Source organism: Antedon mediterranea, chromosome 4 (genome assembly GCF_964355755.1).
Source record: "Antedon mediterranea chromosome 4, ecAntMedi1.1, whole genome shotgun sequence".
NCBI classification, from domain to species: domain Eukaryota; kingdom Metazoa; phylum Echinodermata; class Crinoidea; order Comatulida; family Antedonidae; genus Antedon; species Antedon mediterranea.
In genome coordinates, this window is record NC_092673.1 from 25,961,840 (window position 1) to 26,206,700 (window position 244,861).

The window sequence follows — 244,861 nt, forward strand, 5'->3', positions numbered from 1 at the left end:
TTACGTTAGGTTACAGATACGATTGGAAATAAAGAACACAGACTGAAATTATCGACATTTTACGGGCAATATAAGATCCATTAAACGAAAAGTTACGCTAAACAACATAGTTTTCATGTTAGAAAGGTTGAATGTTTTTTTAGAACAGGGCCGAAATTAACAAAACCTTTATATAGAAGATAAACGACAAATTACGAGAAACAAAACATTTTTAAATAGATGTTTTTGAGGCTGAATTAACCGATGGTTTCTCTTATATGTATTACAAGATACATAGTTAGTTGTTTCCTTTTGACTGTTATCATGTATCATCTGTAGTCTTACCTTTCTGTTAATAAAGAGATTTTTGGAAATATAAATTAATACAAATAAATGCTGAACACTATTTGAGTTGCATTAGGCCTAACTGTATTTTTTTATTTTGTTTTTGTTTTTAATCTTTCGAAAATCAGAAACAAAAAAGTTGAACGGGGCTGTCGAGATAAAGCAAAAGTTAAAAAAAACTGTCATCAAAAGATGTGCTGAATCAAACCCACGTCAACAATACATATAAACAAACAGAATTCAATGCAAAACATAAAACAAACAAAAAGTGAAAGTACGACTTGAAATAATAGTGTATACGTTTAGTACGAGTTGTCTTTTGGCGGTTGTCATACTCTTCTTAATGGTTACTTATCTATATACAGCAGAAGACAGTCACACTTCAGAAATGTTTGATGTAATATGGTTGAAATTCTACCCCGAATTCTACTGAGTTGGTATTGAACATCCTGAATTTCTGACGGCCAAAACGTTATTTTTTACTAAGTTTTTTTGGATCAGTGGAAAGACTGATCAAGAAAACATTGTATATAGGCCTACACAAGGCAATACCTAAAATTGCTTTATCACCACTACCGTATATTAAGCCTGTTTTCCTGTCGACGTTATTCGATGCTATCGTTAACAATAATCGGCGATCTTCTACGTAAACATTGAAATGTTAACGATTTACAGGAAAAGGTACCCGCTATCATTATTATTTCAACTTGATCGTTTACAAACAATCGTCGTTGAACTGTTAACGACGAACGACGATTGCGTCGAATAACGTCGACAGGAAAACAGGCTTTAAGTGATCAACAGCGCGTACGTCTAGACGTAATATATTCTGACCAATCAGGATAACTCACAATAAAATATAAGGAATTGTCTATTTAATGACGTCAGTAAGAAAATACTCATCTATCTATTATCAACTATTTACAATACACAAGGAGACCCGTAACAACTAATATACAGTCATATATAAATAAAAATTACTATATAACTATTTTTACCTTAAAAGGTTCAACCAAACTAGTTTTGCGACCAATGACTAACCAATTTTCATTTCGAATCAACTAAAATTACCAAAAATCTATTTGCAATATTACTTTTAGTATTGGAGTTATTATTTTTCTATTAATAAACGTTAATTACTTAACAGTACTGAATCAACCCATCAAAAAAAACAACCTATTATCTAATTTTAGATTTTAAAAAAAACAACTGTTTAATAATAATAATATACATATAGTATTATTATTATTGGTAAGTATGCTATTTTAATTAAGAAAATATTTTGCTATTCGGCCTTTTGCAGGATTTTTCAATTAAGTAACTGGAAAATTGAAGTAACAAGAAATGAGCGGAAGAAAAATAAGATATAGGCTTTGATAATAATAATTGAACAGTGCAATAACATTGTTTAACATTGGTTTATATTAAAAATAATAAATAAATGTTTGTGGACATGTCGTACTGGTATTAACTTCTTGTATTATACATCATGTTTACAGTGTGTTTAATTCCATAAACCATTGTCTGTGTCGACCTCGATTTTTGTAAAAGGTTAATGTTAGGATGAACTACCTAATGTTTTTGTAGAAAATATACGGTGTATTGTACACTATATATCACGTTTTTTTCGTCAATGAAACTATGAAAAAGAACGAAAGCTCTGTCTACACTATCAAACTTTATGTGACAAAAAAAAATGTGATGTGCCCACATATGGATATGATGATGATATATCACTACCATATTTGGGCACATCACACTTTTTTTTCAAACGATTTTGATAGTGTAGATAGAGCTTAGGGGTGTAGATAGAAACTCTATCAGACCGCCAGTAAGTTGAGAGAGTTCAAAAAGAGTACGAAGAAGAAGGTGCTGTCGTGTTCTTCGGATAACTCTATAAATATCTCAACGCCTACACAACATTTACATACAATGTTTGAGGATTCGGAGGATAAACGGAATATTTTCTAGGTCCCAGCCATAATTCTGATAATAAATTAATATGGAACGATAAAGATGACAAAATATGGATTATTAAAAACTTCCAAAATATAATCTTCTGATTAATATGCAGACATCCATCACCCAGGGCTTTTAAATAAATGTTTAATGCTAAAACTATTATATTCCACATGTTATATTTATTTACATTACATTTAATAAAAATAAACGAAACTGTTATTTGAATTGCTGCAATGAATATGAGAGATAACAAGTAAGAATGCTTTGTGTTCGCTGTCAGCGGAGATTATACGATGAGGAAAAACGGGTTTAAAAGCGACATTGATATATCATTTTAATATAATGTTCTCGTTATATTAAGTTTTCTTTGTGATTAGAGATTGAATTTACATTTTGAATTAATTATATATCCTACTAAAAATATTTTAATTAAAACTTTCGATTGTCCGTTGATAGAAGTGATGGTAAAGAATATTAATAAGTTAGAGATAGCTTTGTGATTTCTAAAAATATCTATAAATAATACATATAAGTAAGTAGACATTCTTTTTCTAGTTTTTCAATATAAATAGGTTGTTGATAAATACACAATCGTTTTTAATATTTTCAATATAAATAGTGTGTTGACATATATAATACGTCGTTTCGCCGAATATTCTTCTGACTTTTTATTTTTTTTGCTGTAAAGTTTCCTTATTTTCTATAGGTCCGTTTAAGTTTTTTAATTTTCTTGGTAGTAAATGATTCCAACACCTCTTGCCATTTACATTGCGGCTTTAGATATTATAGTATGACAATTTAGGGCATATTTCAGCAAGATCGAGCACCCATAATGACAAATCAACACAGATACCTGACCTATAACTAAATTGAATTCTTCATAGGCCTAATTGTAAACTCTGCCTCATTTCAGTTCAGTAAGACATCATGAATAAATTAAAGTCTGACATTAACAATAATCAAACTTTCTGCATACCTTGTACAATTGCCGTAAAGTTCATGGTATAGCCTGTCTAGGTTCAAAAGTAAAATATGTGTTGTACAATACTTTCTATATGTCATGACTTCCCAATAATGAAATATGTTCAAAACTACAGTATTGCATTTCAGTTTAATATTCCATTTCTGCGACAGGTAACTAACAACCTGTGCTTAACTATCTCAACTATTAGTAAATTTACATATTTTGGTCCTGTTTTGTGATCTAAATATATTCTTATGCATAAATACAGCTATCAATAACTTAAGTATAAAACCTTTGCAATGATCAGTTATCTTATCAATCCATGCTACATTAAGAGGGACAATTTAAACTTATCGAATGATGATTCAAGTGCTACGGTATTATCTGTTTTATACCCTACGATTTATATTAAGATATGACAGCAATGCACAGATTGAGCACAATGTATATACATCCTACTTATCGACATGGCAGGCGTTGTCGTAAATCATATATGATTAGGAAATTGCAAAAAGCGTATACTTATACTAATAATATTACAGGAACTGTTACGTAGTGAGTTTGTAATGTTAAATGGCAAGAAGGACAACGAAAATCAATACTGAATTGAGTTTCAACGTGATCATAAACGGTAATAATCAATAATTTTAATATTCAGCAATTGCTTCGACGTTAACGCGTTTTGCGTTAACAATCACAATTATTGCGTTAAAGAGCAAGGTGGTGTTTTTTGTGTGTTAATGTTTGCGTTGCGACCATCAATTTACGATTCAAAATACGAACATGATTTGATTTTCTCAAACCAAAGTTCCAACTGTGAGTTAAACTATAGGCCTATTATTACTGTTTTACAGAATGTACTTTACGTATACTAAAATCAGACCTTTGTCTGAACGTATTGCAAAAACGTAGACTGACTAGACATAGCAGCTGTAGACATCAAATTAGACCCTTGAAATAGGCCTAACGCTTAATATGGTACAAAGACAGTACTGTTTAAGATACAATGAAAACTTGTACTTTGTTAACATTCACATTTATTCGTTAAAAGTGCAGTTTATTCACACGATTATAACGAACGCAATACGAGTTCACACGTAAAGTAAACCAAATCAGTGACGAACCCATGACTGTCGCCTGTTGGACGCCATGGTAACGTGTGAACAAGTATACGCTGAAAACTCATATTGTTTTTTAATGTGTCCCATACAATGGGCATCTCAAGAATTAATTATACCGAAGTGCATTATGTTTTGTTGTTTCACGGAAATTAGTCCCGGGACGGTCCATTACTCCCACGGTATACATAATGTATTGTTACCATTTCTCTGATCGTAGGCGTTTAATTATAATCACAGTTATATACAAAATAGTAGCACAATATAAGTGTCATATTGTAAACCAATATCACTCCTAGGGGTAGATTTTCTTTCTCAAATTACCATAAGACAAAAAAATAGCTGTTTCATCTGTACATTTTACAAATCAGCAATTTATTAGTTTTTTTTAATATAGCTTAGTGGGTATTAAACAAGAAACAGTTTGATAAAGACAAAATGCTCGATTGGCCAATCAGAGGGCAGTTATGCAATGTCATGTGACTACCGACGAGGCGTTATGTGACCAAACTGTACTTAACGTGTTCCTATTTAGTAAAGGGGATTTAGTGAAATGTTATCAATTGAAGGCTTTCGTTCACAATTAATAGCCAGGCAAACATTGTTAGCCAAAGTGTTATTGATGTTGTGTGCAAATCCAAATGGTGAATTATCTCCTGATTGAGTGAGTATTTCATCTTGCCTAACTCTTCTTGGCGAAGGATTCAGTGAAGTTAAAACGTTTCTTACACACAACGTAAACAGTAAGTAGGCCTAATTATTTCATTAACAGTAAAAATTACAGTTTCAACTAATCATTAGCAATCATAATGCAACCTTTGCGCGCTTGCAAATTGGTAAAAATGTACTTAGCTGGCGCTGCCTCTGATTAAGTGGCTTAATATGCCGTAATATATTAGGGTAAAAACACGAGCACGAGAAATAAACTTTGCGCCTGCAACAATACTTTCAACAATTATGCATTTTTACATTAAAAAGTATAATAATGTGCAGTAATAACCTTTAAAAATCAACGTGTATTACATAGCAAAATGGTATGATTTAAAATTACGTTAGCAGTGACCTTCGGGACCGTCAGCGACTTGCAGTCCAGTGTAGAAATTAATAGCACTAGTGTGTCTGGGAATTAATAAAAACAATGACATCAGAAATTAATAACAACGCATAACAAGAACAACATGATCAATGTGCGTCACAAATTAGGTAACTGGCATTATTATGTTCCATGCCTGCAATGTCTATTCCGTTTGCATTTCCATTGAAAAGTCCGCCCTCTTGAAAAAAAAAAATTGTGACAGATAAATTCTGGGGTATTTCATTTTAAAATATTTAAAATAAAAAGATAGATTACATTTTAAAGTTTATTTAAAGTTTTTAAACCTCTTAAAAATACGGGATTCCCATTTGCGGATGTCTAGAACCTTTAATAAATCTGTCACCACAGCCAACTACCCTATTTTCACCTCCTCAATTCACGAATACAGTACAGTACTTATAAATCATGCCTTCTGACATTTACGTTTTTTCAAAGAATTAAGGAACCCTTCCAAATGCTTAATTCTCCTTACCAGAGTTCAATAGTACAGACCACTAATGCAGTTGGTTATACCGTACATAAAACGTTCAAAAACCAACTAAATAAAAATGAAATGAAATTAATGAAAAGCCATTTGATATATGAGAATATAAATAATAAATTACAGTGAATTCTTTTTGTAAATAATAGATAACAGAGGGTGTTTTTTCTTTCTATAACATTAACTATTTAACATTTTTTTCTTCTGCTTTCACTTCTATCACGTTTAAACCATGTTATTCGTTTCCAACGATTTATAAAAACAATTAATTAGATGGTTGGATAGATTGTTGGATGGATGGTTTGTTAAATAACAATTTATTTAATCAATTGATTGATTGATTAGTTTTATGAATCCATTATTAACAGATTCTGAAAATATGGGATGTTCAACATTCATCGAATTATTAGTAATGTTCTTGTTGCTAGGACTCTTGACAACGATAGACGCGCGAACTAGAAGCAACGAGCCACAACGCAAGACTTCCATATTCAAGGTAAGCATTAATGGTTGGTCAGCCTTTTCCCAATCCCACACAGCGCCAGCCAGACATGATGTGATACCAAAAGAAAAAAAAAATACAACTAGAAAACCGCACCGAATGATTTATAACCAATAACCAATATCATATTATATGAATACAAATCAAAGCACACTTTACAAATTTTCTACCATGATTCAACATACACACTATACAGATGCGCTAATGCTGAAATGACAAATATAGAACGCAACAAGGGCAGGTAGTCGTGTATGATTAAATTAATTTGGAATTCGATAAAAATAGCAAAAATAATAACAAAACAATCGTTAAATGTTGTTTTTACATTATTTCTTCTTTTAACAGAACCCAGACTGCGGTACAGAGCAAACATTCACCGCGTGCGGGACAGCAGTACATGGTTGGTTACAAGGTTTACCCGAATGTTGTCCCGGCTACAGATGTGTCAACGTACTTCAAAAATCACGAAATACACACTCGGGATACCGAATAGTACCGAAGTGTCGCCGATCATCAGCACCACAATCAAGGCGGAAGTTTCGGTTCAACCGCAAGCAAGGTTGATAATGTGTCATGCTACTGTTTTCATATTTATCTAGACTATATTTAAAATCTTGAGAACAAACTCAAACATTACTGGAAAAACAGCACGAACAGAACATATCTCGCTATTATGTTTTGTATCATATATGAATCTCATTTAACAAACCAAAACTGATATCGTGTGTCTTGACTGTACATTAGTCCATTCGCCATATACAATTTGTGATGGATAATTTATATTATAGAAAATCATTATTTATTTATTTATTTATCAAAGGCCAATTATGACAATGACAATGCTGTGGGTATCGGTGGTTGGATCTCAATGCAGATACTAATAAAATAAGCAGCAAGCCTAATCAAAATCAAAACAAAAAACGAAAAACTGCCAGAAAGAAGTAACACTAACACTTCCAAGTGAGCGTAAAAAATAGTAAGCCTTTCAGACATGACAGCGTTGAAAATGAAATCACATCAGTTGAATGGAAGCCGACAACATTTTCTGCTCAAGTTTTATACCCGAATGAAACATCATAAGATCTACATTTGAGAAAAGAACAATGAAAATAAAAGTACGGTGTAAACCTGGAGGAAATATAATTATTAAACTATTTCCTTCTTGGTGTAGGTATTTTAGGATACTGTTTGTATACACTTAGTGAAATCTGCCGTCTTACAAATTAAAACAAGAATTATGGTACAAATTGGAGTCAAAATGGAATCCAAGACGAGGAGCACAAAGCCATGTTCCAGACACACCCAAAGAGTCATCTCTGATTGATAAAAACTGCATCGTTAAAATCTTCAACCGAAGTTATTGTTATGGTGTAAATCCTAACAATATTTTTTTTGTATTGAATTTGAGTATATCATTCAAACTTCAGGTAAAATAAAATCATAGTTTCCCTATTGCTCTAAACTTACGTTCTATCTACGCTATCAAACTTTATGTGACGAAAAAATGTGACGAGCCCTTAATAGACACGATAATGTCATATTATTACCTGATTTGTGCATATCACTACCATATTTGGATACATCACACGTTTTTTGTCCAAATTTGACAGTGTAGACAAAGCTTTATTTCTTGCTTTTAAAACCCAAGAAAGTTTCTTCAAGAAATTCACTTGATTCTAAAAACCAATATCTCCAATCCTCGCAATTGGTAATTCAGACATTTTGATGGTTACTATGCCAATGCGCAGGCGCAACTTACCGTAACTCACCGCCAATTGGCGCATAATGTTACGTTGTATAGTTTGGTTTCTTAATAGTGTTGTATAAATAAATGTCGTGCCTTGTTGATACATTTATTTTGTTCGATAAAGAAAACGACTGTAGTGTTATAATATTTAAATATAATCATATTTAGATGATTAGATTGATATTAATTTCTATAATTACGAATAACTATAGATCTATACATCGTATTTATATTCCATGTGTTAATATTAGTTATAATTATCTATATAATAGTGTTATGTAACATTGATATTATTGTATGTGATTAAAGGAAGATACGTTTAAACTTATCTGTTACTTGGCTTACATATTTAGATGTGGAAGCAGGAAAATTGTTTTTCAATTGCCATCAATCAATCATTGATTCTCTCAATAATAGTTTTTTTTTTAAAAGAGGGCATATTATTATTTCAAATCTTTAATAACATGCTAAACAAATTAATTATTATTAATGACATTTATAAAGAATATTCTTCAATGATCAATATAATTATTATCGACCTTCGAAGTATAATCAATATTAATAATAATCAATTTTGGCTTTGAATGTAAATCGTCTGCAAATCACTTTAAAAACACTACCGTATCAATCAGTTATTTTACAACTGATTAAAATGATGATTAATTTTTCATTTAGTTTTACTGCTGGATGTGACAGTAGCATATTCAAAGAATATTTGTCATTTGCAAGCAAAATGCACACCTTTGTATTTCCTTATAAAGGTTAGAGAATGAGTGATCTGCACTCAGATTCCTAACCTTAGAAAAACGACTTAAACTTTAAGATTCTACAGTCAGTGTGAATCGTCACTATGACGTCACAGACGCGCATTATAGCAATTTCCTTAATTTTTTGTTGGCTGTAGACGATGCCAAAGGATTATAATATAACTCTCTTGCCCATTTTTATAAATAATGTCAAATCGGGTCATCTTAAAGGAATGCATGACGTCTGATCATACTACTGAGGGCGGGGAGCAGATCCAAGTGAAGTAAATGAATTGTCATCATCATCGGTCAAAGTCGACCGGAAATCCTTATACAAAAGGGATGGATTATCCTAATAACGTCACGTAAGAGAAGATTATCTTAATAACGATCGCGTAAATTTAAGCCGTGGGTTATGCATCAGGTCATCGTAAGCATGGCATTAGCAGTGACGCGGTGTCAGCGATAATTGATGCATTTCGGCAGATCCAAACTCACATCTTCGTTTGAGATTGCTATGGATGGCTGCCTTCCATTCATGCGTAATTTATGCGTTCTTAAACGCGTAATTGGGGTTTCACGTGCAGTTTTCCACCAACGCCAACCAACAGTCGTTGGGATTTAAAGGCTCGTATTTAAAGGCGTGATAAGTGTTTAGGCAGATCAAAATTACCATCACGACATTAAAATGTATAGGCATACTTTTGGCCAATTTTAAATCTGCTTGTTAAATTTTCCAATCTAGATTTTTCTTTCTTGTATTTTACACTGATGATATAGTAGGTAGCCGAGTTCACTTTCAATGTTAAAAAATAATACTTTATTCATTGTGACATGGTTCTCTGCTATTTATACCTTTTAACGTATTTTAATCACATACAGTAGCTATACTTTTAACCATCTTTATTCATCACTGTATATACGACAGCGGTATATAACGCGATGTCGACTTTCTGGCGCTGTTTCTATTTCCAGAAACAATATCTGCATGCACTGTCTCAGTACTACAACTATACTATTTATACTGTATCAATAACCAATGTATCGTTCAGATATAGGCATGTACCATTCAGGGACTCTCGGTCCTTGCAGATATTATCATAATCTTTAAAAAGTATGCGGACACTCATATCAGAATTCCACAATATCGCTCACAGACCTACCACACCCCCACCATTTAAAAATGGTACCCACCCATGATTACATGTGAATACTGAAATGTAAGCTGTTTGACAGAAAAATGTACACATGGCATTGGTGCTGAAAGAATCGGACATTCTTACTCACTTGTTTCTAATCAGAAAGCAAAAAAAAATCAAGATTATATAACCTGTCTTTTTAAGGCGCTCGTAATGTTTAAATGAATCAAACATTATATTCATTATCTAATAAAACTATATTTTTAATTAAGCTATCTACGTCAGCAATATCAGTTTGCTCATGGAAATATGATATTTAACTTCAACAACATTGTTGTAATTGCTGTGACGGAAACATAAAATGTCTGAAAACATGTGCCTCGATATTATTTTGTTTTACTTTTCATTGGTTATATATATCAATAGGACCAACTATGTTGTCATATGCTTTTTAACACCTTTATTTTATACGTGAGCCTATATTTATTATCTGAATACAACGAGAGAATATGTTCCAAGTTCAGATTGGCGATTATATTATGAGACGGTTGTTAAGTATAGTAATTATATTATTAGCACGATTTCGGAACTACAGAACAGTAATACCTGGCACGCCGAACGTGCCTTTAGATGTCTTTTTAACACCGTCGTATAACGTTAATAATTAACGCTGATTGTAAAGCGTCTATACAAACGAGTTATGCTCCAACATATTATGTAAACACGCAAACACATTAAAGTAATCCGACTGCAATGGGTCTATTGATATAATCTTATCTTATCAACATTAAATCGAAACCTGATTGTTTTATCCATAAGACAGGTTTACCCAAATATATTTTGATTTGGTAACATGGACGGTCTCATTTTCGTTCTTACGCGTAAAGTGAGCCAAAACTGGACGTGTATGCGCATGCCTAAAAGGTAATCAGCGTTCTGATAGCCTCCGTAACTGAGATAGGATAACCCCCACTCACCCCCACTACTCCATATGAATGTGTAAGCGTGTTCAACCAATATAGTCTATTATTTAGGCTACACTAATGACGACATGATACTCTGTCAACATTACAGCAGCAATATGCCGTGTAATCAATGCATTAGCCTCGTCGTTGAAATTGAATTACGCACGGGACACACCAGCCAATTCATTTATCGCCTCTTCATGTTTATTTCATGTTTAAATTATTATGGTGTGGACAGAGGTCTAATTCAATCACTATGTCAACTTACGTTTCGCGTTTAGTGAAAGATAAACAAGCAACTAACTCATGCACAAACTTAATTCAAGTTGATTTCCTCAATTATTGTTGTTTGTTAAGTTAATTAAATGGTATTCTCCAAAGGTATTAATCGTTTCCCATTTGAGACAAATCACCGGATCTCTTATCGTAAAAAAAGTTGTTTGTAGTTGTAGGAAATACTGAAGAGGAACGGAAGGCTAAACAACAGTAGCAATAGTTAGGATTCTCCTCTTACTACGGGAGGCTTCAAATTAAAATTATTAAAAATTTTCTTAAAAATTACGTCCACATTGAACCCGGATTCGGTCACGTTATCATAGAAAACTTTTCGATCACAGACGTACATTTTGTACGGAATACGAAATGCGTTCGTTGTGCGTAGTTCTATTTTTAAACACGATTTTTTATCTAGCAACCGAAACTGAATCCGGACTCAGTATGTACTTCAACATAGCTACGGGAGCTGGGAACCGACCTGTGATAATATAATACTCAAAAAGCTTAACTTCCATTTTGGTATTAGCAAATCACATGGAATCGCTTTAGTAATCGTAAAAGCTGTCCAGATCATTTGTAGGCTAAGTCTTCTCGGACTTTAAAATCCGTTCATTCCAGGTCCGTGATTACTCAACCGAGATTATAAACGATTCAAATAACTTTCCCTTTAAGTTGGTTGGCTCAACGATAAGAATTGTTACACAACAGAAAGTAAATATTTCAATTTGGCAATTTCATAAAAAAATTCATTTAAAGTTTTAAACGAAAGTAACAAATACTTTTCCGTCAATATATATATAAGTTCATATAACTAGGATAATAAAGTAATAGATTTAAAGAAATCATCGGAAATATCCTGGACATTTAGGTCAGGTCTCATTGGCCTGGTCTAGTTTGTCTGACCGCCGGCAATGGGGTGCCGGAGTTTAATTTAACTAGAATCTCCCTTAATTTGATTTGGGAATAATATTTCATTTGGAAACTGTCCAAGTTATAACCGATTCTCCAACACACCTTCAAAAGAAAAAAAAATGTGAGAGTAGGTATGAGAACAATTTTTCAACTAAATCTAAAATTGTCTATTGCCAGACATTGGATGTTATTAAGCCAAACAAAACGACTATACAGTCAGTAAGAACCAATGTTTAACTTTCGAGTGAGGAGAAAACTATAGGTTTTCACACATTGTCCACTCAGACGGCCGGACAAGATAAGTAGTACTTATTTTGTCCTTGATTCAGAAGACACTTCTATGTTAAAAGAGGGCACTTTTTTGGCTTCAGACCCCCTTTAATAGGAATTCTACTGTATCACATTTCATCATGAATTTCATTTTTTAAGTAAAATTTAATTCTTATATATTTTTCTGTATGCCGTACCTATTTTGGTTAATCCTATAATTTGTTAAAATCGTATATAGAGTTTCTATTTCTAACGACCTATATATTTATATACTTGTGGGAGTCTACGGTATGTTTTTATTTATATAAATTACAATAAGTTATAATCATAGTTTATCCATCCTATAATTGGTGAGTTTCTCGCGGTTGAATGTGCGTATGAAAAAGAAAAAAGAAAAAAAGACACTTGTTAAAGAGATATCCGTATTGAAAAGTAAGGCAATTTCTGTATGAAGTATGAATCCCTATATTACTCTTTTTCTTTATTTTCTTGTTTGTATTTAGGTAAATTGCCAAGGATAACTATAAGCGAATTCATTCACTATCTTTCTTAAGGTGGCAATCCCGTTCACAAAACAAACATACACAAGATGCTCTACATAAGTCTTTGGAAGTGGAGTTGGAGTTCTTACATTGCATAATAGTATCGGTCGTGATTAAAAAAAGGGGTTAGGATAGGCCTAATAGACAAACTCCTAATGTTTTTGTTTTTTTAGTTTTTAATTAGTTTTTTATGTTCACGTCCCGCTTGTTTGCATATGTTAAGGCAGATTCCTTTAGTCTTATTTATTATCTTTATTTTGAATACTCTATCATCGATAAACATATTATATAATCATTCTTAATGGCTATTTCAAATCAACCAGTGCGTGCCTTTACATTTTTGCGCAGTCAGGTCCGACTCAGGCGGTTGATAAATACCACGTAATGTTTTCAATGTAAAACGTTGCCGAGCAATTAACTGCAGGTCACATCACGGAATAAAATCATCACATGTGCACACAGGTGGTCATTATAAAATTGCTGTTTATATAATATTGTTATTAAATTTATTGGTGCAAATGGAACGACTATTAGACTAATATAAATATCCACTTAATACATCGTTATCAATGCATGAACGCAATTAACTCAAACAGCGACGAGAGTATTAACTTTCCTGATTCAGTTCAGTGGCATTTATAACGGTATTAATGTTTGCGGATTCTTAATTCTGCTTCTTTGCAAATAATTTTTAGAAAATTCAAAGCTCACAAAATAAATGCCCGTTAGAATTTTGTGATTTATCGTATCTTTTATAGAAAAATACTGTAATTTTTTCGAATTGCAAACAATTACGGTCCGCGAAAATAAAAAACTTTACGGTAAACTGATTTATTGCATCTATTTCTGTAATAATTTGTACTGAAGTACACTTGGTAGGAATCCATTATCAGATGAATAGATTTAGACTTTGTTTGTATATCAGTTATCGACCAATATCGGCTAACAGACAATAATCCGTCATAGTGATTACACGTAAACATCCTATGAATGCTAAATATGTGTCAATCGCTTCACTTAATTAAAATAATTATAATATATAATAATTATAATATATAATAATTATAATACTACATACTAAATAATTAATAGTGAGAGATACATTTTTCGCAAAAAAAATACAATAAAAGAAATGTGTATGAAAGCGTGATGTTTATTGTATTTGATTTTTTAATTAAATAACATGGAATAAACATCTACCTTAAAGATGATTGTCCCCCAAAAACATGAAAAATTAAGATTAATTAAATCAGATTTTGAGTAGGTTATTTTGTAGTTTTTAGTCGCGTGGACGCGACTCTATAGTTCACTATGTCGGTCGGTCGGTCGGTCTGTCGGTCTGTCGGTCTGTCTGTCGGTCCGGTATCACTATGCGTTTTAGCACGCGACTTATGGCTGTTGGCCTTGTTATAAAGTTAATCCCTTCCGTAAACAAAAATAATGTCAAATTATCGTATCTTTTATAAATAATTCAAACCAAAAACCCATTGGCTGGCAGACAATTTGACTATTTTTTGCTTTAGGCCTAAATTAATTAAATAATTTGTTTTCGATTCAATTTTTGTTAAATTTGATAACTACATTGAAATGGCATATTCAACAACAAAAAATGTTTAAAAAAATATTTTTCAGGGGGACAATACATCTTAAATATATAACTTTCACATTATACTTTATACACTTTGTTGAGACTTATATGGGTCATCTGACAATCAGACATAACCAATCAATTTAAAATAATCCAGGAAAATGGCAAGACAAGTAGACAAATGAACCCAATGTGACTGTTAATTCCAAGAATCTGTAAGAATATTTTCAAACGGAAATATTTAATTAATCCAATACAGTTACAGTACTTGATAACTATTTTAATCTTGTACTTCTTTTTATAGAAATATTTATTCATATAGTTCATTTAACGATTATTGATATTCCGTTACGTAGACAACGGTTATTGCGTCTAGACAACATTCCTTTATTAGAAAGTCTCTAAAAACAATTAATTACCTTTTAGAGATAATATCTATAATAGGTCTAGTGATTTTATTTTCGTTTTAAGTTAATCAATTTCCTCGTTTTGTTCACCAAACCTTATGGCTATATACACTATCAATTTTTAAATTTTAGGTTGTATTAAATACCCTGTTGATATGCTCGCGAATATTTTTAATGCGAATCTAGCAAACAAGATAATATCACAGAATAGGTATGACACATGCAATAAAGTCAGACAGTCAAGAGTCAAAATAATTTAATGAAATATTACTATTTAAAAAGAAACCCGAACAAATCTAAATCAAATCAATATTTTTTTGTTAAAATTATAGGTGAAAATTGCAAAATACACAAACAAAGAATTTCTTAAATTTGTTTGTTCTTTTCTTTTTGACCAAAGGTCATTTATTGAAACTTTAAATTCATTATCAACCACAATACAATAAACTATATAAAATCAGCGCCCATTTTTATAGGTATTTTTTTTATTTATAAAAAGATCAACAAAGTTTTCCCTTGATATGTTTTTTTTTTTCAGGAAAAATAGTAGCCGTCCTGGAAACTCTCAATCAAATAGGTTAAAACTGCCTTAATACAAAAGTAATAATATAGATATTGCAAAGTGCAAGTGAGTGCTGCGAGCAGATCTAATGCCTAGCATAACGTAGTTTTGATGACGGTGGGCCGGCCCTCCTAAAGACACAAACCCAATGTCTATACTAGAACACTTCTCATTGGATAAAAAAATACCTCCCATGGATCATGCAGCGTACAATCATCATTCGCCTGCAATACTTGTTTTCAACCGCATAGAGCGAAAGTCGTAAACGTAGCCTAGGTCGTCTTAGGCCAATGTTTTGTAGACAAACAGTGAACTTTCAGATCTCACAAGCAATGAAGCATGACATTGGTGTCGAGAATATTATACTGAATACTATAGCTGCTACGCAGCAAAACGATATGTTTCTAACATAGCAACTTGTTCCGAGTTTCTTTTAAAATACAGTACGTGTACTTTATATACAAAGGTTAATACATCTGAACAAAGATTCTGAACTGTTCATTGTAACGAGCAACATTTTCTATAATTACATTGTGATCGAGGCAATCGTCTTAAGTTACATTGATCGACTAAATTGTATTCAATAACATTATTACTGTGTATTTCAAACTCGTATACATTTGTTAACAGATGAACAGTAAATGTCAATTTCAGTTAATCGGTGTTAACCAAAGTCTACAGTGCCTTCTAAATTATCGCAAAGTACATTGTTCATTAGTGGATGAACTAATTGCGGCGAATAGCGGTATTTACTGTTTAATGTCGATATATGATCACTATTAGTGAATGACCGAATCAAAACACGTTATTGAACGACTTCGATTCAATTGCCATAATCAGTGATTGATGCTACAGTAAATAGGGGCTACAATGTGTACAATAGTAAAGATAAGGAAAAACTTCAACAACAAAATAAAGCTAGTCTGTGGTAATGAAGAGGAAACTTTTTCCATACATTGGCTTACAGGTTCGAATCCAATGACGTCATCTAACCTTAATTTTAGAAATTACCACAACTGTGTCGTCGAGTAATAATAAAGTGAGGAAGCGCGTCCAAACTCCTACGCATGCGCACAATGACTTAACATGAACAAGCATGTTGTTGGGCGTCACAGTGCCTGTACGACTCATGCAATCGAGTACACTCGCTCAAATTTAACCGGACATAACAAAACCATCAGTTTCTTAGCTACGGATTTTCTTAACAAACTGTTACTAATGATATGTTACTAATGATAGTGCACATTTTTCTTCAAATAAAATTGCAAAACTTAATGTATATACACGATTACCATCTACAGAAAAATGCCATACAATAGGCCTATTTATTGATTTTTTTCTTGATTTTGTTTCAATAATCACATACCGTCTGGTACGTGACGTCATCAGACACATTGAAAGAGACACGAACAAATATTTGTCAAGAATAATTACAAAAAAAGTGACGTATGGCACGTCCCCGAGACACAAAGAAACAGAAAAAGACGATAAAATGTATTAACATTTAAAATGTGTAGGTGTTTATTATATCATAGCGGAAGTAAAAGGCAACGTTTAAGTTGTTTACAGACTATCATATTCTAATAAACACATCAACAAAAAGACAAATTAACGATTACTTTTGACATTTACTCAATTCACATTTATTTACTCATCCTTTATAAATATAGTAAATGATGGCAAGGATCCTGCATAGAGAAGTATTTAAACCTGCTTAATAAATCTGAATACAAGTGGAGCCAATAAAGGGGACACCTCCGAGTGTAGTGTTTAAAAATGCATTTCACGAGAAACTTTCTTATAAGTGGCGTTCACATCGAACTATGGCTAGTTAATTTAACTAGATTATCTATAATGATCTCGCCATAATTTGGATGTGAACGCTCAATTATGTCCGGATGATGGTTTTTTTCTGGACAATTATTGCTGCTTGGATTTAGAACTAAATCCAAGGATAGCCAGTTATTTTATGAGGGTAATCCAATTAACAACCCAGCAGGTGACCTTCAGTCTCATTTGCACTAATGAAATTAAAGAATTGTTTAACCCAATTGAAGAATTTTCATATTTTACATTTAAATTGCAAGGAATATGGTTATTCTTCATTGTGTACTACCGTAAAATGTCCTAAAAAATTAAATGAACTATGTCTGATGAGGAACAGAGGTCTATAATAGATATAAGAGAAGATGGTAGGCCTACAATATTTACTATACTGAAAAGTATATAAAAAAAGTATACAAAATTTAACAAATGATTAATTGGTAATCACAAGTTAAAAGTAAACAACATACAGGATAAATAAAAAAAAGAGATGATTTTTTTTATACATAAAATAGTATTTAAAATCTTCAATACCAGGTTTTATGAAATTGAATTAACTAGACATAATTGTGCCAAAGAACAGGATTTGTCAAGGTTAGTCCAGTTAGTAGAAAATTGTTAAATCCACTTCTTCTAGACATAGTTCCATGTGAACCCCACTATAGTGTTTTCCCCCGATTAGTGTCAGAGAAAAGGATTTCTTTTACTGTAGCCTACGTCACATGACGCCTGTTTGGGATTACCCAGGTTTGACACCCCTTTTATGTAATATTCTACCACTATCCTATCATCCTAACACGATTGTTTGTATTCATAGATATAGGCCCACATTTGTTTAACGGAAGAGATATTAACGGCATTATCCATTGCAACAAAGCATTCACTAAGTTAGGCGGTTTTAATATCACTCCAGATGATTTTAAACTAAACCAAACATGAATTAAGAATAATATATAAAGGTCAATAGTTAATTGAAACTAGAGTATCTTTTGACAAATTAAGTTGATGACGTCATTCAAAGGGTGCGCGAAAATTACCAGGATAAAAAACCCCATTAATTAGAGGAAAAACCTGTGGTATTTCCGGTTCTGCTTTCTTGAGGTAATTGCATATGTAATAACACTTCACAACTTTTTACTCAGCTAATGCATAATTCCTTTGATATTAAATACGAAACATCAAATGAAATCAAAAGTTAAAATACGGAAACGAACGAAAGCACAGTAGGTAAGACGAATTAACGAGTATTCGACCGGTTTGTTTTGATCAGTTAACTAGAAGCACGTGCGGATTTGAGTAGATAGATGTTCTCAAAATTCGAACCAGTCGAATACGCTATCTGATGCTGCCAAACTATTGTTAAACTGGTCTTCATTTTCTCTTATGTAAACTACGTGTGTTAACATGCCAAACCATCTTGAAATCATTACCGAAACATGAAAAAATATGGTATCTACTGATAGAAAACACCAGAGAATAATTTGGCAAAATGCGTGGAATTACCTGTCAACTTTTAAAAAAAAATTCTCATCACCGTGTTGACGCTCCCTCAGAACGGAAACGGAGATCGTAGTAAGTGAGCGCCACACATTGCCCTTAATCTTTTAGAAGCTTACAGAGGGCAAGACGTAGAGAAAAGATTTGTGAGAAGCTACAATAATGACTGGTGTAACACCTTATAAATCGTACTAACCCTTGGGATCTGAGCTGAACATTATAAAACATTAAACCGTCGATACTAAAACTCGATCTGACGTGACAAAATGACACGGTTATAGTACGTCGTTTAGGCCTAGAGTAATTAGAGCGTGGTTGACACCATTTAGACGAGTTTGCGACCGAATACGTACGCCGAGAAATCTATTTCGCAGGCCAACATTTATCGGTTTAACATTTTAAAACCAGTATCTTAATAAGAAGCCAATGAATAAAAAAAAAACACCTGGTCATCGACCAAAGCATTTTTTATTTATAGCCAAAGACAAATAAATTATGACTATATTCAGTCCATTTTATTACTTTGCGTGTTAAAGTGTTATATAAAAAGTTATTATAAGCATATATCATACGTCGTGTCTACCTATTAATTAGGTCATTGTAATAATCATTATTACCGTATCTTATATTTCACCTGTTCGTTGAAATTGGCGTTGATAATACAGGTCTATTATAATGGAAAACAATTCTCATCTAGAGCTCTAATTTCAATTTGTTCTAAGTGGTACAAAATATCAACCAAGACAATGTCACTTTTATAATTATTATAATATTTATTTGCCTAAACTTAAAATAGATGCAGTAGAGCAAATTTAGGAGTAAAAGGCTATTGACTTGATTCAAGCTTGACCCATGCGCAAGGTGTCTTTTATTTTGTAGATAATTATTCTAATACAAAAAACTTAAACCAGATTAACAGCTGCCGAGATGGTGATCCATTCTAATGTTTGCGGCTCATTTGTGAAACACCTCATGTTTATTTCAATTATTCGTCGAGTCTTTTATAATCGTGTCAAGAAAAATAAAAAGCAAGTGCGAACATTAACAAAAACCTTCAAACAAATTTATCCATTGTAATAATATTTTTGTTCGGTAAGTCAACGTACTTTGAGGTGTTAACGCGTTTGTATTCCGTTACATTGCAAGAAAGGTCACTTTATCTACTTTCTAATCAAAAGACAATCTACTTTCCCAAAGGTTCTGTAATAACTGTTATAATAGAATACTGAAATCATAAGAATGAATAAAATTCTGACAAAAATGTTTGAAATTAATAAGATTTAAATTCCTCAAGTAGGTCTGCAGCTACGTCCTGAACAGATACTACATTGACAGAGAGTTTTAAAAGCACTGAAAGAGCAACTATACAACCGTTATTTTTTACCTATCAGAAAGGATATTTATTTATCATTAGTAGGTCAATTATGAATTATCGTTCCATATAAATACAATTTGATTTAATCTATTTCAACAATTGTAATTTGTTGTTCATTTCAAATACAGGTTCATTGTTGTGTTTTTTTTTAATTGTTTAGACGGAACAACACGTTTTTGCTTTCTGGGTTCAGTCTTTTTTTACTTAAATATGATTTCTTTATTTTAATATTAATTAGTAATGTTAATGTTAGTATTATTGGTTAAGATCAGGAAAGAGTGAAATTGTAGAAGATCACAGCATATTATTTGATACCGTTATAAGTGGATTTCTCAGTACTATAGGTAACGGATAGGCCTTGAAATCACATTGCAAATAATGAATCAAAACAGTTTTACAAATTTTGTGATTTATATATGTTTGCAATTTATAAAAACAAAGATTTATTTTCTTTTTAAAAATATCTGCAGATTGACATTTTTTAATTAACCGGCTGATATGTGTTGGCGTGGCATTAGATAAATTAGCTTTTATACGTTAATTATTGTGAGCTGACCAAATACTATAACAGTGAACTATTCAAGTTATATGGTTTGAGTCATCAGGCGTTATTGCATATGAACGGTTTTAAGAGGTTTATAATAGCTTGAATACATCTTATTTTTAAATAACGGCAATATTTAATCCTTTTAATTAATTTTACAAGGCAAAATAAAACAGGTAATGGATAATAACCATTATTGTGTTCGCGTTGCATTGCACAATTATGTGGGTGTGATTCGTATTTTGGCGTGGTCTTCACTTGGCTCTTTTTACTAAAGCTTGGTTCCCACTAGAACGTAACACAAGGACGTAAACGCAACGCAAGCGTTTTAACCAATGACAAGCGAAGTTATAGACAGCAATCACAAGCGAATAAGCCATCTCTTGTGATTGGTCAATTCACTTGCGTTGCGTTACGTCCTTGTGTTGCGTCGCTAGTGGGAACCACGCTTAAGAGACTAAAGGCGAGAGCAGTGTAGCCACAAAAAGTTGCCCATTTTTAGTGGTAAATCTATAGAGCGCAAAGCTGTCACTTAGTAAGGTTTTTATAACAAATCTTTAATTACAATAAAAATGGCAGTTTGGCGTGCCATAATTATATTATTTTTCTGTTTCTATTTCCAACACCAGAATACTCTGTTCAGATGTATTTTATTTTATTTTATTTTATTTTATTCAATCAAAACCAACAGCGATAAATACCGCCACTAACAGGTTTGAAACATAAAACAATACAACATCAAAAACGGTTAACAATAAAATACAGATAAAATATATATATATATAAAAAAAACATAGATTGGCATGCCATAAAAAATTTCAATTAAAACAGGTTATGCAGACTGTTCAAGAAGTGAACACATCATCGTCCTCTTAAAATAACCAAGTCTATCATTAAAAATATCGATATGATTGCTATTTAGATTATTAAATGTATAAGGTAGTCTATGAAAAAGTCCCCTCTTAGTACAGTCGACACGGCTAAAAGGAATATGCAATAAATGTCTATTTCGTGTACGACCAGGAACATTTAAACTAAATAGTGAAATTAATGAACAGTCATATTTAGAATTTAAAATATTATATAAAAAAACCATATCAGATATCGTTCGACGATTGCTGACAGAATCAATGGAAAAGGCAAAATTAACACAGTTATAAGACAGGAATCGAACAAACTTCCGTTGAACAGTGTCGATTCGACGGGCCTGACATGGAGAAATTGAATTGAAAATTGCGGAACAATATTCAAGGTGAGGACGTATAATAGATTTGTATAAAGATAAAAGTGCCCTGCCGTCGTTCATAAACCTACAATTTCTCCATATTAAGCCCATCATTCTATTAGCTTTTGACAACACATGATTAATATGTGAACAAAAATTTAATTTACTATCAATAAAAATACCTAAATCTTTCCATACATAAACCATCTCAAGATCATGTCCACTCAGATTATAATTGAAGAGCACAGGCCTTTTTTTAAGTGTTATAGATAAATATTTGCATTTATTAGCATTAAGTTTTATCCCCCACTTCTCCGTCCATTCCACGAGACCATCCAGATCCTCCTGAAGTGAAAAAGCATCCTGTGGAGTGGTAATCACTTTAAACAATTTCAGTATTACTATTATTAAACAAAATATATATCAGTATCACTATCGAAACAATATAATGTGGTGATATACGTTATATTTAATTACTGCTTAATTTTACTGTGAATGCTTGATATACTTCAGTAAAAACAAATGCGTTTATAAGCAAAGGTTTTTTGAATTAGTAGTGGATATACCTTGAAAAGTAATGAGACAAGTCGGTAGATTCTAATCATTGTATAAACAACGTTGAAATCAGAACTGATAAGTAACAACACAAAATAGAGAACATTGACTTGAAATGATGTTATCTTAAAGTTGTATTGTCCCCCAAAACATGAAAAATGAAGATCAATTAAATCAAATTTTGAATAGATCATATTGTAGCTATAATAAAGTTGTTCACTTTCGCCGAAAAAAAATCCGAAAAAAATTATTAATTTCGCTAAGAAAAAAGCAAAATAAGTTAATCAATTTTCCCAACTTGTCAGCTCAAAATTTAGGCCGATAGAGCTAACTCATAAATATGCATGATATGTTAATGAGCATCGACACAGCTGGGATCTGATCTAACAAACATGGATGATGCACGTTGTGTACACAACACCCACAGATCGACGCGACTCGACTGGGGGTTTCCCCTGATCGTATGTAAAGCTAAGCTGTTAATTTGTCGGTAAGTAGGCCTAGACGGTTATTTTAAATATAATAATTATATATATAACGCAAACTAAACAGACGTTTGTAATAACAGGAAGGTAATTAATTAACTTAGCCTGGGATTTTTTCAGGGCTAGGCCTAGAATAATACATGCATAGGCTAGTAGTAGTAGTAGTAGAGGAGGCAGGCTGCTGGGACAATCGGGTCTCTGCAGAAAATGCCCAGCTAGGCCCTATACATTGTACTCTTCATAGACTGGCCTAGGCTAGGCCATCAATCCGAAAATACAGCCAGCCTGCTGTACCATATACATAATTTACAGTTGAATCTTGTTTAACTAGTTTTTATGATAAAAATAAAACAAACATTTTTTCAGGGAAAATGGTTACAATACAACTTACAAGCCTGAAGTTGAGAACCTTCCTCCAGCAGCACTGTACAAGTAGACAGAGGGGAAAAGCCAGCTTAGCCATTTTACCACACAAACTACTGTTCTTTACCATGTAACTCTGTACTGTAGTAAGTCAAATATTTGTTTTCTCTTTATTAAGTCTTAGTTGTAATGTGTTTTACCATAGAAAGTTAGTGTACTTATTTGTCAAAGCAAGCAATTTCACTAGCCCACATTTTGCACTAAATGTGCATGATCTAGACCTATTTATAAATACCAAATTCCAGGTTTTCGTACTTTGCCGAAATTAAAAACTTTAGATTTTGTGAAATATTTAACTTATTTATACATCATTATTTAAACATTTTTATTTAAAGACGTTGAGCTGATGAAGACTGGAACAGAGGTCACATTTGTACTTCATAAAGACAACTGATGATAGACTCTGTATATGATTGGATATTGCAAGAAAAATATTTGTGATGCTGCATTCGGCCAATATGTTCCTGTTCAGCTTGTAAAATGTTGTACAGTATAATTTTTTTTATAAAGCAATAATATTTGTACAGTATATTATTTTGTAAACATAACATTCAATAAATAAAAAATACTACTACAACAGTACACAGAATAAATTCTTCAATTTTACTTACACTTCATAATGTTACTGTAAATATTACATTGCAAAAGGAGTTAATAAAAAATATATATAGGCCTAGGCCTATATACAGTTACAGTATATCTTATTGAATTCCTGTATTGTTTTTTGTGTCAATTTGTCTACTAATATCAATGTGTTGATTGTGGCAGTAATTACGGCAGCTATAGTCTTCTAAGATCGCTCATATCCATTACAAAGTGTCATTTTAATAGTAAGAAATGTTTCAATAAATTGTGAATGTTGCCGATACATTTTGTGTTTCTCACTACTTCACTTGCTCTTATTGTTCAATCAATGTTAATACCTGAAAAAAAAGAAGAAAATTGTGTCAAATATCTGCATAAAATGGTTAATTGTGCAAATGTTGATTTGAACCTATTGCATTTGATGCAGAAAATATTTTTAAAATACTGTACAGTAAACATTCAAAACAATATTTAGATTTATTTGGTAATTTTCTCTGCAGAATAGATAGTTGAAATCCTAACAAATTAAACCAATTTATCAGGATGCCAAACAAAATTATAAAAAAAAAATACATCCCTCCTGGTGGTGGTCTAGCCCTAGCTAGTAGTGTACTGCCTAGCCTAGGCCTACTACCTCTACTTATAGAAACAGGAGGCAGCAGTAAGGCTACTCGAGACTGCCTGCCATGTGGTTGTGCTAGTTAGTACTAGGCCTACTAGTATGTAGTAGACTAGTATACAGTAGCAGAAAACTCGGGCCTAGGGCCTAGGCCTAGCTAGGCCTCTCCTGCTAGCGAAACAAAAACTCACCTAAATGAATAAGATTCAACATCAAAGTTACCAACTGCAGTTCTACTTAGTATTCTGCTAGCTATAGTTTTCGTGTTTTCTTCAAGATCGTCTCGCGTCACTACTCGACTCTCTCTATGCATTGCTATCGTCGCGTTGTTGGCTGTTTGTTGAGAGAACCATCATCCACAAGATGTATCCATACAATATGAATATTTATGAGCTAACTCAGGTCAAGGGTTAAATTAAACCGGAACACGTTTGTCTTCCAGACAAATAGCTTCCGGTTGGTTAATTTTTGCTTTAAATTACGATTTTCTCGAGTAAAACATTTTTTTTTTCGATCCAATTTCAGTTCAAAGTGAATAACTTTTATGTGCAATTAAAATGGCCTATTCAACAAAAATATTTAAAAAAAAAATGTTTTCAGGGGGACAATACATCTTTAAGCATGTCGTAAATTGACAACCTCTTCAAGTGATAATATCTTTTTTTACTAAATAATACGGAGTTTTAATATTAATATTTCAGTAATTCGACACCAACGTCTATTATTTTTAGGCTTCATAAACACTAATATATAACGGATATGTTCTGTGCTAGGTCCTATAATGATTGAAAAAGTACCGTGTGTTGGTACATAATGATGATACAATAGAACTCCTATTAGGGGACATCTTCGGGGCTTAATCAATTGTTCAATTCAAACCTTTAATAGGAGTGGAGAGGAATTGGTAAAACCGTTTCCCCTTGTTCGCTTCTCGGAAAAGTGTTCCAACGTTACGTAGGGGTTCTAATGTGGCCTAGGAATATTAATTCCAATCGTTTAATTTTATGTAAAGTTTAAACTTTGTTAACATTTTTAAAATGTGCGACCTGCAGCGTGAGAAGCGAATGGATTAGCTTGTCATAATCCCCGAGGATCCTTTTGGCATTAACTCTCGCTTAATACTGTTACAATAAGCCTCAACAGCTCAAGCCTTCCTATTGGTGGTTAATATGACTTGATAATTAGCCTTACAACCTCCGCAACATATATAAGATCTATAGCATTCCTGTTGTTAGTCACAGTTTACCCTCAGAGCAAGCGCTGCCAGGTCCATTGAAAACTAAACAACTTGTGAGGAAGCTTTGTTGCTGTTTTGGCAAAACTACAAAATCTTGGTAAGAAAGTTGAACAATTGAATAATAATTATTGTTGTAATTGGTTAATGCTTGTGCCCAAAATTACACATGCGCGCTTTTTTAAAGATAGGAAATTGGTTGGATATATTTGGTTCAGCTAAAAGCGCAGTTATGTTTTTTAAGCGCCGCTGAGATTTTCTTTGATGTCTTCACTGTGATATTTAAACTATATCGATATTATACCAATGCTCTAGTAACTCTATTTGGTAATATATTAATGTAATCTCTCTTCATATTTATGTTTTGCCTGATTTCTAGATTTGAAAGTTCTAAAATGGCTGTTACCTGTACAACACGATGTGTGATAGCAGTTTGTTTAGTTGCAACACTTTTATCTGTTCTTATGGCTACTTCTGAGGCGGCTAAGCAACGACCAAGGGGGTTTGGAAAAGGAAGAACGAATACAAGAAACAGTTGGAAGGCGTCGGGAATTGGTTCACGGGTACGTACCGTTTTATGTAATGCCTTAATTTAAGAAAATTGTGATTAAATCTTAAGGTCTGTTCACACGCACTAAAGTTAAGCTGCTACAAATCATACCTCAGTGGCGCCAACTCCAATTATAATTAGTCCGAACCCTCTCCGATCTTATTAGCCCGATGTTCCTCCGATACAAATCCGAATTGTTTCAATCTGAACGCAAAACACATTAAACCGATTAAAGCATTGTATTTAACTCCAATAGAGAAAATAATAATAATAATTATACTCCCGACTTAATTTTGTCCGGTCCAAGTAATTTTACAAATTCAATACATTTTATACAATACAGAATGCGTAATTACATTACGTTATAAATTACGCGTGCTGTAGTTGTTATCTCGTGTTTGCCAATTCGTTCTTAATGCCTATTAACTAACCATCGTAGGTTAGACCTTAGTTTAGGCATCATCTATATACAAAATCCTGACCTATATAATAACGATACACTAATGGTCTTTAACGGATCTTCAAGTGTGTATTTAGTTACAAGTATTTAGCCAATAAGTTTATTCAATTCTCTGCGTTAGGATTGCATGTTAATGAGACAAGATTACTATTATCAAGTCATGTACGGTTGCCTACCATAACATAAATATGATTTTATATTGAAATATTTTTAAAAAATGTGTTAGTTTAGTTTCCAATATATACAGTACCCCAATAAAAAATACGACAAGATTTATGTTACAAAATATCGACACAAACAAAAACATATATTTTTTTTAATTTGCAATGCAAATTTATCTTTGCTATCTTTGACCGTTGAAATAGCACATTTCCTGCTATCCTATTTGTGATTTATAGAACTACTTGCTTTATCGTTTAACGACTACTTGATTTTAAATTTCTACAGTGTATAGCCGAAGATTTAGTTTTCTTAGGCTGGATTTCTTTCGTATGATCAGACAATATTTTATAAGGTTTCGCGTCTAAACCTATATTAATTTCAATCGAATGTTGTAATTGAAACAAAATACGTTGAAATGTAAAACATAATGTTGACAATCGTTATGTTATTAGTAATATAATACAATGTATTAATGTGTTCCAATGATTATTATTATTATGCAAGTCAAGCATTTTGAAAGAGTCGTTCTTGCATTATAGTATAATTATAGAATTTTGGTATCAATTTCTTTCAAAGATTGTCTTTTATTCTTTTTAATAGTTATGTGTGTATGATAAAATGTGCGCAAACGCATTCGCTCTGAAAATACGCGGTAGATGCATTTTTGTCGACGTGCAACGTTTGTGTTTATGCGTCACTAGTTCATGAAGCGTACTTTCCAAAAATCGATGTATATATTTTTATAACTAATTTCTAAATTTCTTTCTCCACAGAAATCCTGTTTAACAGATAAAGACACTCAAGCTTGCGGGATGGGTGGACGAGGGTGGCTTCAGAATCTGTCCGAGTGTTGCGCGGGTTTCAAGTGCGTTTACGTCATCAAGAAAATTAACAATTTATCTCAGTTTAAACCAACGCCAGTTTGCAAACGAGTATAAAACAGTTGTCTATTCTTAATCAAGAACTTTATTTATTATAGAATAAACTTTCAAAATACTTTATAATTCATGCACTAGTTATGTTTCTCTTCAGCTCCATCGCGTTTTTAAATACATAAACGCGTTACAAATGTATAATGAGATAAAACAAACAGCATCACTTCAGTTCAACTAAATTAAGTAACGTAAACATTATTTTTAAGTAAAAATTAATGGTATTGTTATGTTTTGCTTTGTTCTGCCAAAGTTATAATTTATATACTTGTACATAGTGTGTACATTTTGTATAATGTAAATACAGTACATTTTATTGGTCCAAATAAATTATTTTGATGTATTGAAAAGTGATATTTCAGTATTTTTTATATCTAGAGATTATTTTTAAATACCAAGATGACACGACTACGTTGATGATGATAATTTTCGATTTCAATTTCTTTTATTTCGGAAATTTCATCCAAATCAACAAACGTACAAACAGAAAAAGAAAAAATTCGCAAAATCTCTGAACTTTACGATAAATATGTGACAATAGCGAAGACCAAAATCTGTAATTACTAATTTATCTCAGGCATTAGCGCTGTAACACGACCATATGAACACAAGCCGACAATAACATACTGATGGACAGACTGACAGACCACCATGCAGTAAGGTGCTTTATAAATGTGTCAATAATTTCCTTCATCAATCTATTCTTCATTAAAGACAATAAACTAACGACATACTAACACGACTTTACTGTATACGTAAAGAGAATGAGTGGTCCTATTCGCCCAAGATTGAGATAACGTGATATAACCAATGATTACCGGTATAAAGTATACCTAATTGTTCTTTTGACAAGCAGTATAATACAATTTGAATTGCTCATTCTGCGGTGTTTTAAAAGATCAAATATACATTAATTATTCACTGAAGGAGTGGGGTGTGATTTAGGGGTAAACATGAAAACACCCTTTTCCCTCTCATATATTTATTATTTTTTAGGCCAATATGCCTATTTTTTCTCATTCCTCAAGTGAGGTCTTTCCTTTCTAGCACACGCTTCTTGCCTTCTCTATCAATATCCGCGAATGTTTCTTGCATCTGAATTCGAATTGCTTAATGCAAACGCATGAAATATAATGCGCATTCAATTTGACAAAAAATCATTCTCTCAATATTTGGTTACGACTATGCTCTTTTTATATATCTTCATAAAAGTCTAAATAGAGATTGCATCTCCAGAAAAACGAATCACTAAAGCTTTTTTCTGGAGGTGGTCCCAAAACAACTTTATCAGTACGTATACTAGATAGATATCAGTCAATTGTTACATTGATCATTTGTCAAACAAATAAAAAGATCCGTCAATTTTAAACTAAAATGTCTAAAACTGAGATATCTCTATTTCGAGAATAAAATACAGCTTAGTCACTAAATTAGCTTGTCTTTTGGTATTTAAGCGCATTTTCTAATTTTAGACCAAATGACATTGACAGTGCATTTTCTTCATTGGTGTATCTCTATTGTTTTGCTGATCAGTAATAGCCCAATATGAAATAGTTCATATTTGTTTGTTATTAATGTGTAACAATTCATAATATAATTGTCCTGATAGGAAACCATGATCAAGAACTCGATTGATTGACAGCACTGGATTGGATCACAGCCAGGTACTGCATAACTTGCACAATCCCTGTTACTAATAAAGTCTGCTGTTTGTTTCCACTGTGGATTAGGCTGAATTCCCAACTTTTGTCCCAATGGATTAAATAAGTTCTCTTCCCTTTCTCAACAAGTCCAACTTGTTTCCGAAACGCATAACAACTTGTGTTAATGGACAGACTTAAAAGATACAATAGTCATTTCGTATAGGAGACTAAGTAAAAACGAATTAAAACTGGATGTGTGCTTTTAATTAAAACAAATAATTAGTGTTAATTAATAGGTTAAAATCTCAAGATGACAACAGAACAGGTAAACACAAGTTGTTTTGTTATAAGTCGTATTGTTATTAGCATTGTCATACTACAGTGTTTTAGTGAAATGATTGTAATTTAAAATTAATTCTTAGTCATTTTTTGGTGTGAAAGTTTGTGACGTTATACAAAGCCCAGTTGGTTGAGTGAGCGCGGTTTTCGTTTCATGGTTTCCATTGACACTGCTGCGTGATTAATCAGAATGTTTTACCCGATAATCTATTGTATGCCTAAAATACCCGACAAATAAACAAGGTAATAATAATTATGTTTTTAAGTGAGTTGGCGTAAATCCAAGTTCTAAACTTTAAGCCGATAAAGATTTAAATTTCTTCTAATGATTACCAGTCGCAAATTTGAAATCGTCAAAAAAAATCAAGACTGGATTGCGCACACGCGTTACGTGCCTTTCAAACATTACGTGCCAAATATAATTTTAAATTAATCATGATCTTGTGTAATTCATCCTAATCCAATCGTGCAAACAGCCTGAAACGCAAGATGTAGGACTTCGCTGGGGACATTTTTTAATTAAAGCGAAAGCTTATTTTTGTCACAAGAGCTACATTTACAGAAACTTTTTCAGTCACTAAACAAATCAGACAATATTTAATAATAATAATCATAATTGCTTATATAGCGCTTTTCCAAGTTGATCAAAGCGCTTCCCAGATTTTGATTACAATTTTTATATTAAAAAAAACTGATCTCAATGAATTAAAATTTATCAATTATCGTACTCTAAACTTCATTTGACAACTAATTATCTTATTAGAAAGAGCAGAAAAAATAGGAAAACATACATGCTACTTCGTAACTACTGTTGTAGACCTATCAACACTGAGGACATTATTTACCACAGTGTCCATGGTGGTGCCTCGAGACTGCAATATCTTCAGCTAATGTACTTATACCAAACAAATGAGTTCAGGCTTAATGTAAAGCAAGGTTGTTGATCTTTACTTTTAAATTATAAAGTGTATCTTTATTGTGTCATCAATGTTCCGAATGCAGAAATAAATGTTTACAATCAATAAAAAGTTGAAAAGGACATGAATGTGTTGCAATTAATAGTTTGTCAAACCAAACAAATATGATACGTATAATTTGCATTGTTCATTTTTTTTAAATGTATTTGTGTTTTAGTTTGTTACTTTTGATGAGGTAATTTGCGTATTTGGAAAAAATAAAAATTATCCTTTCAAAGTTCTTCAGAAAAGGAGTTTCTATATGTATATAAATTAAAATTATCATGAACATATGATGTACCGCATGTTTACAATATTATGTACCAGCACTGCGCTGCTTAATATTTACATTATTTTTAGATCGTTTCAAAAGTTTTTTTTTTTCTCTTTTGTGGCGTGAACCACCACCTTTATTCTTTCATATCATAATTAAATACATTACAAATAAATCAGTAATATCTGTCTTCATATGTTCTTTCTTTAATTATATTGTTTTCCGTTAATATTCTACATTTTTCTTTATCTTTTTCTGCTCAAAAAAAAAATATCAGTAATTTTTGTAAATTTTAGTTTTTCACATATTGTTTCCAATATTATCCTTTTGCTTTCATGGTTTGTTATTATTCACATTGTACACAGACAATATACATACCATTTATATACATCTTATAGACATTATATACAAAGATATAAAACAACGTTTAATAAATTTATTAGGTACCGGTAACTCTTTTAACATTATATGAGCGTTAGTTTGTTCAGATCCTTAACAATAGACTTAAATACAATCCAAGAGTTTTTACACACTGGTTTGTTTAATTCAGTTAAAATCTTAATGTTATATATTGAGAAGACAGCAATTGAATATAAGTCATTTTTGTATTCACAATCAGACCCTAAAAGAAGTTCTCTAAAAGAGCTTCTGCCATTGTCAATATTTTTAAAAATGTTATCTATGTTTGTCCATAAAGTTTTATTTCGTATGCATTCAAAAAACATGTGTTTTTCGTCTTCAATTACCCCACATAAGTCACATACATTATTCATTTTCACATGCCACTTATGAAGCCTTTGATTAGTCGGAACAATTTTGTTCAACAGCTTGTAATTTAGTTGTGCATATTTTTTGTTTTTTTCATTTTTCACTTTTTTTATCCAAACGTCACTCCAATTTATTTTCTGAGTGTTAAAGGCCATATTCCATTTGCCCATTACATGCGGATAAATAAATTTTTCTTTAATAAAGCACGAATATATAAGTTTTGTTTCCAGCATATAGGCGTCATTAGTTATGATGCACCCATCTTTTATATTTGTAGGCCCGTTCTTGTTGTAATTTTTAATTATATTAATCCAATCTTTTGGAATAGCATCAACTAAGGAAGCATATTCCATGAGCCAGTTTATTTTATTACGTAGTGTTTCAAGGATTTCATTAGATGTTTTCAAACCGTTTCAAAAGTTTGGTACAGTAATAATATTATTATTCCGACCCTTGCAGCCAGTAAAGAACAATTTTAGATTTTAGTTGCTTTGGAAAGAAAAATATTATGGAGCATCATTCAGAGGACACAAAACATAAAGAACAACAATTTAGGCCTATTTCAAATATGATTTATTCATTCGTTTTTTTTGTGAACGCAATAAATAGTAATTTAACCGTTGGTGGCGCTATTAATCTACAAATTATATTTTGACAGAAATTGTATAATAATTTTAGGAGTCATGGGATAATGTTTAAAATGATTAAATTAGCCTAATAATATTATCAATAAGTAACTTTCGTTATTCTGCCTGCTTCGTAGGGCAATTTTGTAGTTCAATTAATTATAATTTATAGTATTCTCCCTCAATAAATACGTTTAATATAGGCCATGCGAACTTGACCCAATCAGCCTTATCTCAAAAACGTTGTTGTTAATTATTAATTAGCTATCCAGGGAGGAGTAACTATAATACTGTAAGGTAGATCTAGGCCAAATACGATTACTTCTATGTCAGTTGCTTTTTTTTCTTAAATACAACATAAGGCATGCATTTCATTGCATCATATTATTCTCAACAGAACTCTGATATAAAACTTGTATGTAGGTGCGAATTCGGATTTATTTTGTAGTTTTAAAACCTCAAATAAATAAAAAAAAAACACAGTACTTTAACATGCAATAGAAGTTTAAGGAGGGTAAAATACTACTTGTGAAGGCTACTATTGCATGATACATTCCTTAATAATAAAAAACCAATGTTGAGGAGGAAATTAAAGAATTGATCGAAGATACTGATTTCCAAAAGATATTTCCAACAAAAGAATAGAAACCTAGTTTTAGTTAAAGTTATTTTTATTTACATACGCATGCGCAGTTCAATTAAGTATGACAAAACAAAAAAGAGTGAGTTAGATCAGTTTCTACTTTTGAGAAAATGAATTTCTATTCTTATTCTCTAGCTATTTAAAGAATTATTGTATCGTGCAGAAGAAAGTTTGCTCGCTTGTGTGCGTCAAACATATTGAAACAATCTTATAAAATTAGAGATCTTATTGGGTTATAAATGCCCTATTAATCCACGTGATCTTCTTCGTGACCCCGAGGGTCCTGTTAGCATTAAAGATCATTAATTTAAGAATTTCTTTGATATAAATGATGACGCAACAGTAAATTAATTCCAATCAAGGGAATATTGAGTGTCAATGGCTGTTAGTTCGTATCTTAGAATTGCACGGGGATAATCAAACGAAAACCGATGTTCACACTATCTCTCAGCTTGTTAAGTGATGTATATAAGTTATCTTTAAGCGATATCTTTAAAATAATAATTATTATAATCAAATAGGTTACAGAAATAGTTGGGCACAATATTATTTAGGAAATAGTTGGATTAAAGTGTATTTATATATCACTAACATGTAGGCCTACTCTGTACTGTATCAGTGACGTAAGCTAAAAGTTTACCTCTGGTCATAAGGTGGATTTAATAACATTTTAATTGATAATTCTTTTAATTTTTCTTTTGCAACATTGATGATAATATTAACCTGTACTGATTTTGTTTCCCAGGCCGCATTATTGTCATTAAAATTGAAATGACGTTCATCATTGGTCTTATGTGCACTGAATAGGGGCTGGAAGTTGTGCACTGAGGGGCTAGTCGTATGTGCACTGAAAGGGGCTAACAGTTGTGCACTGATGGGCTAGTCGTATGTGCACTGAAAGGCTGAAAGGGGCTAGCAGTTGTGCACTGAGGGGCTAGTCATGTGTGAAATGAATAGGGATGGCCGATATGTGTTCAAAGAGTGAAATTACACATTGTAAGTTAAATGTATATAGCGCAAAATACAAATAGTCTCTATGCGCTGTTTAGCACAAGTGTGAAAATGAAAATGTTGATGTCAAATAAACCACGAAATAGCCTAAATAAACCGAATAAATTGACAACAGAAAAAGTCCGAAAACGGAATCTCACATCACCACACTGTTTCACTAACTTGTCAAAACATGCTAACTATTGACTATCCTGCCTAACAAACAATCAATCATACTGGTATGAAAAGTCTACCCTTCCCATAATTCAAACATACTGAAGTAAATGGATATTTAAGGGTTTTGTATTTACTGTTGGTTTATTACATGTGGTACACTTCAATATAGAAACGATAAAGATAACCATGACAATAAATGTTTGCTAATGGATAATTGTTTTATATATTTTACATATAGTAAAAGTACACTCTTATGAATTAGACATATATTACCTAGCAATCCTTTTTGATCCACGTATGTGCATTTAAAGTAATGATCTATTTAAACCTTGATAAGATAAAAATAACTCAAATCAATAGTACATTATATACTATTATAATAATTATAATAAATGTATAGAGATGTCTGTATGCATGCATGGTGTACAGTTCGTGTTTACATGATGGAGTGCGAACGCACACACATGTGTTTATTTAGGCCTGTATGTATGCCTATTTATGTACACGTCTATATAATTATAACTTTTAAAAACAATTTTGATTTTGATTTTGATTAATATTAATAAATGAGTAAATGGTTATAGCATAATTGTATAAAACACAAGCAATATGATTACTTGTTATTGTTATTATTGATATTCTAATGTTGAATAAAATTGAATAAAGGTGGTACATGCCACAAAAATATTTTTAAAAAATGTGGTACACTAGGAATGACCATTTGGTTTTCGCGAAAGGTTCTGGGTTAAAAACCTTTATTTACTTGTGTTTACCGCCGAATTGAACAGTCATGAGCTGTATATGTTTTGAATTTGATAACAATTTTAGCACAGGTATAATTTATATAACCTTTTTTTACTTTTATCATTATTCTGTCAGTTAATTTGCCTTTTGATTTATACTTTTTATATAATAAATTATTATATAAAACAGTGAAATATACTATTACTAATAGTAACGCCCACAGCATGTAAAATGGTCATGTGATTTGTTGTAGTGGATATTAAAAGTAATCATTTCCAACAATAATTGGCCTTGAGCTTATGGGAAAAAAATATCCCGTCATATTTAAAGGACTGACCAATGAGGTGATGAATTTGCAATCTTAGTTGTGAGGTAATCAAATTGTGCAAGGAGCCGGTGGGATTACTGTCTACTCAGGCTCGGATTATCTAAGTTCGTAGAAGTTGATTTCAAACTTGTCCAGGGCACGAAATTTCCACTTCGATATAAGTATAAATATACGAGCAAGTAAGTAGTTAGATTCATTTCATGTCTGTACGGCGGACTGAATCATACTACAGGTCAACGATACTGTAAGACATAGGAAAACCATCGATTATTATTATCCTTGTTAAAAGACGTTACTCTGTACATATTTACATAAACGTAAGTGAACTCTTTATTTTTTATTATTGCATTATTTTGGACTTAATTTACGATTGTCGTTTTTATTTGGTTATCTTTCTAGTTTTATGTTTATTGGTTAATGGAATGCAACATTTTTAATTTAGGACGAAACGCAAGGACGAAGCTCGACGCAATTAATTTTACCATTCACGACGAGATGGATCAACATCTATCGTGTCGTGATTGGTCAAATTCATTGCGTTGCGCTTGCGTTGCGTCCAAGTGGGGACCGTAGAATGAGTAATTTGAGTTAAAATAGACTTTGATAATAAGGAAACATGTACGTTTCTGTAGGATCAGACGATTTTTTAGACGACGATAGAATATTACCAATAGTATAACATGGGTACACGTGCGTAATTAGTGAGTGATACGGCGGCGACGAAAGCATATCAAACCACAATTCATGCACACGCGATAGGCTACTAACGGCTGGGTACTATTAAAGTATATAATAAAAATGGGCCATTAAATCCTAAATCAACATGATACAACATATTACAGTAAATAAATATTTGTAATTAAAAAGCGAAGTGTTGCTATAATAATAAAATGGGTCTTTTAAGCCGAAGTTATTGTGATATATCTTAACATTAATAATAATAATAATAGGTTTGCAATTAATAGCAGATAACAACCATTATGGAACATAATACAATGATTGATATCAATTATTGCATACGTCACCCAGATGTTGTTATATATAACCGTAGTAAAAAAAAACGGGTTCTTTCAGCCGAAATTATCTTATAACATAATATACACATTAGAGATTTGTAATTAGCAGTGTATAGAATAATAACAACCGGTTTTAATCTTAATAAGATGGCACTAACATGATTGATAATAATGTATACGTCGTCCTTATAGTGTTGCTATAGTGTTACGTCTGTCAAATTCATGATTTATTTTGACATAGGTACATTAGTTGATAATGATAAATCTCTTATTGTTTATAATCAGATATGTATCATACGTCGCTGCAGTAGATTGAAAGCCAATGTACGAATGCAGCAATAATAAGTATGCATTGTATTCGTTATACAATGACATAGGATTCTTAATGTTGTATTATAATGTTCGCGAACGTTCATATTCGGTAAATGAACACTGTTATATCATATATTAATATCAGGGAATGGCGCCTGCTATTAATTTACTGGTTGTTGTTTACGTGCAATGGGTTGTGTCTAATTTTGTATTATGGACCCACGTAAAAAAAGACCTATCAATTAACTTAGGCCTATATTAATGTTTTATATGCGCGGGGGAAAAAGCAGTTTAGATTAGTGATAGATATATAAATTTACCGCAATACCAGAGAAGAATAAATTTCACTCTTCCCTGGCAATACATATTTAGGAGGGTTTTTTTTAAACTATTTAACTATTTTGACTATTTTAAAACTGTGTGTTTAAATCAAGATCAATGTTTTCTCGTTCGTTTCCTGAAAAATCTTATTCACTTTTACTTGTTGTTCAACTCATATATTCTAAATAAGGAAACATGTTTTATGTTTACCGTTGCTTTTTCGTCCATGACATAAACAAAGCATTTTCCAATTATTGGATCAATGAAGTCATTATCTTTTCTTATCTCAGATCAGTATCCAACGATGAATCGGGTGATGAAGCAAAGCACGATACTTGTAATGGCCGCTTTACTGTTATTGTGTCTTATGGTGGATGTTAGCGAGTCAGCGTCGTCTCCGAACCGTAGGAACAGGTACAGGATGAAGCTAAGCCGAAAGTTAATGCAACCATCTACGGGAAATGTAAGTAGTTTGTAGTCTATAATCTGACACTAAGCCCCCAGAAGACGAACTGTTTTTTACGGTAAAGCAATTTCGAAGTATTTATAGTTGGTTGGGGATATTCCTTTAATATTGACCGAAATATTTCGGAATGTTGGTTCACATTAGAGCAACATTAAGCCGATCGTAATTCATTCAGACCAATCACAACGCGATGGGTCATCCGGACTGCCACTTGTGATTGGTTAACTCACTAATTTGTGTAAATAGCCAGATGGGTTATGGATATCTAAAAAATTAAAAGATGATTTCTGCGAAGGAATTACACGTAAATTCTTTAGTCTTTTACACACAAAAATGTTAGCATATTTTTAGAAATATATCGAGTGTTATAATAAATAACTGTGATAAATGGAAATAGTCATATTTTCAAAACCGATTAATTGAACAATACATAAAACATTCACTTAATAATATTCAGATCCTAATGGGATTAAACTGTACTGAATGTAATCGTTCAAATACAACATTCTACAAAGTTCGAACCCATTGGTCAAATCAACATCTATAAACTAATTGTTATAGGGTGATCACTTTTATGATAAAAGAGACTTCAACAGTTAACGATATTTATTTGTTTAGTATTGATGTATATACACAATATAAAATGAAAATGTATTTAATTAGGAAATCCTTACGGATCAGTAATAGGCTCTTATTATAGGCAAAACTTTCTTGACCTACTCCTATGAGTATACCACCTATTTATCTATAAATATATAATATCTACATACTAAAAATAACGTATAAGTCATCCTACTTCTACCGTCTACATTTTTAATAGATTTTGTTTAAAATTATACACTGGAAACCCAGCCTTTTAGCAAATAATTCTATATAATAAAAAAACATCGATGACCGACAGGTTGAGCTTCAATTTTAAAACTTGAATCACAAATGGTTTTTTTTATGATATTCAATACATCATGGGTTGATAACAATTATTTAATATAAAAAATGAATTAAAAGCATTTTTATTACGCTGAAATATGAAAGGTCTTATCAAGTTACATACGTTATATGTCATATAACAGGGGACTGATGAAATAGAGTCAAAGAAATATTAATCATTTTTTATATCACGTTTAAGGTACATCAAGTTAAACTAACTCTGGTATCTTCTTCAGACAAGAAGGAATTTCTTTTTCAATTATAAATATTATTTACGTCGTGTAACAACGTGTATTAATTTTGTAACGAAACGTTTCACATATTTAAAATGAAACTATAATCCTTTCATGCCAATCTTTACTTTAATATGATACTTTATTGTACTTTTTATGTTTGTTTTTTTTTTAAAGTTTCGTGGATCATCATGCGCCACAGACAAAAGTGGACGACTTTGCTCAGTCAATCCAAAAAGCTGGGTGTCCGGACTGACCGAATGCTGCCCAGGTTACAAGTGTGTCGTCACAATGCAGACGGTACCAGGTTTTACGATAACTCGTGTCAGACCACAATGCAAGCCCACATGAAAAGCTGCTGGAGAAACGAGACAATAAAACACCTATACTACAAGAATATTATATTTGTATCGTTAATTTGGTTACAGGAATGTCTGGGAAGCTACGGTACCCTACAATATCTGACCTGAAACAATTTATTCTTTTAAATGTACCAAACCTCACTAGCTCGTCTGTGGACACCCACCCGCTGGGAGAAGCAACCCCGTGTGCATTACAGTTTGTCAGCATCCAGCATCATACAAACACTAAACGTGTTACGAAATTTAACTTTAGGGCTAGACAGTCTCATAAGTATACGGTGACTTACTGTGAATTGAACGTATAAAACACAGACCTGCCAAGATGTCGAGAAGACAACAAAACAAAATTAACCTCAGTTGTATTGTCATGAGACTCATTCTTGCCTTACAGGAAATGTTCAGTCCCGCTAAATAATAAACCAAGATTTACGAAAATGAATTTGAAAAAAAAAAAATTAAATACGAAGAAACCAACAGAAACCAGTAATAAAACTCATTAGGAAACAAATCAGACACAATTACAGAAGTTATTGATAAAACTTTTGTTTATAGAGAAATTAAATTACTTCATACTAATATTAATAACAATTTCCTCGTCCACAATATAAAATATAAATAAACTTATTGAGTTTTATATACTTGTATTGTTGTATAAATGTTAAAATGGTGTGCAATGCTTGAATACCTTTATTTATTTGTTAAGAATGAACTTTGGTGAATTTTAGAAGTGAACCTTCCACCGAATTGTTCGCATACTAATGAAAAATAGTAAATTATTTGAATCAAAACTAGAAAAGACAATTACTGGGTTACAATGATTGAACATGGACTTTCGCAACGAGAAGTTTATACGGCCCATTATAAAAACATGTATAAAAAGTACAGTTATAATTTGTGGTTTTCAATCCTCTATTCACATTTCGTATAATAATGTATAACACGTGTAGTATTATAGTTTATTGTAATTATTTTATGTATAATTGTGTATTATTTGTACATTACAATGTAACAGTTGTATAAAATATATTTGTTGTAGCAGGTACTGCTGACAAGTTACAAGCAATATGTTTTCTCCAAAATTTCAACCATTTTTAAACAAACTTGTATGGGTCTTAGGGATATGTACTTTAATATTTACGGATATTTAATGTTATCAATATTAGGCCTACTTAACTAAATTAACAAAACACACTCGGAGTCTTGGGTTTTTAGATCAATTTATAGGTAATTTCTTGTTATACAAAGCTTTTTGCGACAACCTACAAGCAGATCGAAAATCAAAAGCTACCTTTATTTAAGGCACCGACCTGGTAATTATTACCAGGTCAGTGCTTAAGCATGGTTCCCACTAGAATGCAACGCAGCGACGTATAGACGCAAAGTGATGTATTGCGTAATCACAAGTGGGAACCGACGATGCAACAGTTCTGCAAACATCGCAGGTTTGATTTCACACAGGCGGGGGCAAACACAATGATTGGAAGGGTATTTCCTTGCGTGGCGTAGATTGCGTTATGTTGCGTCGCTAGTGGGAACCACGTTTTAATGAATTACGAAAAAGTCAGAATATAGTCTCTATTTATATAATCAGGTATAGTCTTTCTACAACAATAGTTTGAAATCATTAAGCATTGTAATGGTTCATCAATAGATTATTTTGAGATATCATAGTTTTGATGAATAAATGAATGCATTTACGCTGTTCATCAATATATTTATTAATTACTTTATAAAATCAATTTATTGGAGTCTTTTAATAATTAAAATGCACTCGTATTGGAAACAAATTAAGCCGTAATCACAATATTGGACTATTTGTGCTAAACTAATGACGTCATGTAGCTAAAACAAATGAAATAATTAGTAGTTATCAGTTGAAAATAAACAAATATGTGCTTATTAGTTGTTGTTTTGTCAAGCCAAAGTCAGATTCTATAATACGTGAAATTTCTTTACCTAATTACCTTTGGGATCAGTGATCGTCAAGCTTGGTTCCCTCTTAAGCGTGGTTCCCACTAGCGACGCAACGCAAGGACGTAACGCAATGCAAGTGAATTGACCAATCACAAGCGATGGCTTATTCGCTTGTGATTGCTAACTGTCTATAACTTCGCTTGTCATTGGTTAAAACGCTTGCGTTGCGTTTACGTCCTTGCGTTACGTTCTAGTGGGAACCAAGCTTTAGACGCAACGCAAGAACGTAAACGCAACGCAAGCGAGTTGACCAATGACAAGCGACAGTTCGAATAATCCATCGCTTGTGATTGGTCAATTTACTTCTTTGGGTCTCAAGTGCGTGTTAAGCATGGTATGCCGAGTCATGACTCGATTGGTCTGTAATTGGAAGTGTCCTACGACTTGACGCCTTCTTGCAAAGGGTTCTTTTGGTTCCCACTAGAACGCAACGGCAGGCAATCTCAAGTGATGGATTATTCGAACAGTCGCGTGTGATTGGTCAACTCGCTTGCGTTGCGTCTACGTCCTTGCGTTGTGTCATAGTGGGAACCAAGCTTTACTGATTCTAATATTACATTTAAAAATACACAAAATACGGTGTCGTGATAGCAACATGGATAGGCACATAGTTAAATAATCTCTCTACAATTTTTAAACATAATATATGATAGTGTATGATTCATGACTTGACGTCAAAATACACTTATTCATTGTCATTACTTTATCAGACCTCACAGTAACACAAGTTATGTAAACGCCTTCAGTTATGTTATTAATGTTATGTTTCACATTTATGTGAATTGTAGTTTGATGACAACATTCAATAACCTGCACAATTGCGATATACGATAACCTTACACAAATTGAAAGTGTGCGCTCTCTTTAAAACATGACCTCTATGTCAACGTACACAAGGAACAACGACAGAAACAACAAAACAACTCAATTATCATTAATATGAATTGCAACGTTTGTTCCTAATTGTGTACTTTGAGATAACTGTGCCAAGGAGAATGGTAATTTAGTAAAGAATGGGTTTCTAAAATCAAAACTATATTTAGAATATGTTATGACTTAGTGAATAATTCCTTAATCTTGTCAGTGTGTATAATGCTAATGAATTGCTCGTTATCGAGTAAAACCAAATTATTTTTCTTTCACGTGTTTAGTGGGTGATGATTGCTATTAAACCTAAAAAGGTTATCAAATCGATAGTGGATTATAGTAGGCCTCATACAGTGTAGAAAATGTATTTTTGGCAGGTGGTTGGGGGTCGGGACGAATTAGCTTCCGAAGCATGCTTGCCAAGGAGTTTGAATAAAGGAGAGGGACCACGATGCCATGTAATGGGTAAAGAAACTTTGGACTAATGTCTATACGTGCCAAACGCAACTTCCGAGACGGTCGGTACACAGCTTCTATGCCTGTTAAACACGCACACACACACATATACAAAGCTTAGTTACCAGGGACGCAACGCATGGACGTGGACGTATGCGCAACACTCAAGTGATTTGACCAATAAACGCGATGATCCATCCATCCAACCAACCATGCGTTACATCCTAATGGGAAAGCTATTTAAACGGTGGGATGCCCATGCGTGTCAAGAGATACAGGGAGTAAAATGTTACACTTCTCTATATATTATCTATACCTGGTCTAAACTAAAGGCCTACGCACACACATATAAAAGTATATATCATGGAGGAGTGAAATTACATGTACACACTTTACAAAACATTTAAAGCCTTGTCTATACTCTCAAAATTTATGTGACAGAAAATGTGATATGCCCATATATGGACATGACGATAATACCATATTTGGGCATATCACTAACATAATTGGGCACATCACACTTTTTTTGTCAAACTAGTTTAATAGTGTGGACAGGAATTAATACTATTTTTGCGTGACTATGCCCACGCAGATTTGCATCCACGCCGAACCGCGAGCGCGTAGGACACACTCAACAAACTCTAAGAACACTCGAAGTTAATGACAGTCTAATCACGTTAAATCAAACACGTAAGAATAGATTAAATATTGTAAAGAAATGATAAACTGTTTTCACAAATTGACTTAGCTAAGCCGTTCATTATAAGAAGGATTACATTGAAATATCGAACATGAGATAGCAGAACTAAGTACCCATGACAAGATTGCGTAACAAAATAAAGATGACATTAAATAAAAACAAAATAAATGTTATAACACTACTCGAAACTTATTTGATGTATGAGGTATATGGTTAATGAACATGGTTTTTGATTAATTTCATTATTTTTGTGCTTATCGATAAATCGTTTATGGTCACAAACCAAAAGAGCTTCGAAAAATCTCGACAAAATCCTCTACCTCCTCTCATCTTCTAGAGAAAAATAAAAAGTGCGATACAGATTAAAGAGCTACCAAATAAATTAATCTGATTTTATTCATACAGGCAAACAAAAATAACTATTCTAGTACAGTAGAGTAATGAGTCAGTGTAAAGTCTAAACAGGCCTACATTTGCCAAGTTTCAACGTCGTGGGTGTTTTTCCATACAGTTGTAATCTCCATACCCAGGGGTATAATTATACAATACTCGATTGGATCATTATATTGCCCAAATACAATATTTTCACACTGACCCACCGTCACATGGCTGAAATTTTGAATGCATGCGCGTCATAGCTGTTCTATAAGATGTGTTTAAAGGCCAATCTACACAGACAATCGTAACAGTAAGCGGCAAACCGCGTAGCTTGTTCGCACATAAAATCTGTATCTATCTATCCTGAGCCGAAACTACCCGTCGGCTTCGCGTTATGTGTATAAAAGGAATAACATAGATTCTAAATTTATTTGTATTACCGTTACCGCTCGTCTGTGTAAATTGGCCTTTAATTGGCCTTTTAGGTGGTGGGGGAAAATCAGTCCAGGCGACCCTACCCTCGTCGTCGTTTGCTCACCGACTACATTGTGCATGTTATGTAATAATCATACGACACGTGTAAAGCAAAGAATTTAATCTCATGCTGTACGCATTGAATTAATCATAATTTCAAATATCTTTATTTTAATCTTTTACTTAACAATTTTTACAAGAAGCCGTCATCCAAATGTAAAAACATGATTAGTATACTTAACGCATTACATAACCGGTTTAGGCCCTACTTTAACTTCATAACAACAATATGAATAATTTATCATATCTGCATGCAAGTTTACAGAGACGATACTAATAATTATTCTTTAATATCGCGTTACGTCGATTTAAAATAACTACCGGTATTAAGTAATGCTGATTTCCAGTATTATGGATATCAAACGTACATTGAATATGGACCACAGTGTTCGCTATTTCGTCATCGAGTATTTCTGTGACGTAAACACTATGGGAACCCGGCTGTCTGAGATCGATGGAGCCATGGTGAAAGTGTGTTAATGACGTAGTTGATGATAAATCAAGTGTCTAATTTACTAATGATCAATCGATTTTTATATTAGTTATCGAGGAAAACAATTAAATTACAATCGGTTATTTTCGAATCTTATCTTTCTTCAGGGCTAACTATTGCGTTGAAATATACAATACAATGACGTGACGTATCTGACTATCATTATTATTATAGGCCTAAGATTGATCAAAGTCGATAAATAATTGTTGCTGCCCCGATGTCATCTTCATTTAAAAAAAAGAATTAGGGTAGGAATAAACAGATTATAAATCAGGCAAAACTAGGCTCCTAACGACTTTCCACCGAGGAGCCAGAATTCAAGTAACGTACAGTTTGTTTGCTATCGGACGCAACTTAACCACGTAAGCGCACAACGCAAGTGAGTTGACCATTGACCAGCGAAATTTCAGGCGATCCGTCGCGTTGTAATTAGTCAAATTACTTGCTTTGTGCGCCTATAACGTCTATTACGCCTAATTTTTATTTTGCATAGCCTAGTTGTGTCACAGTAACTGGTACGAACTAGAACATTTAAATTATGTTAATTGAAATAAAAATAATTAATTTTGAGAACACTACCAAGATTAGGCTACTAATTCCTATTTTTAATCATCCAAATTACGTAGATGCATAACACGTAAAATACTAAGAATAAAAACACAGAATATTGACATGTCATTTTCTTCATATAAAAACAATTAAAAAACAGAGTATATAAACATGTTTTCCAATATCAGTATTCCTATATAATTGTTCATAACAACAATATATTATTGTAAAATGTCCGGATGACGACACTCGGCGTACCAAGATACGGTCGAAGACGGCTCTGTCTTATTATCATTATTTTATTTAATTTTTTGTAAACAGGAAAATACATATTAAGAAAAATTGGAAATCATGGTGGTATAATGAGGTATTGTTTAATAATAATACACTGATTAATAGTTCACTCTTTATTTCAACCGTTTAACCTCAAGATAATTTCCTTATAGTTACCTTGAACACGATGAATAATGCGAACTGAATTAAACATTTTCTAGGAAGACATTATCTTTTATTTTTAGTTCATCTTATTGTATGTAAAGCCTGGTTTCCATAAAATCGCTACACGACAGAGCGTAGCGATTCTATGGAAACGCTAGAATTTATCAGGGATCTAGTACCCGAGCGCTAAATATTCTTTGGTACGCGTATACGATTCATCGCCGACACAATCGGCAAAGTTGAACATGTTTGAACTTTGCCGATTTGACTGCGATGAATCGGGGAGCTTTCCCGATTGCGTCGGCAACATCTGCGCGTGTAGCGATTTTAATGGAAATAACGCTGTAGCGATTTTAATGGAAACCAGGCTTTAATTGAAAAGCGGGGGTACGAAGAACCCAGGTTCCAACTGTGAACTGCGTTACTACAGTATTTTAAACTAAGCTTTCTTAGACTATAAGATATTTCGATTGCATTGATCGAATAATCAACTTAGGCCTTGTACATTATTACAGTAAGGAGGAGACGCCAACCAAACAAAGCAGTGTCCATTTATTTATAAATGAGTGTCCCGTTAATAGGGCTGGCCCATATTTAAAATCCCATTCATTTGTTTCACGAAAAAGTGTCCTCTTAATAGGTGTGTCTGTTCTTTAATAGGGATTTCTCAAAGGAGGGGTTGGTATATTGTCCAATCCAAATATATTTTTTTCACATAAAATGAATTGATGGAAGAGGGGTAATGCATGGAAATGATCGAGAAAAACAACTGTTTTGTTTGATAGGAATTTTATCTACACACAGGTGCACAATTGGAATACATTTAGATATAGGCTACGTACCATAGGCATTTTGTTTTTCTGAAAAGCCGACTTCAATACCACACATTAGTCTAGTTTTGAGGCAATGTAAATTGTCTATTTAATACATTGTGTGAAATGTAATTTAATGCAGGGACTTTTTTTTACAACACATAATCTATCTTGACACCAATGTTGTTAGCCATCCAGATGACTTAACATTAAATATAAGCCAAATAAAGCCGGTTCGGAAAGGCGTACAATGCTTGACAATAATATATCTGTATATGCTCTTACATTATCTGTCCAGTATATCCAATAATACAGGCGTCACATGTGATAGTTCTACAGTATGTGACGATAACAGTATTTTCCTATGATTCTCGGCTTAACAATTGTAACAGAATTATCACGATCATGCTATAGTAGGGCTTAACGCACGCGGCATGCAATCGACCGCGTGGTTTCAGAGTTACAGTTTGAAATTCCCGCTGTAATTTTTTCAGTAGCAATGTGGAATCGTACCTTACGACCAGCTAAGTGTAACAAGATCATTCTCAAAATGTTCTCATTGATTCTCCCAAAATTGGTCAAAAAAATTGAAACGTTTGATGGTAATATTATGACTAGCGATAATATAGCAGTTCATTGGGATTAGCAAATCCGAACAGATATGGATAGACCTCTATGGATAGACCTCTATGGATAGACTTCTATAATAATATGGATAGACTTCTATATGGATAGACCTATATAAGCTTACTAAACTGTAAGGCACTTATGAGGCACTAAACACACCCACCACTTCCTCAATCATTAGTATTGTACTACTGTACGATCATTTTTCTAGTGGCCTTTATATCGTTTTGTGTACAGTGTAATATGGTACAATATAACAACTGTTTTTATAGCAATTAATAAGCATATCGTCACAGAATTTCAACATTATTGAAAAGATAAATAAAACCAGCCTACCTTAAATGTACCTAAGACTAGTATGCAATCATCTTTTAGGTTCAATTTATCCTTTGTCCTACAGTAGTGTTCAATCGTAGGCATGTTGTATTGAGAAACTACGGGACGTGGGTTAAACGTTCCACGTGGCAACAATGGTATTACGTAACAACAACATTCTTACGTTTCAGAGGCCTTATAGTCATCTTCTTGAAAACACACGTCCAATATTGTATTTTTAGAATATATATGCAAACGATGAACACATGTAAACACACAATAAATGTGTAATTGGTTTTGTTGTAGAAATTATACTGTAGGCCTATATTTAAATATACAATTTGTTATATTTAAAAACGCATACCGTCGTGTGTAACGTCATTTCAATTGTATGTTTGTTTTAATTTGTTTTCCACTATCTGGTTTGAGGTCAGGGAAAATTAAACAAAAGAATTGACAGTCATGAGCAGTTTAAAGGAAAAAAAGTGGCTCATGTTAAGGATATGTATTACCTGAGGGAATAATGAAATCAATTAAGTATAATTTCACTTTTCCTTCATGGTATTACTGTATTATATCATATTGGGGTTGGTTGGTCGTAAAAAAAATCACTGAGAATGATCTAGTATATTCGTCAGGGGTTTAACAGTTGGGCTGAGGCTACTTCTGTACCACCCATCACAATAACGTTTATGGTGATTCCCATAAATAAATATATATGTATAATGAAGGGCTACTGTTGCCCAAAAGCTCGGCTAACTTTTCTGGCTGTTTTACTTATCGTTTTGATTTAGCTTTTCGCTTCTTTTTTTTGTATCTCCATTGAGATCCAGCCACTGATACCCACAGCATTGTCATTTTTTCAATAATTTGCCTTTGGATTTATAATAAACAATACAATAATAAAATGTGTCATCATAAACTGTATCTATTAATTTGTCACAATTATCGCTTGTGCATTTAGAATACGTTCACTATTTCCCCTCCATTTTGGAAATTTTTGTTTTCCTTTTTTGGCTGGCAGAAATATTTGTTGTGATGCTTTAGGCCTACATCATCGTTTTGAATCAAAGATCTTCGTAGCCAGAAATCGTTTTTGAGCCGCTAGAACGACATGTCAGGATACTCCACGTAAACAAGGCACCGTCCTGTAGAGAAATGTAATTTTAATATAGTTTATACATCGAATATTTGTAATTGTTAATCGCCGAATGTCATATTGTTTATATAGTCTTTAGATAGATACAGTACAGACTTCTGGTGGTGCGGTGGCCGCGGCCACAAGTCCCCTAATCACTTATCATTACATATTATTTTTGAATGCTTGTTTTGGGGACAAGCTCATCCGATTAGCTCATCCGAGAGGATGAAAGATGAAGTTAACAACATCTTTGGTTGAGATTTGCTTCTGAAAATTTAAGTTGTATTTTATAATCGAACCAAGTACGACAGAAATAAAACTGCAACTTACATATATTAACCCTGGTAGTGAAGACCAAAATGCGTAATCTGGTATTAGCTCCTTGCCTTTTTTATTGTGACGGACCTTGTTGAAGATAATCCCAGCAATGAAATATGCAGTTAACGTCGGAAAAACTCTGTGAACAAAAAGTTATATTATTTAAGTAATGAAATCAAATTATGGAGATATATTATTGTATTGTTATACCATACTGATTTTCGGATGATGGATAAGGTGTCTTTCTACTTACATAATAAGCATGATAGATCCAGTACTTAAACCCTGTTTTGAAGGAGGATTTGGTGGTCCAATAGTAGGAGGATTTGGTGGTCCAATAGTAGGAGGATTTGGTGGTCCGATAGTAGGAGGATTTGGTGGTCCGATAGTAAGAGGAGGATTTGGTGGTCCGATAGTAGGAGGATTTGGTGGTCCGATAGTAGGAGGATTTGGTGGTCCGATAGTAAGAGGAGGATTTGGTGGTCCGATAGTAGGCGACTTTTCACAAACACCAGCAAATTCAAATTCGAAAATATACTATAAAATAATAAAGAATGTTGCAACGTATAGGTCTTAAAAATCGATGGTGTCGTTGTAGGAAAGAGGAATTTAGGTTTAAAAGTGCGTTGATGTTGGGTGCGCGGGCGAATAAAAGAATAGATAGTAGATGGAGATAATAATGTATTATGGACGGTCGCGGTGACTATAGCCACTACTATACAGTAAGAATAATTACCACAAATATTCCGTCGGTATATTCGTTATAAAACAACCCTTTATACGCTGCCTCCGGAACCTTGTTACCATCCGTACTATCTACATAGTCCCATTTGATGTTGTTATTACATTCGAATGACAAATATGACGTAATATTTCCAATCCCGTTTGCAAAAATGAAGAGATTTATACCAGTTTCTACACAAAAATAAAGAATCAATTTACTTCATTTAGATATTACATGAACACTTTATTGTACCATTATAGTTTTATATGTTACGCGCGTTATGACAACGGTTCCAAATTTGGTATAGATAGTAGGCCTAAAGTATCCCGGTTCCAAATTTGGTATAGATAGTAGGCCTAAAGTATCCCGGTTCCAAATTTGGTATAGAAACTAAGATAGTAGGCCTAAAGTACCCCGGTTCCAAATTTGGTATAGATAGTAGGCCTAAAGTATCCCGGTTCCAAATTTGGTATAGATAGTAGGCCTAAAGTATCCCGGTTCCAAATTTGGTATAGATAGTAGGCCTAAAGTATCCCGGTTCCAAATTTGGTATAGATAGTATAGGCCTATCCCAGTTTCGGTTTACCATTGGAAGCCCATGGACATTGGGAATGTGTCTTGGTGGACACCAGAGTCGTCGACATAATCGGCTCTGTTACCTCGACTTGCTCAGCCAACAACCATTACTCTTTAACATATAATCTCAGGAGTGTAGGCCTACACACCGGAGCGATACTCACCAATCGGATTTACGTCGTTACGATATGTTCCAAGATCAACATCATACTGATCATCATAATCAGAGGTTAACGCCGCCGTACAATTAAAACACTCTGATAAACTGCTTGGAAGAGGATGGCATATAGCAAAGTTAACCCGACAACGGTCTATAGTGTCGTTAGCAGGTAAAGCAAACGAGCACGCCTCTGTATCATTTATGTCCAAGTACCAGAATGAAGTTCTTTGAAATAGAAATAATAAGAGAATTTACAGAATTGAACTCATTTGTCGAACCTACGTTAAGCCAAGTTGTGTGCAGAAGTCCAATGTACAAAAGGATCACACAGACCGCACTTCCCTCTTCTGCTAAAGGATTACACGCCGCCTCCCTCGTCTGCCACAGAGGGGTACACTCCACATCCTTTAATTATTAAACCCACCTTTCTCTTGTTTGCCAGAGAAAGTTCATCTCTATCCCGAAAATGCAGCTTAATTGGTTATTAAATTGCCTTCGTCAGGGATGTAAGGAACGTTTTATGTTTTAATAGGCCGATCGTAGTTCAAAACACATTATCTTTAACGTATTGTCATAAACAACATAGGATACAAACTTACCCTGTCAAGTTCGAAATATCATGCCCAGGTAATTCACAGCCCGGTGTATTTATTTCTTTACTAGTGCAAATTGTGGCGAATGACATATACATCAATAATTTCACAAATAGCAGAAGCATGCAACTTCTGATGATATGTACAACAACGGCCATATTTAACTAACCTTCAATATCCGTACCTTGATATATCTATCTGTTTATATTTGTTAAACTTGATAGCGTTGATGCCTCATAGGATAGCAGCATACCTTTGTGATACAAACTGGCACGATTGAACGTAAAATCATTGACGGGGTGACGTTACTATTATAAAGCTTGGTTTCCACTAGCGACGCAACGTAACGCAATCTACGCAACATAAGAAAATGCCCTTCTAATAATTATGTTTGCCCCCGCCTAATGCGTGAAATCAAACCTGCGATGTTTGCAACACTATAATTGCGTCGTCGGTTCCCACCTGTGATTATGCAATACAGCACTTTGCCTCGCTGAGACTTTTACCACGCTTAAGAGGCGAGAGCACAAAATGTGGTTTGGGAGGTACATTCCAAACAATCTATTACCTTTCGTAACAAAATGTTTGTTTAGTTATCTTGCCTTATCCCAGCAGCGCTGGATCGATCACTCGCATCATAAATGTTAACTTTAACTTGTGATGTACCCAAATATGGTAGTGATATAACACCATCATGTTCATATACGGGCACATCACATTTTGTTGTCACATAAAGTTTGATAGTGTAGACAGAGTTTAAGGCCCCACAATTCCCCACAATTCAATCGCAAAAATAATTGGTTTTATGAGGAAACCTTTCAGTATTAAACCAATTAAGCTAACTAGTTAGGAAACCATTTAAATCATCATACATAATCGATCTACAAACTTAACGAGTATTTAATGTTTATTTGTCCGATAACCAGGAAATTACCATTTTCTTTAATTGCAAATGTATTTATCGTATTACAATATTCTTGGAAACATCAATGATATCAAGCATTAGAAAAACTGTTTATTTTTCATATTATGATAACTAATAACAAACAACAATTAATATGTGCATAATATTGCAAGGATGACCAAAAAAGAGCAAAGCTCGGTTTGGTCACCTTAAAACGACAAAAAAAAGTTACAAACGAAATTTGATCAGTACTAGATGACTGTTTCTTCAAAATAAAGAGAAATAAAGTTTTGGACAATGACATAAAGTTTGTTTTCGTCTAAGCGAATATATTTCACGCGAATCAACCATTCCTAGGTTCTGATTAGTGGCACAATTACCAAAGTAGTGGGAAATATGAATACGCATGCGTGTTAGTCAACGCTGTTGGTTCGGCTATTACAGATCACTGGTTCGCGTGGAAACCCCGCAGCTTAGGGCCTATAGGCTTATACGAGGTGGTATAATATTATGGAAATCATCAGCTTTTTGCGAACGCACATTCCCAAAATACCACTATTAAAAAGAGCGCTTCCCAATACGCCAAGTATCTGAAATGCGCACATCCATTTGACACACTCTTTCTCCTCTTTTATCATGTCATTACTTCCAAAAAGACCTAGGATTCGTAATCTACCTTTCTTTTTATTTTGAAACGAATGAAAGATGCAGTCGTAAGCTGAATCAGTGATCCGCGTTTGACAGGAATATAGCTTTTGACGAAAGATTACGTTCAAATGATTATTCTAACTAGCTAGGATTGGATTTAATAGAAAAGTGTCTTTAGCAGATTTATTCGAGAAGTAGGTTGGTACAAAGTATACGCACCGTAACGCAACAACCTACGCAACGTAAGAAAATGCCCTTCCAATAAATTGTGTTTGTCGCTGCCTGCGTGAAATCAAACCTGAGATGTTTGCAGCACTATTGCGCGCGTCGTCGGTTCTCACTTGTGATTACGCAATAGAACACTTTGCGTCGATGAAAAAAAGCAGCAATATATGTTTTAATAATAATGGGGAACCCTTATTCAGAGGACACTCCCATTTTGGTCCTCAAATGGATCCCAAATAAAGGGGTTTTAATAATGGTATAGGCGCACGTCACGAACGGTTTAGACTATGTACAACAATGTATCAAGTGAGAAAATGATTCAAATTCGAGTTAAATCTAATCTAGATTTAAAATTTAGAATTTAAAAAAAGACAAAAAGTAATACAATTGGTATCTAATTAATGTTTGTTTATTATCATTAATAATGGTAACACAGCGTCAGCATGCAATTGTATTAAAGACTATTGTCATTACAACCATAAATACAAACTATTAGAAAAATCAATATTCAATTTCAATGTCAACTTTATGTGAAAAAAAAAAAATGTGATGTGCCCAAATATGGACGTCATATCACTGCTATATTTAAGCACATCACACTTTTTTGCACACAATAGAATCAATAGTACTATATAGCTATCATTAATGTATTAAATTGTGACGTTTAAATAAGCTTTTTTTCACACACTGTAGAATGCTTTGGAAAGATAACAGGCAAAATATACAAATATAAATAAGAAAAACATTATACAACTTTTGAATACAATTGATAGAGAAAACATGATTATTATACATCTATAAAGTGATATTTCTTGCTAAATTTATGAATATTTTGTTTGTACAATGTAAACTAATGATTTATAACAAGCGCACACTAAAAGCACCTATCCTTTGAGCCTGTTCAGGTTCAATCATTTACCCGGGTTTAGGTATGGACCAATTATAGCTTTGGTGGGCAGATCACTAACTTACCCTGGTCAATAACTATGCATCCTTTGAATCCTTGTCTACACTATCAAACTTTAAATGATGTCATATCCGTACCATATTTAGGAATATCACTACCATATTTGGGCACATTACACCTTTTTTCTCAAACTAGTTTGATAGTGTAGACAGAGCTTAAGTACAAACTAAAGCTCTGTCTACACTATCAAACTTTACGTGACAAAAAAATGTGTGATCATGTCCATGGGCACATCACATTTTTTTGTCACATGTTTGATTGTGTGGACAGAGCTTTAGAAAACTTGGATGTAAATGACGGGCTAATACACCAATGTGAAAGCTAAACACTATGCCATGAGTAACAATGGTTATATCTCCATTGAGAAATTAAAAATTAGGAGGTAGAAAGGGATAAATGGCAAGCTAATTCTCTTAATAAAGCCGTAAACCAGGGGTTCTCAACTGATGAAATGCAGGCTGTATTTGGCTTGACAAACAGCGACTGCTTAAAGAAAATAAATGTTAAAAAAGGGTTTAATGTCACCTGGGTGGAGAGAGGCAAACGTAAGTAAAGTATCTTGCCTAAGGATACAAGCAATGCGGCGAGAGTTGGATTCGAACCTCGATTTCACGATCAGTACTCGAACGTCTAACACACTGGGCCACAAAGCCCATACGATTCTATATTATTATTCTATGTTATTCTATATCTAATCTAACAATCTGGCCCAGGGTAGAAAACAGTTGAGAACCCCTGCCTTTAGGACATAATACAGCACAACCTAGATGTGTATACTGGCACAAAATATAGGTAGCACACGCCCGGATACACCCACATTTTAGAGGTTTTTTAGAGGCACAGAAAATGGTTTGATTTGTCTATAAATCTCTAGACCTCAAATCAAATCAAATCAACATTTATTTCTTCCACATAATTAAGAACAAATATCCAATATAAATTGTAAAATGAAGGAAGAGGGCAAAACTCAAAAAGTAACGCCAGATGAAAAACAGAAATTCTATTAATCAAAAGACCTTGTGGCGAGCTAGCCCTAAATGAATGATAAAAATAAAAATTACATTATTAAAAAAGTAATAGAGCAAAACGGTATTTGAACAGTTAACAAAAAAAATTGACTGTGGTGAATGGGTAGGTTTTAAACACATACAACGTTTTACTATATACATATTTAACAATAATGTATAATAATAAATTACTATTATTAATATTGTTTATCTATCATGATTTTTACACAAAAAAATATTTTCTTTTAATGACTAATAAAATTTGTGTTTACGATAAACATTTATCAAAACTACCATCGTATCCTTTCACAAAAAAATTGGTCCACATGTATTATTTACATATTATAAATCTCTTATATCAATAACAAAACACAATTATTATTATTATTATATATTAATTTCACTGAAGCACAACCACAGGCAAATAATTAGAGTTGTATAATAGTAAAAATATTTGAAAAACAAAGAAATAAGATAATACCTTTCTGTCAAAACATTTTAATTTACCGGAAATTTAGTTTCAAACTAGTATTATTATTATTATTTAATACCTAAGATTTGCAACCCTTATGACCCATGATGTCCAAAATACATACAAATTAAGTTGATATTCATATTAAGTACAGTAGAAGCTCTCTCTCCCATTCTGGGGAAATGGACAAGGGACAACATATATATTACAGTAAAACCCTATTCAGGGACACCCCTACTAAGTCAACACTTGTCCATAAAGTGAAATTTTAAAAAAATTTGAAATATAGAGACATAATGTGTCCTTTAATTAAAGTGAAATTTGATGAAATAAAGAGTAAAAGTGGCTGCTACATCATTTAATACCAAAAGAATTGTTATGCATGCATTTTGGAGATTAAAAGATAATCTAAAATGAACCCATTTAAAAAAAAAAGTCTAATATTAATAATAGTAAAGCAAATTGAAAAAACCCCTGTATGTAAATGAGTAACAGGTTATAGGCCATTATAACATTCATGTGCACAAAGTTAATGTATTGTACAAAGGCAAATCTTCTACAAATAGAAAATAGAGGAGAGAGGGGTAGGGATACAGGGGGAAGAGAGAAGGATGAGGAGCGGAGAGCACTAATAACACCTATATGCAAATGAACAGATTCACACGGAGGCAAATGTGTCTCCCACCTGGATTTAAGTTTGACTGTTCTCAATCAAATAATGTCAACATGACAATATTCTCCGGTATCTAGATTCTTAGCAATGATTTGGTTAGGGTCTGCATTTGGTACTCTGTGCTCCACAAACACTCTTCTGTTACATACATCCTATGGAAATATAAACATTTCCTCATAAATAAAATCATTCTTGAAAAAATCATATCAATTAATAACCATACGGAAAAGAGTGAGTGGCCGAGCCATAACATCGGCAAGGGTTCGAGGCTCACTCGCTCCATGGTTCTGGTGGTAGAACGAGTCTTCTCGGATAAGAACGAAACACCAATAATATATTGTTTGATGTGCCTAAATATGGTAGTGATATGTCCAAATATGGTAGTGATATGACATCATAATGTCCTTATATGGGCACATCACATTTTTGTGTTCGTTCAAGTGGATAGCAACTTTTGCATGCTCAATGTGAAATACTATTACTCCTAGTTCTTCTGAACACACAACAGATTTCTATGACATTAATTTGTTTTTATAATTTATTGTTTTATTTCTTGTTTTGTTCAGACCATTCTAAAATGTCAACAAAACAAGTTTACACAACACACAGATTTTTAAATAAGCTTTTCAGCCATTCCAATTTGTTTATCCTGAAGATTGCCTAGATAACTAAAGGTCACAAGTGTCTAACCTTTGCCTTATGACCTTTTTTGACAATTAAACGACAATTACGTTTACTATTGGGAATCGAAAGCGATTCTTAAATCATTGAAACGATGAATTACTCGTGCTACTGAGATCATAATCACCGAAATAGTATTTGTGATTTATAAGGAGATGGGGTTATCCTCCTAGCGATAAGCATAATAGCTTAATAGAAGTAATTTAGAAAAAAATGAAATATTCTATCAGAAATGTAGGTTATAGGCCTGCATTGACATTTAACATTGCTTTTATAATCAAATCATAAAGCCTATGTGTAGAATTTCATCAATGCGGCTCAGGTGCTGCATCGGCAAAATTACGCACAACTCAAATACATGTATCCAACAACATCTAACTTCCAATGTCACACAAATAACATGGTCAAATTAAAAGCAAGAATTTACCTCCAATTAAATTCAAATTAACAAGACAATATATGTAAAAAAATTGGAAAAAATACTTATTTGAATGCCAAGTTAAACCTGTTAACTTTAACTGCTTCTAATGTGGGCTAACTGAAATACTGTATGGCTTAAATTGTAGATTTGAGTAGCTTATTGTGTTATTTTTTATATTCAATTCAAAACACTTTATTATCCCAAACTGGAAAATTTACTTGGTCGTCTTAACAACAATGTCAATTAGTCTTATATTCATCTGAATGATGACTAAGCCAGGACTGTTTAAACCACCTTTGGCAAGAGCTTCTCTCGTTCAGTGCCCACCTTAACCAGAGGAGAGGCATAAGCCAAAATATGTCTGAGGCAGATACTAGATGCAGGGGCTGCCATAAGAGTCAGCAGTGCTGATTTCAAATGCCTAACGGGACACCAGCTCCATATACAGTACCCGGTATTCCCCGATGGTCTCTCATCCAAGCTCTAACCGGGCCCAACCAGATCCAATAAAATAACTAAAAACTTCATAGTGCTAGTAAGACAACTTTGAAATAATGAAATAATTATCAATAAAAAAAAGGATGTGACTATATAGTATGATTTAACACTAATCTAGTAACTCAACATGTGTCGACAAGTGGCGACTTAAATCAGTCATGCGTGTAGAAATATTTTTAAAAACACAATAACTGGCAAAATAATTACACTTCCGGTAAAACAGAATCAACCCTGTACCACATTGAATACTACTTTAATATTTCAGACAGGCAAGATCAAAACAAAGTTTAAATTTAACTCATTTTACAAGATTATATCTGACTTTGTAATATTTTAATCTAAGGTATCTTATTGACGGAAAAACATTTCCAACTATACCACCAGGTACATAATTTGTTTTGTTTGATAATATCTCTCCCTCAAATTGATCGAGGAAATTGGACCTCTACGAACTCACAGTAGTCGTGGACTGCAGTGGCATAACGCAGAGGCCTTTGGCCCCTGGTTTAGGAACTCCAAGTGGCCCTCCAACGCTGGAGGCCTCGGGCGTTTTTAGCCCTGGTCAACATAATTTAATTCCTGTATTTTCCTCTGGACACTGCTCAAGTGCTCCCATAAGCTCCGGGGCCCCTAGGTTTAGCCAGTTGAGCGCCCACTGGTGGGCATAGATATAACAATGAACATTCCTATTCTAAATGTTCCTAATTTAAAATAGATTCATTAAAATGGAATGAAGCCTAGTATCTTTTTTTAATTTGTATACAAGATACAAAATTAATGATGAATAGTGTATCCAAGGTGCAAACAGGGTTTAGTTTAAATTATCAACAACACAAACAAATTTTAATCTAGCTCCAGCTATCACGTTATTATTTCGACTTCAACAAAACAATGTACATAAATCCTGTTCATATTCTCTATTCAAGATAGGCATAAATATAGCTACTGTTGTGGTTAAGATAAAATTATTTTAAAAAAACCAAAAAGTTAATTTTAGATAACCTTAGTTGTTTTGTCAGTTTAAAAAAAATGTTAAATGGCATTTAGATACATAAGAATGTGCGTAAATTCCAGATGATTGTTCAGAGAAATATATTTCAATCAATGAATAATATGCGAAGCATTGTGAGGTATGTAAAATGCATCACATACAATAAAAAACTACAGTAATTCAAATATACATTAAAATCCAATTCAAATCATAGAAAGTGTGTAAACTGCTAGGCAACTTTATTCAGAGAAAACTCTAAAGACCTGTCTACACTATCAAACTTTATGTGCCCATATATAGACATGATGATGTCATATCACTACTATATTTACCATAATTGGGCACATTACACTTTTTCTGTCAAACTAGTGTAGACAGAGGTTAAGCAGGATAATTCCACCAGTTAAAATACATTATTATTAGTTTGGCAATATTTAGTGAATTCAATATCCCATCAATCTACAAATAGATTTTTTTAATTTGATAATTGGAAGAATTTTGGATTAAAAAGCAGTTTTCCTACCCCAAAAAAATGATCAAAAATAAGTACACATACCTGGAGGTAACGTACAGCAGCTGAAGAGACCTTTGAGCAGCCTGAGATGTATAGACACTTGAGGTCAGGGCAATTGTTGGCTAGAGCTAGCACACTTTTATTGGTTAGGCTGTGAACACCAGATAATACTACCTCTTTCAGTGGACAACATCGTGCCAATTCAGTCAAACCACTATCAGACACCTAATAAAGATAAAACAAAAACCTCAAAATGATCTTAAGCTCTGTCTAGACTAAAAATGTGATGTGCCCATATCTAGATATGATGATGTCATATCACTACTATATTTGGGCAGGTACATCACACTTTTTTTTATCAAACTAGTTTAATAGTGTAGACAGAGCTTTAGATGAATACTATTTATTTGTTTTAGTACTAGCTATAAAGTCACACAGTTGGAATGTTCCGGCCTCTGGCATGAAGATTGGGAAACCTTAGAGGAAAGGGACGGTAAAGTGCACCCATAGGCAGGATACAGTATGTTCTCTATGTGTGTATATAACAATTAGAGGAAAGGGACGGTAAAGTGCACCCCTAGGCAGGATACAGTATGTTCTCTATGTGTGTATATAACAATTATTTTTTATAACTTTTTAACACATTGACTGCCAAGGCATTTTCCGTAATTTCTGTCCCAGTGCCAAGTCCCGTTTACATATTAAATTACAGTTTGAAAGTGTAACATCTGGTCACAGACTATCATGATGGGGTCAATATCTGACCCCCATCCTCTGACCCACCCTATCATCGAGAGATAAAAACAGTAAACCACACTGAATCATTTCATTCTTTATTATTTTTATTTACTATTAGCGCAATTTATGACATGTTTGAGATGATTATATTGAGTGTGAGGGCGCCATCGTATCAACCATATTCAATGCATGAGGGAATAAACACAAACAAACATATGACATTTATTTTTAGATTATCGTTTACGTACATCATTCATAAACTGCCATGCGATAATTCCTGTTCCAATCACCACTGCCAGCGATTCTACATACAATACAAAAGTGCTACGATTTTGACGTAGTATTACGTCTTGGCAAGTAGCGACACGCAATTTTTGACGTATAAATACGCCGTGGCAGTGAACGTGTTAATATTGTCTGTACTTTTCAATTGTTTGAACATTGTTCATGTATTTTAAACTGCAGTGTATTGATCAACAAAGATTTTCCGATTTTTATATGAATTAGGCCAACAAAAGATGAATTATTGAATATCTTCATCCCTAAATTTCATTTAATACTCCTTTTCATATCGATTTTGATTATTTTATTTATTTTGGTAGTACTGTATACCATTCACATAGAACAAGATGGCACAACAGAAATGGTAACAGATATATAATCTAAACACTAAGATTTACATCTTGAGGGTAACATGAAACAAAAACAACATTAAACTTAAGCCTCTTGCTCTAAAACGAGTAATAGACACAGAAGCAGAAAAACAACACCATAAATAAATAATTCAGAAATTATGAACATATATAGTGTACAGAAGCAGTTACCAGAAAATAATGAGAATATGTTATGACTTTCAATGCCTAACAAATAAGGAGAGGATATGAGAGGTGAACGATGTCACATGATATCACATTGTGTGCTTCCTTTATCATGCTTTGGACAATATCAAGGGTAACTTGGGAGCAACAGGTATTGATAACCATGGCCTGGCGAAAATTATCAATTACAAAAGAATTTCCTGGAAAAGGATTACAATGACAAAGCCAAAACCTATTAAGCTCTGTCCACACTATCAAACTTTATTTGACAAAAAAATCTGATGTGCCTAAATATGGACATGATGAAAACTGCAATTTTAAACTTCTTTATTGTCAAGGGGATAAAAAGAAAATCTGTATGGTGTCTTTCAACATCATAATTTCCTTAAATTAGTCACAGATAGTGACTCCTGAGTCCTAGGGTTCGAAAAAGCAAGTTTAAAATTAAGATCTCTGGGGAACCAGGCTAAAAAATTAATTGGGCTGGTTAATGTTCAAGCAATAACATTATTTGCTTTCATTATCTTGGTTGGAATGAGAAGAGAAACATTCTTTATCATCTATAACAAACTGAAACTAAATTAAAACCAGTCATAACATTCAATCTTTGCAGCGCAAGTAAAAAATAGATGTGCTGTTGTATTTCAAGAGCAATAGTATAAAAAAAAAAAATGCGAAAAGATTTTTGTTGCTTACAAAAAAGTTCTATTGAACAACCGTTCAAAAGTGCATACTATTGCATGGCATGTAACCAACAATCGTCCAATCAAATGACAGGAATTTATTTAGATGTTATATACATTATGAATAAAACATATACCATACTTTGTCACTACAATAGATGAACCATGAAGAAAAAGCAAGTAACATATGAAAACACTAAAAAGACATTTGTTAAAATAAATTACTAAATTACTTGATTGATTTAGTGTGCAATACCATTAAGTTCAGAAACCAGAAATAGAGGAGATATTGAAAGCAACAACAACTTAGTACAGTGAAACATTTGAAGGTCAGTCAATGTGCTATAATTGACAATTGAATATAATTTAACCCAATTAGATGTACATTATCCATTTCAAGTGACCGCCATGAGTTTATTTAACTATATCATTATAATAAATAAGCAGTTTGCGAAATGAACAAGATCATTTATAGCATGACTTGCCTGGATTACAGTAAGCGGTTACAATTTAAATATATTTTTATTTTCTTTCCTTTAAATGAATGTAAATAAATAAACTGAAGATATTTAAAAAATTTGTGCAACAGAATTCTGCATCTAAAATAAGATGTTAGTGTATTTTATTTATCTATATGTACTGTCTGAGGATGTCTAAGGATGGATAAGCAAGCCTGCGAGCTACAGCGATTTTAATTGCTTTTGCTTATCCTTGCCTCCTTAGATTTCCGCCTGTCTTGTTTTTTTTTTATCTTTGTTTAAATGTATTTTGATTTTGAAGGCTAACTAAAGAATGAATGAATGAACTCAAAACTGCTAAAAAACCTCCATGTAAATAGATATGACTGAAATACATACCTGGTTTGTGTTGGCGATGCAACTTTTGAGTGAAATTTCCTTTAATTTGTGACAATTATTAGCAATGGTGTGCAGCATGGCATCATCCAACACCTTTAATCCAGCCATATACAGCCCTTCTAGGTTAGGACATGATGTCACTATAGCTACTAACACATGGTATTGTATCTGTAACAATAAAAATACGTTACACAATTCAGAACTTTACAACATTGATTTTTAGTAGTTTTTAGCGCATTTGGATTAAATATATGTTGGTACAGTATGTGAATTATTATTCATAAACTACATGTAAAGAGGAGTAATCCTATCTATTATGATCATGACCGTGAAAAACATTTTTTTTTGGCCGATGTGTTTACTTAAAATAATTATACACATTGTTTATTTATTTTACTTATTTATTTATAAACTTATTTTACATGGATGACATTTTCATTAAAAATAATGTTCTTACAAATGGTCCATGATAAAAGAAATGTATGCATAAAAGTGAATATTCATAAGTTACAAAACATTTTTGTTGTTGTTTTAGATTATAGAAAAACATACAAGAACAATTACATTTTAAATACAGATACAGAATAATAATAATAAACAGCTAAGTAAGTTTACTGCAGGGACTGCCTCATAAACTTCTACATTGAAACAAACTAAAATAATACATTATACTTATAGAAGTAAGTATTTACTGCAGTAACTGCAGTAGAATAATGTTGACATGATCCCCAAAGCTCTGTCTACACTATCAAACTTTATGTGACAAAAAATATATGGACATGATGATGTCATATCACTACTATCTTTGGGCATCATATCAACATTTTGTTGTCAAACTAGTTTGATAGTGCAGACAGAGCTTTATACAATACATACATCTCTACATCCGCTGAGTCTTATGGACCGGAGACTTTCAGCTCTTTTACTGTCTGCTAACAACTTCAAAAGTGGCTCTCCTGTAATTCTCATGCAAAAGGCAAGTGCCAGCTCCTCCAGGTTGATACAATACTTAACAATTGTCCTGTGAACAAATAATATAAAAACATATAGACTGGATACAGAGACTCCAGTAGTAATGTAATGGTGACATCGATATTGTGTGGGATACACATCTCTTATGCAATTTGACATGAACACAATTTTGTATGTTATCTAAAAATTTGAGGTTAATTTGTTGAAAATACATAGTATCAAGTTCTAACCAAGGGAATCGCTTATTTATTTTATTGTGATGGGTCAACAAGTTTAATTTTTTCACAGCATCCAACCTGGAAATCTGAAAGTACTGTGTTATTTTGTCCCCAGCTTTCAATTAAACTTGTTGACAACCACTCCTAGACCTCTTTAAATACATCTCTGCATGTATAGTTGTGATGCTTAATGAATGTATTGATGAATTAGTTAAAGTGCTTACTTCAAAGTAGAGTCACACGCTGACTGGTTACAACCACTCAGATCCAGTTTGATTAGTTTATCACCGATGCAGCCAAATATCTAAATATTGAACAAATAATAATTATTGCCAAAATAAAATAATAAAAAGTCTAAAAGGCTTCCTGTATTATGTAGGTAAATTATTACAGAGGGCGACAAACACAATAAATATTTTAACCTTGCATTTAAATGCACAATGCATTGCTCCACAATACAGATTTGTACTGTATAATTTCTTTAGTATAATAGGCAAATTCTGTGATACAGCATATTATGTGTTTCACATGTGATGCCTGTTTCCTAAACCCAAACCTTCCATGATACATGGCATCATATACAGACATCCATGATACAGGAACTCGCCTATGATATTGGACAAAGTATTGGCATACGTGGCGATATAGCACTGAGAATCGGGTTCATTCGGACATTTTGAACTTTGCACCAACCTTCTCGACATGTGTTTCGTTTAGTGAGTTCACACCACATAACTTCAGGTCATAGATGTTTGGCAGCCTTGCAAGAGCGTTATGCAGCATATCTCCATCAGTTTGAAGTCCTCCAAGGGAGAGTGATGTGATGCTTTGAGGCAGATATTCAAGAACGTCTTGATATGGATCATCCAGAATCCGATAGCAGAATGATAGATCAAGGTCTTGCAAGTTTGAACAATTTGAAAATAACTAAAAACAAAAATGATATCAAAATTAAAGATTTTTTTTCTAAATGAAGCATCACAAATTTAATTTTGTTTTTGTTGATTTACAGTATATGCATGTTCCATGTCTTGCGAATTCTGTGATTTTCTTTCAAGGAGTACATACACTATGGTTTTTAAATTTTGCTTCATTATTTTTCTTTCACCAACTTAAAAATTTACTAAGATTAAAAACAATTAGTAGTGTAAACTCCAGTCTATATACACTATAACTTTCTAGAAACATACAACGTAGAAACAAAGAGTAGAAACCCCTCCTTATGAACAGTTGTGGGATTACTAAAATTAAAAACAATAACTTTCTAGAAACATACAACGTATAAACGAACAGTAGAAACCCCTCCTTATAAACACCCCTACATTAAGAGGTAAAACGAACGATGGCTAATATGTCAACAATACGACCTAGTTCTTTATGTCCTGAAGGTATCCTTTCAATAGGGGTTCTAATGTACATATTCAATACACAATGGTTCAGTATACAAAGCCAAACTGTGATTCGGTCTGTTCATATTTGTATTTGAATCCTCCTACCTGTAGCATACACTCTCCAGTAATTCTATTACATCCATGAAGACACAATCTACAAAAATAAATAAATGTTTAATGAGGGTGATCCATCCAGCAATTGCTGATAATTAGGGACCCTCAGAGGTTCACAAGACAAACATATACACAAGATGCTCTACAAAACCAAAGTCTTATTACAAGTCTTTGGGATTGGAGTTGTAATTTTGTCCTTAGAAAACATGTGACAGAACTTAAACCCAGGACCCTTGACGTGGTAGCCAAGCATCATAACCACCAAGCCACAACTCCACTCCATGTTGTGTTACATTTGATTGATTAATGTTACATGTCACAAAGAGAATACCCTCTTTTTACAAGTATGTCCGCAAGTGTGAATAGTGAAAATGGTAGGTGCATTTCGCAGTATCTTTTAAGGTATTTTTGTTATTTTTATTTTACGTGGATTTATTTAAAAAATGACATAGTATAGTAGAACAGAATTACTACAAAACATCAGTATTTTTTACATGAGCCACCCCTCCCTGATATTACAAGGTTTGCCATACTCTGCAATTCTTGTTGCAAAGAGCATAATTTTTTTGTTCCTTCGGAATTAATGTAAAAGAAATGAACATCCTCTACAGATGATTCAGATATACCTGCTTACTTCCATTAAAGTATCCAGCCACCATCCTTCTCACAGAAGTACAAGCTTTAGGTACCAACAACATATCTCTAAAGCCTTGTCTACACTATCAAACTTTATATACACCCATATATGGACATGATGATGTCATATCACTACCATATTTAGGAATATCACTACCATATATGGGCACAACACATTTTTTGTGACATAAAGTTTGATAATGCAGACAGCTTTTAAAGCCTTGTCTACACTATCAAACTTTATGTGACAAAAAAATGTGATGTGTCCATACATGGACATGATGATGTCATATCACTACCATAATTGGGTATATCACTACCATATTTAGACACATCACACTTTTTTATCAAACTAGTTGGATAGTGTAGACAGAGCTTAATAACAGTTCATGGATCAGATTTTCAGCCTTCCTGACCAAACAAACATACTATAAAAATATCTGATTGATAAGAACAAGGACACCCTTACCTTCTGAGATTCTTGCACCGATTGGCCAATAAAGACAACCCATTATCACTTAAAGTGTTCAGACAGCCAAGGTTTAATTCCTCCTGTATATAAAAAAAACCATTATGATTTTGACAGAATATTTATTAATATTTTCCACAATAAATCCAAATTTATAAACAACTCTTCAACAACCTGACTACGAGTACCTGAAAATTAAATACAGTGTAAAGTACTACTCCTCCCTTATTCGTTGTAGTATTGAGCTGGGATTTGGCATGAATATACTACAGGCAAATGTCCTCAAATCTATAGATATTTTTTATTTTCAAACCGGATGCAGCAATATGACGTCTCGAAGATGGTACCATATAGCCGTATTTGGTAGGTTATTGATGTGTATGTGACGTTACATCCGGTCTTATGACGTCATTAAAGCTTCTTTTGCTGTACCGAGTATTGCACATTCGTGCTTGTTAATTGAATGTATTGTGTTTTAAAAAAGACAATTTCATTCAATCAAGGTAAATCTGTACTGTGGATAAATATTATACATTACAAAACACAAAATACTCACCAAATTTTCATTTAAACAGTTGGCAATATCTGGGATGATTTCTTCTGTAAGTTTGTAACAGTTTTCAAGGTTCAACACTCTAATATTTGTATTTTTGGTCACTAAACTTTGGATGCCTGTAAAATTAAACATTATATCATGTTCTACTTTCTTTTATTCAAATTTACTCTTGCCTGCTTATATTGCTGACTTCTCTCTGCAGTACAGCACAGTAAAACTCTGCTTTGGGACACCTCTATTCTGAGAACATTTGTCCATGAAATGAATGAAAGACAATGTATGTTTAAAGACTGCAAGCAACTCCTATTTGGCAGAAACCCCTATTAACGGGACACTTTAATGGGTCCCTATAGTGGTTAAATGTTAATGTCTCATAAGCCCTGATGAAAGAATAGCATTTTCCGAAAGCAGAACATGTACTCATTAGTATACAATAGTTACTATGGATAATATTCATCAATGAATTAACTAACCTTTGTCTCCAATATTGCCACAGTTGTGTAGGTCCACCTGCCTAAGTTTCTTTGAGTTGATGGTCTGAAGACCTTTACATGTAAGATGTGGAAGATTGATTAACTTCAATACAACTAGCTCTGTCTGCTTACTCATCAATACTTCAATGCCTGTGTCTGCAAATTAAATTCAAATAAGGTAATCAATAAATAATTATGTAACAGACAACAAAATCGGTTCTTTTTGACTGATGAAGTTAAGAACTCCTATAATATAAGATGAAACCACCAACAAATTACAGTAATTAGGATTAGGAGTTGTTCGTAGAATTAAAATATACAGTATATTCGCCCCTTGTTTTACAGGAAACCTATTAATGAGTGTCCCTTGAATTGAGTGTCTTTTGAATTGAGTGTCCCTTGAACTGAGTGTCTCTTAAATAGGGTGTTATAGGGATATCTCTGTCTCAGAGGGCCCAGTTGGTGATCAGTGGATGTGATGTACTAATACACCGGGGTAACCCCCTATTCGTCTCGAAAGATGTACTAGGTTCTTTAAAGTGCACACAAGCTAGTTGTTTATAGTCCTTATCCGAGAAGACTTGAATTGAGTGTCCCTTGATGTCCCTTGATGTCCCTTTATAGAAGTGTCCTCAATAGGGTGTTCCAAAAGTCCAGAATTTGGAACAAAGTAACTTAGCTTTGTCACAGATATAGACATATTGAGTCTACTGTACCCTGTCATTTAACACTTTTCTTATACTGTAGTTAGCTCAATTGCCCCAATTATGTATGTTTACCTGTGACCTGTGTACAAATATTGATAGTGATGTTCTCAAGTCTACAGAGGCACAAGTCTAACTGAATAAGTACTGAGTCTGAAATTTGCGGACATCGATTGAAGCAGATTTTTTTTATCGCCGGTGAAAACAGATGATATGTGACGTATGGTAAATAGTCTAAGGTCAACATGTCATGGTCGACTAATCGTCGTAGCAGAGCCTCCTTGTGTTGCGTTGGTAACAATTTGCCGACTTGGCTGATTGTGTGCAAATTGCGACTGATGCATTGCAAACACAAATCTTTCAGTTTCTTCACCATGTTGATTCTAAAAATTCGATTAAAGAAAACATTTATTTCAGAAAAACAATTTAATAATCAAGAAAATAAGATCTGAGCACATTATACACAATGTTCACAAGTACAAATTAGTAGATTGATAACAAGATCCAGATTTTAAGGGTGTCCTTGTTATGTACTGTATAGTGTGGAGCTTCCTTTACTGATTGATGACACCGTCAAAGTAACACAAAAGCAATAAATGCTCCTATCTATAATTATAAATAGTGTATCTATAAATATAATTAGGTATGAATAATAATAATAATAACCTGGGCAGGTTTACTGTGAAGTACAATAATGTTGTCAAGTACTTTCAGGCCTGTGGACTAGTTTGTCTGGGTTGGCCAGGCTAGTCGTTTCACACACGTCTCGTACACGGTACACAGGCAGTGTAGCTACAACAGACAATAGTCTATAGATAGGCTAGCCTACGTCGCGAAAGTAAAGTCGTAAATATCACAACAAAAGTGTAGGCCTATTCACTATTAACTAAAAAAACATTTCTGATATATAGATAAATATAGGTGGGTCTAGTATTGAAATGGCAATGAAGTGAGAAATATTTATTATAAATCAACCATGTGTATTATTAGAAATGACTCAACTGGGCTGGGCTACTACTAGGCCTATCCTAGCAAGCATGAAGTGTGATTCATGGGGCATGGGAAGGCATACTCCCACACAACAATTTATGACAGCCTCTCTCTCCCTGATCTAGAGAGGCCTAGGCTTAATGACAGCAGTATTGACGTCTCATTTTTCACTTAATTTCTCACCTTTAAAGTAAAAATGAACTTCGTAGTATCACTCTCATCCCTTTTAACTATTCTTTTGTACGGGAACAAAATTACAATATTGCGTCGTGCATAAATTATGGAAAGAAATTCACATCATTTCTTTTTCAGACCGATGATGACGGAAGCCATTAAAAATCAAAGCAACAATAGCGCCACCAATTGTTTGGTTATAAACGTCACAAAAAAAAACAGAACTAATTTTAGAACAAAAATCAGTGATTTATACGTTTCTGATTTCTATTTTTCCTCCAATATATTTTTTCTGGGACATGCAAAAGGCGTTTTTGTACAACTTTTTCATTATTATTATTATTCATAACTAAATTTGATATAGTTAGAATATAAAGTGTGAGAGAAATGTATTGGTTGAAAAAAAATTGTGAGGTACGGTAAGATAAGAAAATGGTAAAACTCAAAATATTAGTTGTTGAAATAAACAAGATTTAAAACAAACCAAAATAACCACTCCACATTTGATTTCGTATATACATTTATTGACAATGCACAAAAAACTATTTACAATTCCGATACCAGTGTAAAAATACAAACTGTATTATTTTTTTTATAACCTTATATAATAAATTCTTACTAAAACCGCTGCTAATCAATATCAATTTGATCGTCATGTCTTTCTAAAAATATTCATAATATAGGCCTAATTTCATTTATAAAGAAAAAAGGGTTCAATGAATATTTCTACTAAAGACATAATAGTAGGGAGCAACCAAAACTACTAACAGTTTTATTTAACTATCGTAAAAACCCTACTAGAAAAATCTCCACCAATAGAAAAAAATGAAAAGTCTTTCTAAAATTTTTCTTCACAGGCATAGAATGCACTATAACGTATTATGGGTCACAAGAAGTGGTCTGTAATTGCAGGCGTCTCGATATCGCATAATCAATTCAAAGAATAATTTATGAATAACAACTCAATAAATTTCAATTTATACAAAAAAATTGAAATAAGGCATAGCTAATTTTACATGTCTGTAGTGAAATGAACGCCCCACACACCTAGTTTTTACTTTCGTCAGTGGCAATCACCGACACAAATTGTACGTGCGTGTACTAAGTTTACCATTATATCAATATTTGAATGTTTCTCGTGTGCATATTATTTCTAAGTGTTAAGCATGACACACTATATATGGTTAGTGCTTACAAGCAGTTAATATTCATCAAACATCTGAAATAGTAACTTACACTGTACCAAGCCGCTCGCATGCACTGCCTTATTTAAGCACTCAATTTCATCAGCTTGTCATCGTATTAATGAAAACGAACTTTGGTATATTACGTTGAAATCCGCAGAGAATTTTGATAATTAACTCTACGATGTTGCCAAAACAAAAGCCAAATTCGACGGTAATACGAGCCCATACTATTAAATCCTGTCTGTGTTTTTGTTATGTCAAGAATATATAGCATTAAATGTTAGTAAACAGTGTTGGAATTTGCAGTGTAATTAAATATGACGTTATAGAGTAGCCATATATTGTTCTATTGAATTATAGTATCAATATGTCAACCCTATACCCGATTACTGCAGGGGCTACAGCAAAGTGGATCTGCCATATATACAATGGTAGGCCTACAGAATGTATTTTTTTAGTAATATATTTTGGTAAAAAAATCACTTATTTTCTCAGTATTATTTGCCATTATAATATACCATAACCATATTATTTATAATAAATTCTTTAAAAATGGCAAAATAGATAAATAAATGTACCTAATTTTACTATTATATACAGAACAATATTTACAAATGCATATTTTAAATACCAATATTGCAATTGATTAAAGTATGTAAAAGATGGTATACATATCGTAATATATTTTATAGGTTTATATACATCATATATTATAATACTATGTTTTGTATGTACACATACAGTATTACATGTATAATGTATCATACACACAGATGCAATTTTTTTATTTATAAACTTCTTCACTGCATTCATTCAAACCTTAACACATTTTAATTATGATAAAACTTCCAAATTCTCTTTATAAATTTCATTTTCACACACAAGACAAGATCAGTGGGTCCAAGAAGCAACAGGCTGTGGTCTAAATTACTGCAGTTTTTTGCTTAGCAGAAAAAAATATCATCTTAACTTTATTTTAAAGACGTATTTTCTCCAAGAAAACCATAAAAAAATTAAGAATAACAAAATAATTTTGCTGTTTTAATACTGTAGAAAAAAAAAAGAAAACAAATGGTTAAATTTAAACAGACAGTTGAACTGGTTTTTTTTTCAGGTAAATATTTTTTTTTTTCAATTTCAAGTGAATACTATATTATATACGTGGCATTAAAAAAATTGTTTTAATTATTTTTTCAAGGGGACACTGTGGTTAAATAAAGTTGAATTGAATTGATGATGTAGTCAATTCCACCAAAAAAATAACTGGTTTGAGAAATATCCTCGACATTTCACTTAAGTATTTTAAACACACTTTACTTAAGTATGTTAACTCATGGTCATCATTAAATGCTTCATCTTCTCCTCAAAACAACCCCTGTATTCTAAACCTCTTAAATTCAGAAACAAATGTAAGTTTGATTAATTCATGAAAACAAAATGGAAAATTTGTCTGAAACTTCTAAGAACATCTAAAAATAACTACCTATACAAATATAATTAATACAACTTAAAAGGAATGACGCAAATCAATTGAGAATACGATATTAGAAGAACTGAAATTGTATAATACATGAATTGAAACTAAAAGCAAATAGATCAAAGGATCTATATCTCTTATATATGAATACCTATTAACTTCAATTGCCAATTTGGTATACTCAAGTTTGTTAAGAAATTTCCATGTGGGTTAATGAATTAAGGAAATGTTGTTAACTTAGAAATGAGAATAAGATTTAGTAACAAAACAAAGGTATTGTAAACAGATCAACCTGGTTAGTAAACTTGGCTATAAACACAACTAAATTGTAAACGGATCAACCTGTTAAACTTGGTTATAAACACTAGTTGTCATACACAAATCAACCTGGTTAATAAACCTAGTTATAAGCGCAAATTATTGTACACAGATCAACCTAAAACACAAGTTATTATACACGGATTAACCTGGTTAAACCCATTCATAAGTGGAAGTTATTATACACAGATCAACCTGTTAAACTTGGTTATAACACTAGTTACCATACATAGATCAATCTGGTTAATAAACCTAGTTATAAACACAAGTTATTGTGCACAGATCAACTTCTGGTTTAAGTTATTGTACACAGATAAATCTGGTTAAACCTGGTTATAAACACAAGTTATTGCCCACAGATCAACCTGGTTTAAGTTAGTTATTGTACACAGATCAACCTGGTTAAATCTGGTTATAAACACAAATTACTGCACACATATCGACTTTATATGATTTCATACTTTGCAGAATCTAATCTTATAATTTTATATAAACACAACTGCAATGAACTGTACCCTATATACTATTAAAATCTTATCTGATAATACTAGCATTAGAATTGAGTTGATTAGAAAGTTTCTATTAAAAACTAATTTTTGTAAATTTAAATAAAACCATTCCTATAAAAACGCTACATCAAAAAAAACAAGAAAAAAAAACATGTCAAGCTATTAAATTATAATTATTACTTATTTCAATAGCAATATTTTGAGGGGAAAAAATGTTCTAACATAACCAATTACCGTGAAATTGAAAACTGGCTTACCAAATTTGTAAACAATAAGATTTAATTACTGAACACTCTTCTTTAATTTACAAGTTATTAAAATCTGTAGTTTTGTATAATTGAAGTATTAACATTTTTTATTTCATTGCACATCTAACAACGTGAAAGAATGTATTATTACACTGTTCTTGGAAATAAGAAAATCCTAAAAGAAGAAACACAGGTCTAATGTCATGTATCGTGACCCCCAAGATACCGCAAAAGTAGCAAAAAATGAATGTATTTTTAGATAAATATCTATGTGGTTACTATTAAACACATAATTAGTATATATAAGAATTATGTAGTTTTTTCCTTTCTGAAATGTAAAATTATTTTAAAGACAACCAAGTTCAGGGTATGCATTCATGTATGCCATGATTTTTGCAGGCTTCAAAAAATCTAAAAATAATATGTTATCCTACATGTACATGAGTTGTTTATCTATAAGCATTAGGAAACCAAATTTTATGTTCACCTATGTTGGTTTCAACAATAAAAAATGTTTTTATTAATAATAATATTATTATTATTATTACATACAAAACCTCCTTGTAAAAATTATCACCTTATGAAAAAATTAAGTTGTATATCTTTCAAATATTTTGATTAAAAGTGAAGTATTTCATCCCCAAACGGCAGACTAATAATCTTGTAAAGGAATATATTTTGTCGTAACGATCATCAAAATATAAATTTTCCGAAATTTAAGCCTTTGTAATGACACTATATAATCTGTTGCGCTGTAAGGGACTTGCTCGTGAGTGTTTCTTGTATTCACCTTTCAGAGGGATTAGTTTAAAAACAGACTTGTTTTTCTAAAACATCTTTTTGTTGGCTTTTCCAAATCCTGTTTTCCTTTTCAAGGATTAAAAAATTGTTCAGAAGCGACAAGTGTATAAACAGTACTCTGCGGTTTGAGTTACAGGTGACGTTCAGGTTAATATTGAATAAAACTCTATAATTAAGGCCCAGTAACTTGCCATAGATGCTGTGCTGAATAGTTTTCTGTTCTGGAGTTAGTTATTTTGGCTTAATCCAACACCTAGGATATGTTCAGACCTACAGAGTCATAGGTTTGTATCATACATGAGGTACATTTTCATTTGCAACATAACGACGTGTACAATCTAGGAACGGTAATAGTGATGATCACCATCAGGAGGACAAAACTCTGGTTTGCAGATCAATTTTACAGGTTGGTGATTTGATCAAATCATTGATGCACGTTATGAGTGTTGTATATGCTTATTTGGTACAGTCCGTATCAACCTTCACTCCAGTGTAGAATAGATGTAGATTTTACTAACCTTTCCGTAGTTCAGACCTATCGGGTTATACACTGCGAACAATACCAAATCATACCTTTGCGAGACAACTGATTGGAGGAGGCTTAGAATTAAAATCGAAGCCGACATTCTGTACACTGTAGAATTCATTCTGCAACAATATCCATTATAAACTTAATGGGGCGAAAGTCTCTTAAGTTTGTTGCTGCAGCAACTGAAGTTTACATCCTTTTTAGTAACATTTGAGTTGACGCGAGCTTTTATACATAACATTTTATGCTCGATATCTTTATAGCATCCAAATTCTATTAGATTTTTCAAAACTGCAACAACACTTTAAGGTAAATATTATATACTAAATGAATTCAAAGTTTTGTGTGTTTTAAAGTTTAGTGTTAAAAAAACAGATGAAATATTATCATATGAATGAGTTAGTCTATCCCAGTGACGAGAGCAGCACTGGTATTTTAGTAGAATTGTCCAATCGTTTCCGCTCGTCCTCACTGGAGTCTAAACGTCACAGTATGGTGTCAAACACTTGCATTGATAGTGAAATCGTTTCATCCTGAAAAAAAAATTTATTTCAAAGATTTTAGGTTAATACTAATACGAATTTGTAAAACAACATCGGCAAGGGTTCGAGGCCGACTCGCTCCTAGTTCTGGTGGTGGAACAAGTCTTCTCGGATAAGGACTATAAACCGTAGGTCCAGTGTACACAGTTATAACCTGTGTGTACTTTAAAGAACCCAGTTCATTATTCAAAAAAGAGTAGGGGGTTACCCCGGTGAACTGGTTCACACAATAGCCCCTGTATCAGGGGGATTACCACCTATCTGATAGGACAGTGATTAATTCACTATTGGTAATCCTTGGCCACATTGCCTAAAGACATAAAATAAAATAAAATAAATAAATAAATAAAATGCACCAATTCCAGCAGTAATTGATCAAAGGCGCGGTGTATGAGAGAGCTCAATTTGAAAGAAAAAAAAGTTTTCAAGGCAGATTTAAAGGCGATAGTAGAAGAACATGATCTAATAGAGGCGGGTATGTCATTCCATAAGCGAGAGGCAGCAGAAGTAAAGGTGCTTAGGCCATACGTTTTAGAGTTAAAAGTCGGAATGGAAAGGAGATTTTTAGAAGACGAGCGAAGGCGACAGGAAGGTTAGGAACAATTTGAATCGACCTGTAAGCTTACAGAATGCCTTAATCACTAGACCAAAAAAGATCTTGTTGTTGTTATATAATGAAGAAATTATTCCACCAAGATCATACATAATTTCTTGCTTTAAAATTCTAGCACAATCTGTATGGTGCATATAACTACACACAAAAATAATTATAGATACTTCACACTACCTTGGGTAATTTAAATTTAAAGACAGATTCACAATAATTATTACTTCACTTTATTAAAATCGTTGAAATATAATAATCAAAACCTTTGTATTTCCCACATGTCTCCGAATAAAAACTGCACTCACTGTGAATAATGAAACGCAATCAATCTTGCATGTATATAACATGAACATTAACATCTTTATTACTATTTTTTATAATCATACCTGTCTACATGACTCTAGGAACTCATCAATAGTCACAACTCCATCTCGATTTAAGTCCAATTTCTGTAACAAAGATTAATATAATTGATTATTGATTATTAGGATATTTAAACGTAAATGCTACCAAACACATTTATTTTTCTTTCCACATCAGAGGCTAAGATAAGCCAGTATGTCACGGGGGTGGGGGGGGGGGGGGGGGGGTGGGTAACCCCACGCTTTCGAAAGATACACTTGGCTTCAGAGTGGTGAATCATAGTATAGGAGACTGACTTTTGAGCAAGTGCCAATTGTGTAGCTATGGTTCACAGCGGCGCGCCTGTCTTGACCCCTGTGTCACTCCACATAAAATCAATTATAACTGTTTTCTTATTTATTTCAACAATATTAAATTTTCATTAGGGTGGTCCATCCAGCCGAAGCTGATCATTAGGGACCCTAACAAAAATACAACATGACGAGACATGTGGACGACAGTTTAAAGTGTTTAAATTGGTAAGTCTTACAGTATCTAAGTTATTTATAGGATTATTAATGTAATATGCAACACATATATGTTAAATTTTTTTTTTTTACAAAATTCTTCCTCAAAAGATCCTGATTCAGGTATTAATACATTTTTATTTGTATTCCGTTCATACCAAGATCGTTAATAAGAAGATTCAATTCCTATCTATAATTTTATAAAGGGCATAAGTTTTGTATGGCAAAAAGAAATGAATGATTCCCAGTTCATAGTCAGGATTAAAGTTACTTACAACTATTTCCTCAATCAACAGTAAAAAAACACAAGTCTTTACTTGGTCAATAAACAAATTGACCAGCTGCATCGCTTGGGGCAATGGTCACCTCACAGCGTTAACATTACTGTTACCAGGTACGTTCAATCTATACTTGAAGGTCTGTATCCGGCTGACGGATTGTGATGTACGCAAGCTGAGCGTGACCATAATTAATAGGTTTCCATACGTGCCGTGAAAGCAAAGTTTGTATCTTTGACTTTTTGTAACCACCATGAGAGGTGGAGTTTTTACACACATTTGAAAGGTTACTACTGATATCAATTAAAAGTCTATCAGACATATAATCTATTCAGAAATGAAGGCAAACAAAGAATTATATAAAATGAAAAGAGTCTCGATAATCAGCGAAATTCACACTCCTCCCTGGGATAAAAAATATGATTAAAACTAGAACTAATTTTATGTCAATGATGCTTTTGAAGATTTAATAAAAATGATAACTTTTATGATTATGAAACATTTTATAAATGTTTTTTTACAACTTGTTATAAAAATTGTGTTTAAAACATTTTGTAATAAAGCGGGTGGGGACAATGAATCAATGGCATGGCCGAAAAAAAAAATATATATATATTTATGATCATAAATTGTAATGAATGTAAATTTTGTTGAATAATCAAAATACTTCTTCTCAGTCATATCAATTGGCTTTCTTCATTACGGACGGCACGCAAACCAAATCAACATGTGTACGTTTTCTTCAATAAAACCGCTCAAGGGACGTAATTGAAAAAGAAATGCTGACGTCAAGGTAACGCTTGATGAAAATACTAATTGTCAATTAATTTCATAACATGCAAACAGATTTTTTCCATTATTTATAAGAATAATTCCATCACCATGAAATTGTGAAAACATATGAATTATTAAAATAATAATTTGAACATGAAAGCGAGGATTTTTTCCAAGGATGTTCGTAGATGTTTACAGATTTCAGATGCTATGACAAAGTATCATGAACATGTTTTAATGTTGTAAACATGAGAGTTAATGGATGATCAGAGATGAGCACCTTATAATTGAAAATCAGCTGTGTATGAAGAAATTGACAATCAAACATCACAAGTATCACTCATAAATTAAAAAGTATAATTGGAATTGCGTATAGAAAGTTTTCTTTTTTTTTTTCTATTAAAATATTTCAATAAAAAACATCTTAATTCACAGTATATGCTATTTGTGGTATTGTCATTTGGAAAAGAAGTTACTAAAAAATATATGTTATGCAAATCTTCAAACAATATAAAATTCAGATTAATATATATCGAAATCTAAAATTGATATAAAGTTTGCAGTACACCAGTGAAAAGAACTGTTGAGTTTCTCAACTTTTCGATCAATATGCTTTGATCGTCCTCAGTAGTTAGAATGGGAAAATCTGATTTCATGTTCAAAAAGTTATCAAACTTTCAATTAAAAACCTGATGAACAAATTCTTCCAGTAGGCCTACTTACGAATGTTATATGTTTGTTGTCTGTTCATCGGGAAAGATATTTTTGGAAAATCGTTCTGTTCTATTTTTAAGTATGTCAATCTGAATGTTGATCCAACTATTTTTAGGTACATTAAACGATATATTTATTCAGATTACTTCATGAATATTCAACATTATGTTTATCTAATCCAGACTTACTCGGAATACTTTATCCACATGATCTTTTGGAGATAACTCATCAACGCTTGGCTGTGAGTACTTGCCCATCATGTCATAGATGGAAGTGACAATGTCCAGCATCTCCTAAGCACAAAATAAAAACATATATAAATTAGAGAATTAATTACATGGTAACAACTACCATATAAGAAGGCAGAATTTTCATTCTGTTGTCTCGACATGGCACAAGTCTTGTTACAGAACTTTAAAATTAAAGATTACTTTAAATTGGGGACCACTTTTAAGTGGCTTGATGAACAAACAATATAGGTGGTAATTCTAACTAGAGACCAAACCATATGCATGAATAAAAATCTTGAAATATTTTGAATATCTGTTAAATCTTTGTGTACCAAGTGTAGCAATAATACAAGAACAAAGACATTGAAACCATTGCACTGTTGCAGTAAGTCTATGGTGGTGTCTTGGTAAAGTAAGTCACATAGTCATAAATTATTTAACAGAACATTTTTATGAAGTGATTGTGTTTTAACTTGTAAAATTTTAAAATTTATCATAGCAACCATGTGATCGATTATGCAAGATTTTGAATAATTATTCTGTTATTTCCGGTTGAGCTTTAAGCAGGTGGTTATAGAACAAAAGCAGCACTCAGAGTTGTTGAGGAAGAAGAGACTATTATAACAGGAAGACAAATAAAGATGATACAACACTGATAATCAACCACCAACAACAGTTTGCAGTTGACTGTACTCATCATTAGCTCTTATGATTGCTATACTTGACTGCAGTAGTTATTTGATTGCAGCACTTATTTGATTGCAGCACTTATTTGACTGCACGCCTTATTTGACTACACGCCTTATTTGACTGTAGCACTTATTTGACTGCAATACTTATTTGACTGTATGCCTTATTTGACTGCACGAATTATTTGACTGCAGCACTTATTTGACTGCAGCACTTATTTGACTGCAGCACTTATTTGACTGCACGCCTTATTTGACTGCACGCCTTATTTGACTGCACGCCTTATTTGACTGCACGCCTTATTTGACTACAGCACTTATTTGACTGCAATACTTATTTGACTGCAATACTTATTTGACTGCACGCCTTATTTGACTGCAGCACTTATTTGACTGCAGCACTTATTTGACTACAGCACTTATTTTACTGCAAACCTTATTTTACTGCACGCCTTATTTGGCTGCACGCCTTATTTGACTGTAGCACTTATTTGACTGTAGCACTTATTTGACTACATCACTTATTTGACTGCAATACTTATTTGACTACAATACTTATTTGACTACAATACTTATTTGACTGCACGCCTTATTTGACTGCAGCCCTTATTTGACTGCATGCCTTATTTGACTGCACGCCTTATTTGACTGCTATTTGACTGTAGCACTTATTTGACTACAGCACTTATTTGACTGCAATACTTATTTGACTGCAAAACTTATTTGACTGCCAATACTTATTTGACTGCACGCCTTATTTGACTGCAGCACTTATTTGACTGCACGCCTTAATTGACTGCAGCACTTTTTTGACCGCAGAACTTATTTGACTGCAGAACGTGTTTGACTACAGCACTTATTTGACTGCAACATTTGACCCCAATGCTTTGAGTGATCTGATAAATTACAATAACATATCAACATTTAAAAGCGTATCAAAATAGTGTTACATACTTCTTTCGTTATTGATCCATCTCCATTGATGTCATACAGCATGAAAGCCCAATTTAATTTTTCCACCACAGTACCTCGGGAGAGTATTGACAGCCCTGATATGAACTCCTGCAAAACAAAAACATAAACAAGATATTCACACTGGATGATGTGTGTTGACCCAGGACCCATTAAATGATCTTAGGATGATGTGTGTTGACCCAGGACCCATTACATGATCTTAGGATGATGTGTGTTGACCCAGGACCCATTACATGATCTTAGGATGATGTGTGTTGACCCAGGACCCATTACATGATCTTAGGATGATGTGTGTTGACCCAGGACCCATTACATGATCTTAGGATGATGTGTGTTGACCCAGGACCCATTACATGATCTTAGGATGATGTGTGTTGACCCAGGACCCATTACATGATCTTAGGATGATGTGTGTTGACCCAGGACCCATTACATGATCTTAGGATGATGTGATATGTACAAAGTAATCATCACATTTTGTAGTTGCATGGTTGTACTCTATAACTATAATAGGGTTCTTGCGAATTTTGACAACCTAGTACCCATTATGCAATGTGTGAAAATACCTCTGAGCGAGTTAAAAGCTTTTTACATTAATTCATTTTATAAATATACCAATTCATGATTTTTCAGTTATTAAGTTCATTTAAATAACAGTATTGTTTACATGGCAAAGAAACACTAGTAATGTAAGGTTGAGAATGTCGACTTGACATTTACTGCAGAAGACAGGAAATGTCAAGATATTCTCAATCTTACTTTGATTCTCTTTTTCTCGGAATTTAGCAGTTTATCACAAACCTTCCTTTACTAACAACCATATCCAGCTTCTCATTCGATAAAACGAGTTTTTTGTCAACACAATATAAACAGCAGGCTGTGAGTTCAGTATAAAATATTTCGTCCAATTATGTATAAATTCAATTTAAGTTTACTACCCAAGTCATATAATGTAGAACAGGAGATATGTGAAGGACCTACTGAAGTATACAGCAACGTATACTGCATAATAATGAGAATATGATACACAGGCCATCACAAAGTTCTTGTTTATCTATATCTCATCATTTTAAATTAACCTGGGTTCCTGAAACATTATCCAATCAAGATGGATAAGCAAGTGCGCATAATGTAATTCAAAAGATTGAATTAACAGATAACTACACCGCAACAATATTTCAACAGTGTGCTTGTCCTACAAATGATATAATATTATATATATTTAAAAAGTATTGCTTTGGAGATCCTGGGCTGTGTATATTAAATAATCAATTATTATATGCTTTATTTAAAGAGAAAACTTTTATACATAACAACGTCATATTCATTTGATCTGTGTTGCACATGCATATACAATTACATAAAACAATTTAAACAAAAAATGTTTTTTCAGTTTATCACTGTTTTAGAGATTTTTTTCTACCTGTGAACAAATATAAGATATATTTTATATTAAATTATTGGTTCACATTATAAACTGACAATATTAATTTACAATATTTAACTTTTAAGATTGGGGTGGAAAAAAATGTGGAATTTAATTATATAAATAAGATTTATAATTCCACCTTAAGACTGAAAGTGAGTGAGCATGATGTGCACACAAACAGAACATTTTTAATAATTATTGGAAACAGCATAAAGTAATGTTTATAAGTATTTTGTTATGTTCTTTTATGTTGCTTTCAAACTATTGTATTTCTGCTATTTCATGTCTGTTTTTAAATATTGATTGTTTTAAAATAATATAACTCAAGTTTGAATTTTTTATATAGTAATAATTTTATTAATAATTTTATTAATATGCATTTTAGAATTTAATGTTGAAAATGTACTCACTCATACTACAGTATTTCCATTTTAAATTGGCAAATAAAATTAAATCTGAATCTGATGTCTACATCCAACAGCTAAACATTTCATCCAAAGATTAAGGCAATAAAAGTAGGCTAAAGTATCATCATAGGTGACAGAGATACTATGAATGAATTACCTATAAACAATCAATATCTTGCGACTTTGTAATTTTAAAATGTAACCGACATGGTTGTAGTACTGTATTCATATTACTACTACAGTATGTATCATGTTCAGAATTTTATCTCGTCAATAAATTATACTTTGTAAGCTATTGGATGACATAAAACGAATCAGAAAGAGAGAACAAACCCAATTTTGCAAATATACTTGAGAACAAATCCCTCGCTGGTTTAGACAATCACGTAAACAATCCCCAGTAGAGTAACGAATCTAATATTGCCGAAGTTGGCTGAAATTAAATGGATTATCCCTTCAATAGGTTTAAATGTTATGGATTAGTATGCCTTTATTAAGTCTTTCCTGTTGAATGGGTAATTTATTTAGATATTATTCGCATGAAATAGATCAAACATCATTAATAAAATAAAATTCAGTAAAGAACAAATAAATGTTAGATTTGTCTAGATTTCTAGAATTTGATGGTCCTCAATTTTGTCACAATTAATTATTTAGAACATTAAAAAAAGTGACACTGAAACAATTGATATATAATTACACAGTCAACTAGTTGAATTTTAATATCACAAACATTACTTTTGTTTTCTAACCGTTGTCTTTTTATAAGTTAATTCACTATCTGTATTCATTTTCTGTCGAAGTGAACACCTTTTATTAAAATTACAAAATGCCGTATTCAAAGTTTGATTTTAGTGATCTTTATTTTTCATGTTTTGGGAAATAATACATCTTTAAATAATTCATATAAACAGAGTGGCTGTGGCTCAATTCTGAGTAAAACTAAATCTATAAACTCAGATAGTGTAATATAAGAAGTTGGTTGCATCACGATTCATCAATACTAATAGTAGTTGATTCATCCATTTGGCCGAGTGTACATTTCATACTGACTTTTGGGTAAATAAATTATCACACTATTTACATCTACAGGTATAAATTGCATTCTACAGTACATTCAACTCATGACTAGACTGAGAATGTACTTTAATCAAAAAGCTGATAGTTCTTTGGCATAGGACCACTTTAATTGTCCAAATTGTATACTGTATAGAATTATGCGTCACTGTAAGATATAGGTAGCAGTTCCTTCCTGATGACAGATAAACTCAAATTAATGCTACTTTACATTCAAACTGAGATTCTGATCCAGAGGACAGATAAAGAATCATGAAAAATTGGTACACAATAGTAGTGTATAAAAATAGAACCATATCAAGTGTGAATGTAGTCTAAAGATGAAGAAAAGAGTCTGTCCACAGTATCTTTGAAAAAAGTTTGAACAAAAATGTGATGTGCCCAAATTGATAGGCTTAAATATCATAACAACATCATGTCCATATATGGGCACATCACATTTTTTTGTCACAAAAATACTTGATAGTGTAGACATAGCTTTAAATGGGGCAGATCCTAGATTAAGTAGGTGGAGAAATTGGGGTGGTACTGATTGTGGATGAAGAATCAAACATGGGATTACTAATTTTCTTTTGGCTCTTCTTCATGATTATGGGTACTGTTGTATCACTTTGAAAACAGGTAAAAGTTTATCTAATTGTACAACATTTTGGAACTGTTATATATCTGTTATTTATATTGTAGCAACTTTAAACTTGAAAAATCTAATTTAATTAATTCCGAGTTAACTTTAATGTATTCACAAAGAAATATCAATCTCACAGAGACAACTTCAAAATCATTAAACTGTCATCATCATCTGAAGCGATGAATAATTTAGAAAGAAATTATGTATCGTTTCAATCATTGGAATTACATACACACAAATAAAAAAAATGAAAAAGAAATGAGGACAAAGAATGATGATGATATTGATATATAGCCTAGTTGAATTCTAAAATATTACTTACAAAAAGTTTTAATGATAATTCATTTTACATTAATGGTGGAAAAAACAAGGATCTGAGAATCAAAACAGGTATATGCATGGTTTGCATTGTGTTAGATGTGAAATGTGAAATATCATTTTCCAAAAAATGGTACAAAAAACTGCATTATCTTACCTTTCCTTTCTTAAGTAGAAAGGGCCCAAAGTATCTTTAGATGCAAAGGTAATGATTGCTTTAAATTTGTATTATATATTGAAATAATTTGTTGCAAAGTCTAGATATGAATGTTAACCATTAGATTAAATTTCTTGAGAAAAATGAAATGAAATATATTATACATCATCTAGGCTTAGGGTGTGAAGTTGGCATGTTGTAGTGTTATTATGGAGGTATTTTTTACCTCCATGGTGTTATAATAGAGGAAATATTTAGAAGATTCTAATGGAATATGTGTGAAAATTAATCATACTTCAATATAAATCTATCTTAAATAATTTCAAATAGAAATTTTTAATTCAAAAAGAAATCTTGCTAAATCTTTGTTGCACCTTCTAGAAAATTATAATTTAAATGTACTTGCTTTTAATAGTACCTTTAAAGGTCATCAAGACACGTTGAGATGGTGAACATTCAAATTCAGATCTCTCACGTCCAGGATGCACCCAAAGAATTGTTTAGAATTATATTTTTTAATGCATCTCCCAGATTTCTCAAATGTACACGAAATCCCTCGAAAATCATTCTGAGAGGATGTGCAAAGGTGTAAATTACATTTTGATGGCATATATAAATGAAGAGTTATCAGCTATGACGTCGAATGGACAAACAAGCTGAGTCCTCATGTCCTAATCTTCAAGGTAATTAATGACACAATTTCTATGAATTTGACTTAGGACCCATGCAAAATATGTATCTCAAAACAATTTCATTATTGCAAATGTTTTGTAACTACTGTGGAATAGCTTTGCATCAGGGTGTTGAGTAATTGGTCAGATGTTTTGCCCTACTATGACAGAATTTGTACTTTATACTATTAAGATCATTATTTCAAGATGAATATATTGGGGCTCTTTCATCAATCCAAGGAGAACCTGTATTGGATGTAAAATTTTAAAATATATTAAACAAATGTACATTGTCACAAGCACATCAATACTTTTGTAACTGACCGAGGATGAAATTTGGCTAGACACTTTGATCAATAGTTTGCATAAGACACTACAAGCATTCATAGAATGACCGAGTAGAAAGGTAAATGACACGTCATATGTACCATTGATAAAGTTTATGAGCAGTCAATTAAAAACCTCATTCAAAGAATGGCTTAATTGAAAATCTTTAAAGCAATCAACCCACAGACTTTACTATTACCTATGGTAAGAAATGCCAAGTTATGATTTAAATGCTTTATTTTAAATATATTGTTGCAATAATAGGTTAATTGTGAAAATACACTTTTCACACAATTAGTATTTTGAATTTAGGTCGGTTCTCGTTAGGTCAAAGATGTTGAGGAAAAAAATATAATATTTGTGTTGTTTTCCATAAATATTTTATACATAAATATAATTCAGAAACAAATGACAGATCGGATAAAAATATATCTGCAACATCTGGTTAACAATTATCTTGAGAACAAAGTTTAACCAGCTATTTAAAATTTTTCCAGTTTCTGGATAAAATGATATGAAATTGAGGTGCAGTATATTATTTAAATATAGTTATGCATTTTACAGCAAAAACAGAATTAATGTAATTTATGAGGTACAATGTATCCAATTTGTTTTTTTAAACAACATATGGTCAATTCCTGAAAGATATTGAAAAATGATTTATCGTTTCATATGCTAAAATTTTACTTTATGTATGAAAAACAAGAAGTTACAAGTGTATATATAAGAACAACTTTATTCTTAATGGTACTAATGGTGTTGGTTGTTGCTAACACTAAAAGTAAATGAATAGGGGCTGGGTTACCTTGGTGTGGTCCACACAGTCCCTTCTCATACATGCCAACATCTTCAGTTTAAAAAATGGGAGTTGGTATTTATTGTGTAGGTCAACATCGCCCTCTCTTTATTATCGAGACCAGGAAGAGGTAAAGGAGTGGAGTGTGTGACGTGCAAGCGCATCTATGTGAGGGGAATCTCTTTCCCTTTTGGTCATTGATTAGTTATCTTTGTTATCCAGGAGAAAATGTGGAAAACTGGGAGCATGACATTAGGCCAGGAGACAAGTCTAAAATATGGGAGTATCCCGGCAGAAGCATGTATACCTTTTATTGAACGATGATTGAGTATACTGCAATGACATATACCATAAAAGATCATGCAAATGTTCATTATTACAATCTTTGATTGAAGGCCTATGTTTTATTATTTATTAAATATTAATGATATATAAATTTTTAGCATGATTTCATTTATATAAATGTTTGTTGATATGGTAATTACATGACAGATGAACATTGCATAAAAGAATCTATCATTCATCTATCATATGTCTATAAACATTTAATAAATGACCATGAGTTATTAAAATACACCTATTAATTTTGTATATCCTCATTTTTCATTTTTCTGTCAAAAATTAAACATTACAGTTTTAATGTCCCCACTATTAAGCTCTGTCTACACTATCAAACATTATGTGACACAACAATGTGAAGTGCTCATATGGACATGATGATGTCATATCATTACCATATTTTAGGCATATCACTATCATATTTGGGTACTTCACATGTTCTTTGTCAAACTAGTTTGATAGTATAGACAGAGCTTTACATGTGTAAAGGGCTACATATACAGGGTAAATTATTATATGCATATTTCCCACTGTAGGAGGGCCAGGTATAAGAGTGTTCATGTAAGTACAATAATTAAAATAGATGTTAGGGCATAATTTGCCTAATTAAAATAGATGTTAGGGCATAATTTGCCTCAAAAGAATTCCTATTAGGATAGTATTATCAAAATACAATATAAGCAAATCTATATTGAACGTCAATGATTGACAATGAAAAATTCAATTTTTGCTGTAATTCCATTACCCTTCCTTGTTGTTCTGCATTCTGTAGGCATAATTTTAACTGCATTTATTTTACATAATTTCTATTAAAAACAAAAGTAAAAAAAGAAACAAGGCCAATGTAAGCAAATCTATATTGAAAGTTGTCGTGTGTCAAACTGGAACATGATGGTTTGAAGCTCTGCTCTAGATTCAACTTCTAACAAACACTATTACAGTATATTACATAACCTATGTAAATACGCGAACGTGATTGGTTGAAACTGCATCACATGACTACCGCTGCGAGGATCGTAAATCGTATATATCCTCGAGAACGATGATATTGACTGTGTAATTTTCGCGTAATTATCGTGTCCCCTGTCATTAATCATATAAATTCTCGAGTACGATGATATTGACTGTGTAATTTTCGTGTGCAACACTCGCGTTTGCCGATAAATAAACAAAAGTCATCTACTGGGTCTTGAACTTGCGATGCGATTGTCACTCCATCACAAGACAACGCTTCAACCGCTGCGCCACGGAACTTGCTTGAAAAAATTAATCTTCTAAACTATTTAAGCTATGCATACATAGCGCCCTCATTTGTTATTAGTTCACCCTAAATGTGATGAAACACCGTTTGTGATTGGTCAATATTCACGGTAGTAACCTAGTAACTAGTACGCGCTGAACATCCGGTGATTCGGCTCCTCGAAGAGAAGAAGACGAATTGTTTATTCGGCCTACCTGATTATAATATTATTATTAATAGGCTTATTGATGGAAATTCTCCTGTTAATTTAAACGACCTAGGCCTAAGTGAATATTTTATTGCCAAGGAATCATTAATTAGTAATTATCTGTATATTATTCTTCGCAAGGTAAGGTGTCTAGGCAGGCTTGTTTAAATACAATACAAATACTATTAGGAGGCCTAGCCTAGCTTCACTCAACCCACCAGCAGACTTGTTCTTGGCTATATAATATAACAGATATTGCCTTTTATATCGGTTAAATATAAGATTTGACATCCCCTCGGGAATGATATTAAGTTCTCGGGGAATATATATTTCCCTCGGCTGGCGCTTCGGGAAATATATATTCCCTCGAACTTAATATCATTCCCGAGGGGATGTCAAATCTTATATTTAACCTCTAAGCAGTCAATATCTGTATAATATTCATACTTATATTGTCGATATCAATACAAATTTTTATTTCAATTTTTTTCCAATCAAAATTTAGATAATTAAATTGACAAAAAAAAAAAACACAAACAAAATTGGAAAAAAAATTTAATTTGACTATGGTAGTAAAATTCAATTTTTTACTATCGTAGTAGCATTGGAAAGATGGAATGGATATAGGACATTTTTACAAACTTTATGTAATACACTTATTATTCAACAGGGTAAATAAGTCCATTAACTAACTATTTTTTAAAGTTATATTTAAGTGGTTACCGGTCAAACCAATCTTGACCATTAAAATCACAGCTGTTCCAACGTTGAGCTAAATGGGTTTGTATATGCCGTACAAACATGTTTAAACAGGACTTAATTATCAGATTCCGCAACGGTTTGAAGTTTGCTTCATTAAAATCGTAGACTATTACATAAATTGACCAAGTAATAGAAGGCTACTCGGAACAAAGTTTACACTGTGAGTTAATATAAGAAATTTTGTGAGCAAGTTATACATTTATTTTTTTTTTATAAATATTGTAATTGTTAATTTCTTTATTCATTTCTTTTACCTATATATTGGTAAATAGATATATTGTCACCCAGAAAAATTATTTGTTTACATTTTTTTTAAATATGTTATTTTAATGTCACACTATGACCAAAAAATTATTTTTCTGATAAAAACTAATATAAAGCATAAATAGTCAAATTGACTGGAAGTCAATGGGTTTATCTCACTACATGTGTTGCATAGAACTAGTTAATACAGTTACACAATTAGTTTCTCCACTTTTACAATGGAAAAAGATAAACACTGTGTTTAAATTAAGTTTTCATAATTGAACTGTAACACTGATCCACCAGAGGAAAACTATTAGGGGGAAATATATGACAAATCCCTATTCAAGGGGAACTCTTCCAGAGAACCTATATTAAAGGGCACTTTGTTGGGTCCCACCCCTTTTTTTTATACAGCTATTATAATAATCAATGCTTAATTTGATTATGGTGATTATTTATTGGATCCTGGTGACAAAACATTTCTTCTTGTAAGATCCTCTATATATAATAGTGTTTATATAATATTATATATTTTTTCTTTTACAAACAAAAATTGTATAATACTTACCTCAAATGTGATTGATCCATTGTGATCAGTATCAAACGAATTAAATACATAATGTGCATATTGGCTGGAATCTGAAGAAAAATTTGATAAAAAAATTAAATACAGCAGTACATGCGGATAACTCTACTTGGACGTTCTTTTATTCATGTATTGTATTGTTTAATGTATATTCAGGGCTGTAGCCACTAGTAAAGTTGGTAAGGTTTCAACTTTTTCACAGAGGCCTTTTGACAACCCAGTGGCTTGAACAGAGATTGTTTTCTTTTCTTGCAAAAACCGGACCACTTCATTTCTATTGGCTACATCACTGATATTCAAAATAAATCAAATGTAATGAAAAGAAGTAGATTTTGAAATCAGCAAATTATATTGAATCATGGTTCAAAAGCAGCACATACACAGTGCAATATTTCTGGTATAAGCCAAACTGTGCGAATTTGAACGTTTGAATGACATAATAAATACTATTTTCATAGTTAGAATAACATCTGTTTTTGTTACGAAACACACTCTAAATAGAAGTCCTGAAAAAAATATGTTAGAATGTTATACATCAAACAATGTTGTTGCAAATATCTGGGATAAAGCAATTTCATTTACAATGCGAACTTGTTTATACAGCGCACATTTTTGCACTTAGAGATTTAATACCATTAACCATTGTATAAATAATGTATTTCTATGTTCCACTTAGATTTGATGCTAGTAAATCATTTTCAGGTATTGAGCCTACTGTAATAATAATAATAATGTAACGTTTTTGTTGCATGAAAAAACATAGAGCATAAACATAGTTTGGAACATGGATCACAAATTCCTGGGGAAAGAGGGATGGACACATAATAAAGACATTACTATGATTACTGGTGCTATATAAAGTCTAGTTGATTAAATTGATTATTTATATCGATTGGTCATGTTTTTTCTTTCTATTCATTTTATTTATTTCTTCCTTCCTTTCTTTTCAATTTATTTAAAACAATTTTCAACATTAGTTTCACTAAATAACCAACTAAAGTTTTTCATTCTATTACCTACTGTCTTTGATCGTTTTTTATTTGAATTGGCAAAATTGATTTCTTATTATATGGATTGTAATGTCTCATATGAAATCATGATCCCAATAATTGTATTTGAACTAATTTCAAACAAAACTAGGCAAGTGAATACAATATGTATACATTATGTATAACCATAGATAGTGCCATGAGCATGACTTTGGGATAGTGCTTTTAATCATTAAATATTGTATTAATTATCTTACCATGTCAACTCTTACCAGGATGATAGAGTATAACCAGTAAAGGTTGATAAAATGCACATATTAAACAATCACACGCGCCGTTGGCAAGATTTGAGATAGAGAATAATGTAAAGACAAAGGGTATGATGTCATTTATGCTAATTTGTCAATTACTTTAACGAGTTCACCGGCGCCTCTGAGTTGTACAATGTTACACTGTGTTAATGGATTCAAGTCATATTTCACACTTAAGTAAAGTTCATAATACTTCAGTTTAGTTCAAAATCCATTTTCATGACTTCAGTTACTTGAATTACCAGGAATTGTATATTAGCATTGTTATCGCTATTTAACGCACCACTTTCAATCGTTATATTTGACCTCTATTTAGGCAATTATTTTGTTTGAAGTACAGTACATATAAAAATGATGAGATTCGATATTTACTCTATATGTATGACAACAGTAGATGTCGAAATTAAATTTGAATTCAGAGACGAATTCAGACTAAAAAATCCCATGCATTGAATAACAATTATATATTCTTTTCCCAAGTTCATTAAAATAATTTTCTCTCACACACCAGGCTTAGTCACTGCGATTTATCAATTACCAACCTGAACAAGGAAAGAAAGTCCATTGATTTCTGGTTATAAATAAACCATTATGAAACAATAGGAGGAGTGGATAACTCTAAATTTACCAAGAAAACTTGTACCTGGAACTGAGCTGTTTCTGCTGCATAGCACTAAATAAACCATTTATTTAAAAATAGATTGAAAATGTAATTTTTATATTGACTGCATTTCTGCACAATAACCGTTTATATCAGTGGGTGGTCAATGAGAACAATCATTCAAAATTACCCAAAATGCAATTGGTCCCGGCAGTTAACTGAAACGTTACTGGAGTATTAGTTGACTCAAGGTCAGCAGCTGTCAATCAAATAACTGTTATATTTTGTGTTGCAGCTAAAAGTTTGCCTAGCAATAACCGGTTAAATGACGTTCTAACACCGCATTGAATGGGTGTTTTTAACTGTTTTTTTGCGCTGCTTACTAAAAATTGTCCTGTTTTTAAGCAGGTAGGTCTAATAAAATCTACCTTATATCAATTGAACTTACACTCCAATACTTATAAGTACTAATTTTGATTCATGGCAAACTATTTTAAAATGCAATTTTGACTGCAGATTCATTACAAATTCAGAATATATTACTGATGACAGGTTTATACCAATTTATTTCACACCTATTAAAATATCCATTGTCCAGAAATGAGACACAAGAGAATATATGAAAGTAATTAAATTTATTAGAAACGCGACCAAAATATCATTTTAACCATTACCAGGAAGATGATGCGTTTACTGCGGCCAATTGAGTTTGACACCGAAAGGAAGACTTTCAAAGTATAACAGTAATTATAAACAAATCAATAATACTAAGTTGATCATTATATAGCAATCAGAATCTCTTTAACACATTTTCAAACGGTAAAAGTAGATTCTGTAAAAAAAAAAGTGCAACTTCAATGATCAAAGTTGATTGTAAATAAATATGACCTTTATTTAAGTTGGACCAACTCTAACTAAAAGACAAAAAACATTTGTGAAGCAAAAGATCTTATAATTTTACATTTTAATAATGACAATCCAATTTGATTCTTTTTAGACGATGTATCAGATCTGTGTAGCTTGCCTATTATTGGTTGAAAGTTTATTTAGTATCAACCAATCAAATAAGTTGTAACCATAAAACTACATATATATCACATTAATAATTAACATCAACAATCACCTTCTATCATTCATATGCTATTCAGACTGGCGGGTGTTCAGAATATATAACTAAATGATTTTTATTATACATTTATTTATTCATCTTTTTCTACTTTTTCACAAAAGTTCCCAAGAGGCATTTGACAGCCTATTTTTCTTTTATGGATACATTTTTTTTTTAGAATATAAATTTACAGGAGCCTAGAGTTATTTACAGTTAATAACATATTTTGTTAGTCCCTTCAATAAAGATTGAAAACATAAATTTTCATTTTCATTCACTTAGAAGACACTCACAAAAACTTGATATAAATTCCTGCTTTAACATTCTTTAAATGAAAAATATTACTACAAAATGTTCATCTAGCATTGTTTCACCAAACCTATTGAACAAACTTTTAGCAAACCTGTTTAGCAGATTTATTTGCAATCTTGTTTATCAAACCTGAGTTTAGCAAACTTGTTTATCAAACCTGTTTAGCAAATTTGTTTAGCAAACCTGAGTTTAGCAACCTGTTTTGCAAACCTGAGTTTAGCAAACCTGAGTTTAGCAAACTTGTTTAGCAAACCTGAGTTTAGCAAACTTGTTTAGCAAACTTTTTTAGCAATCCAGTTTAGCAATCCTATTTAGCAAACCTGTTTAGCAAAACTATTTAGCAAACCTGTTTAGTAACTTGTTTGGGTAATAAAAATGTGTTTATACTGTAGTATAAGATCATCTTTCAAAAATAACATTCACACGCCTCATGCGAAATATAAAATAGCAAATCAATTTTCTAATAAATATTTTAGATAAGATGGATAAAATGATACACTGCGTGTTAATAGATGACCAATATCATTATATTGTTTATAATCCCCATTGTTAATATTTCATTGTATCTTGTCTCTTTTGATTTATGACCAGTCCTATAATAATATTATATTTTGCTTCATTATTATTCTTTTTGCTATAAAGTAAACAATTTGTCAAATTGATGTATAGTTGATGTTACATAAACAGCTCATGTTTCTTGCGCTTTACTTAATATGTATTCATGAGCTCACTTGCAGACGACGTCATCAACAAATGTAAATAAAACACTACAGAAATAAATTGTATAAAAACCTTCCATAAATTAAGTATTCAAGAGTCAAGCAAATATTTATGTAAAACCTAATTATTTTTTTTATTGACAAAATTTTCAGAATAATGTAAATCGCACATAATAAAACGCAAAAAGTACTAAAATTAAATTTATTTTTTCCATTGTGATTGTAAATGTACTTTTAATTGGTTCAAAAGGACTTTCTTGTTTCGTTTCTCTCTTTTTCGTTCTGTTCTTTGGAGTACAGTGTATGTTTTAGTAAAACATTAAACAAAATAAAACTACTATTTTAGTAACTACCAGTTTTCAACAAATTTCTTTCTCATATTTTTACTAAACTATACTAAAACAAGGTTTCATCTTTCTCTATTTTTATTGAAAATAAAGAGTTTAAATACATTCACAACATAAACACAATCAAATTTCCGAGTTGTTTTGCTTTCTTTAGTTGCTATGACAAAAATATAACTAATACTTTTTAGAAATTAGGAAGTAGAAATTGGTGATTCAAGGAAAAAAAAATAATGGTTACAAATATTTTATTCATCTGTAATATTATTCAAATATTATTTTAGATTTAAGATTATTCACTACCGAAGTCAATTTCAAAAACCACAAACCAATACTGTCAAAATGTGTATCTGGTATTCTTGTACATAACGACATAAGCAGATAACAATCAAAATGAAACCACTCAGAAACTGTGTACAGAAATGGTACCGAAAGTTGACAATACTCTAAAATATTAGTTTTAAAACTCAGTATGTTTAAAAAACAAAAACAAGCCTGAACAAATTTCACCTCATATTTTATGATAATAATGGAAATATCAAGTATTATTGGGAAAATATACAATTCTCTACATCATGTGAGTACCTAAAGTTTTTTTTTGCTAAATGAATTTAATTTTCCGAGATTATAGAAATGTTTTGATAAATATAATAAATTCAAGCCTTAATTTCTCAAACCAGGTTTAATGCAAATTGATGCATTGGTAATTTTAACGGTGAATTAGTTATTTCTTGGAAATTCTTTTACTCTAAATCTTTAGAAAGAAATCGAGTAATGGCAAATTAAATAAATAAAAAAAATTGATTAAAGTAAAGTAATTGATTAAAGTAAATGGGTTATTATTTTTAACTTTCTAAATATTGCTTAATATATACAAGCGGATTCTCAGTAGTGTATCTATAATTTGTATAGGCAATAAGCAATAGGCAATTTTAGGTATACGCTTGAAGGAAATAAATATAATTTTAATTCTTTTTCAACCCACTGTTACAAGAGCTGCACAATATTAATATTACAGTATGTTTGAATTATAATCTAAAGGTTATTACAAACTAATATGATATTTTTTCTGCAAGATTGACTTTCCAAGATTATTTTACTTTTAGAGTGCACTATTTCAGGTCATATGCTTATAAAATGACAAGACTAATATTAAGTATAATTTGATTCCCATCATTCCTTGCAAGGATACTACCAAGTGCATCACCAAATAAACTTATATCATCTATATTAAAGGTTATTAAAGTTTAATAAAATGTTAAATGTATTATTCTGGTCCTCAAGTTTAAAGCCCCATTCCCTACGTTTTTTAGATCTAATTTAAGATCACAAACTATATTTAATGTAAAAATAATACTATATGGTCCTATTGCGATAACTTTTTTTGTCTTTAAACGGTTAAAAATGTAAAAAATAAGACGATTCTAATAATTATAGCGTCCCGCTATAAATCCCAAAATGCATTGCGTGCGGATTGATATTTTTGTTTTTCACCTGTAATTCGCCCACTTTTCGATCGATCGTGAGGCCAAAACAAATGGAAGACTCCTAACTTTTCAGCGAAAATACCGGTTTTTCCCCAATTTGTATCAACGGAGTCTGGCAAAAATAGAAAGACAATTAATGCAGCAACTATACAACGTCAGGCTAGGTATATAGCTAGCGTACGATGTTCGTACGTTACCGATGTTTACCAGCTAGGCCTACAAAACTAAGCCTAGCTAGGCTAGGCCTAAGACCGTCCACGAGAGGTCGATCGCCGCGAGCTACTTAGGTAGTGCATTGATTCTCACTTTTTATCATAATTACCATAAAACGTACATTTAAGACAAGGAATGACATGGTTTAATGTTTTTAAAGTGATATATATATATTATTTTCCAAAAAACGTCCAAAATTGCAGGGAAGGGGTCTTTAACTGGAAACGGAGGATTAGGCCCTCGACGGACACATGGAAGCCAGCAGTGCAGCGCCTACCAGATTAGCACACCTGGAAATGATCCCCTACTCTTTTCGAATAACATGTATAATGTGCACCTCGAACCCATGCCTATCACATGCTAGTCTGATATTATATACCATCACTCTCTAGTGTATATACAGCACCCGCCGCTATTTATAGACAATCTCCCATCCAGAACGCAACCAGGCCCAACGTTGCTTAACTTCGGTGACGAGAACCGGTGTTTGAACGCAGTATGGCCGTATATAATTAAATGTTGTATAAATGTGCGCTATACAAGTAATAACAATAATAATAATAATAATATAATATTATAAAAAACGATTTGTGTTGGTTTTTCTTCAGTTACTGGCACTTTTTATTAAGTTACTTTTTTTATTGGCTAATTCTAAAGGCTATCTAACGGTTGACATTGTTGTTAATATCTTTGGAGTCCGATTAATTATTCAAATATCACGTATCTTACATGTATCACACAGTACACAACTTGACATCGCGCACATTGTATACGCTAGCATTTCATTCTAATACGCTCACGCACTTTATCGAACATACTTTTAAACCAAACCAAAACCATACAACGACAAGACATCCATTGATTCAGTTCAATACCATTTTTAGGTAAATTTTGAATTAATTATTATTTTCTATCAATTCTACCATTTTCATATAAAGATATTGTGGAACCACGTCAGGTCAAGTTCAATATTGAATATCGAAACGTGGCAGGCTGAAGGCGCTTGACCTTTGACAAGATCGCCTAAATTTTTAGTTTATAACTTTACAATACTTAGTGTTGTATATTCTGGTACAGCCGCTCCATGATCTCTTTGCTTTTCTTCCTTATATCTTTACTCTTTTTAAAAGTTTTACTAACGATTTTTATTTTATTTTATTATAGGCTATTTATATTTTTGCTTTATGTACACGACAACTAACGATCAAATAACAGTTTTTCACATCGCAACTTATACAACGTAATTTTGAAAACTACAACCATTTTTCTATATACATACAACGTACATTTCTAGTTTAACAAAAACATTTTTCTAAACTTTCTATTATTTAAAAGTCGAAGATAGCCAGGTCTCGGGTCCATTCTATTGTCGCCACAGATTGATATCTTCATCAGTACTTCTATGACTGGATGATTCGGTGGGAACACGAACGCTAGTTGATCATACCCAGTACCGTTTTGATCGTACGATTAATCGGGAAACCACATCACGACCTAGTACAAGTTTTTCAATGATGTAATATGTTTGGAGTAAAGTGGGAGAAGGTACTGCTTCTTGTCCACCCAGATATAATTCTCGTTTTAAAATGTATTTAGGACAATATAGAATGATAACTTAACATACCTCCATGTGGAAAAAACTGTGAATATATTGACTTAAATGTTTCTTCATTCACAACTCCTGTAGGACATTCCTAGAAAAAAAAACCAAATACTTTCATTTATTTTTGTCTCCATAAAAATACAATTTTTAAAACAAGGATACGAAAAAACAACACAAAAAACAATCAGAGACAGGATTCCTAAAATCGAACTTAATTACTATCTAGTAGGTCTCCTATTGCACTGATTGGATAAAAAAACATTTAGAATATAATTTTTATAAACATTTAAAATGCATAAAAATACTATGTCAAAATAAAATTAATTAATCATTAAAAATCATCAATAAATTAAGACAATAGCATAGAATCAAAACCAATGAAATCAATCACATTATATAAAAAAAAGCATAGATAATTTGGTAACTTGAACAGACACCTACAATTTAAAATCAAGTAATTTATAAACTAGTATGGATGGATGTATAAATTGTTCATTTTTAATGATGTACTGTATTACAAATTTAACTGTTCTAGTTGCTTCTTATTCAATTAAATTCATATTAACCTCTATAATTTCCCTGTAATGTACAATGGTGAATTGGTCCAATTGTATAGCAAGGAAAGCCCTTCAGTCATTGCATGCCTTTACTGATACAGTTCAATTTGAAATAAGGAAGACGGTAATATCGTATATGATCAGATTCAATTTGTGTTTAACGATACTGATTTCTATACATTAAGATAGCCGTATCTGGGTTTCTTAAAGTACAAATGAAAGCCTAATGGCTAAATATTGTTGCCTGAACACAATGTATAATAAGGAAGATAGTATCACGATGTAGAGTAAATGATCAGATTCATGTAGGATTTAACGATACTTATTTAGATACATTTGGATAGTATCACAGGTTCAAATGAAAAGACTCGACATACATAAGCCTCAAGACATATTGTAAGTAGAAAAGATAGTTTATAATAACACAATATTGCTATTAGATACAGTAGTTTACAAGCAAGTCACTCTACAAAGTACAAATAAAAAGCATCATCAAAATAAAATTGTTAATAGATTAATTTAGCATTGATTTAATGATACATATTGCTTATGATAGTTGTATTATAAGCATGTACTAAAGCATGTCTACAAAGTACCAATAATATAAAAACCATCACTGCTAAAATCAAAATAAAAATGCTAATAGATTAATTTAGCATTGATTTTTTTAAATTTTTATTGCTTTTTATAGTTGTATTAAGCATGTACTAAGCATGTTTACAAATGAAAACAATTGAGAAGATATTGAGAAGATAATAAGCCCATCTATATACAGTATTTCCTCCATGATAAGACATATTCATTTAAGATTTATTGAATGATATCTATGCTATATACCATTTTGCTTTGTATAATAATTACAAGCGGTTGCTTCAAAGTAAAATTGTATCATCATAAAGGTAAGAATAATGTTATGGGATCTAGTACACAAGGATTTATTTAAATATGCATAACAAGAAATTCATCTTGCAAAAACACTGGTTATGTTAAAATGAATTATATTACTTTATGATTTGATTATGATTTTACATTGCGTTCTTTTTATGTATCTTTCAGCCTGTTTTACAGTTGATGTTGAGTCTCATTAAGTTGCGTTGAATTTTCAAATCGCTAAAGTTGAAAATAAATAACGATGATCGAGTCGGACCGTTATTATACACAGTTTTATGGTTCTTTCGAGGATTGTTGGGACACACGGACGTGAAGTGAAGTGCAGCTAGCGGCCTATGTGAAAATTGAAAAAGTTATGGGTTATGGTCCCAGCCTAGGAGATGTTCTTGCTGATATCTAGTCTAGGCTTACCTACACTATGGGTTATGGTCCCAGCCTAGGAGATGTTCTTGCTGATATCTAGTCTAGGCTTACCTACACTATGGGTTATGGTCCCAGCCTAGGAGATGTTCTTGCTGATATCTAGTCTAGGCTTACCTACACTATGGGTTATGGTCCCAGCCTAGGAGATGTTCTTGCTGATATCTAGTCTAGGCTTACCTACACTATGGGTTATGGTCCCAGCCTAGGAGATGTTCTTGCTGATATCTAGTCTAGGCTTTCTACACTAAAGACATTTTAATGTTTAAAAACATTAAATAAAATTGTATTCTAAGTGTATTTTAATATCTTATCTTACCAAGGAAGACAAATTTTAAAACGAAAAAAGTTCATCTGTTTCTATATACACTGCCACAAACACAATGGAATATAAAAATGACTGTGGTAATTAGATGCGAAAGCACAGATTCTGCAAGGATTTATTTAATGATGAATACTGACGGTGAAACGAAAGCGTATAAAAACTCAACCGGATCCGCTACATCTGGCTAGGTCATAAAATCGGATGATGCTAACTATTAAGGATGATATACATCTCAACGGAATAAACTAACAATTTTAATTGTCTAATTATTATAATTTACTTTCGCTTTTTTCCATAAAATATAGTACATTTCCAGGTAGCTTATTAATGCTTATATTATGCTGAATTCAGAATAAGATTTTCCCATCAATAATAATTGTGATTTTCCAAAATTCAATATAATTACAATAATGTCTTTTTGCAGATTAGAATATTCAAAAATTATCCACAGTATAAACATTTAATTTAAAAATTATTAATAATAATATAATATTAATAATACAAGAAGTAATAAAGAATAAATGTAAGTCAATATTTGCATAACTTAAGTCTTTCCCCTGACACGTTTTAAACTTACATTTATAATAATATGATTGGTATTCTGATTTAATTTGATATTTCTAAAATAATTATTCATATTTTGTGTGAATTGAAATCCTATATTAGAGTCCTTGGGAATATTGATCCCATCTTTAAAAAATGAATAAATTTTAATAGTTTTGAATTATTATTTTTAGATTTCTACATCGCTAACTATTTTTCAGGCCTTTTTTTTTTGCTGATTTTTTTAATGAGAATGAGATATTGTGAGACTTTATTTGAATCCCAAGTTAAAAGTTAGTTAAAAACAATATTTATATGTTTAAAATATAAATCTATGCAATAAACAAGTCAATCTCATCTTTACTCCAGCATTCATTATCATCTGTTCCTACTATTTTCAATCAAGTTTACATTGCTAAAGAGCTGAACTTGACAACACAATTAAATAAATTCAATTATAATATCCCTTTAGAGTTATTAAGAAGTATTTACATCAATTTATCTTACGTAAATGTAGGTATTACATGTTTTTATGAATGCTCTCGTGACCGTTTATCGTTTTATGATGAAACTGGAAAAGAAAAGTGTAAAAATGAAGTTTATGAGTTGAATATTTCATGAGTAAGACAGACTGTTCTATTAACAGGGCAGAGGTGATTTAAATAGAACAGGCAGGCTTTTAAATCTTTTGTAATCGTTAAATATTCTACACATTCAACAAATACAAAACATTCATTACTATTCACAGCTACTGTTCTAAAGTAAACTTTTATTTAATTAATCTGCTGATTCCATCTTGAATTCAAAAGACGGCAGACGAGGTCTTTAAAAAAGGCAACACTTTTTTTTACCATGAAGTAAAACAGACAGACGGTGCACACAGGTTGGCAAAGGTAACCCGCTTCGCATTTCACAAAAGTCTAAAAATGTTCACATGGAATATTAACGTGAAATAGAGCAATTTAAGACATGACATATAAATAACACACTTAATTATCTCCAACAATCCAAAGAAATTATAAACACTTTTGCAGTAAAACATATATAAACATATACAACAGATATAAAAATATAAATAAGAACAATACAAAAGGTGAGATATACATAGGTAAGGTAAGATTAACCTTTACCATGCAATAGAACTAATACTAAACAACACATGATACAAAATTAACCAATCAGGGATACGCTCAAGTAAACTAATTACACAACTAATCCAAAGGCCTACCATACATATTAATGTACAGTAGTTATTAATTTATTTATTTTTTCTATCCTTATCTAGAAGTAATATTAGATAAAGGATCTTTAGCTTAAACCTTACTTTTCGTTATCAATAAGTAATGAAAGCTATCAGGTGATATGGCTTCCCATTCTAGAGAAAACGAACATTATCAGAGTAAAGCATCGATGAATCAATGCTTCAAGATAATATTTTGATTTTATAGAAGAAGCAATAGGATAATTAAATTAACCTTCAAAGATGATTGAAGAAAATGAGATAGAGAATAATTTTAACAAAATAATATTATTTCATCCAGCATAGTTACTAAAAGCAACACTTATAAAGGGAAATGAATAGAGGAAATTTATTATTGCATTAAAGATGTATTGTCCCCCAAAAACATGAAACATGAAGATTAATTAAATCAGACTTTGAATGTGTTATTTTGCAGTTTTAATAAAGTTAATCACTGTCGTAGAAAAAAAACCGGGAAAAAAAAATGTTTTCACTTATAAAATAACAAAATATACGGTTAAATTCAACCAAAAACCCATGGCATGGCAGCCAATTTGCCCATTTTTTGCTTTAAAGTACGGTTTTTTCAGGTAAATACATTTTTTTCGATCCAATTTTTGGTCAAAGTGGATAACTATTATGTTATATTAAAATGGCATATTCAACAAAAAATTTGTTAAGACAATACATCTTTAAGCTGTTGAAAACCCTATTAAATCATTCTATGCTTTTCAATTTTGATTAAATTTTTGAATTTGAAAAATTGTAGCATCAAGATCCAATTTATACCCTCATAATTTAGGTCTGCACAAGGTCATGTTATGTCAAATATAAGCATCTATATTTCTTTATCACTTTATATCCGATTTTAGTATTTTACTGTGTAGAAAGAACAAGTGTTTACTAGTTGAGGCCACTGTTATAAAACTCTGTCTACACTATCCAACTTTATGTGACCAAAAATGTGATGTGCCCATATATATGGACATGATGATGATGTCACCATATTTAAGCCTATCAATTTGGGCATCATCACACTTTTTTTGCAAAACTAGTTTGATAGTGGACAGAGCTTTAGTACAAACTAGTTGCTCTCGCTGATTTATTTTACAGTATTTTTTTAAATTGACAATCCCATGTGTAAAGTACAACACCGATTTAATGTCAATTAATGTAAATAAACATATTCCAATGTATTGTTGCTAGTATATTTAAGTCTAAATATTAATGACATGTTAAGTTGGATTATAAATATAATATATCTTTAAATAACTATTTATCAACATAAATTAGTGAATCATTAGCTAGAACTATAAAGATCAAATCGGGGTTCAAATACATAATAAAAAATAATAGGAATCTGATGGTACTATTTAAATGAACCTGAAAGTGAGTGGCCGAGCGGTTAAGACAGTGGAACTGCAATTACATAGCCATAACATCGGCAGGGGTTCAAGGCTCACTCATTCCATGGTTCTGGTGGTAGAACGAGTCTTCTCGGAGAAGGACTATAAACCGTAGGTCCATTGTACACATCTAGCTCGTGTGCACTTTAAAGAACCTAGTACATCTTTCGAGATGAGTAGGGGGTTACCCCGGTGTATTAGTACATCACAGCCACTCATCATAACTGGGCCCCCTCTGGGAGACCAGTCTTTGACTGAAGAGGTTACCCAGTATAAATATATATTTCAATCAATCAAAGTTATATTGTTGGTAAGATTTGCATGTCAAATTTCCACTAGATAGGTTTATATTAAATTGATCAAACAATTGCTAATAATAATACCACATATTTTAGTTGGAAAATTACAAATATAATTTATAAGAATGTAACTTAATATATATAAAAAAAAACATATAAAAAAGAAACAAAAATAGCAATTTTGGTTGCAAAGAAACGTTTGTAAGACTGTTTACATTGATATTTTTGTCCCTGTAAATATGGAGAAAAAGGTGAATGTAGACAAAACAAAAGACACAATAAAAAAAATAAAACGTATGGCCTAAGCACCTTTACTTCTGCTGCCTCTAGCTTATGGAATGACCTACCCGCCTCTATTAGATCATGTTCTTCTACTACCGCCTTTAAATCTGCCTTGAAAACTCATCTTTTTCTTTCAAATTGAGCTCTCTCATACACTTACTGCTGGAATTGGCGCATTACAAATTCAAATTATTATTATTATATGCTCGTCATTTCAACAATAAACACATCTCTAATGAATGATATAAGAAGGTCACTATTCCAGAATGATCTATTATTTTAATTACAGCATAGTTTGTTGAGTGCAACTAATTAATAACAGCAATATAACATTTATAATGACAATGATGTATGTAACGCATTGTAACATATTCCTGAAGAAGGCCATATAGTCTGTGTATATACTCTTTAGGTTAGGATCTAGAGGATGTGTTGAATAATGAGAGGATGCGAAATGTGTACAAATGATATAAAGCAGTCCATTATTCAAACTTTCCATTCAAAGAGAATTTCGTCAAAAATGCCCCTGCAGATGCAAGCATGACGGTAGCTGGTGGTTTGCCGAAATAGTAGTAGTAGTAAGGAAATGCAAATTGCATTGTGGATTTATGCCATAATTTTTTTTTGCATAGTTTGAATATACAGTATTTATATCCAAATTTGAACTCAGATATTAAGACATAAAACTAAATAAGAAAACAAATGGCTCATGTGCAATTAATGTAATGTTGTTCGATTTATATAGCGCTTACAATCAAAAGATTGTCTGAAAGAGCTGAGAGAAAAAACATAAAGAAATTACAAAGAAAAAAGATGGGTTTTTAAGAGCATGGTGCATTTTTCGGATAGCATCCTACCAGTTAAATTACTTTGTTACAGGAACCATACGAGTGGCCATACAGTATTCACAACAAAATGGGATAAAAATTAACTATTTAAACTTACTGCTTTGAAACCTCTGTACATGACCTGAAGTTCTTGTTTGTTAAACTTGGTTGTCTTGCATAATTCATCAAGGCCTTCTGGTTTATACCTAGCAGCACTTAGGTCCATATCTTCTAACTCATTATCTACAAAGTATGAAACAAATAATAAGTACTATAAAGCCCAACATTTTCACGGCCCTAAATTTTTGCGATTTTAAATTTTCAACTATTTCGCGACCTTTTATTTTCGCGATTTGAGTTTCTTATGTAATTTGTTGAACCAAATTGGCGAATGTATTTCACCTCCGCAAAGAACGTCAAACAAAAATTGAATAGTATTAGTAGTATTTCAAATGCTAGTTTGACACTAAAATTGCACTGGCAAATGAACTTAACATTATATTTGTCCTTGTACAGTATCATACTAAGTCTAAGATTCTCGTTAATTTTTTTTTAAATCCTGTATGTATAGTATATGAAGTCTTGTTTAGAGGTATATGTATTCATGATCTCAAGCCTGTCTGAAATTAATTGTGTAATAATAATAATTAAATGTGAAAATAAAAATATATAAATCGTTAAATACTACAACCTCTTGTTGAAAGCGTGAATAATGTCCTTACAATTTGTTGCGATGCACTTACATTCTCTGTTTGATTTATATAATTTACAGCAAATAATTGAAAAAACCTTTCTATTATAAACAATGGCAAATCATAAAACACTTGCAATTAATGACATCCGAAATCAGATAAATGTGCACGAACACGCATAATAATCACATTGTAAATCAGGATAAAACTTGAAAACATTTACAGCTTCAATATGGGTAATGGTAACATTCTAAACCAGATGTTTCTTAATGCAGTATTGCTTGGCCACAATAATAAAGGAAATAGCTAGTTACTCAAAGCAGTAAAATAAACAAAAGTGCATCTCGAATTATGGAGCACTAAACCCCAAAACCTCCAAATAGAAGATTTAAATGACACAATAAAAGAGTTTGCGAATGCAATCTCATTCATAGCCATGAGCGTAAGCTCAGTGGTCTAAAGGATATGAAGAGCAGGTTAGTGTTATGGAAGTTGTGAGTTCAAGTCCCACAAGAAAAGAACATGTGAATTAATTCATGATAACATTGATATACAGTAACGTCAAGAGGTAGGGTAAACAATCCGACCAATTAACTTAGCTCCCGCACGCAAGGTTACTTAATAGTTTATCAACATTCGAAAAAGCCTATAAAATTCAATACTTGTGTACATGCAATCTAAAACCTGCAAAGTAAATTGTTCTGCAATTAACAGATCATATGCCTGTGGTCTTGGATAGTTTTGCACAAACCTATCCAATTTATGAAAAATCACTTAAATATTCACCTCAAATTTTGTAAAAATATTTTAGCCTCATTTATCAATGTTTTCTGAAATTATCACTGCAAATCCTGATATTGCGATGTCCATATAGAAATATAAACTCGAAAACAAATGTTCAAAAGCATGTTGAATTTTTGCATGTTAGGATTATCACATTAACTTTGACCTCGGTCATGAAGAGTTCAACCTAAATCAATTGAAACAGACAGAGCAGCTTTAATCCAATCATTTGAATTTAAAAATAAACTTTGTAACTCACAGCTATAAACAGCATACATCATTTAACACAAATACAAACAAACATGACTAGATTTGGTTTTGATTCAGTTGAGCAATAAATGTGTTTAAAAAAAATTTGTCTTCTTTCTTTTGCTTGCTCTAAAAATGTCATTTGCATGGTAAATTTCAGAAAAAAAAGAAGTTTAAATGGTGAATGAAATTGGTATGGTTCGATTGAACTTAAAACAATACTTTGATTCAGATATAAGCCCACCTTCCCTTCCTCATTACTTAGATTCCACCCCTGACCCTTTCCCCTCCATAAATTTACTTTAAAAAAATATTGGGTTTAAGCATTGGTGACCCTCTATATAGCAAAATATCAGAAATTCCTCACACCTACATTATTATAGAACACCTGGTCATATCGGCCTATACATAATCCATTCAATTTTGAATTAAGAGCAATTAACTCCATCAGAACAAAAAATTCTCTTTCTATTTGTCAACACATGCCAAACTAAAGAAAATTCAAGTATTTAAATTAGAAAAAAAAATATACAGCAAATTGAGAGTATTATATACCACCAACAACCAGCTGCCATTCATATTGCAAAACATATGGTAGCCTGGTTGCTGGATGAACAATAAGATAGCAATCAGCATATCTGTAAATGTCCTAAAATTGACAGTAAACATTAGTTGTTATAACAAACTAAATATGCTTTAACAACACATGTGGAAATAAATGGACTCGTTGCCCCATTACCAGGCGTGACGTAGAAAGATGAGAGCAGGGGGCACAGCTGTTGATTGTTTGGTAATTACATGAGAGATTTTACAGTGGGAGTACTTTTAAGATTTGATTACAGACATTTTGTTAAAAGAATTTCATTTAATCTATCTACATTAACATTTCTTGCAGCCATAGGGTTATGCATTTATATTTCATAATAATTATGCATCAAATTAATAAAGGCAATTACAGAATCTTTCCTAGTAAAAAATATAGTAAATGGTAGAGGACAATGTTAAAATAAACAAACTCATCAAGGGGTTTAAGAGTGGAGTAGGCTTTTGATCAGAAGAGCATGGAAATCGACCATTAAATAAGTCAAACTTGGGCTTATAGCATGAAAACAGCCTCTCAAAACGTACATGTTGATGATTACAAATTGATATTACAAGCCATGTACATTGACGGATCACTTCTCATAAAATATCGTTGAATAAATTATTAGAAATTTATACTGAAACACAAACCCACAAATTGTGTATAAAATGATTGATACTGTGATACACATAGATATTATTATAATTAAACATTTTCCATTTGCAGTAAAACTGAATATGAACTGAGAAATTACAAATGCTTTAAAAAACGTCACAGGTAGATGTCATGACTAACGTCAGTAGTCGTAAACGCACATCATAATGGGTTTTAAAAGGCATTTTAGCAGAGTTTTGCTCGTAAAGTACTTATAAACATTTATAATAGAGAACTACAGTCATTTCTGGCTATTCAAAACACGCAAATTAATAATACACACAGTGCACTTATTTGAATTTATAAATGTTGTGTTTTAACAAATTTAAAATTTAATCCCACAAACCAGATAAAGTTTTACAATCAAACATATTATTTGTTTTATTTCTATAAAATGTGTTTTTTTTTGTATAAAAAAATACTATCACAGTCTATTTAAATCAGGAGGTTATAGTGTCTTGACAGTAAAAAGCAGTCACCCATAGATAAGCTTCAAAACAGACATAAAAATGTTATAGAACATAGTGCACACATTTGTAATCCTTGTGCAGTCTACATTATCACTGATTCTAAAGCATTTGATTCGGTTTGCAGTCGAAAGGCTTACACCCTCTGGGCTATCATCATATGTATTATTCCCTAGAAGGCAAAATATAATCTTTTAACACAGCTTGGAATAATCGTTTGCTTTAGCATTAAATTTGAAAAACTAAAGTTCTCAGAGGTATAATAGTCGCGGCATGTGTCATAGAACAATGCTAATTTATATGCATATATGGTCTATATATATATTTATCTGTAGGCCTGTGTATAAATTTATTGCGAATAGGTCTATGATAATGTTTATCTAAATTCATTCTGCTTTTTTATTGTATGCTACAGTATCTGTTATGATAAAAAATATAAACCTAAACCTAATTAATTAGTCTTTCTATCTACAGTGTACAGTGTACTAAATTTGGAGTTTCTTGAAGGCAAATAAGTAACTGAATGTAAAAGGGACAATAGTTTTTAAATAATTTTTATTTCATTGCATCCAAACATATAATTATATTTGGAATAATATTTTCAAAATATAATCTGATGTTGAATTTATTATAATTATAATCATATAAAAAAAATATATTTAATACAACTTCCATTAAAACAAACACAGTATTCATTTCATAGTTCCAAAGCCAAATTTAAAGGGGTCTATTTTTTTCAAAATTTAAAAAATTATATGAATCATATTATTTCAAAACATAATCTGAATGAGGAATATAAATTTGGATTAAATAACCCTAATCAAAATGCTTTTGTATATATTTACAAATTTATTTTTTAAAGACATTTATAACTAATCTTCTAATACATAATAAATATTTTTTAAGGGCCTAATTATGAAAAAAATATATAAATTTTATGTAACACTATTATATAAATCTTCTTATAGTGTGAGTTGTTTATTAATACAGATGTTTTAGATGAAAGATACATAATACTGTATTTAAACATATTTAAAAATAGCAACAACTAATAATTGGAATACCATATAATTTATAGCATTGTGAAATTATATTATATACTGAATTGTGCATTTAAATTTCTATCTTATGATTCAATCTTTTTTGTAAATACAAACCAAAATACTAATCCCATCCAAGTACAGGATAAAAGAACAATAATTAGATAAAACATGCCAAGCCGTATTACTAATTATTGGAGACATTTGAACCTAATATGTGATAGTTATTGAGATAATTACATAATATACTATACACAAGTTTTAAATCTCAAGTGTGATATCCGTTACCTTTCCTGAAATGAACTCACCAGGGTCGAAATCAGATACATTCATAGTGAAAACAGTCAAATTTATCTTACCTTTCCGAATTGACAGTTTAATTCCCATCACGTTCAAATTGGGTGTGTGATTTTAGGATCAAGTCCCGTTGTTAATTCCAACGTAAAATTCAGTCAAGTCTAGCCTAAGGTTGTAGAGACACATGCATATATACAGTGCTGACACGGTGTGTATGAATGTCGTCCGTTTGGTAGGCTTGGGTAATTGATGCTAGCTTTGTAGCAGGCTGCAATATGTTATTATATGCAAGTTCCCCATGTGTATAGCAAGTACTGGAGTAGTTTATCTGCTAATCTCACAAACAATTGTCTAGGGTCCAAGTTGAGAGTAACCATATGATGACAACAATCAATTTTCTATTTGAACTTTACTGCCTTCTTTAAAGTCTTTGCGCTTACCTTAGATTCGGCAAGCAGAATTACACGAGAATAACAACGAGAATAAAATGCAAATATACTCATTCACGTTCAGTGATTATATTTCCGAGTACTGCTGAGGTGCGATCTGATCGTGAAATTAGATGGATTGGACTAATGCACAGATTAAGCTCTATAGAACAATTGGGGGAGTTATAAATTAATGATTTTTTTTTTCAGCATTAAAATCTGTTCACGTTCTTGTAAATGACAATTAAATATTAATCATCAAATTATCAATTCAAATATATAATCCATCAATAACACAACGATTAAACAAATAATCAATATTTATGGATTTAAAATATTCAGGATTATTTTTTACTACAGTAATAATTTATAGTGTTATTAAATTTAGATTGAATTTTAATTTGACATAAATTAATTTCATAATTTAAAGTAATATTCACTAACTGATTTGCATATACTAAACTTTAAACTTTACGTCAGAAATACTAAGAAAACAGATTGAATATTATGAAAGATTATATTTCAAAAGCTAATAAAATCCAAATGGTTTAAATAAAATCAATTTGTCTTCATAATTAATATATTTAATAAATCAAATTATTAAAACACTGTTGTGTGCATTAGAACCTCTATTAAAGGGACACCTTCAGGACCAAAAAAAGTGTACCCTTAATATGGGTGGGTGGGGGGAGGGGGGGGGGGGGTGTGTATTTCAAAAGAGAGGTTCTACTGTATTTATAATTTGTAATGAAAGAAATTGTAACAACGTTAAGAACAATAGTTGTATGGAGTGACCTGGTCAAAATTTGATCTACTGGTCATTCCTTGTCTTACAGACTATAATGTATTGCCATTATTTTTTTGTTTATGGCTAATAAAGAAATGAAATGAAAATTGTATAATACAATATATAAAACACAAAACAACCTTTAAAATATAAAATAAACTTTTTAATAAATAAAGGCCTAATTATGGAAAAATAAATTTTAAAGAACCCTATTATATAAATCTTCCTGTAGTGTGATTTTTTTTTTTTTGTGGGTTATTAATAAAAATAATATAAAAATATAATATATAAAACACAAAACAGCCTTTAAATAAACTCATTTATATATAATACCTGTAAATATATCTTCAACTCAAAATTCACAAGTTTGTCCTATTATCATCATTATCCTATCCTATGCTGATTGCGTTTTGGTGGGTTTTTTTCTGTGTATCACTTGTATAAGTTGAAAAACTATATTTTAATTATACTTCTTAAAATAATATTCCAAGTAATCAATTTAAAACTTTAGTAGACGTTTAAAAGGATGAATATGCACAGTTTCTATTGTAACCTTGATAAATGTATTATATTAAAAATGATTTTGAATTATTTTGGTCATATTAGACAAAATTTGTTTATAAAATTTAAAATAAAAAGAAAAAAATCAGTGAGAATATTCAAAGTTTAAATCGGAAAAAATTTAGCCTACTTTCAAATGAAATACCTAATTAGGAATGGTTGTAATTACATAAACTAATTATGAAACCAATTAATTTGACTTAAGCAATTGACAGACTATGTGAAAAGGAAAGGTAACCAATACTCCTTAGCTATCTTGTTTCTAATGAAAATAAATGTTAATTTAATTTTCAATCTGAATTTTACGATGGTTTGATGCATTTTAATATAATATTTTAATGTACATCAATAAAATTTACAAAATGATAAGATGGACGAGGACAAAATATTTTCTCATTGCTCTTTGAATTAATTAAGTAATGTAAGTTGTAATTTAACATATGTAATGTTATTAATCATATCCACTCATGACTTTATAACTAACATTTTTGTGAATAAAAAAAACTGCCTCAATGATAACTGATGTGATAGAACGCAGAACTTTTGAACATGAAAAATGAAGATTAATAAAATCAGACTTTTAATAGGCCATTTTGCAATTTTAATGAAGTTTTTTACTTCTGTAGAAAAAAAAAATAAATTTGCTTATAAAACGAGAAACTAAACAGTTAATTTTTATCAAAAACTCATTGTCTGTCAATTTAAGTATTTTTTCTTTAAATTACATTTTGTTCAGGTAAATATCTTTTTTTTTTATCCAGTTTTTGGTCAAAGTGAATAACTATCATGCGACATTAAAATGACATATTCAACAAATTTTCTTTAAGGAATGGAAATTTAGTGGCGATATTTGCAATTTGTTTGGTTCTCTTTGTGGAGTATAAGCTAAATTGCGTGAGCAGAGTCGATCAACATACCACTGAAAATTGATATGCAATGCAATTTGATGAATTCCTGAGTAATCCTTGTATTAATAAGAACAATAATTAAAGCAATTAATTTCTAAATTGCCAATTTACTAATAATGATTCTCCTAATGGAATTACTGTAGTTATTAGATATTTTATGCAAATTAAATCAAAGTCATCTATTCTATAATATGGGAATGTTTAACACAAAAAACACAAGTTTGTTAATAAATTACAGGTATTTTGTATTTACATCAAAATTCAAATTGGAGACTTTTATTAGTATACACAGTAATAATTTATTTCATCGTTATCGTAGTTTGTATTATATTACAAACGTAATAGTGTAGTTGGGTAGGACAATTGACTATCATACAGAAAGACCTGGGTTCAATTCCCAGTAGGCCTACACTTGGTTTCCTAATAATATCGTCATCAATTGTTTTTTATGAAATTAGCATAAAGTTTTGTAACATACTAAACTCTTTGGTAACTTTGCAAGCTGTACCAGCACAAAATGTTTAACAACAAAATATATAAATTAAGCAGAATACTGAAGGTCACCGAAAAATACAAGAATTCAGTAAAAACAAAATTATATGGATTAGCTTGTTTCTAGGTGTGTATAATTACAACCAGTATACAGAAAAAAAGCTAAATCCAATAACTAATAATCGATTCTTAAATGATGTAGGCTAGTAAATGAAGGACATTGTAAATGTTTATTAAGCTTTTGTTTTAAGGGTAAATATTTTTCAAGGCTATATTTAATGAAAAACAAAACAATGGTTTTTTGATATTTTTTTTTGTGTGGATATTTTCTGATATATTTCTTGAAATGCTATATTTTATCTTTATGTGCTACTTGGTAAGAAGGTTAGACAGGCTCTTTTCATAGGGATTTAATTCCCTTTTGTGTTTCCTGCCACTTACTTTGTAGTTTTGTTGTTCTAATTGACAATAAAGAATAAGAATAAAAACAAAGATACCCAAATGCAAAAGTGAGAGAGGAAGATAAGATAGATAAATCAAGAAAATATAAACTAAGATGGGAGTATCAGTGATCCAGAAACAATTATCAATGACAATCCTAGATTTGTAAAATATATAAGCAAAAATACATAGCATATTAAGGAAGAAGAAATCTTTAAATTATTTAATATCTTTAAACTTACAACCTCTCCACAAACCTAATAGTTACCATGGAAAAATATATATATATATATATATATATATATATTTATATAAATCCAAAGGCAAATTACTGGAAAAAATGACAATGTTGTGGAACATGGAACATATATATACAATAATATTTATATAAATCCAAAGCCAAATTACTTGAAAAAATAGCAATTTTGTGGTGTATCAATGGCTGGAATGGTGGAGAATGGTGGAAAATCTCAATAAAAACGAAGTAAAAGTAAAACACTCAGCCAGAAAGAAAGTGCTAAGCTTTCAGATAACACTATTCTTTCATCAGGGCTAATATTTATATGCCTACAGAATCCAACTACGGTATGAAGGAACATTTGGTATGAAATTTGGAACAAACACAGTTTGAAGTGATATGAGCCACCTCAAAAAAAGAAGATACCATAGTAGCTAGGCGGTAACATTTAGCATGATATGATACCAAGGAGATACTTAAATTAATAAGTCTTATGTACTTAAAAATGTATATTTACCCTTATTCCATTGACAGCACCAGCGAAACAGAAACATGATGTTGATCTTAAGGCACAAAAACTAACTCCTTTGTAAAAAAAGCACCATCACCATCGGACATAAATAACACGACAACAAATATCCACAAAAACACGAACTGTATTTTCACATGGTCTAAAATAATAGTCTAAATGCGGTTCTAGGAGACAGACTGCAACAAGTTGGTGTTATAGCCAAAATGACCGAGTCAGCACAAAGAAATGCCTATGATCTGTGCCGTTTGAAGTAACCTGCTAAATTTTGCATTTAGTAGAGATATAACCATATCCAATGAAGTTGATGTATTCTGAACCATTGTTTAGCCTCGAGAAATATACTATGATAAGCTGGCTGAGACAGGTTATCAAGTACCCTGTGTTTCAAAGTCAACAAAGAGGCTTAATGAAGACGGAATAAATCACTGCTAGCACGTGGCTAGCAAAAAAGTGAACTTTAATCAATAACAACAATGATCTATTATTTAGTGTGATACAAAAACATAGCTGTTGCGTTTATAATATCATTATTATACTATTCCATATCTTATAATCCAGCTCTTTTTATACTTGGTATATTATCCCATTTTGAAGGTTGTTGTAACGATGCGTAACCAGGTATACCACAAACTACATTGATTTATTCAATGGATCTCTCTAGAGACAAACCGATGATATCATCAACTATCTATTACCGTGCCTACGTTCATAGTGGCCTCTTCCTACAAGTGGCTAAATTAAATCATAAACATGGCTCTCAAAACATGCTGGTACTACATTAAAACCACGTATTAAAAGAATGACGATGGCAAGCAAATCACAATAATAATCGACTGGTATATAGTTACTTAAAACAGTTGAGCATCCGGATTTTATTACAATATAATTACTTTGTACATTAGTCATAAGAGACTCATCATTTTGAAGTAAAATTACTACGAATGTGTGAATAAATTTGAATATATATACACTTGATAAAAATGATTAACATACTATACAAATTATTTCCTGAAAAAAAACATGTAAATATGAAATAAAATTAAAATTTGTAGCTTTAATTTAGATTTTAAACAACTCATGTATATTTATAATATGCATTTTATTTTCATTTGTGTGCAATTTTCAGATGAAATTCTAAAATTAAGGCGTACAAAATACATACATGACAAATACTAATTTCATTAAAATAGTACAAATAAAACCAAAGAACATGAATTATTCATTATTTGTTTTACAACACACCTACTATTCTAGTTGTAAATAATGAATGTGATCAAAATGTATTTTAACAATAAACAATATTGTTTACGATTAAAATATTAAATATTAAATATGATACATATTAATAACAAGTTTAAGTAATATGTTTTTTTATCAGACAGAATTTGGATACAAATATTTGTTATCAAAAAGTGTTTTATAGACCACAACATAAAATGGTCTATAATATATAGATACACTGATAAAGGACTAGTGTTACCCGAAAGCTCTGCCAACTTTTCTGGCTGTTTTACTTCTCGTTTTGATTTAGCTTTTCGCTTTTATTTTGTATCACCATTGAGATCCAGCCACAGCATTGTCATTTTTTCAGTAATTTGCCTTTGGATTTATATATATATATATATATATATATACACTGTATAAGTATAAACATAATAACTCACCCACTAATAATGGAATAATCCAAATTTAACTAACCAATTAAAAGTATTCAAAAACTTTTTGTAACTATTGAGGGCAGTAGACATATAAAAAGAACTAAGTCATAAAGAAGGTGTAAGATTTAAATTGATATAGAGGGCAGTAAATCATTATTGATGTTACAAATTGTTGTGATGATTTAGACAATATAGTATTAAAATTTACATGAACTGATATGAATATGCAAAAATAGAGTGTAAATAAAAAAAGAATTATACAGTCCATGTAAAATATGTAAATGTGCTTCAAGTCATTAAAGAACTATTTGGACACAATATTTCAGGAGAAACACCTACAAAAATCAAAATACAGCTTGTAATATATTTATTATTTTCAATAAAGTTCAACAGCGGGAAACCCGCCACTAACAGAATGGATTAAAAATATAAAATATGTTTAATATATTTAGCAAAAGATACAAAATATTCAAAAACATCAAAAAACAATGTTGGTGTATGTGTGCAGTAAATAGGCATTCACATAATGCCTGAAACTACATACATTAGTCAAGTATTTAGGATGCCAATGGATTTTATGACATAGGGAAGTGCAAGGGAATGTCTTAACTCTTAGCCCGATTTTGAATGTAAAAGCTATTAACAACATTGTAACATTAGTATAATGGATGTCACACGAGGCAAGTCAGTCAACATTTGTATGTACATAGCTGGGACTTTAATGTCGCTGATTTCCTTACCAATCAATAGCCTCCATTCTAACATTACATTAAAAACAACTGATGTGAAGATTTAACATAGCATAGCTATGCGGTTAGATCAATAATGTGCATTCTGAATGTATAGAGTATGGCCATGGAGGTATGACATAGGTCACACTTTGACATGGTTTAATAATCCTGATTCACTTCACACATTACCTAATAACCTAAATAGGTTTCTATTAAAATATTTTACCCCAATGCCATATTATGAGAACATTTGACTGTAATGGCATGTAACAGTAACAAGAGCCACATATATTTGGTTCATCAAAATTAAGACAGAATATTCATAGGATATTAATAACCAATATCAACCTATTTATTGTTTCCTCTTTCCTAGAGGGTTAGGTTTATACCAATGTGTTTACAATAGGATCAAAACATTCATTCCTTATATATATGGCCCAATCCCGTCATGACAGACGATAACCTCATGTCCAAAATATTATTAACGAAGCTAAGTACTTCTCTGCTACGGATGAGTTCTGTTGGGTAAAAATAACACTACAAAACAGAACAAACTTCAACAAAAGTTCGCTAAAGATTGATAACTTTAACCAAACATAACATTCTTGTAATATTTTAGCCATAGACAATGAGTCCCAGACATGTCCAGTTTGTTGTCAGCTGTACAGCTACCACATAACTGAAGTTTAAAGACCCGTAGAAATCAATATTACTACTTGCTATGATTCAATTAGATTTAAAGCAACAAACAGGGAGAAAATCATCTTGCTTTCAATGTGCATAGGATAAACATACCATGAAAAGCAATCCGAGGACAAGTTGGGGATATTCTCAATCTAAACATAGTACAGCAGTTTTTATAATTATCCACATGACGATGCACTGTGAATTGACATGCTTCTGTGATTGGATAAACAAACTTGGGTACTCATCTCATTATATTTTAACTACAGAGGGCGGTATTTTAATTTAGAAACAACATCAACTGCATTATATACTGTAGTATGGATTTAAAGCATGCTTTCATAATTAAATCAGATTGAATGCCAATCTACTTGATAAATGTCACTAATAGATAATTATACTGTGATAATAAACTATACTACTAAACTAATGGAGAATTGAAATAACACGATCAATGATAAAGATTCAAGCAAAAAGAAATTGTATATTGTAGGTAGACTTCAGTATGAGTTTTAAGCCAACTAGAGTGATTTTGGCATGTCAATAGTGTATGCACAGCGATAACCGATTCTGAGTGTTCCAACACCCATTATTGAGTTGTAGGTTGGACTTCAGTATGAGTTTTAAGCCAACTAGAGTGATTTTGGCATGTCAATAGTGTATGCACAGCGATAACCGATTCTGAGTGTTCCAACACCCATTATTGAGTTGTAGGTTGGACTTCAGTATGAGTTTTAAGCCAACTAGAGTGATTTTGGCATGTCAAAAGTAATGTACAGCGATAACCGATTATGAGTGTTCTAACACCCATTATTGAGTTGTAGGTAGACTTCAGTATGAGTTTTAAGCCAACTAAAGTAATTTTGGCAGGTCAAAAGTAATGCACAGCGATAACCGATTATGAGTGTTCCAACACCCATTATTGAGTTGCAGGTTGGACTTCAGTATGAGTTTTAAGCCAACTAAAGTAATTTTGGCAGGTCAAAAGTAATGCACAGCAATATTAAACCGATTATGAGTGTTCTAACACCCAATCGGTATCGGGTATTTTAACCATCATTTTCAGAATGTCATTTAACTAAGTTATTGAAAAAGTGTCTTTTTTCTGCTGCCAAGAAATTGGAGGTAATTTATTCATACAGTTAATCTAAATCGTTTTTTTTTTTCACAACAGAAACAGGCCATACCATGAGTAGAAAATCTTTGTATGGTCACTTAAAAGCATCGTACTTAAAACAATCTGGCCTTGTGTAGGTCCTTAATCATTTTTTGCTGTAAATATGTAAAGCATAACTGAGTTGTCAAGATCATTAGCCTAACCGTTAGTGTACACTTAAGATCTCAGTTGATAAAATGACAGAATAAGTCTACAAAGATGGTCTATACTTATTATAAACCAATTAGTATTTTCAACCACCGGTTTTTGTGCAGACAACAAACTTGATCCTCACTGTGCGCCTCATTGGCCTGCAGTGCTCCATAGTCGGTTTTTTACTCTTTTTTTTTGACGTTTTTATTCTTATTGGCCGATAATATTTTTTAATGTTATATATTTATACTATTTTATTTTTATTTTTGTAAATTGTTTTCTCTTAATAGTAAGTATTATGTATATATTTGTAGCGCCCAGTTAGCATGGGTCACCTTTTTAATAAAAAGTTTAGTCAGACACCACTTGAGAAAATTGTGTATAGTAATGATACTATTTTTATTGAAAAATAAATATAAAATCACTAGAAACAATTACAAATATTACTACTGCTTATTATTAGTATTATTCTAAACACAATTTCAAAACATTATCAAATATTAATGTAAAGGGAATATTGCAAGAAAAATTAAGTTAATATTTTAGTAGATTCACAGTTGGTATGCAATATAAATCATTCTCCATCACAAAAACGTTGAAAACTACCCATTTTATTCACACCTTAACGTCCTTCAGAATAGCCAATGGCAAACACACTATGCATTATACCACAACAACTTAACACAAACTCATCTCACAAGTAATCAATTCTATAATATAATTAGTCATAAACCAGATAGAAACTAAATACACCTCACTATATTGTGGACAATACCTTATTGTTTACCAATTAACAACAATACCTGCATCCATATGATATTGAATGTATGTATGTTTGATGGTTTAATCAAAGTGATTGATAAAAATTGACAATTTCATTACAATATTGCACATTTAAGCAGTTATTAGACAATATTTCCTTAGCATAACATCGTCAAACAAATTCAGGAGGAGGGGAGGTTTCCAAAAATGAAAACAGCAATGTTATTCACACGCACCTACACAACGTCATCTACTAGCCTTCCTTCTGACCTGGTCGTTTGATGAAGAGGAACATTTGGTTCAAATGAAGGTTTAGTCTTATATGCAGAAATAATGATTGAAAAATCAATGCACATAAACCACAATGATTACAGATAAAAAGATTACTTCTAAGACTTACAGATTGTTGCAAATTTGTGAACATTTATTAAATATATGAATTGTTAGGGTATTTATAGGTCAAAGACAATTATTGATAATAATTTCAATTACCTGATAATGATATCAATTAATTTTTATATTTCACAAAATGATGATCACCCTATTTTAAATTTAAAGTCAGAGATGATGTACAATACTTTTGAATACCCAATTGATACACAATAATAACATTTAAAATGGTGTTTAGTAATTTTTTGCATACATATTCCTATATTCCTATAAACATTGAATCATCTGCTCAACTAGACAAATGTATTATTAAACAGCACATGTTTAAATGCCAAATCAATTAAATATAGCATTCACCTAGATTTCCAACCATGAAACCTAGTTCAAGTGAATGTTGTAAACACATTAAACATGTACTATACATCTAGAGTAGTACTTCATTTATCAAAAGTCGATAATAACATATAAACCTAGGTTAATTACCATGTATGATTTACCTTGCAGAAATCTGAAGCATAAAGTAGTGCAGCTTTAGGGTAGGATGAAACAAAGTAGTTAATGATTATCAGGAAAGAAAATACCAGAATTTGGAATCTTACCATGCTTATAGTATAGAATGAGAATAGACAAAATGCTAAAACGGTAGCCAGGAATGAAAAGCCAGGAAGCTAAAACGGTAACCAGGGATGAGAATGGGCAAAAAGCCAGTAAGCTGAAATGGTAACCAGGAATGAGAATGGGCAAAAGCCAGGAAGCTAAAACGGTAACCAGGAATGAGAATGGGCAAAAGCCAGTGAGCTAAAATGGTAACCAGGAATGAGAATGGGTAAAAGCCAGGAAGCTAAAACGGTAACCAGGAATGAGAACGGGCAAAAGCCAGTAAGCTGAAATGGTAACCAGGAATGAGAATGGGCAAAAGCCAGTGAGCTAAAATGGTAATCAGGAATGAGAATAGGCAAAAGCCAGTGAGCTAAAACGGTAACCAGGAATGAGAATGGGCAAAAGCTAGGAAGCTAAAACGGTAACCAGGAATGAGAATGGGCAAAAGCCAGTAAGCTAAAACGGTAACCAGGAATGAGAATGGGCAAAAGCCAGTAAGCTAAAATGGTAACCAGGAATGAGAATAGGCAAAAGCCAGGAAGTTAAAACGGAAGCCAGGAAGCTAAAACGGAAGCCAGGAAGCTAAAACGGTAACCAGGAATGAGAAAAGCCAGGAAGCTAAAACGGTAACCAGGGATGAGAATGGGCAAAAGCCAGGAAGTTAAAATGGTAACCAGGAATGAGAATGGGCAAAAGCCAGAAAGCTAAAACGGTAACTAGGAACGAGAATGGGCAAAAGCCAGGAAGCTAAAACGGTAACCAGGGATGAGAATGGGCAAAAGCCAGGAAGCTAAAACGGTAACCAGGAATGAGAATGGGCAAAAGCCAGGAAGCTAAAACGGTAACTAGGAATGAGAATGGGCAAAAGCCAGAAAGCTAAAATGGTAACCAGGAATGAGAATGGGCAAAAGCCAGGAAGCTAAAATGGTAACCAAGAATGAGAATAGGCAAAAGCCAGGAAGCTCAAACGGTAACCAGGAATGAGAATAGACAAGCGCCAGGAAGCTGAAATGGTAACTAGGAATGAGAATCGGCAAAAGCCAGAAAGCTAAAATGGTAACCAGGAATGAGAATGGGCAAAAGCCAGGAAGCTAAAATGGTAACCAAGAATGAGAATGGGCAAAAGCTAGGAAGCTAAAATGGTAACCAAGAATGAGAATGGGCAAAAGCCAGGAAGCTCAAAACGGTAACCAGGAATGAGAATGGGCAAAAGCCAGGAAGCTAAAATGGTAACCAGGAATGAGAATGGGCAAAAGCCAGGAAGCTGAAATGGTAACCAAGAATGAGAATGGGCAAAAGCCAGGAAGCTAAAATGGTAACCAGGAATGAGAATGGGAAAAAGCCAGGAAGCTAAAATGGTAACCAGGAATGAGAATGGGCAAAAGCCAGAAAGCTGAAATGGTAACCAAGAATGAGAATGGGCAAAAGCCAGGAAGCTAAAATGGTAACTAGGAATGAGAATGGGCAAAAGCCAGGAAGCTAAAATGGTAGCCAGGAATGGGAATGGGCAAAAGCCAGGAAGCTAAAATGGTAACTAGGAATGAGAATGAGCAAAAGCCAGGAAGCTAAAATGGTAACCAGGAATGAGAATGGGCAAAAGCCAGGAAGCTAAAACGGTAACCAGGAATGAGAATGGGAAAAAGCCAGGAAGCTGAAATGGTAACCAAGAATGAAAATAGACAAAAGCCAGGAAGCTAATGGTAACCAGGAATGAGAATGGGCAAACTCCAGGAAGCTAAAACGGTAACCAGGAATGAGAATAGGCAAAAGCCAGGAAGCTAAAACGGTAACCAGGAATGAGAATGGGCAAAAGCCAGGAAGCTGAAATGGTATTACCAGGAATGAGAATGCATTCATTCTTTATTTAGCCTTCAAAATTGGAATACATTTAAACATTAGGTAACAAAAACAAGACAGGCGGAAATCTAAGGAGAATAGGAAAAAGCCAGAAGGCAAAGCAAAACCAGGAGTGGGAATAGGCAAACGTCCAAAAAGTAAACCAAGAATGGCAAAGGCTCTAACACAAACCAGAAGCCAGAATAAAGACCAATAAACATTAAACAGAACGACGTAAATACACTAGCTCTTTGTATAATCTAGTAGAAACTGAACATTAAACCACTAATGGAACTGTCTACTATCAGTAAGTTCATAATAAAAAAACACTTTATTTTCTGCCACCAAATTAGTAATTTCCATTAAGCATGATTGTGCTAGAACATGTGCATTGTTCCCAATGCTTCAGAAAGTAATAAGCTTTTACTGAACAGGAATGAAGAAAGCAATTTCTAAGGACATATTTTTTGATGAGGTTTATCCTGAAAAAATTAATTTAATGTAATTTTATATTAAGTATTTGAATATTTATAATTGGAATAAAATGTTGGTTTAGAATGCATAGACAAAATATAAAAATGTTTAAAATGCAGAAGTAAATCAAATTTACCATCAATAATAATAATATAATAATATTGGGGAAAAATTTAATTGAAAAAAATTAAATCTGCTTTATAACCTATGAAAAGCTTAGCATATAGAAAACCATGTAGACTATGAATTAATAATCTATTACAATAATTACACTATTCATGGTCTAATCCAATTTGGCCATCATCACAATTAATGTTTTAGAAAAGAAACTTCATTTCTGAAAGTAAGGATTTTAATTCACTTTGTTGCCAGGCAAACAAATCCACTAAAATGATTTGCACGGTAAAAAAATGATTTCTAAAACCTAATTAAATTCAGTATAACTTAATGCTGGATATAATGGAAATTAGAAGAAAAAATATATAATAATGGATAATAATCTTGGAAAGTTGGATATTAAACAGCGAGATGGAAAGAAGCAAGCAGAAATGGCTTTTAAACAATGTATGTTGGAAGTACAAGTAGTAAAAAAGAGTGAGATGAGATTCTTAAGGAGGAAGTACAGCCTTAGATCCTTTTTATGAGACACCTCAATATTTTGAGAAGACACTAAGAAAGCATCTCTATTTCCAAAAAAATATTACTAAAATGTTTTTAGTAATTAGCAAAAATAATACTTCTTATTCGATTACAATTCAGATTTTATTGAATCAATTTACATCGATCTAGAAGACTATTTACAGACTGTAAGAGAATCTTGTCATACAATATAGGTGATTCTGCTTTTGGCCAAAGGCTGGCGGACGTTGGCATTCTCTGTTCATTAATCATCATTTTAATTGACATACAGAAGGTATCATCCATCTAATGTGCCATAATAAAATAATCTACACATAGCTTGGAATACTGATTTGATGAAACTATAAGGAGAACTGGTTAAACATATAACAACACACTTCATGGGTCAAACATATGGGTCATTTTAAATTGTTAAGTTAGCTTCGAGTTGACATTCAAAAGAAGTTAATTGGTTTAAACAATACAAACATATGTTTATATTGAATATACAATAATTAAAAAGTATTAAAACATCATACTGAGGATGACTAACCATAGAATTAGGCAGATTGGCATAATTTAGATTAAAAGATTGATTGAGATTGAAAGATTGATTGAGATTGAAAGAAAGATTGGAATTGAAAAAAAGCTTGAAAACGAGAAGGAAAAGATTGTGAACCTAAAATTAGGCAAGTCATTAAGTCAGGCAATCAGGTGGATTGAAATGAAAAAAAAAATATTCAAAAATAAAAAGGTATCAACCTAATATCAGGTGAATTTGTATATGATTAAGTATCACAGATTAAAAATGGGAAGGAAAAGATGGTCCACCTAGTATCAGGTGAATTTGTATATGATTAAGTATCACAGATTAAAAATGGGAAGGAAAAGATGGTCCACCTAGTATCAGGTGAATTTGTATATGATTAAGTATCACAGATTAAAAATGGGAAGGAAAAGATGGTCCACCTAGTATCAGGTGAATTTGTATATGATTAAGTATCACAGATTAAAAATGGGAGGGAAAAGATGGTCCACCTAGTATCAGGTGAATTTGTATATGATTAAGTATCACAGATTAAAAATGGGAAGGAAAAGATGGTCCACCTAGTATCAGGTGAATTTGTATATGATTAAGTATCACAGATTAAAAATGGGAAGGAAAAGATGGTCCACCTAGAATCAGGTGAATTTGTATATGATTAAGTATCACAGATTAAAAATGGGAAGGAAAAGATGGTCCACCTAGAATCAGGTGAATTGAGCAGCATACTGACATTCTGTGAGTGTCGTCATCATGGAATATGATGAAGGGCTAGTGTTGCTCGAAAGCTCTGCTAACTTTTCTGGGCGTTGACTTTATCGTTTTGATTTAGCTTTTCGCTTTTTTTTTGTATCTCCATTGAGATCCAGCCACTGATACCCACAGCATTGTCATTTTTTTCAGTAATTTGCCTTTGGATTGATATATATATATATATATATATATTTATATATATATATATATATATATATATATATATATATTTGTGATGCCCTAAATGTAGGCAAACCACTCCTGCAGAAAGGTTGAAACCTTGCCACTGGTGTGTTAACATGAAACCGTGTCATTGTGGAGATTTTAATCATACTGTACGTTTCTCCAAAACTAATGTAAAGTTTACACAACATAAGTGATGGTTAAATCGTATCGCATGTAGCACCTTATCTATGCCAACAAATTATAAATGTTATCTATGTTGGTAATCCATAGATGTCCTAATACTTATATACCACTGAGAATAAATAAATTAAGGCACTGTGCACAAACATGTATGCATTGGAGCCTGGTGGTTCAAAGTAATGTAATTACAAAAAAAGCATATGGTTAAATAATTGTAATTAAATTGAAAAGTACAATCAAATTAAAAACCATATGTTCGATTATAACAAATGTGATTCTCTTATATAGCTTTTATTGTGTAAATAGCAAATGTGAGACTTGTAATATTATCGACTGTGTTAAAGATATCAATTAACAGTTGTGTATACTGGCTTGAAAAGTAAACATTTAACACAGAAGTTGAAATTAGAATTTGAACAGATGCTAAATTGTCACCTGCTATTATGATAAAGTAGTTCATCGTTGTTAACTGTTAATAAATATGTATACTAAAACTTTGTATCTGAATACACAATTAGAAAGAATTGAAACAAGATTAAAACGAGGAAGAGTGGAACAGAGAAGAGTGGAACAAAAAATAATATAACCAGGGTACAGTATGTGGACAATAGTGGAGAGTGAAAGATGGGCGACTGGTTATAGATTTTTTAGGGTTGATGTTGGTGAAAATTTGCATTTTATAGGTTTATATGTTTTGTATTAATTGTATTACTTATTATATTATAATATACAAAATTCACGCTACTCACATCGAAACTTCAATCATTAGGACAACAATATCCTCGTCATAATGTGGAGATTGAAACAAGGGAGATTAAAACGAGGAAGAGTGGAACAGAGAAGAGTGGAACAAAAAAGAATATAACCAGGGTACAGTAGGTGGACAACAGTGGAGAGTGAAAGATGGGCGACAGGTAATAAATTTTTTTTGGGTTGATGTTGGTGAAAATTTGCATTTTGATTTAATATGTTTATACATTTTTGTATTTATTTATAATATTATAATACTCAAATTTCACGCTACTCACATAGAAACTTCAACTCAGTAAAACTAGTTTTTTTAATAATTTCATGTGAATAGTAAACTCATCAATGGTTATTTAGACTTTACATCTAGATTCTCTCACCAGACACATGGACTTGAATGAATCTCAAGTTGATTACGTACATAGACGTACGTGTATGTACTGATTCCTATCACCATGTATAATAGAATTTTAAGGTACATACTCAACACAATAAATAGTTAACTGGCAGATCAAGTTCGCCAATTTAAGATGTGAAGAAATTTAAGAATCTTAGACTTGGGATCAATTTAATTACTCATTTAAGTTTCAAGAAATATGATATTAATTAATTTCGAACCACTCAACTGCTTTTAAAAAGAAAATATTATTTTATGATTATACTTGTTAACATTGATATCAATCCTAATATGTCCCATCTCTTAATATAACCATTCGAAAATAATAGATTTGTGGTTGAAATTGCAATTTAGGATATTGTTAACAGCCATGTTAGTGGATAGAGAATGTGCATTTTGAAAATAAGTGGACCAATATTAAGAAATCTTTTCATATGGTACCATTCACGAAAATCTTAATCATTAACAAAAGCTGTTTACATGTTACAAAAACAATGATGCTTTTGCCTTGATGTTTAATACACTCTCATAAATTCATTAAATATGTAATACCTTCAAAGTCATATACACCAACAGCCCTTTAAAAGGTTGTTTGAAGCCTTTAGCAAACACTCAAATTGCAAACAAATTATCTCTCAAAATTGTTGGAAATGTCACAAATCATGGCGTTTAAATGAAGACAGACATTGTAAATGTCACCTATACAATGGAAGTAAATGTCACCTATACAATAAATAAACTTAGTACTTGCTTGAAACACTGTAAAATGTTCAAATATTTGTTTAAAAAGCTCTTATGCAACACACAATTTGGTGTTAATGAAGCTATAAAAAAACACAGGTTGTATACTCGCTGATAATTGTTACTTACAACTAAAAATAGAAAACATTTTTAAAGTATGTATGCATTGAATGGTTCATTAAAATATTGCTTAAGAAGTTAAAAAGATTTTTTTACACCTGCACCACGATTTGTATAAATAATAAGTATATATGTTGATATAAAGTTTGCGGTACACCATGTGTATATTTTAAAACAAAGTCTTGAGTTATCTCTCTGTCACTCTCTGCATTTTGCCAAGTAATTCTCTCAGTTCTGCATGCTTAAATTAATACCGGTATTAAATACATTTTTAAAAACATCATATTTTCATGGCATATTCTGCTACATATTAATTGATAATGAAGTTTTAATGTGGTCATATGGTTTTTACAAACCCCATTAAAAACCATGTCTGTCAAATCTAAGTAGTTTATTCAGACATTATTTAACCAGTTTTTTTTCTTATTAAATACATTTTTAAAAACATCATTTTTTCATGGCATTCTGCTACATATTAATTGATAATGAAAGTTCAATGTGGTCATATTGACCATTAAAAATGATGTCTGTCAATTCTAAGTAATTTATTCAGACACTATTTTTAACATTTCTTTTCTTTCAGAAGCAGGTTCATTGTTACCGATTATTTTACGGAACTAAGTAATTGATGGAAAAAGAAATGGAGACAAACAACCTTCAGTAAATTCATATAATAAGGTTTCGTAAATGAGTATCATAACAGGTCCGAGACGTTTAGACGAGAGATAAATCACCGTTTAGATTACTAAAATTGTAATATTCTTTATATTGTAGGTTGAAGACAAATGAATGCGTGGGACAAATCAGTCATTTTGCAGACATTAGGACAAATGCATGTTTACTCTGGCCATGAATAGTTGGATCAGTCAGACTATTAGAGCTATAACTATATTAATTATAAAATGAATATATTAAATATATGCAATGGTGCGTGTTATGGATAATGTAATTTGTAACTAAATTGACCGATAAGAATATTGTGTTGATGCGATAATTATACATTGGTAATGGTCTATAACAAATAGGTTGCGTTATAGTTATCGTTAAAATCTTTGTATACAGCTTTGGTATAATCAGATAATCAACAAAAGTAATGTCTCAATAAAGCCATTGCAAGAATGTTACAATGAAATGTTTAGGAAAATTGTAATGTCAGATTACTAAACATTGACAATAGTTTATTGGGTTTTTTGTGTATTATTTAAGTGAATAAATAAGAAAAAAAATCATATAGAGTATGCAAAACCACAATGCAGTATACCAATGTCAATTGTCATTAATTTAGTATAAACAAATTTTTATTTTTTAAGAACAGAATCATTCAGTGCTTTTTAAAATAATAACTTTTAATACTTTCTATTTCAAATGATAGTTAAAGGCATCACTTGCCATTTCCACGCATATGATAATTTTGACTTACAATATAACCTTGTACAGTCATTAAAAAAACACCTTTGGGTAAGTAAGGTGTCTGTGTGTGAAAAGAAATAATTATATAAATATTCACCAATAAATCACATCTTGTTATTAATAGCACTAAGCGTTGTGTCTTAAAATTCAAGTATTAAAACTGAAAGTTTAAATACTCAAATTAATATTTTTCAAAACAACAAAATACAAGTCTACTTTATTGTAACAATTTTAAAATTTTGAGATATGTTTTGTACCATAGTAGATCATTAAACAATATGTATATCTACAATTATTTAATTTTCTATATTCTATTATTTTACAAATAATAACATTTATTCAATTAATAAGTTCTAGATAAAAACTCTACTGATTGGTTTCCTGTTTGAACAATATTCAGACCTATTATTGCATTTGTGTGTTTTATATTGCTCAATTCCCATAAATAAAAAAATAACAAATTCTATGAATATATCTGATCAAAATAACACATATTGATAAAACGTAGTGGGCGACTGTTATTATTGATGAGGTATTATATGGGTAGGTTAAAACAGGAAGGAAAAAGTAAAATCAATGTAATAATCGTTTAGCTTTTTTGGTTTCCCTGCAAAGAAAACTTTGGAGAGAAAACAAATATGTTCCACCATGAACGATTTTATCCTGAGGGAGTGTACAACCAGCTGGCACTCTGACGTCATTAGATTTTTATAATTGATGTATACCATTGTAGGCATTGACAAAAACACATTGATGTGCATCAGAAACTATGTTTTGTGACTCGACATTTTAAGCTATTGAATTTTGGACTGGGTATATTTTCATAATCAACTAGAAAGCCACTCCGAGAGTGCATACCTCTTCCTACTGTACAATTCTCCTACATAAGATTTCTTAAGTATGTATATATATATATATATTGTAATTATGTGTGTCTTAGTGCTGTGTGTGATTTAGACTAATTTCACTACAAGCATATGTATGCAAGTTTGGTGTAAAGGTTTATGCAACCAGCCTTTCAAATAACAATAGATATATATTAAATAACAAACAAACAGACACACGCCATCGAATACATATACCTCCTTGGCGGAGGTAAATTATTAACAGTTGCATTGTTGTTAATATACAGCAAAATATCTAGAAAATAGAATAACATGTGTGTCAGAATTCAAGAGATTGCAATTTTTACAAAAAGTTGCTTTAAAAGCAGGAAAAAAATCAGAATTACCAATCAGCCACAAAACATTATTCTGCAAGTAAACGAGTATTGGTTGTAAGTTAATCATATCAAGTGGTATCTTCATACATTACAACTGATGGATGCAAATGCATAATAACCTTTAAAATATTATTATTTCATAATTATTCCACAAACTTCGCTTTATAATGGAGAATCAACTGCAGTGGATACTGCAACCATTTATCACAAATGCTCTTTTAACCTAGTTTATCAAGTATTCGCCGTTTCCAGCACAGGTGTACGTGTCCAGCGACACAAAATGAGTAATTACAAATCATTAGGAAATGTATTTCAATATCCATTATTCAATTGGTACTTATTACAAATTATAAATAATGAAGGTATAAGTTTTAAATTGTCCATAATGCATATTTAATTAATGCAAAATCATTATTGATTTTTTAGTTGAGTTGATAGCTTTTTTTAAAGAGGTCGATCAATATATGAAAATTACACAAATCCTGTAGCATACTCTTGAACTATAACCAGCTTTTAAACAGAGAAGTGAACAATTATTGTTCCCTGGCTTTAAGTCAATTAACAATTTCAATGTACAGCATCTCTTTTTTTGTCGCCTATGGTCTGAACTGATGTTCCAATACTTGATGGGTCAAATTCCACTCAAATGGTGATGCAGTGCTAGCATTTACGTGTCGATATCTATCTCCCTGGTGTAAGCATGTTGAGATATTCAAATGTGAGAATGTCTGAAATGTACCCCCTACTTATGTAGATATAAGATAAACGTAGCTTGTTTACCGATACATTGAAATGCAAAGACATCGATAAGAAAATGTATGCTTACCGTGGGCCCTATCATCTTTTAGAAGAGCCTATAAACTTTATATTTTCATATTTGAAATGTTCCCGAGATCCTATAGTATATATGAAAGATAATTTGCCAAATACAGTGTATGGTTCTTATAGGAAATGTTGCAGCTATAACTATAACTATGATCTATAATAAAAGTTTCTTCAAGATTCGACATTATTGTAAAAAGCACATCCTACTGAACTTTAAAAAAACAGTTGTATGAAGATCTGATAAACAACATATTTCTACTTTTTTTTAAACTTTTTTTTTTATTGAAGTACAATTACACTTTTTTATTCTATATGACTAAATAAGCCTTATTAACATGAAAACTTACTGTACAACACATTATTGAATTTAAACAAGTTACAATTTTATAAATATTTCAGTTTTACCTTCAAAGTTTTTTTTTCGTCAGAAATATGATCAGAAAACCTTCAATAAAGTATTGTTCATTGTATCTTGGATTACAGATGATATTGTTGAAATTTGATATTGCTATTTTGTAATATTTTAACGAGAGTGTTTCCGGGAAATGCTATAAAGTGGTCCTAGTGATAAAAGCAAATATTGTTTAAGTATCAAATGAATTATTAGTTCAATATTTACAATTTTTCTTTATGATTCCTGGTTATTGCCATTGTCTCTTAAAGGGACAACATTAATATACAGGTAGTAACAATATTAGGAAATAAAGTTTGCTGAATATACCATCAAGCATTATACTAATGAGTAGTTACAGTACATAACAGAATATCTCTTTATTTATTTATTTTTTATTTTTTTAAATTTTATTACTATGTTTACTGAAGATATAGCCTATTCAGTTCCAAATAGAACTGATCATTCAGGGCCCTCGATAAAACATACATACTATATAAAATTATACATGATTATATAAAATTCATATAGAAGTTAAAATCGTTGACAGATAAAATATATATACATAGTACAAACAATATTAACTGGAAATAAGTTCATGTTTAAAGATAATGGCATGAATAGGTTCCAAACCTTGTCTTAACAAACGGTGTGGCGAAAGGCAGATATACCCTACTAAAACAAAGATAAAGAATATAATTGCCATGAATATATTTGTTGTTAATGTTTTGTAATTGCCAACATATTTAGGATAATTATTGCAGTGAATTTTGGCAGACCTAGTGATCCAGGGTAAATTTTAATAGTAAAGTTCAATCACTGCATGATTCACAGAGTCGAGAGAAATGAATTTACTTATCAGTCAGCCCGACACCAATTAATTGTGTACCATACTTTTACATGTGTCATCTGTACTTCATCGCTATCTACCTGTCGTCGTTATAGCGACTAAGCAATCAAAGACTAAGCAAGGAAGACTCACGGTGGGTGATTTTTAATGAATGGCACCAGCTATCTTGATAATCTAACTGATCGTGAGATTGTGGTTCGAATCCAACTCTGCTGCATTGCTTGTAGTCTTAGGCAAGATACTTTACGTACGTTTGCCTCTCTCCACCCAGGTATATAAATGGGTACCTGGTTAGATCAAGACACAACCTTGCGCTGATTAATAGCTGCATTATAAGAGTATGTTTCCATACGTGTTTGATGCAAAAAAATGACCGGGTAATAATGTTCAGCGCTTGGAGGTTTCACAACACTAGGCGCTATATAAATCCAGGATATTATTATTATTAATCTGAGGGTACTTTTAGCATAGTTACAATTTCAGGATCTTAGATATAAGTGTTCTTAAAATTTCAAGATTACATAATTCTATGATTCCAAAAACATTACTATACAAACAAACACCACCTTTTCTGTACATCCCAATGTGTTCTAAAAGATATGGGCTGGGTAGTACAATTGTAGGATATTAAAGAATGTTAAAACTGCTTTGTTTTTGTGTGCAAATGCATAGAGTAGCAAACTAGCATTTACCTAATACTGCAACAATTATTGCCGTCATGACACTCTATCTTGCTCTTACAAATTGTAAACAAATTAAAAATACACGTGATCTATTTTCAGCTATACCTGTCAAGTTTACACATGCTAAATGCAAAATTTACAAGCTGGTAGATTAAATAAAGTGTTAGTATTACAAATTTGATATCAATATGGTCATCAATGACGTTGGCCATCGGTCAACAGTGTGCATATGGCTCTGAAATATGGACATTACTCAGCAGGTTTTCACCAATACATGTTTCTATTAGCAATCAACGAGGAATCAAGTTTGAAAGTAATAAACATAGGCTTATCTCACAGTATGTATACATTTACAAGAAAAGAATGAGTGAAAAATAGGCACAAACATCTAGAAACCTTTACTGAAAGATGTTGATAAATAAAAACTAATTATATTTAAATTCAAGTTTTTCCATATTAAATTTGTTTTAAACTTTCAGGAAATTTCCTGAAACCTTTACTGATTCTCACAGGAATCAAAGCATACCTTCCACTTTCTTGTTGAATGATTACTGGGTTTTTTAAAGTTAAATGTCGAAAACATAATTACAGTTTGGTAATATATTCATTTCATTGCTTTCTATATCATGTTCAAACCATTGGGAATAAAGTCAATACAAAATTCATAACATTGTGAATAGCAAATATTTGATTTCATGTGATTTGCATACAGTTTTACCTACAACAAACATAAAGTGCGTAATTAATAACACTACAGCCGTGTTTCTACATTACGTCACCGCTTATCATCAGTCATGCAATTAACAGTACAGATTTGGTGTGTTGTTAATATTAATAAAATATAACAATTAGTGTCTGAATTGTGCTTTTCTATCATATAGAACACATATATGCCTTGTTTTCACAATTCTAGAAATGGACTTATGATAAATGGCAACTACAGTATCTCATTTTGTCATTAGTTAAGTTTAGGATCTAGTCAACAGAACACCATGTATATTAACTTAATCAAAGTAGAACAATATCTTTACCAGGGAGTTGTAAAATAAGGAGAGATCTCAAAGTCTGTTTCTTTTTTACAACTCCCTGATCTTTACTACCTTCGTCTTGAGAAAGTGGAGATAAAAAACAAGAATTCAATGAATTCAGTATAATTAACAGAGGTTTAGAGTACTGTAAAAGTATTTTTTTTTCAGAGGTGATTTTTACTGTCTTGGACCATGAAGCTATAAATGTAATCTTTCAAATGTCTATCTAACTATAAAAAACAAGATTAAGTAAATTTAAATTAAAAACTTACCCTTTTTTGGAAAAAAACACAACATAAAACATTCTACAAGACAACAACTTGTCAAATAGTTTGTCCAACGACTCTTTTTCTTTTTCTCCTCCATTTTTAAAGAAAATCCAATACAAAAAGTATAGAAAATGTTACACAGACAGTAACTAGATTCTCAAGTTAGTTTTTCATCATATATTTGAAATGTTTGATACGTTTCCCCATTAATGAAGATTTATACAATTCATAGCCTTGCATTTTAATTGAAAAATACAGATGTTTTAAAACTATTAAGTGCTAAATGAAATTTCAAAAACCAGTTGGTATCAGTGATGATAAATATTCACCTTTAGTAAACAAACCAATTCAGAATTCCATTGATAAAACAAAATCTAGGCACCCTGGTTTGGAAAATTCCATCAAAGATTTTCCATTAAATTAACCAACATAAACAATTCACTCAAATTGATGCACACGAACAAAAATACCAAAACTGGTGTGAACAATAATCCTTAATATGTCTAGCTATTTCCATCTTGTTATGTTTTAAATAGTTTTAATCATATCACGTTCAGCATCCTACATCAAGATACAAATAGTGATTAATACAACACTTTGATCAAGGTAAAATCTTCAAGAATGAATCTTCATATCAATTCCAATGCAACTATGGTAACTGTATACAAATTCAAGTTTGAAGGCAATTATCTCAAGCAAGAATTAAGTAAAGGTATCAGAACAAAAAAATAAAGAGCGACTTCCAGATTTAGAGATATAAACCTATGGTCCTATTGTCTGCAATATTGACTGGTCCATTTATTAAATGGAAAAGTCTAACACAAGAGAAGATCTGTCTGTTTCATCTAAGCTTTTCTGTATAGAATGGCCTTGTGCGCTCAGATAATTCAAAACATTGGAATAGTCTATTATTCTCAGGGGTAAATTGCACACATGATGAGTAGTTAAATTTTACTACAGGCCAAATATAAATAATAGGATTATTAATGTAGATAATATTTCAATATAAAACTAAGAATCACCTTTAAGCTAGGATTATCATTTGTACCAAACTCTTACATGAGAAAGTGAAATATATCTAATAAGCTGTAACATTACTATAATTAAAAAATCAACACCACTGTATTGAAATTCAATCAGCAAAATACAATAATACATGATTTATAATTTCAACAAGGTGCTAAAATATGATTTTATTAGACCAATATTTATTCATCATTTAAAAAACCCAATAAAATAGAATAACATACATATTGTAGCTGTACACAGATAGCTAGCTAAGGTCATTTACAGTTTTTTATTAAACCTTTATTACCAATTGAATAATATTAAAAAATAAAATTATATACAGTATATCAAACCTAATACTCTCTATGGCTATGTTCAAACAAGAAAAAGTTGTTAAAGTTATGGAATATGATAGATATAAAAAAAAGATTAATCCTCTATATACAAACAAAAAATTGCCATGAGAATTGAGAGGAGAAGCTTAAAGTAATGAAAACTTGAAATAAGAGTTGTTTCTCATAAACAGAATGTGTTGAAAAGACATTTCACAAACAGAAATGTACGAGCTCATATAAAAAAAAATAGAAATTCAACCAAAGGTCTCTGAGGATGATATAGACAGGAAACGCACACAAGTTTTTTTACAGCATTCTTACAAAACAATAGTTAATAATACTGTAATTATTCGATAATGATAGTGAAAACGTGGAGCATACACAAGCTTGAAAGCCATGATTTTGACAAGGGGCAAAAAAACTGAGCAAGGAAGTTAATAAATACTTTAACATTTCAGCTTTCTAGTTTAAAAAAAGGCAGTCAGGGGGGATAAAAAGGGTTTGTTTGATTTGCACAACATAGCTTGATTCTAGGACGGTGTGGAATTCTAGAAAAATAGGGTAAATATTATCTTACACATTTTTTGTTTTGGATTTATACATATGCAATGATTAGATTTCACACCATTCAACAGCACCACCTAAAGTGACGGTCACAATCAATTTTGATCAGCTGCTATAAAACCATAAAGCTCTGTCTACACTATCAAACAAGTTGACAAAAAAAGTGTGATGTGCCAAAATATGGTAGTGATATTCCCAAATATGGTAGTGCTATGACATTATCATGGGCACAGTGTAGTATAGAGCTTTAGATTGAACGAGTCTATTTATCTATCTATCTATTTTAAATGTAAAATGTGTATCTATAAAATAATAGAGATTTTCCCTATGTGTCAATGGTATAGGCCATGACTAACAAATGTAGGGTATGATCTAAATGTTAGAACTGTCAAACAATGTCAAGATTTAAACATGGAGTAAACCAATTAACACATTTACTTAATTTCCTGAGTAACAAATGCATTAATGACATTTTCATTTTTCATCTTTTTAGTACTTAGCAAATTTAAACAAAATAACCACAGCAAATATTACACCTAATCACAAAAATCCAATAAAGTTTGAAATGAAAATTTTACATACAATATGACTAAAATGTTTGCCAACTAATATGTATGTAAATCGGTCCACATGGCTACTTCAAGTATGTAAATGTTACATGTTATTTTAGAATTTCTCAACCAGCGTTGTTGACAAGTCTTCTTTTGCAATGCGTCGAGAAAGATTTAAGATTCTTTATTGGACCATAAACTGCAAATTTGAATTTCCTTTGGCAATACATATGAAATACATGAAAGCATCATGAAAACATCAAAAGACCAAAAATAAATTGATTAAAATAGATAAAAAGTGTCCTTTAAATACATATGATGATGATTCAACTGTTCTGTTTATTATTCATATCAGGTAGCATAATGTAGCTTATAAATTAATTCAATTAAAAATCTAAATAAATATTATGAAATTCCATAAATAATATAGTAATAAAATGGTAATTATCGCAGCAGGAGAAGCTCACATGATGCAATCCATTTTTAATTGAAACATTTATGACTGCATTATATACAGGTGCAACAATGTAGTATTGTTATGATTGTTTATTTCCTTTTAAAATCTAGTTTGCCATTCAAAGAATATAGGTTAATGTATTTATTCATATTGAAAATTAATTATTGAAGACTAAAAGAACATATTGTTGTAGTGGTTAAGAACTGGGAAAAGGAAAGAATAATACAATGAAGAGACGGGGTGAAATGAAAGGGCAAATTTCATGAGTCAGTTAAGAGGTCTGGATGACGAATAAGTGGGGATAGTCCCACAGCAGGGCGCAATTGCAGACAATCCCATTGACAGTAGGGTGATCTACTGTAAAATTCTTTTCATTATTGGGAAAGGGCTAATGTCGGATTATCCTGGTAATTAGGCACAAAATCAATATGGAAAACTAGGGAATGCAATCAAAGAGTGAAAAAATAAATATAAGTAATACTAAAATGTGAACAGTAGGCAAAAAGGGAAGGAATGAGTTTGAAAACAGCACTGTGCCATTGCAAGATCAAAAAATGTTTGGGAACAAGTACAGGACAATTCAAAAGCATGCTTTATTTAAAGTAAGAGACAATGAGTCTTGTCCAAAATACACATAAAATAATTTTGTTTCATTTAGGCAAACTAGAGAAGGCAATGATGAAAATTAATATAATGAGAGTAGTGGAAAAAAAGTTGAAAAGGGATGAAGTGGCTAAGTTAATGTACACACATACACAGTTATAAAATTCAAGAGTCACCTCTTGCAAATGTGTGTTGATATTTCATCAATTAGACAAACTAAATAGAGAAGTTGCCATTTATAAGCAGTTCTACTGGCAAAAAGAACATGGCTTAAAAAGGGTGAAAGATTTGGACAAGAATATGAAAGGGACAGAACAAGACTTGACTTGATTAGGAACAAACAAGACAATATCCATTGGAAAGAATATGTTGAATTAAATCAAAGGAATTCAAATAATGGTATGTAAATGCAGAGAGAAAAGAATTTGACTCTAAATGAAATTAATTTGTTGATTGAACAATTATAGACATAAATACTAGTTTAAGAAAGGAGATAAGACATATTTTATGTTACATGGTCGGTAGGGAATTAAACATAAGTTTTTAATATAGGCATTTAAAAGACTGACACAAAAAATGGAATAGAAGTTAAGGCCTAATGATAGCCAACATTTTCTGAACAGATGACACCAATAGATAACACAAATATAATTAGGTTTGAAAAATAAAATGTCCGTCATTTGCATAATAATACCACAATTTAAATGACAATACAGCTAGACACTTGTACGTGAGAAACGGTATAACATAAAATACACTATATGCGACTTCACGTGTAACAATGTCCTGTAAACAAATGATTATACCGTTTCCAAGAATAACAAAATACAATGAAAGGGCTTTAAAAAATGATGATCTACCTACAATCCTAAAGCTGAAACATCAATTCACCACCTGCACACGTATGCAAATTCTATGACAATGACAACATTAATGTTTGCATCAATCTCTCTCAAGTATGTTCCAACAGAAGTAAATCTATGTCACAAGATAATTTCCTTTCCAAGAAATAAATTATTTTGGACAGAGTTTCACATTTTTCTCAACTGGGCCAAGGTTTAACGCCATTACAAATGATTTGACATAACAAATCGACGACGCAGGAAGATAATTGGATTTGTAGGCCTTCGGAAGCTCGCAATTGATTTCTATATTTCATTTAAGTGTCAACATCATCATAATTTCTTAATACAAGTCTACTAACCTCAGAAGTGGTCTTAAAGAAAAATATATTTTAGTTTATCTATTTTGAAAGATGCTGCTTCATGAATTCTATCAAATTCTACCTATCTACAAATACAAATTTAAATTTGTTTATTGGCTGGCTTAATGTGGACAAGCAACTGCCTATCTGCCTAGTAAACAGGTTGGTCATAAAATTTTAGAATTAATGGATATACTGAAGGCACATGTTTAGCATACAATTTTATTTTATTTTTTATTTTATTTAATTTTCAGGCAAACATACATGACAACACAGCGGTGCAGCACCCTGAGGATTGCCATGAGTGCAAAGCACTATCGAGATGGCTCTCCATATACTGCACTAGAACATATAAGACAAACATATACACAAGATGCTCTACATAGACAAAGACTTATTATTAAGTCTTTGGGAGTGGAGTTGTAAATTGTCATGAGAAAAAAACCCTGACATATGACAGGACTTGAACCCAGGACCCTTAGATTGGTAGCCAAGCATCATAACCACCAAGCCACAGCTCCACTCCTTATGTTTTCACAAGAAATATGTTTTCACAAGAAAAAATACATACAGAAATGAATTAAAAACAACTTTTGATTCAAACTACAATCTGCACATGCAAAAGTAATATATGATCGTATAAGAAAAAGGGAAAAATAATTTTCTATCCTGTTTATCACAGAGGGCAGCAGATTAGATACACCATCATATGACAATTCATCTTTAGTCAGAAATTAATACAAAATGAATGGATATTTCTATTATCATTACTTATTCAGATCGAAAGCAATCTGTGCTATAATAGTAAATAGCAAAACAAATAACTTCAATGGAAATATATGGTTTCAAAATAAGCACTGTAGAAACCTGGAAAAAAGGAAAGGAATATGAACCGAGGTAAATAAAGAATTGGAAAAAAGGAAAGGAATATGAACCGAGGTAAATAAAGAATTGGAAAAAAGGAAAAGAATATGAACCGAGGTAAATAAAGAATTGGAAAAAAGGAAAGGAATATGAACCGAGGTAAATAAAGAATTGGAAAAAAGGAAAGGAATATGAACCGAGGTAAATAAAGAATTGGAAAAAAGGAAAGGAATATGAACCGAGGTAAATAAAGAATTGGAAAAAAGGAAAGGAATATGAACCGAGGTAAATAAAGAATTGGAAAAAAGGAAAGGAATATGAACCGAGGTAAATAAAGAATTGGAAAAAAGGAAAGGAATATGAACCGAGGTAAATAAAGAATTGGAAAAAAGGAAAGGAATATGAACCGAGGTAAATAAAGAATTGGAAAAAAGAAAAGGAATATGAACCGAGCTAAATAAAGAATTGGAAAAAGGGAAAGGAATATGAACCGAAGTAAATAAAGAATTGGAAAAAAGGAAAGGAATATGAACCGAGGTAAATAAAGAATTGGATAAAAGGAAAGGAATATGAACCGAGGTAAATAAAGAATTGGAAAAAAGGAAAGGAATATGAACCGAGGTAAATAAAGAATTGGAAAAAAGGAAAGGAATATGAACCGAGGTAAATAAAAAATTGGAAAAAAGGAAAGGAATATGAACCGAGGTAAATAAAGAATTGGAAAAAAGGAAAGGAATATGAACCAAGGTAAATAAAGAATTGGAAAAAAGGAAAGGAATATGAACCGAGGTAAATAAAGAATTGGAAAAAAGGAAAGGAATATGAACCGAGGTAAATAAAGAATTGGAAAAAAGGAAAGGAATATGAACCGAGGTAAATAAAGAATTGGTAAAAATGAAAGGAATATGAACCGAGGTAAATAATGAATTGGAAAAAAGGAAAGGAATATGAACCGAGGTAAATAAAGAATTGGAAAAAAGGAAAGGAATATGAACCGAGGGAAATAAAGAATTGGAAAAAAGGAAAGGAATATGAACCAAGGTAAATAAAGAATTGGAAAAAAGGAAAGGAATATGAACCGAGGTAAATAAAGAATTGGAAAAAAGGAAAGGAATATGAACCGAGGTAAATAAAGAATTGGAAAAAAGGAAAGGAATATGAACCGAGGTAAATAAAGAATTGGAAAAAAGGAAAGGAATATGAACCGAGGTAAATAAAGAATTGGAAAAAAGGAAAGGAATATGAACCAAGGTAAATAAAGAATTGGAAAAAAGGAAAGGAATATGAACCGAGGTAAATAAAGAATTGGAAAAAAGAAAAGGAATATGAACCGAGCTAAATAAAGAATTGGAAAAAGGGAAAGGAATATGAACCGAAGTAAATAAAGAATTGGAAAAAAGGAAAGGAATATGAACCGAGGTAAATAAAGAATTGGATAAAAGGAAAGGAATATGAACCGAGGTAAATAAAGAATTGGAAAAAAGGAAAGGAATATGAACCGAGGTAAATAAAGAATTGGAAAAAAGGAAAGGAATATGAACCGAGGTAAATAAAAAATTGGAAAAAAGGAAAGGAATATGAACCGAGGTAAATAAAGAATTGGAAAAAAGGAAAGGAATATGAACCAAGGTAAATAAAGAATTGGAAAAAAGGAAAGGAATATGAACCGAGGTAAATAAAGAATTGGAAAAAAGGAAAGGAATATGAACCGAGGTAAATAAAGAATTGGAAAAAAGGAAAGGAATATGAACCGAGGTAAATAAAGAATTGGTAAAAATGAAAGGAATATGAACCGAGGTAAATAATGAATTGGAAAAAAGGAAAGGAATATGAACCGAGGTAAATAAAGAATTGGAAAAAAGGAAAGGAATATGAACCGAGGGAAATAAAGAATTGGAAAAAAAGGAACATTCAAGATTAATGGTAGCTAGGCATACAGAAGTTTGTGCAATCTGTACAATTGACAGCTGTAATATAATTTTGAGTAACATGTATCAACAACTTAACTTATAAAAATGTCACAAATTTTACTATTCATAAGATAACAGTTTAATGTTCTTCCTTATTAAAGAAATCTACTATACTGCCCTCAACAAAATAAAAAAGTTTGAATAACTGTAGAAGGCAGTTATGCAGCTTCTGAGAGCTGTGATAATTTCTAAAATAGCCAATAGAAATAGCTTGTATTGATATAAATGTTAATAAAAAAGCAATCAATCAAAGCAGATATTACGAACAGAATGTCACCTTTAATTATAAACCAAAAAAAATCTTTGACATTTTAAAAAATGTTTTTATTGATTAAGTAAATAATTGTTTAAATTTACTTTTATTAACTGTAATATTGTCAATCAGTCGTTTCTTAACTAAAAATTAATATTTATGGACATACTTTGTAGTACATGTATGGCTCCACGTCACAATCATTAGGTTTGCAGTGTTACCCAAGAAATGTTGAGATATAGGTCTATTTTTCACACATTAATATACAAACAACGAATGTTTATGAGTTATAGGGTAGAAAATGTTCATGCAATTGAAACTTAACTGAATAAAGGAGGTGGAATCAAATAAAATGTATTATTCTTAAGTACATTTTTATTCAATTAATGTATCGCTTTTGTTGTATTTTTGATAATTGTTAATGTTAACTTTTTGTATCTATATATTTTAATGTACATATTTGTGTAAACATTTTGTATAGGTTGAACCTCTTGTTACGATAGCGTTCCTCTCCTTTAAAGGAGAGTAACCAATAAGTATTCTTATTATTATATCATTTTCCTTCTTAAATAGAATGTCACAGGATAGGCCAGGCTAGCAACAAAGACAGCGCACTCTACGTGTGGTTTTTCCGTTGTGCAATATCCATGCCTACCACATCGCACAACAATCTCAACATGTTTACAAAAACCTGGCGTCCATTATTACCTTTAACCATTATGAGAGATAACAGATAGCACATGATACAAAATCAGCTTTTCAAAAGGCAATGCTACAAAAAAACAAATTTTACAGACACGACCAGTTATGCATATGTCGCTAGTTGTTTGTTTATAACCCATCAACCTTATACCAAACATGATAGGAATTTTGTAAAATTAATTTTCTCAATTCATTACACTGTTCATGTGTAACAAATTAATGTAACTAGAAGGCCACTCCGAGAGTGCATACCTCCGCCTACTGTAAAATTCTCCTACATAAGATTTCTCCGGTAAAAAAAAAAATATATATATATATATTTGTGTGTGTCTTAATGCTGTTTGTGATTTAGGCTAATTTCACTACAAGCATGTGTATGCGAGTTTGGTGTAATGGTTATGTAACCAGCCTTTCAATTAAACAATAGCTTCAGTTGACTAACAATAGAACAGCAACGCGAAAATCAAACGAGTGAATTTGAAAAGAAAATAGGTTTTTTAAACTACTGGCATAAAAAAATGTGCACATTAAATCAAATTATGTTTTAAAATTACAAATCACAAATTATAACTCTTGCCTCTTTTTTTGGACAACTAGTTCTCGAGAAAATGCAATTTCAGTATACTTGTTTACTTTAAGACTTCTGTCCTATCTTTTAACACTAGCAGGTCTAAAAAGTATACTAAAAAGTGGTCCAGAATTGGGACAATGGTCCCAAAATTTAATGGAATGGTCCTTGACCACATATCTATCTGTATATTCATTTTGGTAAAGATCTTGTAATTACTTTTTGAGTAATCCTGCTAACAAACAAACAAACACACGCTACCGATTACATATACCTCCTTGGCGGAGGTAAATGATAGTAAAAGATTATTTAATAGCAATATTTTGATATGCAAAAATTATACTCTACCGATTTATGCCTTAAAAATTCTGGCTGATTTTTCATATAGGATTTGAAATAAACAAACCTAGATAAAATTTATTACAATACTCTGAAGATCTATTAAGTGACTAATGAACGTGATTTACCAATGCTTTGACGTCAACAGTAATTCTCATATGAGTTACTTCATATTTTTGCCGTTGTCTATCCGTCATCAACAAAATAACTGACCTTTCCTTCTGGGTTTATAATAATAGAAAAAAATGTAATAATAATTGCTGAAAATACCGCAATAAAATCAAAAATTTCTCTCACTGATGCGAAAATGCAGTCTAGCCATTTCAAGAGAGTATTCACATTTCACTATTACATACAATAGTTTACTAAAATCACTGAAAATACAATTTATACAAAAAAATACAGAATACATAATTTGTACAGAAACTTAATTAAATGTAGATTATTTTTTTGCTTTTTTGCCATCCCAAAAATATTAGTACTGGACAGCGTCGTCATTATAACAGTGATACGAAAAAGTGATTTGAAACCTGTATTTCGATATGCAGATACCAGATTAGTCCATTGAGCTATTCCAAGTCACAATTATTTTTTAATGCAACCAAATTAGCCTGACAAGTCATTAATTATTTTATTGTGTGCAAGCATAAATGAAATGATATCGCATTTTGTTGAATAGTATTGCTTTGGGCATAATCCTCAGTCATACCGACAGTATAGGCCATATACAAATTTGCGTAAAGAATAGACCCAAAACAGTAGCCACAAGTATGGTTTGTAAGGTTTCAAGCTGACCACTTTTTCACAGAGGTCTTTGACAACCCAGTGGATTGAACAGATTGTTCCATTTCTCGTGGCTACATCACTGCAAAAATGTAGAATTATAAATCAATTTATTGTTTAATTGTATTCTCTATATGGACACTTTCATATACTAAGTGTTGTAGTTTATTTCTAATTAATTTTATTGGGTAACGTGTCGTCGTTTGTAATTGTGTATACTATTTACCAAAATTGATACTTATGAACGATAAATTTTTCCACCTTCAGGATACCGCAGAAGCAATGATAAGAATAATGAGGAAATGCTGCCCTCTATTGGTAGAATCACCCATCTCAAATTTTTACTACACCATACTCCTCTTAAACACATATTGGAGTCATTTTTTAGTAATAATGGTAAGGTAGTGTGTCAATGTGAATCATTTTTCATCAGCTTATATTTCACGAGTACACATGCCAATTTTTACTTCCCTCATAAACGGATACACCAACAAGAAAGATTTTGAATTTCTTGTAGGCCATCAACTATTACAATGTTCAATTAAATAAAAATACATTTCAGGAATAATAGGCAATAATAATAGCATAAACATATTACATTATGTACAATGTTTTGACCCATTTATACAAATACATTTATATGAAAACGATTGGTTTGAATGCAAGGCAATAAAACCATCGTTTCGCAACAAATAAAAACCTTTTTGATGTTTGCCGATGCCTCTTAAAAACTGTAGATTTCAACCAGCAGAAAATCAGGGAAACGCATTACAGTTTCTGTATTTTCAAGGTCCTCATATTCATGGATGAATGAAATTACCTACTATAAAGACATTTATTTTTGAACACCCTTAATTTCCAAAGTACATTTAAATAAGTAATTTAATCCACACAAAATTCTGCAGGATTTATTTTCAGCATTTTCGAACAATGATTATTTGTTGTTATGTTGTAGCAGAGTGCTGGCACTACAACCATTTGAATCGTCGGGAGAGACGCATGATTTATTTACTACATACTCATGTATAACCAAGTATAGTTTTACACTCTTGAATAATGACATAGCAAAGTGCATTGTTTGTCAATTGACCATAGATAAACTTTTGATCCTTTGGCATTACAGTTCTATTAAGTTGTGTTTTTAGTCACTGTAAGTCCGTAAACTACTGTAATAATTATCGTGTTGAACCAGGATGTGGCTTACAACACGAAATGTCAAAGTGATAGTAAAAACATTTAAATAACACGCTAGATAGAAGAAGTTTCTAGGAGTGTAAACGCTTAAATTAAAGGCTAAAGAAGGTAGATTTTAATACACAAAAAATGATTTCACATACCTTTGTTTCAGGATAGGAAAAAGCATGAAAAAAAGAAAAGAATTATGTTATTGAAATATGCTTCCATTATTTTTATTACATTAATACATTATATATTAAAAAATCTATCTACAAAGTACATGGGTGTTTTGTTAAACCAAGGTTTTATGAAGATAACAACTTAAAAATATTAAAATTACACTTGTAATCAATGCTTATTTAACAGCTAAAGGTTCTCAATTTTTCATATCATATTACAACACACACACACAGCAAAATCATCATACCACATGGCATCTCCTATACTTCTTCTTTCCAAATTAGGAACTCCCACTATAGAGTATCACTCAATTTATGAAACCCTAGATCGGCCAGGAGAATGCCAATCAGAAAACCAAGATCCTTACAAACTAAATCAGTCGATATAATACACGTTTAACGTTACGTTTAACATTATCAAATACATAATGCCTATACAGGGTTCATTTAATGTCGGTCTTTAATGCTCAAATTAACCAGTGTGCAATATCAAATGGCAAGTCTACATAAAGGTATAGTCTAACGTACTTAGCAATACACTTGAGACTTGTTTAGTAGTGGGTATCAGTATGACAAATATCACAAACTAAACTAGACAGCTGGACAACTTAAAATGAATATTGATTTATTTATATCTCTAATAAAAAATGTAACTTCAGACACTGAAGACATGGAAAGGAGTACAGGTCCAATTTGTCAAGAGTAAAAAGTGACCATGATGTTTGCTAATAGGATATTTCCCATACATATACCATTGACCACTGGGTAAATACAAAATGCTTTTTTTTCTTAACGGCAGCAAAGAGAAATTCAAACGACATTTGAATGATTTTACAGCAGGGTAAAAGCTTTGATTCCCAATTCCCTCTATAAAAAGAGTTTTCACATGAAGATCTGCTGAAGACTTTGATTAGAAAAACAAAAACATCCATTCTTTAACAGATATTATATAAACACCTAAATTAAAAATTTCATTTGTAAACACCACCGCGAGATATGCAACAGCAGCAGATATTGGTGTACGATTTGGACATATACACTGTATGTACTAATTTCATAAAAAAGAAGAAAAGAGAGAAAAGAAAAACCATAATTAGCCTAGATAAGTTCCAATTGTCTGTCGAAGTTTTGCCTTTCAGCCAAGCTAGTACTAGGCTACTAGGTCTAGCCTAGGCCATGCTAGTATTAGGCCTAGTCTAGGCGTTTTAGCCTTGCTAGGCCTAAGATTGTTTGTTGACATAATTAACACTAAAGTAGGGGTGTTAATAAAATCCATATAAATATAACATTTAATATAATATTAAAAACCAAATGATACTGTTTTTAATGAATGTGAATGAAATGTAGGCCTTTGGCTAGGGCTACCTTACCTTATTTGATTTATTCAAATGACAGGAATCTATTCAGATGTTATATAAAACAAATAATGAATGTTTTATATTTGTATAATGGTACAAATAATGGCATTTGGTGAATGATGAAAGGTTAATATCAACTCGGCTGTCGCTTCGTTGATATATAACCTTTCATCATTCACCTCATGCCATTATTTGTACCATTACACTCATAAACATTCATTATTTGTATACTATTTCAAATATATATTCATTTTAGATTAAATCTATCAAAATCAACAATCTAAAAACCATAAAATACATGTTTGCATAAGCAAAGCATTTAACAAGGTAATTGATATTGTCTAGTTTTTCAATTGTCTATACTACCTGTACATTCACTAAAATTCTGTAGTTGATTTAATTTCGTATTCAGATATCATTTACAATTAAGTTTAAACTACTAGTTAATATAGAGTTATATATACAAGATTATTCTTAAACCAACAATTTCTCTGTAATGGGTTTATTTATATAAGATACAATTGTCAAAACCCTAGAAATTCAAGAACTGACAAATGGAACATGGATTTTTCAGATAAAGGGATCAACCTCTAGGTATTGATATATCATATAGGTCTGCTTTAAAATACTAGTTAATATAGAGTTAAAGCTTAGGTTTATATACAAGATTATTTTTAAACCAACAATTTCTCTGTAATGGGTTTATATAAGACATAATTGTCAAAACCCTAGAAATTCAAGAACTGGCAAATGGAACATAAATTTTTCAGATAAGGGCTCAACCGCTAGGTGAATTAAATCATATTTTCTTCAAAAGTGGTATGAGTGGCTCTGAAATAAGTGGGCAGTAGAATAATTGGTGTAATAAAATGTAATAATTGGTTGGCACTGTGGTAAAGTTAGTATTTTATTTTAACCTCTGAGACACAACACAATTTCCAGTACTATAGCATGGTATTGGCAAAGTATTGGAAGAAAAAAAAAACAGTCAAAGATGTATTTAATAAATAGAAATAGAGAAGAGAGGCATTTGAAATAAGACATTTTTGTAAAGTAACGCATTTGTAAAGGATCATTTTATTCCATCATGCAGATTCAAAGACTGTTTTATAAAAGTTTATAAGTTATATAATGTGTGCAATGCTTTAATACACTAAGTGTCCCTTTTGAATATTTTTTTGAGTTCCGCAAACATTTATTCGACTTTTATAGCCATAATTAGAACGTGTGCAGAATGTAAAAGTCATAATCGCATTAAACACAGAAAGAATGAATCTAAATCGACTATTTTGCATGCACACAATGTGAAGACATAATGGTAATGTTTAATTGCCAATTATTCGGATACATTTCAAATTGCGGTTGGGTTTGTAAAATGCAATGTAATATTTCATTGCAAGATTTGTTATATACAACCAGTAATTTCTTTAAGTAATATAATGAGTTAGAGAATACTATATACAATTTAGAGATAGAGAATACTGTATACAATTTGAGGATGTTAAAGAATATTGGGGACGATAAAAATTACTATATACAATTTGGGGAAGAGTACACAGTATTTGTACAATTGATAAGGGATAGCATGCTACAATACTGTATTCAATTTAAGGAGACAGTACAGAATGATGTATACTGTACACACACTACAGTGGTACGAAAAGAAATGATGACGCTACTAGGTGGGATGGCTACCTCTTGATGTAGGTGTGGTTGCGGATGATACCATTATCTGATAGGGATGCAACAACACAAATCTATTACTAGATTAATAATGTATACAACACCAATTAAACTGTACCAAATACTGTATTCAACAGCTGAATACTGTATAAACATCACAGAATGATATCTATATATAAATTTACGTAAGGGCAAAAATCGGTAATCGCGCGTTATTTCTAGAATGTTTACTCGATGGCATATGAAGTTGGTTCGTACTTTTGGTACTGATTTTAACCACCTGATGTAACCCTGTTTACTAATTAAATTGTGTTCGGTAATTAGTTATTGACGATTAAAACAAATTTAGGTTCAACGATTTGCCCCAAATAGGGTGTTTTCCGATCGTGGTATACACTGTCTAATGGATGTCAATTTGAAAAATACCCGCACACAATAATACGAGGACGCTTCGCATTTTCCTATCTCCTCCTACGATAATTGTTTTTAATAGCTGAAAACCGGTTGAACAGTTCGTGTACAGCATCATAATGTTGAAGACAGGCCGATTTTCTTTAAAAAAATGCTATTTTGATACATTTAATATAAGTTTATAAAAATGTATTGATTTGCAATGAATGGAACATTCCAAATTATTTGGTTTAACTATGGATGCATACCTCCGTGGTTTAACACGTCCAAGTAGGTAAATTTATGGGCCCATGGAGAATAAACATAAATAGTATTTGAATTGAAAATTTCTTATAGTGAGTGTACAGTAGGTACTGTTAGATATAATATAAACAAATATACTAATAAACTTTTTTACTGTGAGTGTGGGTAGCCCCTACTTTTAGATTATAAACACATAATAATAAAATACTTCATTACTGACAGTTGCTTTTCAACGTTTGTAAATTACTAGATTAATAATGTATACAACACCAATTATACTGTACCAAATACTGTATTCAACAGCTCAATACTGTATAAACATTACAAGGCACTAAAGAAATAAAGTACAGAATAATGTATTTTTAGGTAAAAAATCCAAAATGCATTAATTTACATTCTGCAGTAAACGTTCACATTATCATTAGTAATAAGAGTATCATTATATTTTGCACTATATTCACATTAGTAACTAATGCGTTCTAATATTCAGATTCAAGTCTCTAGATAAAAGATGAAAGAAATAAGATATTAATAAATCATTAGAGCCATTAGAATTGGAACTGTACCAAATGTTTTTCTCATTAATATTAATTTATCTTATTAGTTTACAAATTAAGTTTGAGGTCTTCAACCGTCATATCCGGGAAGAAGACGACTTAGGGTTTACTTCATCGTCATTTGGTTTAAATTTGTTGCGACTTTATATATATCATCATGATACACTATATTTAATTTAAATCTCAACACAGAGTACATGAATTACAAATATAGGATCCGATTAAAAACGTGTACACTGTGAGAATTGGCATAAGAGTTCTTTCGCATCTTACAACATCAAATAAGACAAACTAATAATATAAATGTAAACAGTACAGCAAGCACGAAAGAAATACATAAATAACAAAGATACCAATGTCCTTCCGCCCAAGTGACAGGGAAAAGGTAAAGAGAAGATAAACATTGGAATGGTACAGAAGCTTTTAATGTCAAAATCCTACGCAGGAATTATAGGTTGTGAATAATTTCAAACCTGAGAACATAGTTGCGGATATATTGGGCGGTTAACAGTAAGAGGAGAATCTATGAACGCAATCCATGCAAAAACAGTGGTTAGATTTATAATTTATTTTTATTTTTTTAATTATTTTATAATTTAGGAGTAACCATTTTTGTTATTAGAAAATTTGTTTTAAAATATGAATGTTCCACAACAAAAACAATGTTTGCACTATGGTCACAGCTTGTAAAAACAAGAATTTGCATATAATTATACATAATTAAATTCTAAAATATATGCAAATTCATTTTAATAAATAAATTACAATATTTATATATAGCATATGTTGAGATGTCAAAATGATAAAAAGATCAAAATGTTGATGGTGTATAAATTAACATAACAATTTCATTTTTATGATGCTTAATATGAATACATTATATTTCAAATCTACAATAATATAAAAATATAAATACAAACAATAACAGTATCATAAACATATCAATCATTATTAAGGTAGTTTGAAATTGACGAGCAAAAAAGTTAAAGCATATCAACAACATTAAATAGTGAATGACATTTTTACAAAGAACATTGAGAATAAACATCTGCGGATAGCAATCAAAATGTTTATATGAATTAACATTTTTTAATTAAGTGGAGAGCATTGGGTTTGCTGAGAATTGAAAGGTTATCAACATGATGTGACAGACTAGTCAAAAGACAGTTACGATATTCTCTATTGACTGATGTTTGAAGCAGGTGATGAAATTAAAAAGGGGACATGTATGTTTTGATAAAGAATGGCAGATCTTTTGAATCTCCAGGATTGTAGCACGAGTGTGATGTCTCCATGAAGCTGGGGTCAAAGGATTAACCCTGCATCACAAGGGTACAAATATAAATCCAAAGGCAAATTACTGAAAAAATTACAATGCTGTGAGTATCAATGGCTGAATCTCAATAGATATACAAAATAAAATAAGCACTGAAAAAATGACAATGCTGTATCAGTGGCTGGATCTCAATGGAGATACAAATAAAATAAGCACTGAAAAAATGACAATGATGTGGGTATCAGTTGCTGGATCTCAATGGAGATACAAATAAAATAAGCACTGAAAAAATGACAATGCTGTGGGTATCAGTGGCTGGATCTCAATGGAGATACAAATAAAATAATCACTGACAAAATGACAATGCTGTGGGTATCAGTGGCTGGATATCAATGGAGATACAAAATAAAATAAGCACTGAAAAAATGACAATGCTGTGGGTATCAGTGGCTGGATCTCAATGGAGATACAAAATAAAATAAGCACTAAAAAAATGACAATGCTGTGGGTATCAATAGCTGGATATCAATGGAGATACAAATTAGATAAGCACTGAAAAAATGACAATGCTGTGGGTATCAATAGCTGGATATCAATGGAGATACAAATTAGATAAGCACTGAATAAATGACAATGCTGTGGGTATCAGTGGCTGGATCTCAATGGAGATACAAAATAAAATAAGCACTGAAAAAATGACAATGCTGTGGGTATCAATAGCTGGATATCAATGGAGATACAAATTAGATAAGCACTGACAAAATGACAATGCTGTGGGTATCAGTGGCTGGATCTCAATGGAGATACAAAATAAAATAATCACTGACAAAATGACAATGCTGTGGGTATCAGTGGCTGGATCTCAATGGAGATACAAATAAAATAATCACTGACAAAATGACAATGCTGTGGGTATCAGTGGCTGGATATCAATGGAGATACAAAATAAAATAAGCACTGAAAAAATGACAATGCTGTGGGTATCAATAGCTGGATATCAATGAAGATACAAATTAGATAAGCACTGAAAAAATGACAATGCTGTGGGTATTGGTGGCTGGATATCAATGGAGATACAAATAAGATAATCACTGACAAAATGACAATGCTGTGGGTATCAGTGGCTGGATCTCAATGGAGATACAAAATAAAATAAGCACTGAAAAAATGACAATGCTGTGGGTATCAATGGCTGGATATCAATGGAGATACAAATAAGATAAGCACTGACAAAATGACAATGCTGTGGGTATCAGTGGCTGGATCTCAATGGACATACAAATAAAATAATCACTGACAAAATGACAATGCTGTGGGTATCAATGGCTGGATCTCAATGGAGATACAAAATAAAATAAGCACTGACAAAATGACAATGCTGTGGGTATCGGTGGCTGGATCTCAATGGAGATACAAAATAAAATAATCACTGACAAAATGACAATGCTGTGGGTATCAGTGGCTGGATCTCAATGGAGATACAAATAAAATAATCACTGACACAATGACAATGCTGTGGGTATCAATGGCTGGATATCAATGGAGATACAAATAAGATAAGCACTGACAAAATGACAATGCTGTGGGTATCAGTGGCTGGATCTCAATGGACATACAAATAAAATAATCACTGACAAAATGACAATGCTGTGGGTATCAATGGCTGGATCTCAATGGAGATACAAAATAAAATAAGCACTGACAAAATGACAATGCTGTGGGTATCAGTGGCTGGATCTCAATGGAGATACAAATAAGATAAGCACTGACAAAATGACAATGCTGTGGGTATTGGTGGCTGGATATCAATGGAGATACAAATAAGATAAGCACTGACAAAATGACAATGCTGTGGGTATCAGTGGCTGGATCTCAATGGAGATACAAAATAAAATAAGCACTGAAAAAATGACAATGCTGTGGGTATCAGTGGCTGGATCTCAATGGAGATACAAATAAAATAATCACTGACAAAATGACAATGCTGTGGGTATCAGTGGCTGGATCTCAATAGAGATACAAAATAAAATAAGCACTGAAAAAATGACAATGCTGTGGGTATCAATGGCTGGATATCAATGGAGATACAAATAAGATAAGCACTGACAAAATGACAATGCTGTGGGTATCAGTGGCTGGATCTCAATGGAGATACAAATAAAATAAGCACTGACAAAATGACAATGCTGTGGGTATCAGTGGCTGGATATCAATGGAGATACAAATAAGATAAGCACTGACAAAATGACAATGCTGTGGGTATCAGTGGCTGGATCTCAATGGACATACAAATAAAATAATCACTGACAAAATGACAATGCTGTGGGTATCAATGGCTGGATCTCAATGGAGATACAAAATAAAATAAGCACTGAAAAAATGACAATGTTGTGGGTATCAGTGGCTGGATCTCAATGGAGATACAAATAAAATAATCACTGACAAAATGACAATGCTGTGGGTATCAATGGCTGGATATCAATGGAGATACAAATAAGATAAGCACTGACAAAATGACAATGCTGTGGGTATCAGTGGCTGGATCTCAATGGACATACAAATAAAATAATCACTGACAAAATGACAAGGCTGTGGGTATCAATGGCTGGATCTCAATGGAGATACAAAATAAAATAAGCACTGACAAAATGACAATGCTGTGGGTATCAGTGGCTGGATCTCAATGGAGATACAAATAAGATAAGCACTGACAAAATGACAATGCTGTGGGTATTGGTGGCTGGATATCAATGGAGATACAAATAAGATAAGTACTGACAAAATGACAATGCTGTGGGTATCAGTGGCTGGATCTCAATGGAGATACAAAATAAAATAAGCACTGAAAAAATGACAATGCTGTGGGTATCAGTGGCTGGATCTCAATGGAGATACAAATAAAATAATCACTGACAAAATGACAATGCTGTGGGTATCAGTGGCTGGATCTCAATGGAGATACAAAATAAAATAAGCACTGAAAAAATGACAATGCTGTGGGTATCAATGGCTGGATATCAATGGAGATACAAATAAGATAAGCACTGACAAAATGACAATGCTGTGGGTATCAGTGGCTGGATCTCAATGGAGATACAAATAAAATAAGCACTGAAAAAATGACAATGCTGTGGGTATCAGTGGCTGGATATCAATGGAGATACAAATAAGATAAGCACTGACAAAATGACAATGCTGTGGGTATCAGTGGCTGGATCTCAATGGACATACAAATAAAATAATCACTGACAAAATGACAATGCTGTGGGTATCAATGGCTGGATCTCAATGGAGATACAAATAAAATATGCACTGACAAAATGACAATGCTGTGGGTATCAGTTGCTGGATCTCAATGGAGATACAAATAAAATAAGCACTGACAAAATGACAATGCTGTGGGTATCAATGGCTGGATCTCAATGGAGATACAAATAAAATAAGCACTGACAAAATGACAATGCTGTGGGTATCAGTGGCTGGATCTCAATGGAGATACAAAATAAAATAAGCACTGAAAAAATGACAATGCTGTGGGTATCAATGGCTGGATCTCAATGGAGATACAAATAAAATAAGCACTGACAAAATGACAATGCTGTGGGTATCAATAGCTGGATATCAATGGCGATACAAATAAGATAAGCACTGACAAAATGACAATGCTGTGGGTATCAGTGGCTGGATATCAATGGAGATACAAATAAAATAAGCACTGAAAAAATGACAATGCTGTGGGTATCAATGGCTGGATATCAATGGAGATACAAATAAGATAAGCACTGACAAAATGACAATGCTGTGGGTATCAGTGGCTGGATATCAATGGAGATACAAATAAGATAAGCACTGACAAAATGACAATGCTGTGGGTATCAGTGGCTGGATATCAATGGAGATACAAATAAAATAAGCACTGAAAAAATGACAATGCTGTGGGTATCAATGGCTGGATCTCAATAGAGATACAAATAAAATAAGCACTGAAAAAATGACAATGCTGTGGGTATCGGTGGCTGGATCTCAATGGAGTTACAAATAAAATAAGCACTGAAAAAATGACAATGCTGTGGGTATCGGTGGCTGGATCTCAATAAAGATATAGAATATAATAAGCTAAAAGCTAATAAGGATAAAGTAACAGCCATAAAAAATTGAAGAGCTTTCGGGCAACATTGGCCCTAGGATAAGTAGTTGAATTCTGCTGGCTATTTACTTTGGGGGAAGTGTAAGAATGATTTTAAATGTATAAAGCTAAAAAAACAAAAGCCTTGAAGAGCTGTGAAAACAAGTGAATAAGAGGGGGAAAGCTAAAGTTCATGCCAGCACCAGAACCAAAGTATGGGGATGCGAGAGTTAGGCTAACCAAGGTTTGAACTGTAGTTTAGCACCAGTTGAGTCTCCGGCTTTAGACTCAGGCGACTTCTACCCTAGTAAAGCTACAGCAACAGACAGGCTTGACGACAACCATTGACTTAACAAACAAAAATAATGTGTTCTGTAATTGAGTTAAATCTTTATTGAATTTTAAATAACATTACCAGACGATATTAACAATTGTTAAGCGACAAACTGATACATTCCTTGATGAACAAACATTTCAATATTGCCACTTGAGAGACCTAATGTATATATGTTGTATCAACATTAAGATAATGAGTTTATTCTGTGACATTTTACACTAACGACCTGTGTTTAGTCGGATCATGATAAGTAATGACAGCAACCAATCACTTTGCAACTTTAAATTGAAAATATGAAGTTATCAGCTCTATCCTTAATTGGTTTGTTTTATAAAAAAAAAGCGTGATGAAAAAAACAACTTCATTATGTCTATAATACATAAATGTAAATTATAATTATAATAAATTTAAAAGAAGTCAGAGAGGCTTTAAAGTCAACTTTCCAAAAACCTGACTACCTGCTAACTTGAAACTTTCCCAAAATTTGAAAATCTTCCTTCTGTAAAGTATGTATGTAAAATGCATCCAAAAAATAATTTCTGAGAAATCTGCTTCATATCCTGTTGAAGAAAAAATAGAGGCTGATGCAATCACAATACTATACCACTAAAAGCTTTAATCAATTTACAGATATCTTGAAATGTTATCGGCAACAAATAGTCCTAATTAAATCGAAGACGATGACAACAGAATTTATGTGTGGACAGTTTTTGGAACATTAGCGTAAAAGCATATGTAAACAGAAAGCTCTCAAATGGTAGATGGAAACGGTGACAAGTACGACACATAGATATACATTTGGATGTTTACTGTCTAACAAACTTAAATGCAACAAAAGTAGCAATAATATGTGAAAATATCAATCAATCAATATAACATAGATTCACTTTCTTTTTCTAAGTACAAAATAATAATATAATATGCTAAAGAGAAAACAAAATTATATATAGATATTTTAACTTTGAAATAATAAAAGGGAGAAGGCAGGATCCTAACAAGACACTGGATTTTGAGTCATAGATTGTCTGAGACCAGGGGATCAACGTACAGAGAGATTGTACAGTGGATAAAACATTACCAAAATCATAGATATTGTGGAAGAAATTAAAGCAAAATAGAAATGGAAAGGTCATAGCAAGGAAGGATAAGAAAGATGGACCAATGAATGACAGAATGGCAAGAGAGAAAGAAACAACATATGCAGGAACTACCTTGGCAAGGACAGCAAAGAACAGAAACGATTGGCTAAGGCATGACAAGGGCTGTCTTTGAAAAGAGGACAAGAAAGTCATAAATGAATGAATGACCAACATTCTATCAACGAGGCAGCAAAATATAAATTAACGATCCTAGAAAAAAAATGATTTATTTTGTTTACATAAGTGGAATTTATTTTTACTACAGGCAAATATAAATCGAAATACATAATAATTTCATTTCATTGCCTTTTGTACAGCCTTCATTAAGTATATTAAAAGGTTTGCAATAAATCACAGCATTTTAGACAACACACTATTGCTTTACAGCAGTCAACTCTGGTTATACGTCAAGAAATCTAGTAGCAATGTTCTCTCATTTAAACATAATCTATGATTTGCTACAATCGGATTACTCAGAAATCTTAGAATGAATTCTAGATAATTCTATTAGCTGATACGATTTAATATCATAATAAGGCCTTGACTATTTGTCCAATTGCCATTCTCCAAAGCCTTTTTTTTTTTCAATATAAATAAAGCTTCGCCAAAATATATAATGAAATAAAATCCACTAATAGAAGAGCTTGGTTTACCAAATTTGAAATAGGTAATATTCAAAATTTCTTTACCATTATAATATTTTTCCATTGAAAACTAAATTATATACAGACGAATGCAAATCGTTGTCGTTTTCACGGGTAAATCACAGGACCAAGTGTTGCAAGGACCGTAGCTGCGAATGTAGCACCTAGGTGAACACATTTTGTAAAAACATATGGAAATAATCTTAAATCAACCGTAACCATTCACATGCCAGTTGTCTCATACCTATGAACAAATCTATAATTTCAATTCATATCGGATTTAAACTTGATGTTTGAAATATTCTAGAAAGTGATAAGAATAATTGGAATGAACACTTATGCAAACACCTTAAAGATCCTCACACATTATTTTATATATTGAACTTTCATAAAACTATGCACAAATAAAATCATAAAACTGTCAACATGTATTAGCTATGTTTTCAATAAACAAGAAATGCAGCAGAAAAGATAATTTGTAACAGTAGCGCAAACAACCAGTGGCATAATGGCTGAGCACTCACTGACTGCAAACAAATATTCGGTTCACATCACAAGGATGTCATAGGATTATTAGGCAACTAATATTGTAGCAAATGAACAAAGAAACCCTATAATAAATAGGTGTCATTATGGCAATTAATGAATATTCATAGGTTGTTCTCTAGGTTTGTCATGATATAAACCTTTCGTTTTTCTACAGGGATGAATATATATAGCATATAAGACCACTAAGAAACATTAAACAAGAAGCTAAAAGATGTTTCTCCTGATTATCTTTAATTATTTCTTGTAAACCAAGGAAGTAACAGGTCGATAACAGGACTAGAATATCTAAAACCCAATTTGTAGCAATTTAGAGGTCTGTATAATGCATGCTTGACAGTCATTGCCCTAAAAAAACAGGTAAAAACATGGTTTATAACTATAGGTTATAAACATGTATAGTATCTTGGCCAAGATAGCATAAAATGTGGAACATTCCCATGCTAAACATTGGCTTGTACTCGAGTGATTTTCAACACCCATGAAAGAAGGTCTAAATAAATGTGATGTTCCCATACATGAACATAATGATGTGATATCACTACCATATTTGGGCATATCACACTATTTTTCTCAAACTAATTTGATAGTGTAGACAGAGCTATAAAAGGACATTTGAAAGGTAAATAACTACCGTAGTTCAATACTCAAATACTGTCAAAAACTGGATATGAAGACGATAAGATGAATCAACATGATATGTCAACATAATGTCCTAGTTTTATTATTGATTAAGTTTAATCAAGTGAATCCAGATGTGTTTATTTTCATCAACCAAATTCATCAGTTTATCAGATTCGACTTTAACCAAAAAAAATCCACAACAATACACTTTTTTAAAGATGCTGATGATCCATGAAAGTCCAGTAGAGCATTCAAGTCTACTCCAAAACATCTGAAAGTTATTATAAACATACTTAAAATTATATGAAGTAGTTTGTAGTATTCTTATCCAAATGGCATAACAATAAGTGAGTGGCCAAGCGGTTAAGACATTGGAACCTCAATGCCTAGCCATAACATCGGTAAAGGTTCGACCCTCATTCACACACAGACAGTTATTATAACTCATCATGAGGGCCCTTGATTGTCAGCATACACTCAAGGTCAACTCTATAACAAGGGGTGGAACTAAAAAAAAAATTTTATAAAGTGTTTATTGGAAGATAAAATCAAAATTTAAGAAATCCTCAAGACACAAGAAAATCATTCACTTGTCTTAGTTTTTAAATTCAATCAGGAGAAGCGGATGCAGGATTTTTAAAAGAGTGAGTGGGAGGGAACACCTAAAAATGTGGGATGGGGAGGGGAAAGAAGAAGCTGCTTATTCAAAGCCAGAATGTAGTAAAAATGATTATGATTCTTGAGAAAAGAATATAAAACGATACTACATTTTAGGCGACATACCCACTCATGGTAGTGCATAATACATAAACATATTACAAAGATAATATTACAATTTTTCTCAATTTCAATTAACCCACTATTACATTTTACGATACTAACCAGCCAACAAATATTACAAAATTACACCTTTATAAAATATCATTGAGGGAGAGAGATATTTATGGTTTACAATAAATCCTAATTACAAGGTAGAAAAGATTACTTATATTATGTCTTCTGTTTTAGTTCTATAAATAAAATCAACTTCAAGATCGTTATGTTTTTATTTCATATATTTTTTAAATCATCATTCCTAACACACTTAATATTGAAAACACATTATGCAAATTTACAATGTTTATGAAATTGAGAAGCATCCACTTACTCGTAATCTTAGTAATTAAGTATATACAATTCATATAATTGTTTACGTACTAAAACCGAAAGTAAAGATTACATGATGCGAAAGCTGCTTGGCGGTTGTCATCTATACTAAGTCCCCAATCAACATGAGTAATCAACACAAGAAGATCGCTAAGCAAATTGCAACTCACCAAAACCTTGTTCAAATCCCAAACGCATTCTGAAACATTTTGGAGAAACTCAACGGATACAAGTAATGTTTTTGGCACAGAACGACATTATTCAGATATTTTACGAGGGTAAATTAATGAAATGTATCTTCAATGTAACAAACCGACCTCTGAGTGATAAAAAAATCGATGAAGTGACTACAGTAACACAGAGCAATTAGAGATGTTATTAAGCACTTAATTATTATAAAATAGGCCATAATATAGTGATTTAAATTCTGGAGAATGGAAGCTGGCAGAAAAAAAAATCATTTCTCACTATAAATATAAAATCCATATCCTCTTGTCTAAATACACAAAATAATTTGTGGATATTTTTTTCACAATTTAAATAGATTTTGTTTATGGAATACCTGTTGAATTTCCAGGCTTTTTGGAAATGGAAATTACAATTAATTTAAACTCCTTTGCTGATTACAGAAAATACTTAGAAGTGGTAGAATTTAGTATAAAATAGAATTTGCAAATAAAATATCGAGTTAAAAACATCTTAAATATGCACAATTTAGCCAAATGAAATTTAAACGAGAATAAGAAATCGACGAACTGGTACCAAGTAAAATTGATAAAATAATGTATAAAAGAAACCAATAAACAGAGCTACAAAATGAAGAAGATTCGGAGACATAAATGTGGAAAAGGAAAGAAAGAGAATTATGATGGCTATGGGCAGATGATGAAAAGAGCTGGAGAGCAAGAAGAATATCAATTTCTTTAATCTGAATAGTTAAGGTGTTCTTCACCAAGTAAGGTCTTTGGAGGTCAAAACTGCTCAAAAGAATGATGTACACATATGTTTATGTTTATATAAAGTAGTTTGTTACAAAAGTGCCATCAAATGCCCTGTAAGAAGCTTGTTTTCATGAATTTATCAGTGAATAAACTGACAGACAGATAGAGATCAATGGATATAAGATCTTCCAAATACATTGGAGAAGGGTTATGGAGACATTTGAAGATACTATGTAGTTGATGGGATGTCACATGACTTTGGAGCTTTCAAAAATGATTTTTGCAGCTTTAGAGAAGAGCGGCAGATGAATGTCACTTGAGACTTGTCAAGGCAGAACTTTGATAAACGTATCTGCAAATTATATTTGTGACTGTATAGCATTATTTTAATTCAAGTAAACATAAATTTTGTAACGTATGATACATTACAATTTAAAACACAATTAATTTGTAGTGAACAGCAGTGTCAGCTGGTCAAACCACTAATTCACTTGTTATATATACTTATCTATCAGTTAGAAACAGTTAAGATTTTACTAATTACGAAATTTAATTATAACCAACTAGACTGAATTGCTACTCGAGAGAAAAGAATCAATATTTATGCAAGTACAAAGTAAATTGGACGAAATTTGAAAACATAGTTACAGAAGATGATAACAGTAAAGAAATTGATTGCAAAATAATAGATTATTTTGTATAAATATAACATAATTTTCTTAAGCTGTTCAAACTATCTTTTAGCTTAAAAAAAATGTGTGATGTGTCCAAATATGGTAGTGATATGCTTAAATATGGTAGTAATATGACATCATCATGTCCATATATGGGCACATCACGTTTTTGTCACATAAAGTTTGATAGTGTAGACAGAGCTTTAAATCTAGTTATCTCATTAGAATGTTACAGTTCTTTTATAAACTGTCTTCGGGCTATTCATTATCTAGCCAACTATCTTATGGAAACTAGCAGGTGGCATAAAAAGACCATAACAACAAGCTATGAAATAAAATGAGCGACAATAATCAAAGTGAAAATTAATATTGTTAAAACTTGTTTACTGAAATTGCTTCTATAATATACATAAAATAGATGTTTATTAATTGATTAAATGTTTTAATTCATGAGTTTAGTGAGTTGATATTAATAATAATAAGCCACATATTAAAATACTACTATAGTTTTCCCCAAAATTTTATCAGCAAAATACAGAAAAACAAAAACACAAAATTCTCAAAAATCTGACGAGCAGACTGATAATAATAATAATAATAAACAGTATTCATATAGCGTCTAATGGATCACTGACCCCTCTAGGTGCTTTACATAGGACCTTAACTAATGGTAATAAACTATCCCCCGCCGGACACCATTCCGGTATTTCTTAGTCGAGGTTTCGGGGATGGAGACAATCAATAATGTGAAAAAAAAAAAAAAAAAAAAAAAATTTAACTAAGCTTAACTATGCTTAACTGATGAATAGAACCATTGAATATCACTTTACTGTTGATTATAATGAAATTACAAATTACCACATTACAAAATCGACCAATCAAATTGCACAAATATATTTAGGTGCGCTATTAAATTAATATACTGTGTGTATAAAGTATATAATCTCCATACATTATTTAATTCATTGTCAAATTCCAAATTTTAAAAGAATGCTGATATTAAAGAGTTTATTGCAAATAAAGTACTTAAGTTTATTATTCTTTACTAGCTATTGTTTATATAATTAATTTGAATATACAGTACATTAAATTATATTGGAATCAAATATAAATTACCATATTATAACACAGCAATAGAATATTAATAATATTTGGTACTACTGTATTTGCATACACGAAAATATTAAAATACACGGTATTCAGATTGTGTGTGATTTTCAAGATAATAGTGCAAGCCTGAGGAGTTCGAGACAGGTATAATAAATTGCACAATATTTGTATAACGATGCACAATGGTACTGTACAGTACATATATTTATACTCAGATTTCAATTCACTGTTTTCCCATCTGGATGTGCGGGTGTATTTTCATAACAGTAAATTGTATAATACATTAAAATTCTAACTTACAAATATATCAAAATGCTTATAAATATATATAAATATTTGTATCAAACAATAAAATGCTATTAAATCAAAATACACAAAATGATGTTTTATGATTTGACTTGACAAGATTGATTAATTCAATACAAAACGCAATTAATTGTGTACTTGAATATACAACAAACAAGTGACAAAGGGTCTTCAATAGAAAAGAAAATGGATTCTTGTCATGTAATATTAACCAACAATACCTTCCCCCAGGCCCCCACTGAAAAACATTAATCTAACAATATTATTTGAAAGCATTGCATGTTAAAAAAACACATTTTGAAAATATTTCTAAGTGCAAATATATTTAAATGCATTATAAAACATTCAAATTTTAAAATATGTTGCAATTAAGTCCACATTATTAAAGAATGTCAAGTGTGAGTGAATGCAGGTATTCTGTATTTAACATTACATATGTTAAATGTAGAGTAGAAAAGGAAGCCATTATCAACAATATTTTAAACAATCATTTCAATGCAGATGTTCGGAGATGTTCCGTCTGGTTTTTGATCAAATTGAAATTTATTATAGCCTTAAAACTAAAATTCATTATCAATTATAGTAGATTTATTTAAATTACAAAATAATGTTCTAGAAAAAATATCTTGTACTAGTACAGATATTTTGTATTCTATATTCATAGTAGATTTTTAATAAAACCTTTCCTTTACTTAGTAAATCCCTATTTAGGGGTCACACCTTTTCAGGGGTCACACCTTTTCAGGGGTCACACCTTTTCAGGGGTCACACCTATTCAGGGGTCACACCTATTCAGGGGTCACACCTATTCAGGGGTCATAACTATTCAGGGGTCATAACTATTCAGGGGTCATAACTATTCAGGGGTCATACCTATTCAGGGGTCATACCTATTCAGGGGTCACACCTATTCAGGGGTCACATCTTTTCAGGGGTCACATCTTTTCAGGGGTCACACCTATTCAGGGGTCATAACTATTCAGGGGTCATACCTATTCAGGGGTCATACTGAAAAGGGGTAAACTTTGTTAGGATGTACCATTATAGGTGTTCTATTGTATTTAAATACAAAAGGTAAAATCATGTTATAGCAAAATCTAGATGGTTTTTGCCTTACAATTATTATTCAGTATAACATCATGTTGTTATATACATTACATAGTTCCTCTCTTTAAACCAATCTTTAATTGACTATTATTAAGTCTAGTAGTATAATTTCTAATTCATTCGGTCTCTTTTGTAAGTATTTCGTAATTGTACCAGTTAATTCATACACTGGAGACAGCAAAGCGAGACAAATTGCTCCTATTTAACCAATCTTGAATTTACTTTATGTTTCAAATACAATTTCTAATTTATTTTATTATAGTTTTTTGTTCACGTCTAGTATAATCTATAATGTAGACGACGCAAAACAAATGGTTTTCTTGAATTTACTATACTGTAAAATTGTTTCAGGCATTTTTTTCAATTTATTTCAAATTACAGTACAGTTTATAAATCCCTTTTCTTTTTACTCATTTTTATAACATGTATATGCATGTTCTTAATATTAGTAAAAGGTAAAGGTGAGTCCCGTGTTCTCTGAACGTAGGGGAATGAGCTGTTAGGAGCTCATTGTACTAAGCCTCGGCATTATGTGGTAGGGTGGCCAGTTCCTTTCCACGCCGCCTTTTTTCTCCCTAGTATTTTCAACCAGGTACTCATTTACAGCTGAGTGGACTGGGAGTTGTCGGGAATTGAACCCGGGTCTATCTGTATGACAGTCAAGTGTCCTAACCACTCGGCTATCAACAACTCCTATTATTAGTATATTAGTATATTAGTAATTAGTATATATTGTTTATAACAGAGATGATTTTACAATACAAATGCCTTTGTGTGTTTATAGCCATCTTGAATTTACAGTATAATGTTTCTAAGTTGAACATAATTTGTTTTTGGGAGATTTTTTTTCAATTTATAATTAATAATAATACTCGTATATAGCACTTCTAAGCGCTTCACATTATTACTCCGGTCATTTTTTAGAATCAAACAGGTATTTGAAACATACTGCCATAATGAAGCTAGTAATCAGCGCAAAGTTGTGTCTTGATCTAACCGGTACCCATTTTATACACATGGGTGGAGAGAGGCAAACGTAAGTAAAGCGTTTTGTCTAAAGTTACAAGAAATGCGGCGAGAGTTGGATCAGTAATCAACGTCCAACACACACTGCGCAACATGCCCATATCTCAATTTCTGGATCATTAGTGACTGGGCAGTTTCTCTTTTTCTTAATATTAGTAATTAGTATATTTTTTCTATGATAGAGATGATCTGCAAGACAAATGGTTTCCCTCGTTCTTTCCATCTTGAATTTACTGTATGTTTTCTATGTTGAACATAATTAAGCTTAATTCAGTTTAAGGTCTCATTAGACTCTCAATCTTATTACAATGCACGTCATTATACAGAATCATTAATTACCTTTCACATATTGTCTCTCCTTAAATATAAAAATGACAAAATAAGTGTATTTTGGATTGATTGTAATACATTATATTTACTGTGCACCAATAGCCAGTAAATTTAGATAATCAGAACTGTATCTACCCTACCATGGTTAGCACACAGTGAGACAACTCCCTTCCCTTTCTTAATAGTCTACTATGTCTATTTTTTACACATGCTTTTTGTGACCAACAGCTTAACATCCCATCTAGAGGTGTTTCCCATGTAAAAGGAACATAGTTTCTAAACTCATTCTGCTTTGATTTTAGTATATTTTTTCAATTGACTGAACAGCTCTATAGTTGCCTATTTTTCTTAGAAAAAAAATAAAATAAGAACGCTGTTGGATAAGTATTGATGGTACGGTTGAAGTGGATAGCAACAGATAGTAACACCCTCTGCGTGGTACGGTGGAACAACACTAGTTTTTTACAGTATGTATGTACAACAGAGACCAAAAATATGCATCTCCCTTTCCTACGTGAATTCAAATAGCTGTATACACTAATATGTATATAGAAAGTCTATCAAACTGAATTTTTAATAGCAAATTTTATAATTGATTTATTGTTTGCATTTAACATTGATTCTTCCCTCATGACATATGGCAATTCAAATAGAATATTAGACATTTCAATATATAGTTTCACAATATTCTGGAAAACAATGTTTTTAACAAAATAATATATTTTTCAAATGATGATGATGAAAAACAATAAGGTTTTATTATTATCAATATTTATTAATTAATTTAATTTTCTAAGCCACAATACAACAAAGTATTAAAGCAAAAATTATGTTCATTTGTTTTCAGTTATTTTTAAAGCTCTGCAATTTATTTCTGGCTGTTTTACTTTATCGTTTTGATGTAGCTTTTTTTGTTACTGTATTAATTTGGATCTCCATTGAGATCCACCCACTGATCCCTGCAGTCATTTTTTCATTAATTTTCCTTTGAATGTATATAACTATATAATATACACACACATGTGTGCAAAACCCAGTTTTTAGACTACTTTTAAAAAGAACAAAATCGAGTTAAAGGTCAATCTAGTTCACAAAGCATGCCATTATTGCTTTATAATATAGCCAATACTTACCAACTCTCATCATGTTTCTATGCAAATACAGTTGTACAGTTAAAAATAAATAATTTTACATACCTTTGTAATTGTATCAGGAAAAGATGAAGACAAATATGAAAGAAAAAAATAAAAATGAAAATCAGTCAATTACGGTCACTATAAATAAATTTCAGTTTACGAGCATCCTTCTCTCATTTCTTGTCAAATGAGGATTGTGGGAGCTAGTAAAATGTATGCCGACATTTGCAAGTGATAACATGGTTTGCAGGACTTGTCATCCATGTGAAAAGTGGTAGATCAAATCAAATCAAATGGGCAGGTTTCAATATTTTACAATCATTTTGTAAATCAGTAAAAAAAAAGTGATTGTTGTATAAAGTACATAAAGATTTCCACATACTGTAATGTGAGTTTTGAATAGTGACTTAAAGGTGCTCAATAATGATGTTTGTTTAAATGTTCAAAGGTAGGTGGTTCCAGAGCCTAGATCCACCAATACTGAAAGTCAGATCTCCCTAACTATGTTTGCTCCTCGGAATGTTCAGTAGCACCTGATGCCTAGATCTTAGTACTCACTATCCTTGATTGTCAATAATTATGAGAGGTACTTGGGAGCGCAACATTTGGGAATACAACATCCCTTCAAGACCACAGAAAGAAAATGGAATACCATCAATGCTGGAGTGGCCTACAATGTATACTCCTAAGTTGCCTCTCTCAGCATTTCAGTTAGTTCAATGTGAAAATTGGAATGTACAATTCTAACATAAATCTTTAAAAGACATTGTAACGCAATTACAGTATTATATTCTTAAAAGCAGCATCTAATCACTTGCAAGATCCTCATTGAACCTTACATGCATTAGTATTTTTATAGCCTCTTTCATCTGATTTAAAAACTTGGATTTTTTCCAATATATCTGAATTGTTCAGTACCTGACGAGTACATCAATGGCACTAATTTCCAATCAAATTCATATACAATGATAATAATAGTTCATTCTTATATAGCGCATATAAGCAAGCTCTCAATGCGCTGTACATAAATTAAAATAGACGAGAAGTGGCAATAATTTAAATTAATGAACAACTTGTTTGAAAAGGCCCGAAGACTTCAACTGGTCTTGAAAGAGTAGCACACTGTACGATTGAAATTGGTAGGGAATTCCACAATTATTGGAGTCAAAAGCATTACTAGAAATTTAGTTTTGTTTGTACAATAGACTCACTGCAGCATTGCAATACATTGTCATAATCACTACAGTTAAAGAAACATGTTCAAAATCCTGAATACACCACTTAGGAAGGAAATTGTAACTCTTTTATAAATTGAATCTGTACAAAGAGAAATTTAGTAACTCGAAAGTGGTGCAGTGTTTAAAATCAAACTTGCTTGCTAGTATAAATTATTATATGTACTAATATGTTGTCGGTATTTTTGTTTAATGTAAAATGCAACAGCTTGACTATAAACCTTTATGACTAATTGAAATATCTAGTCAATATTTAGTCAATGTTCTTTACAAAATATTTCTCCATAAAAATGCATTGAACGCACACTTTACAATACAAACGATGGCCTATTAGCATTATGACATTTCAAAACATGAACTATGTATTAAAAAGGTCAAATAGTATTCTTTCTTTAACACTTTGACTGCCAAACACGAAGATCTTCATTTTTGGAAACACAACGCTTGACTGCCAAATCTGGATTTTGGCGAAACATTGATGTAAGATTTATGATTTATTTATTTTTCGATAGTGATAACTTGTTTTTATAGGCCTACCGGTGCCGTGTAAGTAACTTTTTCGTTGTTTGTTGATCTCACCGGGCGATATTTTCATATTGTGATGTCTACGAAAAACTAAAAAAGTGGGTTACTTTCATTTTACTATTACGATTTACATATTGCGATTTGAAAATCGTTCTTGGTACCATTGTAAAGCTAAAATCTTTATGATTATTTTAGTCTAAATTACATGTAAATCAGATCACGTACATAGTTTCAATCAGCTTTAATAAAAACATCGAATTGGGCTATAAATGCTGGCGGTGGCAGTTTCTAACTGGAAAAACCTCTGGCAGTCAAAGTGTTAATTATTCTAATCAGAAATTGCCTTTGCACATTTAAGTCTTTTAAACATTTAAATCGATAATGTCTAGCTTTTAAAACATGAACATGAATTAGGTTTGTTAATGTTGTCATTTTAAAATAGTTTTTTACATATTTTTTTAAAGGCAACATTTTTTTCACTAGATAACTTGTTTTATATTGTTTCTTTTCTTTTATACAGATGCATTTGTTAATCTCGAAAATGTTATAAACATGTACATAAAATATAATATAAATTGCTGCTATCATTAATAAAAAATATCAAGAGGGCATGACCCTTGTATTTACTAGAGCGATAGAGCCAGCTGGCTTAAAGCGCAATAACACAGTGTGAACACAAACATTTACAATTATGTCCGTAATTAAAAAGTGCTTATTGCGCACCAAGTCTTCACATTAATATCCCAGTTAATAACTTGAATATGTTATGGATGATATACAGCTCTCCAGGAGAGATATTCTATAATCAAACAGCTGTAAGCAGTGCAATTTATTTACACTTCTTGGGTGCTCACTTACACTCCTGGGTGAAAAGCAATGACAGTAAATACATATGATACATATGATGATAAACTAATGATTATTCTTATATTATAATTAATGTTATTTAACTTATTAATTAATGGTTTAACTGAATTTTTATTAATAAATTAAGGTTTATTTTTTACAAATTTCTGCAAAATACATGTACAAACCAAAAGCAAGGAAAGAGAAAAAAACAGCAAAACAGCTAGTTGATCAACCCAAAACAGACAAGTTAAATTGACAACATTTTAAAAAATAAGCAACAATTATGTAGTTTACTCTTTAAAAAAAAATTTTAAATTGCAAATTTCACAGGGCAATTATTTCATGACAAGGTCACGAAATATTATTCATGTTATAAAATAAGATATTAAAAACTATACAAAGAAAATCATACTCTATTGGTCTAACGGCATAATTAACATTGATTAATTAAATTTGACATAGAATAACTTAATATAGATCAGATTCCTGAGTGGATACGAACATAATTACTTCATTAACTTTCCAGATTAATTTCTAATAAATGACTATTTGCATTGCGTTCCTCTCGGATCTCTTATGATTGTTTAACTGGGAAATCAATTAAAATGATAAGGATATACAGGATCATAAATACGTTCTCGTAATGCAATACGTTAAGTAGTCAACAGATCATTAATAACGATTTTAAATCACTTTATCATAATATGAGTTCATTGAGATCATCAGGCATCAAGACAGGGAGGTAAAATTTACATACCACATGAATATTCATTTATTTTTGTTGCTATATAATTATTCTTAGTAGTAGGAAAGAAAATGTTCAATATAATTATTTCATATTTTAAATATATAAGCGTTCTTTGTTTGATATTTTTATGTACTTAGTTTAGTGTAGTTGTTTTGTTATTGTAATATTATAATGCAAGCATTCATTTTTATCTTTGCTAGCGCATTGTATTTTAAATTTATATCAAAATAAATAAAAATGACTGGGAATTTGTATAAGAATTCTTTGTTAAGTGCAAGGACGCCAATCTATATTTGATGACAGTGGGTAAGAGGGGGGGGGGGGGGAGAAGATTGGAAACTACAGAAGGTGAAAAAATGAAACATTGTTTCTAGTGATATTCACAGTGTAAAGTTGCTGCTTATACAAAATTGTATGGATTTGCCTGCAGACAAAATTTACGAGGGAAGAGACATTAACCAGAATTTGTGCCATTGGCATTAATGGTTTTCCCACCAACTCAAGATTTTTCCTTACAAACATATTGGTGAGTAGGCCTATATCCTTTTTATTGGAGGCCCTACTTATAGTAGCTGCATTATAAGTAGGACATGTACTAAATACTAATATAAGTGTATTAAATATTTCTTGTAGATATTTGTGTAATTATCTATCTCATTGGCCTATTTTAAATCGTCTTTAAACCATTCACAAAATCATTTGATAATAAAATCTCTTTACAATACAAAGCACTGGTAAGTTAATGAGGCATTGGATGCAGCAATCCTTTCAAGCGCTTGGTTGTATTTACAAGTATTTATGTTTTTAGCTTCCAAGTTAATACCAAGATTAACCGTCATTTAAGCTACCATTGTGTGTTTTCTTTTTCTGCCTTGTACAATACAACTCATTCTCAATCCCTAATTTAATAACTGATGACCGTAGCCATACAATTTGTTTTTAAACTTATTTTACTTTTGTACTACAGTACTGACTACAAATCATGTACCATAACCCGCGTTTGTCGCGCGTGTAAAATATGTGTAATTGCCGCGTGCCTGTATTTGCCGTGTGGACCATGACGTCATCACTTTGTAGCTTTTTACTGGTAAAATATGGAACTCCCGGTACGACGCCCGCGACAACACACACGTGGGTATCAGTTTGTTTTGTTTCTATTGTTTAGGCCTACCATCATATTTATGTAATCTGAACCCGCCCGTTTACTGTATGTAACAAAGTTTATGGCAAACAATAAATAAGAAAGTTTATAGAATTCATGTAAATTGTTTTTCATCGGGGTTTTGTTTAGAGTTCACGTCGTATTATTTTATATAAAATAATGTGAGGCGTACAGTGAGAAGTGTACAACAGGGAGGCTAGAATAGAGAGCTACTGTACCTAAGCCCCCCACAAAAAAAAAAACATATTTAGCGATCTTTAATAGGTCAATAAATAGCCTAATAATAGTAAAATTATAAAATGATGTTTCCTTGTATTTTCGTAACCGTAAGCCAAATATTTAAATTAAAATACAGCGCTAGTGTTTTAGGCCAAGTACAGTATTCGCTCAAATAACTGTGACTGTGAATGGGTTTTCCGCCGCTCGGTGTAGAAAGTCAAATTATTACGTTCTTCTTGTCTGCATTGTATACTTGCTTTATACATTCTCTGCTTATGAAACGACTTAATAAGTTGCTAAATTGACGTTTAAAGCAGATATTTGTCTGACATCAGCCCATGTTTATAATGAAAACACAACAAGGTTCCGAAAATGGTACAGTCCAAAATGAGGTGTGCAATTAAATAATATCAACGTAAACATATGCGCACGGTATCGGGGCTGTATTCATAAGAGCCCTGGACGGGAAATGGTAAAAACTTGTATTTATTCGACCTCGCTTCTCTCTCGCTCTGGCTGTGTGCGGAGGAGAATCGCTCCAACGTGGTTTCGTGGAGCGATTAATGGTCCAGTCCGTAACAGGGGTGTACATTAGTTACCGCGCTAAATACATGCATGTCAATACTGGCGTTGTAATACTATATAAATGTTTTCCTCCCCGACGGGGAATGGTAAAACCTTTATGTTATTATTTGGCCTAGCAACTGTGTGTACTCAATGGATGAACTCTGCAACGTGGTGCGTACAGAAAGTACGTCATTCGGCCACCAGCAACGATCGTGTTTTGAAAGATATTGTTGGGTCTTTTCTACCTTGTTTTTTTTAATGAGTTTTCTCAAATACTTAATAAATATGACTTAAAATATATATAAACAAACCTTGAAAGCAAACTAGGCCTAGAATAGTAGTACTGTACTCCCGGTAGTAGGCCTACTAACTAGGCCTAGTATTTTCAATCACAGATTGCATCATGATTCATGGAAGTTTTTACCTCCATGATTGCACTATGATAAATAAATCGATTTTTTATTTCAAATAGGCCTATATTTTGTTATATAAAATGCTGTTATCCTGTACTGTAATTCCAGTTATTGTCTTGTTTGATGATAATAATATATATGAACAAAACATCAACAAATTATAAATACAGTTCGCTGCAGTTGAATTACTCAATGCAGTAATGCATGAGTGAGTATGGACAGTATTGTTAGTACCTAATTACACGCGAGTCACGCGTTTTTCACACCCGTGTAAAATGTGTGGGCTTGGTATATGATATGTAGTCAGTACTGTACCTGTATTTGTATTTTTAAGTCCAATATATGTGGAAAATAAACAACAAAACAAACTCTATATTCTTCAAAAGCCATAGCTGTTGTGAGGTTCTCAATTATTTCTCAAATAGGAACCCTTTTCAAATCATATAGATACACATCAGTGACCGCCTCAGGATAAATTGACAGGGAAATTGCCTGGAAAATACCCAATGGAAGGGGGCGTATTTAGGGTTTCTATAAAATGACAGGGGGTTGCCTGGAAATATCCAATGGCTGAAGGGGGTCTATAAACTTTCACGTTCGAGGCTTTGCTGGAGGTCATGTGCAGTCAGACAAACTAGCGTCTTTAGATTTTTCATCTGTAGAAATCCATTATTTATTAATACAAAAAAATGTAATGCATTTGCATAGTTATATTATTAACACACCTGCATCATCCCTATCAGTCATTTGTTAATAAACTTGACAAGCTGCAATACTATGATAGTTTTCAACAACAAAATATTAAAAGAAAAAAATCTAAGATTTTGCATTGCAATGACTGTATAATTATGAAATTCAAAAGAAAAATAGAATCTAAAGAGCATAGACTTTCAATGATGATTATATAATTTGAAAAATATACAATGCATCAGAAAACAACAGCTGGTTTCTATAGTATTGTTTGAATACATAATGTTATCAGTTTTGCAGAAAAGAAAAACTCAGGAATTTTAAAAATAGTATAATCTAATATTTATTTCATAAATTAAAAATTAGGAAGTAGCACAGAAGCTGTCCTTCAATACTTAACTTAAGCATAGATAAATGTATTATGCATAAGATCAGGAGTAATATACTGTACAGTTTACAAAAATAAATCTGATAGATATATTTACTATACTCAAATGGGAAACTATTGAAAAACTAACACTCTGTATAGGGATCTCAATGTTTGAGATACAAATATAAGAAAAAAGCTAAATAAAAGTCATAGTAAATTACAGAGCTAATATGCAACAGTCTCCTAGCAGTCTTATAATATCCCTAATGGCTCAATTAGCTAACTTATACATTTATTCATTGTAAATTCATAGAGTTTCTCTATATGAATGATAAAGATCAATTTATTCTTTGTAAATCAAATAAGAATAGACCAACTGAATTGGAGTTCATATTTTATAGATTGAAGTCTGCACCAACAGGTTAGAACAGCTATATACCACCAACATCTCATTTTGAACAGTGTGGCCTTTTTTTGGTTTATCCGGGTATTAGAAAGCACAGATTAGCCTAACAACTATTCATGTGTATATAAATAAGATGAAAGAGTCGCTATCCAATCGAGTTTGAACAATACCATGAAAGCCCCAGTGGTCTAATGGTTAGGACATCTGCATATCAAGCAGGCGGTCCGAGTTTGAGTCTCGGTTGGGGCGACTTTTTCTCATTCTCACAGATTTCCTCATCTTTATCGTTTCAAATTAATTAATTAAATTTCAGTATATCACTGGGCGGTTTCGAATTAATGTTCATTGCCTAATGTGTTTATACATAAGATGAATGTTATAAATAGAATAATAATATAATATAAAAATGCACCACGAGCAATTGTTCTGCCTTATTACTTGTTGGAGAAATCATACTATTAAACAGTGGCACATATTATTTGCCGATGCTATGGATTAATAGCAGAGAATTAATGAGTGTGAGGTGTTTCATTTCCTGAACGCTCCCATGTCAGTCAATGATGTATTGCTTTGAAGAAGTCAAACCATTACCTAGTTAAATAATACGCAAAAATGAGTTTGTACAAAAAGGAATAATGTACTGTATTGTCTTTGTCTGTTGGGAGAGCGATATATGGTGTAATGCTAAGGGATGTTGGACTTAGTTCGAAACCTGCCTATACCATATTGCGTGTATCCTAACAAGATACTTTAATCACTCATTGACGTATTACTTTGAAGAAGTCAAACCATTACCTAGTTAAATAATACGGTATGCAAAAATGAGTTTGTACAAATGTATTGTCTGTTGAGAGAGCGATATATGGTGTAATGCTAAGGGATGTTGGACTTAGTTCGAGACCTGCCTGTACCATACTGCATGTATCCTAACAAGATACTTTGCTCACATCATGGAAGTATAAAAATAGCATTCATGCTCTCATTTTTTCCATGCTCTCATTTCCTCATCCTTTGGATAGGACGTAAAGTTGTTGATCTTATGTTCATACATTGCACATAGAACTGGTATTCAAATATAGTAGGGATCATCATCCTCGTCCTCTGAGAGAACATTCCGATACTGAAGCATCACCATCATCCAGAAGAAATTAATTGATTGTAAATCAATATCTTAGGATAAATACAGCAAGACAACTTTTCCCAATTTATTTTTTAGCTATTGTATAGCTTTAGAGTTCTGTTTCTGTTTTTTTTCATTCAGGACTACATTACGAATGAAAAATCATTATTTGTTAAATAAAATTTTCAAATAAAGTTAAATTTCAGAAATTTATGTAATATATTCTGTTCACTTTTATTAAGAATATGTAGGACTATAATACAAATAAAAAATCATTATTTATGTTATATAAAGTTTTCAAATAAAGTTAAATTTCAATCAGAAATTTATGTAATAGATTCTGTTGACTTTTATTAAGAACATGCATGAACAAGCCGAGTATAATGCACTTTTATATCATTGCTATTGGCAAGTGTCTAGCCTACAAAAACAAATTTAAGCAAAGCAATCACTGTGAATGCCTCTAAATGAATGAATAATTTTGCCCTTGGAACTGATACTGTCATTTCATCACAATGATATTTAATCCAACTATTGTATAATTATGTAAAGAGCAATTTCAAAGGAATTCCTACGTATAAAAAGGTATACAATCTATTATTCACTGCATCAACTATTTTATGATACAGAATCTGGGTTATTGAAAGCCAAATAACCGAGTTAGTACCTTTTATTGTATTATTTAGTTAAAAAGTAGTAAAGGTATACATATACCTATAGATATACTGAATCCATCCATTTATAAATATGAATACATCAAAGCTTTAGTATATCCTTTTTCTAATTTCGTAGTGTACATTTGGAAATTCATTTTTTTAGTTGTAAATTTCGTAGAATGTTTTTACCAGGATTAACATAAGGTAAACATATGTGTGGTCTAACCAATGATAAGAGGATTATATTAATTAGAACGCAATGAAATAAATCGTTCACTACATGGAATTATTTAGGTTTTCCAAAGCCAATGAATCAAGATCAACCAATTACCGTAGCCTACTAATAAATGTAAAACAGCATGAATTGTATAAAATCTTAGATAGCAATAACAGACAAAATGGAAAAAGAAATGAACTAAATAATTTGTTATGAGCAATACATAACTAGCCCTAAACATAGACTGAAATCCTAAAGGAATGGTTACCATGGAAACTTTACCTGGTGGTGGATGTATTCTTTCAAATAGCCGGCTCAATCGACGGCTCATCCGTCTGTGAAAACGGAAGCTCATATTGTCAATCCTCACTCAATTCAGCTTAGAAAGCGTGCAATAAAATCGTCTCGTAATTATCCAGATTGATAGATAAATAGTATTTAATAGATTCCTATAGAGTTGTAATATTGTTTCTAATACACGACACTATAACTTCTCATGATTGTTATTAACTTGTATGACAGTTCACAAAACCTCATACAGTATATGCAAACATACACTTCAACTGCAGATTTAGACTGAACCATTCAGTATACAGGGGTGTGATCTATCTAATTATCTTTTCTGAGTTTTCATTCAAAATTATGCAGCTTGCTAAAGGATTGGGATTGTCATTTCAAGTTGTGCGCGATAACAAATCTTTAATGTAATTTTAACATACAATACAAAATCCTCATAAAATATATGACGTGATACGATAGAATTGAGTTGAACCATTTTGAGTGATTTTCCATTTTATCGTCACAAGCTGCAACAGTGCCTATAATTCTAATAATATGAATTCACAGTATGTTAACAGATATTGTACTGGTATTTTGGACACAATAAAATAATTTAAAGTGGCTGCTGTTCAAGTTAGTTTTCAGCTAAATACCTTGAATAATAAACGGTACACTGCTGAATATGTATGAACAATTAATTAATTAAGGAACATTATTGTTAGGTATTGTAGTTTTCTGCTGTTGAAACTAATTATTAGGCTAAATTTTTAAAAAACACACATAATTTCACATCCACTCTCACACACAATTAAAAAAAATTGTGGTATTATAAACAAATCATGAAATTTTTTTGTATTTTCAAGGTCGTCAGGGTTTTTTTTTTAGTGGAAATGATGACTGAACTTTTAACAACTTAAATCATTCTCATGTTTATTAGAACAGCCAACAATAAAGACCTTCACAAAAATATAAAAACCCTAGATGTGAAACAATTTATTCATTTGGCACTATCAAAAGTTGTTGATTTATGGATTGATGATTTCAATGTTAATTTTACATACATCCATAAATGTTTTATTAAAACAGCACATCAATTGTATCTAGATATCTAGAGCAATGTATTCCGTACAAATCATGCATTTATATTTTAACAACATTTGCAAATAATGTTTAAAGCTCAACCTACATTTGTCAATTTTAGTCTATGCTAACTTTAAATCAACTATAAAAGGCTATAGCTTAGAACCTCTTTTGAAACATTCCTATTCAGAGAACACCCTTATTAATCCGGGGACACAAATTGTGAAAAGAAAGAGGCCGTCATACTACTTCTAACCTCTATTGAGGGGACACCCCTATCATGTAAGTGTGTACCCCTGTAAGAGGACACTTTCTGGCTATCCAAGATGTCCCTTAATATTAATATATATCTTATTTTGTTATTTAAACAAAAGATTTCAATAGATCTTACGTTTTCTAGACACCCCTGATAAAGTATTGTGATACAATTCTTATTTAAATTCATACAAGATCAATTTATTTGTGATGGAAAGAAAAACTCCAATTGCTGCAACATTTCAAGCCATCTTTCAGGTCATATTCCTCATTGTCAAATTGCAACAACAATTTTTAATTGAAAGATCTTTAGATTACTTGTTCAACTACTATTTTAAGCCTCATCGTATCGAACTCCCTCGATGAACGTTTTCTAGCGATGAGATCATTAACAGTTCGCAATATAATCAGATCACACTGAATCAGTAACGAGCAGTCAGGTGTGCCAGCATGGTGAAAATGATAAGATGATTTTCAAAAACATCTGAGGTATCAGCTACAACAGACAAATTGTCGAGAAACACACCGGGGAGCTTGCCTGTATAATCCAGTCATCAGTTGATAAAATCCATAATGAAACAATTAAGATATTATAGAGGGCACTATGTAAGCATGGGAACACTTTCAGCAAGCCAACTGAATGGTTAAATGGTATAGAATTGAGGTTATAAGTCTGTAGCCCTGGGTTCAATATCCATCAAATAGTTGAGAAAGATTATTTAGAGGGTTCTATTTAGGAATAGATAATTCTGAGAATTGTGTCAACTGCGCATGACTGGATTACAAAACAGCTGATGTTCGATTCTACCAGTAGATAAAATGCTAGCCTGTAAGTGATAGTTAATAAAGGTCTTAGTAAAGAGGTCCAACACATTTATTTATGAGGCCTGGTTGTGTGAACAAAAGGTTAACGTTATTGGCTCTAAACTACAATTACAATCCTGTTGGTGCAGTACCCGCTGCTTACTTGGGCTCGAATCTAACCACTAGCCATCAGCGCAAGCTCGGTGGTCTAGAGGTATGAACGCCAGGCTAGTGATCTGGAGGTCGTGGGTTTGAGTCCCACCCAAAAACTAAAGTATTCTCAAATGTATTTGGTATAAAGTACAAATTACGTCAGAGTAGGGCAAAATCACCTAATTACTCAACTCCCTGACGAAAAACTACAAATACAGGCGCTATTTTTCCAATGTATTCTGTTTTTATTCAAACATGGCAGATGTTCTCATTTCTCTTGAATGACTATGATGATGATATATATTGCCCAGTCTACTACTATGATTGACATAATACAATCACTGTACAGCTCAACGAAAGCATACCTTGCTGACGACGATCCCAGTGATGATAAGTTCGAAACATCTTCTGGTGTGCGACAGAGTGGTATTGAGAGTACCAGCATGTGTAACCAATATTTTGATTACGTTATTAGAGTGTTCAAATCGTGCTCAAAGATGTAAAGCACCGTCAAGGGGCATCTATGACGACTTTGAAAGTGGCTATGCTGACGACTTTGCTGTAAGCTCCTGGTCACAAGAAGAACTGCAAACCATTGTGAACATCTTGAATGAAGTTTGTCTGGAATTTGGTCTAAGAATTAGTGCCCCAAAAACAGAAACCATTATATGGAACTGGAAAGAGGAAGTTGAAGAATACCCAAGATGCATCATACAAATTGGCAGCATACACATTAACAACGTAACACACTTTAGATACCTTGGTGTATGGGCTACCTACAATGATGTTCATATTGGAGATCAAGAAGTAAAATACAGAATCAATTCAGCCAAAGGAGCATTTGCAGAGAATAGGGCATTGCTTACCAACAGAACAATCCACCTACAAACAAGAATGATGTTTCTTAATGGTCTAGTTAGGAGTAGACTCACCTATATGGTTGCCATGCTTGGAGGGCAACAGGAAGTGAAATGTCCAAACCTAGCACAACATACAAAACCTTCCTAAGAATAATGCTAGTGAATGGCTTTCAAAGGGTCTGCCCACCAAACCATGTAGACATATCCTCAGATGAAGAAACAGATGAAAACTATATAGACTGGCGTTACGTAATTGATAATGACGATCTCTACAAAATTACTGGCTGTCAACCGCTAGAAGAATATGTCTACAAGCAACAATTCAACTGGATCGGACATGTAATAAGAAAAGAAAATGAAGATCCTACAGAAATTCTTACTTTTCACACAACACAAAATAAACGAAGAGGTCGGAAGATACCATCATTACTTGATAGAGTTGTACTACAAAGTCAAATTACTAGATGCAACTTCATTGGAGCCTGCTTCAACAGAAATGTATAATTCCCAGCAATGTTTTAACTGTATATATGAACTGTTTTATAAGTTGTTTTGTGACTGTGCAATTTGGTAGTACTGTAGTCACTCTCGTACTGTACATTTAAAAGTAACACATCCAAATGCCAACTTTAAGTCAATGGCTACAAGATGTCTCTGTGAGACGGTTATTTGAACCAGTACCAGTACCAGTACCACAGACGGTGTATCTTTGACCCATCTGCTATTACATCTTTACATATTTGCCGAATGCATGTTAAATTTGGTTAAAATTTCTTTTTCAAAAAAAGTGAATGTATTGAGTACAAAGGCTTTTGTACTGTGGTTAATATAGACACATGGATATTAGGTTTCTGTGAAAATAAAGGGTGTTGGCCAACATTAAAAATAGTATTAACTTTTATATTCAAAAGAAATATAATACAGTACATAGGATAAACAATAATAAACACTTTATTTTGAATTGGAAGATCGTTCACAAACAAAATGTATTCATCGATGAGGCCATTATGAAAAAAATACAATGAAAAAATAAACTATCACAACTATCAACATGTATTACTGTAAAAATTATAAATGTATTTAATGAATTAATTTCTTCACATTTGTTTATTGTATTATATACCACATTACAAAAATGACATTATATTTATACACATAATACATATTGAAAATTATGGTTCAAGTGTTTATGACGTAATAGTCTATTCAATACCTCCAAAATGTTTTATAATTTTTTTTGTTTATGTATTAACATGTATTAAATAATAAATAAGTTTTAATTAATTTAATTCATTATTCATGAATTATTAGGAATTAAGAAAAGGTCAAGCAACCTACATCCAGTTGCCTACCATCATTTTTAAACATATCATCCTACCAAACGAATGCATGATTTCAATATAGTATTGAGGGCAGTGTCTATGATAGCTGCTTCATCACAGAGTGATCTAATTTATTATTTGTAGGTTAAATTCATGAACAATGTAAATGTAAATAATAAACCATGATGATATAGTACAAAGTATGATGTAAATCAAAGAACTAGAATGATTAAATAAATAAAAAAATAAATATAGTAAATAAATCAAATCATAATCCTTAATATAGATTTATTTACAATGTATTTCAATCATATAAAATTATCGGGAATGACAATTAAAATAAAAGTCATTACATAAACTACATACTCATAACATCAGAGTTAATGACAATCTAGTAGCCCAAAATAAGAACGTTTTCACCGAACACACACTTTACCACTTTGCCATGTTAAAAATAACTAATCTACCCCGTTTACTTTAGTTTTTGGTATCCACAAAATGAATTACACCAACAGTGGTGACATGGATTAATAATAATAAAACCAGAATTGAATTAAATTACAATTAGAGCAATTAGAAACATTTGAACCAGAAAACCATATTTATATAACAATATTGCATAAAAGAAATAACCACAATAGCGCCCTCAATTTATTTAATTTATGCAGGCAACTTTTATTTGGTCCATAGAGGGCATACTAACATACATTTTAAGTCAGATAATGTTTAAAAAATTTTAAAAACATTGTATAAAAAATGTATTTTTGTAAATCTGGTATCTAAATTCAGGCGTGGGATCATAAGTAAATTACTAAAATGTGCATTATTGCATAATCAAATACAAGTTCGTAATAACACATTCATAATAAATCTCAAAATAATGAAGTGTGAGTTTACAATTATTCAAAGCCAATGAACCAAGATAGCATAGAAAATTAATCATTTAGCAAGCAATAAGATTCGTCTTTTCTCAAAAGAGGCAAACATCATCATGGGCTGGGCTATAGTTGTGTATATTTATCATACTTTCACTGTTGATCTTCTGTAGTTTTAAATTGCAGAAGATATTTTAGATGAATTTTGAGGAATTGACAATGAAACCAGTCATGAAATGTCAAGATTGTTTAACCAAGTCCAAAATGTGAAGATTGTAAAAATCATATTAATGAACATTATGACTTTGACTGACTGATTAAAAGAGTTGTGTACAAGAATTGATTCACAAGAGTGAGAATTCTAGTAGGATCATGAAAGTTGGTTGGCAGCTGAAGGGGAAGCACTAGGGGGTGTGTTCCTCTTAGTGACGGATTAAAAAAAAGAACTTGTTTTATCTATTTTTGACAACACTAGACTTAAAGCCCTGTCTACACTATTAAACTTTGTGACAAAAAAAATGATGTGCCCATATATGGACATGATGTCATATCACTACCATATTTGCGCATTTCACTATCATATTTGGGCACATCACACTTCTTTGTCAAACTAGTTTGATAGTATAGACAGAGCTTAAAGATATTTTGTGAAGGCCTTCTCACATACACCAATAACAAATGTTTTATTTACGTAAAACTACAATTTTTATTTCCCAACTTATTACTCAAATATGACAAAATGATATTTCAAACATAGACAACAACATAATATATTTAAAGAAATGACGTCACGTTAAATTTTAGTATTCCCTGTGCATCCAGTAAGTTTAATATTTCCGTTTGATCTGTAACATTTCACTGTACAATCAATAACTAAATGTTTTGCATTCGCAGACATTACTGACTCCAAAACAGCTATTTATTTTTGACAGAAGGCAATATTAAACGATGTTTATATCAGACATATACATTGACTCATGACATTTGTATGTGTTTTGTCTTTTATAAGTTTAGGATAAATAATGATAAATTTGTCTATGTGTGTCGACAAATTTTTGTTTTTCTTTTTAAATAAATCACACATAATTCTGGTTTATTTATATATGCTATGTATGAAAAATTTGTACATTTCTTAAATTCAAAATATGTCGATCTGGAAATCTGACAATTAATGAAGTTGAATAATATTTATTTTTTAAACCATGTCACAATAAATCCCTCTCAATGTTTATTTTCACACCAAACAGCAAATATATGACATCATTACAAGATGAAAAAACTTATACCAACAGGTCCATCAGCAATTTCACACACAAGTCCTTACAATATAAATCAACCTTGAATCGATCCAGTACAATTTTATTTTGTCCTGTTTTAACATTTCACTGATTTTAAATTATTGTATAGTTTTTTGTACTTGTAACTATTGTAATCATGTTATTTCTAAAGATCTGTCTACGCTATCAAACTTTGTGTGACAAAAAAATGTTGTGTGCCCATATATAGACATGATGATATTATATCACTACCATCTTTGGGCATATCACTACCATATTTGAACATATCACTACCATAGTTGGGCACATCTTTGTATTTAAGGAACTTGAAATCTCAGAATGCTTGAAACCCAGGATCTTACACTTAACCCAACAACTAATCTTCTAACAATGCATATTTTTTATTTTTAAAATTTCATTTTTTTTTATAGAAAATCAATCCCTGAAGGTTTAGTTTTATTACAATTCACGCCATGTCGCCTAACATAATCATAATCTCTGTCAATTAGTAATGGCTGATGATTATATTCCGCATCAAATCCCTGATTATGTGCGATATCTATGTTCACTACCACAATATATACATCATATAATCACTCATTGTAAAACATAATTTCTTACAACAATATTTACAAGAGATTGATTAATTTTTAATCTCCAATGTTTATCTCTAGTATTAGAATTGGTATTGCAGGGAAATTTCTTTTATAATTAAATTCTGAATCTTGGTCTATATCCTAACCTATATTTGTTACTAAAATATAATATAGATTTACTAATAAAAACTTTATAGAAAGTAGTAGGCCCTATATATTAACATACATACATGAAAATGTATTATAATATATAATTACTAATTTAACACATCCAATGTGTGTAGGTTAAAGAAGACTTAAAAAGACGGGACTGACGGACTGACTGACTGACTGACTGACACAAACAATACTGAAGGTTTCTTCAGATCTGTCTACACTATCAAACTTCATGTGACAACTAAATGTGATGTGCTCAATGGACATGATAACGTCATAGCACTACCATATTTGTGAGTAACATACTTTTTTGTCAAACTAGTTTGATAGTGAAAACATTTCTTCTGGTTTCGATTCGTATAATAATATAAGTAGTTCTTTGATAGTAAACCAATAATAAAACTTACGTTGGCAAGACAGTTTCGTCAAGCTGTCAGCTTGACTTCTTCAGTTGCTATGATGCGTTATGGCGCCGACTGGCCTCCTTTCCAGCCACTAGATGATTTTGTTGTGTAGCCTAGGGGACCAGTCGTCGTCAGAAGCTGATCGTAAATGTGAGATAGTTGGTGCGCGCCTTCGTCTCTATTCATCTTTGTAATTTTATTTAGATAGCTTGATAAGAATGTGAAATGATAAAATTAAGACAGTATTGATAGCCTTTAGATAGCAAATGTTTTAACAGTATGCTTATTGTGACGGCCTGTAATTGTTTAGACCAATAAGATTATTGGTATTTGAAAATAAAACAGATGCAATCTATTGACTATTTTGTGATATAAATATTCACAAAATCTCAACACTGATTTTATCAATCAAGTTTCTTTTTTTTTTAAATATATAAATTACATATTCACAATCATATTCAATTTTTAATGCTGTGCAAGACCATATTTTCCTTTTAATTTTCAATAAAATACATACTACTTGCTTACTTACAGACATTTTAGGCCTATAGAGTTCTGCAGTGCTGACGGCCCAACGGTAGGTGGTGCTGCGTGGTTGCTAGCAAAAAATGCGTTCAACCTGCCTGAGTGACTCCAAGGTCACCAATGGTTTGGAATAGGCTCAGTGAAGTAGTTATTTTAATAATTTTTAATAAAAACAAACTAAAATTTCAAAAGATCACTAATTATTTGTTTTTAATAATATATTTATTCTTAACTACAGTTTAGGCTTAAAAAAATCAAGCTAAGATACATATAGAAATACAGATCTAGTATATAGTTTATCAACATAGTAGCGTTGAACGCATTTTTTGGTTGGCTAGCAACCACGCAGCGCCATCTATCATTGTGACGTCACAACGCAGAACATGGAAGTACTGTAGCAGCAATAAAAATGAATATTGGTACAAAATTTTATCTATATATAAATATTTCTCTAACATGGACTTGTTAAGAAAGAAAATGTCAGAATTAAATATTAAGCATGATGGGTTATATACTAGATTATCCCGTCTATCAAAATTAGATTCATGAATATGCATGTGGGCGACATACAGTAAACCACTATCAAGACATTATAATATGAGGCATGTAAATTTGACAAGTGGACTACTGTCAGTAATTTCAAGCAGTATATTTGGTATTTCTTTGCTTTGAATTTCGTCAACACAAAATCAAATACAATCTTATAGGCCCTGTTTCTGCTGCCAACTAAATACCGTATATTATACGGTATTTTTTGAATACCGTATATATACGGTATATTTTTGGCAGCAGAAACTGCGCTCATAAAAAATATACCGTATTTTGTATACTGTATTTTCCCCACAAAATTTGTGGATAAAATACGGTATTTACAAATTTATACCGTATTTTTTGTACCCGTTTCTGCTGCCAATAAAAAATACCGTTTTTTTTTTTACATGACAAAAGGTCAACATTCGTGTTTTTATTTTCTGTCGCTGTCAGCTGTTTTACACACGTGTATATATATATTTGGCGAAAATGTGGAGCGAAGACGTCACAGTTTTACTAAATAAATTTGTGTGGGGAAGCTAAAATGTCTGGCCAACTAAAAGGTAATAAAAGGGACAACCACATTTATAAAGACATTTCTAAAATATAAAAGTAGGAGTATGGAATAGACTTGTCTCCAAAGCAAGTAAACTCAAAGCTGAAGAGCCTGCGAAAGCAGTACAACATTGCAAAATACAATAACTCGGGGAGGGAACGAATTAATTGTCCCCATTACGATGTTTCTGTGCTCTCACAACATCTCTATCACTAGGGCTAGGCTGTTGAAAGTGAGACGTAAAACTTCCTTTATTGCGACTTTTAATTATCGATCAAATAAATGAATGGCAATTTGTTTAAAAAAGATGAAATTTAACACGACCACCCAAGAAGTATTGTTAGCAGAAACGGGGTACTAAAAAATACGGTATAAAAAATACCGTATTTTATACCGTATTTTTATACCGTATTTTGAGCAGTTGCAGCAGAAACAGGCCCATAGACGGTTTTGTTTTTGTTCAAAGAGAAAGAGAGAAAGATTATTAGAGGGTTACCTTGAAATTAATATTTATTACTTCACTTTCAACTTTATTCACATCATACATACAAATTAACAGTACAATATGTGAAAAAGAGCCAAAAAATAGCTTTCATTATCATTATTTATGATATAGATATCCTTTATTTAATTATTCTGATTGATGGAATCTAGTGACGACCTATTTAGTAATCTAATAATTGAAAAAGATGTTTACTGTAGTAGGTATGTATAGTGCCCTCTATAGGTCGAAGTGTTCAAAAGCAGTCACCAGTGTACATTACATTTAAACATAAATTGGTAGTATTAGTAATTGATCTAGAGAGAGTAATAATTGAGGGTGCATATCTTTGATTTTGAATCTGTATGCTATTTTTGCTGGAAAAAATCACAATTTTCTGATTAAAATGATACAATGACAATCTTATCTTTATCAAAAGAGTAGAGTAGTATTTCACCAATGAGCCACATAGCATATTATCTATCAGTCCTGCACATCAACTCGCAAAACAAACTGATGATTATATAGATATAGTGTGAAAATATAGAAAAGCCATTATAATTATAGGCTGTCAGAAAACACATCTACGTCTGCCAAATGTCAGATTCAAATGTATATATAGCATGACCTATCGACGCAATAGATTATTATGATCCAGTCGTAGGTTGACAACAAAAAGCATTCAAGCATCACAAGAACAATTTTAACACATATAATACTGTCAGCTTCGGATGACACATAAAATATGTATTTTTTTTTTTTATTTAACAGAAATTAAATATTCATTACAGTTCGCCAATTTGAAGTTATTCATTTTTAATCTATTATGGCTATTATGAAATGTTTACAATTATTCTTACAAAAATAATTCTTATATTAAAGTTCTTTCAGTAAAAGACGAATATCTCAAGCGGTCTTTTTGATGTTTTGTTTAGGATGCAGTATCTTATTTTATAATATAAACATTTATCCTCATTATTTGATTGGTTGATTTTATATCGTACAAACAACGGTTTCACACAAATTTTGTTGATGCAAACTAATATCCAAAAATTACTGTTAAATACACACTGTTTAAAGTGGGTGGATATCACTTGAATTGAAAAATTAATATTACAGCAAAAGAAAATGTAAAAAAAAAACAAGATTTTAAAAAGATAATCTTGCAGATCTACTACCAGATCCTATGTGTAATTACACTAAATTGGAAGTTAGCTAGTAAATGTAAAGAAACCTGTATCATTCCACATGTGTACAAGGACTACAAGAAGAATGGAGAGGAAGAAGGACAGCATTAAATCTGGTGGTCATGTCGACGTTGATAGTTTTGCGGCTGCCCTTAAACGCTTTTTACAATAGTGTATGAATAACTTAAGCTATGTGACGTTAACATACAACTGTGGTTTGGTAGTAACAAGTGAAATAAAACATTTTATATGACCACTTCTTTACACGATGCTTAAGCTCTGTCTACACTCATCAAACTAGTTTGACAAAAATGTGCCCAAATATGGTAGTGATATGCCTATATATAATAGTGATATGACATCATCATGTTCATACATGGGCACATCACATTTTTGGCACATACAGTTTGGTAGTGTAGACAGAGCTTTATACGCTAAATATAGATACAGTAGGAAGCTTTAATTTAATTCATTTTTCTAACCTACTCTACAATGTAAACAGGTTACTGAAGAGAACGTGACACAGCTGTCATATCTAGCATTAATCAATTAAATCTATCAATCATACAATTCATAAAGCAATTTCACATCAATCAACTATAAAATTATCAATCATTTTTCTTTTTTTTATCCTTGACATTAGTTTATTCGTCTATAAAATTAATTATTCAATGTAAATCAATCAGTTTTTTTTTCTAGACGTCACAATAACTTCAATTCCTTTGAGCAATTTTCGTGTAATTGATCTACGAGAGAATACCTGTAGCGTAAACAAACAGTAGAAAACTTTTAAAGAATATTGTATTTTCTGTAAAAAGATATTTTAATATTTAGGTTTCTTTGTGTATTTCATGATTTCATTTCATGATACGCCACATAACCGTACATCTCTAAAAAGTCATTCCGCACATGATAATTGCTCTGAGCGTACACAGAAAGACCTTTTGACTTGACAGCTACATATCAAAGAGGCATGTTATGAAAACCAAAGATTGCGAATATATAACCTTCATGTAGTTGAAAGTATAGGAAAACTAATTTTTCGTAATGATTTATAATCTATAGAGCAACTTCTTTTATGCCCCATCACTACTCTTTTTGATATGCAATCTCTAAAGGCATCATCTGTGTTCAAATTGGCTGGTTCATAGACATAGAGTACCACCAAAAATAAGGATATAACATTTTTTAAGGTCTAGATATCCCTATTTGAAAACCCTTGATCTTCCTCAATCATCTACCGGTTTAGCCTATTGCCTAATTTAGCTCCATCCACATTGAAACTGAAAATCCATTCAGTTTTCAGTGGCTATTTCCATTCAATGAATATTAAATGATAATATTATTTCAAGTACTATTACAGGTCTTAATTGAATATACTAGTGCTCAAATGACCCAACACAAAGGGTCAACCATCCTTCACCACTCCGTTGTGCAATTATACACTATAGCTGTAGCTGATCATCATCATCAGTGTCATTATTACAACTGAACTAGGTTGCACATGCCTTTACCTAAGGCTATCATTTGTTGATGTATCAATGTTGGAATTAAACATGTTCAATTAATGTAATGATACTAAGCATAATGAACCAGTTGCAACTAACATACTCTATGATTTTAATCAATGTTCACAAACAGGCCTTTTATTTTATTTCTAATTTATTATATATTATCATAATTCATTTATGATAAATTGTTATAAATTATAATACGGTTGACATATTACTATTGAAAATTATCAAACCTCAAAATTTTGAAAAATGTCAAGATATGCAATTAATTATATACGACAAACTGAACACGACCATTCATTTGCGCCTCTCTTCTTTTCCCCTCCGCCGATACCCTTAACATTGAAAATATTCCAAAAGAGATGTTTGATTTAATCATATAATATGCACATAATATTGAGGTTTTGTTTATTTATGCACATAGTTAATTCAATGTACTATACTACCTAATATCTTTAGGAAATGTAGTCTTGATGAGATATTGTCATTAGAATCAATAAAATGTTTTAAATAAAATGTATTGTGAATTCGCGGATACCATATTTTGACTTTGATCTTACCATAAACATACATCCTACTACTATTTGTATACAATCTGTTGATGAACCTGGCAACCATTTACACGTTACCATAGGTTCTGAATGATGAGTTATTGATTGTCTGCCATCAATGGCCTGCAATTTACGATAATGTAAACTACATATTAATTCTGTGCAAGCTTAAAACTAAGAGAATTGTTGTGTTTGATTAATATAAATGTTGACTAAAAACCACATGCAATAATTTGACTCAAAGATGTAATTTACAAGAATCTAGAGAAGGTTGTTTAGCAAGATAAAAAAAGAAAAAGCTTTGATTGTGAGCAATTTGGTACTGGATTGAATTTTTTAAATTGTATTGGCATTCATTCACTACTAAAATGTGTCCATCATAATATGTAATTATACTCAGAGGCAGATCTAGGCAGGTAGCGCTGGGGCAGGGCAGATCTAGGCAGATAGCATTGGGGTAGGGCAAATCCAGGCAGATAGCGCTGGGGCAGGGCAGATCTAGGCAGGTAGCGCTGGGGCAGGTATATATATATATATATAAATCCAAAGGCAAATTACTGATAAAATGACAATGCTGTGTGGGTATCAGTGGCTGGATCTCAATGGAGATACAAAAAAAAAGTGAAAAGCTAAATCAAAACGATAAAGTAAACAGCCAGAAAAGTTAGCAGAGCTTTCGGGCAACACTAGCCCTTCATCAGTGCAAGTGAGGGAATTTGGATAAAGTCATAGCATATGAGTTGGCAAGTGCTGCCTGGGTGGACAGGAATAAAATAAATATAACAATAGAAACAGGGTGTTGAATAGTTGGTATATATATATATATATTAACTGTTAAGATACTTTCATAGTACAATAAACAGTACAATGATAATCATAGCAAAAGAAAGGAGAACATGACATGATTGATGGATGGATACACTTATTGCTTTGAACTTGACAATACAAATATATCAACACGTATAAATAATGAGCTTTTTATCCACTAAACAAGAAAATTAGAATTTACAGGTATTTACAAAATAAATAATAAATCACACCAATAATTTTTTTAAAGTATTTAAATTTGTGGCATTTTGCATTGGTTTTTCTAGAGTATTTCATAATCTAGCACCATGATATGAAAAACTTTTTTTTTTATATTCTATTTGGGTTTATCCAATTTTAATACATCCTTTGATCTTGTATTGTATGTGTCTAGTTTGGGTGTAAATAGTTCGTTTAGATATGGTGGTGCTTAATAAATTAGCAGCTTAGCCTGGGATTTCCCTTTTATAATGCACACAACATCATGTCACTTCTCTCAGTCAACCATAGTAATTTACATTACATCGTGATCACTAGTAACAGTACACATAGACGTTTCATTTTTGCCCCATTACAGCAATCCATAATGTTTCAAAGACGTATTGTCCCCCTTTCTACGGAAGTGATTAACTTTATTAAAACTACAAAATAATATATTCAAAGTCTGATTTAATTAATCTTCATTTTTCATGTTTTGGGGGAACAATACACCTTTTAGTTCAATATACTACAAAAGATGTCACCTCTCCACCCCCATCGTACCGGTGACCTAAGATAACGATCCAAAGCATTTAATCCATAGTTTATCTCAACCCAGAAAGATATTGTGAATGTGTTAATTACATTTACATACTGCCCACATTTTATTAAGAGAAATTTGTACCACTGAAATTTTCAAAACAATCTGTAGGTGGCACAGTGGATAATTAACTTGCATACACAGTAGTGTTGGTAATCTACTACTACCTGGATAAATCAACAATAGTTTATTCTCCTTGAGATACAACTCAAAAGGTAGAAATGGTCCCCTCTCCACAAATGGTATAGTTCATGAACTATGTCCTTATGTGGGAGCATACCCAAAAACACTCATTTATTTTTAAGACACAGGAGTATAAATGTCTGAATTACAATCATATTATTTGGCTTTGATTCTGAAATTTAAATTCATTAAAAAGAAATTCAATTCTGGTTTATTGGTTTTGGTCATGACAAATTTGACTGGCAAGCATTGTTTAGAGTAGGATATATAAAAAATGTGAATGACATCAAAGTGCCCATCTATTTTATTTAATGACTTTACTTCATTTAAGGTAATCTATTAACAGTGCATTTATTACCGATGAGGGAAATTGATTCTACCGTTATTCATCAATCTTAAATTAGACTTGCTTTAAAGCTATTCGAGTGTTGAGACAGTTTAAATGGCAGACCAATATTCATGGAAATATTTATGTAAGTTTGGGAATTCTTGTACAAACTTAAGCTCTTTCTACACTGTCAAACTTTATGTGACAAAAAAATGTGATGTGCCCATATATGGACATGATGATGTCATAGCACTACCACATTTGGAAATATCACTACCATATTTGGGCACATCCCACTATTTTTTGTCAAACCAGTTTGATAGCTTAGACAGAGCTTTGGATGCTTTATACAACATTTATAGTGTTTTATATTGGCCCTTAATCAAAAACAATGATCATCTTTTTTGCATTTCAGAGAAATTTGTGTAGTTATATAACCTTAAAATTTAGTGAAAAAAGTTATTATTTCAAGAAATGCCTCTTTTATCCAAAAGGGCATGGCATCAAAATTATTCAATCCAATGGTTTGTAAAAGTACTTTTCAGTTGACAGCTGTCTAGCAATGGAATTGTCTATATGCTGATGAACTTGTAGCTCTACAAGATAATACGTAATAGATACCTATAAACCGATAAATAATTTAAACCTGGAAAATTGTTCAATCAATTTGTTCACACTTGTAATGTATCTGTATTGCTAATATGAATACATTCAACTTTAATATCAATCTTGACAATCAACTATATTATCGTTGTCCTCTTTGCTGGTTGTTATAGATCAAGGGTGGTATATATGTAGGTGATATACAGTATACTGTAGCCAGAAAAGTTGTATCTTTGAAAGGGAACTATAGCCCAAGAAGGAACCTATTCTCTGTCTCTTTGAAAGGTGACCATACAAGGGGTGCATGATACACTGTCCTCTTTAAAAGCTGACCATAGCTTAATGAAGGGCACATATGACACGCTTGGGCTGGTCCAAAATGTCTAGTAGTTCAGGAAAACTGGCTTTGAAAATACCTTACAATTAGAAACTTAAGATTTCAGAGGCATTTTGATTTTCTAGTGTAGTTTCAAGAAAGTTATGACTTAATGTAGCTACGTGAAAGAATAATGTAAAATAAAACTAGTCTTAATGAGAAATCAGAAGACATGAATTGAGAAATATACTTTCTACAAAAAAAACCCCATAGTGAGAAAACATAATCATTGAGAAAATTATTGTGTACATGCATCATTTTAATAATTTATTTCATTCTCTGTAGGGAATAGAGTGAGTGAATTATTAAAACGAGACAAAAAAAAGATTAAAATTAGCAAATAAAATCTCAATGCTGTTGCCATGATCAGACTGCTAAAACCCCACACGAACATGATTATTGATTTAGAGCGGCGGTACATTTCATGATACATAATCTATTTATTTTCTTCCTTTGTATACTAATACTGTACGGCCTCATATTAAATATCGACTAAAGCTCTGTCTACACTATCAAACTAGTTTGACAAAAAAAGTGTGATGCCCAAATATGGTAATTATATTCCCAAATATTGTAGTGATATCATCATGTCCATATATGGGCACATCACATTTTTGTGTCACATAAAGTTTGATAGTATAGACAAAGCTTTAGACAGGTAATATGCCGATGCTTGTTTTACATTCTATTTTATACGTTAGGATATATTAAATAAGTCAATTAAGCTTTTTTTCATATGTTTCAATCACATTATTTTGTTATTGAATTTGATAGTGAAATATTAATGCGTTAAAAATGAAAAAATACAGCCTGTATGATATATCTTCCAAGCTATTTGATAAAATGTCCTTAGTCACTTGGTTCAGAATAATGTATGCCAAGCTATTACATTAAACACTCAATCTTTAATGTTATTGACTTGTTATAACGAATGGCAGAATTTCTCCCAGTGGGTCTATTACAAATATTGGATAGCTTAGCGTATAAATACATTGACTAATGAATGTTGCATCTGGGAGTATTACTACTAATAATATACCACCAGGTTTCCATGTGAGTTGCATTCTGATCAGTAATCAAACGGAAAAAGAAAATCGGCAAGAATAGTTTAAAACCGAGTAATGAATGTAAAATAGGTTAGGATTTGTTGTATCGATGGAGCAACTGTTCCACAATATTTATACAAAAAGTAATTATTGTAAAATTAATAGATTTTCAGTTATAGACATGTAATTAACTCCAAATAAGAAGTTTTGCAAAAGTCTTGTCAACACTGTCTATAATAACACTGATATGCCGCAGTGTTTCAACAGAAAATGTAGAAAATCAAATTAACTCAATATTACTTTGCCAGAAATGTGATACTTGAAATCGTATATGAAATATGTAATTGAGATTTTCCCATCATAACATAATTAATGATAGTTGTTTATAGATACCTTCTGTTGATACCTTACTTAGGACACCGCAATATCAAAACTTGATAGTATTTAATCAAATTGCAATGAAACAATTTGGCAGATAAATGGCGTGTGTCAAAGGTTAAAATATTAACATTCTTTACTAAATGTATCCATAATATTTGTTTACTATTGGTAATTTAATATAGAATAATATGAGTGCATCTTCAAATTTCAATTTCACCAAAACAAATTTTACACTTTTCATACAATGTATTTAAGAGATTATCAAGATAAATTAAATCTGATCCAGAAATAACTGATTATATATATAAAAATGAAATTTACATCCCAAGTTGACTTGACGTTAAATGAATTCCTACGAAGTTCAGTAACCTGGCTAAAAACGTATGTTTTCACGGGCCATTTTCTGCTGGCAGTGCAAAAGGTATATGAAATTAAATATGAAATTTCATAAGAGCATACAAATTATCGGACAAATGTTGAATACAAAATGGCCATCAATTACAAAATCTGACAGATTATATCTCATGGAAATCTCCAATATTTATTTTAGATAGTTTGAATAGTCTTAAGCATACAGCAATGGCAGTTGGCACAATCTTATCACATGACCTAATCTAACAGCGGTGTAATGTTACAAGAAATTAGCAGAAGCTGACAAATTGCCAATCAAAAGCGTCACGCATGATGTGAAACACCAGGCAACAGAATGGTAGTGGCTTCTGCTCAATAAGCACTTAACAAAACCTATACAAAATATTTCAAGTGTGTATTCTTATGTTTGGTTAGAAAAAAAAATACAAATGCGTTCAACTTGGCAATACATAGAGCAGCCGTACATGCACGATAGTTGGAACTTTACCATTTGCACTTTTATTATTATAATTTATTATTATTTTTGTATTTTATATTGCAGCCATACAATACTTAAAATACATCATGAATACATCATCAGAGCATTTAGAGTATATTCTTGGCCCTAAGGCCTGCTTCTTTCGTTAATTACTCCCTAGAATAATATCCTGCATAGTTCCTACTCAGTACAGCTGTAAAAAGACAGATATACAGTACATAGATATACAGTAATAGCTGTGGGCAATCCTATGGAATCAAAACGTAAAAACAAGCCCTACTATACATGGCTGCCGAAAATCAGATACATATCAACAGTAGCAAATAAAGCCTACGATTAGTCACAAAATAATACTGATCTAAAAATATAATTGAGACAATGTATTTTGTCATGTTTTATAGTGGGATAACAACAATCCTGTAGACATTTTTAACAGTTGGTAAATCACCCCTAGGATTAGGCCTACAGTATTTACCACTACTTCTGGCGCTCCTGGTCTCTAGTTAGAAAAGGGCTCTTCAGCAAAAGGGTTTTGTTCGAACCTTCAAATAGCATTTGAATAGACATCTAATCTCTCTTTCCCTCTATAGTATACTATTATTTATATGTTTTCGATGTTTAATTAATATTCATTGATTGTCCGTATTACTGCGGACAACTTTTGGATGAAAAACATTTGGGAATTTGATTTAATTAAATGTTGCAACTTAACAAGCCAGACTTGTGTATTAACTAATCAATGACGTAATATTGTACACTGTGGGAGATAAGAAAGTAAAATGCCTGTACAAACAGAGAAGTACAAACTATGTCTCGCTATTCAATGCTATCGTGCTGGAAAGATATTCTCTCCTGCTGTCTTGCATAATGGATTTCTTCGTAGCAAAATTATGTCTATGAATATTTATATGGAAAAAACCCCCATAAAACACTGCTCATTGGTTGATTTGTAAAAATAAGTTTTGAAAATGAACAATAGTAAATGTCTCAATATCTATTTGTAGTAATATGCCTTTGTGTTATGTTCATAAAAATCTGTGTTGTATGCTATACACAATTTTATTTTGATTCTTAGAAACTTAACAATGGCTGTATTTTTAAATTGAAAATTAAATAACATTTTTTTAATATATAAAATTAAAAGTCTTTTACTTTTCAGTGTTAAATCAAATTAAAATTCATATTATTTTAGTTAATACTCACTGATTTAATCATCTTTTTTACATTCACCATTGAGACGACCATTATAAGATGACCATTGAGATGACCATGGGAGCCCAGAGTCCTCCCAGGGTTCATTTTAATTATATTAATGGCAATGTATTACACAGCACTGTGATATGAAGATGCCAATTAAATTGACTGGGAATCAATATAATTAATTTTATATTATGTAAAAAATATTAATTATATATTAATAGTCTGATCAGTAAACATGACTAGATAAATATAGATATCAACGCATTTGGCTAAATGCCAGTGGATATCAAGATACATTAGATTAACATTGGTAATAAATATATAAATGCTGTTGTCGAATAAGTGCTATTGTTGAATAAGTGACGTTGTTGAATAAGTGCCGTTATAGAATAAGTGCCATTAATTGTCAAATAAGTGTTGTTGTTCAATAAGTGTCTTTGTCGTTGTCGAATAAATGACGTTGTCGAATAGGTGCCATTGTGGAATAAGTGCCCTTGTCAAATAACTGTCGTTTTCGAATAAGTGTTGTTGTTGAATAAGTGACGTTGTCGAATAAGTAAAGTTGGCATAGATTAAGTGGTTCACAACTAAATTATATAATTCATCTTGAAAAAATGTGTTAATAATGAATACTAAATTGGTTCAAGTCAATTGAATATTCAGATACCATCACCATAAGTAATATATCATTTTAAAAATAATTATTTGCCAGTCAATAGTAATCATTTTCTAAATTGATACACTAATGAATTAAAAACTATGAATAATAAATTATTTAACAGAGATCTACTAATTTTTTAAGAAGAAAAATATGTCCAAGTTTATAAGTATAAAATACTTCTTTTTTAAAATATGTTAAATTTGTAAAATCTACAAAAATGGGAAAACAAGAACATAACATTAAATATTAGATTTGAACTACTTCCCAAAAATGTTACCAGGGACCAAAACTGAAAAGTACTTATTTAATTGTAGTACTATTTAAGATATCAATATAAATAATATATAATTAATATACTCATCTATATCTTTTTTTAAATTACTTGTATTAATTTGTGAGTTAAAGTATATCTACTTCCAAAAAATGTTACCAGGGACCAAAACTCAAAAGTACCCATTTAATTGTAGTACCATTTATAATATCTATAAAATAATATATAATTAATATTTTAAACTCATCTATATCTTTTTTTTTAATTATTTGTATTAATTTGTGAGTTAAAGTATATCTACTTCCCAAAAATGTTACCAGGGAACAAAACTCAAAAGTACCCATTTAATTGTAGTACCATTTATAATATCTATAAAATAATATATAATTAATATTTTAAACTCATCTATATCTTTTTTTAAATTATTTGTATTAATTTGTCTATCTCCTTTTATTTATTTATTTTCTCTTTGTATTAATTTGTCAGTTACAGTATATAAAAACCAGTGAAAATGATTTCTTACAATTATGTTGGCATTAGCTATATGCAATTAACACTTAAATAAAAAAAAAGTATTCATTGGTTTATATAAAACCAAAGCAGTTTGATTTCTTACGGCAATTTATACATGTCACTATAAGCCGGCATTTGTGAATTATCGCAATACTACCGTCTTACATTGGAATTCTAAAGGAAATACCTTTCATAATTCCATTTCTTTCTGCAAACAAATACGAAAGTAAAAAAAGTTAAAAAACAAGTTCAATATTTAACGTTGCACTGAACCCATATTTATGTATAGTTTATATTCATAGTATATGTTTTATCTACTTTACTGGTGAGATGTTACACTTGATTGCAGTGAGTGGTTGAGTAAGTGCAGAATCTGTTGGGGCTTTAGCCTATTCTTACTCACTCACTGGTTATAAATTGGTAACCAAATAAATAACTGTGTAATCGATTCTATTCATTCATTCTCTTAACCAAATTTATGCATACATTGATTTTGTAAAGTTTAGAATGTAAGACATAGCCATACTGGTTGAATGTTACAAATATGCAAATAATATAAAACTTTTAACCAATCAGGAAGCCATAATCTGTTAGGTCACAATGCAATACATTTCACATTACTGTAAAGTTCAATAGACTACAGTCATTCTAACCTTTTAACGTTTCACACCTCGTTTCACATTTCATGCACTACCTTTCTCTCAACATGAAATTATTGTATTCCAGGAGGGTTGAATTCTTGAATTAATGACATGTTTCTCACGAAAGAGTAAATTAATTGACTGAATCAAATTTGTTGGGAAAAAAACCAATATCGTTCATTCTAGGCATGAAATTGATTGATGCGTTAAAGGGTTGAGTGCTCAGAACCCCACAAGCATTCATCAATACATGGCTATGTATGTTACATGAATATCATGCTATTGTAGATTGTGGTTGTCTTGCAGTATATAACATAGTGTGTTTTTGCCCAACACTATAATATACGATGTATTACAGAGCTATATAAGATATACACCTGATAAACCCATGCTTTATAATCTTTGTCTCATTATAAGCCACTTGGCCATAGGAGGCAAGCAGAACTATTGCTATAATATAACAGCTACACCTTCCTCAGACAGATGTTAAAAATAATCTTTATATAAAAAAAATGATATAAATAATAATTTTCGGGATGTTAAGCCAATGATGATGATGCCCATGGAAGGACTAAGAGTTGACATTGGTAACAATTTTAACCAAAAAGAAATGTGAGAATACTGTACAATATATATTCAGTAGAATTTAAAATACATCCCAGTTGAGTAAACTATCGTATTCTCAAACAAAACTATTAATCCAAAATCGAATTAATGAAAAATATAGGTATGTATATGGAAATATTTTAAACCTAAACTGGCAAGTGACAAACATTATTTATTCATCAGGCCTAATTGAGAGAGTTCTTTAAGAACAAGGTCATATACATGGCTGCAGTTGCGTGCTCAAGTTAGTGTTTACCGACCAACTGACCAACATAGTGAGCTGTATAGAGTCGCGTTGCAAGCGACTAAAATAAGTAATTTATACATATTTGTAGATTTTTTGTTTTATAGAAATGAGGTTAGAGAATTATCTAAATTCTACACATGTTTTCTTCAAGCAGCCGTAATAGTATTAAGTACAGTTTAAGATAAACCAAAAATGGAAAGAAACATTCCAAAATAATCATTAAAACTGAAAAAGAGGGGGGAAGGGGATTAGAGACACATAATTACCTATTGTTAAACTTTTGCATTGTATTTAAGATCTTTCATGATGGCTTTTTTTCTGATATGTTTTGAGTGATCTATTAAAGTTCTACAATCAAATACGCATTTACTTCCATTAGTTTTAATCCTGAATAAACTTAATGAGATTGAACTTAAAGAATAGTTCATAAGGTAACATGGTCAATCGCACAAGAATACATACTGCAGTGTAGTATATTTTATTTTACTTTTGATTTTTATATAGTAAGTATTATGTATTTACCAAAAGACTTGGAAGTATAAAGTAGTACTGACAGTTCCGCTGTTTTATGGTATATTTATTATTCATGGTAACAGCAGAGTAGAAAGAAATACATATAGTAAAATTATGTCACAACTTGTTAACAATCAAGCTAGAGTGTGCTACTGATAGATACTCTACCAACCTGAATATTTGGCTTTTGCTTTCGATATTTGATTGAAGTGGATGATAAAATTAGGAATTTAGAACATAAGGTATATTTAAATGCTTGATCCATTAATATAAAAAGCTCCTCAACCTATTACTGTATTTCAGGAATCTCGGCTCATAGTTTTAACCCAAAATTTGAAAAAGTAAAAGTATATAATTGTATACTAAGATATTGCACTTTGAGTGGCCGAGCGGTTAAGACAGTGGAACCATAATTATGTATCCATAACATCGGCAAGGGTTCAAGGCTCACTCGCTTTATGGTTCTGCTGGTAGACCAAGTCTTCTCTGATAAAGGATTATAAACCGTAGTCTCGTGTACACATCTAGCTCATGTGCACCTTAAAGAACCTAGTACATCTTTCGAGACGAGTAGGGCGTTACCCCGGTGTACTAGTACACACACAACCACTGATCATAACTGGGCCCTCTGGGAAAACAGTCTTTGACTGAAGAGGCTACCCAGTATAAAGATAATAATAATAAAATTGTGGCCTTGCACTTTGTAATATCTAAGGTAGAATAGAAAGAAGTTGAAGGTAAAGTATGAGGCATTAACTACTTATGAATGATGAAGTAGAAAGTATGACCACCCACTGTCACTGGACTAATACAAAATGGTTCAACACTGTATGTACAGTGATTGAATTGAGACGATCACAGTCAGGTTTCCTTACTTAATAGCTGCAACCGTGTTAATTACACACAGGGAATTAACAGATTAAAGGTCTCTTGCATGTACCTTCAACTTGAATTATCATCTGTAAGAAACTTGAGCAGTAACAAAAGAAATGGCAGAGCAAAATTGGTGATATAGGGGTCAGGGGGATGAATGCGGCTTGCCTGGATAAGCATACTGATCACCCATTACCACAGAGACATGGTACGATCTATGAATCTGAACGACAAAAAAAAACAAATAAAACTACGACCTTGTGGCCACTAATCAAATATCAAAATCGTAGAAATATGTAATAAAAAATATGTAATAAAAAAGTTACATATGTTGTGTTTTTTTTATTGTGCTAGCAAAATTGATGTTTGTTTAAATTAAATTTTTCGATTAAAAATAAAAAATATATATATGTGAACTTCTTTTTAAAATTAACAGTGTTAACCATAATTAGGAGAGTCATATACAAAGCTCTTGAGGAAGAGGAATCAAATTAAGAATGGGATAGACTCCTATATCTCAAAATAGAAAAGACGACAACAAATATATTATATAATTATGACACAATTTTGATTTCTTTTGACCAACTAACAGTGAGCATGGATGACCTTGCTTGACACCGAATAACCAAATTTGTGATCAAGATGAAAGCATGCTCAATGCTCACAATATTTTCTCATGGCGCCGGACCAAATCCGGGCGTGACATGAAAGCAGCTTTGGCCTAATATAAGGAGATACAGTGTTATTCTGAAACAAGGGATTACAGTATACCATTTTCGTTTATGGTACACAAAACAAAGAAATGTTACCACATGACTCATACAATTATGCAAAATCTACTAGCAGTATACGATACTTCTGAAGCCAAATCATGAAATTCCAAGTTAAACATAAATTTGTATAGATTAAAGCTGAAAAGGTTGGTATAATCATGGAGGTACACTAAACATGACATAATTTGGTGAATATGTTTGGAATTTAAGTGCAAGTATACTTTATATCATAAATCTATAAAAGTATTGTAAACTAAGATACAAAGAGGCCTAATTAGTATAATCATCATCATATAATTAACTACAGTAGAGTAGAAAATATACCATTGCCACTAGGGAGGTAGTTTAAAATCTACCCATGGACCATTCCGGTTGTTTTGATAGCCCATGTGTTTGGATGCATGCAGGCAAAAACGAACAAATGTACAAATACTCTCTCTTAAAATAGATATATTCTGGAAAATTGTGAACATTAGTCACACAAAACAGGTTAATATTAATATTCCTTTTTAGTAGTTAAGACGTTTTTATAATGGCAGTTACCTTGAATAATGTAAACCCATTTGGATTAAGAATTTAGATTATTCTACTCTGCATATTAAACAGTGAATTTTATTTTTTTTTGTATTTTTATGTTAATCAAGTCGTGTCAACAAGGTGATACAAGGTCATAAATATTAACCCAGGAGGCCACTTTTAACTCATATTTCCAATATTAAATAATATGCAAAGTACAAAAGTTTAGCACTAATATAGAATACAGTAAACATCCATGTACAACACCTAACACAGTTCAATCTACTTGTAATGCTTAGAAAAACACAATTTTGTCACATGTATAAAAAAATCTTTGATTTACGTTTACTCTGAAACAGAAAGCAGGTCGTACTGAGAATTGGTTACATTTAATGTATTATATAGAGTTTAAATTCTTGTCTAGCTACAGTAGACGTATTACAGTAGTAGCAGCAAGTATCTACAGCATATATTCCAAAAGCAAAAATAATTCAACAATCAATCATAGAATAAATTTATTCAATTTGTCAATTCATTATAAGCTTTGGATCAATCAAGAAATGCCAATAGTTTAATACTTTCAATGGAGGTACATACATCCATCATGATTAATATTACTAATGAAAATAAACTTTAACACTATTTTTACACTATGGGATAATCAGGTCCCTAATTATAAACTGTATTCTAAAAGCTGGATTTGAGAAAACATGTCTACACAATTTATCTTTATTTAAGCAAAATTATATGGCGAGAGTAAATATATCTATGCAGCCTGTATAAACCCAAGTCCACTGTAATAAAAGGTACTCTTTTTAGGCACGCACTATGTAGTGCGGCTTGTCTGTGTATTTATTTTGTTCGTTTATTTACTAAATTGTTTTTTTGCCATGTATGTTGAGATCTATGGATTTATGCTTTATCTTATCTTATTTAAAGCAACATCACATTATAATTAGCATAAACTCGTAAACTATAACATTATAGTGTTTAGACTCTTCCGTTGTGTCACAGATTGAGGGAGACTATCCTGTAAAGACGAGTACATTTAAATGGTGGATAACTTTTGCATCATAGACGACACACGCATCCTTATACCCTTATCTTTCATAGCAAATAACAGGTCAGTGTCATAATGAGGTTCCACTAAATAGTTCATGGTTCAGACCAATAGTAATGGGTACAATACGAAAGCATGATGCTGTAGGTATAAACAAGCCTTAAATATTCATATTGATTGTTTGTGAAATGATATATCTGGAAAAAACTTGTACAGACCAATTATTCACGAGAGAAAAAAACGAAAAATGAATTGTGTCGGTAATCAGTGAAGCTCGAAAAACACATTTCCGCTGTAATTTTGTTTTGCAATTTTGAATAAAATAAACACAGAAGCTATAAGACGTAACATAATGTAAAGCAGCCATCTATAGCAATTTCTCTAAGATGCATATACTGTAATAAATGTTGCAAATGTATTACAATTGACAGCTTTCTATGTACACATTCATAGCTAGAAATAAACATGTATAGTTCATTCTATTTGTGCATTCATAAATATTCCTCAATTGATAGCGTTTTTGTGTCATTTACTGCTATGAATACTTTATTACCATTTTGTAGTGACATTTGTTACGCATCAAATTTCCAAACATGTTTTAAAAAATAAATATTGAATTTGTAGATTTTTAAATATCAATGACATCTATATATTCATCACATTTAAATATATATGCTATATTTTCGCTTGCACTGATAAAGAGCTAGTGTTGCCTGAAAGCTCTGCTAATTTTTCTGGGTGTTTTACTTTTTCGTTTTGATTTAGCTTTTTGCTTATTTTATTTTGTATCTCCATTGAGATCCACCCACAGCATTGTCATTATCTATATATAAATTATAGTTAATTCTGACATAGGCGAGTTCAATGGAAAAACTTCGGTACAAATCTCCGCCTTGGATACCTACCTGATCTATCTCAGATGTATCGTGAAATGTGAATTTGATAACATTAGTTTTCACTATTACGATATTGTTCCATATTTCTATCTTAGGAAGATATTATAAAGAGTAGATTTTCAACTCAATTTCAATTGTACGCGGGTCAAAGTAATTTCCGGGTTCACGATGAGTTCACCTTGCAACAACCTGGTTTAAACTAAGTTGGCCGTCATTTTTGTTTATTTTCGGAACGGACTGTGCGTGTAAAGGTACAGTAGTTAAAAAATAAAAATTATACTGCAAATTAATAAAGATCAAATTAAATATACGCCATAAAGCGATCGGAATATATTGTGGGGAATAGTATTATAAAATGACATAGGGAGATCGGATAATAAGACATTTTGTTTAAAATCAGTGAAATCCTGATAACAGTATTGAGTAAGCTGGCAGGAATAACTGTAAACTATCTGTGTTCTGTTAGGATCGAGATGTCTGCCCATGTTGCAAGCCGTCTAAAACGTCTTCTTTCTTTAGGTCGAAACGGCATAATTTGTCGCTGAAGTAAGTTTCAAAAGATGTTTAAATTAAATAATGTATTAATAAAAAGAATGGTATTTATTTGAATAAACGTCTTCCCAATAAAACATCACTTTGAATAATAATCCCTATCATCCTCCTCCCCCCCCCCCCCACCCCCCCCCCCCCCCCCCCAACCCAACTATCTAATAAACGCCTATCCACATTTATACACACAATATTGTATTATATTTATAATAACACAATTATACTATTTGTAGTAGAATTCATCGCACTGTTATCTACAATTTACCAAGCATTTGTTATTCTTTTTTACCACTTTTCATATCGCCCTTTTCAGTATTTTGCTTTTGGATTTGTTATATTTTATTTAATTTGTATATATTATTTTACGTTATCCATATTCCTTCACTTGCACCGATGAAGGGCTAGTGTTGCCCGAAAGCTCTGCTAACTTTTCTGGCTGTTTTACTTCTCGTTTTGATTTAGCTTTTCGCTTTTATTTTGTATCTCCATTGAGATCCAGCCACTGATACCCACAGCATTGTCATTTTGTATCTCCATTGAGATCCGCCACTGATACCCACAGCATTGTCATTTTTTTAGTAATTTGCCTTTGGATTGATATATTATTTTAATGTATACCTTTTATTTGTAACAAGGGACCGGCACACAACTTTTACAAATTACTATCGATTGACCAAAGATCAAAGCGTTTAATTTTGTGTTTGAATTATTCAGATTCTTTTAACCAAACACCAAGGTAAAATCTGATTGTAATGTAATTGCTTCTTAATACATTTGACCATATCAATACAACAGGGATGTGATGTTATTGATTTGATTTTGAATCTTGTAATAATAATATCAAATCACAGAAAATAAGATCATCATGACTTCAAAGAAATACATCTCTACTAGAAAATAAGCTGATATGATACGGACTGACGTAGCTTACACCCTTGCTGTTCTCATTGAAAATAAGCTGATATGATACGGACTGACGTAGCTTACACCCTTGCTGTTCTCATTGAAAATAAGCTGATATGATACGGACTGACGTAGCTTACACCCTTGCTGTTCTCATTGAAAATAAGCTGATATGATACGGACTGACGTAGCTTACACCCTTGCTGTTCTCATTGAAAATAAGCTGATATGATACGGACTGACGTAGCTTACACCCTTGCTGTTCTCATTGAAAATAAGCTGATATGATACGGACTGACGTAGCTTACACCCTTGCTGTTCTCATTGAAAATAAGCTGATATGATACGGACTGACGTAGCTTACACCCTTGCTGTTCTCATTGAAATAAGCTGATATGATACGGACTGACGTAGCTTACACCCTTGCTGTTCTCATTGAAAATAAGCTGATATGATACGGACTGACGTAGCTTACACCCTTGCTGTTCTCATTGAAAATAAGCTGATATGATACGGACTGACGTAGCTTACACCCTTGCTGTTCTCATTGAAAACCAAGATTCGTCAAATATGTAGTGGCTCATCATTGGTAACTGCCAAACCAACTACATCGAACATTAGGGCGTTATTGCATTATAACATCCCTTTAATAAGTAACATACATGGCCAATTACGCATAAAATGTCACAGTGTACATTACTATAGTTCGGTATCCAAACATCAAAGGCTGGCATTTTGTACTCTTCTGTTACTTAATCAAATGAAAAGCATACATTATTTATTCTACAACAACTGGTAGATGATTATAGTGATTATGATAATTTAACAAACTGTGAACAAAATTGTGGACAACAATCAACCATTTTGAATGTACCAGAACGCTTTCTAATTCACAGCAGCAGGTGCAGTAAAATATCAAAGTGTAACATAACATCATGTCAAATATTATATTAAATCAATTTCAAACTCAGAAATCATTAAGAATTCTCTGAAAACAGTTGGTATTATTATAATGTACAGATGAATACATTTCTGCATAACAGAATGTGGTATTTAAAAAAAAACAGGAATTTTAAAAAAAGGTAGAAAATGACATTTATTTTATTATCATGAAAAATCCAAAGATGAATGAATGGAAATGGTGGTAAACCACAAAAGGAAAAAAAAAGAAGTACTACATAATAATATAAAGGTACTTTTAAAGCAAAAAAGGGGTGGATCCAGCATTATAGATTAGGTGGGAGATAATAAATGATAAAATTATCCGTCAGGTTGCAGAAAAACCAAAATAGTCATTATTTTATTTTTTAAAAACATGGCTGTTAATTTTTTTTTTTTAGGTGGGGGGAGTGCTAAAATATTATATATAACACTATAGAACAGTACTGTTAGAGAATTTCGAGGAGGGAGAAGAAAATAACTAGAAACAACAAGTTATAGATATTGGGAGAATTAAAGAGAAATGTAAAATAAAGCTCTGTCTAGTTTGATGTGCCCAAATATGGTAGTGATACATGCTTAAATATAGCAGTGATATGACATCATCATGTCCAAATATGGGCACATCACATTTTTGTTGTCACAAAGTTTGATAGTGAAGAAAGGTGTACCAAAGGAAACGCATTAAAACAAAAAGATTATATATTATAAGATTATGTCCAATTTGTTTTCATTATGCAAAATAGGAACTACATATTTATATAAAAAAAACAATAATTACCTGAATCATAACATTAACAGTTACTATCCAAAGGCAAATTACAATAAAGTTTTATGAGACTTGACAAATCTAAAAATAGATCAGCTTTTTAAATTTATTTCTTGTAGAAACTAATATAGGTCTACATGTGTGGACCAATATACAGTACAATGGATTCAATAAATAAATGTGTAAATTCAAAAGGTTAAAAAACTCTAGTTTCTATTCAACATTCTAATTGGAAAAGAAAAAGCGTACATTGTAATTAAGGAAAAAAATTCTCGATCTATACAAAATAATGTATTTTAACCGAGAAACAACTTTTTCTAGGTCAGCTAATTAGAGAAAAACAAGAATTTCTGAAAAAAAGAATGTATCTTGTTGAATATATGGTTGGTTATTGTATATCTAAGGTAAATTTCAAGTGTGTATGTGAAGTCTGGTGACATAGGCCTATTTTCCAGCTTGGACATTAACTGTTGATCCACTATATGTACATATATATATTATACAGGAGGATGGGAACTTACTGGAAGGTTGAAGTCGAAATTTAGATTAAGAGTTATGTTGTAGTAAAGAAGGAATCATATTTAAGTGAATGAAATAAAGAAAAGGAAAAGAATTCTTCTAAATGCCAGAAAAACTCTATTGATAAAAAAAAATATTGTAAAGAGGAGTTGAAAAGTAAATTCTTTACTAAGCAGTAATGGTGACGAGAGGAGGCCAGAGGTAGCTGTGAGGGAGATGAAGAGAGGACGAGGAGAATGTGTTGAGATGAGGAGACAGGAGAAGATATAGTGGCTAGAAGATGGCAAGGAGGAGGCGAGAGGGTGATGATATGAGATGGTAGATTGAAGAAAGGGTTGCCATTAATCAACATTATTAATAGATGGTAGTTGAAAAAAATCTCTACTGGCAGTGTATGCAACAAATGCTTTTATCTAATTCATTCACTGTAGTATGTAAAATGTACATAATTATTGAAAGTGAAAGTACTGTTAGTAGTCTAAGGAAGAAACCAGTAAACACTAGTACATTGTATATATGCATGCATAAATATAACATGGACATTATGCAAACTAAACAACACTGCCATTTGCATTCAACCAATGACTGACTTTACGAGACTCAGAACATTGTATGATCCCAAGGTAACCACAACCAAGTAAGTATGTACTAAAATATACACCAAATAAAGACAACTTGTACAATTCCCAAATCAGTCACATTACTGTAGTGTAATAACTTCATTTGCTGTATCAACAGCTGCTAATTTGCCGTATGAATGTTGCTATGGTTTAAATACTATCCATGTAAACTTCAAGACGGTGAAAAGCTTTCAGCTATACGTGGCCCACATATAAAAATAAAGTGGATAGGACATACCAGCAATAATGTTTAATAGAAAGACCACATAAATAATAAGTACATATTGATAATTTATATTATTATTTATTCATTTGATGCCTACAATTTTTGGATGTGGTTGAAAATGTTGAAAATTTTGATAACTACAAAAAATAAAATAATATAATAAAAAAAAGGACAAGGGCAAGGCCGCTTAATAATTTTGAAATATGAATATATACCGATTGAAACAAATAATTCTTATAATATTTGGAAAGAAATTTTGTCATCAGGTCAATTAAGAAATTAAGCTCAATAGGTAGAAATTATATATGATTTAATTTAAACTCTTCAATAACATAAAAAATAGGTCAAATAAAATTGCTCTGATTTTGTATTCTTCCAGCAAACAGTTTTACAATTTCATTGCAAATCAAACATTTTTTTTTTAGAAATGTTCACAAAAACGTATATCTCCCTTGGGATGGCTATGTAATTTGAATTCTTTAAAGGAAGATAAATTAAAAACCATCAAATTATTTTGACAATCAGAATAAAAAATATGGATGATGAGATGAATCTATCAAAAAAATAATGTACATGTTTTCAAAAATACCATAAAGTTCAGATGTTGTCGTTTATGGAAAACACATAGTTACAATTTTAAACATGTTCTAAATAAATTAAGTTTTAGGTTTAAACATAGAGATATTATATAATATCTCTATGGTTTAAACTCTTAAAATGAGCTTTTTTTGTGGTGGCCAGTTGTGGATCCAGGATTTTAAATTAGGAAGAGCAAAAAAATGAAAAATTGCTTTGATTAATATCAGGTTCCCAGTAATCATTATTGTGGAATCAACAGTAATAAACCATAGAGATATTATAGTTCACTATAATATCTCTATGAATAAACAAACATTAACAATATCTATGTACTGTATTTATATCTGGACCTTAAATATTTTTATCTGAAATATATATATATAGATAATATATATAACTTTTATAATTTTTTAGTGTATTCAATATTTGTTTTAATCATCGTTATATGTATTTTTTTACATTAAATCGGCAATGCATAAACAAAGATTGTACACATAGGTCAACAAAGATGAATGATAATAAACCAATATTACTATTTAAAATATGTAAACAAGAAAGTCTTCCAATATACCAATTATTTAAAGTTCAATGAGCTTCTACGGTATAGTAAAATACAATGTTAAAAGATATAAACAAATTATATGTCAAAAAGCATAAATTTACAGGTACTAAATAAGTTTGCAAAGTCAATATAATTTAATTACAATAATCAATAATAATAATCAATAATCAATATAATTTAATTACAATAATCTAAACACGAAATGTATTATTAATATTAAATGCATGGCTTAGAGATTATTTTTACAATAGACAAACATAGCATTAACAACCAATCAACCAATATTTAAATGTTATGTTATCAATTCTGCCGACTAATATATATTACTAGTTAACTAAGTCCTAACTTATTTCTCCATGCTATAACTAACTAATATATAACTTTCGAGAACAGTATAAAATAATAGAAAAGAAATATGCTACAGAAGGAATAACATGGGAAGACAGAGAACATACACAAATTAGATGTAATGATTTGATTAGCTTTATTCTGTTGACATATCAACAGAGTAAAGGTGAATGGGTACTTGTTGATTTGAAAAGAGTAAAGGTAATGATAAAACAAGATGGAGGCTGTTTTTTCAGTAAGTTATCAATCAATTGTATGCTCATCTAAAACTCTGTCTACACTATCAAACTTTATGTGACAAAAAAATGTCCATATGTGGACATGATTATGTCATCCAACTACCATATTTTGGCGTATCACTACCATTTTTGGGCATATCACTACCATATTTGGAACCATCAAAGCAAGATACAAGATGCAATGATAAGATCGATTGTGAAGAATTGCTGTCAGGTCTGGTGCAAACAGTCCGAAGAAGGTTTGGACAGATAAAACTATTGACGATAAAAAAGTTCTTAAACAATCGGATATTAGGTTGATAGTATCAAACAAACTTTGCGAATACAACAATTGGAGTGGGTCACAACAAAGGAAAACTGTAGATATACTAAGAGCAAACATCTTTAAAATGAAATGTGTGCTTATTTACTATATTACATGGTTCAGTGGTTCTACAGTAGAGCCACTGGCTTGTCAAATTAGCCCCAGTTCCAGCAACTAGGCTTATTTTAACACGAGATCTACATTTTATAAACAGTTGATTCGGTTACACCTAGATATTTTATAGTATTAATATCAAAACCCTGCAGTATTATAATGAGACAAATGCCATATTTTTTTTGCATCCTAATTAACATATGCATTGAATAAGAATATGTCATGTCTTGATAACTGCATACAATTCGTATTTTTTTATATAATATTCTAGTGGAGTATTTGTATTTGTAATGAACATATGAGATGCATCATTGACTCAAACAGCTATGCTTGACAATTCTGCGTTGATAGTCATTGGAAAATCTTGGCTACACTAATTATGGTTCGTCTATTTCAAAGATCAGTGATGTTAGAGAGCAACATCGAAATAGTTTAATCAAATAGGGATGGAATATCGTGGAAACTAGAATTTCTCAATGATTTCTTCTTCATAAAGGAAAAATAACAAATGTTCAATAGGATTTAGATCAATAAACATGAAAGTGGTCCTTCATTGGAGACATGATTTGGATTTGAATTTGAATTGAGTTTCAAAAATGAATCACCCCTAACACCAGGAAGATAACAACTTTTTCTTTGCATGGCGTCGATATTACCTAAACTGAAGTAAAAATCAACGACAGTAGCAATTTAGTGATATTTTTAGTTGGATCAAATAATACAAACAAAGCAAACTGAGCAGAGAGTTTGAGAATTCTGGAGTTTTCCCAGATTTCTGCAAAAAGAAAACTAGAAAATGTGTAAGAAAAACAATATTAGAAAATAAAATACATGAAAGACCATCTCTCATTCTCCTCATCATCCATCCTCTAAAACAATATCCGTTCACATTTAATTTATTGCTGGAAAAGACCGAAAACGGATCAATTGAAATCGCATATAAATTCAATTGAAGCGTGTTATGAACAATCTACGGAGCACAACAACAAACTGCGTAGAAGATGAAGCAAATTGTAACTTGTCATCTCCATTCTAGTGTAAAACATTTTAATTTCCTTTTATCGGGATAGCACTGGTACTCACGTTGACAGTAATGGGGCTATAGTAGGTAGATGATGATGACGATCAACCTAAAGCCTTGTCTACACTATCAAACCTTATGTGACAACAAAATGTGATCTGCCCTTATATGGACATGATGATGTCATATCACTAGAGCCAGAAACAGTGGACGTTTCGATCTAGTTGTCAGGGACGCTTCGTCCGAAATTTATGGGAAATTAGGTTGGAATGTCTGTGATTTTTAAATATTGCTTTGTGGATACAGTACTTCAGCATCAAATATTAGCTCAATTCTTGTGAAGATAAAATATAAACTGGTATCTATGCCTATACTTTGGTTTACTTTGAACTTTTACCTGCCTATAGTGCATATCAGCAAATAAGTAGTTTTTACAGAATGTGTCTTTTAACAACGATAGAGCAGGACTACCTCCTTTGAACAAAATCAAATATTTACACAGTAAAGTCATAAACACAGTGCCCTTTTGTGTTCACTTTTCTTTGGAGAAACAGAAAACTGTTCGCTTTAGTAAATATAGCTTAGTATGTGACTCAATTGTATGTTCAGAAATAAATGTGAAAATAGTGAATATATTTTTATATAAATTAAGCTTTGTTCACACTACTGCATCAAATTAGTGTGCTTAAATATGGTAGTGATATGTTGTCATCGTATCCATATAGAGGCACATCACATTTTTTGTCACTGAAAGTTTGATAGTGTAGACAAGACTTTAGAATCGTTCAATGGTACTTTAGTAAATTAATTTCATGACGTTAGCTGATAAAGGTCGTCCTTTGTCGGCTGGATGACAAAGGTTTGCTAGTCTTTTAACCTTAACGACTTTAATAACTTACATTGAAGGATCAAGTTACCAACTTTAATTTTAATTAATACATTAATGATAACGATATTCCACATGCATTCGGCCTATTTGACCAACAACGTGGCGTTATTTTAAATTCCAATATTTTCATTACTGCTTTAAAATTAGATGTAATTCAGGTTGTTCGTGGTGGGAAGTAAAGGTCGAGTAAAACTGACCTGCGAAAACGATTGACCTAGTTCTGAAGTCATTGCTGACTAACAACAATAATGTTGGCTTAAAGTCTTCTAGCGTAAAATAACGAGAGAAGTCTACCATTTACATTCAAGATAAATTTATGGTTATGTAGTTTTAAACATACCATTATTTTTGCGTTTTACCTTTTATATTGAATATATTTAATGACCATAGAAAATAACAAAACAAAAGTGAATGTTTTGATTAAAATATTAATATAACCATGTATAGTACACAAAACAGATAAATAATTTTATTGCAGTACAATTATTACTTATTACTACTGTATTACTATAGGGTGGGATTTTATATGGGTATGGATATGTAGCCACTTCACCTTAATACTACAGAATAGTTTTCTCGTTGTCGATTTATTGATGGTGAATACTTTTATAGGTATATTATTATTATTATTTATAAGTAATACCAATATTGGAAGAAAAACGATGATATATTTAGGTTTAAATTATTAAATGTGTCTTCTAAATTCTTTACATATTTGCAAGCAATCTATATTATGAATGTTACAATCAATTAATATACATACAAATATGAATAATTAACTAACAGAACATTTTTATCAACTTTTCCTGCATTATGGATAGCTACCACAAATGACATTTGAATAAGAATATTAAACATCACTTAATATGCAAAAACGTGCATAATCAATTAACATATTGTGTTGCTTTATTTTTTTTAAATTTGTAAAATACATTGTTATATATTTCTTAAGCAAATTTCTGAATACCATTGACTCAATAGATAAAAGCAGTGAGTATGCTCAGCAATCATTAAGACATGTTAAATTACGTTTGATTACAAACTGCACAATTTTATCCACAGCTTGTTCAGTGAAGGTGATGTTTGCATCTAATTATGTATATGAAAACAGAGATCTATATGTGAAATTAATGAACACAGTGATAAGGTGATAATTTTAAAACATTATAGACAGTTATCACTATTGTCGATGGAATTTCTGCTCTTCCTCCTCCTCCTCCAAAATAATATTAATTTTCATCTTCATTTTTTAATTAAATTCTTGTCCACCTTACTAAACTAAAAAAAAATTACTAATTGTCATCCATTCATTAAAGGTAGACATTTTGGTTATATAATGATATGTACATGTTAGAATGTGGATATGGTTATAATGGAACATGGTGTACACATTTCTTTATCCTCAACCAACAGTGCTTGTCTTACTACAAAATTAACAACACAATAAAAACCATAAAATAATTTCCTCATAAACACCACCATTCCCCACCTCCAACTCAAATTGTGATTACAATACTTGTCTTTTAAGGTATAAACCATATTATTCTCTCAGGCAACTTACAATTTGGCAAAATCTATTGCAGGTTGTACCAGAATGTGAATTACACGCTGTCGAACAGTGCCACATTATAGTAGGGACTTTACGAAACAGGACGGTTAGGGGAGGACGACGGAGATTCTGTGTTCGCTAGAGTGTAAAATCATAAACATACGACATAGCCGTATCATCTAGCATAAACACCATAGAACCGTTTGTAACCAAAAATAGCCCTACCTGAATGAACCACCTGAGCAAAATATATATATACCGTATATTGTCTTTTGCTCACAATATTTACATCTAAACTGACACCTTGTATTTCTGATTATACTTTTATTGAATTTTTATTTATATTTATGACTAAATAATACTTCTTATGTGAATAAAGATCTTGAATAATAATTTTGATATAAAATCCATAAACTACTAAAAAATTGAATAAAGATATAAATATCATTCATTTTCTGTATAAATTAATTAATTAAATAATTTCATATTTATGCACAATATTCTTTTAAATATCGATATTTCTGTTGCCAAGCAGAAAAAAATAATACCTTTGCAACCATTAATTAATCATCATCAATTAAATACCTATTATTAGCTGGGATTACAAGAGGCAATTTGTAATATTATCATATCAATAATTTTAATTTATTAATAACTCAATTATTATTAATGGAGGTTATAAATCAACCTATTAAGATATTCGTTGGAATTAACAGCACAAATCCCCAATTATCAAAATGAACAATATTTAATAGTGCAATAGGAATGGGTTGTGCTATACATGATAGATGCGACAATATGCTTGTAATGATTGAATATTTTTTACTTGGAGGATAGCTGCCATTGTATAACAGCCATGTTGTCCAGAAGACAGGAGGAAATTCGGACCACAGCTTTGATACGAGCGTTAAGCCTTGCCTATACCCTCAAACTTTATGCGACAAAAAAATGTGATGTGCCCATATATGGACATGATGATGTCATATCACTACCACATTTGGGCATCATATTTGGGCACATCGCAGTAGTGATGGTGTAGTTTGATAGTGTAGACAGGGCTTTAATTTATAATGGAACAGTAGAATCCCTGCTTTGGGACATCACTATTCAGGGGTAACTTCCCATGAAAAAATGGGGTGCAGGGAAAATATATGCATCAATACTATGACCATTCTATGAACTATTATTAATGGAACATTTTTATTGGGTCCCAAAGTTGTTTTCTCAAAAGTGGTTATACTGTATATATATCTTTTGGGAAGTGGACATTGATTACGATGTATTCAATAACTGTACAACATGTACTAGGGAATTTTTTCACATGTTTTAGTTGAACTTCCCTGCACTGATTATAAAAGCAAATATTTGCCGAATCATCATACAAACACATTTTGTCTTGGTATTTAACTAATTTACCCAAGTGTAAGCAATTCTGCCATCTTTACGCATCGAACATTCAGTCCACAAAGAGGTCAAAAGATACTATACCCTTCAGTATCACAGGTATCAGCTACAAATATTATTGTTGATATCAAGTTAGCAGAAAATAAAAATATAACGTAATTAAATATATCAAATGAACTTATATTTACATCATTTAGAGTTTCACTCTTTTTTTCAGACTATTTTAAAAATAACTTTGACATTAAACATTGAGAATAAATATAAAAATGTTATTAAAATGAAAAATAGTATTTATAAATCACATTATTATAATTTTGATGATTGATTTGATTGCAGGTGAGAAAGCTAAATGTAGTCATGTGACATAGATACGCTAATACCCTAGGTAATGGAATTCAATAATATCTTAAAAACTTCTATTTTCATATCTCGTTATGATGCAGGAATGTCATTAAACATATTTGATCCAAAAAATGTCTTAATACGACCCGTTCTGAATATTGTTCAATTTTACATTTAAATGTAATACTGGTTTATAATATGCAGTAATTACTAGTGTAAATAAATACATTTTTGAAGGAGATGTTAAACTTGATTTAAATAAAATAAATGATTATGATTACGTGTTTTGATAATTTATGCGAGAATGATTTTGATATGGTTATTGAATTTCTTGATAATTGTGCACATTTTTTTTATTGACATGGAGACCCGATCCTACTACAGTAATAGCTTTGTGTGGTGTGTGCATGTCTGCTGGTGCCTATTGTGTTTATTAGGAGAGAATTCTTGTAGGGCCTACTGTATTATGTAACATGGTATCAAATAATAGGTGAAAGGTCACCATATAAACAGGGGGGGGGGGAAACAATGTTGAATTGAGAAAGTAGGCATACACTAAATTTCAATTTAATTGTGACATTTAGCGTATGTAATAAGTGTGTATACAGTATGCAATAAATAAAGTGAAGAATCCGGTATCTATTTGTAATAAAAAATGGTAGCATTTAATTTGTAGAACTGTCAACAACATACAGCTGTCAGTCACTAGGCAGACGATCAACGTCACCCACATGCTAAATAATTCGCGAGAAAAAACCTTTAATTTCCCTGAAAATGAAAACCAAATAATACGATTCTAAAAATACGAAGTCTGGTATCTGAAAATTAAGTAAATACTATGCTGAATTGTAAATATCTGTCGACCATTACAGAGAGCAGTATATAAATTAATTGCAACTTAATAGCAGTCGCCATAGAAAGTTATCGATTTAATGGAGCGAGAGTACTGATGATGATGCCTAGAAATGCCGGGTAGGATTACTTACTTACCATTTACTCCTTGATCTCCCTCTTCCGCTCCCTTCTTCTTCTTCTTGTTTTTCTTCAGAGCCGCTCCCACTGGAAAACAAAATAACCAACAATAATTACTAAATATGATATCTAAAACCCAAAACATCACAAATAACGTAGGCTTACTTACTCATTGATTATAATAATACTCCCTCCTTCTTGAGCTTACTCCAGCAGGTAAGAAGTGCTTATAATATTTTAACTGTCGCGCAAATGCAAACCCTACAGCGCCCTCTCTTGGATATCAACTTTCTAATAATGATAATATAATGTACATACAGTACTGTAATTTAAGCAATAGGCCTACATAAAAATGTTTAACAGTTTTGGGGTTTTTTTTTTGTTTTTTTGTTTTTTTATTTCATTTCTAAAAGAACAACAATACAAAAAGGGTTTAATAGTTTACTGAGATTAATTATGAAGTAACTTTTGAATGCATAAGTCACAGTTTTTATTGTAGCCCATCTCAACCCATCTAAAACAAAATATAAGCCTACTATCAAATTAAACAAAATAAATAAAATAGCAGCGCATTAATTCGCCGCATCTCTCACACTCTTCTAGACTATAAGTACCTTTTTCAACAAATATAAAATATATACAAAGAATAATATTCTTTTTTATAACTATTCTTTCAATTGCATAGGAGGCCGATCAAATTCACGAACAAAATGATGCCTGTATTTTCTTCGAGTGTGTGTGTTGTGGTTGTGTAATCAATTGAATGGCTAATTTCTAGAGCAAGATAATGTCATTGAAAACGTTTGCCATGACAATTTACAACAAAAATGATTGTCATCGATTTATGGATTTGATTATAATTCTCGGACCATAACTACTTGCTCTCTAAACTATAGAGGGCGATAGAACACAATACGGTATCTTGTGTTACTTTAATGTTCACACATGTGCATTCCAAAACATTAAATTTTATACAAGTATTTATAGTATGTATTTACATTGTGTTAATACGATCAATAATAAATAGATTATCGTATTATTTGACGTGGACAATCTGTAAACAGTAGATATATTGACGGCAATATGAAGATTAAAACAAAGACGATTAAGATATTGATGCTAGGCCTACCAAAGTGTGATACCAGTGAAGAGTTAAATTACTTTAATTTAACTCTTCCCTTGTGATACATGAAAGATAATGGGCAGAGATGAAGATATTTAGGATGGGATGATAATGTTATTTACGTCATGATTGTGGTGGCGGGGTGTGTGTGCTTGTGCAATTTGTTATCGAAACAATACTCCATAGCCAGTAGGCAAATTTAGATACTCTTTTAAAAAAGTCTCCACAACCTATCTCGAAAAAATCCCGTCAGTATCTTAATTGACTAAATGTATATTTATTATAAGCATAGGCCTACAATGTACACTAACTTAATGTTTTCAGTGACATTAAACATGAAAATAAATACAGCTTAATTGGCTTTTGCAACTCTAGCAATGAACTTACCATACTTTAAAGAAATATGTGTTACACTTGTAATTAACAGATATCAATCATTATGTTAGTGATGATGATTATGATGTACGTTCATTATAATCATGAATAATGATCGTCCATCATTTTATCATCATAATCATTAAATAATCATCATCATTATTAGTATGTACTTTATTAATTATCACTTTAGTAATGGTTTAGTGTAGGTCTTAGTTAAACTAATACAATTCGCAGTGCAGTTCATTATTATAGGCCTATTCATATTTTCACAAATAAAAAATGGATTTAAATCCGCTTATATACTTTAATTTATATCATTCTAATCAACTTTAAAATAAGATTGAATTTGTCTAATCCTGATATCAAAATGTATTTTATTGTACAGTGTACAGTACTTCATATTTTAACGTATATGAATTAGGTAATTAGCGGAAAACTGATGGAATTCCATTGTGTTATGAAATCGATTAAGCCTTAATAACTTAATACAAGTTTCGACACAAAGCATTCAATAAGTCACATTTGTACAAACTATTACATCGCACTCTGTAGAAGAAGCGAACTTCAAATGAAAAAAAATAAACAACAAAAGAAACGAACCTTGCGTTGTAGCTGCCGCCGCTGCCATCGTCGTACAGTTACCGAGTTGTAATTAGCTTACGAAATAAACAAATATGAGGACTATAAACACACGTCTAGCATATCCAATAGGTCGGGTTAACTGAACGATTTGATATTTTATTATTTGTGTGTAGTTAAGTCTGCTATGAATGATCTATACTTCATTAGAACACAGTGTGTATGCTTTATGCCACGAACGATCGTTTTTCGATCGAATCCAACTGCATTATGCCCAGTGAGTTGTAACCATATATTTTGTGTACACTTGGTTGGTCTCCCAAATTTAATTGTAATATTATGCTTATATATAGAACCATACGTCGTCAGATCAGTGACAAACACAATTGACGCATGCTTACAAGAGCCTATGATATTTTCATAAACGTTTGCACGCGCGCGTAAATAATCTACCATTTTTCATCAGCAATTAATCGCGCGCGTACAAAAAGCATAACGTTTTCTTTACCATATGCACGCGCGCGTACAAGTCATACAATTAATATCAGCGTTTGAACGCGCGTGTACAAACCATGCGTTTAAACGCGCGTGTACGAAAGCCATACCGTTTTTAACAACGTCACCACGAACAAACTATTTCTATTGTAATGAAGAATACATATTTTGCTTTTTTATTTTACTCATTCCACGTGCGGCGGAGAAATTTATGACTTGACTTGACCAAAGATAACCTCAATTAAAAAAATATTCTGATTTTTAATACATTAAAATTGCCTTGAATTAATACAAAACAACTCACCTTCCCTCATATCATTTAATCAAATGAGTGACTTACAATAATTAAAACTATACGATAACATATATATATGTATACGATATACATATACATATGCACTTTGTATTAAAAAAAACATCTTTTTTTTTTACATTTAGAGAGCGAACATTTTATTTATTATCGACATGTGTGAAACTATTTAATACAACCGATTATTTTGAATGGAATCTTCACGATACAACCGAGTGCAATTTGTTAATCAAATATTTCCATTTATTGAAACACAATAATGAGATACGTAGATGGTAGAGATGAATTTGCTTAAACGATCTGCTTGGAGATGGTTGCCTTGGCTTGGTCTAGATGGCGATCTTCTTGCTGAGGGAGACGATATAGACCTTTGCACGAGAGCGCCTTGGCACGGGAGCATCAAGTCACTCCACCACTTGTCTGCTCAGTCTTTGGAGATACAATGATGGCGTGCTTGCAAGACGTCTGATGGGATTACAGTATGCAAATGAATGTTTAATTATCGGTTTTTTGAAGTTGCACGAAATACGTGGCGTTATCCTTAACACGTTAACGCCTCGGACGCTTCGGCTACATTGAGATCTGAAGCGTATTGCTGTGCGTCTGCATTTTCTTCAAGTCATTAATTCTTTTATTTAGTGTTTTCTAAAATAAAGATGATCAATCATGCGAGAATTATTCCTGCTAATAGAAATAAGCCCAAGTCAATCAGATTTTGTCGAAACTTACTCGCTGTTCCTTACAGTGTGGACACGTGACGTATGTTCTGTGAATGACGTCATCGATCTTTCCGGGCCAACACATTATATGGTTGCTTATAACACTCGAGACAACAATTTCAAATGTTAAAAATAAACCAAAAGTACGCTGCCAGTCACAGTTTGTTAAAACATAATAATGATAAAATGCGTAGCGTATTTTTTAAAGTAAAATTCAAGGTTATAGGCTATAACCGGATCTTTTAACACCATGTATCAACTCATTTTAACATTGTGTTTTATAGTAGGCCTACTGTATCTTTTTATTGAGGATATTTCCAACTAGAAAAAGGGAGGAAACACCAAATATAGCAATCCAATGCTCCGTAAAAAGGTTCATCTCCAACTTTTCAGATTCAAGCGAATTGAGTATAGTTCGTAAAGCTTGGTTCCCACTAGGACGCAACGTAAGTAACTTGACCAATCACAAGCGATGGATTATCCAAACTGTCGCTTGGATTGGTCAATTCGTCGGTTGCGTTGCGTTTACGTCCTCGCGTTGCGCCCTAGTGGGAACCAAGCTTTAACGATAGCAATTTTGTTTACCATGTCTTTTTAAAATCATTGTTTATTACAATGAAATACAATTTAGATAGTTTTGTCATGTGTGACTCAAATTAAAATTTATAATAATGATTTAGAGTAATAATAATAATCTACTTGAGTTAACAATCTGAAAGTATCTGACGTTTTCAAAGCCCACTCTAAATTATTAGTCATAATTCCAACTTATTATTTTTTTTTTTAAGAACGTTATTACTAAGTTGATCAGTTCATTATTTTTTCCCCTTGAAAACAAAGGACGTTTGTTACAAAATTAAGATACTATGTGAACCTTTCTAGTAATATTTATTTGTGATTGTTGGTTGATAGTTCGTATCGTGGTTCGATGCGGCTCGTGTCGTGGTTCGATGCGGCTCGTGTCGTGGTTCGGTAGTTCGCGGTTCGATAGGTCGTGGTTCGATAGTTCGTGATTTAACAGTTCGTGTTTAAGATAATTATATAAAATGGAAGCACAAAATAGTAGGCCTATACGAAGAAGTATAAAATCAGTCTAATCTATAACATTAAGTTTTTATACGAACACACTGTAACGGTAGGCCTATTCTCATCTATCGTGGTCAAACAAAATGGCTTAGTAAAACTTTATTTTACTTTTAGAACTGATTTACGAGAAACATACAGAATGAAAAAGCTGCTAGCTTGTCCGATTATTTATACCAGAGAAGAGTGAATCACTCTTCCCTTTTTAAAGCATGTTCTTGAGCAACCGTACTTAACATATATGCAAATAGTAAGCGATAACGAAACAGTACCTTCAGCAGTGCATCAAAGAATTTAAAAAATATAACCATTACAACTTCGTGAAATGCTAGTTCATTTTGTATAACGTAAAACAGGATGCATAGGCCTACTACACCACGCTCAAAGGTTAATATTTACCCGTAAAATAATATTTAGACACAAATTGTTCAGTCTTTAATCCAACCATATTAGTATTTGGTACCATTTTAATTGGTATCATGGACTTAAATTACCTTACTCTCATTCTTAATTTAATCACAGGCTATGATTAATCCGACGGTAAACAATAAAACGATATTGTGAAGTCAATAACAGAACTTTAAAAAATCATTATATGTATAATGAATTCAATAATAAATATGAAATGTATGAATGCCTATAATTGATTCCGTCTTGTTTTTAATCATTAAACGCACGACGTAATCGATTGGATCGTATAATTTAAAAGGTCTTTTATATAGTTTCTATAGAGATTGTGGAAAATTGTTTATGTTGTTATTTTTAATCGATTTAATTGAAATAACAACCGCCGTGTAGTACAGTAATATTAACATTATATGAGTAAAACGTGGGTGAGATAGATTATTATTAAACATAATACATAAAAACGCTGTGTCAGCGTTTAAACGCGCGCGTACAAAAGTTGTATATTTTTTAGCGGGGTTTGAACGCGCGTATAAAAGCTGTATCACTTTTAGCAGCGTTTTAAAGCGCGCGTACAAAATGTATTCCATCGTCGTTTGAACACGCGCGTACAAAAATGTTATCATTTTCGTCAGTGTTTTTGAACACGGCGTGTAAAACGATGGCATCACGTATTTCGTACGCTAAAAAATCCGTGAATTAATATTAGATTTAACTTGACAAAACTGTCACTAGAATATACGAAGTAGTATGTTCCACATTTATTCAATACATATCGATAAATCAACATGTATGACAATTAAATTAAATTTGAACTGTGTATCAACATTCAAATTTCAAGGTCACATTGGATACAGGTAGTAGGGACTATAATGTATTGTAGGCCAACATTAAATCACAGTGAAACAAAAGTATTGTATTGCAACGAGAATTATTTATTATGACGGTAACGCTTGTCAACTGAAACAAACATATGATTGACGACGATAACATGTTGGATAATAGGCCTACTATAAACATTTATATAAATACTTTTTATATTATTAGCTATTACCGTATCTTTTAAAAGTAAATAAAGAAATGAATCTTACCATTTGCGGATACATTAGCGTTACTGACCGCCATATCTCAATCGTATACGTCGTATATAAATTCAGCAATATCAATTATTGAAGCTTGTATTATAAAAATCAGTCTTTACCACACCAGTCTAACGAGGAAGTGTGATTGGTGAAACGATTTCAAACTGGGATTTGATTCAAGATGCTCTCATCACCTTCATTGTCCATGCTCTGTTGTTTGTATCCCCATTGCGCGACGATCGCGATCGATTTTACCCTATTAATGGCCAAGTCACACGCACGTACCGAAGTTCAGGGTCCATGCATCAAAAAATAAAAAATTAAAATCAAGCTAAGTCCATTGAATCGACGAACATGGTAATTCAATTGGTCTGATTTGATTATAGATAGATAACATGCGCGTGGATGGAATGTCAATAAGCGTAATAGGCCTACAGTGTCAATTGATCGCAGTGGTGTACGGACCTTTTCCAGAAGACTGGGGCGACACACTAAACACGTGACGACACATGGTCCAAGAATCGCTCTTCATCATCCACCACATTACCATCCGGGTACTCCATGGTTCCAGTGCAAAGTCAAAGTTTGAAAATGATGTTACGGTACCCCATGACGTAATCCAGACGTAACTAGGGGATTTCCCTTTAACTGAATCGTAAGATCTTTGACATGTTAGATGTTGAGAATTATAGAACAAAAAAAATACTAGAAAATTATGAAAAAAGTGGATAACAGAAAAGAAATAATGCTCTGATTCCAAGAACAGTAACGTTGATAAAATAAAAATAAAAATATATATATATATATATATAAATACACCAAACCAAACAAAAGTAAGAATAACAATGAATAGTTATTATTATTATTAGAAATAATTGTATTAATCTGTTGATGAAATGAAATGAATAAATAGTGGTTAACGCCACAAAAGAGAAAAAAAAAAAAAGATCTTTGACATCGTTAAACGCCAAAGGACTAATAGAGAGTTCTTTAGAATATTTAATGGATTATTCAGTAATTAGAGCAACTGGATATTTTTCGTTAGTCATTAGGACTCGGGCAGTGAAAGGTGAATCGACCATGCCCCAGAAACAATCAATTAAGGATAATGCATACACCTACATACAGCAACCTTGATATTGACATTAGACCCATTATTGCCCAATGTCTTAGCGATTTCACATCCATCAATGAAGGATACTTTTCGGTTCGAAATAATAAAACGTCATAAAAATCGAATTGATATATATGCCATATTCATTAGTCTAAAGCTCTGTCTACACTAACAAACTTTGTGTGACAAAAAATTGTGATGTACCCATGGACATGATGATGTCGTACCACTGCCATATTTGGGCGTATCACTACCATATTTGGGCACATCACACTTTTTATGTCAAACTAGTTTGATAGTGTAGACAGAGCTTTACGCTTGATTCAATTCACACTCTACGACGCAACGCAAGTAAAGTCATTTTACCAATCACAAACGATGGATCACATCCTTGCGTTGCGTTTTGAGTGGGAAGCCTGGTAACCACTCGACGCGACTCCGGCTCCGGCTCCGTCGATTTATCGTAAGAAAGTGCGCTTTGACAAGAAAACTTTTCTTTTTTTTTAAATTGACTCCCCTTTTCCCACATCCTTAAACGTTGTGATAAATTCATGTTATTCCAATATGATCCGATTCCAAATGTTGATAGCAAAGTATGACATAATTTTATCTTTGTTCATTTATTTGTTTACAATAAAATATATTACCAATACAGTTTATCAAGGCATATAATATAAGGCAACGAGCACTCAAATTTGTTCTTGAAATTCTATCTAGAAAACCTGACGACGGGACCTTATTATACGTAAGTAACTCCAATTTTCATTGCAATAAATGAGTTCTCTTTGCTAAATTTCAAAATAATGTTATTAATGTTTTGATATAAACCACCAATACAAAGCCATTTATTATCATTATTATCTACTTAATATATACAATATTTGTTTTCACATTTGATATTTAAACATAATTATATAATAATGATGATATAGGCCTTATATATGATTTTATGGCAGTAAAGTTTTGTAATAAAGATACACTGTTGTTTAAATTCAAAATTAAATGTATATATAGAATCTTTTTTTTAATACTAATTTAAAAAGAAACTTCTCTGATTAAAAAATGAGAATTCTGTAATGATTATGGTTGTTACCCTTAATTACCTGTTGAAATTAATCAATATAACATTAATTATATTTGTGAATGAGATTGTATGTTTAATTATACAACTGTACTTATAGGCCTACATTATGTCCTATGAGTGAATGAATATAAGAACTGTTTAACAACTATATCATAAACATTTATATTAAGTCATAACTCAATTCTCAGTGGTGTATCTCCACATACTACAATTATTTTGCCCAGTATCATAGAAATATTTGGTAATACAGCATCTCATTTGTATCACATGTGGTGCCTGTATCAACTATCATGTAAGGTAGTTAAGGGTTAGGTTATGGTATAACATGTGAAACACATGTGATGTTGTATCACCAACTATTCCTATGATACTGGAGATATCAAAATACAGTACAGAGATTCGGGTGCTTGTATAGAATATGTTTACAATTATAGGAGCAAAAGGTCATAATTTTTGCAGTTAGAATGTAGTCTTAGTAGAGACAGACCCTGACTAGCACACCTTCTTCAACATGGGTGTCAACAATTCCCGGTTTAACATTTAAATATTTTGAAACCTATACATTAAATATCAAAGCAGTTTATGATTTTTTGGCTCAATGATTTACAAACTAGCAATCTATTGTAAAGGGTTAATATTAATTTGCAATTTGGTAGCGATAAACAATATTCAATTTCTTTGGTCAAATTTAGTTTTACTAAAAATATATAAATAATAAATAAACATAACTGGGTTTTGAGAATCAATATCCAGGGTGTTCAGGTAAACAATAAAGCTGTGTCCACACTATCAAACTAGTTTGACCAAAAAAACAGTGTGATGTGCCCAAATATGGTAGTGATATGCCTAAATATAGTTGTGATATGACATCATCATGTCCATATATGGGCACATAACATTTTTTGACCATAAAGTATGATAGTGTAGACAGCTTCTTTGGTCTATCTAGTAAATAGAAATTAGTGTGTTTTGTGAATCAGTATTATTCAGGGTGGGTGCTAAGGTTGGGGCGAAATTTGAGTAACTTTGCTAGTTGTAACAAATACATGCTTCTATGTGTACCCATATCTCATCAATAAATCCATAAAATGTTGCATAAAACAGCAACGTAACAGCTGTTTAAATCCAAAATACTGTTTGAAGTAGTTTTTTTTTTGTTCTTTGAATTCCCTGTCCCTTTCAAAACAGATCATGCCTTTGATCATTAAATTGTACATCATGGTGGGGGAGGGGGGTGGGAGGTGTTTACACCATCAGTATATTACACACTTCACTGGGAAAAGCTTGTTCAATAAGTTTACTTTGGCTTAACTAGCAATTTATATAATGAAAATAAAAAACGCCAGATATTAATATATTTACAATATTGCACACATAATCAATCTATCTACATACCTTGTATAACATTATCAAATACTAGAGCACATGTAGTAATGATCATTGTAACAAACAATTTCAGCATAAACAAAATATCATATTTACATATTCTATCATATTAAATTTGATCTATAAGTTCCATTGTATTTGAACTCCAATTTCATAGCAAGAGTTTTGTTTTTATTTTTAGCAGGACAACACAGTAGTAATTTCACAATGACTATTTGTACTTTGATTCTGTAATTCACAATGACTATTTATACTTTGATTCTGTAATTCACAGTGACTATTTGTACTTTGATTCTGTAATTCACAATGACTATTTGTACTTTGAGTCTGAAATTCACAATGACTATTTGTACTTGGAGTCTGTAATTCACAATGACTATTTAAACTTTGAGTGTGAAATCACATCTTCTATAAAAACGATTTCAGATTGGCTATACCATTGTATGGCAAATTTCTGGTTGAGTTATTCATTGCATTCATAAAAGGACCTATAGAAAATTGGGCTTTCTGAAGTCTAATTTCTTCTTCTAATACTTATTTCAAGTCAACATCTTCAGTATTGGAGATATCGTAGCTATACAATGATGCAGACAAGTTATCCATCATCAATCTAGACCTACAGCCTTTTGTGTTTTGTAAGTTTCCAGACGACACCTTATTCTAGTCCAAAACCTTCAGCGTTAGAGATGGCAATTGTGAGTTTCTGTTTCAGCTGTCGTCTGCTCTTGTAAGGAGGCAATATGAGTTGATTAAAGCATGTATGAGCCATGGGTAACCTGTGTAAAAAACAAATATATAAAACTATATTTTAAAAAGTGTATAAAGATATTTATAGTAAGCATAGTAATTATTTTCAGAAGCAACAAATTAAACTATAAACTATTTTCTGCATATTGATATAAAAATTCCAACCATTCCTGTCAAATGGTCAGCAATTATAATAGTCATACTGAATGTTTGCTGAAGTTCTTAAATTATTAGTCTGACTTTAGATTATTATTATTATATAGAGCCTATATTTGTACAGGGAGTTAATTAACCCACTATTAATATAGCTAACCTTAGTTCAAATTAAGTAGCTTAGGTAGCGGAGAGGCATGAGTTTGAGACCTTAATTGTATCCTTAAGTTTGTCTACACTATCAAAATAGTTTGACAAATAAAGTTTGATATGCTCAAATATGGTAGTGATATACCCATATATGGGCACATCACATTTATTTTTTGATAGTGTAGACAGAGCTTAGCGCAATATAGTTTAGTCTCATTGCCTTGTCCTTCAGATGAAACATAAAGATGGTAGTTCTGTGTACATACATTACATATGTGCATGATAACTTGGTAGGCCTACTATTAAAAAATAGGGGATTGTCTCGGTGTACTGATCATAGTCCTATACGTAACTGAGAGCAGTCTTGTACTGAATAGGTCACCAAGTATAAATAATTTTAATAAATGAAATTAAATAATTAAACTTACATAGTACTTGAAGTTTCCACTTTGATAATTTTAAACGTCATCTCTCCCATTCCACCAATCGGTATTCTGTCGCTACCAGTCGTAAACAAAACTAACTTTTTCTGCAGACTTGTGGTCAATCCTTTTACAGTTTCCCAAAAATATCTGAAAACACAATTTCTTTGAGTTTAGTTTTAGTTTAATTATGTTCTGCAAAAATCACACTGGTGTCTCTATAGAGGCCGCAGCGAAAGGTTAAAACAGACGAGTCAAAGATGCTTTAAATTTAATTATTAATATAACATATGATGATCTGTGCTGGAGAATTGGGGTGGGTGGTGAAAATTGAAAAACTCAGCCCTGCTCTATGTACACTTAGAGTATAGTTACTTTAATTTTGGTTGTTGACTCACAAAGGACTTGCGACCATGAGAAAAGTAATTATTTTCACATCAACCAGGAGTAGATTGGGTACTCTTTATGTTTAATTCAACAATTGTTTGCCCTTTTAATGAACACTCCTCCAGGAAATCAAATAATACAGTCGTATAGTAATTGTTTTAATGACCGGCATAATAATGATAAATCTATAGAGGCCTTGGCCAATGTTCTATGAACACTCAAGTAAAGTATAATTGTATATTAAATTATCAATTAAAATGAACCTGTGGATAATGAAAATATTAATAATGCCTTTTATGCGAATTTGAAATTGATGAAAACAAGGTTAGTATTCACATGCACATCAGGATAAGCGAAGGTTTTACTGGTGTGTAAAATGTGTAAAGCTTTATCTACACAAATTTGATGTAATATAATTATAGACAAGATGATGTCATATCACTACCATATTTGGGCATATCACTACCATATTTGGGCATATCACTGCCATATTTGGGCACATCACACTTTCTTTGTCAAACTAGTTTGATAGTGTAGACAGAGCTTTAGAAATATGATTTTGATTATTAGTGGGTGAAATTTTTAAAGTGTCCCCTGGTTTCTAATATAATAGTGCTAGTGTGTAGTATAACTGTAGCTTGGTGGTCAACATGCTTACCCTCCAATTTTAAGGTCAAGGGTTCAATCCCAACTTAGCGTCAGGGTTGTAACTCATGATTATTTCTCTATACTACTCTCTAAATTTAAATGACGCTTGAAAAAAAGAAATTCTTAATCTACTCATTTTGTTTACCTAATAGTTGGATCTGTTTTGACGTATCCATCGTACGTAGTCACTCGCTCCAATGCATCAAGGTCCAGGTTCGGATTGCCGCATACCAACATTTCCACTTCCTCTGACCGCAACATGATGAGGGCGTTGGAAGCGCAAACACTGTGAAATCCATGATAGAATGCGGCAAACTGCTGATAGATGGCGTCATTCAAAATGTACTGAATATACAGGTCAACGTACTCTAAAAGATAAACATAGATTTTATAAGAAATAATATTGCGCAAACCTCACAACTCGGAAAAGTGAAATATTATGAGGATTTATGAAAGCATGTCTATAGTATAGAGGGCACTATAGTATTTTGCAAATTACCTCAACTAATTAGGTGAAAGATATTGGCATCTATAATAATAAACATGGGTTGGCATACCAAAAGCACAAAATGTGAAAATACTGGATTTTAGCAGAAGATGACATAAAAACTATTGGGAGACTCCTACCATTATCAGGAGATTTTGGAGGTTTGTATTGTGTGGGATATTAATAGCAAATTTTACCACTGCATGAATTTTTTACAAACAAGATGCTCTAAAGAAACTATTCTCCTGTGATAACTAGGGTATGCGATTGGTGACTTCAACGATAGGTATTGTTTTTCCATCGAGTATTTAATTTGAAAATTATGTTAATACTCAATACACAAGCTTGCATTAATGAAAATTAATTAATGTTTACCATTTGATTAAAAAATATATTTCCTGTTGAGAAAAGTGGTAACCCAATCAAATACGGAAAACATAAATTGATAAAATACCATGCAATTGTATATTTACTAAAGTAAGGATGAGCAGGGTGTTTGGCATTATATTGTATATTTAAAATACCTCCCAAGAAGTATGTAAAAGTAAAGAATGTTAATAAAGGCATAATAATAGTACAAATACTATTTAAACTACCTCGAATTGGGACCCTGGTCCAGATTTCCTTCGAAATTTAATGGAGTGGTCCTTGACCACATATCTATCTGTATATCATTTTGGTAAAGATCTTGTAATTACTTTTTGAGTAATCCTACTAACAAACAGACAGGCAGACACACGTGATCGATTACATATACCTCCTTGGCGGAGGTAAATAATTAGGTGTAATTGGAGAGAACATATAGTTATAGTCTATTTATTCTGTTATCTCCAAAATACCTACTCAAAGAGAAGTATGTACATTATCTTAAAAAATTGTTAAAAAGGAATAATAGTATCATAGTACCAATACTGTCTAAGTAAGATGAAATTAGAGTAGAACATATACCTTGTCTATTATCATTTGTTACTGGTATCTTGTCTCCATTTGGTTTTAGGTTTGTCGTTTTCACTGATCCATAACATGGCAAAGAAATCTTACAAAAGATAGATCAAACGCAATATTGATAAATCAATATTATACATCCATATTATCATTAAAAATTCTGCTAAAAGTGGCTTATAGTCATCTTGAAATGCTACTATCGATTGGAAAGTAAAGAAATGGCAATTTACCTCAAATGTCATACAAAGGTCGTCTTCAACATTTCCATCGTATTCCAATAATTCTTTTAGTCCATGAGCCAAATCCTTTAAAAGAAATAATAAAAACACGCTATTTTAATTTGTTACAAAACGATTGCGTATTCAAACGCTTTATCCAGGATTTTTATCGAATTTTGGTGACTTACCTACAGATTAGATAAATCTTATAATTCACTATATTTTCTTCTGAGTTTGTTTAAACAAGTTTATTATTATTATTAAATTGTGTAAATGTTTTCAGATAGGCTATATAGCATTATGTAGAATTAAGTTAAATAAATACAGTAGTTATGTATTACATTATTATATTTATAAAACCATTGCTTGGCAGTTTTTTTCCATATAAAAGAAATATAAAAGGCAAAGGTAAAGGCAAGTCTTGTTTTCTTATGAACATAGGGGAATGAGCTGTTAGGAGTCCATTGTACTAAGCATCAGAATTACTGTATGTAGCAGATGGCCAGTCCTATTCCATGCTACCCTAGTATTTTTCAACCACATACTCATATACTGCGTCGTTCTATCAGGAAACTCTGGGTCTGTATGATAGTCAAATGTATGCATTCATTTATTTATAAAATAAAATTTGGTTATATGTATATTATTAAAGACGTATTGTTCCTTGAAACACAAAAAATGAACAAAAAAATATTCTAAATTTAAATTGGCCATATCAAATTAATATTAAAGTTATTCACTTTAAGTCGAAAATTTGAGCCAAAAACAACAAGTTTACGTAATTAACAGGTAAATTAATTAGATTACATTTCGTCTGGGAAATCGTCGCAAGCGAAAGTAAACAAAGATTTCAAACTATGAGTATGCATAATATGCATGATGCTAATTAGGATTGTTTACAACTTGTCACGGTCACACAGATCGCGAGGAAGTTTTATGATTATGCATCCCAGCGCGTTGCATTATGAGATATGTTTTGATTGAAAACTTTGACTGGAAGTCAAAGTTATTTTTTTTGGTTAAATTATTTTTTTTTTCGACTAATTTTTGGTGAAAGTTAATAACTATTTTGATACTTCAAAATGACCAACTTTTTTCGAAATGAAAAAAAAAAAAATGTTTTGGAATTAGTCAAATGGACAATACATCTTTAACTAAAAAAATGTTTTTGTGTGACTAGCTTACCGGTTTAACATGTTGAAAATCGTTGAAGTTCAGTGAGCATTTGCCAACCTCAGCTCGTGGGTTGTTAAAGGGCACCACCGCAGGGCTAAGCAGTTTCTTATAGGTACACTGTGGAAATCGAATATCTAGGATAGTGCTATTGTATACGGCCAGTCCCATCAGCTATGCCAAAATGTTAAGGATAATAATAGCTACAACATATTCACTTTTCTAACAACTCATAGAATATTGTGTTCATAAAGAATAAAGGGTTAATTCAGAATTTAGTGGGGAGAGGGTTGTTGAATGTAGGGTGTGAGTGGCCTCCTGAAAAAAAAATGTTTTTCCTTTGATTCACCTTTGATCCAAGAAAGCCTTTATTTTTTCTTTTTTTAAATGTTACTATTTATATAAAGTAATTAATACTCTATTAATTGTCTATCGTAAAAATTAATTTTTGTGACGCCTGTTGTGTAGATTATGAATTATACAATAACTCAAATTTGTCCAAAATGTCACTTTCTACCTATCTTTAAAGTAAATCACCCCCTCTACATAATTATGTTTTATTCATATGCTTTATGGCTAAATCAGATTACATTAATATTTTCACCTCGCATTGTTACTGCTTTGTAGTAATTTAAACATTTAAAAGAACGTAAATCTAAATGGTAATAATGAAAGCAATATGATAATAAAATTGATTATTCCTTTTTTTAAATTAGTAAGAAAAATAACTATTACTTTTTTTGATTATTATGCCATCAATAACTATGACGACAGCACAATATTAATAGGTTACTTCAACTGAATTTGTATTTAAATTTTAACAACGTGAAAAAATAATAGTTTTGTGTTTCCTGAATTTGTACAGATTTTTGTTAGGAAATATATTTAACTGAAAATAATCGAATTTCATAATATTTTATGTATACTTTGTTCAATACTATGCTCAATACTATGCTATTTTCTGGAGTTACTTCTGATAGAACCGAGTAAAGGACAGAAAGTTTAATACATTAAAACCTCTATTAAGGGGACACTTTCAATTAATAGGGGTGTCTGCTAAATAGAGCTTAACATCAGTGCTTCATTGGAAAGTGCCCTCTCCCCCACCCCCCTCACCTTGAAAAGAGTGTCTCCTGACTAGGGGTGTACCTAAGGAGGAAATCTATTGAATTAATTTATCAACAACAAAGAAAATTGATTTAAAAACTAAAAGAAGAATACATTATCACCATTGATAATGAAATAGAAACATATATTATACTACTGTACTATGAAATATTCTAGTAATAATTTATTACATATTTTTTTTTTTTTTAAGTACAAATTTCAATTATGCACTCTGAAATTCATATTTATCACTCTCTTGAGGCGACAAATATCATCTCAAAAACATTAATGAAGTATGAAGTAATGGGTAAATGATTGTGGCAAACAGACTTCAGTATAAAAATGTTACGTTGTCCATGTTTTACAGCTCTCATGTGGCAAGTAGCTGTCTACATTGCATTAGATGGTATTTAATCACTAACTATAACACACTGTGGCTGTTATAATAAAAGACATGACAGAGGACCAGAAATGTGAGCAGAATTTCAGTTCAGTAGATTTTGGTTTTTCTAGAATGTATATATGATGTACAGAGAGTATGATACATTCATTGAATGAGCAGACACATGCATAAACTTAACCTGGTTTTGGTTATTTCTTGCTAAAGCTTAGTTCACACTTGAATGCAACACAAGTGGGAACTAAGCGCACAGTTGTGTTGTACCTACATCGCTGCATTTCATTTCAAGTGGGAACCATGCTTTCACAAGAGAATGTATGTGAATGAAAAATTGTATTCACAAAGGGAGCACTTTACTCAGTCTTTACTTCAATTATCAAATGTTATTTGTCATGAGGAAATTTCCAGAATAATCAAAATCAAAACAGTACTGGGTTTGGTCTACTAGCGTTCCTGCTCCCAAAAGTCATCCATTTTATATACATTTACATTTCGTTTCAGTATACATGTTTTGTAACAAAGTTAAAAGGATACAACACCAACTAAGTTGTACTCTTGATTGCAGTCGACGCATGAAGGGTTAAACCAAAACGAATGACACTTCTTATTATAAAGAAACATACCTAAACAAGAAAAAAAATTTACATTATAAATGTACATCATTAATACTACTGTTGAATATATAAGTTTATAATACAGTACCATCACCATTAGAGAGCTTTTGAGTTATGATGACCGAACAAGTCATGTCAATTGTTGTATTGTTTGGAGTCAGGAAGCATGCCTCACATGAGCACAGTTAATTTACATAACATAGTAGGTCATTGCAAATCAAAAGTTCTGTGGATATCATCATCATCCATAAACTGAATGACATTTCTTTTCTACTAAACCATTTGAAGACCTCAACCCTCAACTCAAGACCCTTTCTACCTCAAATTGACTGAGGCTAAATAAGGTATTTTTAATAGGTTTAGGAAAAATGCAAAATTCATTTTTATGACTGTAACTTTCTGCAATTGTTGGTTTTATTGTTTTGTTTTAATGTGAAATGTTTTGGCCTTCCGAAAATTGCATTTTTGTTGTTGACCTAGGTCAAAGGTCAAATGCTCAAAAAGTTCAATGACCTTAAAAAGTCATCCCGTACATATACGGGCCTCGGGACAGTATGGGATACAGGCCACGTCTTCAAAGGGTTAAATCCGTTTAACCTAGACACTACAAATCTAAGTAAGATTTTAGCTGAAGAAAAATAGTTTGTGTGCCAGAGCAATTTGGTAAAACTTTAAACAATCCTAAGAGGATAGAACACTTTATCAAGCCAGCAATATTTGATAGGATGGGTGCAGAAATTCTGGCCCAGCAAACAAAATGCTATAGGTCAGGAAAAAGTGATCCAACATGACAAACGGCAGGAAAAAGTATCTAAAGTGTACCATATTCTTCTTTGAATATTTTTCTGAGTAGCAGAAGAAACCATTCCTTTGTAAGGCCTCCCAAATCTAAACCTGGTTCACCAGCAAATATCACCCGTAACTTCTTCTTTAAGTCTTGCTTCTTTGCAGCAATCTATAAATATACATGTAAAACACATTTAATAGAATATGTGTTTGAATGCAGGCTGTAATAAAATGAGGGCAGGCTTTCTACCAATTTAATAGAATGTGTGTGTGAATGCAGATTGTAATAAAATGAGGGCAGGCTTTCTACCAATTTAATAGAATGTGTGTGTGAATACAGGTTCTAATAAAATGAGGACAGGCTTTCTACCAATTTAATAGAATCTGTGTGTGAATGCAGGCTGTAATAAAATGAGGGCAGGCTTTCTACCAATTTAATAGGATCTGTGTGTGAATGCAGGTTGTTCTCAAATGAGGGCAGGCTTTCTTCCAACATGAAATGATGAATGCTTAAATATTATCAGCTTGTCATTTATTCATTGCCGAAATATTTCATTACATTGTAGTCGATAATTTGTATGATAAATTAGAGTCATACAATTTTTTTTGTTAAATAATGTCGGCTTCAGGTATTGATTGATTGTAACATTCATGATAAATTACACCATTAGTTTTTTTTAAAGATATTAAAATTCATCTAGTATATCAGTAATGACAATGTATACTTAAAATAAATGAAGACTATAATTTTAACATCATATTAAACTTATACAACTTTTAAAGTTCATAGAAGGTTGAGTATGAAATATATCTTTAGTGCAATAACTTTTCCATAACCCACTTGATCAAAAGTTCTTAAATCTTTATTTAAAATGCATTTTTAAAAAGAGACTTTCCAAAACACCAGATATTAAATTTTAAAAAGCATCCACTAGGACGCAACACAACAACGTAAGCACAGTGAAAGTGAGTTGACCAATCACAAGTGATAGTTTGGATGATGTCATTTAACGATTGGTCAAATTACTTCTAGCGAACATGCATTGCATCCAAGTGGGAGCCAAAAAATAAGAGGATAACATTTGCATGGATTTCTGCCATCATAGAAATAGCCAAACAAAAGTTTACCGTAATTCAAAAATATACTTTAAAACATTTCTCATGAAATTTAAGAAGAAAAATTATTTCAGACGTTACCTCGTGGAGGGAGTCTGAAACCAGGTGTGACCTTCGAACTTTTAGGTTTAAGAACAACATAGTCATATCTGGCATTTGATGTTGTCGAACTTTCTGTACCAAGGTACGCTATAAGACAAAATAGTTACATTAATTGGTGAATTAAGTTCAATGGTTTTAATTTGGAACACATGGTGTACCAAAAACCTTACTTTACTAGTGTTCATTTATCATGAAAACTTTTAAACAATACAAGATCATTAGCTCATGAACTAAAATACCCAGTTCCAATTGACTTAAAGATCAAAACGAGTCCAATGCATCTGAAGCGTTCCCTTCATACAATATGGTTGCATAATATCAGCCAATCAGATATAACAGATAGAGGTACTTCTTGGGGTCTAGGACAATTACCCCCTGGACAACTAGCACCCGGACAATTACCACCCGAACAACTACCCTCTTAGGACAATTACCTCTAGGACAACTACCCCTTAGGACAACTACCCACTAGGACAACTACCCACTAGGACAACTACCCACTAGGACAACTACCCACTAGGACAACTACCCACTAGGACAACTACCCACTAGGACAACTACCCACTAGGACAACTACCCACTAGGACAACTACCCACTAGGACAACTACCCCCTAGGATACCGGGTGGTAATTGTCCAGGGGTAGTTGTCCGGATACGACTTCTTGTTATGTTTTGTAAGATGATCATGTTGATTTGTTTAGATTTCCACCTTTAAAAATGAACACTTTGATTTGGTTTTTTTCAAGAGCAGTAAAGGATGCTTCTATGATGCCGTTATATCATTAAACTACTTACCCTTGCTGTCATAATCATTTGATGTTCCGAGTCTTTCTGTAGGATTGCTCTTTTTGCTTGAAGACTTAAAAGAAATGGATACTGGCAGAAACTAAAACTAAATAATAAAAATATATATATATAAAGTTTTTAACAACAATACAAACAGTGTTTAGCTGTATGTTTGTTACCAGAAACAAACTGATTTTCATAGTGTTAATTCTAAAATATAAGTATACAGTGAAACCCTTATTAAGGGGACAACTTCTGGACCAAACAAAGTGTCCTATTAAGAGAGACACTTAAAACACCAACAAAGAGTCGCATTTATAGAGAGTGCCCCATGAATTGTTGGCAATTGTGATAAAAACATATACAGTAAAATCTCTATTAAGAGGACACCTCCGGGACCCAATAAAGTGTCCCGATTGGAGTCTCACCTGAATTGAATAGCTTTTGGCCGGAATGTAATGTTAAAACATATGTTGCTACTCATTCGTTGCACAGGAAGTTTCCTCTGATTAGGGGTGTCCCAAAAATGGGTTCTACTGAATTTTTGAAATTTTTACCCATAAAAAATTTTCATTTTACCCAAGTAATAAGAATGCACTTATGAATATTCAACAACTTACGAATGGTAATTAGATGGATTTTGCCAGGCATAGTACTCTTTCATAAGATCAATAGTATCAAGAGCATCGCTGTAGAATTTTGTGTACACTAATTTATTAGGAAAACATAATCCATTGGCGGCATCTGTTGATAACAAGACAACAACTAATCAATAACATGAAGGATATATGAGGGGTGCCAATTTATTCTGCTAAAGTGGGTTATTTTTTTTTAATAACCAAACTGGTAAAATTTAGATTAAGGCTCATGCAACATAAAATAAATTTGCTTTTTTTTTTTCTTGTTCTTTTTTCACTGTTCACTTTTTTTTTTTTCAAGTCAAGATATTATGTAATTTTTGTGTATTTCCATTATATTGGATAATAAAAGAAATCTGTATCTTTTCATTTTAACAAAGCGGCACTAGGCTGAGAAGGAAATTTATTCTGGACATGCTGAGGAACATATGAGCATGTGCAGAATGACTGCATAGTCGCATTGTGAAAACGAAAGGTTGCTAAAAGGCAATAGAATAACTGAAATCTGGGAATATTTCCAAACTGTTTTGCGTTCCATACGTCTGTGACTAACCAAAATTTTAAAATGTGCAAAAGCTATACATATATCTATGATTTGACAAAAGCTGTCATCTGCAATTCTTGGTAATATTAGGCTGTGTTTCCGCAGCAAAAAATTAAAAAGATAATTAACGATAAAAATTAACCGATTAACTGCCTGTGGAAACAGGGTTTAACTGATACCACTTGAAATATCTCATTCAAATCAGATAATCATCGGATAGATGCAATGATTTTTAACCTTTGACCTGAAGGACAAATTGTTGTAATGTGATTGGGCATCTGGTTGTTTGCTAATAACTGATCATGCGCACTTTATTTTTATTTTGTTTTTACTGCGGAAACACAGCCCAAGTTAGCACGAGCAACATACGATGACTTACTCAGTAACGCTAAAACTTTAGTTGCAGATGGAATCCACCATGAGCATTTGATCAACGGAGGAAGATCTGAATTTTCAGGTGGTGACAGTCGGACAGAAATGAATTGGACAAGTCTTGATACAATACCACTAAATGCAGTCACTGGTAATCTGAATGCAAAGTAAAATATTGTGATTAGTGAGTGAGTGAGTGTGGCCGAGCGGTTAAGACAGTGGAACCGTAATCCATAGCCATAACATCGGCAAGGGTTCGAGGCTCACTCGCTCCATGGTTCTGGTGGTAGAACAAGTCTTCTCGGATAAGGACTATAAACCGTAGGTCCAGTGTACATCTGGCTCATGTGCACTTTAAAGAACCTTGTACATCTTTCGAGACGAGTAGGGGGTTACCCCGGTGTACTAGTTCATACACACACACTGTCAGGGACAGACGTAATGGCGCCGTAGTTGTCTGCCGATGACACGATGGGACCCTTAGGGGAGAAGAATGTTGTTGAAAAGGCGCAACATGTTAGTCCACAGCGCCTTTGATCACTTGTTGCTGGAATTGGCACTTTACAAATTCGTATATATATTATTATATATTACTATTAAATATCGTAAAATGGTTAATAAACAATGTATTAATCATCATCATCATAATCATCATGTTTATTAGCCCGGAAATAGAATTCACTGTGTGGGCAGTCTTTTAATCAAAGCTGGTTTTTGGGTTTAGTTTAGTTTTAATGTTAATCAATCGCAAATATTTTTGTTTAAGTAACTATAGTTACATTTGTAAATTGGTCAGCTTATCTCAATTTCAACCTTATTTCAATATTTATCATATTTTAAAGAAATTTATTCTTGTTTTGTTTTTTTTATTGTTAACATACATAACTTCTTATTTTTGTTTTAAGGGTCTTGACTGAAAAAGCTTTGCTTACTTTGAGATCCTTTTTCTATAACTTGTTGATGACATATGTGTACATATGCTTAGTTTTATCAAATAAATTGATTTTGATTAACTGATTGAAATCATAAACATAAATAATTTTTTCATGTTTTTATTTATTTTTTTGTTATTGATTTGCCATAACTTTTTTATGACACGTTTTGTACATATCCTTATTTTTGGTTTTCACCATATTTAATTAGGGTGATCTATCCAGCAATTGCTGATCATTTGGGACCCTCAGGTAAGGCAATGAGAGTAAAGCATCTTGCAATCAGTATATGGTACAGATAGGCTTAAAACAAACCATCTTAATTGTATTGACACTAAGTTCTGGTAAGGGTAACAAATAAGCCTTAAGCTCTGTCTACACTATCAAACTAGCATGTCCATACAGTATATAGGCACATCACATTTTGTTGTCACATAAAGATTGATAGTGTAGACATAGCTTAAGAATAATGTACCTTTTAAACCAATGAACTAAGAAATGATGATCTGGATCGCAGAGGTTAGCCGTCTGCCGTAGTAGATGAGCAAATATCACATATGTTGACAAACTTTTAAACTGGGAATTCTGTAAATAAATATACATGAATATGTTAATTGAGATGAAGTTCACATAGCTGATATGAAAATTATTGGTACTATGATTATTTACATATACATATTTCTGCGCTTAATTGCATCATTGAGATCATTCACACAATATACAAAGATATTTTTCTGAATAAAACATAGATTTGATTATAAAAATCACCAGAACTGTAATTTGGACACCTCAACCCCTGGATACTTGTTACGGATTAATAATTTTTTTTAAAGTGGCTTTCGTCAAATCTACATAACAATAAAAACTTCTTTTTGTCTAAAATTTTATGAGATTAAATTTAATCTCCTAACATGTATACATGATATAACATACTAAATATTATATCAGAAACTTGAATTTGGACGCCTCAACCTCCGCATACTTGTTAACATTACAATAACAAATTCTTTATTGCTTTTTTATTGTTATGAATATTTGACGAATGCCACATTTTTTATTGACGAAAATAATGTATAACATAATAGATATTACATTAATGATATGAATTATTGAAAAAAAAGTTCTTTATTGTTATTACACTGTTATTAGAAAGTTCTTTTTGCTTAAGATATTATGAGAAAAAAATGTAATATATACATAAATGTAATACATATTATAGTACATTATTATATTCATGATGTCATATGAATTATAGAAGCCAATATCAACTTTATTCAAAATCACTGATGCGAAGAAAGTCAAACACAAAACTAAGAAAGTAAATCAATGGGAACCATGGCAACGTAGGTAATCATCTTTTATTGGAGACTTAAGTATACTAAGACATATCGTGTGTTACGCGAAATGGTGTCGAATAAATAACATGTGATCACTTACATCGTGGAGAATTCTGCCCATCTTAGATGTGAGCAAAAATGTTAACACTTGAAGAGCTTATTTTTAAAATGACTTTCAGAAGAGACTATTACGTAGCCTTCAACGTTTACTGTTTGAAGGATATTGTATTTTATTTAAAATTGATTATATGGTGTCGCATGACTGAGTGCGGACAATAAAGTAAGCATTAAAAGAAATTAATCCAATGAGAGCCCATTGGCCATAAAATTGATTCCACGACGAAGTACAGTAATCTTGTTTTCTTGTGGGTGACGAGTTCAATGAAAACACTTTAAAAACATTTTTCTAATTTCATCAGTTATTGTTTAAATGGTCGTACACTTTGAAATAACATTTGTGTATTAAAACATTGTTGTTATTAATATTTTAATATTCTTTATAAATATGGGTTATCCTTGACATTACGCCGTTATCTCCTAGCAACAGTATCAACAAAGTATTTTTACCTGTAAGAGAACAAGATACGCCCGTAAATCGTTCTTGTCTCTTGGTCTGAAAGATAAAACAGACATAAATTCTATCATACATTTAAAAATACTTTCAAATAGTTTCCAGTTTTTTACACAAAGCTAAACATACATATACCATGTAGTAACTTAACTATTCAAATAGAAAAAATAATCAATGTCACATGATACGAAATAACCAATCATTTTGCAAAGATACACTTACAGATGTGTTATAATAGATAATGCTAAATAGGCTAGTTATAACTATTGTTGTTTTTTAGCAACAAAAACAGGTAAAAATTCAAAGGAATAATTTTCTAAAATAATGAATTATTCATCGTTCAATTTATAAAAATATTGATAGTGTAATTTATCTATAGATCAAATAAAAATATATATTACAAAGAATGTATAATTATGGAATTTATACATATAGAGTAATGTGAAATATGTAAATATACAATATTGTACAAAAATGAAGCACAATTATTGATTAAAACTCACTTTTTCATCTCCTTAAGTAGACTGTTAATAATCGCTTTGAGAGCGGTTTTCTGTGAATCTGACGGCAACTTCAATATGCATTCATAAACCGCCCTTACGTAATCTTGATGTATCCCAGAATCCTCTGGAGTTTTATAATCTTTTAAAGGATCACGCTGGAAAATTCATGAAATCATTTTTAATAAGATAAACATTTTTTTGTGTAGCTGAGAAATGCTCTTGGTAAAGATATAAAGTTAATATCCTTTTTTCTCAATATAAAACATAAGAGCGTGTTGTTATTCATAGACATGTAATGTATAAAACAATAAATGCCAAAATCTTTCAATGCCAAATCCTTCTATAAATTAGTGTAGTTAGGTCCTAGGTTCAAGTTCCGTCACATGTCAGGATTTTTACTAAGGACAAAATTACAACTCCACTCCCAAAGACTTGTAATAAGACTTTGTTTATGTAGAGCATCTTGTGTATATGTTTGTCTTGTGAACCTATGATGGTCCCTAATGATCAGCAAGTGCTGGATGGATCACCCTCATTAAATTTGGTAAAAAAAAAACATAACATGGAGAAAATTTCCATCTTGTATAATACTACTATCAATATAATATTAACAAAACTTGATATAATTAGAAATGAAAATAAATAAAATTTACTATTAAATTACCTTAAAAGTAAGATTAATATTCTTGAATGAGCTAAATGTTGTCTCAAAAAACTGCTGCATTTCGGTATAATCACCAGATAACTTGGCTTTTTCAAGATCATCCCTAAAAGAAAAAAATGGTATAACAAATATGACGAATAAATGAATATAATAACCATCAACAAAGATGGTAAAATATTAGGCTATCTAGTATACTCTCACAACAGCCATATACAGATGGCCTATCTCACTAAAACCCCATCATACTGTACATTTTATTTTATGTCTTACAGCACATCGGCAAGGATTACTAATAGCAAATTAATCACTGTCCTATCAGATAGGTGGTAATCGCCCTGATACAGGTGTATTTTGTGAACCAGTTAACGCCTACTCGTCTGGAATGATGAAAAACTGTGTTTTGTGACCAGTAGTTTCCGCTGTCTTCTCTATTCTAATTTGCATTCTAAAGGAATCAATTCTTAAAGTTCAATCTGAAGGATGAGGTGCCCATAAGATAAGCCACTAACAAATAATTGACGTACTTGAATTGTTTATAATTCTTGATATTTTCAACAACCTGTTCTGGCTGTTTGATTGGTTTATCGACTGTCGAGCTAGTTGCAGCCTGCGCCACCATATTTTGACCAGGTACAATCGGTGGTAGCTCACTGCTACTGCAGCCACTTTTACTATTATTACTGTGACTCCTTCCTTTGATAGAATTTAAAATATTTGACAGGCCGGCAAAACGCTTTTTAGTTCCCTTTTCATGTTCTCCAGAAGGCTAAAAAAAAAAAGTTAGTTATTAAAGTTCAACAAGGAAAAAATATTTTATATGTAATTATTTGTAATATGAATAAACCAGAAACAAAAATATGTTAGAAGGTTGCCGCTATGCTATACCCCGCAAATTTTATCTCAACAAATTGAAAGCAAAAATGTTTAACAATTGTCTGTAGGCAATGGGTTTTTGCATAAGTACGGTATAACCATTTAATTTTTATTTTTATAAGTGACATTTTTTTCTTACGAAAGTGAATATCTTTATTAAAACTGCAAAATGGCATATTCAAAGAATGATTTTATTAATCTTCATTTTTCATTTTTAGAGGACAATACATATTCAAGGTGTTGACAGTGTAAAAATACTTTATTGGTATTATGTTATCATGCCAACAATAGTTAAAAATCAATATTAGATGACTTAGGCAGACCAATGCATGTAACATTAAGTCTGTATAATTACAGGAACTTGATTGGTAACTGAGACAAGGAGAGTCAACAGTAATATCAAATATTAAAATTAATATTAAACACGCTCGTCTCTTGAGTGAGGAACAATACTGTATTACGTGTGGGAGGTATATACCTCCCTGGTATTACAACCAACCATCTAATATTAAAGGTACTCCTGATGGGTCCCTAAAGTTTCCCCTCAATAGAAGTTCTGCTGAACAACTAAAGAGTGGTTTATCGACACAAAGTGCCATATTTACAAGTGGGACCGACGATGCAACATGGCTACAATCCAATTTGATTTCATTCAACAATGTATGGCAAAAACGCACTGTAAGTCAAGTACGTGAGGTGAACCATGTCAAGGTGTACGCGGCAAAAATTGTTGATACAACCAATCAGGTTTGATTTGACCAAACACAATTATTGGAAGGCGATTTTTGCATCAGTAACATTTATTTTAATCATTGCATAAATAAAAAGAAATAATAATAGGTATAATAATGTATAACGTAATAAAAAATCAGACCATCAATGTACAGTAATAACCCTGCACGGAAAAAAAAGACCTCCCTAACTGAATAAAAATATGATATAAAGATAAAAAAATACGCCGTGGTTAGGATTCCGGCACCGGAACTCAACTGCCCAGCGTTAGGGATTCCGACACGCTATTGCGCATGCCCAGAGCGAGGTAATCGGCGACTCTATACTTATATCATCAACAGCGATGGATTATTTCATAGCTGCGCCACACGGCGAACTAACCTAGATGCCTTCTAATATGGGATCCACTAATCTAGGCTAGGGCTACCAGTTAGACTACGTGACCAGTGGGCCTATAGTATTTATTTTGTAATTAAAAAGTGGTTGCTTCATTCATATATAAAATTCATATCATTATGAATTATATAATTACATGACTAGTTTTATGATTTTTCATAACGCATTATACTGTACATATACAACATGCAATCACAAGTTGATTTGTTGACGGCAGCCACCGCGTGGATGTGAAAAAAACTGTTTGGGAAGTCAGGGTCGCAACGCTAAAAACAGCATTACGATTCTTAGATAGATACTGATACTTATTAATATCATTATAATTATTTTAACGCGTGGCGTAGTCATATTTTAATTATTAATTCATGTATGGCATAGGCCAAGTTTCATCCATCGCTCTCTCGCTCGCGCAACGACTATCTAGGCTACAGTAAATCCCTATAACACTCCGACTCTCCGTGGTGTGGCACTATTATTAGTGCAAGCTATAATTCACTTCCCAGAGCTCTGGGCATGCGCAATAGCGTGTCGGATTCCCTAACGGTGGGCAGTTGAGTTCCGGTGCCGGAATCCTAACCACGGCGAAAAAAATATCTATCATAAAATAATAATCCAGAACTTTACAATTTGTACAATACATTAGATACTTACCACTCTACCGGCACTTAGATGCAAGGGAGGCAGACCAGACTGCACATTAACACCACCAGGTAAATGTCCACCATCACTCGGCCTACCATCTTCCTCTCCAGCACCCGTCAATTTAGTCCCACATGACGAGCATGGTTTATGATGTTGCTGATATTTAACTGCTTGTTGGCAAGACACACACAGTTGGCCAGCCATAGGGCTAGCAGAACAAAAGTTAGCCTTAAACACAGTATTCCATTGTTGTGTCAAAAAGACGATGCTCTTTAGGCTACAAGTCTAACTACTGACTGGATGGCTGGTATTGGTCAGGCTTACTTAAAGTGGTGGTGGTGATGATTTCAGCCTTGCTTGCGCTGTTGCGGCAATCAGCCTACGATACAAATGTTATTACTGTACATTAGACGCTGATCTTAAGATGACGTATAGGCCTAATCAATAGCATAAACAAAATCATGGTACTAAAATCCAACCAACTCACTGCTTAGTTTTAGCTTACTCTTTTGGTACCAGGACTTCGAGGATCCAGACTGGAGATGACATACAAAAGATAGTCTGTACTTATGTTGCCATCGTCAATTTAGCAACAGTAAATAATAAATAGAGGGCGTTATTTAAAGATCTTTGAAGTTCTCTTTTCTTTCCGAGGTCTACCATTGACATTTTTTATATTATTTTTTGCTTTAGTTAAGGTGGACTGGACTTATAGATGTTGAGACGTATTAATTTAAAAAATAATAATAAAAAAAGAGGAAATACATTACATTACAATACATTTCGAAATTCCAGAGGGCGACATTCAAGTGAGCTACCGGTATAATTAATCAGGACATGCACATCATTTTTATTTTTTTTTTAAATCCACGTCACGTGCACGTGGACACTTCCATTAGTAAAGTTTTTAGCAAAACTTCATAGTTAAATATTCTGTTTTAATTGTAATCGTTATGATAACAAAATAAGTTTTCAGGTCACTAACGTCTCTACAAACTTTACGTCTGCTTGAAAGCAAAATAAAGTTATTCCAACAATTCGAATAAAGCGTACCGGTATGTACTATAATCGTTAATATGTCCTTATATTAATTTAGTAATTTTAGCGTACCTACGAAATTATCCCTCTTTTCACTTAAGTATTATTAGTGCCGAGGCCTAATCATTAATAAACCTTACATAGCACTATATCGATTTTTGTCTTCTGACTTTTCCGCCTTGGTCGCTCTGTTTATTTTTGCTGTAAAGTTTCTCCCAAGTATTATGTTTTCTGTAGGTCCGTTACAGTTTTTAATTTTGTTGGTGTACTGGTCGGTCGTAAAGTAAAGATTTATAACGACTGTCCTCAATTAATTAATTAATCATGGTATATAGCAGGTATAGTATAAAGCATAGGCCTGCGATATAAATATGGGCCTCGAATATTATAAGTGTTTTGTAGAAATGGTAACATTTAATGTGTAGGCCTATTATGTGGTCCTACATTAATATTTTACGGAAACCTCATTTCGATTAGTTATAATGCCACTCATTAAGAACTAACAAGAAATGGTATATTTGTTTTATGTAGCCGTCCTTAAGCTCTACACTATCAACTTAGTTTGACAACAAAGGTGTAATGTGCCCAAATATGATAGGTAGTATTATGACATCATCATGTCCATGGGCACACCCCATTTGATAGTGTAGACAGAGCTTTATAAAACATATAACATAACTGGTTTAGAAAATATAGTTTAAATATATGCAATTTAATTATATTTTCTGTATTTTGTTATCGATTTTCGATGGTACGTAGACACGATCAACAAAAGTTTTGAATAATTACGATCTATAAAGATTCGCTTATGACAAACATTACTTCCATGCTTTTAAGTGTTAATATATTAAAGTATTTATTTTGTCTCGTGATTATAAAGTTCACACGAACGGCAATTTTCAAATTGTATGGCCTACTCTCCGATATAGTTCGTCATGCCTTTTATCGCATAATTCTTATCATTAGTGTAAACTAATCTCGTATCTTACGTTTCAACATTAAAATGTAACAAAATCTACCGTTTATACATTTAGGCAAATTGCTTTCACAAACCAATCCAATTATTCGCGCCATTATGTATAGCATCGACTTATTTTTTAGAGCTATTATTATCGAAATAGTATTACAATATTCTTGTAGCCGTCTATGTTCTGTCTGTTTAATGTTGTCTAATAAATGCATTAAATATACTTGATAGAATGCAACAAAAGAGAGAACCACAGCCAAGCCTAATAAGAAAAGTAGCCTAATTAGTGTTCGCTTCCTAACTTGTAACCCCACTTATTTCAACTCAACAATGGAAGCGATTTCAGAAGCTTCGAATCTTTCCATACAACGGCATATATAATTATGTTATCGATACTCAGGAAAATTTTTCTTATGTTTCTATGGAACTTGATCAAGTGGAATCGCCATATTATCAATTATTGTCGACCTACAGTTACCACTTACATTGCACAATCATTTGTTCAGTATATATCGATCCAACTTCGTTAAAGAGTGGTGTAGGTTTATGTGATTTACACGAATAGGAGATCAGAGATAAGAGGTGTAGAACTGAGACACAGAAATACGGGACGACCTGATTAAGAGGGATGAGGTTAACGGAAACATAAATACGGGACGACCTGGTTAAGAGGGGTGAAGTTAACGGAAACATAAATACTGGGACCTGGTTAAGAGGGGTGAGGTTAACGGAAACATAAATACTGGGACCTGGTTAAGATGGGTGAGGTTAACGGAAATATAAATACTGGGACCTGGTTAAGAGGGGTGAGGTTAACGGAAACATAAATACTAGAGGACCTGGTTAAGAGGGGTGAGGTTAACGGAAACATAAATACTGGGACCTGGTTAAGAGGGGTGATGTTAACGGAAACATAAATACTAGAGGACCTGGTTAAGAGGGGTGAGGTTAACGGAAACATAAATACTGGGACCTGGTTAAGAGGGGTGAGGTTAACGGAAACATATAAATACGATAGGACCTGGTTAAGAGGGGTAAGGTTAACTGAGACACAGAAATACGAGAGGACCTGGTTGAGAGGGGTGCGGATGGTTAACTGAGACACAGAGATATGAGAGGACCTGGTTAATAGGGGGTGTAGGTTAACTTGAGACACAGAAATATGAGAGGACCTGGTTAAGA

At 31.8% G+C, this 244,861-nt stretch overlaps 5 protein-coding genes and 3 long non-coding RNA genes across 15 annotated transcripts; 4 read left to right on the forward strand and 4 right to left on the reverse strand.

The window, feature by feature from the left end:
* The first annotated feature begins 4,891 nt into the window (after positions 1-4,891).
* On the forward strand, positions 4,892-8,503 carry LOC140046161 (uncharacterized). The gene is made up of 3 exons (XR_011844739.1): positions 4,892-5,111; positions 6,314-6,441; positions 6,793-8,503. It is a non-coding gene; the product is annotated as an uncharacterized lncRNA (long non-coding RNA).
* Positions 8,504-22,982: 14,479 nt separating this feature from the next.
* Positions 22,983-24,131, forward strand: LOC140046162 (uncharacterized). Its single transcript, XR_011844740.1, has 3 exons — positions 22,983-23,111; positions 23,473-23,615; positions 23,865-24,131. It is a non-coding gene; the product is annotated as an uncharacterized lncRNA (long non-coding RNA).
* A 1,818-nt stretch (positions 24,132-25,949) lies between these two features.
* On the forward strand, positions 25,950-28,389 carry LOC140046163 (uncharacterized). Its single transcript, XM_072090706.1, has 3 exons — positions 25,950-26,067; positions 26,347-26,530; positions 27,913-28,389. The coding sequence occupies exons 2-3, from the start codon at positions 26,363-26,365 to the stop codon at positions 28,075-28,077; spliced, it is 333 nt and encodes a 110-aa protein (XP_071946807.1). The 5' UTR covers positions 25,950-26,067; positions 26,347-26,362; the 3' UTR covers positions 28,078-28,389.
* Positions 28,390-35,653: 7,264 nt separating this feature from the next.
* On the forward strand, positions 35,654-41,395 carry LOC140046164 (uncharacterized). Its single transcript, XR_011844741.1, has 3 exons — positions 35,654-35,876; positions 37,499-37,671; positions 39,012-41,395. It is a non-coding gene; the product is annotated as an uncharacterized lncRNA (long non-coding RNA).
* Positions 41,396-48,062: 6,667 nt separating this feature from the next.
* Positions 48,063-51,009, reverse strand: LOC140047740 (uncharacterized). The gene is made up of 6 exons (XM_072092775.1): positions 50,858-51,009; positions 50,263-50,483; positions 49,535-49,713; positions 49,052-49,335; positions 48,811-48,937; positions 48,063-48,487 (listed from the first exon to the last, which is right to left on the reverse strand). The coding sequence occupies exons 1-6, from the start codon at positions 51,007-51,009 to the stop codon at positions 48,407-48,409; spliced, it is 1,044 nt and encodes a 347-aa protein (XP_071948876.1). The 3' UTR covers positions 48,063-48,406.
* Positions 51,010-53,021: 2,012 nt separating this feature from the next.
* Positions 53,022-68,800, reverse strand: LOC140047053 (uncharacterized). Of its 2 annotated transcripts, none has more exons than XM_072091850.1 (12): positions 68,655-68,800; positions 67,557-67,864; positions 66,778-66,933; positions 66,305-66,420; positions 65,749-65,831; positions 64,635-64,683; positions 63,832-64,065; positions 63,363-63,442; positions 62,825-62,969; positions 61,949-62,116; positions 58,895-59,077; positions 53,022-55,899 (listed from the first exon to the last, which is right to left on the reverse strand). In XM_072091850.1, the coding sequence occupies exons 2-12, from the start codon at positions 67,855-67,857 to the stop codon at positions 55,786-55,788; spliced, it is 1,629 nt and encodes a 542-aa protein (XP_071947951.1). In that variant the 5' UTR covers positions 67,858-67,864; positions 68,655-68,800; the 3' UTR covers positions 53,022-55,785. The 2 variants fall into 2 exon arrangements, with proteins under 2 accessions (XP_071947951.1, XP_071947952.1); XM_072091851.1 differs by lacking the exon at positions 68,655-68,800 and adding an exon at positions 68,148-68,262.
* A 358-nt stretch (positions 68,801-69,158) lies between these two features.
* Positions 69,159-215,745, reverse strand: LOC140047055 (Kv channel-interacting protein 4-like). 7 transcript variants are annotated; one of them, XM_072091854.1, is made up of 9 exons: positions 215,572-215,745; positions 213,489-213,557; positions 103,179-103,303; positions 96,292-96,361; positions 88,566-88,636; positions 79,372-79,479; positions 77,687-77,791; positions 75,250-75,312; positions 69,159-74,247 (listed from the first exon to the last, which is right to left on the reverse strand). In XM_072091854.1, the coding sequence occupies exons 1-9, from the start codon at positions 215,597-215,599 to the stop codon at positions 74,200-74,202; spliced, it is 687 nt and encodes a 228-aa protein (XP_071947955.1). In that variant the 5' UTR covers positions 215,600-215,745; the 3' UTR covers positions 69,159-74,199. The 7 variants fall into 7 exon arrangements, with proteins under 7 accessions (XP_071947955.1, XP_071947956.1, XP_071947957.1 ...); XM_072091855.1 differs by lacking the exon at positions 215,572-215,745 and adding an exon at positions 213,640-213,678; XM_072091856.1 differs by lacking the exons at positions 213,489-213,557; positions 215,572-215,745 and adding an exon at positions 173,356-173,533.
* A 5,649-nt stretch (positions 215,746-221,394) lies between these two features.
* On the reverse strand, positions 221,395-242,073 carry LOC140046174 (probable E3 ubiquitin-protein ligase HECTD2). The gene is made up of 18 exons (XM_072090731.1): positions 241,684-242,073; positions 239,556-239,797; positions 239,032-239,134; positions 238,368-238,522; positions 237,861-237,906; positions 236,432-236,541; positions 235,032-235,180; positions 234,091-234,214; positions 233,480-233,576; positions 232,663-232,770; positions 231,502-231,634; positions 230,600-230,688; positions 228,571-228,732; positions 227,398-227,472; positions 227,171-227,258; positions 225,881-226,103; positions 224,707-224,850; positions 221,395-224,004 (listed from the first exon to the last, which is right to left on the reverse strand). Exons 1-18 carry the CDS (start codon positions 241,876-241,878, stop codon positions 223,884-223,886), a joined length of 2,364 nt encoding a protein of 787 aa, XP_071946832.1. The 5' UTR covers positions 241,879-242,073; the 3' UTR covers positions 221,395-223,883.
* Between the last annotated feature and the right edge of the window lie 2,788 nt (positions 242,074-244,861).

Coding starts and splice junctions, on each gene's coding strand:
- LOC140046163 (XM_072090706.1), top strand. CDS start 26,363: ATGGCTGTTACCTGTACAACACGATGTGTGATAGCAGTTTGTTTAGTT. Junction 26,531..27,912: donor CGTCGGGAATTGGTTCACGG/GTACGTACCGTT, acceptor CTTTCTCCACAG/AAATCCTGTTTAACAGATAA.
- LOC140047740 (XM_072092775.1), bottom strand. CDS start 51,009: ATGGCCGTTGTTGTACATATCATCAGAAGTTGCATGCTTCTGCTATTT. Junction 50,484..50,857: donor GATATTTCGAACTTGACAGG/GTAAGTTTGTAT, acceptor TCTATTTCAAAG/AACTTCATTCTGGTACTTGG. Junction 48,938..49,051: donor GGATCTATCATGCTTATTAT/GTAAGTAGAAAG, acceptor TTTTGTTCACAG/AGTTTTTCCGACGTTAACTG.
- LOC140047053 (XM_072091850.1), bottom strand. CDS start 67,857: ATGGTGAAGAAACTGAAAGATTTGTGTTTGCAATGCATCAGTCGCAAT. Junction 66,421..66,777: donor TGGCAATATTGGAGACAAAG/GTTAGTTAATTC, acceptor TTAATTTTACAG/GCATCCAAAGTTTAGTGACC. Junction 64,684..65,748: donor CGGTGCAAGAATCTCAGAAG/GTAAGGGTGTCC, acceptor TTATTTTTGTAG/ATTGTGTCTTCATGGATGTA.
- LOC140047055 (XM_072091854.1), bottom strand. CDS start 215,599: ATGGCAGCGGCGGCAGCTACAACGCAAG. Junction 79,480..88,565: donor ATGGATCAATCACATTTGAG/GTAAGTATTATA, acceptor TTTGTTTTGCAG/GAGTTCATATCAGGGCTGTC. Junction 74,248..75,249: donor TCCTAGAGTCATGTAGACAG/GTATGATTATAA, acceptor TTTTTTTTTCAG/GATGAAACGATTTCACTATC.
- LOC140046174 (XM_072090731.1), bottom strand. CDS start 241,878: ATGGCTGGCCAACTGTGTGTGTCTTGCCAACAAGCAGTTAAATATCAG. Junction 237,907..238,367: donor CTACTTAAGGAGATGAAAAA/GTGAGTTTTAAT, acceptor TTTATCTTTCAG/ACCAAGAGACAAGAACGATT. Junction 227,259..227,397: donor ACCTTTGTATGACATTTGAG/GTAAATTGCCAT, acceptor ATCTTTTGTAAG/ATTTCTTTGCCATGTTATGG.